This window comes from Alternaria postmessia, assembly GCF_024291825.1.
Source record: "Alternaria postmessia strain BMP 2775 chromosome Unknown scaffold_36, whole genome shotgun sequence".
Lineage (NCBI taxonomy): Eukaryota > Fungi > Ascomycota > Dothideomycetes > Pleosporales > Pleosporaceae > Alternaria > Alternaria postmessia.
The window spans coordinates 1-269,093 of record NW_026260109.1 but is presented as its reverse complement, the minus strand read 5'-3'; the positions used below and the strand labels follow the sequence as shown (position 1 = coordinate 269,093).

Sequence of the window (269,093 nt, the reverse complement as noted above, 5' to 3'; positions counted from 1 at the left end):
TGCTGGATTGCCTCTATGCTAACACCCTCCAGTCAAGGCTTACAAATATTCTTACCCTTCCAAAACCTCCCATCGCGCAGCTTGAAAGACTACTACCAGCTGATCAAAGACCCAATGTCGCTGGCCGCCATACAAAAGAAGGTTCGCGGTGTCATCGGACGCGAAGCCCCGACAGGACATACACTGTTTAAGAGCTGGGACGCTTTCGAAGATGCATTCAGTCTTATCTGGAAGAATGCTCGTATCTACAACGAAGATGGCAGCGACATCTATAACCTCTCGCTCGAGCTTGAGGTACGTAGTTTATTTCTACTTCCTCGTTGCGTAATACTGACTAGTACAGGAAATCTTCAACAAGAAACTCGAAGAAGCCAAATCCAAAGTCAGCGAGCCAACGCAGCCAAAACTGAAGCTCAACATGTCTAGTGCTGCAGCCCCCAAGCAACAGCTCAAGCTCAAGCTCAAGCCGAGCCCAGGGTCAGAACGTAACACTCCAAGTGCCCGTGATTCTGCGACGCCTGGTGTCATCGTTGACAATGACGCTCTTCTGCGACAACAACGACATGTTCTTGACAGCATGGGCAACCGGTCGGCCACTCCATCGAAAGCTGCGACGCCAACAGCGCCTGCCAATCCGTTTACTGGACCGAAAGGCGTCGCTTCAACAATTGCACCACTCTCCGCCGCGCAGGGCAAGACTGCAGGGTCTCCACCGGCAGTCAACGGTGTTAAACAAGATGTACAGTCGCCTGCCTTGAGTGCCATCAGGCCAGCCAGTACTGCGCCCGATAGCCAGGCTGCGCGACTCAGCGTCCCTGCACAAACGCCACATCCGAACATGGCTCCTCCACAACATATGTCTCGTCCGGCAAGTGGCAGTCCACATCCAAACGGTGTTGGGCTCCAAAATGGCAACCACGTTTCCGCATACCAAGCGCCGACTTACTACGCGCCTCCACCAGTGGCTCGCGTAGATAGTTTCAGGAAGGTTCCACTCAAAAGTAAGTCGACATTTCCGACTCTGTAAACCAGCAATTAACACATCTAGACATCGACGAAGCACTGATACCCAAGATCACACTAAATACCCATCCCGCGCTCAATCCGTCCAAGCCATGGTCTGTCAATATCCCAGCGAACAAACAAAAGACCATGTACAGTGCCACAATGGTAGTCGCACCAGCCAACTCGTACATCCAAGTCATTCCTAAAGTACCTATTGCATTGACAAGCCGCATGTACCGCCTCTTTGTTACTGTCAATGGCAACAAGACACTCGAAGCAAACCGAGTTCCTGTCACAGCAGGCATCAACGGTACCAGCCCTAGTCCCGGCTACGAGGGTGGTAAGAAGAAAGGAGAGCCACTTTTCGAAGCGAAACTTGCTGCTGGCGTTAACCGTATTGAAGTTGAGATCGTTGCGGAGAAAGACCGTAAGGGTCTACCTGAAAGTGGTGGTGCGAAGAAAGAGGATGTTGAGATTGAGAAGTGTACAATCTTCCTACACCTGCCTCGGAATTAGAGATCCGAGGATATGTAAAGCACATATTGGCAAGAGAAGCGGTTCAATTCACCGGTACTATAGGGATACATTTGTGTTATTTCTGGAGAGTTTGGGGTACTGGAGTTTACCACGGCGGTACCTGCATCAGACAAAGGGAGTCGCGGTGCTTGCTTTTGTTGTACGATGGTATACCTCAGATTGGATGGGTTGGGGAAAGGGAGACTGAGGACCAGGTATTAGTGGAGGAAAGGAGAGCGCGATGTAAATTCCGCGCCACAAGATTAGAGGCTTGTCTGTCAAGGCGGTACATCTACTTTGTCTTTGAAATGAATCAACTTTTCAAACAGTGTAGCCCCAGCGTATGTCGGTAGACGGTCTGCGTCGTCTAGTACTACCAACGTCAGCTTACGCCCGGCACATTTCCAAGCCCCATATTCTGACCGGTATGCACGCTTCGGGGGCCAAGCTTGAACCTAGGCTAATCGTTGTGCTTTTCTATATGCAGACAGGGTTGCTCCTGCAGCTGCAACTCCGGGACTCCACGCGATTGCCGTCCGAGGATGCACAGCGTACGGGCGGGACAAAAAGGAAGCTCAACACACATATACCCGCCGCAATAACCAAGTACGTCTGAGACTGTGGCAGCGGCTTCTCGATCAAAATCATATACAACACTTGAAAAATGCCTTCCGCTATCTCGCCTCCCTCGCCATCCCAGCAGACCAAACAAGGCCTGCTCCTCGTCCAACCTCGCCTCCGCGACGTCACTCCATCTAACGCCAGTACGTTCTTCCGCTGGACCAAACTCCATTTCAGAGACTTGCTCAACGTACCCGATACCGGTTCCGGTCAAGTCACACATGCTCTGCGTTTCTGCGCTCCAGAGAGTGATGACCAGTACACGCATAATGAGAAAGAGGGATCTTTACCAAAGTACATGTACACTTGTGTCGTGTCTGACATCGGACACTTGAAGGCAGATGGCTACAACGGCGTTAGTCGGAAACTGAATTTGGAAAAGACGAGAGATCTGGAGAAGGGGGAGGAGGGTGTGGGGTTCCGGGAGGATGGTGAGGGTGGAGCAATGGTGTTCGATATTGTGGATGCCAAATTCGCAGTGTATGAAGAGATGGGATCGCCGGCAATGGAGCCATCGTTTCAAATGTTACCGACACATCTCACTACGAAAAGTGGTAAAGGGCCGAAATCTGTCATGGTCGCTGTGCATGTAGATCTCCCACAAGCCACTACGACGATCGATGTCGATACAGTCCCCAAGGCCCTTCAATCCTCCCTATTCACCCTCGTCAAAGCCGCCGTGCCTCCGGCTCTCGAGCCATACTCTTCATTGTACCGATGGTCTGGCGAAGACGCGCAACCCGAGCATCATCCGTTGATCAGTAAAGACGGGCGTGGAGAGTGGATGGTATTACTTTTGTTGGTTGACGAGGAAGGGAAGACGTTAATTAGAGAACATGCCGTTATGTTGGTACAGGGGTGGGTTAATGAGGAGAGGGGAAAACTGGATGGGGGGAAGATTGAGTTTGGGGTTTGGGAGGGTGAAGTTCTTATGAAATAGATCTGTATCTGGTCTTCTTTTGCCTGGATTTTGTTCAGACGTCCACAATGATGATTGATCGTGATGCAAACCAGTGGGTAGATTGTGTGAGCTATGAGCAGTGACATCATCTTGCATCAACTAGATTACACACCGCCATCAGATATGTTCTCTACCTTCACATGCTTCCATATTCACGTCGGGACCAAGACCGTACAATATGTCTTCATCACCGAAAGAGCAAACGCCTTTACCCAAACTAGACAGCAGCATCTTTGACGTGGCGCCCAAGACCGATTGGCAGAAATCCATGTCAGTCGCACATTGCTACATAGTCTGCTCACTTACTGACACAATGCCAGCACCAAAAGGAATGCACTTGAATCGCCTCTTCTTCGTATGCCCCGCGAATTACGCGATCTCATCTGGACTTTTACCTTCACACAGACTATCAGACCAGAAGCTCCCCAAAACTCTGCGTACAGCCCCCTTGTAGTATGCCGACAACTTTACAGGGAAGCTGCTAGCCTTTCACATACGTTCCTCATCTGGTCCTTTAGCTGTCAGCCGTCCTGGGAAGACTTCTTCTGGTCGTTGTGCGAGAATGAGAAACCCAAGTACAAGAAGAGCTTGATACGTTCTATCCAGATCGGCGTCGATTCGACGGACTTGTACATGTTGGCGGAGAGAGAAGATCCCGGATACGACGTTGAAGAGGAGAAGGTTGAGATTGCTAGGGAAGATCAAGGCGAGTATCGCCGTGTTACCTTCCGTGCTTTCGAGAACCTGTCGCACCTTGAGCTTTTGCTGTCCGCTACAGAAGTTTTCGGAGATTCAGATGATGATGACGAAACGGAACATGACACTATACCGCCACCAAATAGCACAGAAATCAATGAAGCCAAAGAAAACTTCACCAGGACTATGAGGCAGAAGCTTCCTCGTGTACGTGTTACGTACAGAGAGTTTGGAAATACCTCAGCCATGAAAAAGTACTTGGAAGAGCAGGATCTTTGAGCTAAAGGTTCTAGATGCCGAAGGGAAGGCATACTAGTTCAAGCGGTTCTGAAATGCCGATAAACTATATAATAAGCCACTGGCTTTGGTTGTGCTGCCTGATCTAACAGAAAGGTATTAGTTTAGCGAAGAGTTGAAAAAGCAATGCTAAGTTTTGGGTCTATCCCGCATATCGCGACTAGCCCTTCGCCGTTGCGAAAGGTGCCGGTAGTGCGCGCTTTCTTGATCGCGATGTGGAGTGAATGTTGTATTTGACAGTAAATGAAGGTATGCAGTCGGCATAAGTGACAACGATGAGTGCAGAATGGGATTTTCGCTGGACAAATCATGGCAAGTCATTGCTAGTGCGTTTGGTGCATTATGCGTGTCTTCTATTTAGCATATCTTATCTGTATGTTTCGAACAAGCTTCACGAATCAGATAAGGCAAAGAGACCACCGGGTAATAGAGATGTTGTTACAGTTGACACTGTAGCCATTGCTACGAGACTGTTTGTCAGCATGTGTGCGAGACATACGAAAAGTGACCCCCATTCGTTGATTGCCACATGGCCGAGCAAAGCGGCAGCACCGAAGACTAACCAGGTCACCGGACACGACACTACAGAAGCGACGGGAGCCACAGCTGAGGCTCTTCGTATTTCCATACCTTTAGTGGAAGCCAAGCTTTCGCGTCTGGCTCAGCGGACTTGGCGTCCTGCAAGCCAATATTGGATGAGGCGGTATCCTCGAACAACAGCGGAAAGATTATGATGGAGAAGTTTTGCAGACGTCGAACATGGGCTGATCTAGCCTCTCGCCATTGCATATTGACAGCCTCAGCTTGTGGGACTCAGAGTTGTGGTGGCGTGAAGATACAGCGAAGCAATAGGGAAATGGTAAAGACGACGTGGAATGTGCCTACACAGAATGTACTTCAATGTGCCAACGATCCACTGAACAACATGAAGAGTTGTCTCGGAATAGACGTGTAGAGATACCCGAGGATACATTGCTAAGACCGGTGTATGTTGTTGGAATAGTGACCTTGATTTAGTGTAATCTTTCTCGCGTGTCCAAGTGCCGTCGCGGGGTTGCGCAAGGGTAAGCGGGTAGATCGAGGATTAGCGGAAAGCCTCCTATGCTAGATATGTTCCGATACTGTGCCAAAGCAAGGCTCGGTGCGGAATCGATTGCGAGGTAGGTGTGTCGAACACGCTTCCTTGAGCATAGCGACAGGATAACCCTGCTACCTGCATTCAACAATGCTGTATGCAACACGTTCAGAGATCTGGGGGTGATACGATGTCTGCTGAGAACAAGTGACCATAACGTCGAGCCAATGTCATAGACGTGGCACCAGTATTAAGCCTGGACAGCGTGGCGATGGCTACAATCGTTTTTGAACACTCACCAACCGGAAACACTGTTCCCCGATCAGACCCTGATCCATTAAAGCTACCCTTTTAGCGGTTTCATGAAAGAAAAGAACCAAAGACCACTCGCACACGTGACACTCTGACTCGGCGATGCTGACGCTGTGGGTACAAGACACGAGAAAATGAGCCGTGTTTAGGCACGCATGATCTACGCGCAGATGGTGCGTTACGGGGTAGCTGAGGTCGAGCTGTTGGAAAGGCGTCGTGGCGTCGAGAGCTTCAAATGACAGGCTGAGGGAACTCCACGCCAAGGCCGGCGGGCGCTAATATAGCGTCGATCAAAGCATGATCACAGTCCAGACCTCTCTTCCCGCAGCTTCCCCTTCACACTTCTCCGTTTACGACGAACAGAAACAGCATCGGCGCAATGACAGGCATCCGCTGCCAGTCCTCCGGGCTCACCTTTGCTATTCTTGGACCCACTGGACTCCCAAAGAAGCCTGCCAAGCTGACCGGTCTCCAGCATGATGTTATGACCTAGTGTTAGTGCCTCATAGCTCACGCATGCTCGAGTGCTGGCAACACTGTTCAACCCCAGCAAGGCGAGACTGCCATGGTCGTTTCTGTGGGGGCCCTTAATCGTCTTGACCACTCGTGTCTAGGCGTTCGCCTAGGTATGTAGAACGCCAGGCATCGACGAGGACTTTTTTGGCTATACATCAGCCATTCCAAGTTGAGACCGCTTCGCCCGAAAACCTCGGTCTACCCGGCACAGAATCCACAGTTGGTCGGCCTCCGATCAGGCGTCCATGATCTGTCTCGAGTGTTGAACAAGAGCAAATAATAGTCAGGTGCCTGTTGTCGAGAAGATTTACCAAAGTCGGAATTTAATCCAACGATACGTATGCACAATTCGGTACTTGAGATTAATTTACTTCTGCACTCGGCAGAGTAAAACATGAACCCATAATCTTCCGCCATCACGGCATTGCCGTACTACTGTATGCCAAGACTCGCCAGCTTTCGTTCATCGCCTAGCCCTTGCTTATACCAAGCCTCTGGAACACTGCCTAGGCATGGATACCACATTTCCGGCTCTCCTAAGAAGTAGTTTGAAGAGTACGGGAACGAGGCGAATGTCGACACACCCAGACGGTATTAGCGAAAACGCCAAATGGCGTCTCATGCCGCTCCTGGGCTTCACACGGTGACCTGGTACCCTTGTAGAGATGAACTTGACACGATTAGGTATGGTGAGATTTTTGAAATGGCTGAGCAGCTTCAAGGTAGGGGCGTTCGAGACCATTTAGCTGTTGTAAATGGTGAGCTGTGGGAGTATAAAGAGCTTCAAGACGTTCGTGTACAACAGAGCATCAGCCCAGTTCACTCATACTTGCTTATCACTCTACTTCATCCGTCTTCCGTACGCCATGAAGAACTACTTTTCGATTGGAGTTGCAGCCCTCTTGGCATCGCAAGCATTGGCCGGCGATGATGCTTGGATAAGTCCCGTATACAAGGAGATTTTTCAAAACGAGCTTCCTATACCCAAGGATAAGGTCAAATCGTACACCTACACGAACAAGACTACAGGGAACCAGATTGACTTCTATGAGGTTGACGTGACGCCCTTCACACAACAAGTCTATCGTGGGCTGAAGCCTGCCAGACTCGTTGGATATGATGGAGTATCACCTGGACCTACTTTCAGGATGAAGAAGGGTCGAGAAGCCATCGTTCGTTTTAAGAACCATGGTGACAAAGATCTCTCGGTGCACCTCCACGGTTCGTATAGCCGCGCGCCTTTTGACGGTTGGGCCGAAGACACTACCAAGCCTGGTCAATACAAAGACTACTGTAAGCACCACCGAACAGCATCATCGTATCATATAATGCTGACGAACCTTAGACTACCCAAACAAACAAAGTGCACGAACATTGTGGTACCACGACCATGCCATTCATCATACAGCCGAGAACGCCTACTTTGGACAGGCAGGCTTCTACATACTTCATGACCCTGCTGAGGACGCATTGGGACTTCCTTCAGGCGCATACGATGTTCCCCTGGCTTTGGCATCGAAACAGTACAACAGCGATGGTACACTATTCGACCCCAAAGACGAGACCGATTCGCTCTGGGGCGATGTCATCCACGTCAACGGTCAACCATGGCCGTACATGAAGGTTGAGCCTCGCAAATACCGCTTCAGGATGCTCAACACAGCTATCAGCCGTGCCTTCAAGCTCACACTCGAGGACCCGACAGCCAAAAAGGTTCCCTTCCACGTCATCGGCGCGGATACTGGTCTCATGACCAAGCCTGTACAAAGCGACAACCTTGAAATCTCGATGGCCGAACGCTGGGAGATCGTGGTCGACTTCAGCACGTATTCCGGAAAGAACGTAACAATGAAGAACGCTCGTGACGTGCAGGCAGACGAGGACTACAACAGCACTGATAAAGTTATGCGATTTGTTGTTGGGACGTCCGTCTCAGACACAGCCGGTAATGGCGCTCTTCCAGGCTCGCTGCGCACAGTGCCATTCCCACCTAAGAAGAGTGGCATCGACAGGAGCTTCAAGTTCGGACGCACCAATGGGCAATGGACAGTCAATGGTGTTACGTTCGCCGATGTCAATAACCGCATCCTTGCTAAGCCACAGCGCGGCGCGGTTGAAGTCTGGGAGCTTGAAAATTCATCTGGGGGTTGGAGCCATCCGGTTCACATCCACCTTGTCGATTTCCAGATTCTGGCACGTACCGGCGGCAAGCGAAGCGTCCTGAACTACGAAAAAGAGGCCCTGAAGGATGTTGTTCTACTTGGTGTGAACGAAAAGGTTACAGTCATCGCCCGTTACGCTCCTTATGATGGTGTATACATGTTCCATTGCCACAACCTTATCCACGAAGATCACGACATGATGGCTGCTTTTAACGTCACCAGTCTCGCCGATTTCGGCTACCCCGAAACAACCAAGTTTATCGACCCGATGGAGGAGAAGTACCGATCCAAGGATATCAACGACCATGACAACGAGGAGGAGCACATTTACGAGAAATGTGCTGAACTCGAAGCTCTCGAGGCATACACAGGACCTGAAAAGCTCGAAGACGCTCTTGTTGACTACTGGGCCAATGGAGGAAAGGGACCTAGCACGCTAGTGACTAGCACTCGACCGGCTTCTTCGTCTTCTTCCCAGGCAACTGCTTCTTCTACGGCACTGCCAACAACCACTTCACCCCCGTCCGTAGCTAGGGTTACTTCTTCCTCAGCTGCGATAACCTCAGCACCTAAGGCGACGAGTTCAAGTACAAAGAAGGACGACAAGAAAACATCAACTTCGTCGACCAGGAGGAGATGAGGTGTGATAGGAAGGGCTCATGGCGTTATAATTCCACCTGTACATAATTTTCTACGGCGTTCTAGAGGCTGATGTAGTAAATATCATGACGGCACGACAATACTTCAATAATACGGTCTTTCAGATAACTAGCCCCACTCGACTATGCTTGATTTCATGCTAAATGCTCACCATGGGCCCCTCGCAGAATTGGCCCGTCTTGTTTTCTTCTGAAAGGCAAGAGTAGTAACCCTGAAACATTCAACAAGCATAGATACTCACCAAGTCAAGTTTTACTATGTAAAATTCACCTGTTCATGCAGTCCTTCCTCTGGTGGTCTTTACTGACAGAGTTGGTACCTTAGCATGACTTGGTAAACCTCCTATAGCTGATTCATTTGTCTTGGTGGGTGACCTGACCGCTTTCTGCGCATTTTGGACTCTTTGACAACAAGATTCAGAAGTCGGAGAATGACCGATACCTCAAACCTATCCATTATCTCGTACAAACACACGTACGAAGTAGAAATCACCACGAAACATTTTGAGGATATCCAGAAGAACATGGCTACGGAGGAGCAGCAGCTTCGGCGGGATAGTATGGAGGTTGACTCAATCCGCCTCGAGCCAGAACATTGTCAACTGTAAGGCCGTGTCAATATCTTGAGGGCATTCGAATCAGAGTCTCAGCGATAGTTCCAAGGATACGTCTGTAGACCAGTTATAGGCTAGAATACCTAGGTAGACACGGAAGTAATACCAACAAGTATAAGAATCGATTCGGACACATCTCCTGTCCATGAACTTAACGGGCTTGCTGTAGCATTTGTACGCCGTAAGTACTGGAGGGTTGAATGATAGTGGAATGGATGTCCACGAATGGAGTGGGGCCGGAGACGCATCGAAGTGCCAAGGCGCCAGGGCACACCGTAACGCGGAGAGTTCGACCCTGGGGAGACCCCAATTTGAATCCCCATCGTTCACAAATCCCGTGTTTCTTGAACAACTACACAAAATGACGAACTTGGACATGTTGCTCCTGAAAGGGGCCTCTGCGAGTAGTCCAGAGGAGGGCCTTCAGGAATTGCGATACACAATCTTGACAAAAGGTATACCCGCCAACAGCGAGGGCATGGTACGTTCTCCACAATACCCCATGCGATTACATTGCGCATGGGCGCACTCTAGAGCTGCTCAATGGTTCTAAATGCTGACTTCGCATTGACTCAGTCGGAGCTACGCATATACATATGGCTCATACTGCTCAACGCGCCTCCTCTCAAGACCGACGTATATCTTGACCTTGTCCGTCAAGGCGCTTCTCCAGCGCACGCCAAAATCCAAAATGATACCTTCCGTACCTTCCAAGGCGATCCTCTCTTCCGAAGACGCGTCACCCAGAACAGCATCACGCGTGTGCTCAACGCAGTCGCGTGGAGACTGAACGATGCACACGAGGCACGCGTCAATGGCTGGCAGTCCCCACCCACGTTATCCGAGTTCGGCGGTAGTCCAGATACCTCGATGATGTCGCGCCCTTCCCTGACTGCGGGCACCCGTACAGAAGCGTCTACTACAAACGACGCCGAGCAAATTGGATACGTGCAGGGAATGAATGTGCTTTGTGGTCCATTCCTATACGCGGCAAGGAGTGAAGTCGAGGCTTTCACGGGCTTTGAGCGACTCATCACGTACGAGTGCCCAGGTTATGTGAGGGGGTCCATGGAAGGTGTGCACAAAGGTCTCGCGCTTGTAGACAGAGTGCTAGAGGTCGTCGATCCTAAGCTGTACGGTCATCTCATGGCACACCACATGGAAGCCAAGATTTATGCTTTCGCATCCGTGCTTACCATGTGCGCATGCACACCGCCACTACCTGAGGTCCTGCAGCTTTGGGACTTCCTCTTCGCGTACGGACCGCATCTGAACATCCTGTGCATTGTGGCTCAGTTGGTTCTCATTCGCGGTGACATCTTGAACAGTCCAAGGTGAGCTTACTCTTCGCGCTCTTTTGTAACGTCACTGACACATCAATAGTCCCAACACTATTCTACGTAACCTGCCCGGCCTAAACGCTCAGAAGATTGTAGGTGTAGCTATGAGCTTCGCCGGCAAGATACCTGAAGACATGTACGCCGAGATTATCAACCACGCAAAATGAGCTGGTGTAAAATGGGGAGGATGAGATACGACATTGTGCTTATGATTACGACCTTATGATTAAATGATACCCACGGGAAAGCATAGCTTACAAAATCAGCATTGTATGAAAAACACTTTGCCAATGTGTCACCTGCGTTTGCGTAATGGTATCATGCCTTGTATATGTATTATGTCAAGCAATAACTTGTCCGAACGGTACCAGACTCACGGGATATCAGCATCGTCGTCATCCCCTCCAAATCCAAAGCTAAAACCTCCTACAGGTTCCTCCTCATCTCCCTTGGTCAATTGCTCCCACTTGCCTCTACTTTTTTTGCCTTTCTTTTCCAGCTCCGCGAGGCCTTCCTCCAGCAAGTCAGGATGCTGCTCCTGCAGTCTCTCTACGAAAAGCTCATAAGCACGATCGCAAACATCCTCTTTGAACCCACTAACTTCGCCCCTCTGATCGCGCAGGAAGCCCAGGACGTCGGGTAATTTCTTTCGTGGCACAAAGTTCTGCGTGAGCGCGAGGCTATCTTCGAGGTTGAGGACGAGGTGGAACCAGCCGGACGGTACGTGTAGGACTTCACCGGCGTAGCAGATTCCTTCTTTGCAGCCAGGCGTTTGGCGTGCGAGTTCATGGAAGGTGAGCATGTATTCCGCGATGCTGAGCGGAGAAGTGATCTCAGACTGATCGTCACTGACGATGACACCTGGTGGAGGTTCGATACCTGGGCCAGCGGGGAACATCAGCCAGTACTTGCTACCAGTTAGGACGGCATTCCAAGCTGAAGTAGCGTTGGGGTCTTTGTGGAATGTGGAACCGCTGCGCTTGGGACCCATAATCATCCATCGGCAGTCGGGACGATGCTCGCCGAGGACACTAAAAAGGTCATCGCCGAAGCACGTCGGGCTCCAGTATGCCGCCTCTTTGGAATGTGGTGCTGCTGTGATGTCTATACCGGTCTTCTCGGCAAATGCACGGTCGAAAAGATACAAAGGTGACTCGTCGGCGTTGTCGTGCATATAAGACATGTACTTGTTCATGGGCCAGTCTACTGCTTCCGCGCGGAACTTCGTATTTGGAAATCTCTCGAGAAGGTATTCAGGTGTCCAGGAACCATATACAGGCCATTGTTTGACGGGTGTAGTGAGCACGAAGGGTCTGTCAACCCATGTCTCGGCGTACTCTTCGTAAGTTAGGTCTGAGAGTCGAGCTATTTCATTGTGTTTTGGGATGTTGAGCGCATATGTATTCAGTGTTGTGTGTGCGCATTGAAATGGCCGGTAAAGTGTGTCTGAAAACAGATTGGTGCATGAAATAGAAGTGACGTTCTCTCTAGGTATTTTGAGGTAGGTTGCTCGCCATGTTCCACGCCATTCAAAGTCTTCAGGTGGGGAGCTGTTCGAAGATTAGCATTCGCTTGTAGAAATGTTGCACTCTGTCCGATTTTGTTTGATAAAAAGTAAACGGAGGGGACAGGTCAGGCAGAAAATTGCTGAGAAAATAGTACCGTCTTGCCAGCAAATGCCAATCCTAGCGTACGTCTCATTATCGCATATGTACCACGATACGATATAGAACCGAATTGAGAAATACGCCCGGATCTGATTTCAATAGAGCGAGATTCAGCGGCTCAGCTGATCTCGCAAGCGCATGTTGTCTTGCGAATACACAGCCGTTGATGCATAATCAGGCGTGCCGGCAGAGTCATACCTCGTCTAGCAAGCTTACAAGGAACAACGTCCTTCGCATATACCGTATGATTTGACATATGACTGGGAGATGACAAGAGATATGGGTCATGACTGTGAGCCACAGAGGAACGGGAAAGATGGACAATGTGAGATGTTGCGTGTATCAACCATTGAACTCACCTTACGAATAAGGCCCGCCATAATTCGTCCAGTCGAGTGAAGGCATACAGAGCCCGGCACGTACTCCCCAGACGTATCAAAACGTCAGCCTCGAATGACTCGAGGACATGGCTCAGAAGTTCATCTGGGAGACTAGCGAACAACCCGCATCTTGATTTGATATTTTCGGACGCTGTCAAAGCATTTCCGGCCGGCTTAATGCCCAGGGGATGCGAGGGCACTGCGATTGCCGCCGCCACATCCTCATCGTCGACTTGGGTCTCGGTCGCCACCGAAGTCTTTATTCTTTTCGACGGTCGTGATTCGACAGTGGTAATGCCAGGGTGCTCCAGGATGCCGGGCGCCATTTCACAAACAGACGGGGACCAAGGTTAGTGTTTGCTCAGCGCGGGCGTTTTCAAGGCTGCGAGTGAATCAAGAGGCAAACCCTGGAAATGGAAGAGAGGAGTCATAGGCTGACACTGCAACGAACCAGTGGAAGTGAAGGCGAAGCTGAAGGTGGGAGCCCGTGGGCGGTTTTGAACTAGCGTGCTTTTAGCACTAGCCGACTGCTGAGATTTTTTGTGGCCGACCTCTTAAGCCAAAAAGCGCCCACCTTCTCACTCCCTCCACCACCAAATCAACCACACAACAAATACTACACACTACCCTAGATACCCGTTCGATTCTCTTGTAGAGGATCTGGTATCTAGTTTTTACAACACAAGTTTCCACACACGCGGCGGTATCCAGAGGATCCTCCGCTTTAACCCCGCCACGAGCAACACTTCGACTACGGTCCAGTACCAGTAGTCACTCCACCAAGTCGCAATCATGGCTGACAAAGGTCTTGAGGATGTGCCCGAGGGTGAGTTCTTGTCCGAGTGCTGCTCCGCCGCTGTTGCAACATGCGCGCCCCCGCAGTGCGAAAGCGACGGCCATGATAGCCTCAGTTGCGAAATATGCTGCGAGCCCAGGCTAACCCACGCGCAGGCCAGATCGAGTCCAACTACGATGAGATCACCGACTCCTTCGACAACATGAACTTGAAGGCCGAGCTCCTCCGTGGTGTCTACGCCTACGGTTTTGAGCGCCCCTCTGCTATTCAGCAGCGTGCCATCATGCCCGTCATCAAGGGTGAGTTTGCCCACACACACACAACCCCCACTACACCACCAACACAGCGGAAGAAACAAAACTGACAGACCACAGGCAACGATGTCATTGCGCAGGCCCAGTCCGGTACCGGTAAGACGGCTACCTTCTCCATCTCGACCCTCCAGAAGATCGACTCCAACGTCAAGGCCTGCCAGGCGCTTATCCTCGCCCCCACCCGTGAGCTCGCTCAGCAGATCCAGAAGGTCGTCGTCGCCATCGGTGACTTCATGGACGTCCAGTGCCACGCCTGCATTGGTGGCACCAGCGTCCGAGACGACATGAAGGCCCTCCAGGACGGTCCCCAGGTCGTTGTCGGCACTCCTGGCCGTGTCCACGACATGATCCAGCGTCGCGTCCTCAAGACCGACCACATGAAGATGTTCGTCCTCGACGAGGCCGACGAGATGTTGTCTCGTGGTTTCACCGAGCAGATCTACGACATCTTCCAGCTTCTGCCCCAGAGCACCCAGGTCGTCCTTCTGTCCGCTACCATGCCCCAGGACGTCCTCGAGGTCACCACCAAGTTCATGCGCGACCCCGTCCGTATCCTTGTCAAGAAGGACGAGCTTACCCTCGAAGGTATTAAGCAGTTCTACATTGCTGTTGAGAAGGAGGACTGGAAGCTCGACACTCTCTCCGACTTGTACGAGACTGTCACCATCACCCAAGCCGTCATCTTCTGCAACACCCGCAGGAAGGTCGACTGGCTCACCGACAAGCTCACTGCCCGTGACTTCACTGTCTCGGCCATGCACGGTGACATGGACCAGGCACAACGTGATGTCATCATGAAGGAGTTCCGTTCCGGATCTTCCCGTGTCCTCATCGCCACTGACCTTCTCGCCCGTGGTATCGATGTCCAGCAGGTTTCCCTTGTCATCAACTACGACTTGCCCGCCAACCGCGAGAACTACATCCACCGCATCGGTCGTGGTGGACGTTTCGGACGTAAGGGTGTTGCCATCAACTTCGTCACCGCTGACGATGTCCGCATGATGCGCGAAATCGAACAGTTCTACAGCACACAGATCGAGGAGATGCCCATGAACGTGGCTGGTAAGTGCCAATCGATTCCTACAAGTTCAAACTTGATTGCTAACCTTGCCGACAGACCTCATCTAAGAAGTTGTGTACTGCTATCTTCTTGTCGCCGCCTCGCTCTGCCCACTAACGCTTCGGTGGTGCATTGGATAGAGGCGGTGATCTTCTAATACGAGTACACCTGCACGGCCAGGTGTTCTCTCTGTTTGGTCCGGTTCAAAAGTGGTTCGAGGTAGGACGAGTGATCGTCTATACATCGCGGCATCTTGGCGTTGGTCTCTCATGTGCGAAATGATTTCCCTAAAAGAATGTCTGCATATGATAGACACACGATGCTTAGCTGACGGATGGGTCTTTTTCTGCAATTTCATGCTATTTTCCTATGTCCTCGAGGATCTGCTGCACGTCGTCAACGCATGCTCACGCGGTGGGATTTGTAGCACTGTTCCGATGCCACGCATGTCGATGATAACGATCGGGAGTTTCCTGTCATATAGAGATGCGATTCAATTGCATGCAAGTTACTTAACATGCTCTTCTGCTGCGATGCCTGGGTGATTGAACTACGACCATTGTCTGTCGAGCATTGACGTCGAGTATACTGTGTCTCCGCACGGCATCTATTTAGGGTGCGGGAGGCTCTGGGGGCTGCCACGAGGTTCCTGCATGCCATCGCCTATCGATAACCTCGGCCCATAAACCCCACCGAGTCTCATGCTCCCGCCCCGGCTCCGACGCACGCGCAACCTCATGAGACCGACAGCATGGCTCGCCCAAAGCAAAGCCATTGCGAGCATGGCGCTTTCCCAGAGATCTGTTGTACGTCTGTGCCTTCGGCGTTGGAGGCTTCCGCTCCTTTCATCACGTCATAGCCCTTTCGTCTGCCATCTGCTAATTACTCGGACAGCGCGCACTGGACCGCCTCCGCACATATACGCCTCCGCCAACGCAATGGTATAATTGCCCCCTTACCAGACGCGCCGCCGTCCTCATATTGCTCTTTCCGGACCGTCATGGCGAGCTCAAGGTGGTCCTTACGATGCGAAGCGCGCAGTTGCGCAACTACGCAGGACAAGCTGCGCTGCCTGGAGGTACTTGCTCAGAAGTCATGCGGGGGATGACATCAGACTTGCCTACTGACACAGTTCAGGCAAAGCTGACACACTCGACGAATCTCCATGGGACGTCGCGCGTCGCGAGGCTGACGAAGAAATCGGTCTTCCTATGAACGACGACAAACTTCGGGGTTTTACCGTTGAACACCTTTGCGAACTTCCCGCAAATCTGGCCAAGACTGAACTTGGGGTGCGGCCCTGCGTTGCCTTCTTGCGCCCTACCCACGTATCTGCTTCCTCCGAGGCGAGTGGCCTTTCTGTTGAAGAGAAGCTTATGCCGCGACTCGATCCCAGAGAAGTTGCTGCTGTTTTCACGGCGCCGTTCCATAATTTCTTGCGCAAGGAGTGGGACGGTGAAGGTCCACCCCCAGTCCAGAAAGACGGCAGGCCTGAAAAGTGGTATCGAGGTTCATGGACAGACTGGCACGAATCACGCTGGCGAATGCACAACTTCTACATGCCACGGCCTCCTCCATCTCCATCCTTGCTACGCAATCCCTCGCGATCCTCTCCACAATCCTCACCAGAGCCCTCGTTGCAACAAAAGTTACCCGATGGAGATGACCCGAGGCCGGAACCTAGCGCCATCGATGCCCTCACGACGTTTAGAGTGTTTGGTATGACAGCTAGGATACTAGTCGATGCAGCCAGAGTAGCATATGGCGAAGAGCCGGAGTTTGAGCACAACAGCCATCACGGAGACGAGGAGATGATAGGAAGGCTGTTGAAGATGGGCAGACTTAGCGAGGTGAGAAAGAAAGGCGAAGTACTGACCCGAGAGGTGCTCAGGGAAGCTAGCAAGATGTAGAAGCTTAGGGACAACGACACAGTCTAGACGCATTCTTGACGTACTGCCATCAATCGCTACTTTAGAGCTGACCAGGAAGGCATGGTACGAATAATAACCATATATTGATCTCTACATGAGCCATTCTCACTTTCATTTATGGTTGTTTCGTGTGTGAGCTGAGGCCGCAATGTGGATCTTGCTGGACTCTCAGGAGGGTGAGGCAACAAGGTTCGCCGAACGTAAGAAAGGATAGCGATGCGCGATCGATCTGAGCCAAGATGAAGATCTATCACTGTGGGCAATGCTGAAGGAAGGAAGGATTTTCTAACAGTAAGCCGGGTGTTCTCGGGCGTTTTCTGGGCAGGTATTACGTTGGATCACATTGATACGAGACTTCAGCGGCATTACTTAGATGAGAACACATGCCAAAGTCATTCACATACACAGGCGCTTGACTGTACGGTACTACGCATCTGTAGCACACCTGTGTATTTGAAAAGTAACCAGCAATTGATGTCGTCCAACAATGCAACATAAGAGCATTGCGAGGACATGATGAGCGCAATTTATGTACGACCAAGGACGCTACACACATACACACATATCAGCTTGGCGAACTCTTGTCTCTTCCGCAGTGCTCCGCGACGCGCCGTCCTGTTCGCCCGCGAGCAACGGGGTGCATGATGTGGTCAGAGCAATGTTGACATGTGAAAAAGTGCCCAAAGGCTTTTCTTGGCAAGTGCACGGCGCAGCCCGCTTTTTAGCGTTCAGCCTCATGCCCAGGTGCAGATCATCATCATCCGGCAGCTCTTGCCCCGTTGACCATCTTCACATCCCTTGCCTCTGATCATTCACAATTTGCATCAACGTTGGGCTCTGCGCGTCATCGACGCATCGACAGCACTGCCTCGAACACTGGATCACGGTCCGATTGGTGGCACGAATTTGAGAAGGCGTTGAGAATGCACCGCCCACGCCCAGAAAGCACCTCTTCATCACAGACCCACCGTACGCGAAGCAGTGCATGTTATCCACCTGCGACGGAGCCATGGCGATGATTAACTTTGAAGGTTTACATCGAATTGAACAATGAGTAGCCCCTCTCTCCAAGCAACCTCCAAGCTTGTACGCGCTCACCTTGCGTGGCAGCATCAACTCTATAGGCAGGCTTCTCGAACGCACGTGGGGGCCCGGCGCTTTTTCGAGAAGTCGATGGGTTAAGATAGGCTTTTTGCCTAAGGCTTAGCCTTGGCCGAAGCAGAGTCAAACACCAGAGTGGATCTTGGGCGAGGTTTCTGGCATTGTTGAGACGACTTCGAGATTTTGTCGCGACGATCTTGGCCCGACAAGGTTCGAGCGCCCACAAGCATCAAGTGCCGCCGGTGTCAAACTTCCTCAACCTTATCTCTGTTCTAGTATGCGGTTGTGGCTTCTTCGGGCTGCGAAACGGTGGCCCCTTGTTTTGGTGCGTCTTGCGCGGGATGCTTGGCATCAAAGCCGACGCAACGGGCTCCGCTTTAAGCGTTTCGTCATCCGTTTCGACGCCCCTTTTTGGACCACGAATCACCGCCGCTCAACAGCTTGAGCCGCATCTTATTTTCTCGTTGCCCACGTTCCGCGCTTAGGAAATACCCTGGCCAATTCGGAGGATCCCGGACCGCACCATCTCATGGTGATCCAAATTGGAGACCGCCAGCCAGCCGACCAGGGGTTCTCTGAAGTCCAAGGGACTCACCCTGCTCCGCGGCGCGAAGCCGATGCTGTGTCAGAGCGATTCGGTCCTGTTGCTCTTGAAGCGATGCGTCAGGTTTGCTCTAGACCCTAGAGATATGAGTTGTAAAATGTTTCCATATGACAGACATGGTGTAAGAAAGGGCACCCCCGTATACTCATACGACGTGGAAATCGCCGTATCGACACTGAGTGGATTCAACAGACGAGAATCGTCCGGCATACATTAAGTTATCCACGAGGTACGCAAGCAACATAGCCACGGTGCAGATCAAAGAATGCGATAAGCATTCGTCTTGAATGTGCTAAGCGACGGAAGCTAGGTCAAACGTCTTGGCGCATCGTGCACTGCCAAGGTGGAGTTTCCATTCCTGGGACTAGATGAAGCGAAGACGACCTCAGGTCGTTATCTAGCAGCACGTGCGTTGGCTGCAGCCCGGAGCTTATTCGACGCTTTGATGTGGATACCAGGAGGACATACGCAACACTTCGTCCTCGCCAAGCACTCTGAGATCCCACCATTACTCCTAGGAGCCTCTCTGACTAGCTGCCAGAGGCCTTTGGCGCTAGGCTGGCACGCCGTTCGAAACAGGACCGATAGTAAAGAGACAGCCCCATGTTGATCCCGCTCGGCGCGTGTTAATACACTGGTGTAATCCCGAGCATCGCCTCTTGGGTTTCTATCAAATTGCCCCGTGCAGGTCAATACTTGTCCCTATTGCGCGTTTTGTGGTCATAGTTTCTTTCGGTTTATTTCCTTTATCTGCCGTCACGTCCATCTTTTAGTCTTCTTACGGTGCAGGCCACCTATTCTCTCACTTCACAATGGATACTCGCTACCAACCAGAAGGTTTGTCCTTTGGCACAAAGGACAATTTCAGCCCTAATTTCGAGAATGGACGATTCCCTCTCGCTTCCGACCAGCAACAACAATCCCAATATACACCTCAACCACAGCAACTGAGCCAGTATGGCCTACCTTCGGGTCCTCGTATGCAGACTCCCCAGCAGCAAGGCCAATATGGACTGCCTTCTGGACCTCGTCAATCCCAGCACTCGCCTCAGTCAAGCCGGGATGTAAACAACTACTCCCGCTTGTCCAACCCTCAGCAGCAGCAACAGCCACTAGAGCAGCAACAGCAACAGCTACAATCGAACCAGTACCAGCCTCAACCTGTCGCACCTCAACAGAGCCAGTTCCCATTCCAGTCTGGAGAGACCACTCGCACCAACACATGGGCGAACAACACGCCAGCAACGCAAACTCCAGCGCCAATGTACGCTTCTGACGCAGGCTACTTCCCCGGCCCAGTCGACGCCAATGGGTACCGTATCGATACGAAGGAAAGGCCACAACAGCCAGAGAACCCCTTCAGAGACCCAGCTCTCCAGTCTCCGCCACCAATGGACGACGTCGATCTGGAGAAACACAAGCACGACGATGGCCACTCAGGATGGGACAAGCACACTAAGATTCCTGGCAGGAAGGACCCTAATCAGCCATATCTTACCTTTGGAGAGCGAATCAGGCACTACACATGGGCGAACTACACCCTGACCATGGCCACGGGTGGTCTTGGTACGCTCATCGCTATCCAGCCCCATTCCTTCCCTGGTCTTATCACTATCGGTGCCGTTTTCTACATCCTCAACCTCATGCTGTTTACTGCTGTAACAATGACCATGGTTCTTCGTTTTACCAAGTATGCTGGATCCTTCAAAGCCTCTATCACCCACGAACGTGAAGGCCTCTTCCTCGGACCATTCTTTCTTTCCATCGCTACGATCATTACCGGTACTCAGAAATACGTCATAGAAGCTTACGAAGCGGATCATCCAAACCGAGCTTGGGCAGTCACCACAATGGCGGTTGCATTCTGGGCCTACACTTTCTTCGCTTTCTGTCTGGCTAGCTTCCAATACTCGTTCCTCTTTTGCCACCATACATACAAGCTCACCAGCTTCATGCCTTCGTGGCTTCTACCTATCTTCCCTATCATGCTTTCGGGTACGATTGCGTCGACCATTGCCGCTTCACAGCCTGTGTCTGCCAGAATGCCGATTCTGGTTGCAGGACTTGGATGCCAGGGTCTTGGATTCACGGTAGCTATTCTCATGTACGCGCATTACATTGGCCGTCTTATGCAGGTCGGGTACCCCGATCGTGAGCATCGAGGAGCCATGTTCATCGCTGTCGGCCCGCCTTCTTTCACCTGCTTGGCTTTGATTGGTATGGCCAACGCCCTCCCTGACGACTTCGATTTGCAGGGAGACGGCCTCGTCGATGCCAAGCTACTCAGGACTCTGGCTCTAATTGTCGCGCTTTTCCTTTGGGTATTGGCTATGTGGTTCTTCATGGTCACTCTTATCGCTGTAAGTTTGCTACAACACCACATTCCTATCAATTACTAACATCGTTTTCAGGTCATCAACTCCTGGGCTGTTTACTTCCATCTCGGATGGTGGGCTATGGTCTTCCCCAACACCGGTTTCGTCATCGCTACCATCTCCATTGGCAACTCCCTAAAAGATGAGACGGTGCTCTATGTTGGGAACGGTCTTACGATCGCTGTTATCACCATGTGGTTCTTCGTCCTGTTCAAACACGTTCAGGCGGTCTACGTGGCAGATATCATCTATCCCGGCATGGACGAAGACATTGCCGATCACTAAGCACCAAAATACAGTGATCTCGGCACTTTCGCCTCACGCCGTGCGATCTCTGCTGTCAACTTATTTTCACGGCGTTTTCTCTTCCGGTCTGATTCTATCACTCGTTGTACAACCACGTATACGCCTCACGTGAGCCAAAAGCATCACGCTCCTTTATACCCCATGTTTTATCCTCTCTGTTCTCGCCACCGCTTCTTGCCTTCTCCCCTCAGAAGCCGCCAGCAGGTCTCAACGCTTCTGCCCTTATAGATCACACTCCACCATCGATTCCAAGCATTAGACCTAGGGCGCGACAACAGAACAACTTGTAATGCACCATCTCAATCTCAGTCTTTGTATTTCAAGTTTATCCTTTTCCTATCAGCTTTTGCATAGCGTCGGCGTAAAAAAATTGGGAAGGGGCAACAGATACCATGGGCAATGATTTGAAGTTGCGCACTGCACTTTGATGGGCATATAGAACGTCCAATTCATATAGATCCACAAACAATGTTCGAATGCATGCGCGCGTTTGTTGCTCTTTCCCACCAATTTTGGTGCTTTCTCTTTTTTTCGTCATGCTCATTCCGCAGCTCTTCTCCATGAACCATGATCTGGCCCTCACTACCTCGAAGACCCCTTCCCCAGAAAATCATCATCACAACCCCATCTCATCACATCTCCGCTCTCACTCCGCGTAAAACAAGGCTGACAAGCACATAGACAATTAAAACGGCAGATAACACACTGCATGAAACACCTCAACAGTCTCACATACTAGTGGCCGCGCCAGCATTACAACCTCCGACCTCCGAGGATTATTGTGAAAAGCTTGGCCACCTTGGCGGAACTTCATCATCTCTGACACGTACCTCCCCCCTTTTGAGCCAATGGCGGACCAGACCAGGAGGCGGAGAAACTTCCGCTAATGGTCTGTGCGTTGCGCTGTGCGGACTTCTTTTGTTTGATGCACAGAAGCCAAGACGGTCTTGGTTGGTACTTGGTTCGTGAAAAAGATATCTTGGTGATTCAAGTGAAGGCTTGGTTTGTCCTGATCTGGACCACGCTTGAGATGCGATTGGGGACGGCGATGCGTACCGGAGCGGAACGGAAAGGACTGTGTTGCTACAATGCGTGTGTGTATATCGCGACCGGATAAGATTCGATGCGGGCTTGGCGAGCAAGAAAAGACGTCCATGGAGTGGACTGAGTGGGGAACGTCTCTAACAGCACAGTGGGGTTGAAGTGTATGGAAGATGGAGAGTCGATGGGGAATTGGGGAAAGTGGAGATGTAGATCAGTGTATGCGTGTTGTATGGTACCTATGGACTCGTCAAGTCGACCAACGCTCCGAGACGCTTGACGCGTAATATCTGTGACGCGGATGACGTTCGATATTTCATGACGTCTATCGTTCTACAGCGAGCTCTTTGGTGTCTCTCGATCTTTTATCTGTCTCACTAGTCGCAGCGCTTCGTCCAGTCCTCGTTTGGTGTTCTCAAAGTATACGTGGGAGAAAGAGCTGCTGGCTTGACCACTGATGGTCCTTGCTTGGATACCGTGGCTTATCACACTTCCCTGGAGCAGCATTAGCATGATGTATTTTCTGCTTTCGAGCCATACATCGTAACGTTGAAGTACATCCACCTCATCATACAAGAACAAAACAAGACAAGTCCAGACACTTACCCTCATCAAGTGAAAAACCCTCGCGATGTCCCATTTATCCCTTCTGGGATCCCAACCCGCCTTCTGCTCATACACATCCAGCAGCCCCCCCATCCTTGGCAAACCGTTCTCTGCTAGATTCTCCTCGTCATAGACGTCACCTCCTTGATCATCTCTCACCACCTGCTGTACCGTAGGCCCTCCAGGAATTCCACTCTTACTAGCCCGATTCCAATACGGACCAGTCACATACACAACATCCATAAGCGGATGCCCCAACGTACTCAGTTCCCAATCTAGCACAGCAATGACCCTGGGCTCCGTAGGATGCAGGATGATATTGTCAAACTTGTAGTCCCCATGGATAATGCAAGTGCGCTCGCTGGGTAGATGACTTCGTATATAGGCCACGATCTCGTCGAAGTGGGGATGTGCACGGCCAAGTTGTTGGTTAGTAGCGACATCGCGGACTTGAGCTTGTTGAGCTTCGATACGGGAGAAAGTGTTGCAATGGCGGGCGTAGAAATCGGTTTTCTTGCCAAAGGTTGATAGACCGATGGTGTCTGGGTTGATGGAGTGGAGCCAGGCTAGGGTAGATATGACGGACTTCCACGCGGCGCAGCGGTCTGAGAGAGGGAGGGTGGAGAGATTGGGGTCCGTTATTATGCGGCCTTTCACAAACTCCATGATCTGTTTACCAGTACATGTTAGATGGAAGAGATGAAAGATGAAAAGAGAATGGGACGTACGTAAAAAGCAGTTCCGATGATTGAAGGATCCATACATAGACAGTATACTTTTGGTACAGGGAAACCCTCCACTGTTCCGAGTGCTTTCAATACCTTGTATTCTCGATCGACTTGGTGCGCGACAGGTGAGATGATAGTCCCGCTGGGTTTCTTCCGGAGGATATAGCGTGTACCAGAGGCATCGTCGACAAAGTATGTCGGGTTGCTCTGTCCATATCCAATCTTTGTCGATATCACAGGTGTCTGCAGATTGGGTATCTCTTGCTGTAGATATGATCCAAGCTTTACGTCGTCCAGATCATGCTGCGTCTTCTCTTTCTGTGTATTAGCCATGGTGAGCCAACTTCTGCTTTCTTTATCTCTCAGATCCAATTATACAGGTGAATCCAGGTGGAAACACGAGATGCATTGTGGTTCTAAAATTGTGCATTGGAGATCGTAGTGTTGTTCGAGTAAGTTGTGTCGATCTAGAGGTTAGCCTCGGGAAGTCGCGTATGAGGGGTTCTGGGAACGAGCTAGTCGGTGCTTGCGGGGCGGGATCTACGACAAGGCGCAGTTATTGCGAACAGCAAGTCGAGCAGACTGGGTAATGAGGATCGTCAGCGCTGATCAGAGTAGGATTGCCGTGCAGCAATGAAGCTGAATTGATATAATCTCTACGCTAAATAATCGCGCAAGACGAGCATCAACTATGCTCTGGGTATCCCAAGAAAAGCTATAAAAAAGCCCAACTGCAACGCCAAAGAAGGAATAAGACAGGAACAATATCCCAATCGACCATCTTCTACTGTTTTACAACTTAGACACAAGAATTAGAAACCTCTCACATGGCGCTTCGTGTCTAAATATTATTTTTCCGGCCAGATACTCTTGTGCCCTTACGACGACGCCTCACTACCCTCGCTGCTGAAGTAACTTTGATCCAATCGTAATATCCACTCAATCTTTTCCCTCTCACTTCTCGCTCGGAAGATATAAGTATTGCTTCTGGCAAAGACGGCAAAGACAACGTCCTTGTGCACGCCAGCATTTCCTTGTCCGTTACTTTGCTGTCCGCCTCCAAGTAGTTTCGCAATCTGCGGCGAATGATCAATGCGCGCGGTGCTGACATTAATGGCATTGATTTCGTCGCCATCTGATGAATAGATGTGGAGATAAGGCTTTCGCAGCTCAACGTATCGCCGGATCCAGCGCGTGTTCGTTGGATCCGGAGTGAGGAGATAGGACGCTTTCATGAGATTCGGATTTTTGCTAATGAACCGGACGGTAGCTGTTAAGCTAGGTGTTGGGTTTGGCGACGGAGAAGAAGAGCGTGACGCGAAGGCGGCGCCATTGACGGGTGGCTCAAGGTTTGTGGGGTTGAGTATGATCTCTGCCGGAGCTTTCTTGGTTTTCCAGAGTGAAATCATGCGTTGCAGAAGTGCTATCTGAGCGTCTTCTAAGGGCTTGTCCTTGTTGGAAGCAAGTGCGGAAGTGGGTATGCTCAGTGCCTTCGACGACAAGACGGAACGCGCCGTTTCTATATCTGCGATGCGAGCGCGGCGCTTCTCAACATCGATGAAGTCGCGTACCAAAGAGACACCACGAGGTGTCCAGCCCGAGAGCTGTTCTTCGCCCTTTACATAGTCGTCTTTTGTGTTCATGCGCCAGAGGTCTGTCGCACGCTTGACAGATGTGGGACGGATTGCGACATTGAAGATTCCTACTGTCGAGTGAACAACTTTCACGGTATTCCAGATACTGGCCAAAGAGAAGAGTGACGTTTGGCGCATATACGAGCGGCCTCGAATCTGTACGAAAAGGTCGAAAGAGAAGGACATCGGTTCGATAAGTTTGGAGGATGTGACGTCGAAGAGGAGCGTGACCTTGACGCGGAAGTTGTCCTTTGTCGCGCGATCTAGTATTTGTGACGCGTGAGCCGTGCTGTCCCATCGTCCTACAAATTTGACATTCGTGGTGCCATCGGCGTTCTTCCGAATGACGGGTGGGGAGATGAGATCGACAGGTACTTCCTTCACAGGTGAGCCGTAGTTGGGACTGTTGCCAGCTGCGTCGACCATTCGAATGTGACCCATGCGTACCGACTTTACATCCTCCCACTGAATTGTATCTCCAGAAGTGTGTGTAAGGTTGACAACAATGCGACGCGCAAGACCTTGGTGAAGTTGGTATACCCCGGCGTCCGTAACGTTGCTTTGTGTTACCTCAACAGGCTGGTAGGTCCCATCGTCCGTGATTTCTTGTATCTGGATGCGTGAGAAGATGTCATGTGTATCCTCTGTGTAAAACTCCGACTCTGGCAATCGCGCATGACGGCGCTTTTGCTTGGGTTTTTCTGCAGAGTCGCGCATATCATCCCAGCTCAGAAGCTTATCGAGGTGGATGTCGGTGACCTTCGCGAAGATAGAGATTCGAAGGAAGGTCTCACGCGGGCTTGGGTAGGGAAGGCTCATACTGTGTACACTCTCAAAGCGGATAGGCCCTTCGTTAAAATCGGTGATCCAGGTTGTGGTCGTCGCTCCACTCTCGTCAGAGATACCGGGGACGAAGAGTACAGCATGGACTTGAGTGCCTTCTCGTTCTGGAAACCCAACAAGTTCATGCATACCAACATTGAACTTCAGCGTAGTAGAGGGAGCCTCCGCAGAGGAAGGCTCTAGCGATAGCCGGATGATACCAATAGGGTTCGCTGTGTAAGGAGAGATGACATCTAGACTAAAGTCTCGTACTCTAGACTCGAACACAGCAGCAAGCGGAACGTCCACATCGCCAATGCGCGAGAACTCGGGCATACAGGGTTCGGAGAATGGCGACTCAGGGTTAAAGTGCTGAAAGTATTCTGGTCGGTTCATATACTGATGCATTTGATGCATCCGTCGTACGCGATCGCGGAGCTTCTGCAATGACCACAAATGCACCACTTCCTTCTTGAAGTCGATGACACGAACACCAACACATGGCTTAGACTGGCTGTCGAGGTGTTCGTCGTCTTCGCCGGGGATGCCCATGTTGACTAAGTCGTAAGATGACGGAACAGTATGGCCGACGTCGACAATACAGAATTGGAAAACCACGTGCTTGTCCATCTGTTGGCTCATGACTTGAGCTTCCTTTAGGATAGCTGCGTTCTGCAGAAGCGTCTCCGCCATAGTGACATACTTTCTTCGCCGCCACTGTCTGAACACTGTCCGGATCAACTCTAGTTGCTGTTCATTCTGCTCGGTGTTTCCGGGTATTGTTCCGACCTCAGAGGCTCCATTACTCTCGGGTACGCTCTCGGGTACCCATTCGTGCCCAAGCTCTTTCATTTGGCGCGCAAAAGCCTCTTGTTGCTGTTGTAATTGCTTCTGCATCTCTTCTTTCGCAGCCCGCAGCTGTTCCAACTCAACTTTGGCTTCTGCATCAGCCTTCATTTTCGCACTGTACTCCCCCTTCTTTTCGTCTATCAGGTCTTCCATGTCTTCTCTTATCTCTTCCATCTTTTCACTGCCGTCTTGCCTCGGCGTGGACGGCATCGTCAACATGGTGTCGAGCGAGAAGTTATCCAGTGTCCCTCCAGAGGCATACTTCTCTCGTACAGGATACGACGACATTGACTCTGTATCTTCGTCACTGAATATCCTACTCTCAGGACGGGCTTTGCGGGTTTCGCGCAACCTGCTGAGATCCTCGAATAGTGCTTCAAAGTCCTCGTCTGGAAGGTTCTCGATCCGTTTATCAGGCCCGAGCCAGGCGGTAAGAGCCTCTCTGCGTGCGTAAGAGAATTCGGACTCACGACCGCGTTGCCAGAATGCAGGCGATCCTGCTCTGGGACTATCGGGGTCGAAATCGGAGTTTGCTATGCTGATGGCGCTGTACGATCTGTCGTGACCGGGTCTTGGTGCAGGCGAAGGAGAGTTGAGCTGGCTGGCAGTAACCGTCTGGCGGAGTAGGCTTGTGCCTACTTCAGCACGCTCAGCTCTTGCCTCTTGTGGGTTGTTGAAGCGGAAGATGTGGAAGTCGCCGAGGATGATGCGGTGACCGCTCTTGAGTAACCTTGGCTTATCGATGCGTACGCCATTGACCATGACACTGGCGGTTTCCTGGGGTATCACAGTCACCTTGCCGTCCACGTTTTCGAAGTGACAGTGTTCTGCAAGAATTTGTGAACCATTCAGACGTATTTGAGCAGTCTGGTTTTCGACGTCAGAATTGCCTACGGTCGTTGTCCCTGGTTTCAAATTGTAGACAAGACATTCAGTCAAGAGTGGATCATCGCTCAAGTTGACCAAATGAGGCATGTTCTTGGGTGTTGATAGGCCAACAAAACCCTTTTCAATACTGATGCCAAGCTCCTCCAGCGCAGCCTCCCGCTCTTTGTGGATCTCTTCTGTCTTTTGCAGTTTCTCTTCCCAGGTTTGGTTCAACTCGGTGTAGAGTTTTTCGGATTGATCAAGCTGCTCAGCAATTTCAGCTTTGGAGACTTTCTTGATCGAACCGTCTGCTTGTGTAATAGAAACGATTTGCTTTTCCAGCGGTGTGTCGGGTGCATATTGCTCTTCCACGACGCCGTTTCCTCCGGCACCCCCGCCCCCTCCTCCGCCTAGCTGGGACCGCAGTTTTGAAAGCTCTTCCTTGAGTTCTCTGATCATGCGCGCGTTGGGGTCCTCGTTCACGACAGCGTGGTTCTTGATGCGTTTGGCGGAATCGGCGTAGCGGAGGGTCGAAAGTGTCTCCTCAAAATTAATGTCGGCGGGAGAGATGGCGGCAATCATAGCAGTCATACTGTTTCCTCCTAATGAGTCTTTCAGGAGCCATGTTAGGATAGAGTCTCGATACGGCACTTGTGTCTTCTTCTTCCCTCCCGATGACTGATCTGCAAGCGCTGCAATGACACGACCCAGCGTGGATAGTGACCTGTTGATCTCTGCGCCCTCCTTCAATCTTGCACCAGTTGCACCAGTGGATTGCGCTCGTTCTGATCCAGCCAAATCGACCAGACTAATCTTGGCCACCCTCTCCCCGCTCATGCTTGTCTCGACATCGTGGCGCTTCTGGGTGAGGGTAAGGGTAAAGACGGCGTGCGATCGGGAGGACGTCTCGTTCATGTTGGTTGCAGCCACAGTACGAGCCTTGTTTCCTTCGTCCATGAGGTTCTCGATTTCGGGGAAGGACTGAACGACGAGTTTGGCCAGATCTTCGACATAGGGACCGGTGGATGGATGCTCTCGAACTCGTAGATTTCCCTTGTTGGATGGATTCAGCAGATCGCGCACGCGCTCGTTGTAGATTTCCAAATACGAGACTTCGACGGTGCACGAGGAGTTCTTGTCTGCTTGCAATCCCTTGATTCTCTCAAACATGTCCTGGCAAATCTTGGGGATGATTCCGTACTCGGCGCCATAGCCCATCATGGAGTACGACTTTCCTGAACCCGTCTGACCATAGGCGAAAATACAGTTGTTGTATCCCTGGAAGGCATTGTCGAGCAGCGGCTTGCCCAGGTCTTCGTGTAGGTTGTCCTGGCCCGCATAGTTGGGAGCGTCGCGGTCAAAGGACCAGTACGACCTGTCGAATGCGAACGTCTTGGTGCCTTCAGCGGCGGCTTTGGCGGCTTTTCCTTTGACGTCGGCGTGTGATGGGGGAGAGAGGATGGTCTGGTCGCCCTTCATCTGCACGATACACTGTGCATTGCGCGCCTTTTCTGCGCCCTGTTAGTCGCAGCCTTGCCTGGATCCAAGTGAAGCCTACCTCGGCCGTTGAAGGGCCTGCATCGCACCACGACCTTGATGTTCCCTCCGCCAGACGCCATGATGGGTGCGGTAACTTAATTCCTGGGAAATCCGGGGTACTCGGAGAAAGGAGATGGCAACGGGGCGCTCGGTCTATGCAGCGGTCAGACGCGGAATCTGGGAGACTTCATGGGCGGCGACGACGGCGAACGGGCTTGGTCGGGCGTGTTCGCGGCTCAGGGGGTGGTGTTGTGGTGCAAGAGTATTTGTTGTTTTGCTCATTAACCACCAACTGCTCAAGATTAGGTACGCGATCCTGGCACGAGTCCTCGATCCCTGCAGCCCACTAATGCGCTTGGACTTGAATGCTGGCTGTCGTGCAGTGGGACCCTGACACGGTTCAGAGACACTGACACTTGTGCCAACAGTTAAACATATATTACAAAGATGAAGCTGCCGATGGCACGTCTTCTGCCAGGCACGCTTTCCACTTGTCGAGGGGCAGCTCCAGAACGGGTCGGTACCTGGCATGTGGAATGCTGGGGACCCTAACTCTGCCTGCGCAGTGCGTCATTCCTCACCAAAAATAATAATAATTCACGACCGCGACAAAACCACGCCAAGGCACGCGACACCCGTTCAACGCGCACAATCCAATGTCGGCGACAGAAGCGACCAACGACATGTTCGCGCCGCCCGTGAACCGCGCCATGAAGGTGCTGGATCGCAGCTTCTTCCAAAAGACCATCCCCACCTCGGCTGCCCGCATCTTCAACCCCAAAGACATATCGCGATGCCGCAAGGAACTCACCGCCAGCAAGGACACGCTCCCAAACAATCGGGTGGACCCTATAAGAGCTGACCCCGATCCGGAAAGAGCGACCAAAGGAACAAAATGCCTGCTTCTGCGACCAGAAATTGTCCATGGTGGTGAGTCACAGCGTGGTGGTAGTACATGGAAGTACTGAGTCTGAAACCAGGCAGATCGGACGACATGGTCCCCTAAGCTACAGAGCCTTGAGCAAGACGGTACACTGGGCGTGATACCCTACCAGCTGCAGCTCGATTACGACTACTTCACTTACTCGGAGATAACGAGTGCCATCATTCCCCCGCCCGAATCCGTACACGACGACGAGATACCCCAGGGCTTTGCCCTCGCTGGTCATGTCGCCCACCTGAACCTCCGCGAACGATACTGGCCCTACAAACACCTCATCGGGACTGTCCTTGTGGACAAGAACCCCATGGTCAAGACTGTCATCAACAAGCTTGATAACGTAGGCACCGAGAATGCCTTCCGCACCTTCCAGTACGAAGTGCTCCACGGACCAGATGACATGAACGTCGAACTGCGCGAGCAAGGCTGTACTTTCAAATTCGACTTTGCAAAAGTGTACTGGAACACACGTCTACACACCGAGCACGAGCGCCTCTGCAACATGTTCCGTGAAGGCGAGGCAGTGTGCGACGTCATGGCCGGCGTGGGACCCTTTGCCATACCAGCTGGAAAGAAGAAGTGTTTCGTCTGGGCCAATGACCTGAACCCCGAATCCTACAACTCGCTCGTCGGAAACATCAAGATCAACAAAGTAGGTGACTTTGTCCGTTCCTTCAACACCGATGGTGGAGCTTTCATTCGTCAAGCATCGGCCGATCTGTTGACCAGCGACGAGCATTCCGTCGCCATCTATCCCAAGACAAAATTCTCTCGCAGCAAACCAGAAGAGAATAAACAACCAGAGCCCCTCAAGACGCTTGTTCAGCCACGCTTCTTCTCACACTACGTCATGAACCTGCCCGCCTCTGCCATCACTTTCCTCCCCTCCTTCATCGGTCTCTACGCCAACGTCCCTGGCCACTCCGCTGCTGATATCAAGAAACTCCTCGCACCGCACACTTCCCAGAAGCTGCCCATGATCCACGTACACTGCTTCTCTACAAAGAGCGACGACAACGTAGAGGAGATCAAGGGTATCTGCGACGAGGTTAGCAGGCAGTTGAGTACAACCATCACACCGGATATGGAGGATGTGTATATACATGATGTAAGGGACGTAGCGCCTAAGAAGAGGATGTTTTGTGCAAGTTTTAGATTGCCCGAGGAAGTTGCTTTTAGGCAAATATAGAGCTCGGTGCTGTGGACACGAAAGGGAGGTTGACAAACGATGTTGGACAACATGAGCCATGATGATGTTGTGTCATCAAAGTGTGGCGCGCGCAGTGGCAGCCTTCGCAGTTTGCAACATCTGACCTTTTATAAACGTGCCTTTTGATACCACTATCTACTGAGTAGGATATGTTACTCCGTTGCGGTGCTAGAGTCAGGGCCGGGTCTGACTCGCCCTTTCCATCGCTTCCTCCACTTTTCTCATAGATCCATCAACATCTCATCCTCGACATCTTCGTCGTATTCACTCTTTGCCACCTCTATGCTCCCCTCGCTAGCTGTCCCTGTGATCTGCCTCTCGTTATCCGCTGTCAGATCAATATATTGTTCCATGTCGAAATCGAACTCATCATCTGCCTTCCTCTCAGGTTCCACAGCCTGCTGCCGAACGATGGAACTAGTAACCTTGCCATCGCCTGGGAAGACATGCTCATCTGATACCCTAACCGCATCATCCACTGTATCCTGACCCACACTCACAACCCTAGGTATGGCATCACCTAACTCTTTCCTCGTATCAAGCACCCGCTGAATACCTTCCTGTATCTCACGCCTCGTATCTGCGCCACCAATCCTCTCATACCGCTTACACAACAGTGCATCAAGCTTGGTTACCCACTCCAAGATTTTCTGCTTCAACACTGGCTCAGCAAAGTTGTCGTATACACCTTCGGCTGGGTACCCCCACTCTAGGCTGTTGCGTCGCATGTCCAGTTTATGACAGTGTTGTAGGACAGTGCGGATATTCATGGGAAGGGGCAAGATTAGATCTTGGATGTTGAAACCTTTAGGTATGCGCTCAAGCGGTAGTCTAGAGGACTTTGTTCGCTCGAGGGCGTCGATTGTGCGACGTCTGGGACGAAGTGTCTTGCTCGGGGCTTCGTAGGGTGGGACTGTGTGAGGTTCCTGTCTTTGAGAAGGATTTTTGGCGTGTAATAGAGAGTTGACGTGCTGCTTTTCTTGTGACCTAAAGTATGCCTCCATGTCCTTGGCATTATTGTCGTGACGATGTGCGTCCTCAGTGGCTGCTACCCGGCTGAACTCCAGAGGAATGAGGGGATGGTCACTTCGGGTATCAAAAGACCTAGGAGTAGGCGAGTAAGGGAAGGCGTAATCGTGAATCTGGAACTGGCGGGTTGCGCTGCACGGCTCCAGCTTACTCCCTTTTTCGTTAAACACACCTTGAGCATCTCTATCACCGACCGATCGCTGGTCAAATACCATAGGCATCTGACTTCCTACAGATAATGGTCGGTACTTGTCAATCGACCTGCTTAGATTGATATCCGTTCCACGGTCATCATCAAACATTAGACCATCTCTAACGTGTTTTGAACAGGGCTGTGGTTCCGCTGAGGAAGCTCGGGAAAGCACAGCTTCTGGAACGTGTCCTGGGCTCATTGGCGGTTTTCGCTGTGCATTACAGCCGAAGAAGTCACGGATATCGCTATTGTTGATCGAATTAAGTTGATTTTGGATCGTACTCTCAACTGAATTTGGGATAGATTTGCGTGATGCCGACGAAGTGGTGGCAGAAGGTCGTAGCCCTTGGTTAAATGTCCCATGCTGATTACGAGCTTGTTGGAAAGCTTGTGTGCCAGGTAAAGACTTTCTCAGCACGGTATCATGCGATCCCCGAATTAGTGGTGCAAATGGCTTGTTTGCATAGGTCTGTTGAGCACGACGCCTGCGAGGAGCTGAAGATCCCGGAGGAGTCATATTTTGCGGACTAGTAACTGACTGACTGAAGCTTCGTACCTCTAAGTCTTTTGGATGAATCTCACGTTGCGTGAAGTGATTCGACATGCCAGTGTGGAAAGGAGAGATATTGAACTCGTAACGACGCTCTTTACCTGTCACTCTCTCTTGTGTGATGTTGTCCAAGGTATTGATTTCTGAACTCGCCTGCGATACGTGCTGGATACTAGGCTCTAGTTCTGCGTCCAGTGGAGATCTCACTACATTCGTCTTTGACAATGTTTGAGGGGTCAAAGGCAACGTCGAGCGAGGCCGATTGGGAGTGACAATAGGACTGGAAGAACCAGAATATGAGTTGGCATATTCTTGGCTTTTAGCTGGACTTAACAGTTGTTCATGGCTGGAGGACTGCTTGGGCTTAACTCTGGCATTCATTCGAGCGATAGTCCACGGATTAGAAATCTCAGCCGCACGAATTCCTTCCTCTTCTTCAATTACCGGTGTATGGTCTTCTTGCAGAAACTGTAGATCATCTTCGTCGATCCCATACATGCTTGACCTCCAACGTGGCTGCGCTTGCGTCGTAGTGGCCGGAGGTTCCTCGATCGCGCTAGTAGACGTGTGTTCATGAGCTATGATCGGGCTTTCGGTGGAACTTGTTGTTCGTTGCCTGGGCTGATTTTCATACTGTTGTTGTGCAGATGTTGGAGGTTCAGCATCCCGAGCCTCTTGAGATGCCTCGGGATAATAGGCTTTGAGCAATTTGTCCACAACGCCAATAACCACATTGCTATTATCGAACATGACATCGTCTTTAGCGGGCTCGATGTTGGGATCATAGCTGTCAGGCGGACAAATGATATTCAAGCAGAAGAATGGATCTTTGATACCGGCGAGTGAAGGGTTTGACTTGCGGAGTCGGTCTTTGTAAGCTGCAACGATCTGCTTCATGGTACCGCGACTGCTCGATACAGGTCTTGCGTCGATCGAGATGAAGGTTCCTTGATGAGCTATCTTTGGTCCAGTCGCACCTGGCTTGGGTAAGAAAGCGTGAACTTCGAAGCCATCTGCTTCCAGAACAGTCCAGTCGCACTGTAGAGCGCAATTCTTGCCAATCACTTTCAGAGTTGCGTCTTCAACATTCCCATCGGCCTTCGGGGCATAAACGAAGTCACCGTTGTTGTTCTTCGCTTTCAACACGCGGAGTCTGAATCGTGTGGTTGGTCTGGCAAGCGCATAGGCCTGCATGAGTCGCCGAATCTTCGCTAGCAAGTTCGCTGAATTCTTGCTCGCTGTTTGCTTTCGAACAGGTATGAAGTCAAGGAACTTGGTAACTTTGACTGTCGTGCCAATAGGGTGAGAGTCATGTTCCACACTGTATGGTTTAGTACTGATAGTTTCTTGCGCAAGCACCAATGGGCATCTTACGAAGTAAGCTCACCGTCACGACCGTATTTGAGCTTCACAGCGACCGGCTCACCCTCTACCCGAGTGGTGATGCACAGCGAGCTGCTCATCTCAGCCATGCTTGAGAGTGCCTCGCCACGAAAGCCAAGCCATTTACCTCCGACGCCTTTCAGATCGCGAAAGTCTCTAATCTTGCTGGTACAGGAGCGCCGGCATGCAAGAGGGCGGTCTTGAGCTGGTATGCCATGGCCGTCATCCTTGACTTGGATAGAGTCGATTGTGTTGGCAGTAATGTCCACAAAGATGCTCTTTGCCCGCGCATCCAGAGCATTATCAATGAGCTCTTTGACGACAGAACTGGGGTCAACAAGGACCTGCCCGGCACCAATCTGTCTCGCTGCTATTGATGAAAGCGCCGCGATGCCGGGTACAGCAACGATTTCAGGGCCCTCCGACATACCGTTAGTTGTGAGGATGATGGTGCGAAGGTCTCATTTGTGCAATGTAATTAAAACTGAGTGAGACCTGTGGTTTGGAGAGCCCCCGGTGAGTGTCTTCATCGTGCCTACCTCTTCCACAAGCTGGGCTCGAGGCGGAAAGAGCGACGTGCCTCGTACCTTGCGCGCGCCATGATGCTACTCATGAATGTTACATTTTCCGTGGGCGTTATCTCGTGGGTCGCATGTCGATATACGGTACTAACGCGTTCGTGATTCGTAAGGTCAGCCTGCGTCATAGCTCTCAAGATGGCTTTCAAATTGACCAATCACAGCGTGCATCACGTTGGGGCCTAGGAACACTTCGACTCTTAAGATGGCCCGTTGCCGCGGTCAAGTTCACTATACATGTCTAATCGATCATTTTGTCAACCTCAGAATTGCATTCATTATTACAGCCAGGAAGTACCCGCAGTCGGTAGTGTTGCAGTTAGATCAGCACCATTTCACGATTCTTCGCTCAGAAACATCCCAAGATTGTTTACTCGGCAGAAGTATGCTCTGAACACAACTGCGCAAACACTTGGACTCATGCTAACTTCGTAGTTAACCTATACTGAGTCTGTACCATGGCCTACGCAACTGACGCTGCACGATGGCGAGCCCTCACAGTAAGAGATGCTGACGCAAACGGCCATTTCATCTACTCTGTCAAATCCACACGGATCTACTGCCGGCCAACATGTCCAGGACGATTAGCGCGTCGGGCAAATGTTGGATTCTATGCGACTCCGTTTGAAGCTGAGGCAGCTGGGTTCAGAGCCTGCAAGAGATGCAAGCCAAATACCGTACTTGAAGATCCACAGGAGCGAGCGGTAGAGAAAGCATGTGTATTGATCGACGAAGCCTTGAAGAAGGAGGACCCCAGCTCACTGAGACTGCAAGACTTAGCTAAGAAGGTCAACCTCACGCCTCGGTACTTCCACAAGATCTTCAAAGACAAGACAGGCTTGACGCCAAAGGAATACGCAAAGAATATTGCGGCCCAGCGCAACAGCCCCGGCACAATATCTGCTTCAACGACGAGTGCAGATGAAGGGAACCAATTGCGAGATTGGGATACATTCGACTTCAATGATCTAGTTGATATGGGAGCAGACTCAAGTCCACTCAACATGAACGACTTCAGCGTGCCCGAGGAGCACTCGTCTGCGATTCATCACGATTTCAACTTCAACATGAGCAATCTCCTAGCGTCTTGGAGCGACAACTATGCGTTCGACCAGTCTATTTCCTGGCCGGCCGATGCCTTCGTGGGTAGGCCAGCAATGTCGGAACTCTATGAGAGGGCGGAGTTACCAGTGTCAACACTTGAGCTGGATGCTGCTGCGTTGCTCGACAGCAGTAGCATGTCGAGTAGCCTGCGAATATAGTATCCATAGTATCCACATATATGCGAGCGCATTCATTCTATGATATATGCGTCATGCAACTGCTGCTAAGCATGCTCATGCTACTGCAATGTGATCCTGTCAAGCCTTTGCTTGCCAACCGGCTCCATCATGGATCAACGAGTAAAGATCGCGTTGGTTTGTGCGTCATACAGCGACGCCTGTTTCGTTTCAGCCGTCGCGAGGTGATTTTGTAGCCTGTTCATTACATCGTCAGCAGCGGTTCTACAACTGAATTCTATGATGTAGGAATGATGATGCTCTTCAGAGACCGAGTTATAAGCAGCGACGGCGTAGCATATGTCGATGCTAGCCATACCTTTTCCGGCTCTTCCTAAAGTATTTAATGGTCGATGTATATCATCTTTGAGCTTTGTGTCCACGTCGCAATTATGCGAGTGCTGTGATAAGAAGAAACCGTTAAACGTACCTTCTGAAACATAATACTGTAGATAGGAGCTACATGTTAGTCGTCTAAGATAGGGGAGATGTTGGCGAAGAGGGTGGTTGCCCTGTTGAGCTTTACAGAGCTTGCGCCATGGTGTTGGAGAGTTGGTGTCAAGGTGCAAAAGCGCGAGGAAGAAAAGTTGAAGGGTTTCGGAAGAAGGTGCAGAAACCACCGACAGGACCCACATCCAGGACGCGCTAACGTCTTCCATTCACTAAAATCACTAGCACGTATGTGCAACATGTCGTCTGTGAATCTCACATATCAGTCTCTTCGCGCTGATTGATGTGTTCGCAACGCTAAGCGTGGAAAAACCCTGCACGGAATTCAGTATAATCTGATATCTCCGTCAGGAAATGGAGTTTACTCTCCAACAGCGTTCCAGGCACTCAATGGATCTGCCCAGACCTCCCAATGCCCTATCTTGCCCTGCTCATCAAACCCACTAAACCTATAGATGAATTGTTCGTTCCATCCCTTGCCCGTTTTCCTACTTGTAAATCGTCCTTTACCAACGACACTTACCATTCCCGCCTCTGCATCCACAATGAACCCCTCCTTTCCCGGGAATGCATCCTCGGGCAAAGACATGTCCAGTACATCAGTCATCACCTTGAAATACTCCTCGCATCCATCTCTACCAGAAAAGGTCTTAGCTAAGAAAGGTAGCCGCGAACGTGACCACTCAGGGCCGTGCTCCGTGATCTTGGGCGCATTGCTGAAGTACTGCAATAGGAGGTCTGAGGGAGGAGGCGGCGATATCAACGCGCGGCAGAAGGAGTGGGTTGTCTCCCGCAGTGCAGTGTTGCGCGTTGAAGACATGACTGGTGGGTCTTTCTCTGGGAGGAACCTTGAGAGACGGTGAAGCGGATATGGAAGCGTTGGGAGTTGTCGCAGTAAGCGATGCACGTGGTACTGTTGCGTGCTGGTCGGTAGGTCTACCTGCACTTTCACACGCTCAAGTGTGTGATTCGATGCGCGGAGACGACGTTTTGGGTACCGGGCGGCTGTTCCGTGTGGAGAAGATGAGCTAACAGGTTGTCGGTTCTGTTGCAGAACAATGGGCGTCAGCCAAAGACGCGCGTAAGACTCTAGCTTGGGGGCGTTTGATTGCCAAGTAGACGATGTTTGATACGGGACAGATAAACTGGGATCAGATGTCTCGGGTATGTGCAATACTGCCCACCGTGGAAGATGCGTGCGAAAAAGCGTGCGCGATCGGTGATAGTCTGGATGGTAGGAGGACCTGCGATGAAGTCATCGTGATGGTGGCCTGCAGCACTTGCACCTCCATGTTGCTCACAAGCAATGATCATGACAGAGAGCCTTTTGTTTTTTGCCCAAGCCTGGTACCGCCGTCTTTCTTGGCTTTTCTTCTTCACAGGGTGTGGAGCTGCCTTGTATGCTGAGAGTATTAAGCTACCTGGGTAGTCGTCTGCATCATGCTCCCCACTTCAACTCATGTCGCAAAGACAACACACCATTCACCAACAATGCAATCCAAGACCCATGCCCCTGGATATTCTCAAATGCTCCAAAGCTACCAATGCGATCCTTGCCTGGTCAGAATCCGCCAATAACTTCGACCGGCCCAGCGTGCCGTAACGGCGTACGTCAGCAAGGCCGTGGCCCAATCTACAGCGTAGCATACATATGCGGCTTACATGCAACCATGCGACGCCGCTGCGGAAGTTCCCTCTGTTGGCTCCAACGGAGTTATTAGGATGAGTCAGATGTAAGGCATGCAACAACTGTTACCTATCACTCACAATCGCATCTTGACCCGGCAGTTGCAGCGCGAGGAGCAGAGGACGCATTGCAGTATCGTAGTAGTATCAGAGTTTTGAATTGATCAACGTCGCCCTTGGGCTCCCAATATGTCCTAGGTAGTAGAGAAGCCTGCTATCCACTTCCAAGATACTGTAAATAGTAGTAACAAAATGCTTCAATGTGAGCCAAGTGCCAAAACGCTGCTCTATGGTATCCATACCGTGTCATACGGCCCCATTTAACGCCCCTCGCTGTGTGGTTATACAAGTACAATTTCACCTCCTTCCAACGTGCCACGGCGCCTTAGTCCATTGCAGTAAAGAGGCATACCTGCCGCGCCATCTGGCTTGCAAGCAGAATCTCCCTGAATACTTGGTCCATGCCACCTCTGAAATGGATCGTATAACTGTCCACTTTGCCCTTCCTTCTCTTCTCGCCCCATACTAGTTTGATTGGCTTCGCGTCGTCGCATCGCTTGCCCGTCCTGCTTCCAGGTTTCATCCAATCTTGCTGGTATTCGTACAATGTCTCCGGCATTGCATCATCGTTTGGATCACCCTGTTTCCACACGAACCGTCGTCCGCCGTATTTAAAGCGTCGTGGCGACCACGGAATCTTGTGCTGTCTATCTGGATATTCAGAAATCGGTTGGGAGAAGGGGCCCTTCAGGTGTATGCTTCGCGATTTGTAGGCAGCATCTTTAGTCGCCATACGCTTCTTGTCGATGCCAGAGAGAAGGATAGATATGCACGGTTGTGGGAACTCAGCGACGCGGAAGAAGTCGGCAGCGTTGACTTGACTGTCGTCGCGATGGGTGGCTTCAAGCATATACAAAGCGTATTTGTTCGAGTAGTCGCGTGCGCTGTAGATATACTTCCGGAAGCCTGAAGACCCGGTCCATTCTCGTGTGCGGTGAAGATTGTACGTCGTTGTAGGCTGTGTAGGATCGAGTAACGAGTGGTACGGGATGTCAGGAGAAGGGAGTTCGTCATGTGGAGCATGTGACACAGGCGAGTAGGAAGTTTGCCAGGTGAGGAGGTTATGGATCTAAACCATGTCAGCTTGGCTCAACAGTGCCGTGGGAGCGAGCTTGCTACTCACTGCGGATAGGCTCTCACTCTCCTCGTCCAAGTCTCCGTTGGCTCCCCATTGATTCGGTGCTGGTACAAAGACACACTCATTGCCCTCTTCGTCAACCTGATCGCTCCCACTTTCAAGGTGTGGCCTCAGCGCCCTCTGTCTCTCTCTGTGGATGTTGATCTGCGTCTTGAGTATGCGGACTTGCTCGTCGGAGTTGTCGTCGGGCGATATGCTGGCATGTGACTGCTCAATCTCTTGTTCCAGCGCCAACGCCGCTGCCTCGTGTTGCAAATAGGAGTTGTCGTAGAGCCAGGCGTGCTCGGATTCGAAAGCAGAGCTCCTCAAAAGCTCCAGGTGCTCCCGTGACGTGAGTGCTGGATGACCCATGGTTGGGCTATGTGTGTTGACTGAGACGATGTTTGCGAAGATGTGAAGGCGATGTGTTCCAGAACGAGGAGTAAAAAGCAAGTCGAAATGAAACGGAGTTGTGATTCAGCCTGGTGTCGCGCAGGAACAAAAGGAATATACAGGCACAGGTGGAATGAGGGACGACGGGCTGAAGAGCATAGTCATCGTGGCCAGGCTGGCAGCAGCTGATGAAGCACCATGGGAGTAGGTGGACGAGTAGGGTCGCGCTGGATCCCCGTCGCGCCCGCCGCACCCTGTCATACCGACCTTCTGCTGTTGTGGCACATGGCGTGCTGGGGGCCAAGTTGCGGTGGCATGGGATAGAGGTGCAGCTGCAGCTGCGCTAGTCTAAGCCGCATGGGGTAATGCGAGATTGGAACTCCATGTGCAGGGCCCCGGCACAGCATCGGAACAGTGGTTCTACATGTTGGCCATTCCACTGCGAGCAGTCTTGCAGCACGCCTAGTTGCATGCCCTCGGCCGTCCCGAGAACCTGTTATGCCGCCCGCGTGATAGCGTCAAGATGCCGACACGCTGCCGTTTCGCTTCATCCTTCGTGGCCTGAGTGGAAATTACCATTTCGTCTTTCGCCTATTCCGCCTCGTGCATGTCTGCCTCAGCGTAAGACCAGACCATGCCGCTTGCGGCTTCGCAATGACGACTCTCACCGTCCTTACAGCAGCAGACTGCGGGCGCTTAGCAGGCATCGGACTCCGAACATGCGGTCTGTTCTCTGTCTAACCAGCCCACACACCACTTACGAACCCCCACTAACAGTTGTGGCTTGCGCTGCCTCCACGACCCCTGGATCTCCAGCACCTTCGCGAAGCATTTGAAACGTTCGATACGAACCTCACCTACTTCTCACGCAGGGTCAGATGGTTTCGCGGTGAAGGAATGCTGTAAAGCGCGCTGGACAGGGAGCGTCGCCATGGAACGTGGCTGCTGACAGGCTTCTACCCCACAACCGTTATCTGGTGCTGCAGCCCCCTTCGGCTCGCCGTACGGGAGGAACAAAACCATCTTCTCATCCTTTTGTCCTTTCACGCACGGCTACATGTCGCACACCTAGCGTTATTGCGAGAGATTATGTTCTATCGCGTAGCTTGGCAAGTACGCGGGCATATATCGAAAGAATAAACAAAAATACCCCCAAGTGCCAGAGTCGCCATTCGGTCCCAGCTCAGACGGCCCCCCGAAGAGTCTTCGCCTTGTTTGCGACATGCGCGGGGGAGATACGTCGAATGCTCAATTGTGGCCCTATGGAAGAGATCGTCGGCTCTCGCAGAAACCTGTTAGGAAACCACGATCATCATAAGCATCGAGTCCGCCACGAGAACAAAGAACCACTGCGCTGGTAAAAGCAAGCACATGTTCCACTAAAGAATGAGATTGGCTTGCTATCGCTGCTCCGGACGCACCTTATGACTTCACTGGGACCCAGATGGTTCACTGGCCTATTGAAGCCAAGTAATGCTGAGACATTCCCTCTTGATTCCTGCGCCTCTCGTTGCCATAGTGCAACGTGTGTTCTGTATCAGACTAGCAGTGCTCAAGGAAGGACTTACGAAGAAGTCCTTGCGATTTACCACCATACATCATCAAGAGCTGCTAACCCACACGAAATACCAACTTCGAAGGAAACGCAACTCGTGAGTAAATGGAAGGTTGAATCGCGTTGCAACGGAACCTTGGGGGAGGATGCAACAACGCACCAGAACGCCGAACAGGTTGCGAACCTCACCGCCTCGGTTGCGTTGTGATACTGACTGGTGCTCCACAGCATCGTATCGATGGTCGCACTGTCAAGCTGCAATGTAAGGTACGTCGCTTTGACTTAACTACCGGTACTATGGTCGCGAAAAACTGAGATCCCCACGAATACGTCATACTTCGATTGTAAACGTGGAACAGCATCAGAACAGAGCTATTCTATATTCCCTTCAAGAAAGGAGACGAAGCACCACGCAGGACAAACGGTACCGCCATATTTACTGACGTGACATCATGGAAGATATACTACTCAAAACAGGGGATCACTCTCTTTGATCGGGACCAGTTCACCCTTTCCCTTGAACGTCTCCACGACTTGCGCCTGTTCGCTCAGCATAAACCTCGAAGTCTGGTTTCCCACACCGGCCAGACCCCTCCATCTATCCAGGTCCTCTTTCTTCCTCTTGTCGCCCAGTGCCTCCTTTGCTCTCTTCCAGTGACCTTCCGAAAATGCAATCATCGTCGTCATCTTTTTCTCCTTAATGTCGTAAACCGCAGAGACGATAGTACCTGTCTCTTCGAGCCAGTTTATCTGCCATAGTTCGCCAGGGCGTATGCATTGGTATGTTGCGCGTTGGTAGTTCACGCGACCGGCCATCGGACCACCATGAATGGCATAGACGACACGGTCAGAAGAGAAACACCATAGTTCGTATCGCCATTTTTCGGGGTTGCCATTGCTATCTTGCGCGTCATAGTCGTAGATCAGATGCGTGTCGAGGATGTCTTTGTCGAAGCTGGGATCGAGTTCCGTGTTTGTGAGAAAATCGGGAAGGTTTTCGCCTGGTGCCATCGTGTCTGTACCTTGCGATGTTTGTTGATAGTGGTAGATATGGTAACAGCAAGGGTTTTGTAAAGAGGGCCTCAGGTTTGGATATGGTTGATGCTCGGCACTACCGGATCGATGACGTATGTATAGCTTCCAGAGCTAAATTCAACGCCATGCGGCGCTACCAGAAAGTCGACATCTAGATTGGCCTTTGCAATCGGTCCGGAACAAAAGGAAATACAGCTGAGTGTACCTACACCATCGACGTTAATGTGTATCCCTACTTACCATTATACCCACAAAGGTAGTATCATGCGTATAACTCATACCTCTGCCCTGGCGTATCCTCCAACTCTCTGAGAAGCGAATTAACCCATAGAATCAGAGGCATTACATCGCCTACTTGCACTAACGCTGATGCACTAATGACTTTCCAGTGGTCGTGTCGTGGTACGGGCCAGACCTGCTTCGCACTTACCCAAATGACAAGCACAGGTATTGCATATCGACATCTTACCATTGAGGCCACAATACATAGACGAAGTCGATCCGACCATGCACAAAAGCAAAAAAGAAAGAAAAAGACAGGTGTTCTGATACGGGCTGTAATATCTTTTCCAATGGGGATTGAGCTCTGCGGAATGCGCCTAGCAAGCTGAATCTGACTCTCTACGCTTGAAAAGACATCCGAGAGGACTTCATGGAATCTGGGTCATGAGAGTTGACTTGATGCGATCTGTTGTGGATGAGGAAGAAGGATAAGGAGAAGAAGATAATGCATGGCTGATGGAACTCCGACTACCCTACTAGGGGCTTAGTGCGAATGACTAGAAGCTCCCGTGCCCATGGATTCGTCCAGCAGAAGTAGGCGATACATTCCCTTTGTCAGCAATGCCAGATACAGAAAAGTTCCGTACAAGTCTCTCGTATCGGAAATCTTCCAGAGTTTTTGCGTGGGGTACTCTAGGCAGAATCTGTTACGAACTGTCCGCCTCACTGAGAGGCTCTGTTCGATGATCTGGGCGGTAGCAGACCTCGGGATGGACTAACCACATTGGGTAGCATTATTTCTCGACTAGCTTACCTACCAGCACGGTCCGATTGATCAGTTCAGGAAACATACTCGCTGGATTACCACATCAGATCAAGATCTCGGTCTTGGTAGGCGACGGACGAATGTTAGAGAAGATTGCAAGGGCTACCATTCTCATGGTATAAAGGTCTGGGTGTCTGCAAGGAACAGATATCCAGCACACTCACAAACACGCACTCAACTCTTAACACTTAATCTAACTACTTGAACATTGATCGTCTTTATACATACCAATTATTTCTCAACTTTTCAATTTTTCCAAACGAGCCATCCAAGATGCCAACCCCTTCGCTTCGCCAAGTCATTGGAATCCCCAATTCGACAGCATCGGTCAAAGACTCTGTCCTTGTCATCATCGACGCTCAGGACGAGTACATCTACGGTAGTCTCCCAGCTCAAGATTACAAACAGGTCAACATCGCAATCTCCAGCCTTCTGGAGAAATACCGGGAGCAAAACGGCCACGTCGTACATGTCCTGCACGACACTGGCTCCGATGAAGCACCCATTTTCAAGTCCAATGGCAAACTTACCAAAGAGATGGATGGTGTTGAAGCCATCAAAGGCGAGGCCATCGTATGGAAGAAACATGCTGGATCATTTTCGGAGACGAATCTAGCAGAGATTGTCAAGAAGACTGGACTCCGGAAACTTGTTCTCACGGGATACATGGCACATGGTTGTGTATCAAGTACCGCTCGTGAAGCGACTACATTAGGTTACGAGACCCTCGTTGTTGAAGATGGTGTTGGACAGCGCGATATGAAGGACATCCCCGCCGGGCAGGTGAAGAAGGTTGCTTTGACAGAGATTGATGACATGTTTGGAACGGTTGTGAAGGCCTCAGACATCAATTAAGCAGATGCGACTTGCTCCGTTGAAGATGATTCCAGTTGTGAAATGAGTGTAGTAGTACGGAATAAGGACAAAATTTTCTCTCTGAGACTCTGAAAGTACACCTCAAATGTTTCAGTATTGTGATTTATGTGCTTGTTGCGTGACAATAATCAGGTTTTAGTGTCTAGCGATGGTATAGATACTATGGAGCTCGCTAAGCAGTCGGTGCAAAGTTTCCCATGCATCACTATTGCATAATATTCTAATTTGACCTTTTCAGCCCTATGGCTCTATAGCCGAGTTTGCTTTCTATGTCGGCGCGTAACTCTCCTTACGTAGTAATTTACCAGCATGCTACTCGAACTTACACACCCTTCTCTCCATAAATCACAACATGTTCGGTCGATCGCCGTCCATGTGTTGCCACCTGCATTGGCGCATCGTCTAGTGGAGATACACCAGCTCGCCTGGCCTCCCTCTCCGTGAAGGTACCGTATAGATCGGTGGGATCGATCTGGTCCATATCAGGGACGGGAAAGATCAGGTTGAGTATGTAGAAGACAACGGCGCTGATAAAGAAGCCTGATTGGATGTAAGCGATAGTGTAACCTCTACAGCCTGTAATACCTTACTTACCTATCAAGAAGGCCATATTGTAGAGTTGCACTAAGGACCGCGGGGGATCAACATCTCCTCTGACGGTCACGACGAGGCCTCCAATAGTTGGTGCCCAACCACAAAGCCAAGACGGTATCGCCCGCCAATTAAAGCCTTTGGTGAAGTAGTACGACGAGTCCTCTGTTCGGTATAGATGACTCAGGCGAACCCTTCTCTTTCGCAAGAGAAAGTAATCGCATGACATGATACCAATTATAGGCGCCAAAAATACAGAGAAGGACGACAAGACAGCGATGAAAGTGGTGGCACGATTGATGAGTTGCCATGGCTGGACGATCCATGCAGCCACAAACGTGATAATGGCACCGCGACGTATGTTGATGTAACGCGGAAAGAGACCAGCAAGGTCAATTCCACCAGAGACAGCGTTACCGCATATGTTTTCGAACATTGCAGTGAAGGCAAAACCTGCAGCCAGAAAGAATACACCCGCACGGGACCGCGATGAGCCGTTCCCGTTGTCCATCATGCGCATAAGTAGATCTGGTGGGTTCCAATAGATCTCGCCATAAATCTTTTGTCCCGAAGCAGTGGTGACCAGTCCAACCAATGAGACGACGACGTTTGTGATCACACAGCTAGCTATGGTACCATGGATATAGTGCCTCCTTGAACGTGCATAGCGTGAGAAGTCGCTGCCATTGGTGATACCTGCAGCAAGTCCGCCAATGGTTTGGTTTATGCCAGCCATGATGAGCCATGAAGTACCCCAAGGGGAGCCTGAAGGGATGGTTTGGCCAGCGTTCCAGAGAGGGCCTACGCCTTTCGCAGTTACCACTGCCCAGATCATCCATGCCAACATGCCGACGCCGCACCATATGCAGACTACGAGGAATGGAATCTTGAACTTCTCTGGCCGCAGCCACAGGAATGGGGTGGATAAGAACCAGAACACGACAAAGCCTACGAATTGGTCCGTCGTGGCAGGGAAGCTAGGGCTGAAAGTGTTCGGCATGCGTGCGTACGATGGCCAGATCGCAGTAAGGCATACAGCAACTAAACGGCCGCCATTCCAACCTAACCTGGATCAGTTTCGTAGTGCTATATCACCCATAAAGAGCCTTGCTTACATTGGACCGCATTCCAAATGAAGTTGAGTAGGATTCTTTGTAGCAAAGGTATGAAGCTTCCTCGCATACCCCAACTATACCTGTTCTGTACTGTGAAGCCAATGTGCCACTTCAATCCAACCCAAGCGATGGTTGTAGAGAATAGGGCGATCAATATGCTGCTGACAACGATGATAAGGATAGCCTGTGGGACGGATAAACCCGTAGCTTCCGTGACTATCAGCTATCAAATATCAACATTCGCCCTTCGTTGTAGCTTACCCAAGAATGTGCTTGGGGTCTGCCAATTTGCGAGGTTCAGCGACGCAATTGCCCAAAACCCGAAGAAGTTGAACCAACCCCATGTCCTCCGCTCTGGCGGGAGTGGGATCAGATCGCGATTACTCCATGCATCCGTCTGTTCGTGCTTTTCGTCGTCTCCATGCAGGCGCACTTTCTGATCAACCACACCCAATCGATGCTTTAAAGTCATGATGCAAGTAGGCGAACAACTTTGTCAATGTTCGATGAGGCTGGAATCAACGATTGTTGAGGAGGGTGATGGTGATAACCCTCTTCTTATCATTGGCGCTCGCGGATCTTCCCCCATCTATCCCACCTTCCTAAGACAATCACAACCCATGCATACCCACTCTTGTACATCGGCATATGCTTTGTGAGGAGCCATCGATTTCATATAAGTTTGTGTTGCGTCGCTCTGTCGTTGTGGTCGACAAGAGCCGTTTTGGAAAATAGCCGGCTGCTCTCAGCAGGGCGGCCTGAGGCGATGTTTCAGGCGTCCAGCCTCCCGCGGCTACACAGGCACCAAGATCCTGTTGATCCCTCACTCGTCTGCCCTTACGCAGACCCCACAAACCTCGCATAGGCCTTGCTTTCTACTAACACCTAACCCATTTGTTGCTTTTGTCCGTCAGTGTCTTTGAGTCTGTCGCTTGTGTTCATCGTTCATCTTGGGCGCCTTGCGCCTTGAGAATCGCGAGGGGGTTGACATGTTTTGGATGGGGGCGAAATCTTGCTGATCTACCAATACTTGAAGACGAGTCCCTACGCTCCAAGAATCTCGACTGTCATCGCGTTCTTTAAGACGTCGTACCAGTGGTAAACACCATGTCGTCGCTGACTCCCACTCCTCAATGGCAGGGCTGGCAGACTCATCGCCGCCAGCAGTCGCCTCCACAACAGCCAGGGTACCCACAAAACCGTTATTCGCCGGCCTCATCGCCTAACCACTCGTACTACGGGGAGTATGCACCTGCCCCAGGATCCTATATACAACCACACTATAGCGAAGATGCACCGGTGCCAACTATCGCAGAGCTACCAGCACCCTTGCCGCCAGCTCCACCAACTACAACAACTGAGGAGCAATTGAGACAGGATGAGCTGCTTGCGCACAGGATGCAACATTTGGAAGTGGAAGGAATTCGGAAAAAATCGCAAAGTGCAGTAAGCCAGCATGGTCGCCCTGCAAGCATGATGCCGCCTAGCACCCAAGGGTTGTCACCATTGCTACATCAGCAGCGATCCGCGCAATCTTTGCGACTTCATTCGAGAAGCGTCTCTTCTTTCGCCGATCAGCGGCCAGTGAGCATGGCTCCAGTGATTACCCAGCAAGTCGCGCCTCTGCCTCTCATTCATCAGCGCTCCGCACAATCCCTACGGCCTCATTCGAGAAGCGTTGGAGCACCCGCCGAACCATGGAGTCCTGGATCATTCGATTCACCGCAAGATCTAAGTAGGTTCAGTACCTTGCCCGAAGTAGTCGTGGAGCAATACCCGGTATACAAAGATCCCCAGTCGCCACTTGAGAATCTACCGATTCCGGTATTACTGGATCAACAGCCCACAAAGCGACCGTCAATCGCACTGGAACCATCATCGTTGCCCGGATATCTTGAGCAATACCGCCAAGCACCATACCCGCCTCAATGGAACCCACCACCCGTTGTTTCAACCCTGTATGCTCACCAGGAAAGCAAACGACCATCCGGATCCAGCTGGTTGGAAACACCAGACTCGTGCGCCTGGCGAACAATACGTCCCTCAGAGCATGCGCAAACTCCTGTTCCACCATCATACTCGTTCAAGTTCAAGAGCACGAGTAGCAGCTTCCGCAGTCCCAAGTTTTCATGGACAATGACATGTCCCGACGAGAACACTGAATCGAGCAAAAAGGTTTCCAAAGCGCATCAAGCTATTTGGACCTATGATCTGAAGCTGGACCCCAGGACTAATCTCCGCAAGTCTGAAGTCTTGAGCTATGGAGGTCCAAATGCCAGATCCATCTTGACAACCTACGTGCATGCGCTTAATTATGATTCCCTACGCTTCATCGGCCCAGACGGATGCGCCTACATGTGGGTTACGAGCACCAAGGTATCGTCCATTCACGGCTCCAGGTATGACACACTAAGACATGCTCTCTTTGTTGCCATGGGCAACATCGCGGATCCGCTTTATGGCAGTATCGTTGCAGATCACTGCTTCTGGGACGGATATGGTGATGGAAGTGGAGGGTCTTTGCCTGATGAATCGGTTCATATTCGTTCGGCAACTATAGATTCAGCGATGGTTGTGGCAACATTACAGGTGATGAAAGATTGGGAGAAGCATACGCTCAGACAAGAGAAAAGGAAGAACCCCAAGGCCTTCGCAGCAGCGGAAGAGGAAGCCAGGGGTTGTGAGCTTGGAACCTTCAGCTATTGGAAAGCTTGAGAGATTTACGACTCCACAGGTATCAGCAAGAAGATGGATCTTCACTGTGGAGTCTGAGCGATTACTCATCGTAAAGGATTTCCCCGAGCGAGTGCTTGGCCCCGGCTTCATATCGCAATTTCTTTGCGCTGACGCGTAACTACCTAGCCCTTCGATCTGGGGCTGCATGCGACTGTGGCTGCCTCATGCCTTGTCGTCCAATCCCTTCAAAGTCGGCGGAACGACCACAACTTCCACCAATCACGGAGGCAACTTACTGAGGGGGTTACGCATAGAATCACATATCGTTCTAGGCTTGCGCTGCGATCGGATGCGGCGGACCTACCCGTTGATGGTTCGTTTCGATTACACACATAGCGCGTTTCACCGCCTTAGTTCCCGCGCTCGGGAAATAACACATCATTTGAGTCTTTTGATAAGTATCAGACCACGACCATCAGGATAGCCACATCAAGCCACTCGTCGTCACATTTCTCATCCAGTCACTCGTTTACCTATATCACGCTCTTTCAAGAATGCTCACCCTTGCACTTCTCAGCGCTGCGCTGGCCGCCGCTCCAGCTCTGGCAGCGCCATCTCCCCAAGGCGTCACCATCTCCAACTCGGCGACACAGGCACCAATCAAGATGTGTGGCACGGCTCAGAACGTCGTTCTGACTGATACCCCATGGATCGTGTACAACATGTTCTACAACTCGGCACAAACCAAGGGAAGCATGTGCACAGCATACGACTCCGTATCGACTGGTTCAGATGGGAACAAGAAGATCAAGTGGAGTGCGGTTACTGACATCGATTATGTAAAAGCCACGTATGTACACTCGAATTTCATGATTACCAAGGTTTGTATGATCTTGTCACTGACCTGAGTCTAGCGACAATGTGCCCAAGGGTTACACTTTCGTCGGCCTGACCCAAAACCTCGAGACAAAGCTCTCCGCTATCAAATCAATTCCTGCAACATACGAATGGACGCGCACCAATACCACCGCCTACAAAGGCAATATTGCTTTCGACTTTATGACCTCCGATACTAAAGGCGACTCCACATCTTCTTCCGCCCAAGAGCTCATGCTATGGCTTGAATATACTGGTGGCCAACTACCCATCGGATGGCCTGCTGGTGCGAAAGCCACAATCCCCAACTTGTTCGGTACGAGCTGGAAGTTGTACCAGGGTAAGAACGAGGATACCGGTATTACAGTCTCAAGCTTGCTGCCTGATAAGATGTTTCAGAGTCCTTTCCAGGGAGACCTAAAAGAGTGGCTAGAAGCGCTTGTCAAGGTCGGTGTTTTCAAGGACAGCACTTATGTCAACGTGGGTAATGCAGGTACGGAGCCTTTCTACGGGAAAGCCACTGTAGATGCTACATTGGGTCTGCAAATCAACCTGTAGGCTTCGTGATGCATTCACGATACAGTGGTCATCATCGTCGAGGATGGTCTTCGCACATGGTATATGATCATGTGTCCACTCTCCTCTCTTTCACTTCTTTGTACCTATTTATAACTAGAGCATACTATAAGACAGCTCACAAGCTGAACCTTGCTAAAACACGAAGAACCATCAACGCAGTTTAACTGTTCATCCTACCACAGGCATGGTGAATGTTGTAGGCTTACTCATGTTTACAGAAATATTACCCCACAACGCTGTGGTATTTTCTTGGCCTCAAAGCTAACATACCACACAGTGCACTTCCATAGACTGTACAGCGTACGAGATTTACTGACTATAAGGAATTCTCTGACGGGGTTCGATCTGTCCTACATCTCACAGAGTGAGATACTGGCGCTGGTTCAGCTTCGTCAACAACAAGCAACTTTGCATACGCATACCGTAATTCAACTGATCCCGGTGATCAATGTAAGCAGGAACTCTGAGCTTGATACGCACCGATAATTCCACTTTCTTTGAATCATAACTCTCAATATGGGTCTCCCCGCTGCATCTGGATATGCAGTCTCTGGTAGGCGTCTAGCTCGAACCCCATTTGGGAAACCTAGTTTACCGTCGACATGTTTGTACCTTATGCCTATATACGGATCTCCTTATCCATCCGTCACTGGAGAGGCGAGAGATGAACATGGCCACTCAGAGGTGCTGACTGGAATCACAGATGCAGAAGAAGTTTACACAGAGCAGTGTGAGGCTACAGTTGCTGCTAAACATCTACTGCGCTCATTGGGGTGCTTTGACTCATTTGATCATGTACCAAATGAGATGATTAGTTCTTCCACGACAAAGACGCGGACAAGGTCTGCTGCCATTTCAGATCCGACCCAGGAGAGCGAGCAGCTGGACTGCCCTTCTTTCTCGGGAGCATCGGAATATGCAGAGCTACTTTTCGATGCAGTGTCTCCATTCACACACGATGAGAACCTAGCACTAAGTAGTATCTTCGCAGGGGGGACTGCGACCGAAAGACCCTGGCGACTTGAATGCGACCCCATCCTTCGATACACCACCGGTTCTCCAATGCTCCCAGGATTAGATCATCTTCGCAATATCACTGCTCGCTCCGCAACTATCCAGTATGACCACAGCATCGAAGATCTGTATTATGCCACTACATTCTTCCTCGATGATTGTCAAGATGGCGAGTGTTCATGTTTAGATGGTGAGATGTGTAGTCTTCGCGTGCCTGGCGAGAACTTCATGCTTGCTAATAACGACGACGATGACGACGACTGCAGTCTCTCAGACATGTACCCCACGACAGAAGACATATCTCAGCTTATAGATGAGTTCGTCAATGCGGACATGTTTGACGTATACGAAGTTCATACAGGCATTTCGGAAGTGCTACCTCTTGACAGTGGATACTTTGATACCACTCCACAAGATGTGAAAGCCTCCAAGGTAATTGACCAGCTGTTGTACCCGTCTAGCTCTAACGCTGCATCGTTTATGTGCGACAACGAGAGTGATTCTGATGTCTCTGATCCAGACGCAGAAAGTTTGTCACTGAATCACCACCCAAAACTAAAATATGTCGACACTGACACAGATCAGTCTGTCGCTTATACAGCCTTGAACCAACTATTGGCAATGGAGGAAGAAGAACCACGGCCAGTCATTCACCGCGATACCGCCGATGAGGATGAAGAGCCGGCGGAGATCGGCCTTGCTGAATTGGTCTATCTTCACCCAACAGCAGAAGATTATGCAACCTTGCTGCCACTACGAAATAGCTTGAACCCAAACAGATCTAGCCCCGACTTGTATTCAGGCATTTCTCGGACGCCAGCACCCGTTCAGCCTGAACTCAGTCTCCAGCCCACCGCGCGCCAACGATGTAAACCATATGGACTTTACTCTAGCAATAGGTCTCGACACCAGCGTCAGATGCCGCAATTAAGAGTTGCCACTCAACTCTTACCTAATCGTCAGCTATTGCCCATAATCTCGGAGGAAGAATCACCATGCTCCGGCTCGTCTTCTTCGGGAGACTCTCTGGACTTTGCCAATCATCGAGGATTCGTGAAGCCGCTAGAAAGTCGTCGTTTAGGTTTCCTAGACGACGATGACTCTGAATCACCAGCGATGCCGATCTCGAACTCAAATTGCATCCCTGAACCTCTGAAAACTACAGACATAGAAGACTACGAATATATGTTTACCAATGCCATCTGGAACACTACGCCAGAGCTTACATTCGTTCAACCCAGCCAGGAAGCATACCTTGAAATTGCGCCTGCATCGGCCGTACCTCCTTCGCTTCTCGAAGCACTTGAGATCGAGATCCACAGTCGCCTCACCTTCATGTTCAACTGCATGAACAGTGGGATCCTTGACGAACTACCAGCCCTCAGCAGTGACCTCCATTGGACACTTTGCGCTCTTTCGGATGATTATCCCGTCTTAACCTTATTAGACAGCCTAGGCGTAGCTGTAGAAATTCTTGTTGAGCGGATGGTAGCCTCTACTACTGCTTCTTAGCTTAGCATATGCGGCTGCCAGTTCGTTTTTGAAAGGCAGAGTGACGCCGATGGAGGCACTACCAGCAAATCAAGCCGAGCGTCCAAAATTTTATTAGCATTCAGCAGGTCAACGCTTATTGTTCCATTTGCGAAGATTACTGGAAGATCGAACAACGATTACGCCCCACACTGGTATCCAAGTTAACGAAAGTGATGTGACTGAGTTTCTCCGGAATTTGTGGGTATGTTGCAACCTTAGGCGGCGTTTTTCGTGTCTCGCGGGGCTACCGGGCCTGTCGTCATCGCTACAAGTTATGTGTTGAGGGTGATCAGGTTTAGGTATCTACTGCAAAGAGTTGTTCAGCTTCGCTACATCTGGTAATGACAGACGAGATGACCATGATGCATCTATCGCTGTTCCTCCCTTGATGTGGTCAGGACTCATCCAATCGTCGCGCTCAACCGCAGTGTGCCGGCAGTCTTGTCTCTGTATACTGGTCAGTAACGGGGCCCAGATCTGGAGCGAGAGCCTAGCGCGGCTGGACCACCATCCGGTGCTATTAATGGCATCAATTGGTGGGAATACCTCCGCTGTTGCTCGTATCAGCAAAACTCTCACCTGATAGTGCACTGAGTTGCTGATGTTGCGGCATTTTGATGACGAGCGTTGCGCCCAGAGCGCATACATGTTGTGCATCCAGCGGATGCACGCTGCACATAGGTTCTATGCGGTCAAAGCGATCTAGGTACATTCTCTGCTGTTCAACAGGACGTTATCATCGCATTGCATCACAATCGCGCACGTTTCTTTGTACAAAGTACATATCTTGTGGGCAAAAAAAAAGAGTTGAGTGGTGCAAGAAGAATGACCGTGGTAAGCTGCGATCGCTCAGCCATGTTCAGCTGTTCAGGTCGTAAGTGTCTAGTCCAAACATGTATAGAAGCTGCTCTGCTTGTCAACTTTCGATAGACAGTAGTTTTTACCGCGAACGTGACTGTAGAAACAGCAGAGACGGAAATCCGAGAAAAGGTCTGTTGGTGTATTAGAACGTTCTAGTAATAAGTGTCGAAATCGTGGTCGTGCTCCGCTTGCTCCGATCGGTAAGAAGCTTAGGGGAAATAAGCTTCCGCCGGGTTCTACAAACAGGGGAGAAATGTCGAGGTACAGGCACAACCTGCACTAGCGCCATGTCTGATGTATGTGGCTGAGATGACACCTGGCTCAGGCTTGGTAATAGTCTGGTGTATTTTTGAGAAAGGGAATTCTACTGGCTGACTGTCGAAAAATACGAGGAGCACAGTGGAGAGAGGGCACTTGCCCAACCCAACGCTTGCACTTCGTATTAGCGTGCACGGCTTTGATCGCGCAGACCACTGCAGGTCCAGCCACACTGTTTCCATAGTATACAGTCTTGGGTAAGTTTGCCACATTTGTTTGTAAGAGCGACGTACGATGCTAAGACTCATGGCCGCTTGGTAGCAGCGGTGCAACGTTCATGTCAGGTCGGAGAGAGACGAACGCCACGGACCATCAGCGCATTGCTTGTTTCCCGCGTACAGTACCTGAAAGAGTAAGACCGGGATCTCGTAACTGCAAGTCAGCATATGTGGCGTTGCTAGCGAAGGAGTGAAGGAGTATTGACTAGACAATGAGGGAAGGCGACAGTACAGAGCTCGTCGGCTCATTGAAGGTCTGTTATCATAGACCCGATCGAGTATAGCTTCCATAATGCGCGCAGGTGGAACTCGGAGGAAGCAAGGCTCGGACTGGTGGGGCGCCCGAGGCTACGGCCCTGGTGGATCTTCAGGAACGTGGCCGGCTATCTTTGGGAGCGGTACTTGGGTAGCATAGCAACAACGGAAGTGTCGCCGAATGCGCGATCTCGCGAACATGAGTTGTTGAGGCCTGGCGGACGATGAGCTGGGCGGAGATGACGGTGGTGTGGTGAAGGCTGAGTTCCGAGCGCTCCGGCTTTCGTGACTGGTAGCTGGTAATATGCTAATCCCATTATGGTTAAAGCGTGATGCAAATATAGTTCACAACGGTCGCTCATCCCGGCAACGCTGGCATTAACGTGCGGTAGGGCTGTGCCGTTACTCGCTCAACCCCTGCGAATTTTTCGCTGATGTTACTTTTCGGGATGTTCACGCTATCGACAGCTCGTACGTAGAGCGGAGCTCTTCACATGGCGAGATGTTACTTCGTGTTGACAAAGTGGGGACGGCATCGACGTCAGCCATCATGGAAGCATACGGACAAGTCTGGAGACTATGGTATATAACTTTCATTCCATCTCATCTATCATGTCTATCTTCATCCAACCATTCACCTTCGCTTTCCAACCAACACTCGCTACAGTGCAATCACAAAAGCCTCATAATAATTAATCCCAACTCAACAACCTTCGGAACTATCGTAAAAAGATCGAATCAAGAACACTATCAAGATGCGTTACTCTTACGTTGCTGCTACTCTCGTCGGCTCGGCCCTGGCCATGCCTCAATACGGCTACTCAGCTGTTGTTCCTACTGGATACCAGCCTGCCCCAACTTCATCAAAGCCATACGAAGCATCAACTCCCAGTGCCTACCACGCCTCGACTCCGGCCTCCTCCAAGGTGTACGAAGCATCCACCCCCAGCTCTCAGGTCCACTACCCAGCTAGCACGCCAGTCTACGAGGCGTCGACCCCTCCTGCCTACAGCGCATCCACTCCCGCAGCAAGCTCTTCCGTCTACCATGCGTCTACCCCTGCAGCGAGCTCATCCGCTTACCACGCTTCCACTCCCGTCTACAGCGCGTCCACTCCTATCTACAGTGCTTCCAAGCCTGCTGAGAGCTCCTCAGCTTACCATGCCTCCACTCCTGTCTACAGCGCATCTACTCCTGCAGTGAGCTCATCGGCATACCACGCCTCGACTCCCGTCTACAGCGCGTCTACCCCCATCTACAGTGCTTCCAAGCCCGCCGAGAGCTCCTCGGTTTACCACGCTTCAACCCCAGCCTACAGTGCTTCCACTCCCGTCTACCACGTCTCTTCTTACGGAACTGGTTACGTCAAGCCTACCCCCTCTTCTTACGGAACTGGCTATGTCAAGCCTACCCCCAAGCCTTCATCGGCTTCCGAGTACCCCCACTCCGACTACACCACTACGCTTACATCCACCCACACATCTTGGGTGCCATGCAGCACTTCAGTTGGTCAGGGAGAGCACTCCAGTGTCATCTACTCAACATACTTGACCCCAACCTACTCCACTGTCACCGTGACCTCGACTGTTCACGGCTCGAAGCCTACATCTGACGTGCCCGTCTACCCAGCGGAGACTCCTGAGGGACACAAGCCAACTTACCCAGCGGGAACTCCTGAGGCTCCCAAGCCGACCTACCCTGCTGGCACCCCCGAGGCTCCTAAGCCAACCTACCCTGCCGGTACTCCTGAGGCTCCTAAGCCGACTTACTCCGCTGGCACTCCTGAGGCCCCTGCACCAACATACCCCGCTGGTACTCCTGGCGGTCCTCAGTGCCCTGCCCCAGTGACTGTCACCAAGACTGTACATGAGGTTGAGACCAAGACCGTCACCGTTGGTGCTGGTGGTGCTTACACTCCTGGCCCAGCCCCCTCTGTTGTCTACCCCGAGGGTACTAAGCCATCCTCCTCCGTGGAGCACTACTCGGAGGGCCCCAAGCCATCCTCCGTCAAGCCCTACCCTGTTGGTCCCAAGCCTTCTTCCGAGGTCAAGCCCCCTTACCCATCCTCCGGTAGCTCGATCCACTACACTGCTTCGTCGGCGCCCTACCCGATTCACACCCCTTCCTCATCTAAGGCCTACCCCACTGAGTACCCTACCCCTTCGTCTTCTACCAAGGAATACCCAGCATCCACACCTTCTTCCTCTACTAAGGGATACCCGGCCGCCACTCCCTCTTCTTCGACTAAGGAGTACCCTGCTGCCACCCCTTCTAGCTCCGCTGTACCCTACCCGGTGAACACTCCTTCATCCTCGAAGGTTACCCCTCAACCCACTGGCTACGTCGCCTACCCCCACTACTAAGCTACTCAGGTAGCTTGAGCACTTTCACTTCTTATCTCAAGCAACAATTACGAGCGGCAGAGGTGTCGAAACAGTAACGTAGGAACTGTGGCCTTGCTTTCCTCACCTTGCATTGCTCAAGCGTTTCTGTCCAAATTTGGTTGTTTTCATGCGTTTGGAATTTCTTCTCATACTTCAACTGTTTATATTCAACGAACAACTGGTATAGAATGGTTACGATAGGTACGAGTTTAGTAGTAGACACATCTTATGACCCAACTTTTTGTCACTCCTTCAAAAGTACTTGCTTATCTTTCGTCGTGATGTGGTGGCTTTGAAGCACTTTACCAATTGCAGCTCATTTCACTCAAGTCCAAACATACACTCACACTAAGACACTTGATCAATATTATTCTGTACACACACTTGTGCGAAAGCGCTGAAAAACACGAGCTCACGCCGCGCTTATGCATGCATGCATGCATAATCAATATACACATACAACCCGTAATCGTGTAGTTAGCGACGTTCCCGAATCCGGCAGTCTTCCCGCGCAATCGATAGTCTGGTTCGTATCAGTGCGCGTGCGCTTTTCATTCACATCATCACATCATGAATGTGTATCACGAAACGTGCGTGCATTGTGGCTTCCTTTAGCTTCCGCAACGCGAAGTTGCGTTGATTTGGCTCAAGCGACACATCATGGGATCTCAATACCGTAGTTGTAAACGCGCAGGGTCAAGAATCATGCCTGGGCATATTGGAGGATCATACAAACTTTTCTTCCACAAAGAGGGCTCAGCTACAAGTCATGCGTCGATTGAAAAACTTGTCTACTGGAACCAGCTGAGTTATTCTTACACAAAAGCGGACTGAGGTGTGCGTGAAGCCATTCACTAATCAGTGAGGAACAACTTGTAGAGAAACTAAGACGAGTCATTCGATAGGTCGATTAGCGTCAGAAATTCAGCTGCAGATTACGCGCTCCTTACCGAGGCAAGCACTCTTTGGACTGATAGCTAGGCCAGTTAGATGGTATCTAAGAAGGTGTGTGATCTCAAGTGAATGGACAAGCAAAAGAAGAGAGAAAATACCGCAGATGAATCAGTTCAAAACAGCCTTCGCCGAGGACACTCTGGCAGTGGTTTGAGCAAGAAATAACCAGACATCTCCTCCGTTCCTCTACCGTCTCTCTTCTAAGGCGTGACCATAATCCTAACCTGTACAACATGGTGGTGTCAACCCGCAGGAAGTTCTATATTTTCCTGACATGGGCTACCGATTGCACGACCGCTCATTCACGCACCTAATGTGGTTAATGTCATGCACTTTACTATATGATACGGAAATAGCTGGAAAGGCTCTGTGATGACGTCTTGCGTGGTATTAAGTTTATAGAGCACTCTGTCCCATTCTAACATATAGGTTCTCCTTTTGTCGATGTGGAGGGCACCGAGAACTTCTGCGAGAGGCTTAAAAAGCATTCCAGGGGTTGTAAATAGATTGAAAGTAATGAGTAAGGACTCGGAGTGTTTTTTTGTAGTCGCTGTTTCTGAACGAATGATATTGGTGCAGATGATTGTTGAGAGCTTCTTTGCGGAAGAGGAAGAATGCAAAGCAACACCGGATGACTGAGTGGGTAATCACATGGCGCTGTATCACCTTGAGTGTGTTTGATATGACATATCTTTAGACAAAGTAGGAAGACCTCAGTACATTTGAAGCATCGACATATGGCAGAGGGCAATCCATACACAAGCCTGTGTACGTCATACGCCGCCGCACGCAATGTAAACCTACAACATCTCCATCTCGTCTCGATGTCCCTATCGCAACATCTTTTGACCTCTGGACATCGCTCGGCAACCTATGTAGTTTACTAAGGCACCGTCTTTTAGGTTATCGCAGCACAAATGATCACCAAGACAGTTCTTCGCGAAGATGAAGCGTCCAGGAGATCGCAAATGCCGGCATGCAGTAGACCGTGATGATATCTGCAGGATCGTGTGTTGGCTGCCAGCTCTCCAAACGAATCGACGGGCAAAAATATATACGATACACAACCTATGTTACTCGAAGTGCGGACAGAGTATCTCAACCAGCACACGGAGTTGGGCCAAGAGACTGAAGATCTTCGACACAGTGTTGATGGTAGGTGTACGTTGAAAGAGTAAGTACACTGGAGATATTCTCGTCACCCCTGTCGTTGTCTAACACTGCTAAAGGCAATAGTTCAACCCACCTCCTGGTACCTTGCCTCCTCCAAATATCCAGAATGAGCGGACAGCAGAAAAGAAAAGATCCCAAGAAGAACAAAGAATTCTGCAAGAAAAGATGGAACTAGGAGAGCTGGAGGAGCTGTAGTGCTCATGTTTGTTTTGTGACATTGTGTGAAGTAAATATGATTTGTGCCTATGACAGTATTTCCCCGATCGGTTGTAGGACATTGTACTGGCAGTTCGTCTTGCAACGTCGATGATGGGAGAAATGTTTTAGATTGCTGTCCTTTCAGGCCCAGCTTCGCGAATTGGGTATATACTCAGGACTAAGATCACAAATTACTTACAATTATATCCCTCGTGTCCATCCTCAAAATATTCACATTCATTCCAGGACTCTACTCTCTCCGTTCCTCATGTCCTGGAACCTCACATCCGTAAACTCGCCCTCATCATCTGCCCTTGCTTCCTTCAACGCGTCTTCTACTGTCCAGACCTTTCTACGTAGGAACCAGCTTATGAAACCTCCGCCCTTCTTGACTTCATCGTGTGTTGCGACCCAGTATTTCGCTCGTAATATGCGCTGTGCAAGAACACCGTTCTTGGCACCGAGATTGAGTTGCTGAGCGGAAGATATGGATACGTCGTGGAGTCCATGGAGGAAAGCGAGTGTATGTAGCGGTGGATCGGCTTTGGCGATTGGGCTGAGGGCCTCGTGGGGGATGCCGTGTGGCGTGTAGATTACACACTCCGCTTCCTCGCCATTGATGTTGGATGAGAAGTCCTCTGCTCCATCACCGTTTATACTGAGACTTGAGAGACGTTTCTTAGGCGTGGCTGTCGATAAGAAGGGATGTGTAGCGAAGGTAATGAGGAGCGCAGAGTGGTAGTAGAGAGAATCTCCAGACGCCGTAAGACGCGATATGCTGAGCCACGAAGGGAGAGGGGAGAGGCTGTAGTCGTGCCAGTCGGCGTTGTCGGTGAAGGTGGGTGTTGTTATCACTGTACGGAAGTGGTTCCAGGAGGATATTAGGTTGGCTGCTTGCTGTGGGGCTTATCAGCACAGCATCTCTCGAACGTTATAGCGGGAGATACATACCTCTGTCGCGAGAACAGGTACATCACGATGTACCTCTAGAAGTGTCTCTTTATGACAATGGTCTGTGAACTCATGGCTAACAGCCACACAATCCACATAGCTTTCCTCCTCTACCTCCTCTATGTTTCTCTTCCTTCCTTTCCTACCCATTCGTAGGCCTCCAGCTAATATCTCCACCTGTCGCGCCAGCTCCTCCACTTCGGCAACACTCTTAACAGCGCTCTCCGTCGCGTGGAATTGTTGGCTAAACCATTTCGCGACATCGCTTTGCCCGCCAACGAACCACGGGTCAATCAGAACATTGTAGTATATGCGACTTCCATGTTTGACGGCGTTCGCTGGGCGTGGTATTTGGAGTAGCCAGGATGTATCGGCATTTAGATGGTGGAGGATAGGCCTGCGCGTTGCAAGAGCGCGAACGACCGAGTCGCGAACTTCGAGATGGAGTTGTGAAGATGGCGCGTCCATGTTGAAACGAGTCTGGTGGTTCCCGCGCTGACTTTGGCTGCGCTGTATACTTGCGCCAGGTATGCGCACTTCAGGGCGACATTTGGCGCGTCGAGGGCGAATATCGATGACAGATGCGACCAGAGCACGCTAGTGGAGGCTGGGGGAATGCGTCCACGACGCACGGACAGCAAGACCAGACCCACTGCTGGATAGATGCATCATCGTGACTTTCAGCCTTGCCACGCCAGAACCAACTGCGATGGTAGTACAAATCCATCCATAATGCAACCTCTCTATAGAATAGTAAACATTGTACGTTACTGCAATACTACAGAGCGATTGCCTAATCAAATAAACTGAGTCGCGGCGAAGAATTGCCTGTAAGCCAAGTACTCGTCAGCTTGGTTAACTTCGCCACAAGCTTCGCAGCATCCTACAGGATATGTCAAGTCATATTGTCGGGTCTGTGACGGTTCTAGCTGTACGAGCTGACTATTGACCGGTTCGCCTGACGTAGCATCTGACACCCGACGTAACAACTGCAATTGGTCGCTACCACGCAACGCTCAACAACCAATGTTACACTTTACATGCATCATCGTTGCAATGACTACTATTGATGTAGCCCAATATTGGACGCCTTTTATACGGGAAACAGGATAAGAACTAGACAAGGGAAGAAAGTTGGTCAGAGCTAGATTGCTTTATCCGGTACATATTGCCTGCGAAAAGGGTATCCTAGGAGCGTCCCACTATACTCTGTAGACATTCTTCTTCAACATCACTACGCCATTGAGTTTGTTCTGGTTTCTAAAATCCTCCTATAGCCTCTAGACTGCCCGATTATTACCCCTATCTATCATGAAGACTATCATCGCAGCTACACTGCTGTTCCACATTACGCCCGCCCTGTCTTCCGTCGTCTTTCTCCTCTCCAGCGAGACAAATGGTCAAGGCCTATCCAAATCTTGGGTCGTAGATCGCTGGAAGTGCCAGAACCTTGGCGCTGACATTGACAAGCAAGCAAGCTGGGCTTTTGTCGCTTCTGGTCTTGCAAATGGTTGTTTCTTATACGAGTAAGTAGAACGTCTTCATCAATGCACTTTCTAGGAGCTAGATCGGCGTTCCATTGACGGTGATGTAGGGATGTGAATTGTATCGGACGAAATCTGTACGTCGAGAAGAATAATTCGAACATTCTCGGTCCAGGACCTGTAAATCTCACGGATTACGACTTTGATGATGTGGCGAGCTCCTTTTCATGCGTTTAAGGATAGAAGTAAGGCGTCAATTTTATGAATTCAGAGTGTAGGAAGGAGAGAATACATGGCAAATCGCACACACTCATCATGGGCATAGTTGGACGTTGAAATGTTGTGAAGATAGCGCGACTAATGCGCTCAATGCATATTAAAGAAACAAAGCTCATAGTATACTACATGAAGGTTCAAGATCCCATTTTCCATCCGTCGTCGCTTTGCAAGAAACAAATCAATATGGGGTCCATGCCACCAACGCCGTTGTTATGCAGTGCTCATCTATCTGGATGATGTTCCAACATCCCCAAGAAAAGGGCGAAGAAGAAAGTAGTCGCTGGGGAAAGATACAAAAAACATTTTCGCCAATCTTGGTTGAAAAACATACACATGTGTGTTTGGAGGTAAAAACAGGGGCAGGGTAGGCAAACAAACTAATGCAAGGAGGTGAGGAAACCGGTGAGTGAAAACGAATAAATACACACTCAACCCGCGATCCATACAGTGTGTATAGAGGTCAAAGTAGAAAATGTCGTCTACTGTGATTTAGGAACCGATTCCGTGTACTTCGCTGCCAATTCTTGTGCAATTTCAGGCGTCTTGACAGCATAAAGAACGGACTGCAAGCCGCCTTCCTTGGCGGGCTTGGTCGCCATGACCATCTTCTTGCTACCACCGGTGACAGTGGCGGGCAGCGCGGGTAGAATCTGGTAATTGAGCGGTGTGGCGCCGCTCGGGATACGGACTCGAACAGAGCACTTGCCCGTTTGCTTGTCCTTGAGAATCCAAAAAGGGCCCTTGGCAATGTTCGTCCAACCCTTCTCTCCCTCTTGGTGCTTGGCGAGTACGACTTCGGTATGGAAGATAATGTCGTAAGTTTCAAGCTCGTCTTCAGTCAACTTGGTCAAGTCAATCTGTTCTTGCTTGCCACCTTCTTCGTCGTCCTCTGCTGCAGATGCTGCAGTAGTCTCACCAGCGTCAGATAGAGGCGTGACAGCGCGCGAAGAAAACACAGACGAGGTCACAGAGTTGCCACCTGACGGTGCAAAAAGGGACGATCCACCTGTTGACGGAGCGAAGTTGAAAATCGAGGCAAGTGGTGGCTTCGCTGGCGTGGTTGAGAACTCGCCCGCTGCAGGTGTAGCAGGCTGGAAGTTGAATTTTGGACCGTCCTTCTTCTCAGTAGCGGGAGCTCCGCCAAACTTGATCGGAGTACCGACCTTGAAGGTCTGATCGCCAGCAAACGTATCGGACTTTGGTGGCGCTGTCTTGGATGCAGCACCAAAGTCAAAGAACTGGAAGGGCTTGTTGGCCGGAGTGGTAGTACCGTTGGTTTGGCCGAACATGGAACAGGCGCCACTATTCTCCTTCTCTGATTCGGAGTCATTATCTCTGGTTATCCTTGAGAGTAAACTGCCCTTGGGAGCTGTATCCTGCTTCTGGGTGTCTTCAGACTCTGTCTCCGACTCGCCAAATGCGCGTTGTGTAGGCGTAGCTGGATCTGCTGAGCCAACAGTGTCTTGCTGTTCGGCATCATCTTCGTCAGACTCTTCTTGGTTGTTGGATGATGCTCCTGACAGATGGCCGAAAATGTTAGGCGATGACGTTTGCGAGGCGGAAGCATCGAAAACTGATTGACTACCTGTAGATGGCGCGGGACTGGCAGCTTTTGGAGCAGGTGCATCGCTCTTAGGCTTCAAAAGACCAGAAAACGGATTGTCTTTCGGCGACGTGCTACCAGCTGGTTCAGAACCAGGCAGGACAAATTTAGTTGAGGCGGCAATCTCCTTCTCCTTAGCGAGGCGCTCAGCCTCAGCCTTGTCGTACCTAGCAGACCATTCCTCCTTGGTTTCATCATCGGAATCGTAGTCCTCATCCATAGCCTTCTTCTTGCGTTCTGCGGCCAGCTCCTCGTAAGTCTTTGCGGTCTTGGTGAACTGGGCCATGAAGCCACCCGTTGGAGCACTACCAAAGTTTGGCTTGAACCCAGCAGAAGCCGATGTACTGGTCGAACTACCACCGAAGTTTGGCTTGAATCCAGTAGAGGCTGAGGTACCTGTGGAGCTGCCACCAAAGCTTGGCTTGAAGCCGGAGGTCTCTGCACCGTTAGCAGTCGGCGCTGACGGTGTGAAGACGAATCCTGTAGTTGGTGCAGCTGGTTTTGAGGGTTCCGTAGCGGGCTTCTCGGCCGTCTTTGGCGCAAAGAGACTTGTCGATGATGTTGCCGCAGGTGTAGAAGGCTTGTTACCGATTGCCTTGGCAAACATGTTCGATGTTGCTGTTGCTGGCGCACTGAGCTTTGGCGTAGAACCCGACAACTGAGGAGTTGGACTGGAAGGCGCTTCGGTTGCGCGAGCTCGCTTGGAGGGAGATGGGTCACGACGGACTTCGGGGCTCTCATCGCTGACCTTGCGCTTCGTAGACAGGCTCGATTCGTTGCCAGTGATGCCTCGTGCAGCTGCGCGTTGCTTCTTCGCGTTATCAATCTTCTTCTTTATATCCGCGGCATGTTGGTAGTGCCAGAGAGACACACTCGACCAATCCGCTGTGAGGGGAAGGCTGCTTAGCTGCTGTCGGTACTTGTCGTTCAACACCTGAAGTTGGGCGGTCAAATCAGATATTTGCTTCAGTAGGCCATCGCTGCTTTGCGCACGAATGGCACCTGGAACAGCCCACTCCTTCGGAACGTGCACCTTGGGGACCTTGGGCATCTCGAGTGCTTGTGAATCTCCGTTGAGATTTGACAGGGCGGGCGCGGGAGAGGGTTGCGGAAGTTCCTTTGAAGCGCTGAACAAGTTGGGGCGATCGGTGGAAGGCTTGGACAAAGAGGCGAAAGGGTTGGAAGCCTCGGTGGATTGGGTGGGCGTGGCCTTGGGCGCTTCTGAAGTTGGTTGTGGCTTCTTGAACAAGTTGCTCGAGTTGTTGTTCTCGGGTTGAAATGTCTGAGAGAAGAGACCAGAGCTAGTCTTGGGTTGAGCTGCAGTGAACATTCCGCCCTGTGATTTCTCCACGTCGGTCGTCTTTGCCGGCTGCGGTGTGCTGAATGGCTGGAACAAGCTGGACTTTGGTGCTTCGGGAGCTTTCACTGTTGCTGCACCACTATCCTTGTTCGCACCAAATAGGCTAAATCCGGAATTGCTACCTGTTGCAGCAGGCGTGTCGTCCGGCTTTGGAAGTGCAGCGAATGGGTTTGGTTTGGGCGCATCCGTCGATGCTGTACTGCGAGACTCCTCAGGTTTCTTAAGGCTTCCGAACAAGTTCGATGGTGTACCTGCTGTTTCAGCGGAGGATTTGTTTTCTGTTGTTGGGAGATTCGCAAACGGATTGCTAGGGGCAGAGCTTGTGGTTCCGAAAAGGTTGGTCGAGGGTGCAGTCGATGTTGCGCTGTCAGACTTCTGTGCAGTTGCGCTGAAGTTGAACAGATTCGATGCCGGAGCGGTCGCGGTAGCATTTGGCGTGCCTTGCGCGCTTGTACCCAGACCCCCGAAAGGATTGCTTTGCTTCGGAGTCTCTGAGTTGCTCTCGCTCTTCTGTGCGTTGGAACCGAAGCCACCAAAGATGTTGTTTGCGGGCGCAGGCGACTGTTTGGGCGCCTCTTCCTTCTGCGCATTAGCACCGAACGTGAACGTGCTTGTTTGTGACGCCGCTGGTTGTGCTGAGTTGCCAAACCCGCTGAACAGGCCGCTCGTGGCTGGCGTGCTTGCCGTGTTCGAGGCTGACGTAGTGGAGGCGCCAAATGTGAAGGGCGTAGATGCAGGAGCGGGAGTGCTCGTAGCGTTCGGGGCGCCGCTCGTAGTGCCAAACATGCCACTGGGGGCAGCACTCGAGGTTCCAAACATACCACCAGAGGGCGCAGCACTTGACGTCCCAAACATACCGCCTGAAGGTGCGGCGCTTGATGCCCCGAACATGCCTCCTGTTGGTGCAGCACTCGATGTACCGAACATACTTCCTGACGGCGCAGCGCTGGATGTTCCAAACATTCCTCCGGAGGGAGTTGAGCTGGTAGTACCGAACATGCCGCCCGAGGGCGCCGAGCTCGTGGTGCTGTTCTGGCCTAGGCCACCAAAGGGATTCCCCTGTGTTGAAGCATCGTTACCAAATATAGACGATCCTCCGAAGGCTGGCGCAGGCGTGTTTCCGTTGGTCGCAGGTGCCGAGTTTGCGTTCGCAAACGGGTTTGCACCTCCAGCTGTGAAGTTGAAGCCCGCAGACGATGGTGGTGTGGGATTGAAGCCTGTGCCCTGGTTGCTACCTCCAAAAGCCGGGAAGGATGAGCTTGAAAAAGTGTTGCTAGGGGCAGCGGGCTGCGCGGGTGGGAAGCTATTAGTCGCGCCGCCGCCGAAAGCATTGTTGCTGCCGAAGCCGTTCGCGCCGTTGTTCGCGGGGGCGGGCGCGGAGGCACCGAAGCTGAAGGCGTTCTGTTGTGGTGCGCCAAAGTTTGCGCTCTGTGAGAGACCCTGAGCGCGTACGTTAGCCAAAGCCTCCTCCTTACGACGCATCTCGTATCGCCCTTTGCGGGTGTAGCGGTCTGCCGGCATGTTGGCACAGCGGTTGATGGGGCGGTGGAGAGCGTGTTGTGTTGTTTTGGGTACTTACGGAGGAAGCGCCTGCTGGTCGACGGGCTTTCGCGGTCTTGATTCTGGAAACAAAGAGTTAGCACGCGACCGTCAAAGAAGACCATCGCGAAACGGAAGTGGCGTGAAGCCAAAGTGAGGACTCGTCAAGGACAACTTACTTGCGGGATGCTAACTGTGCTGCTGTTGCCTTCTGGGGCACATCCGCGACATCTTCGCGCTCTTCGTAGGGGCGCTCAGGCTTTCCCTGGCCAAAGATGTTTCCCCGTTTGTTGGACGACATGGTCGCGATCACTTATGGGGTCGAGAAGTGATGGATGCGGTCGGATGATGGCGTGTCGGGCTATAACTCCATGGGACGCGCGTGGGAGATGGAGATGGTTCTGAGGTAGGATGTTTTTGATGTTCGGGAAGTTGCGACCCGTGCTCGACGTCAGGGTGGGCCTTAGTCATGCCCCAGCAACGCGACTTTCTCACTGAGCATGGAGCAAACTACTATGCGCGTAGACGAAGCAGTAAAGTGCGCGCATGTAATGCAATACACCGATTTACTTTTGGCCTCGCCTCCAATTTCACAACTACAGATACTGCCAGATAGTTACATACTTGCACATGCCTGCTGCACTAATTGGTAAAGCCAGATTACGACATGCAGCAATTTGAGATACAAAATTTTCGATGAGCCTAAACTGGTTCCGATGTTACTGTCTCCTGTTGAATAGACAATGTATTGGTCCTTGGCAGAAGCTGGGACCAGGTCCGTCATGCTGCCCATCATTAGGAAAGCTGTAGTAGTAGTAGTAACAGGATAGCCCGTAGATGTCAGTGCGACGCGTCGTAGGATACCATGACAAAGTAGCCAACAAAGGTGATCATGGAACTCTTTGTAGAGAGGCAAAACACAAAGGTGGGACACAGGATTCTTCTATGGTCAATACGCCCTTCAGAGGCGTCTTCTCAACGCCATGTACAGCGAGAGGTCAGTCAGAAGACAGAAACCGGCTTCTGGCGTGATTGGCGTCATAACTCAAGTGTGGATGCTGCAGGGCTGACTGTGCAGCACTAAGCAGATGGCTCAGTCCCCAATACTCAAATGAACATGTCATACTACTTTGTCGGGATCGCAGACACGTGCTCGAGGAAGATCAACAGGAACATGGTTGGACCAGAGTGTGGGGTAGACGTGTTTCATCCATGGATGTTTCATCCGGGCCGTGGTGAAATAGCGCGCACGTGAGGTACCACGACAAGGCATTCCCAGGCCAGGCCCCCTCCAGGCCTCGTCGTCATGCGGTGTTTGCACTAAGGTGAGAGATAACAGCCTTGAATATTGGGTGGCTTAGACTAGGACCAGGTCTGGGTGATGGCGGGGTAAGCGGAGTATCTCTCGTGAGAAGACAGCCAACTTGTCCATGGACAGAGCACCTAGTATGGCTGAGGCGTACACGGTTTGAGACATACGAATCGCGAGTCGGCTGTAGGAATCTAGGTCAGCTTGCTGCATTGGCGCGTACGGCCCACGTTTGCAGTGATGAGCCGCAGCTCTGCTCGTGACCTCTCATGATCGAGCCCGCCGCCCAGCTGCTGCGCGTTCCGACGCTGCTGTGCCACTAGATTGCGTGGAGTTGCTGCGCGACCAAGCATCCAGGCGGGGCGAAAGAGGAGAGAGATCGAGCATTTTGCGGTGCGAGCAGCCATGAGGCATATCTCGTCGGACGGCACGGTAGCACTCTGTTCCGTGGCTCACGAGCGGTGAGGCTCTCCCAGCCAGTCGTCTTGTTATCTCGATCCAAGCAGACGGCGACTCCGCTCCAGCCGGGCTCCTCTCCTACCCAAGTACCTCCACACACCCACGCGACAAGACGGGCCCGGCAGCGCATATAAGCACTCGCCTCCCCAATCGCCGCGGGCGTCCGTCTCGAGTGGTGATGCTCTGCCCATCACTCCAGACAACGTAATCCATCACTCATCGCCGGCTAACCGTTTAGGCGCTTAGAGCCGAGGCCGCCGCCAGTTGGACTGAGCGTTCGCGTTCGCAGCATTCCCAGCAACCAAGGAAGCGTCTTCCGGCTAAGTAACCGCCGTTTTCTCTGGTGAATACGCCATCGGCCGTCGTCAATCCTGGAACTGCCCCGGATCATCAACAGCGGCCCGCTCTCCCCAAGACTTGACACAGTGGTTTCGTCACCATCTGTTGGGAACGCTTGACGTCCGCGGAACCATCGGAAGAGTCCTGACGTTCACGTTGGCTTGGTGATGCTCCAGCGTGTAACTTGAACCATCCTCCGAGCGCTGATCACTCCTGGCCTACCTACTCTGACATGCGCCGATAACACGCGCGAGCAACCTTCCAACATGTCGACCCGGCATGCGCGTCTTCACAAACGAGGATACTCCGCCTCAGCTGCTACGAGCCCGCGCCCTCTGAGCCCCGTTGCTGACTACGACGCCTTTACCTTTAATCGTTCGGAAACACCCAAGGTCTTCGAAGAGTCTTGGATAGAGACACAACGCCCCATGCCGTCCACGACTTCCTCCCACCAGCTCAAGATCAAGCCCTACCTGCGCAAGCTCTCGTCCAAGGAGAGCAGTGGGCTCGATCTATCACGACCTGCGGCCGAGAACGACCTCTCCGGTCTGGGCATTTCAGAATATGGCGCCTACTCACGGTCCATATCCGACGTTACTTTTTCCCCAGTCAACGGCCGCCACAGACACAACCGCTCAACGTCCAACACGTCGCAGTTTTCCTCTTCCTCTGGGCTGCAGCGGCCGACACCCCTGCCGGCCATTCGCCAGACTCCGCAGCCCTACACACCGCCAATAGCCCACTCGTCACCGCCCTCAGTCCTGGGAAGCGACCACGAGGGTGATGATATCATGTCCGACGATGAGTTCCGCCTGAGACAGAACGCGTACGAACCAGGACGCAGATCCGGTTCCATCTCCTCGGCACAGGGAACATCCCTACGCATCCACACCAACAATTCATCCACCCGCCTTGCTGGCAGCTACTCCCAGTCATCCGTCTCGCTCACTTCCCCAGTCGGAGTACCTCGCGCGCGGGGTGATACGCTCAAATCCATTGACACGACTTCACCCAGCTCGCGCACCTCGTTTGACCAGACATACCGCTTCATCCGCGGCGGACGCGACTCCCCCGTTGACCCTGCCTCGAGAGCTGCGTCCATCCGTGCTGCGCGACAGAAGTTCGAAGAGGAACAGCGAGCCAAAGAGCGGAAGTACGAGAAAGAGGCGCACAAGCAACAGGAGCGCGACTTCAAGAAACAACAGAAGAAAGAAGATCACCACCGTCGCAAGTCAGAAACGCTCGATCGGACTGAGATAAACCGTACGCGCACTGTATCTACTGATTATGAGAAGACGCCACGGCCCTCGGTGGGAGGCCGCCCTTCAGTGGGTGGGCGCCAGTACTCAGACCATCGCGAGGCTCACTCCAACTCGCTGCCGAAGCTTGTGACTACGGTCGACCCCGAGAAAGCAGCCGCCTTCTCCGCCACACCCAAGGTTACAAAGAGCCGAGCCGCAAAGGGCACATGGCAACGATTCGTCATCTGGCTCAAGACTCGACTGCTGCGCATGTCGGGGAAGTAGGTTACATGCACCGCCACATGAGTAGTAGTTGCATACAACCTCGACGCGTAAGCGGTCGGCTGAGGTGCCACGCCACCGTCTTTCTACCCCTCGATGCTCTACATACCCCTCTCACTTGACCCGGCACTTGAGCAGATTGGTTTCGCATCTTATCCTTATACCCGATTCATTCTTGCATATTCTTTACTTGTTTTTAGCATGGCGTTCGGTTTGGGATAACGGCCTTTTTCATGATACATGCTTCTCCCATGCTTATGCTGTATATCCTGCGAGCATCTCTAGGGACACGGCTCTTACCTTTGGGCGCATTGATAGAGATCTGCTTTGGTTATCGCTCTTTTTTTGGTCCATCTTTATCACTCAGTTGACAGGCGTTGGATAGTTTCCCCAAGACCGACACCGCGTGGCGGTATTTTGGGTTCCTTTGGTTGGGAGCTGGGGTTGTCTTTGGTATAACGCTCTGGCTTCGGCCATTGAGCCTCGCAATTGCAGTATATTTGAACAAATCATGATTGACCATAATTGATTTCACTTGCCGTTGTCGTGCGATACATTGTGCTCTGATAAGCTGACGGACCGTAACGCGATGTTTCACATCTGTTCCGCAATGTCGTGATATTCGCGAGTATCACGTTTCCATGCGTAATTTCTGATTCCGGAAAAGTAAGCATGAACGATTCTCCACAACACATGGATTTCCCATTACTGGTTGTGACGTGCATATACAATTCTTGGCAGCGTCTTAAGTCCGGGATTTACCCGCGCATCATCATCGTTCAGCTCACATGCAAAGCTTTCCCCGCAGTTGTCGCCTCGCCGACTACGACATGAGCGAACGCCAGTCATAGTCGCAATGCCTTTACGAAGCCTACCGCGAGGCTCATTCGCCCTACGGACCGCCAGAGGAGGGGCACTATGGCGGGAATGCGGAGTTGGTGCGGGAGTGGGAAGAATAACGCAGAGGCGATGGACGAGTGAAAAGAACAGGATGGGCAAGGACGACGAGAAGCCATTCTACCTCCAACTGAATGAGAGTATCTACGAGCGTGTACAGAAAGAGAAGGCAGAGCAGATCCAGATTCAGTCGCTGCAGCAAAGAACGGCAAGAGGACAATTCTTTGCGACCGTATTCGGTACTGGAATCCAAACATCTCAAACATGGCGCATACTAATGATTGATTAGCATGTTTTCTCACAGGCTGCATAGGCTACTACTACGGCCAGATGATCCCCCCAAAGCCAGACACGAGCTCGACCGCGCCGCTCGAGACCTTCAATCCTCCCAAGCACAACATCTCCGAAGCGAACATGGAAGCAGCCTGGACAGATTTGCGTGACATTGTCGGCAGAGAGAACATCACACTAGACAAGAATGATCTAGAGTCGCACAGCGGATCCTCGTGGTCTTCGCATCCTTCTCAACCTGGCGACGTGCCGTTCTGTATCGTGAAGCCTGGCAGTACCGAAGAAGTCAGCGCCATCATGAAGGTCTGCCACGAGCGCAAGATTCCAGTCACTCCATATAGCGGAGGCACAAGTTTGGAGGGCCACTTTGCCGCAACAAGGGGTGGTATATGCATCGACTTCAGCCGCATGGACAAGATCGTGAAACTACACAAGGACGATTTGGACGTTGTCGTCCAACCTGCAGTGGGCTGGGAACTTCTAAACGAGGAGCTTGCGAAGGAAGGCTTGTTCTTCCCTCCCGACCCAGGTCCAGGCGCAATGATCGGCGGCATGGTCGGAACAGGATGCTCTGGCACAAATGCGTATCGCTATGGCACAATGAAGGATTGGGTGATATCGCTCACCGTAGTCCTGGCTGATGGAACTGTCATCAAGACTCGACAACGGCCACGAAAGTCTTCTGCTGGATACGACCTCACGCGTATGTTTATAGGCAGCGAGGGCACATTGGGCCTCGTCACAGAAGCTACACTCAAGGTCACTGTAAAACCACAACACACCAGTGTAGCCGTATGCGCCTTCCCATCTGTCCGTGCAGCAGCGGATTGCGTCTTCAAGGTCGTTGGTGCGGGGGTACCTATCGCCGCTATCGAGATCCTCGACGATGTTCAGATGCAGTGCATCAACGACGCAGGGCAAACCTCCAAGACATGGAAGAATGCACCAACGCTCTTCTTCAAGTTTGCCGGTACTCAAAGTTCGGTTAAAGAACAGGTCAGCCAAGTGCAAGGTATGGCCAAGAAGTCCGGCTCTGTCAGCTTCGAATTTGCCAAATCTGAACAAGAGAAAGAAGACCTGTGGCAAGCGCGCAAGGAGGCACTATGGAGTGTCATGGCCAAGAGCGAAGGTGATCCCGAGATGGGAGTTTGGACCACAGATGTTGCCGTGCCAATATCTAAGCTCCCTCAAATCATCGAAGAGACTAAAGAACAGATCCGGCAGAGTGGCCTACTAGCTAGTATTGTAGGACACGTTGGAGACGGAAACTTCCACTGTAAGCTCATTCTATCTTTACCTTCTTCCTGCAGACTTTGCTCACATGCATTACAGCCATCATCCTGTACAATCGCAACCGCGACCACGAAAAGGCGTCTCACCTTGTCCACGAAATGGTCAAGCGTGCCATCGAACTCGAAGGCACTGCCACAGGGGAGCACGGCGTTGGTCTTGTCAAGAGAGACTACCTGCCACATGAAGTAGGCCAAAGTACCGTTGACGCGATGAGGCAGCTCAAGAAGGCTTTCGACCCTCTTTGCTTGCTCAACTGTGACAAGGTTGTTCGTGCGACGTTGCCTAAGCAAGGCGAGGTCGCTGAGTGGTGAGGTAGCTGTAGAATATAACTAAGTTCTTTTTTCGCAAAGATGGAATACATGAAGTATCGTATATTCTTCGTCTGCATACTTTTCTCCCTATGCCTATATGTCTTCCTTTTTCCCAGGTGTAAAGTCCTTTATACTCAAACAAACAGGCCATACACCCAGTACCCAGGTCCCCTCCATGCTCCATTCAGAAACACCTTCTCCTCCTCATGCTTCCAGCCCAGCTTCTTAAATCCGAGTTTCTCCAATACTTTGATGCTACCGGGATTGTCCTCGTCTACTGCTGCTTCAACATATGCTTTCTCTATCCAATGTCCTCCTTGGCTGTTGTTTTGTGTTGCCGACGACGAAGACACAAAAGCAGCATAAGCGTTCAACAGCGCGTGACCCGCTTCCGTCGCATATCCCTTGCCTCGTGCTGAGGGAAAGAAGGCGTATCCTAATGCCCTCATGCTCTCTGTTGATAAGTGTGGGTGTTCCGAGGATGGAGGCGGAAGAGGGATGGAGGGACCGCTGGGCTGAAGACGAAGGCTTACACTGCCGACGTGCTCCCCTAAGCCAGTTTCGTCGCCAACCTCACCATCGTTGCTTTCCAAAGTCGAAGCCGAAGGGTTGGATGTTGCAAACACAGAGTAGAACATGCTATCGTTTCCTGGTGATGGTGCTAGTTGTTCTTTCATCCATTCATAGCTTTCTTCCAAGGAGTGCGTGGGTCCATGGAGACTCCATCCTGTGGCATCGTGGTTGGACCAGTTTTCATGGAAGAGACGAACGTGTGGTGAGGAGATTGATGAGATGTCTGTTAGGCGGAGGAGGGTTAATCGCTGGCTGTGAATGAGGGTCTCCATGACTGTGTTGAATAAAGACAATTTGTTTTGTAAGTTCCTGAAACAATCTCTTGTGCAAAGTATTTATAAGGTTGAGTAATATTGGCTTTAACGGGCAAGGCGATGTTGAGTAGGATGTGAGTCAATGATGCTTAGTGTTTGGTCGAGAAGCATTCCAAGTTTTTTACAGTGGTGGAGATGTGTAATTTTAACTCATGCAGTTGTATTCTTGATCTCGTATCTGGACGTCAAAGATTTGGGTATCGTCATTGTCCATCTGTGCAGCGGATGATTTCGAGTGAGATTTCGCCCGAGACGGATACACGTGAAGACGCGTAGACGTGTCCGCCTAGCGCGTCTTCTTCGCGTTGACATCTCAAGATTCCTCGCGTCGATTACACCTCATATCCACCCATCTACTTAAAATGCTACACAATTCATTGGTTTTGTTTCCACAGACAGATGGCTGTGCGATTGGTCATACTACGCTATTCATAGACCAAAGCTGATGACTCATTATGACACGACCTCGGTCATCAGATCCTTCGGCCACACCGGCTGGTCTACACCGTTTCCTCGCGTTCCTACGTTGTATCCGAGCTTTACATTCCCCTGTGGATATTGAATGATGGGCTTAACAGCTTTCACGTCCTTTCCGATTGCACCTGCGTGTCGAACCTCGAAGAAGTCTGGTTTGAAGAGCACGGATCCCGAGTTCTCGGCCAACATCTTCATGTAGTGCGGCAACGTATACTGCATATTGTGGTAGTGGCGGAATACCTGATGTCCGTTACGTGTCCAGACTTCTTCCCAGACGTCTTTAGGATAGGTGCCGACGCTATTTACTAGCCATTGAGAGTAGTAATTCAATGCGACCTATAAACGTTGGTATCAACAATGCTACAAGAACAGTGAAAAAACTTACATCGACTTTGTAGGAACCTCCCTCAGCGCCTCTTCGAAGTAGTGCATTCAGCACTCCGATGACTCCAGACGTACCCGTGCAAAAATCGCTATTAGGGAAGACAGGTGTGACAGGCTCGTCTCTGCCCATAGCTCGTCCAAACTCCATTGACACGCCGCAGCAAGCATCAGAAATTTGCTGCCAACCGCTGCGATATGACCAAGGTCCATACCAGCCATAGCAATTCTCCCGCACAACGATTAGACCACGCTCTCGATCTTTCGTCAGATCCAGTAAGCCTTCCGGGGAAAACCCATATTTGTCGAGTACACCAGGCCGATAGCCCTGCACCACTACATCAGCATCTCGAACCAAGGCGCGTAGTTTTTCTCGGTCCTCTTCCTTTCGGAAATCAAGATGCGAGTTCCATTTTCCCCAGTTGAGATCGACGTGTAGCATGGACATGTCGGTAATATGCTCTGCTGTTACTCTCATTACCGAAGCACCGAGTTCCGCAAGACCTCTCGTCAGAGCTGGCGCAGCGATGACGCGGGTCAGATCGACTACTTTGAGCCCTGCAAGTGGCCTCTTTGCACTCGTCTCTGGGCTATCTGACCACCAGCACGCTGGCTGCTTCTTGTTCTTGATGTCGTGGACTTCATAGAGGCCGACATGAGCATTTGCTTTACCATGCTCGCTCTTCTTGAACTCCTCAGTCGTCCAACAGATTGTACCAGCTTGTTTGTACACATCCGACGCCAACTTCTGCATCTCGCCGGAATCTATTTGTGCCAACTTTTCCACGTATGGGGTCCACGGCTCTTCCTTCTCTGACAACTCCTTGTCATACGGCAACCCGACACTTTCCTGGGTTGGATCAGGATTCATGGAACCGTGCAAATGGAAGTATCTTCCATCTTTGCACCGATAGATGTTCGTAGCCGCTACACGGTATGTACTCCTACTTCCATCATGTTTATCACAGTTCTTGAAGTACTTGTTGTATGCGCTCGACCCCTTTGCAAATGGTTTGGTTAAAAATTCGATCTTCTCGCCTTCCGGGTCGACAACGTTGAGTAAGATGGACATGAAGAAAAGCTGTGCATGGTCGCTTGTTTGACCGACACGCGTTAGCTATTTGGAAAAGTGCTCGTCCGGAACGAAGATTATATCTTGGCAACTCACGTATCTATGATCGCTTCTTGTGGTTCCAAGCCATATTTCCTCTTCAGAAGAACATTGATCATGGCCGCTTCTAGCCCCTTGAGTGCTGAGATACTTTCGGCGAAGCGCCAGTTTATCGGTATACTGGGCTTAGATGTGCCTTTGAACTGGACTTTCTTCGCGCATTCTGCGATTTCTGCGGGGAGTGTGGGAGCGATCAGAGGGTTTTTCAATATTCCATCGTCGAATACATGTTGCGTTTCGTTAGGAACGGAGTAACTTTTGGAACTGCCGTTGGTAGCATTGTTCACGCTATTGGTATGACCGTTCGTATCGTTGATGGTCATGATGGTATCAGCGGTCTGGAATTGGGTTTGTAAGTTCAAAGGCAGAGCTACGACATGCGGGTATCGAGAGCTTTATTGTTCTCACATATCCGAGTTGTGACCCACTTGGACCGATCATTCATTGGGTCTCGTACGAAAGCGCCCACTACGCCAATCGGCTCACCAGCAACATCGCGCTACAAAACCTTAGTCGTCAGCTGTGACATTCAAGCATTGCCGATCATGATAGATGAACGCATATTGCATCGCACCAACGTTGGGTATACCCGATTCGGTCCTCGGTAGATCGAACTAGTCGAGTCGCCCAAGGTGGGGTATCACCCCGCATCTAGGGTTGTATTAGGAAGAGGATGTGGTATTGAATCCAGGATATTTGATGGGATGGCTTAAATGGAACTTGTATTGCTATAGTGTTGGATTCCAGCCCTGCGTAGGCTTGTACGCCGTTGTCACGACATTGAATAGCGTATATAACCATTTTGTGCGAATCACTCAACAAACTAATCGGAAAACAAGTCAACGAACTTGTCGGGCCAGGTTGGAACATCAAAAGGGTGGGCGAATACGTGGAGCTTGTAGAGGAAGTATCAATTTCAAACTCCATTCTGACTACGAAGACGGCCAGTCATGTCATCAAATTACAGCAGTAGATGGACTACACAGCGGGGGACCCGGCCAGTGAGGGTAGCGAACTGCTCAGGATACAAAGGTAACACTGACCTTGCGCCTAGCCTCAATCTCAGACTGACCTGTCCTAGGCGATCCAGGGTACCATATGCGCTACCAAGCAGAACTGGGAGATACAGATTTTATCACGGGCGACTATCTTGCCGAGGTCAACATTGCGGAAAACGCTCAGGCACATGCAGAGGGCAAGCATCCTGGGTGGGAAAAGACAGCTTGGGATGGGCTTGAGCAGACCATCGATTTATTGAATGAGAAGAGAATCAAGGTCGTTGTTAATGGCGGTGCGCATAACCCCAAGGGTCTAGCGGAGAAGGTACAAAAACTCGTGAGTTTGCACTCTTCACCCTAGACATCTAGTGCATGAATTTACTTATATATGGTTAGGTCGCGAGTAAAGGCTATGACTTGACGGTGGCGTATGTGTCAGGTGATAACTTGATCAATGAGATGAAGGACGTCAAAGAGAAAGGTTTACCACCACACCTGGATTCTGACAATAGCGAGGTGACGGTCGCTGACCATGTACTTGATATTCTGAAGAGTGACAAGCCGATCGTCAGCGCGAACGTCTACCTCGGAGCTCGCGAAATCGTGAAAGGCCTTGAAGAAGGCGCAGACATCATCATCGCCGGTCGTGTCGCAGACGCCAGTCCAGTCATCGGCGCTGCATGGTATTGGTACTCGTGGAACGACACCGACTTCGATGCGCTTGCTGGAGCGCTTATTGCGGGTCATCTTATCGAATGCAGTGGTTATGTGACGGGCTCGAACTTTGCGGGTTTTTATGAGTATCCTTTGGACGAGCTCTACGATCTCACTTTCGGTATTGCGGAGATCGAAAAGGATGGTACTTGTGTGATTACGAAACATGAAGCTAGGAAAGGTTTTGTTACTGAGGATACTGTCAAATGTCAGTTTCTATACGAGTTGCAGGGGAACGTATACCTGAATAGCGACGTCAAGGCGATCCTGGACAAGGTGCAGGTCAAAGCTGAGGACAGAAACAGGTACGTCCGAATGTTTCTAATCGTCATTGTTCTTCACCGACAGCAGTATCGCTAAGCTCTAGACAGAGTCCGCGTGTGGGGCATCAAAGGTGGACCGCCTCCACCTACTACCAAACTCGCCATCTTCTATCAAGCAGGGTACCAGTCTGAGATTGTCGTCAATGCAACCGGATATGCAACCACTGAGAAGTTCAACCTCTGGGAACGTATAATCAAATTCGGTCTCAAACAGAAGGGCATACTGAACAGTTTCGACATCTTGGAATTCCAGCGCATAGGCGTACCAGAGACCGACCCGAAGAGTCAGCTCCGGAGTACATCATACTGTCGAATCTTTGCCGAGACGAGCGATCCGAATGTGAACCTGGGCCTAGCGAGCTTGCTGGCTGACTTTGCAATGCAACATTACTCGGGATTTCATAGTACGATGGACCATCGCACAGCGATACCGAAACCGTACCTGTCTTTCTATCCGGCGGTTTGGCCGCAAAACAAGCTCAAAACCGCAATCAACATGCTCGAATCTGGCAGGACGAGGGTAGTGACGACCACGCCGCCGCCAAAGTTTGAGGAAATCGGGAAACGGCAGAGTTACGAGACTCTGAATCCAGTGGGCTTTCAGTCTTTTGGTCCAACAACGCGTGCACGATTGGGAGACGTAGTGCTCGCCCGATCGGGCGACAAAGGCGGTAACGCAAACATTGGCTTCTTCGTACCCACCAACCTGCCATCATCCTACTCACACGGATCACCTCTCTATGCCGAAACCTGGGACTGGCTCCGCAGCTTTCTTACCATCCCCAAACTCAAAGAAATGTTTAGAGAAAGTTGGAGCGACAGCTTCTTCGTAGAAAGAGTGGAGTTCGAGGCTATCATGGCGGTACATTTTGTGGTCTATGGAGTCTTGGGTAGGGGCGTCAGCGGGAGCAGTAGGTTGGATGCTTTCGCGAAGGGCATGGGCGACTGGCTGAGAGATGTCGAAGTCGAGGTTCCGGTGAAATTCTTGGAGGGACGGGTTAAGCGAAAGGCTGTGGCTGGAAGGTATTCGGCCGAGGCATGACTTAAGAAAACGGTATCTGTTGGTCTTTACACAGGTTCCATCAGTATCAGCACTTCTACTGCGGTCACACTAGGTGGATTCTGAAGCGTAAACGAGGTTCGGGTCTAGGAGGCCGTCGCCAAGCCGCGATGACGTAGAAGGCTAGGTGACAGCTAACATGTTTGTTCACGCATGCACAGCCACAAACGGCCAACATCCATACATCATCATTGAACTGCGCCCGTTCTACTTGTAGTGTCACAGCAGTACCACCACAAACAAAGATCCATCAAATCTCTACTGCCCGCTTCGAAGTTAAGACTAGATACTTGCTTCCAGTACTCAGTCTCCAGAGTCATCATGTTCAAAAAGTTGAAAGACAAGATCAAGGGTGATGACAGTTCCACAAGACCTTCATACGGGACGGATGACCACAACCAGAACTCGAATAATCCTTATTACAACTCGCCCCAAGAACAACAACACAACATAGCGCCAACGGAAAAGTACCAAGCCCCTCCTGGCCCGCCACCAAACCAGGCTTCATCATCGTCCAAGTCTGAGTACTCTGCACCTCCAGGACCCCCACCACACCACGGATCTTCGTCGTATACTGCTCCTCCCGGACCTCCGCCTAAACGCGAGTCCTCAGGCTACGCACCTCCAGCGGGACCGCCTCCTTCGTACCCGCAGCAACCGCCTCCTAGTTGGGATCCTCCGCCATACCACGATTGGACCGTCATCCCTGACACTTCACTTTTGCCTCCGCCACCGTCGATGGGCTACGATAGTTCCCCTACTGCCAACGCGTCTACCGAGGAAGGTGATCGTGCCTTGGCTTGGACGAACATGAACCCATTATGGCCACCACAAAATCTCCAGCCCAGCACTCATGCTGCGATTCAGAACGGTCAGCTCGCTTTGTTGAAGGCGCCATCTTATCTGGGTGATCTACTTCCTCAACCTCAAGCTGGGCATTGGCGGTGTCGCACCCATGCCAAGTGCAGAGACTCAAGCGTCCTCACGAATCTACCCATGTATAGCGTGTTCTGGGACTCACCACTCAACACGCAGCGCTCCAAGACTATCTATTTCGAGCTAAAAGTTATTGGCATAGGTCGTGGTGGTATCTCCTTCTCAGAAGCAGACGCTGGCATTGCCATAGGCTTTGTCGCACCACCGTATCCCACCTTTCGTCTTCCAGGTTGGGAGCGTGCCAGTCTTGGTGTGCATGGTGATGACGGAAGGAAGTATGTCAACGATGCATGGGGCGGCATCGACTTCACCTCAGCTTTCAAGCCTGGTGATACTGTGGGTATCGGGATAACCTTCTCAGTTCCCCGGAACCCACCCTCATATGAAGAGTCGCAGCAGGGAAGGATGTTGGATATTGATGTTTTCTTCACGCGCAATGGAGTGAAGGAAGGCGGCTGGGATGGCAACGAGGAGCTCGACGTGAGGAGCGAGGGAGGTAACACTGGGCTGAGAGGAGAGTCTGATCTCTTCCCGGCAATCGGTGTGTTTGGTGGTGTAGATTTCGACGTCTTCTTTCATCCATCGCAGTGGCTCTATCGCCCGTATTGAGACTGCCTGGGCGTTTACTATCCACTCGAGGTAAAGTCGTATATTCCTAGAGTGAGGTAAAGTCCCTTGACCTTGTCCTACACGCTTTACAACTCATGCTAGTTCTATTTATTTTCTCCTATCCTACTTATTGACTCTGCGATGACCTTCATCATATCTTGATTCGAGCTACTTTTTTTATTTCAAAACCTGCAGTATTCCTGAGTCCTGGTGTCGCCTTGTTATGTGAGATTTCCACAGGCTGATACCATGTCTTCAATTGCGTCACATATATCTCAAGACTTCGGCTATCCCCTCATGCTGGAAGATTATATTCCGATCTCCCCTCCGCCCACCAACATCCCAGATCTCTGCGCTACCTGTCATGCGTTCGGCGCGAAGAACAAGTGCAGTAAGTGCAAGAGCATCCGCTATTGCTCACCAGCCTGTCAAAAGCATGATTGGGATGCCAACCACAAGCTCATCTGCAAGTCATATGTCAACGCTACCCAGAAACCCATACGCGAACCCCTGCGGCGTGTCCTATACTTCCCCGAAAAGTTTCACAAACCTCTCTTCTCCGTCCTCGCGTTCGACGAGAAAGGTACGGTAGGCGGCCTCGAACATCACTTCCCCGCTGTACCCGCTCAAGAGATCAAAAAGCTCTCTTTCCATAACCGATACTTACCGTACTTTGTCCAAATCAACTATGACGCCAACACTCATGGAGAGCGTGCCCTGACTGAGAACAAGACCTTCGGATTGCCGTTTCGAGGCCCGATCGTTGTGCTGGCTTATGACTTGGATGTCGCGCTGAGCGGTCCAGCGCTGAATGTAGATACTACGATTATGGGCCCGTTGGTGGAGTATGTCAAGTTGTGTCGCGAGTATGATGGGCCAAAGTTCATTGAGGTGAGTCGATTGAGTATACAAGGGCAAGGGATGTGGCTGACGCTACACTGCAGCAACCACAGCAAAGATATACCAAGGCAGAACTAGAGGATATTTTGAGCAACTCTGCCGTATCTGGTTGAGGACCGATATCAGCTAGATACTCGTCAGTATGGGTACAGATGAACAAGTGGGTTTGGCTATGAGATGATTGGAAGGATATTTCGATTCTTGAATATGGGGATGCTTTGTCCATACTAGAAATAAGAGTCGAAGATTCCTTCTGGCTCTTTCTCCTATCTCTTAGTAATTTTGCCAGTGGTCGTTCCTATATGGTTTAAGATAAGCTCGACCTCGGCATCTGCCACTTCGACGATATGCTCCGGCGCATGATCCGGCCTCCAGCCCAAACTATAGGCCCTTTTTGCTTCGAATGTGCATCTGCGTCCTAGGTCAGCATTTGAGCCATCGTTTGTGGAGATGCATAAGGACTTACTTTCCACCCAGCTGCACTGCGACCATATCTTTAGGACAGCCCAAGGCCTGCGCCATCTTGTCAAGCGCGGCATCGTCTGCTCTCTCAACATCAGGGCTACTGATCACCCCACGCTTCGCAAGTGCTTTTGCCATGGCGGCGTATATGTCGTACCACGCCATACTGCCAGACGAAGCGAGATAGTACCCGTCCTTGCCATACCCTGGATTCTCGCCACTCAGAATACTCTTTAGCAGCTTTACATAAAGCTTTGTGTTATCGTCAATATGGCATACTGGCCAAGTCTGGGTAGGCTGTTAGTATGCCGGTCGTCGCCTGGATATTTTTCTAATTGCACACACCCGGTCTTCCGGGTTGACATCATAGACGGTGCCAGAACCCTTCGCAGCTGTGACCACCGCAACAGTCTGGATCGAGATTTTGTTCCCAAAGCCTTTACCTTCGCCATACACGATACATGGAACAAAAATGTAGCTGCGAACACCGTATTTCTCGGCCGTTTCGATGACGGTGATGTTCGTATTCGCTGCCTAGATTTGCATGAATGATCATGATTGGGATGCGAAGATTGTGGAACAGAGAGAAGTATTACACTCGCTGCTTGTGTGCGACTTACTTTGGTGAAGAATTCGTGTGGAGACTCGGAGCTTTTCTGGAGGTCGTACAATGCCGGATCAGTGTCAACAAGTCTCCTATCGGTGGGCATTCCTGCATGCTCGCTAAACATCTTTGCGCCGCTGGTGTGTAGAAAGTGCACTTCCCGTCCGGTCTGCCTCTTGACCTCTCCGAGAGCTTTAATTAGAGGTATCTGCATATCGCAATTCACAGCGTCTACAAGGAAATAGACGACGAAGATCTGTGCATCTACAATGTTCTTCGTAACACTCTTCTCGTCCTGCAAATCGAGAGTGAAAGGAAGTACGTCATATTCCTTTACTGCCTCTGCCTGTTCTTGAGACCTGACTAGAGCATATATAGTCTCATTTCCTGGGAGGGCGGTGTTGCGTAGCTGTGCAAGCAGCGAGCCTCCGAGGTATCTATCAGACCAATGAGTTATAAAGTAGACTTGGCCAATAGAAGCGCACTCACCCGGATGCACCAGTTATGAGAATGGGCATGATGGTAAGCAGAAAATCAGTGTGATAGGGTAATGAGCGGTGTCTTCTTCCAAGATACAAGTCTCCGATTTATTAATTGTATGTGAACAAACGCTATTTACCAATGCTGTGTAATGCAGAAGCTTTACAAAGACTATAAAACCGACATTATGAGTACCTTGTAAGTAGCCGAAGCTTGTCGTTTCTCTCTACCAGTTGTCTGCCGACATAGTGTATCAATGATTTGTAATAGACCGGTTGCCATGTTAGGTGATTGCCGAACCCCACAAATGACGTAATACTTGTATGCCCCGCTTCTGTTAAAGGCAAGTTACACTGACTACAAATCTCGCCAGGCATCACTTCTATAATATCCTTCCGATGATCTTCCTAATCTCTTTCGTTTAGCGATTGGTATAATGTCAGTAGACTGCGCTGTGTCATTCCGGTGTGGTTCTTCAAAATTACGACATGAACCGGTCGACCAAAGTACCTAGGTATACTTTATGGCCGAGCTTCTGGTAGCTACAACTAGTTTTATCGACAAGATTGCAGAGATGTATTGCAGGTTCATGCTTCGCAGATATCCGAAGTGGAAATCGTTAAAGTTTCTCGTTCGGTAAAAGCGTTCTTTTCTGCAAATGCAATCTGGAAGACTGCTAGTATCAGTAAATTCAATAAATCCTCCGTCTATGATCTCAAGGAACAAGGGTATGTAAGTTGTTCAGTCGTCATCCTTGCCTGGATAATCAGAGGTGGGCATGTCAGACTCGGTGACGATTAGGGGATTGCCGCCTTAGTTTGCAATGACTGAGATCTTGAGAAGAGATTGAGCTTTGCGTGGGACAAGAAGGGAGAAAGTACAGAGCGCGTACCTTACAAGAAGCAGCTGAGCGCGGGAAGGTCCAGCTTCCAATTCCAGAAATACACGAGAAGGCAATGAACACTGCCAGGAGTAAAGGAGGCAGTAAGGTCTGGAATGAGTTTAAGGACGGAACTACTCGAGATAAACTTGATAAGAAGGGTGGTTTCGAGGGGGCAGTTTGGGATTGGGATCTTTTTGAGAGGCGAAAGAGAAAACAAGAGGCAGCTCCAAGAAGTCCAGTCTCTACTTCTCCTCGAGGCTGGGCGAAAGACTGTTTCCATCGACCTCTGACAGACTTCGTGCCACAACTGAGAGCACGATCCATCGGCTTCATGTTTGGTCAGTCCACTTGGCCGATCTAACATACACCTGATAAGGATAACACAACCTTGGAAAGATGGAGGAGGAGGTTGATCAGAGCGACCCACGTCACGATAGGTGCAGTCCAACGCAGCTACATGCGCTTCGTCTAGATTGTGCAGAATGCGAGCATCGCGTGCATTAGCATATGAGGTAAGTGATACGTGGTCGAGACCGCTGTAAGGCGTGCGAGAATCCATTAACAAGCATCTTGCAAGGAAGGTATCCAGAGTGTAAAAGAGAAGAGACATATCTGGGTAAGCTTGGGGGCTGATGTGTGCCACTGTTGCTAGCCGCTTGCAGCTAGCTATTGCGGGGCTATCAGCCGCGGAGGCTGGAGCTGGGAGCGCTGGATGACCACAAATAGATTGCTTCAACACGTTCCTGGTTGTTGACGACTCGTTTGCAAAAGGGGGAAATAACTCCTATGAGCTTTCAACGTCCGAATTGAACAAGAACAAGGGCTTTCTTCGCAACAATGTAACACAATAATAAGAAATATGGATCTCGGTATCTCTTCAGATTCGTCGCATCGTGATTTCAGCATACGCGAGCGTAGCAGGCGGGCGCGAATTGATGCGTGCTTACAGCTGTGCCTCAGCGGACGCCTTGTTTTGGATGCAGCCCCGGCAGGAGCTGAAGGTGCAACGCAGCAGATCATCACGTATATAACGTGCAGGTCTGTCGCAACTCTGCATCACAGAGGACGCGACAGATACCATGGCTCCCATCGACGATACAACCGACGCAGACGCAAAAGCGACCGAAGTACTAAAGATTGTCGAACAGTATGGTCTGAACTACGAGCGGACTGGAGCTTGGGATGGGTTTGAGACGTTCCTACCTATTGTGGCGGGACAGGTAGAGCGCAAGGAACCAATTCGCATGTTACTACCTGGTTTCCCTTTCAAATCGCCAAATCAGAAAGACAAGGTGCTGGGTGTCTTGCCGGATTTGGGCGAAGAGCTTGCGCTGAAACATCTGGATGGGCTGTGCGAGAAAATCAAAGCGATCTATGGGCATGGCGCTGAATGCCACATCACATCTGATGGTCTCGTATACAACGGTGAGCTGGAGGAAAACAACACCATGCCTCGATATATTGCTGACGATGGTAGATCTGCTTGGTGTGACCGATGAAACCGTATGGAACTTTGGACAGGGCGTGCGAGAAATAGCTGCAGCCAACAAGCTTCAGAACCTTAGCTTTTTGCGCCTCTGGGACCTGCTCGATTATCCCGGAGACTTCCAGTCAAAAGAGTACTATTTGAAGCATGCAGCAAACATTCGAAAAGAGCTCAAGCAACGTTTTGGTGACCCCAAATTCGAAGCGGACATGGCCAACACATCCACTAGCGACATGCAGATGACGCATACCAAGTATCTCGAGTTTCTAAAGCAGGACCTGGCTTTCAACGATCGGCACAACGCGCTGTCACCAGAAGACCAGGCTGCGAATATTGCCAACACAGCAAAGGAGATGATGGGTCGATGGAAAGCGTTTTCCGCTGCGCTGGCAGCCGTACCTACACAATACATCCGTCTATCAATCCACGATTCGGGTGGTAAAGATAAGCTGTCCATGGCTATCATTCCGCAGCAAGAAAAAGGAGCTTTGGGCGCAACGCCATGGCACTCGACGCTCGTGATCGAGGCAGATGGAACGTTGCGTACGGTGCAGCGATGCAAAGTCGACAAAGGAAGCTATCAGCTCATTTGTCGCGATGACCGACCGTACTGTTTCCGCGCCAAGCTAGAAGGCGAAGACGATTCGAATAAAACATTCGAACAACTGTATCCCTCTGGTCTCACGATTCGAGATCGCAAGGCGGTGGCTGCTTAACATGGTGGTTGAGAGAGGAGAAAATTGTAGAGAGGGTTTTCATCGAATGTCAAGTGGAACAGGCGTGGGTGCAAATTGCATTAAATCCGGTGAAGGTTGCAGTGCTTTGAGTCAGATGTACTCGGTTCGGACAGACATCATACGAGCAGGTGGATTATAGTGCTGGATTAGTATTTAGCCTTAATGCTGTGGGACGATGATTAGCGACTAGGTGTGTTCGGTGAGGCTGCGAAACTCCGGGAGCAGCCCAATTGTATGGTAGAAGCATGGCGCCCCTGTTATCCCCATGGCCCAAATCTTGGTGATCGGTCGATGAACAAAAAGGATCATCCGCTTGTGGCGGCGTGATGTCCGCAGGAGGAGAAGATTCGCTTTGGCAAAACACGACATGTCTTGTCGCTGTGTGAGAGTTGAGATATCGTTTGCCCAGATGCAGGGTGCGCTGGCCTATGTAGACAATAGAGTTAAGAGTGAAGTATGGGGTATGCTCTGAAGACATGTGATTTCGGCGCGAAGCGATCGGATTCCGGTAGATCGGCAGTGAGAGCACTTGCATCTTCGATGGTGCCCGTGCCCACCCTCCATCAACGCCAACCCTGGCCGAGAGACGCACCGTCGCTGTCAACCAAAACCAAAGGATCGCATGGACATAAGATAGCCGGGCTCTGGCCGTGTCTTGTCTGCGCGACCGCCGATTTCTTTTGAGAATGCTGCAGCCAGTTTGTGTCTCTCTCTCGCGACTGTCACATCTGCATCGGCAGCCACATGCAGATGCTCACCCCTCCTCCGGACGAAGAAGGCCTCGGGGCTCCTCCCATGAGCCCGCCCGACCAGGACAAGGGATGCGCATATGACTGGACAGCCGCGCTGCCTCAGACAGATCATATCCGCTTCTTCTGCAACACCGACTGGTCGCGTACCAGCCTGGGACCAACAAGCACATGGAGCCAGACGCTGCGACTTTTTGCCAGCTACGTCCTTTCTGATTCACGCGGGGCTTGCCTCTGGTGGGGGGACATCTCCAATCTCACGGCTATATACAATGAGGCATATGCGCCTCTTGCTGCCGGCGTGCATCCCAAGCTTATGGGATCCCTCTTCCAGGAAGGCTATCCGGATCTCTGGCCGTCTATTCGCCAATACTTCGTAGAGGCCAAGCGAACAGGCGCTGGCGTAAACTACAGCTCGGCTACGCCCACGGTGGTTGAGCGGAAGGGGTATACAGAGGAGACGTTTTTCTCGGGCGGGTTTGTGCCAGTAGGCATGCCAGGCGCCATCGAGGGCTTCATCAACACGACGTGAGTTACGTTCAATGGACAACTTGCAGAACATGGCCCTCTCAGTCGCACACAGCTTAGGCTTCGTTCCCCAACTGACGCAACTAGCTACGAGGTCACAAGCCAAAAACTCGCCGACCGCCGCACCAACTGTCTGAACACACTTGCCTCTGTCCCCTCTCAATGTGTCGACGACGTCTGCTCCCACATCCTCACCACGCTCGAATCCAACGCCAACGACGTGCCCATGGCCATGCTCTACCGAATCGATGAGACTCCAGGCTCCAACAGATTGCGACTCCATGGTTGTAATGGACTTCCAGAAGGACATGGCCTCATCGTGGAAGAAGCCACTATTGATAGCGAAGAAGGCTTGATCCCAGACCTGCGACGAGCCGGTGCAGAACAGACGGTTATCGAGCACGACGACCGATTCCTAGCTACCTCTTGGGGAGGTTGGGGTGCGCCGTCCAAGAAGATTATCATAAGCCCTATCATGTGCGGAACACGCCTCTTTGGCTATCTCGTATTTGGTACAAATCCCTACCGCCCACACGACGATATCTGCAAACAGTTCATTCGAGATCTCAGTCGCATGGTTTCGAGCATTGTATCGTCTGCCGTCGATTGTGAAGCCAATCGAAAGCGTCAAGAGCAGCTGGAAGCTGACCTTGCTTTTAGCGATCTCAAGCTACGTCATCTGATTGATCATGCATCTGTAGGCATGTGCCACGTCTCTCTGGATGGCTTAATGCTTTGGGCGAATGATCACTATTACCAGCTAGCTGGGAAATCTGCTTCTGACCATGCAGTTGGCCTTGCATTTCTCGAAGCTTATCACGACGATGATCGAGCAAAGGCTGATGATGTTTGGGAACGTCTGATTAAAGGCGCCGACCACGTTACAGCCGACTTGCGTTTGAAGCGCATGTACACGCCTCCCACGGGCGATCCCGAGCCTGCCCAGCTACAGGTTCTAGCCTTCCCATATCGCGACGAGCATGGAAGTGTGATCAGTGTAATGGCTTGTACGACTGACATTAGTAGATTGTGTTGGGCACAGAATTTCCAGGCCCGATTGGCCGCCGAAGCAAGAGAAGCAAAAAGACAGCAAGAGGCCTTCATTGACGTAGTCTCGCACGAGATGCGAAACCCGTTGAGCGCCATCGTGCATTGCGCAGACGCGATTGCCAATGCGATTGAAGAGTGCCAAACCCAGCTCGCCGATATACCCGTACCGTGCCTCGATACTCTGAATGACAACATACAAAGCGCAAACGTCATCATGCAATGTGCAAATCACCAGAAACGTATCATCGACGATGTACTCACATTGAGTAAACTCGACTCCATGCTCTTGTCTATAACGCCTGTCGCAGTCAAGCCCACGAAGCTTGTAGACTCCATCGTCAACATCTTCCAGGCTGAGCTGAAGACGAATAAGATCTCGTACAACATCACACCGGACAAATCTTTTCTGGCCCTAGGCATTGACCACGTTTATTTGGATCCATCTCGGGTGACTCAGGTATTCATCAATCTACTAACGAATGCGATCAAGTTCGTCAAGCCGTCGAAAGAGCCGAACATCTCCATCCGCTTCGGTGCTAGTACGTCAGATCCCCGTGATCTATTCCCAAGAAATATGTTCTGGGCAACGGATGGCAAGCAAGACGGCGACGTTACCAGCAATCCAGACTGGGGTACTGGTGAAGAGATTTACCTTGCGTTCACAGTCAAGGACTCCGGAATTGGCTTACAAGAGAAGGAAATTTACAAGATATTCGAGCGTTTTCGACAAGCAAACGTAAAGACGCATGTCAAGTATGGAGGTAGCGGACTGGGCTTGTTCATCTCTAAAGCGCTTACTGAGAAGCAAGGTGGTGAGATAGGTGTCTCGTCGGTTCTGGGCCAAGGATCGACATTCGGATTCTATGTCAAAACGCGAAGGGTGGAATGGCAGCCCAGGACCCTCAAAGAAATGTTCCAACAGGCTGGACAAGAAGCAGCGGCTCGACAACTGCACGTGTTGTTAGTGGAGGACAACATCATCAACCAACAAGTTCTCGGCAAGCAGCTCAAAAAAGCAGGATGTCATGTTTCAGTCGCAAACCACGGTCTAGAGGCTCTTGAGATACTGGAAAGAGAAACGTTCGACATCGTACTGATGGATCTGGAGATGCCGGTGCTTGATGGCCTTGGCGCGATGCGCGAGATTCGTAGAAGGGAGAAAGAACAGGTGTACGCTTCTGAACGTTTGCCCGTCATCGCTGTTACAGCGAATGTCCGAAAAGAACAGATCGATACGGCTATCGCTGCCGGAGCAGTAAGTACCCAAAGATTGTTAGTATCAACCGTATGTTAACGGAGTGTGCAGGATCGCGTCATGCAGAAACCGTTCAAAGCGGCCGACTTGGTCTCCATGATGAAGTCGCTGATGCCGCAATTAGCGCCCTCGTCCATTGAACCGCCAACACCGGGACTGGGCCTTCAATCAAGTGCACTGGTACCCTGAATGAAGTTTCGTCAAGAAAACTAGTGAATCTATACGGCAACTAGGTTGTTGGCTCCAGGGAGTTGCCATTGATCATCCAGTGATCCATCGCGAAAAATTACGAAAGACCCGAGGATTGCTTTTGTGCTAGGAAGCGCGAATGTTTACCGTCTATCTCACGACCTCGCATCAAGATCCCTTCATGTGTTGTGGTTGTTAGAATAAGAAGTCGTGGTGTTTCCTGTCGTACCTGCTCAAGCTCAGATTCGAACATGGCTACAAGACGTGTCCAGATGCAGATGCGGCCACAACTGGTAACTCAGGTTCCTTGCCACCATGGAAGGTATCTTTTGATGCTGTGGACAGCTTCATTAACTCCAAGCGGTTTAGTACACAAGAGTTCGCGAAGAAAGTATGTCTTTGCATAGGAGAGGGGAGGACAGATGTTACATGGGTGCCAGTGCAAGGTACACGGAAGCTCAGTGTTATGAAGCTGTCAGACAGCGATGGACATGATGGAGATGTATCAACGAAGCCATGTACTATTGTCGCCACAATCACCAATACATATTGTGTGAGATCTGGATTGTGGCTCAACCTTACCAACCATTTGCGAACGTTGTCCCGAGTAAAGAACCATTGTTAGGTAGACCTCCACACAGTCGCATTGGAGACCCACCACTACTGCCGTGGTTAAAGACGGAGATATCACCATCTCAGACGCAGCCGCCGGTAAAATAGGGTCACCACATAGCCAACCAATCCAAAGTTCAACTCAAAACAATTGCAATCGGATCATGACAAAACGAACGCAAAAACAAAAAAGCTGGCCTGAAACGAAGACTCGTATTGTCATTGGGATGATTGATGACAGCATAACCTGGCCATGTGCAAGTATTTGGAATAAGGTCAAGAGCGTCGCGTAGCAGCTAAAAGGGGACAATGATTGACGCGTGAGGGCTCTTTGTTATTTTCTGCTTTCTACCCCAAGGCGCATGATGAATCTTACTCGCATAGCGTCGCTCAGATCGGATGCACGATGTCATACGAGACTGACCGACGGTCTAAAGTTGAGATGTGGGGAACTTAGAGAACTGAAATAAACAGTGGGAAAGTACATCTAGGCCGGCATCGACGCTATGATACGCTCGTGTGGCGCCGGTCCGGCCCTTCGTTTGTGGCGATGCCTGTTGCTTTCAATAATTAAATTGTCACGCAAGTTCGTTAGGCTGGGAGAGGCTGTTGCCCATCAGATGAGTAATTGCAGCCATGAGGAATATATGCAGTCATAACGGACGGTGTGCTTGCAGAATTTTTGTCCGGATGAATGTATTGTGAGATACAGTATGGTTCCTGCAGACTTGACCGCTATAGCTTTCTAGAAATATTTTCTACCATCATATCTCAGTCGATGCCAAGTAAGCTCTCGAAAAGAGTAGAAGAAGATGATAACGCCAACCTCGGAGGTTGAGACGAATTTTGCGGCGACAAACGCGCTGGATAGCGACTTTCCGGATACATGTCGGCGCTGGCCCTGTACATTGCAAGGTGTTGTTGTTTGAAGATGGTGTTGTGGCTGGCCTTAGTATCCATCCCTAAGAGGCCGGTGTCCCGTATGCGTCAGGCTACGGCTTCTCTCCCAGCATCAAGCCAGCAGCAACTGCCACACGTGCCGGTTATTTGTTAGAAGCACGGGTATGCGACTGAACACCTTCACCGCTCGCGCCGCTCCGGCAACTACGTATGGGTCGGTAGATACCGCATGTCCGAGTGCTTCATGCGCTCGTCTGTGCGATGAGGGGAAACTGCTAAAGCTGCTTGGCATGAGTACGCGTCGGGCTCTCCTTTCTAAGAAGCCCTTCTCTTTGCATACGGAAACGCGATGCGCAAGTTGATGCGTGTCGGGCTTTTCCAAAGAGACATTGCTGTGGTCCAAGCGCTAGCGATCGTCCGGAACGGAGTGTGGGGACTCATCCCATGCTGAAAGACTTTCTGCGACCCGCGGGCGTGCCCACACAATGCATGATAGTCAACTCGGAGGATGCCAATTGCGCGCTCGATATCCGCGCTTCAATCGGCTGGAGAAGCTTGTCGCCGTAGCTGCATTACATCTGCGGACCTGAAACACCGTCTTTTGCTGTGGTAGCCTTAGCCCCGGAGTCACTCAGCCTTCAAAACCACACTTGCGCACGCCCAAGCAGCAAACAAGCTCGCGCTGACGTCCGTCATCTTCTTGTCGTTCATCGCTCAAAGACTATGCAGTGCGCCTGTGCCGGGGAAGAAAGGTTGTTATCGGCAGAGAGGTCATAAATGGCGAACAGCAAGTAAGTATTCGATAGCTTCTCGACTGGGTGGGGAAGCAGCCGCCATCGTTGAGAGCTGACCGCCTGCACGAGCTCGCCGGACCTCAACTAACGGACTCCAGATACGAATATGTGCGCCAGTTTGAGCAGCCCGATGCTTTACTGGCCAATACCTGGATTGTAGTACGGATAGATGGACGTGGCTTTTCCAAGTACGTTCACCAATTTTCTCTCCTTCACTTGAGTTGGCAAACTTTCTCGGTCCGGCATATGCAGGTACCCGTAACCATGTTGCATGAACGGATATTGCTGCCCTAGGCCAACATTTTCGGCTATTATACACCATCAAGCGGTTTTCGCTAACAATACGCGAATAGGTTTACGTCAAAGTATGAGTTCGTCAAGCCGAACGATAAGAATGGGCTCGACGTCATGAACGCTGCAGCCCAGGCTGTCATGAAAGAGTTGCCTGACCTTGTCCTTGCATTCGGTAACAGCGACGAATATAGGTACGTTGCATTTTTTCCATTCGAGCATGTTATGTTTGAGGTAAATTGATGTTCCATCGAGGCCGCCCGAGGTTCCCGGCACGGTATATACATGGGTGGGGTAGCATGTTTCGGGACTGCTTAGCTGACGTGGGTCGCAGTTTCGTCTTTCACAAGGACTGTGCCTTATTCGAACGACGAGCAAGGTACGGAGATACTCCCATTGGTGCAACTAGTTGATCCCCGCTGGCGATTTGACCAGAACTGACCCGGATTTAGCAAGCTCACTACGACAATTGTGTCGACATTTACCTCGTACTATGTGTGGTCCTGGTCTACATACTTTCCGGATAAGCCGCTTACACCTCCTTTGCCCTCGTTCGATGGACGTGCAGTGTGCTACCCAAGCGACTCTAATCTTCGGGATTACATGAGCTGGCGTCAAGTTGACTGTAAGTAATATGATACGTCGGCCCCTTCCTACCCTCTGTTGTCAGCATTCTGGCTAAAGGCATCTCCTATGACCCTCTTTTTTATCTTTCTATTAATCGTGAATTGAATTTGACCATCGCCCAGGCCACATCAACAATCTTTATAACACTACTTTCTGGACTCTGCTTCAGCAGGGTGGCATGGGAGCTAGAGAAGCAGAACAAAGACTCAAGGGAACAGTTTCGTCCGATAAGAACGAGATTCTGTTCAAGGAGTTTGGAATCAACTACAACAACGAACCGGAGTGCTTCAAGAAGGGCACGGTACTATACCGAGACTTCTTCCCTACTCCACCGCCGGTCGAGCAGATAGCGTCACCTGTGCTGGCAGACTTTCCCACGCCACCTATAGCTCAGCCAACACCAAAGCGAGCATCCGGTCACCGGGCATCCCAGTCTATCGAGAGGGCCATCCCATATCTTCCAGATCAAAAGGAATTGATGGAGTCTCCAGAGCTTTGTTCGCGTCCGACCTTCTTGTCAACAACATCGACTCCGTCGCCACCACCTTCACCACCTAACATCTCGAGATCAGCATTTCCTAACCCGCTTAGGTCCAACCCGATCAGATCTGAGAACAATAGCCCTATGCCAGGTTCTTCCATGCCGCTTTCTCCGCCATCAACTGCAACATGGAATAACAACCCCTCATCGAATGGCAAACAGCACCTACCCTCATTGACGCCTTTGCCTCTATCTCCACCAATATTAAAGCCAAGCAGCAAGCCACCTCTGTCATTGAATCAACCAAATCCAACAACACGCACCAATTTCTCACCGGTGACACCACAGGGCGACTTCCCCGCAGATTTTCCCATAGCTGGCTACCGTCATCATACGAATGCAGCGGTCAGCCATGGATTCTCGCACTCTGCATCAGCTTCTTTGACGACGTCATACCCACCCCAGGTGAAACCCTCTCGGCTCAAACAACGATCACCAAGCCAGCCTTCGCTGCCGACATATTTTGCGTCATCCAGTACACCTGCACCACCGAAACCGCCATCTATACCATTGCGTATATCGAGCATTCCTGCCAACAGTAAGCCGCGCAAGCTATCCTTACCGGTCCATCGATCCACTACGACACTCAAAGCTACACGAGATAGTTTCGATGAGAAAGAGAGTGTAGTCAGCCCTCGAGACACAACATCCACGCCACCCCGTAAAGTCAGCCCACCAATACAAAAGAACAAGGCTCTACCAAGTCCCCCAATGAGCGCAGAGGAAGAGATGCGTACGCGAGAAAAGGTCAAGGGAAATAGTCCACAGCAAGAATGGAACAGGTATGCCATTGCATCCACCAATGGAACTGAGTCGCCCCAACGAAGAACTAGCGATTCAGACAACAGAGGCGGGCACGTCTGGGGTCAGGGAAATGTCTCCCACCCGGGCATCGCGGAACTCCACGCTGTTTCTACTCCAACGCATTCTGCGCCTACATCAGCATCATTGCAATACCCCTATTCGAGCCCAGACATCCACACCCTTCTATCCTCGACAACATCAACAGGTTCAAGTTCCCAAAATTACGCCACTTCCCATCCCTTGCCCAGTAGCCGGCCGTCTACCGGCCGCAACAAAGATGTCAACCGACCCAACCCCTCAAAGTCAAACTCCTCCAAGACTAAACCGGACAAAGGCAAACAGCCACAGCCGGAAACTGGAAGTCGGGCCGTAGTTGCTAATCCCCAACAAACCAATGAAGGTCGTCCGGTACACATGAGTCGTACGCAAAAAGATAAAGACAGAAAAAAGAGGAGCAAGGCGACTGTGCTCATGGAACATGTTGATATCATCAAGGATGAGTTCTGGGAGAAGAGGCCCTGGATTCTGAGTGGGAAGACAGGGTGAGATTGATCAGGGAAGGTAGTGTTTCTTTGGCGTTGCCCCTCGTTGACGACGCTTGAATTTTTCTCTTTCTTTCTTTTTGGATAGATGATGATTTTGATGATTTTGATGATGGGAATGTATGATACTGTAGGTGGGAGGGAGTGTGATTGTAAGATTTGCGTATTGTTGATCAAGGTGGTTTGAGTAATCGGATAGTACTCGCTCTCTACAACATCGTGCGATCCGTGTTATACAGGGTCTCGCTTATATAACGGGTATCTAAACTTCTCAAATCTATCCCATCTCGCGTCTCAACCGTGTTCTCCGCGCTGGAGTCATCCTTACGGTCTCTACCTTAAGCCCTTGTAGAGCTGCCCGAAGCCGTCATCGACGTTTTCTCCCCTTTCCTGCAACCCCTAAGATGTTGTCTCGATGTTCAAGGGGATATTCACAGTATCCAGCTTCTCGAGCTGTTGTTCTTGTTATAGCAATGGCCCCTGAGATGTTCTGCATGCACTTCCGAGCAGTACCCAAATTGAGAGATATACACGCAACGCATGGCGGGTTGATTATTGACCCGGCCGGTTACTACTGTACTCTCCAGCTGTCATGTCTTGATCACTGCTATTGCGCCTTGTCTGCTTTTTTGCTCTTCTTCTCCCTTTCATCGGACTTTTGTTTCTTCTCTTTGACTCCTTCCACATGCTTGGATGTGCGCGTCTCGGTCTTCTTCTGGATGCGACGAAGGACGTATTGCTCGAGCGTCTGACCCTTTGCCTTGGCGCGTGTCTCGTAATCGGTCTTTTCGGCGGGTTTCAGCTTCGCGAGCTTCTTTGCCACGGCTTTCCGATCATCCTTTAGTTCTGCAGTACGACCCTTGGCCTTCTTGCTCTTCTTGCCGGATGGCGCCTCTGCTTCATCTCGCTTGCGCTTATTCTTCTTGTCAGATTTCTCCTTCGTAGGCACAGGTGTTTCGGTATCGGATGCGGATGTAGGGGGAGTGCTTGTGCCAGAAGCAGGGTTCGATGCGTCTGTAGTAGTCGCTGAGGTATCTCCGATGGTACCCCCAATCATCTCGCCCTTTACGAAGAAGCCATATAGACCGCCACGATAGATGCCCTGCGTTCGAATCTGGTCGAGTGTGCTCTATGTGGAAGGTCAGTCGCTTGGTGGCGCAAGTGCGAAAAGACATGATCGCATACATCTTTTCCCGTGCCGATACTTTGCAGGCTCTGGTCGAATGCGCGCAACCACCACTGGTCGTCTGTCGTGTGCGCGGCCTTCTTCTTGCCGAGTCCTAGCTGATCATTCTTGTGCGCGATGAGAAGCGGCTTTTTGATGCCGCGGCCAGATTGATCGAGAGAGTGACCTGAGCCCTGCCAGCCCTGCTTGCGCAGATATGCCTCGGCGTTCATTGCAGGTGAGGTGAAGGAGTGATAGCCGGCTTCGCGCGTCTGGAAATTTTGGTGGGGAAGTCTTGGCTAGCGCGATCGACTTGCGGACCCCCGAGCACTACACAACCCGGGCTACCGTTAGCTTAACCAACTCTACCCATGCACTCCATGTCCTGCTCATAGGCATCGCTGGGGTGTTGGCTGTTCAACGCAAAAGAACAGAATCATGTGGAGGACTGTCCTCATTTTGACCATTTGCTGCAGTAGGCTCAGTGTCTGAGTGTTCTGGTCTTTGTTTAATTGGTTCTGAATCTTGAGTGACAACAAGACTCGAAGAGACTGCGGTGACGCGCATAATTCCTGGCTGACAATGGAGCGAGTCGCAACTTCTCAGTGCTAATCGTACCTTCTTATAGCCCAGGTCGTTCTGTCATTCGATCCAATGATGCCTTGGCACAGCATTCACAATCATATGGGGTCAATACGTACAAACAGTAAAGCAACAGATGTTATGTACTGGCACTTTCCTATAATGCGACTCGGCTCGGTCTTCACTTTCCACCCGATCAGGTCGCGAGTCCCTTCCCGATTCTCACCTCTCACCGTTTTCAAGGGCATAGTCTTTCCCCCAATTCACTTCCTTTTGTACACTATCCACTCTCGTTGAAACTGATTTTGCTAAGTGATCAACTCTTCTGCCTGCTAACATTGGCTCTATCAACTTACAACGACCTGCTTGATCCATCATGTCGGCTACGAGATATATATGGCTACTGTCGCTGCTGACTATCACTGTCAGCGCTTCCGTTATCCAAAGCAGAAATAACCCTCAATACGCAGGCATTCAATTCGCCCCAGACAGAAAGCTCTCGGTTACCGTCTTCAGTGATCTTCACTTTGGTGAGCGTAAGCTATCACGTCGATTATCCGTCTGTTACCAGATCTCACTAACATTTGTAGCTGATTCCCTGCGCGGTCGTCCCTATGCAGACCTCAAGACGGTTGGTGTCATGAACTCTGTTCTTGACAATGAGCAGCCTGATTTTGTCGTTCTCAATGGCGACCTGGTGTCTTGCGAATGGGTTGGTCCTGGCAACGCAAACACGCTGATCGACCAGATCATGGCTCCACTTGTCAGCCGCAACCTGCCTTTCGGTGCGACATTCGGTAACCATGATGCATCCAAGACCTGCAGTACTAGAGACATGTCCGAACACATGTGGTGGGACGTCAAGGGTCGGAACGGCAAGAAGCTGTCTTTCACAGCGCAGTCGGTGGCTGGCGAAGTCGATCAAGTCGGCTGGAGCAACTACTTCGTTCCTGTTTACAGCTCCGATAATGCTTCTGAGCTGAAGATGCTCATGTGGTTTTTCGATAGCAAGGGCGGTCGCAAGTATCAACCAACTGGTGACGATATCGGCGTTCCCAACTGGGTTGACAAAAAGGTATGTGACGCTTTCTACCATGTTATGTGCTGTACTGACTCTTGCAGGTCGTCGAATGGTTTCGCAATACCAACAACGCGTTTACCCAGCAATACGGCCGTGCGATCCCCAGTATGGCTTTTGTGCATATTCCGATTCGTGCAACGAGATCTTTTCAACAGAACGGGCGTGACCGGAAGACGAGTCCAGGCCTTAACGAAGAGAACATAGGACACCAGGGCGACGTTTGCGACAGCACTGGAAACAACTGTAAGTACGGCGGCGCCGACATCCCGTTTATGACGGCGCTCGTCGAGACTGAGGGACTCATGGCCGTCTTCTCTGGTCACGACCACGGTGTAGACTGGTGCATGAAATGGGCCAAAGATCTCCCTGATACCTCTCCTAAGAATGGTAATGGGCTAAATATCTGCTTCAATCGCCACTCGGGTTACGGCGGCTACACCGATTGGACACGCGGTGCGCGCCAGATCGTTGTCAAAGAGGACATGTTGGACGCGAGGGTCGTGGATACTTGGATCCGCATGGAGAACGGAAAAATCTCAGGACAGGTGTCACTCAACGCTACTTTCGGTACAGACCAGTACCCGGTGGTGGACAAGTCAAAGACCTCGTAGCCTGAGCCAAAGCGACTAAGTCCGACCTCTTGAAATGTTGGGCCGGACATATGCTTCTTACCGGGTTTACTGTATCTTGCATTGGCGTGGAAGTTTGGAGGCGTACGATAGTTATCATACTAATGAGTAGCTCAATTTGACATGGTTTCCTACTGCACATGGTAAAATTTAATTGAGTGCTATATCAGAATCGCGCAGGTTTCAGAGTCCCGCTTTTCTTCAATCATTGCCATTGGGATTTGAGCGGACGTTGAACCGGACTTGGGTCAAGGGGCAGTGCATTGCTCGGCTGCGGGCAAAATCTATTGGCCCCACCTGCGCGCTCGAAAGGGCAACCGAGCCATATGACGTCAAGTTCTTCGATTCCAAAACACCAACACTAGGTTCCCGAGCGCATCCGCACAGTCTCGCCAACGGAGCAAGCGTCTCATGCGCGTCTTATAGCCGCTGCTAAGCATGGCGAAGCATCTTCGACCGTGGGTCTTCGCGATCGCTCCATCGCCAGTCGCGCCCTGAGCGTGGCTCTTTTGCACTGACGTGTTTTGTTGTGCACGTTTCCTTTTTCCTTTCAAGATACCCTACATAGCCGTTCCTACCGTCGCTCATCCTTCATTATGTCGTATCTCGAGCGTCAAACGACGCGGATTACCGGCATAGAACATGGCGCTCGTCGACGCAGCGTCCTCAATCCCTCATCTTCAAACAAGGTGCCCAACGCGAAGAAACCACGCACACGACCCCCGGCATCGCTACGCGACCATCTCCCATACCCTAACTCCACCCTCTCTCCTACTTCAGGACCGTACTCCATAGGAAGCATGGAGATAGAAGTCCCTGTTGAGAATCCCCGACCGATCTCGAACATAAAGTGCAAGGGCCGGCACCTCCTGCAGTTGGAGACTGTTCTATTCACACTATACTACCCCTCCTCGTTTGGAAGTGGAAACGGGAACGCTCCAGGAGGAGAGAAGAAATGGAGTCGAGAGACATGGCTTCCAAGACCACGCATGGAAACAGCGAAGGGTTATGCGCGTTTTGCTGGCATACCAAGCTCTATAAGCATTGGTATTTTTGGCGCAACCACCATGCTCACGAAGCTACGTGGCTACAGAAATGCTCCTCCTGCAACTCATTGGCCTCCAGAAGGCAACATGAAGAAGAACGGTTATAAGATCAAGAACCAGCAGGGCAGTCCGCCCGAGGACATGGGCAAGGAGCCCAAATTCCCTCTGCTGATATTCAGTCATGGTCTTGGGGGCTCAAGAACTGCATACAGTAGCTTGTGCTCAGAGTTTGCAAGCTATGGCTTCGTCGTTTGCGCGGTGGAGCATAGAGATGGGAGTGGGCCACGTACTTTCGTCAACCACAAGAGGCGAGGGAAGCGGAGAAAGGACCCGCAGGGAGGAGGCAAAGCAACACATAGTGCTTGCGACGGGGACGAAGAGGATGATGAAAGTTTCGACAAGTTTCGGCACCTGGACCACACTGAGGAGGAGATCGCGCGAGGCTATCACCATGTCGTACGTCTCCATTGGGTTCTTTTTGGCGGTGGGTAATACGGGGCGTGATAGGCTGACGATCGCAGGACTACATCTTTCCCAAAGATAACCCAATGGATACTGCACCGAACAATGAGCACGGCGTAGACGGCGAACTTCGGAGCGCGCAGATCGAAATGCGTCTCTGTGAACTCGAGGAAGCATACCGTGTACTCAAGATCATATGTGCTGGTGATGGAGAGAAGATCGCACAGCAGAATCTACGTGGGGAGGGTTACGTTGGCGGCTCTTCAAGAGGCCTGAGTGGAATTGATTGGGCACAATGGAAAGATCGGTTTCACGTAGATAAGATGACCGTCGCTGGCCATAGTTTCGGAGCAGCGACTGTAGTAGAGGTGCTCAGGCATACAGAGCGATTTACTAACGTCCAGGCTGGAATCATCTATGATATTTGGGGGTAAGTACGTCTCTGCCCTTATTACATCAAAACTAACATACTTGCAGTGCGCCTGTAAAGCCACCAGTGGACGACCCAAAACATCGGATACACCTCCCCTTACTGGGTATCGCCAGCGAGGCGTTCATGTATTGGCAGAAAAACTGGGATGCAGCCATGTCTCTGATGAGAGAGGCCAGCGAGCATGGCGCCCCTGCGTATCTCTTCACTGTCCGAGGCTCCGTGCACATCAACCAAAGCGACTTCTCGATCTTGTACAAGCATATTTCATCGTTGTTCCTGAAGGCCACTGTCCATCCGCAAAGGGCTATTGACCTCAATGTCAGTACAAGCCTCGAGTTCCTTAGGCTAGTAGCACCAGATTCTGGAGGTGGGAAGTCTATCATCAGTAGGTGCATGACAGATGAGAAGATCTTGGAAACGCCTCTCATGGAAGACATCCCCGACGAGCACCGACCGACCGACCAATGGATAGCCGCTCGTCTACGGGTAGACAATGAGTTCAGGAAACGATTGGCCGCTGGCCTCCAGAGGAAGTTTCGGCGCAACTTCCAAGGTGGCATGGGCACTGGATACAGTACTTCTGATGAAATGTGGTGTTTCCGCAAGCCTTCTGATGAAGATCTGCAAACATGGATCAACGCAGAAGATAGGGGAGAGAAGCGCATAGATGAAGACCGAGCCACCGCACCAACTGAGATTCAGAATAGTGATCATGCAGCTGCCGATGCTCATAGATCTGCATCGTCTGCCCGGAGCGATGCCGAGACGAACGAGAGTACACTGCGAAGTAAAGACGTTGGAGATGCAAAGGATGGATCCAGCTACCGAACGGGGCATGAGGTGCGAGATAGATATGATAATGCTGAGAAAAACACTTGTGGGAAACCTGGAGAGACAGAGACATCAGCCGCTACAGGACAGGGTGAAGATGCACCGTCAAACAACTGGTTGGGTGTTCTTCCTAAGCTTAGAGATGGACCGGGTCAGGCGTCAGCGTAGTTACAGTGCTAGATTATGTGATCATACACAAGCTTTAAACGTTCTTGACCAGACGCTTAAATAGCTAACTTTAGACAGATGCAAGTGGCAGGCACAGTGTGCTCGCCTTGTAGGTTGGGGTGCATAGTACCAACGCAATTGATGTCGGCCACCTAGATAACCCGGGGTCCGTATTGCTTGTATTGTCTGGACAGCAGAACGAAAGAGACCAGCACCTTTCAGACTGTGAATCGGGATAGTGTCAAGCATCTATAAGATTTTTGCACGTCTGATTGAAGTAATTTAAGATTGTTTGTCTTTCGCAAAACTAGCCTCGTCATCATGAAGCTGATAATGAAGCGCATGATGGACTGACCGCTGCAAGCACTGTGGATTGACTGATGGGATTCTTGGCTCCACGTGATTGGTCAGGCTAGTCGGTAGTTGCCGAAACGGAAATTTAGCGTTCAGTAATCATGTTGCAAGTCGTCCCGACCTGCACCAGAGCGACAAGACACACCGCGAAACAATTGGCCACAACTATCTACCAAGATCTGACAACCTCGGTCTCAAACGTCTTGTCGATTATGATTTCCAAGAACAGTCTAGGAATGGTAGATCTGTACGCAGGAATAGCAATGTAGATGGTACCAGTATGAGCGGAGAACCCACTCGGCCATGAACCCACGGTCATGCAATCGTCCGCACCTCTCGTCCTACATGAACTAGCCGCAGCTTGTGCGGAGACGCGCATTAGCCCTGTGTAACAGCGGACCCTTGATCGATCTCGAACCTTATGAGCTGAAGCGGCCGTACGCTGAGTCGGGCACCGGACAGTCTTTTGCTTTTCCATGCTGGCTGGCTTGCGTCACGTTGGATTAGTTCTGGACGCCATACGACCCGGCGATCGCTTATTTACATATGCACAACGTCTTCCCGCTACTTTTACGCGAAAGCGATTACTTCATCGAGAATCTGGACAGAGGATTTCTGCTATTTGTACAAGTGAACGATAGCGGTGTTTCAAGAGTCGGATCGGAGTGACAGCAACCCGCAGATTCCGACTCCGGTTCGCTCTGCATTCCTTCACAAGTTTCGCTACAGGTTCCACCGAACCCCTTCGGAGACATACCTCCGGCGTTCTTACTTTGTTCGTTCTGCAGTATCAGAAGCGAAGACCAAAATCATGACGAGCTCAGAGTCGGAAGAACAACCGCAGACATCGCGAAAGCGCTCGCGCAGGAGTAATAGTGGCGATGACGGTGGTGCTGGAGGAAAGAAGGCTAGGGGACGGCCCCGGGTAGATACGCAGGATGCCACAGCCGCAGATGTGAGTGGAGACGTCGTGTCTTTTCTTTTCTTTTTGCCCTGATTCGTTATTGCTCAATCCTACAGCGGGATGGAAGATGAGAAATGTACACCTGCTCTCATCGAAAAGGCTGTGAGGCAGTGCCATTCTTCAAGCTCGACCCGCTTCGAGATCGACCTTCGTCGCCCCCTATGGACGACCCCGCTCCACCCGCAGTGCCCATTTCATCACCATTCAGCCTGAACCATTTCACACCTCAATGTCTCAGACCACGCGTCGACTATGCTGACAGATATGGCAGAGACGAAGAACTCAAATCCGTCTTGCTCAGCGAGCTTATCGCCAACGGAAAGAGACAACGATCTCATCTCTGAAAAACCAAAGCGCACAGCTTCATTCCATCATCGAGCAGATGAACAAGACTTTTCTAAAGCTGAATGAGTCAACCGTGAAGTCAGGTTTGTTGCAACTGAATCCGACATTGGCTCAGGAGTTCAAGCTGGTGACGGAGACATTTGCGAACTTGGTTAAGACAGCCAGCGAGGGTCAGTATGAGGGAGACGAAGATGGCGAACAAGGGGATCAGGGAGCTGCTGAACGCAGTGGTGCACAAAGACCAGTCGAGCCGGAAGTCGAAACTCAACACGTTGGATGGGGCTATTCCACAAACTCGAAGCCAGATGTTCAGAAGCGCCCGCAACAACAGCAACAACAACAACAACAACTATCAACCCCGGATAGCTACCTCGCACATATCAGTGCTGCCTATGGTACTGTAGACACCAGCAGGAACGATCTAGTGCCATGCCGTGCGTTTCCAATTGGCGCTGTTTTTGATCAATCGAGCCGATCTTCACAGCCCCCAGGAGATCCACCGTCTTCGCATACCTCGTCGCAATCAGCACAGCTTCCCTTTGGTCTTGTAGACTTACTCAGCCAACAGCAAGCACCCTTCGCATCATCAAACCCGCACATCTACTCCGTTCGTATACCGACGCCTGACGTTACTCCACCAATAAACAGGCTTCCAACACCTCCTACAACGAAAGTCCCGACGAAGACACTTCAACCGGTGACAACATATAGTTTCGAAGAGACTACATTTGCTAGGAGACTATCCAGGGCGGCGCTTGAGACGGGGTTCCATTTGCTGAGTCGTGCCAACGATCGTCCTACGGTACGTACCCAATTAGCCGATGTACGAATTGCCTTTTAACCTCACTGCCCTACTTCAATGATCGACAAGAGACTAACCATTGCAGTTAGGCGATAGATCGCGTCTTCAAACTCTCTCTACCCCACCAAACTCTCGATCAAATACGGAGCCGCTTCCGGACTATTATGTCCCGTTCTATTGATGAAGACCTGGACTGGTGGGAATCGCCTTTCATCCATCTCGGCGGCGCAGGAACTCACTATCCGCGACGTGATGCTGCGGGCAATATAACACATGTTAGGAATGGGTGGAACATGCGGCAAATTGGACCACCAGAGAAGAGAGTACATATAATAGAGAACACAGAAGACGGCAGGAGTGAGGAGTTGGGTGATTTGGATCTCAGTGGATTTGAGGGAGAGTGGTTCGACTGCCATGATGTGCAAGGGTATTTGGAGGATAAATACGCGTGCAAGCTCGATCCGAGAAGTTCATTCGCGGAATGTGTTATCGACGAAGAGGACGAAGGAGCGCCCGAAGTTCATAGCAGTGCTCTACGACCACGTCCAAGCATACCAACGGAGCTGCCTCGTCTCAACAATAGTTCTACCAACCCAGCGACAACTTCGTCAAACACTTCGACAAATCGACCTGGTCAGCCTTACAACATGGCAGACAATGGAGCCTTCGGTCTAGACATGTCATTCGGTCACACTAGCGACTTTCCCAGGCTCATCAATTACGATATATCTTACGATCAAACACTAGGATTAGATCTCGCCCCTGGATACAATTATGATTTCTCGCATTCCGATGGCTTTCACATAGGCGGCATGGATTTGGGCATGGATATCATGAACGACGTGACTGCGGCTTTGCCAGTGGTGAGGCAGAAGCGGAGAAAAACTGGCTGGGTCGACGTCTCAAGACTTATCGATGGTGAGTGCAAATGGTGACGAGAGACGAATAGTCCCAAGGTTGGCTAACAAAGTGACAGAGATCATTGTACGTGGCGTTTGCCTGGGGCGGTCGCCGGGATACAGGCGTAAAGATGTAGATTTAGCGGTGCGAAAGTCTCTGGTGCATGAGCATTGAGCCAGTCGTTGCAAGTACGGTGTTGAATGTACCGAGATATCCAGGCACTACTAGAAGAAGCAGCACGAGTTTTGCTTTTGATGCAATTTCTGCGGCCTAACCCAGGACCATCTGATGATTTGACGACATGTGTATCAATAGAATTATCAAGTCGCATGCATATTGCGCACAATCATTTGCTATGACATGAGTGTACGAGAACGTTCCATCATGTTGCTGCGAAGGCATTGTTCAGCTGGTTATGGTCAGTGTCACGTGTCGCGCTAGTATAGCGTTAGGCGCTAAGGAATCGGCGCCCTCAATGATTGCCGGGACGCCGCTCACTATCACTCATACATCCACGACCACGAACGCTGAGGGCACCCGAACACGTCGTACAAAGCCTTCCGTCTGGGCTAGCGATATCCGTAGAAGTTCCTTGACAGCGCAGAAGCTTCCTCAAGCGCGCGCACCTATTTGCAGCCTCAAGCGCTGACGTCGCCTGCCTGGCTTGCCTGCCTATTCCTCAAGCCTCTGCACGCGAGCGACCATCGCAAGCCTTTGTGCAGCCTTCACAGAGCCCATATCGTATACTAGATAGCTGAGACCATAGCAAGCAGTCACCACCATGTCGAACTCGGTCGTGGTTAGTATCCCCTGGGCGCGCATGCGAGCGGTGGAAGGGTGAAGGCAGGCTTGCTAACAGCGACAACCAGGGCGGTGTCTACCAGCAGATCATCGAGAAGGTGATCCAGACGTCGCAGAATGATTTCGAGGAGTCTGGCGTCGACCACACGACGCTCGACGAGATGAAGCAGGTATGTTGCAACCTGGCCTCTCCATCTCAGGCGTCGCGCCTTTCTTTCCTTTGTCGCATCACCACTGCGGCCCCTGCACCACACCGCTTGTTGTGTTTCTCGCATTCCTTGTCAAACAATCTCTCGCATCGTTTTCGCTGGCTGTGGCGATCGCGCCATGGTCGCCTGGCCTGGGATGTTGGGCGGCTGAAAGCGGGGCGGAGTTACCGGTCGGTCTGGCAGCTCGGGGGCGCCTCAGTATTTGGGTCACCTTCTTATAGCCCCTGCACAGCTCCCCCACCCGCCAAGACCAACGCATCACTTCCCAACGCGGTATAGCTTGTCATGTGACGGCTGCTTTTATATCATGTTTCACTGCACAGCCATGCAGAACATATACTGACCATCACTAGGGCTGGCAAGAGAGGCTATCTGCTCTCAAGATTGCTCACTTCCCTTGGGATCCCGCCCCTGAGCCTGTTCGTCAGCCGCCTACGGTGCCATCCAACGTCAAGGTTGACAATGATATGCCTCCCGTTTCCGGTCCTCAGGATGGCCTAAACTTCCCGAATGTGCCCGTCAAGACAGAAGGAGGATATCAGCCACCTGTTGCTAACTACCCTCCAGCCCAGACTGCGAACAATGGTTATGGTGGCAGCTATGATCAAAACACACAGCTGGCAAACCAGCGCGCGGCTGCGCTCGTCCAGCAACGCATTCAGCAACAGGGACATGTGCAGCAGCAAAACTTTCCCAACCTTGCTCAACAAGGACATTTGCCGCAGATGCCAATGCAAAATCAGCAGCAGCGGATGATGGCGCCACAACAACAGCATCAGCGCCCGCCGCAACAGCAACAGCAACAGCAACAGATGCCGCAGCAGCGTCCACCGCCGCAAAATCACATGTACACCTCTCAGACTGATGGTTCAGGTGATGCCATGGCCGACTGGGAGGCCCTGAAGGCTGCGCGAGCTGCTGATGCAGTTGAGCGTATGGCAGCAGACGACTTCATGCGTGCCCGTGTTGATGCCATGGCTATGCGTCAAGACAGTGGCCTCATGGTGCCGCTCGATTCGATGCCAAAGGGCAGGAAGCGAAAGGCTGCTGTGCGTGTGTTACAGACCGAAGATGCAGAAGCATCGTCAAGTGCACCAGGCCCTGCTCGCTTTGACGGCGACGACGATGTCAAGCCCGAAGAGGATCCGGATGATGCGATCAACTCTGACCTTGATGATTCAGAGGACGAGCTTGGCGATGGCGACAACAGTGATGACGAGATGGTCGACTACATGCTCTGTACCTATGACAAGGTCCAGCGCGTCAAGAACAAGTGGAAGTGCACCCTCAAGGACGGTATCCTGACGACGAACAAGAAGGAGTGAGTTTCACGCTGAGATGATGAAAGAAAGATTACTAACGACATGGAAGATACTTGTTCCACAAGGCAAATGGTGAATTCGAATGGTAGAGCATTCGCAAACCATTGCTAATGCCCGTGGTAGCTGAACTCGAGTTCTAAGTCGCTCCGTGCAGCGCACGAACAACACTCGATCGAGACGCGAGTCTAGTACGACGGTAACAGAAGAACCGCCCACCTCGTTCCCTCGTTTGCGACGATCACTACGGCTCGGTACGAACATCGATAACGGGCATCAGATTGGATACCAAAGCCTACTCATATGAAGTTTAAAAAGAAGAAAGAAAGCAAGAAATCCCAATAACGCACGCATTACTTGATACCCTGGATCTGGACGACTGGGCGTCCGCAATATGTCCAGGTTTACATTAGTCAAATTGAATTTTTAGTTGGGGCAAGATTAGAGGTCTGGTTGGTTTCCATACCATAAAGCACAGGCGTATCGGCTCTATGACGCTTCACATTTCCTTAGGTGGAGTTTTCCTAGTGCATTCAGGGAAGATAGTTGACGTCTGGAATCATGTTGGCGGCTGGAGCTCAGCACCTCTTTGGCTGGGTGGCTGTTCTCTGCGTCTATCAAAAAGAAGGATTCCAGCAAAACCATTACAGAAGGCATTGTACGATTGTGGGCTTCTTCTTTCGCTCTGTTCTAGTCTAGGGCAGAGTTGCAGAAATAATGAACAAACAGAATTGGCACATGCTGAAGACAAAGTCCATATTTACTGCCCGTGATTGCTAGGAGTATACTATCATAGCACGTCTTGATCTCCACTTTCCTCACCGCTTCCGGTGCCGTTGTGGATAATGGTCTGATCAGCATCTCCAGCATCACCTTCTTCGTCATCCTCTTCCACGAGCGGGACGAATCGGAAGTCGACAAAGCTTACTTTGCCACCTGTCGCATTTCCAGTCGCGGTCTGGGAACTTGATAGACCACTCTCAACCTCGATCATGAATTGTAAACTCAGTACGCCTTGAGTGTCTGCCCGTATGCTGACTTTGGTCGCAACGTTCATGGCACGCGCAGCCTTCTGTATCAAGCTGAACTTGTAGGACGAGCGAAGTACAGTGTGGGGATCGCTCAGCTGGAAGGTTTCGAGCAAATTGGCTGCCTGATCTCCTGTCTCGCTATTGACGTTGAAATTTGTGGACACAGGAGTGCGGAAGGTGGAAGGCTGGGGCTGATTGTTAAACTCGACGCGCGCAGAGCCCAGAGTGCCTGACGATGCTAGGGCGAAGAAGGGTTTACCGCGCACTGTTTTGGCGTACATGGTCAGCTTCTCCGGGCTTGTGGATGATAGTTCTTGTATTGCGTCGTATAGCCAGCTGCCTCGCATGATGACTTTTAGTGCAAGGGCCTGGCGATCAAATGGTATCTCGTCTGCATATTCGGGCTCGTATGTCGTGAGGTCGCATTGCGTGCGTATGCTTGCCTCGGTGAGAGTCACGGCTAGTGGAGCACCAGGGCCATGGTAGCTTATTCGACAAAGGTTGTTCATGCCACCTAGTATGTTGTTTCCTGTAAAGGCTGTGCTGGTCGGGTAAGGAGCGTCGCGCGCCCATGGTGGCTTGGATGTGGAGGGGTCGGTGAGACCGAAGATCTGGAGGGTCTCGAGGAGAGCGGGAAGGGATATCTGAAATGCTGGGGTGGTAGTAGATGGTGGCTCGGATTCGTCATCGCTGTCGGAGTGTTGGGAGTTGTGTAGTGGGGCAGGCGCATTGAAGGTGTAAGTTGTGAAGAGAGACTTGTCGAGGAAGGCGGAAGCTGTGGTCGCGTCAGTCTAGAGATGGGACGAAGGGACGGTTGCAGGTAGAAGTACCTTCCATGACGCTTGCCTCATCGACAGCGAGCTTGATGCCAATGTCGCTGATCTGGACGTGGGCCTTGTTGGAGAAGGCGATGCAACGAAGGAGTAGGTAGAGCTGTCGCGCAGAGCCTGACACTGCCGTCAGGATCGGAGGCTCGTCTTGGTCCATGGTGCTGTGTTGTAAGTGTGTGGGATGTAGGGTATTGCGCAGGTAGTGTCTTGAACTTTTTATTGGTATTCCATAGATTGTACACAGAGTATGCCCCTAACGCCGGACCGAGAAGTAGGAAACTAGACGTAGACGCCGACTGCGCAAATCATGTAGACTGCACCGAAGCTGTTTGCCGTCAGTCAGTCAGTCAGTCAGTTGTCGGTCGCATCTTGTGTCTTTTCGAGGCCACGTACCCGAATGCTAATGAGGCCGGAACACCGAGAACGGGGAGGTTGACGAGGGATCGGTCTGTTTGCGGATAAGCAGAGGTTCGCTGGAGGAGGGTGAAGGTGTCGCGTACTCATGCCGAAGAGCGTGGTCAGGACGAGGGCTGCGCGTCGTTAGTATAGCAGCTCCACCAAGCACGAGAGCAGAGCTTCCAGCATACATATGGCTAGCAGCACGAAGCCGACTGTGAACTGCGTGTTCTTTCCAATGGCAGGACTGAAGGGCGAGGACGCAGCAGCCTCCCAGACGTCTACAAGTGGGCTCGACATGTTTCTGGGCGTGCAATTGGGCGGGATCAAGTGTCTCTTGCGTGAAGCTGCTTTGGTGGCCTTTGGTCCTCACTGAACGGCCATCGGCCATTGATTGGTGTGGGGCCGTTAGCGTGGGAGGCGCACCTTCCCCAACATTCAGTCAACACCACGCGCAGGGCCGAGAGAAGGCGCGACTACATAGCTGAAAGCGCCCTACACCACAACATGGCGGGCGCAACCGATGAAGGTAAGTGTCCATGTCCCCGTCAGCCTCCTATCTGTCCACAGCCCTTCACTGGTGTCGCGCATCTCGCATGTATCCCCGCAACAACATCCCGCAGTTGCGCGACGTGTTGGGCTATCCCACCTCTCCGCCAACTTCACCGCTACCCATAGCTCCCCCCATAGCTCCTTCACAAACACGTCCATGTTCTCCGGACACACAGCTCCACCGACTGCAAGCTAATCCGTCTTGTCCCAAAGCCAAGCGCAAAGCGACTGCCGACCCTCCCAATGGCTCTCCCAAGCGCATAAAGCAGGACCCCTCGACCCCCTCTGCCACCGACGATGCGCCCGCACCCCCCGTGAAACGCATAGTCCCATTCCCCGAGAAACCTGCGGTAATAGAAGAGCGCAACGGAGAAATCGAATTCAGAGTCGTCAACAACGATGGGGAGAGGGAGAGCACTATTATCTTGACGGGCCTCAAGTGCATTTTCCAGAAGCAGTTGCCCAAGATGCCAAAGGACTATATTGCCCGTCTTGTCTACGACAGAACACACTTGAGTATAGCCATTGTGAAGCATCCCCTCGAGGTGGTAGGGTATGTACGCCCATTCTCCTCGTTGACAGTCAATTACTGACAGTATCATGGCACAGTGGCATCACATACCGCCCCTTCGACAAGGGTCAATTTGCTGAAATCGTCTTCTGCGCTATCTCATCGGACCAACAGGTCAAGGGCTACGGTGCCCATCTCATGTCGCATCTTAAAGACTACGTCAAGGCTACCTCGCAGGTCATGCACTTCCTCACCTATGCGGACAACTATGCTATTGGTTATTTCAAGAAGCAAGGCTTCACCAAGGAAATCACCCTGGAAAAGTCAAGATGGATGGGTTATATCAAGGATTACGAGGGCGGCACCATCATGCAGTGTAGCATGGTACCCAAGATACGGTACCTGGAGAGTGGTAGGATGTTGTTGAAACAGAAGGAGTGCGCAAACGCCAAGATAAGGGCTGTCAGCAAGAGCTACGAAGTCCACGCGCCGCCAGCACAGTGGGCAAAGGGAGAGTTGAAAGCCATCGACCCCCTAACCATACCTGCAATCAAGAACTCGGGTTGGTCGCCTGTCATGGACGAACTCGCCCGCGCACCCCGCCACGGACCAAACTACAACGCCCTTCTCCATCTCCTCAACGACATGCAGAACAACAGCAACGCCTGGCCCTTCCAACAGCCCGTCAATAAGGATGAGGTGTTGGACTACTACGACGTCATCAAAGAGCCCATGGACCTTGCGACTATGGAGGAAAAGCACGAGAAGGATCTTTACCCTACTCCCGAGGACTTCATCAGAGATGCTAAGCTCATCTTTGACAATTGCCGCAAATACAATAATGAGAGTACGCCGTACGCCAAGGCTGCTAACAGACTGGAGCGGTATATGTGGCAGCGGATACGTGATATTCCAGAGTGGTCGGTAAGTCTTCTATCCATGACGATCTACAATGCAGAATGGGATCATGGCTAACAAATCATCAGCATCTGGAAGGTGAACTAACAGGAAAGTAAGAGGTCGGTCTTCCGATTGCTTTGATTTTCCGCTGTTGAGCAGCCATTGTGGTAGCTTGCATCGTTCTATCAATTGTCTTGTTGTTGTTGTCTTTAGCGGCATTGGGAAGGTGTCTGGTGTACGGTATGTCGTATTGACGAACGGGGGCTTGGCAGGCTCGTTATACCCTTTTTTCGTACACATTTGATTTGAAATGTTCATATATTTTCCAAAGAGTGACTGCCGTAGAAAAATCTCAGAGCTTGATTGTTTGCTAGTCACCGATCACAGATCGCGATAGACTGATGTTTCCAGAGCATCAAGCCACGCCAGTAACTGTTGCCTCTTCTGCTTTTCGAGGATTGTAGGACAAGTGTGTATAAACCTCGGTATTATAGTTACCATGGAGGAATTCATATTTTGTTGTATCTGACATGATTACCGTACCACATAGAAGTGAAGGAGCAAGTTGGCCTCGTCTACTCGAAACATCGCACCTGTCTTGTGACAGGGCTTTGACGTGAGGCGGTACTGCTTGCAACTGTACACAACAATCACTGATGTGATGTATCATTTCTGCGTGATTGCCTGTTCGCGTGTTTGCCTGCTTGCATTGATTTCATATGACAAGCCAAAGTGTGGTAGCACTGAGCATACGTTCCTGATCAAACACGTAGGACCAGGCACATGGGACTAGGCACATCTGACTAGGCAGGTAGGACCAGATTCTGTGTTCGACCAAGACGAAGCGGTTGGTAACCTTGAACCAAGCCTGTGCGTCATAGTGCAGCCATGTCAACATGTTGTGTTCCTCAACCTTATTGTGGCGTTTGTAGCATGATTTATGTACTCTTTTGACGCGTTCTGAAGCGAGGCTTTGCGGTTTGGCGATGTGTTGTATGTACGGCTACTGGATGGGAGTGAGCCAACACGATGTGTGCATAGTGGCTGAGGAAATGCAGTTTGCGTATACTGGATTCGGTACGTGTTCGGGACAATGTGCGGCGTGCGATAGTGTAGATTCTGGGCTTTTGAGCATTGATGGTACGAGAGCAAGTGCGGCGGGTGAAGTCGTGGGAAAGATGTCCTGGCTGGGGTTAGAGAGAAGCGTAGCCTAACAAAATGGTAGTACCACAGCTCTACAGCGCAGGTTGATCACCTAAACAGAACCCAGTAATCTTTGCGACCACTCAGCAATTCGGATCTGGTGTTTTGCACAGAACTAATTTGTGCACCTCGCCATTTCGAGGGGGGCTACCTCAGACCTGGTGAATGTAAACATCAATCTTGTCACAACTCATCCTTCGCAAACAGCCGATCACCGGACTGTAATCTCGTTGTGATCTGTACCCAAAACTGTTCGATAAATCCTACAGAACAGCGCATCAGGTAGCCTCGTATGTGCTCGATGTGGTGTGCGTACAAAAACGTCCCTGACCCCTTGCCGCACCTGCAAGAAGTGGGGACCCTCTTACAAACACTGATAGGAGCTGTCCGAGATGACGGACATTCCGGATGCCAAAAAGTAAGTTACTCCGGTATGTGAAAACGAATCGCATCGATCATGATCCTACAAGTCGGAGGCTGATGGTAGGACTGAGGCTCCGCGGATGGCTGTGCCACTTAGTTGTTGGTATTCCGTGATTGTGATTGTAGCGGACGCCACGTAAAGTATGATTATGTACTGTAAATTGTAACTGGTCGCTTCGCGTAGGGCGGGATAGTAAGCCTGACAGTAAGTTGTGCCGAGGGCGCGCCCTAGCATGTTGTTCCCTAACACGCCAAGTCAAAGGCACAAGGAGCAAAGTTTTCCAGTTCCCGGGCATCTGTTAGATAGTAATCCTGTAACGCTGGTTTCACAGCTCATTTGGAGGTGATGCCAGCCCACACGATGGGCTACCGCATGGGGTTGGGCCCGCTGCGGGGAAGGGTCGAGGCTAGGAGGGTAAGCCCACCTGCGCGTCTTGAATGACATTCATTACAGTACACTACGTCTGAAACCATGTCAAGATCGCTCTGCAAGCCAAGAGAGCGGCTATCCAAAGTGTATACACAGGCGAGGTCCGCAACATGATTCGGCGCAAATATCTCGATGCGTGTCCTCGTGATAAGAACCCTAGCTCCCATCACCTGCAGGATATCACACAAGCGCGTTCGATGGTCGAGCGTGTTTAGCGCAGACCTGGTTATCGGAATGATGATGATAGCGTTGGCCGAGACCCGTTGGAAAGATAACCTTGAGGAACACCAGTCCAGCACTCGCTGATTGAGGCGCACGCCGTGTCTTACCATGGCGTTGGCGTGTGCCCCAGTGATTGGAGTGGGTAGGAGGGTCTCCTTGCGTCAGACGCTGTCCTTTGGTCTGATCTGCATTCCAGAGGGTCCACAGTGCATCCACAACACAACGTACAGGCGAAAATTGACAATGGTTCGCGGATGGAGTCAAGTCTGGTTTTGCCCCTGTTGTGATTGCTGCTAGATCCCGGTAATTGCTTCTGCACATGTCCCAAGAGAGCGGAAACATCGACCTCGGGGAAGACGATGGAGGTCGGGTTGTAAGGACAGAGGTGCTGCTTCGAGAACGCCACGCGAAGCCGAAAAGAGAGCCTCAACCGAGGAGGGGCGCATATTCGCCGCCGCTTATCACAGACTAGGTGGGCGGTCCAGCACGTTCATCTCCGTGATTGGCCCCAGCGCAGACTATCAATGCTGGGGAAAGATAAGAACCTGGTCGGGGTTGCAGAAGCGCGGTAGGTCGGCCGGTACTGGGAGAGGTTGACACGAGAGACAGGACCGTGAGCAGCGAGTAAGCGAGCACCAACATGAGACGGTAGATATTCCAGAAAGCGGAGACGACCGGGAGCCAATGGAGCCCTGTACTACTGTGCTCTGGCCATTGCGAAAGAGGAAGTTGCCAAGTGACCGTCCGGAGCCCGTTCAACTGTTTGTCTGGGCCTGCGACGGTGCGATCCCTCCACTTTGGTGGTAGCGCGAGCCACGGTGCGAAAATATAATTCCCGTGAGGGCCGACTCATAGGTGAGAGCCAACAGTTCCTCATCGTTCAACTCTGTTCAGGAATTGCCCTCGTGCCTATTCGTCGCCATGGCCGATGTTCGAGAAATACACACAACGCCCGGTGCTGGTGTCGCCCACAACAACGACCCGGCGCTAGACATTGCTCACGAGCACGAGCATCCTCACGTGCACCACAGCGCGCGTGCAGCCCACCCTGACAACATTGTCTACACCACTGGAACCACGGACGAGAAGACCAGCAAGTTGTTCCAGCCCAGCGCTCTTGACAGCCACCTCCACCAGCGCCATTCTGCAGGTGACGTCGAGAAGGCGGGTGGTTACGACTATGAAGTAGAGAAGGCCACGCGCAGCTCTTCCGACCCTGAGATGGAGGCAGAGAAGAAGCCCTGGTGGACTTCCTTCTCTGCTTTCTACAGGAAATTCAGACTTCCTGTGCACATCTTCCTTGGAGCGCTCTTCACCGGGTAAGGCGCATTTTCGTGTCCATTGTCTCGAGTATTTCGGGCTGACAGTATTAGATGGTGGATTGCCAGTGTGGTCGTGCACCGTCACGACAAGAACTGGATCATTCCATTCTTGTTTTGGCTGGCCATTATGATCCGCCTGATCACTCTCCACATCCCCATTACCGTCGTCACCAAGCCTATGCACTGGGTCTGGGCCAACACTGGAACGAGATTTGCAAACCTCATTCCGGAGAAGCTGCGAATTCCTGCCGCTGCCGCTCTCACTATCGCCGTCATCATTGTTGGATCTTTCGCCAGTGAGGAGAGTGAGGACAACACGCGTGCCAACCGCGCTGTCTCGCTGTTCGGTCTCCTAGTCTTCATCTTCGGCTTCTGGGCGACTTCTCGCAACCGCAGCATGATTGTTTGGCACACCGTCATCGTCGGTATGCTGATGCAGTTTGTCATTGCACTGTTCGTCCTCCGTACCAAGGCTGGATACGACATCTTCAACTTCATCTCCGAGCTCGCACGTCTGCTTTTGGGTTTCGCCAAGGATGGTGTTGCCTTCTTGACAACCCCCGATATTGCGGCCAACACCTACTTCATGTTCAGTGTTATCCCCGCCATTATCTTCTTCGTCTCGTTCGTCCAGCTCTTGTACTACTGGGGTATCCTTCAGTGGTTCATCGGTAAATTCGCTGTCTTCTTCTTCTGGGCCATGCGAGTGTCAGGTGCCGAGGCCGTTGTCGCTTCCGCGTCTCCTTTTATCGGTCAGGGTGAATCCGCCATGTTGATCAAGCCCTTCGTTCCCCACCTTACCATGGCCGAAATGCACCAAGTCATGTGCTCTGGATTTGCTACTATCGCCGGTAGTGTTTTGGTTGCCTACATTGGTATGGGCCTCAACCCGCAAGCCCTGATCTCATCTTGCGTCATGAGTATTCCTGCTTCGCTGGCTTTCAGTAAGCTTCGATACCCTGAGACTGAGGAGACTCTTACCGCCGGTCGCGTTGTTGTACCTGATGACGATGAGCACAAGGCTGCCAACGCCCTCCACGCCTTTGCAAACGGTGCCTGGCTCGGTCTCAAGATCGCTGGTATGATCGTCTCCACACTTTTGTGTATCATTGCCCTTCTCAACTTGGTCGATGGTCTACTCACCTGGTGGGGACGCTACATCAACCTCGACGGCGACTACGACCTGACTCTTGAGTTGATCCTTGGTTACCTCTTGTACCCAGTTGCCTTCCTCCTCGGTGTATCGCGCCAGGGTAACGACTTGCTTCTTGTGGCTCGTCTCATTGGTGTCAAGGTCATTACCAACGAGTTTGTTGCATTCCAATCGCTTGTCGACGAGGACCCGAAGTCCCCTTACCACACCCTTAGCCCACGCTCGCGCCTTATCGCTACCTACGCTCTCTGCGGTTTCGGTAACATCGGTTCACTGGGTACTCAAATCGGTGTGCTCAGTCAGATTAGTCCCGGTCGCAGCGGTGATGTCTCGCGTCTTGCTCTATCGGCTCTTATCACTGGTGTCTTCTCCACCTTGTCAAGTGCATCGGTTGCTGGACTTGTGGTCCTTGACGGATCCAACTTCAGTTCAGGCTCATAGGTTTCGAGCTGAAGTCGTATGAATTAGTGCATTGCTGAGGATCCACTGTTTGGTGGTCCTAAAATATTATGTTAGTAAGCTGTTCGGTGTAGAAGATACCCATCTAGTAGTACATGGATCCTGATAAGGAATGAATACCCTCACTTCAAAATTCTTCCGCAAAAACTATGATTGCTTTGAAAAACAGAAGTGCTACGAATGTTCTGTATCCAAAATAACGGGGTATTGACACAATATGACCTGAATTCTTCGCCCTTTGACAAGAATGCTACCTTGGCATCGCCCTTTTACACACGACATGTTGCCTCAATTTGGTTAGCGTGTCCAAAAGTGGTAGTCCTTTCAAGCCGCACAACATTGTAATCTCGCTTCTTAACTCGTGTTCGCTTGTACAACATGATGCCATAGTATTTAAGATGTGGTCATGGATCGGAGAAACACATTTCCGTGTTTTGTGCAAAATATTATTTCACCCCTCTGTTGTCGATGCGATATGGCAGCCATGTGTGAGTGTATGCCAATGAGTGTGACGGCTATTACGATGTTGATGTTTTCAGTGTCGTTTGCGCCTATGAGAGCCCGCGTTGAAATATATTGTGATTCTAGTAAAATAAGACTGTGTCATGAAGGAAGGTGCGGTTAGCTTTGCTGGTATTCGCTCCTGCTTCTCCAAGCTTGAGAGAGCGCCTTCGTACCACGGACGCCCTGTCAGTGCGCTCAAGCAACCTGCATGTCATCGTCTCAATCGTTCAACTTAACCTGGAAATATCTCATGTGTTTTGCACTCAGCGTAGATGGCGCACTAGGGTTCAACACTCATTACGCGCTACTAAAGATTTCGATGCACGATGCATTAGCGACCTGTCAACGACGAGGTTGCTCTGACTGTCCCCGGTCAAAATCCCCAACGCTATCAGATGCAATACCAACGCGATTTGGCATCTGGGGCTGGCAATCCCGCCAAAAAGATAAGAAGTGGTTGACATCCAATAACCGGTCACAGATGGCAGTTAAGCGAAGACGCTAACATCGCCGTTGGAAGCTTGACAGAGAGCAACAATCGCTTTTTCCGCCCTCCAACGTCTTTCCGGCATCTTGTCATCGAGATGCTAAGGCTTGGCCTATGGCTTGTCGCAGGTCGTGACTGGTATACTGCAAGTATGCGAACACTTGCCTCCCTTGATATCATAATCTGCTCGCAGCTCCTGACGGTTGCGCTCTATCTATCGCGAACAGCTAGCTGCCCAACCCGGAGAATCACAAAGCCGTACGAATCTACGATTGGTCCCAGCTCGCGCTGAGTAAAAGGTGTCACACAAAAAATCGCATCTTATCTACGTTGTTCCGCCGCGTTATCGGGCCATGCCGGGGTGCGAAGATCGTTTCCACTCAAGACATGCGCCCTGCTGTTGCTCAACCCCACGAAAGCCGCCTGAACCATGCAGAAAGTCTAATACAACGGCCGCGATCGCTGCCAACGTCAATTATCATCCGCCGTTATGCACGCTAGTCTTATGGCTGGCTATGCTTGCCTTGTGCGACCGGCAGATGAACGGTAGTGTTCTGGCTTTATCTTCGTCGACGTCCTCATCTAAACGTTTTGTGCCGTCGGCCTCTGACTGAAGCTTTTTGCATTGACTTTGAAGTGGTGCTTGGTCGTGAGCTTAAATATATCCAAGCTTCTCGTACCTCCTCTGGTGTAGCACTCCCTACTTGCTGACTGCTACAACCTTCCACCTTCGGGTCTTTTGTGCTCACCCAACATGAGTACACCTCCGCCGCTGAGCCAAGGTTTTGGCTATGGCATTGTGATAGGTTTAGGTTTTGCCTTCTCGTAAGTGTCATGTCTTCTTTCAAAAGACCTTCGCTAAATTGTCATAGATTTGGCATGATCTTGACGACATTCGTGCTGAAGAGATACAACTATGAGCTCCAAACTTCCGAAATGTTCTCAACCGCTGGTCGTACAGTGAAATCAGGACTTGTTGCCTCAGCTGTAGTATCATCCTGGACATGGGCAGCTACACTTCTCCAGTCCAGCGCTGTTGCCTATCGATATGGTGTATCCGGCCCTTTCTGGTACGCCTCGGGTGCCACTGTTCAGATTATTCTGTTTGCTACAATCGCTATCGAACTAAAGCGAAGAGCTCCTAACGCGCATACGTTCCTCGAGGTTATCAGGGCTCGGTATGGTGCTGTAACACATATTGTTTTCATGGTCTTTGGCCTCTTCACCAACATTCTTGTTACTTCTATGTTGTTGACAGGTGGTTCTGCTGTTGTGACTTCTGTAAGTGTATTCCTAATGTGAGTCCATTCTCGAACTAACATGTGAAGCTCACTGGCATGCACACTGCAGCTGCCTGTTTCCTTCTACCAGTTGGTGTAGTGTTATACACCATGTTCGGAGGCATCAAGGCTACCTTCTTGACTGACTATGGTATGTCTCCTCTACCCCGAGTTGTAGGAGAGGATCGCTAAATTCTAATTCCAGCACACACCGTGGTCATTCTGATCATCCTCTTGATGTTTGCTTTCACAGCATATGCGACCAACGAGAATCTTGGGAGCCCTGGTAAAGTTTTCGACCTGTTGGTACAAGCCGCATCGGATCATCCTGTTGAAGGAAATGCCGGTGGCTCTTATCTGACCATGCGCTCGAAGGAAGGTGCCATCTTCTTCGTGATCAACATCGTGGGTAACTTCGGTACTGTTTTTTGCGACAACGGTTACTACAACAAGGCCATTGCTGCCAGTCCTGTTGATGCGCTGCCCGGATACATCATGGGTGGTTTGTCCTGGTTCGCGATTCCGTGGCTAGCTGCTACCACAATGGGTCTCAGTGCCATCGCCCTCGAAAACAACCCAGTTTTCCCAGGCTACCCCAACCGTATGGCTGATGCTGATGTGACAGCTGGACTTGTGTTGCCTACAGCGGCTGTTGCATTGATGGGATCAGGAGGCGCTGCAGCGGTGTTACTTCTCGTCTTCATGGCCGTGACATCGGCCATGTCTGCGGAACTCATCGCTGTGTCCTCGATCTTCACATATGATTTCTACCAGGTAACCATACTTCTGCACTAGACAGAAATGATTCGCTGACACACTCTAGACTTATATTAATCCCAAAGCTACCGGAAAGCAACTCATCTACATGTCACACACTATGGTTGTCGGCTTTGCTGTCGCGATGGCAGCATGGAGCACAGGACTTTACTACATCGGCATCAGTATGGGATATCTATACCTACTTATGGGCGTAATCATCTCGTCCGCCGTTCTTCCCGCCACCCTCACACTAATGTGGTCAAAAATGAATTGGGTAGCAGCAACCTTCACTCCACCCCTCGGTTTCGCCTGTTCTCTCGTCGCCTGGCTCGTAACCGCCCAGAAGGAAAGTGGAGAGTTGACGGTCCTCACAACCGGTGCCAACAACCCCATGCTAGCAGGCAACGTCGTCGCTCTGCTTTCGCCCATCATCTTCATTCCCGTATTCACATATGCCTTCGGCCCCCAAAACTACGATTGGCAGAGCATGAAAGCCATTCGCAGAGGCGACGACCACGATCTCGCACTCGCCGCAAACGTCGACATGGAACGAATCCCTGGTGAGCAACGACGCGCCATCCAAGCCGAGGAGGAAGAACAGGCCAAGTTACTCAAAGCCTCGCGTATCGCGCGCTGGTTAACCCTCTTCATGGCGATCTCTTTCCTCGTACTGTGGCCTATGCCTATGTACGGGTCTTCGTACATCTTCAGCAAGAAGTTCTTCACAGGCTGGGTTGTAGTCGGAATCCTGTGGATGTTTTGTTCGTGTTTCGCAGTCGGGTTGTATCCGCTTTGGGAGGGAAGAAAGACTAGTGTCCGGACTTTCAAGTCAATTTGGGCCGATGTCACGGGCAGGAAGAAGCCTGGGAAGGGGCCCCAAATTGTGGAGGGCGAAGGGTCGGATACGCCGCCTGAGGCCATGGAAGAGAAGATGGTGAAGGAGTAAGCAAAGGTAGAAAGACGTTGACGCAGTATTGCAAGTCTCTCGGGAATGGTGAATACCGTAATACAGCTCCGCAGTGTCGGTTGTTGCAGTAATAAAACCATAATTGCAAAAGATTCGAAGAAGTTCAAATATGTTAATGTTTTCATTTTATCCAAGATCAAACGCCTGCCCATGTTCCCAGCTGTAACACCTTTCCAAGCGCATCAAAGCGCAGTGATTAAACCATGACAAGAAACTCCCTCGAAAGACTATAGACCGAGTCCGTCTTTTCCCAATATTCGTAAATGTCATGAACTTCGTTGTCCATGGGACGCTCGAAAAGCCAGTTATAAAATTCTCAACGCCTTGCAATGCTTCCGAGACGCCTCGCTTGCTGAATGTGGACAAAAAAGCCATGATAAGACCCAGTTGTACGCTTGACAGATGTTCCGAGGGTAGATGTGGAGAAGCCTTCCCCGTGTGAAATGGGGGAGAGGATCGCGTCACATACCCAAACGAGATGTGATACTTACCAACTTACCGTTGCGCGTAGAGTCGGATGAATAACACCAGCTCCATTGCGCAAGCCGGTAGTTGTAATGTCCGTGCTAGACACTTATGATTTGAGCCTACTACTCCTTCTAAATTCACAAGTCCGATGTGAACTCTGTGGCCGAATGTAGTGACCTAACGGATGGTCATCTGCTTGGTAGCGCTGGGCTTCATGGAAGCAGAGCCAGCAGCGGCAACGGAAGGCTGGCCGGGCTTCTTCTCAAAGATCTTCCAGAACTTGAGGGACTCGTCGGCAGCGGCGGTGGCAAGCATCTGACCATCAGGGCTGAGGCAGCTGTGGAGGACACGAGACTCATGGGCAGGGATCTCAGTGTTCTTGACACCGGAGGGGTAGCTCCAGACACTCAAGCTGTTGTCGGGGAAGCCACCAGTGCTGACAATCTCCTTGTAGTGGGTGCTCCAGCGCAAGCTGGTGACCTGGGAGTCGGTAGGAATGTGGTTGATGCGAGCACCAGTAGTGGTGTTCCAGAAGTAGATTTGACGGTCGTTGGAACCACCGCCGGTGGCAAGCAGGTTGGATTGCCATGGGCACCATGAGACAGCCTTGACAGCAGCACGGTGGTTGGTCTTGGTGAACTTGGGAGCGGCAAGCGCGCGAGCATCCCAGATGTTGACCATGTTGTCGTTGGCGCCAGTAGCGAGCTGGGCACCATCGGCGCGCCACTCGAGACCGCAGACCTCTCCGGTGTGGGAGACGAGCTCAGCAATCTTGTGTTGTGCGACGCGAACGTCGTGGTTGTACACAAGACCAGAGCGGGCACCGGTGGAGAGGATGTGCTTGTTCCATCCCATAACACCGACGCGGGTCTCGTGGCCGAACATGCTACGAAGCTTGGTCTGCTCCTCAACATCCCAGATCTGAACCTCGCCCGTACCGAGACCAACACCAACATAGGCACCATCCCCAGACCACTTGACGGATGAGATGTAGGTGTCAGCAGGGCACTCAAGGAGAGAGGCCACTGAGCCGGAGTCAGCAGACCAGACGTAGACTGAGCGCTCAAGACCGATGGCGACCTGGTTGCCGGAAGACCAGTCAAGAAGGTTGAGGTAGTAGTCATCGACAAGACCAGGAGCATCGAGGACGCGCTCAGGTGCTGATGGGATGCGACGACGGCTCTGTGCATTGGCGGCGCTAGTAGGCTTGAGGGGACGGTTGTATTGCGAGCGAAGGTCGATGGGCTTGGACGACTCAGGCGGGGCAGGCTTGAAAGCAAGAATGCGAGTGTTTGTGTTGATGCCACATGCCGAGGCGAGTGTGGACTGGTATGCGGCCTGGCCAGGAGCAGGCTTTGATTTTGATCGGCTCTCCTCGTCGTCGTCCTCGAGGCTCAGACCCTCCAAGGAGAGTGTGACGTCCTCCTCTGACCCACGGCCACCGAGATCGAAAGCACTGGCGGCGTTGGCAAGCACGGTTGAGCCCTCCTGCTTGGAGCTAGACTTGGGACGCTGTTCAACATCGAGCTTGGCGGCACCGACACTGCGGATGCCCTCGCTTGCCGTCCGGTTGGGGATGAAACGGTCGGCAGCGTTGTAGGCAATGCGGGTCTTGGTAGGGCGAGCGCGAATAGCAGCCGCCGCCTCCTTCTTCTCCTTCTTTGCCTTGGCCGCGGCAGCAGTACCGGATCCAGTGAGGGCCCACTCTGATACACCGAGTTCTAACCGGCGGGGAGTGTGTGTGTGGGAGCGAGCAATGTTGGACTTGGGGGAGTCGCGGGTGGTCTTGGTGACGGAGCGCTGGATGCGGGACTTGAAGTCGTTGCCATGGATCGACTCGTGTGCCTGCACATCGGAAGTCTGAGTGCGTGGGGTGCGAGGGGAGGGTGTCAGTGGTATCCGACCGCCGGCGGTACGGGTGTTGAAGACTGCAGAGCGCTTCTTGACCGGAGTCACGCAGACTGCTGTGCTTGCCATGACTGCTAGTCTCTTGCTGAACTGGGTTAGTTGGGTTCTTAGTACGTGGACATTGGTTGATGGCATACAGTATATGGGTTGGTTTCTGCTATATGTTGTAAGGATTAGTATAAGACAATGCTGTAATCGATGCTGTCAAGTATGGATTCGAAAGTAATTCAGTGGTTTGCACTCTGGAGATGGAGATGCAGGGTTGTGCGGCTGGTAGAGTGTGTGTGGCAGTGGACATGTACGAGGGCAGGTATGAGGACGTTTAAGTATCCTTTGTTTACGCTTGCGTTGACCAGGTAACCGAGACAGGACCCAGACAGGACCCTGCGCGAGGCTGGCTGGACGACGGAACACTGGCCTCATGACATCACATGATGGTGTCCGGTTTATGAATCAGCCTGCATAGTCGCCGTGCCTCCGCATGGCCTTGCTTTTGCGTGCAGCCCCGATGATGGCTATGGCTTCATGGTGTCTCGTCGTGCCAGGCTGCGACGCATCAGCATAGTTGCACCTGGTCGCATACTCACTGCCACTAATGGCCCGACGAGGTATTACCAATTGTGTATTGAATCTAGGAAAACTTAGTGCTCAGTGGCCAACTCTCGGGTGGCTCGCTACTACTCCTGTGGCCGTGGCAGGGCTGAGTCGTCGTGGGTCGGCGCTTCCCGTTCGAGCTATGGCGGTGACGGGCGGCAATATGCACGGCCAGCCAACTCAACTTCCTCCCGTCAAACATTCTCGCAGCCTAGACAAAGGCCATCCCTGCCCACTGGGGCTTCTACCACCAAACTAACCTCACCAACTTCACCGCGCACGATCCATGGCACAACCACCCGCTCGATCCGCTTTCCCGTCCAACATCCTCAACCCCGCCCTTACCTCGACACTCTCGCCCAGCCTCTCGCATACGAACACGCCCGGATCCGCCAGCTCCACCAACAACACGTTCCTCATGTCTGCGAGCCCCGTCCAAAGCCGTCGATCAGCCGTAGAAGGCTACAAGCCCAAGATGATTTCGACAATTGGCGCCAAGCCCGCCTGCCTCGTCAATGCCTCCGTGACATATGTTGGCGATGACCAGATATACGCCTTTGGAGGCTTCGACCAGTACACCGACGAAGTATACAACCACGTGCTTCGTTTGAACCTCGTTACACGGCAATGGAACCTGGTCGACAACTACGGCGACATTCCAGGCGTACGCATGGGTACGTGCTCACCGCTCCAGTTCCACACAGTACTTGTATCTTGACTGACACCCCCTCCTAGGACACACTGCATGCCTTTGGCAAGGCAACAAGCTCCTCGTATTTGGCGGAGAAAATGAGCACCGCCAGCATCTTGCCGACGTTATTGTATTCGATCTCAAAACCGCCCATTGGACGCAGCCCGAACTCCACGGGCCCATACCTCGCGGCCGTGCGCGCCACTCAGCTGTTATATACGACGACAAATTGTACATCAGCGGTGGCCAGACTGGGCATGATAGCGTGCTAGACGACATCTGCTACCTTGACCTGAAGACATGGACCTGGTCTCGGACATGGAAATTCGTCCCTCGCTACGACCACGCCAGCTGGATCTGGAATGGTCGCATCTGGATATTCGGCGGCATCAACGATGACATGGAAAAGAACAATGAGATCTGGTGGCTCGATCTCCGCGGTAGCCCAGAGTTTGACCATGCAATGAAATATGGGACGGGCGACCGGCAACTCATCTCATCCCGACATCGTTACCCTGTCCCGGCTTCTGGCCAGCTCGCGACCGGCAGTACAGGCTACACTGCAAATTCCAGCGTTCAGTCGTACCACGGAATGGGTTCAAGTCGGTCACCCTATGTTGCGCCTGGATCCATTTCGTCTCTCAGATTCCATTCCAGTCCAAATCTACCATCACAGGCCGCGGGTACGCATTTCCACATCTTCTCATCTGGCTGCATGCTGGACTTTGTCACTCCGGCAGAGCTGAGTTGCGAGACGAGCTTGTCTAGTCTGGAGCTAGACACTTTGCGATGGCAGAAGCTCGCCGACGGAAAGGATCTTTACAGCCCCAACTACCGCTGGCACTATTGCACCACCAATCCTGAAGGAACGCATGCATGGCTTCTGGGCAGCCCAATTGAGTCGGCCAACGATGGGAACCATAATGGTGAGTATCTTAGCGACGTTCTCGCCATCGACCTCCGCAAGTACGGCATCCTGGGTAACGAGCTGGCCTCGGACACGCGCTCCAAGATGATGCCCTCCTCTGACGCCAATGTTTCTTCGCATCTCACCGGCATTGGTGCGGATCTGTCCCTGACGTTCGACCAACCACTGGAGAGTGGCAGCGGCGCAGACTTCATTATAACGGCGGATCCTGATGATGATGATTATGTGGATGTTGCAACACCAGATCCCAATGGCTCGTCAACGGCTGTGAGTCCAGTCTCGCGGCCGATACACGTCCACAAGCTCATTCTACATGCTCGTTGGCCTCATTTCGCCCGTCTATGGAGCGCCCAGATGGCTGAGTTCCATTCGAAGAAAATGCATATCCCTGAGCCATACTCGGCAGTTCGGGCGTTCCTGTTCTACCTGTACACCGACAGTATTGCGCCGAATCCGCAGAATGGACCCAGCCTGAACGATGTGGCCGGCATGCTTGTCATGTCAAACATCTACGACATGCCTCGTCTTCGCCTGCTCTGTGTAAACCGTTTAGGCCGGGAGCTCGACATCGAGCACGCTGCCACAATCTGGGAGCGTGCTGCTACTGCTGGAGAGGACTGGCTCAAGCAGCGAGCAGCGACGTTCTGTATGCAAAACTTTGGTAGAATCGTCCGCACAGCAGGCTACCGTAGTCTCAGTCCCGCAAGCTTGATTGAGCTTAGTTGTGAGGCTACCCCAGAAGCGCGTGTCGTCGGTGGGGAAGATCTGGATCTGCTCAGCCAGCTTACCGGCCGCTCCTTTGGTGGTAGTAACCGCAAGCGGAGCTTGGGTAGCGCGGGCGTTCTCACTGCTGGGGAAGATGATGGCGAGGACGAGGTGGAAGATGATGGTATGGATGTGAACTAATATTCTCTGGCAACTTGATTTTCCTGCTTTGTATCGTACTTCACAAGCATATTGGCGCGGCGTTGGTCACTTGGAGGGTAATTCGGAGGCGTCTCCCGGTCGGATTTGATATATGCATTGCGTGGGCGCGCAGAGATTCTGGGGACGGTGTTTGAGTTCATGGTCCTCTTTTTTTGATGGCACGCACTCACGATAACATGATTGCATAAGTATTATACCGCTATATAGATACATCGAGTTCTACTTCCGCTACTTTGGCTCGGTCCACTAGCCATATCGAATTCTTCGTCCGCCTTTCTGCTCTAGCATCTGGCAACTTACTGATATCCCCTTTCGTTCTGCGTAATGAATAGCATCCCGCCCATTGATCTTGGTACAATTATTCGCTTTGATGCTCTGCAGCGTTGGAAGCCTATCCGCCAGCATCTTGATGGACGCTCCTGTGATATTAGTATGAGACAAGTCGATCGTCTTGAGTCCCGTCTTATAGGTGAGAAGTGCCTCGATTTCATCGTCGTCGCATTGCATAGTGGATATATCCAAGGACTCAAGCGCTGGTGTGAGAATCCGCGGTGATTGACCTAATATCGAGTTTTGACTCAGCGGAGTAAACAATCGGCTGTTGTCATCGAGTAAGCCGTGTAGTAACAATGAATGAAGGGCTTTCTCCGACAAGCATTTATGCGTTTCGCCGTTTTGCATACAGCATTCTAGTAGAATTTCTATTCCGTTCGCATTTGCATTGAGGCCGTCGAAGCCAGATATGGTCAAGTCTGTAAGCTCTGGGACACAGCACCGCTTCAAGCTCCCAAAGTCTGTTAAATTCAAGCTCCCGTGGCTGCCATTGTTGTCAAGAACAAGTCGCTGTAGTGTTGGTGGCAGCAATGGGAAGCCTTGAAGGTCCACCCGTTTCAACACTAGACTCTTTAGCGGCGGCAGCTGTGTCACTTCTCTGGGCCACCCTTGTCCGAATTGAAAGCCTTCCATGTTGGAGAGTGACAAGTTTTCAAGGCATGGTGTACGGCTCAGCAATTCGGTGAGTCCGAAATGAGTCGCCATGATCTGATGACTCCAGTGTATGCTAAGTGTTCGGAGGTTTCCAAATGAGATTGCCCAGTTAGTGGCGGATCTCAAGCCACTTGACGAGCTTGCCACTCCCCTCGTTGAGTTGAGGACTAGGTGCTCCAGCGCAGGTCGAGCATGCATTATCTCCACAGCAGATACCCCGCGAATCTCCGGATGTATGATGAGCGTCTTTAGATTTGGAGCACCCTTGACAATATCGAGTAACATAGCCGGCATGGTATGTGGTAGAGAGATGAGCTCCATTTCTGAAAGGTCCTTGGCGGCCTTCGCAAGGTTCTTGATGACGTCCAAATGTTCGAAGCGATGCACAGTGACGCGTGTCATGCGGAACTCTGAGCGTTTGAAAGCGATATTGATAAAGGAGCGGGGAACGGGTCTGCGAGCACCGGAAAGATCGAGGTGCATCCAAAGCTTGGGCAGCTTAGAGAGATAGTCCCGCCAGCCTTTGCTGACGCGCATGCAATTGACCATGTGGCGGAAAGAACAATATTCCAGTACCATCTCCGCTAACTCAGCAGGCAAGACTGTCAATGGGTCGATGGCTGATGCAGGTGATAGTTTGCGTGTTTGCTTGTCGTGGAGTTGTTGCAATAGCTAGTAGCAGTCAGTCACGTCACTGAAGTGAAAAGCGAACAGCATCCATTCTTTGATGAGAAAAGTAACAGGGCAATTGAGCTCTCCTTCAGGTTGACAACGGAAGTACTGCCTCCAAACGAACCGGAAGACAGGACAGGATCACATCACATACCTTGAAGTTCTTGTCGCTAACTGGCACATTCTTCATACCATACTTATAGATCCCAAGGGCTGTCTCGGGCTTTTCCATCTTCTCTAGCACACTTGCCGTGCGCAAATATCCTTTGACGTCCTTCTTGTTCAACCTGATCATCTCTCGGCCGTCTTTGACAGCAGCATTAAAATTGCCTAGTTTATCGTACGTAGCAGCCCGATGATCATACAATTCTGCGGTTGGGCAGGACTCGATGCCTTTTGAGAATGTTTCCAAGGCCTTTTCATACTGCTTGAGCTTATAGTAGCTGCGACCAATTTCCTGGTACTCTTCTGGTAGCATTGTGCGAGCCATGATGGTCAGAGAAATGTATCCCAAGTAGGCCGATGTTGGACCGTAAATGGCTATTCTGATCGCGCAAAGCGAAGTGGGCTTATAGCACAGCAATAGTCAAACCCAGGGTAAATTGTCTAGTTGCGCAGAGATCGTCCGGCAAGGCCGCGCATTCACGAAATTAATCGTTCTGAAAAAAGGAAATGGATGTTCTTCGGAAATTTGTAGGTCGTTTCTATCCGTAGGTCTTTCGTGTGGAAAACGTGATGTACCAGTTGCGGTGTCGAAACGCGTAAGTGATGTGCTGAAGTACTGGCGACGCGTCGTAGACCCATCGCGCTAAAATGGCCAGGGCGGCTTGTGCGCACTGGCCTCATCTTCCGTTGAGCTTGCTAATTCAGGCACCAATATTGTCCGCATCAACAAACACCAAGGCCAACGATCTGCATCACCCGCGATAGTGTTGATGTCTTGTTCTCTTCGCAGAGTGATACGTAATCGGCGGCGCTTGACGCTCGCTACCCAGATGCTAGTCTCACATCGGCACCAGCAACTAAGCTTACTATGTGACCACACTTTATGTGTGACACTAGCAGCATGATGCTGAATTCACTAACACGATACGGATTGATTATCTACAGGACCGACTGTCTTTCGTTACAAGGTCGCCACTAATCCGCTGGCGATTTACGAAGGTGTTTGAACTGTAACAACTTGCAATATTGAAAAGGAGAAGTAAAGTCGATACTAGGAGGGAGCTCGTGTCTAATTGAGCTACGACTAAACATACCGAAGCCTGAAAATACTCGCGGTACGTTATGCCAACATACGTTCGTGCTGAACCTACTGAATACCTTTAAGCCATATGATCACTTTGGTGCAACTCGTGAAAACGAGCTTCTTGTTACAGAAGTGCCGACTACCAAACGAAAAAGAAAAGCATCTAGGCTTGCTCTTCGCCTGGGCCTGGAAAAGCATACCAAGCGTCTTAGATTTACAGACAAGAACCTGGAAGATTGTTTCTGCTGATATTGTGAAAGACATGTGAAAGTCAGCTACGAGGAAAAGGAAAAGGGCCGTTCCGTGGATGGAAGAGGGACATGGCAGATGCACCGAGATATTGCCTCGGTCAATCGCCGGTGCAGACGTGGGAACGAACGAGGTGGGAATGAGAGAGTTCAAGGCGTCCAAGCCCGGACTCTCGTCCGCCCCTGGATCCGCTGTTCTGCGACTAGCATTGGCAACCACTGGGCGATGCATGTTTGACCTAGTGATTTTAGCGATGGTGGGACACATGACTGTTGAGGAGGAGTAAATCCTGGAGATGGTGGGATCTCCGCATTGTCTTGGGACATCGGATGGAATTATCGGACATTGGCAGCATCCTTCGCACATTGGCTATGTCTTGGAATCGGGTTGAATAAGTCCCTCCGACGCAGGGTCGGAGGTCGAATCAGTCGGGGCAGTAGTACGCCTTTATGCGGAACAGTGTTTGCACCGCCGTCATAATACAGTGGACCTGTCATCTATATGCAGCGCTCGCATCGAGCGGAGACCCCAGAGCTAGGACATCACACCAAACCATCCTTCAGTTTGATCTTCGCCGTTTTCCCCAGTCCCAGAGTCCTGGCAATGGGGTTCACGATGATGACCAAGTGGGATCAAAGCAAGCGATTCTGTGGAGGTCACTCATAACCATGATGCATAATCAAAAGCTATTGGCGGATTTTGGAACGACCCTGCGTTCAAGGAAGTGCTAGAAATGTGGAGTGCGATTATCAGTATGATTATCAATACGGCATTTGAATAAAGCGGAGACCCCGACATTGGACGGCGCTTCCGGTGACAAACTGGAGAGTATGTCACTTGGCAGGGACACGTGCGACAGCGCGGTATAGTGTGCGCCGAAGCGGATGTAAAGACGGTGTTTAGGCAGTAATATGTGGAGTTACCATGTCGTTGGTGTATTTGGCGTGTTTTAGCACACGATATGGGAGCCGTCTTTTCCGTGAATGTGGTATGCTTGCGGGAGCAAAGTTTGGGGCGGATTGATGGGGTGCTGGAGAGATCCGCACAATTTTGTTGGGCCGTGGGGTAAATGGGTCAATATGGAGAGTTGTCGCATGTATGCATGCTATTGTTCAGAGCATTCATTGGTACTGTTTTGTCCCGCGCGGTTGATGAAAAGGAGGGAGTTGGGACAGAGCAGTCAGCACGGATAGCCCGAAACAGGAAGGCCCGAGATCTGCACAATGAGAGCCTCATCCCCACGCTAGGCTTGGGAACTCCACACGAGCCTCTCCCGACTGCTAAGCATGTGCATTGGCAACTTATCCCGCCATGGCAGAAAGCGCGATTATCGCATACTGCTCGCAACGTCGGCCAAGGCGATCAACCGCACGGCGAGGTTTTGTAGGAACGATGTAAGCAAATGAGGATGCTGACCTCAGTGGAAAAATCTATTTGGGTAGCAAAGGCATACCTACGTCCAACCTCGGGAACCTACAAGGCTCACATGAAGCACACCGCCATCACGTGCAAGGAATGTCTCCTCCCGGCCGGCAGTCGTCTCCGAGCTTCAATTCCGCCCGATGTTCGTCTGCACTCCATGTCACACGTTAGGTAGCGGGCCCGACATCACAGCACGCATCGTCACCGTTGCAGAACATGGCGTGTTTAAGCTCCACCACACACGGTCCTTATTAGTTAAGATCTTCGGCCAAGTCGCAGAGGCTGCAGAGCCGCATGCGCACGGTTGGTCAGACCCTGCATGGGGACGGACGCGAGTCGCCGGTGCATGACGTCAAGCGTGGTCTTGTTGAGATCGAAACCGTGCCGTATAGGAAAACTTAGGACGCTATCCATACACGGCGGCATGTAACCCGAGACGGCGCCCTTGATGACTGGCGGCATGCCAATGAACGCTGAGTTCCTGCATCATCTTGACATGCACCTGCGTATCGTACGTTCGACGACAGGCGACTCGGCGTGGCGTAGTGCGCGAAGAAACTTCTTCCATGATTCTCGAATGTCAGGCGAGCCAGCCGTTCACCACTCGTTCAACCTTCATCTTTCCGCTGGGGCTCCCCAGCATCACCCCAAGCCTTGCACACATGACGTAATGTGGAGGAAGACCTCGGGCTAAGAGAAGAGGCATCCAGTGCCGAGCGCGCTTGTTGGTTTGCAAGCGTCCTCCGCTCTTCTCCAAGATTGGCCCAAGATGCCCTTCTCCACCAACAGACCCCTGCTAAGTTCGCCTTGTACCCACAGTTTATTTGCGCCTCTACCGCCATCAACAAGGCTCGCATTATTGCTACACCAGCCAAGGCCAAGATGTTGGAAAAAAATCGTTATCTAGTTTTCTCCACGCGTCAGTCGTACCTTGGTAGCGTATCTTTTAGTGGGCCGAGGGTAGACGACCAGCAACCACGTTTTGGCCGAAGACCCTTGTGCTGGTACTGCGATGATCATTTAAAGGTGTACTCTCTCCCCACGGATCTTTCCTCCCCAGCATCTCCTCACATCTCTCCAGCTTTGACTGATACACTGCAACCATGCCGCCACGTATCAAAGAGTCCGAAAATGGTGTTCCCACCTACTGGGGCCAATCCGGTAGGATGCTCCAGGTCCTCATCACCATCGTTGCCGTTACCGATTTCCTTCTCTTCGGTTATGATCAGGGTGTTATGAGTGGTATCATCTCCGCCCCTGCCTTCGTCTCTGCCTTCCCCGAAGTCGATGGCGATTCCACCTACGAAGGTTTCGTCGTCTCCATCTATGCCGTCGGTTGCTTGCTTGGCGCCATCTTCGTCTTCGTCTTTGGTGACAAGCTCGGACGCCGCAAGAGTATCTTCCTCGGTGCCGGAGTTATGATCATTGGTGTCATTATCCAAATTGCCTGTGTCCCTCCATCCAGTGGTGCCACCGCCCAGTTTATTGTCGGACGATGCATTACTGGTGTTGGCAACGGTATCAACACTTCCACCATTCCCACCTACCAGGCTGAGTATGTTCCGTTCCAACCCATCTCCCAGGGTCTTTTGCTAACTGCTTTCTAGATGCTGCAAGGCTAAGAACCGCGGTAAGGTCATCTGTATCGAAGGTTCCATGGTTGCCATTGGCACGCTCATCGCCTACTGGATCGACTACGGCTGTCTATACGGCCCCGATGACTTCACCTGGAGATTCCCCATTGCATTCCAGTGCGTCTTCGCCGCTATCGTCATCGTCATGATGATCTCGCTTCCTGAGTCTCCCCGATGGCTCCTCAACCACCACCACGAAGATGAAGCCGCTACTGTGCTGGCTGGTCTCAATGGAGTCGCCCGCGACGACCAAGAGGTTATCATCCAGATGCAAGTCATCCGTGATGCTGTCAACTCCTCTGGTGGTGGTGGTAAGGTCCCAACCAAGGCTCTTCTGACTGGCGGAAAGTCTCAGCACTTCCGCCGTGCTATCCTCGGTGCCTCCTCGCAGTTCATGCAGCAGTTGTCTGGATGTAACGCTGTCATCTACTACTTCCCTATTCTCTGCCAGAGTGCGTTGAACACGACCCACAACCTCGCCCTTCTTCTCGGAGGTGTTAACATGGTTGTCTACGCCCTCTTCGCCGCCACCTCATTCTACTTTGTCGAGCGTGTTGGCCGTAGAAAGTTGTACCTGATCGGTACCGTTGGCCAGATGACTGCCATGATCATCACCTTTGCTTGCCTGCTTCCCGGAGGTGTAAACAACGAGAACAACGAGGGTCCTGCCAAGGGCGCCGCTGTCGGTCTCTTCCTGTACATTGCCTTCTTCGGTGTTACCTGGCTTCCTCTTCCCTGGTTGTACCCTGCCGAGATCAACCCCCTCAAGACCCGCCAGAAGGCCAACGCATTTTCAACGATCAACAACTGGCTATGGAACTTCTTCATTGTCATGATCACCCCTGTATTGATCACCAACATCGGCTGGGGTACTTACCTCCTCTTTGCTGCCCTGAACGCTTCCTTCATTCCCGTCATCTACTTCTTCTACCCCGAGACTGCTGGTCGTTCCCTTGAGGAGATCGATCTCATCTTCGCCAAGGGCTACACTGAGAAGATGAGCTACGTGCAAGCCGCTAAGCAGCTGCCCAAGATGGACGAGGCCCAGATTGCCGAAGCCGTTCGCCAGTACGATCTCTCTGACAGCGACATTGAGAACCGCTCTGCGGCTGGATCGCTCAAGGAGAAGCGTCAGCAAGATGAGGAGCTCATGCCTCAGGCAGGCGGACAGATGTAAAATCCCAATATTTGCAATGGCGAATATTTGAGCGCTGGTCGTACACGATTGCGATAGAGCGCGCTGTGTGCGCTTCAGTATCGGCGAGCCGATGTTTGTTATGCATAATGCCTGGAGGAATTATACCCGACGCGCAGTCGTCAACCCATCTAGGTTCGAGATGCATGGAGAAGTTTGTTAGGTCGCATGCTTGAATGTATGTGGGATTTCTTTTTATTATTATTGCTGGTTTTGCAGAGCGCGCATTATACCATAGAACGGCAAATGTCGTCAAGCCATAGATATCTATGATCATGTTTTACATCTTAAACTTTTCACCATGAGTACATGATCAATGTTGTGGTGAGGTTCTGTTGCAAATGACGGACAGAACTGTGAGACTTACCATTATGACTTCGCTCTTTACTATGCAACTCTACAATTGCTAATTCGTGTTCACATAACGCTTTGAAGTGGCTGCACAAGAATGTGGTTGTTGTCGCTGCCTCAAGGTTGATTCCAAGGTTCGCCGCGCGCACGTGCCTTGGCATTTCGGAAACGTTCCGAGATATGACACTTGTCTTTCGATCTTCAACATCGCACTCTCGCGTCCCCTACCTGCAACTGAGCGACATGGCGAAAGCGAGTGTCTCGTTGGACACGCTAGGTCCATTCTTGGTCTGGCAGTTTCTTATACCAGTGGTAAGCATAGGCCTTAGACTTTTGCCCTAGCAGGGCCTGACGCGACAAAGGCAGCAGGATGGACTCAATCAGTCCTCTACAGCATCTTCATTCGCGCCGGCGACCCTAAACCGCAACCTGGCACTCCACGCTACATCAAGCATCGCCGCAATATTCTAATAGCCATATATGCGGCCTATTTTGCCTTTACCATCTACGAAGTCGACTTCAACCTCCAACGCTCCAGCAACGCGTACAACGACCTCGGCGTACCGATAGATGTCGATGAGAGCGGACTGAACTCACGCTTCAGGCGACTGACAATCCGCTATCACCCAGATAAGATTGGACCAAATGTGGATAGAGATCGGGCAAACGACTTTTATGTTCATCTGAAGCATGCTAGGGACATCATCCTTGATCCTGCGAAGCGCTTTGCATACGACCGCTTCGGACCAACCATCTTTGCGCAGTGCCAGAGCTGTTTGACTATCAAAGATTACACGGACAGCGCGCTGCTCACTGCGGTTACGACCTACGGTGCACTCCTCATCGTTCTCGTCGGTGCAAACGCCCTCGGTTTCCTTACTGATGGCTCGTATTGGCGCTACCTTGGTCTCTTGGCTGTCGCAACGTTCGAAGTCCGTACCGCGCTTCGCCCTGACCACCCTACCATTCTTTCAAAATACCTGAACCCACTCGTCGCGTCAACGCACTTCCGTCCTGCGTATCTACCCTTCCAGATCGTCACCATAATAAAGAAAGCTGCCATTTCCCTCACGCAGTTCCTTGCTCTGCTTATGCCACTTTACCGTGCCGATCCTCAACATCCTACCAAACCTACCGACGATACCGAAGACACCCGCCACAAGCAGCTCGACCGTTTGAGTGGGCTCGTTGCAGAGAGCAACAAGGACGCGAATAGACTGTTGGAGTTGGAGAGTATACCATACAGAGATAACGAGAGGGCAAAGAGTGAGCTGAGGGAAGCACTCAAGAAATACATGGTGCAGAATGTGGTACATCAGGAGAGGGAGGTGAGGAATGCAATGGGCGAGGTTATGATGAGGAGAAGGACTGGTGTACCACATGGTGCTGTAGGCACAAGATAAGCTTGTTGCAAGCTGATCGACGAATGGTAGCAATCTAAAACTATTCTGTTATGTCCTAGGGATCCGGCAGAAACCATATTTGACGATTCTGTCTATTGCGCCTCACCGTTAAGGACTCTGCCTCTGGGTACTCAGTTCATGCTCTCCTACCATGGTTGAGGAATGGAAGATTGATACGATAGGACAGAAGACGACAATAGGTAAGACGGAGCTCTGTCTGATTATGATCAATACGGAAGTGGCTTGGTAAATTTACACTATCCGATTTCCAAAACCTGGGATTGGACTTGATCAGTCTTCTCTCAATTCGGAACTCTATCCGCCATCTGTGACGATGATTAGTGTCCCGCTTTGGGCCGTTTGTTGCTAAATTCGACTTTTGCCCCCGCTGTGGAACGAATTCCGATGATCCGCCAATTCCCCGCAACCCACCCCACACATTCTAAGACGCTTCCAGCAGCATTGACAGCAGCTCAATGGAATATTTTGCGGCCGTCGGAATAATGCTGTCCGCTTTAGCCTATGAAGGAGGTGTGATGATGTCGATATAAGTTCGGTCGTATTGTATGGAGGTATATGAAGCTTGGATATCCCTCATCCAAACGCAGTTACGACATCGACATCTTCACAATGCCTGCACTTCGAGCAGCCGCAATCTCACTTGCAGCCTCTGCTGTGTACGCCTACCCAACGACAGAACCATCCGGAGCACCAACCATAAGTTTACCGAATACTGCAGAAGGTGCCTCGATCCCACATAGCAATTCTTTCGCGTCGTTCTCGTTCGAACCCGCATTCTGGGTTGAATTCTTCGGCAATGCCAGCAATCCGAACAAGCTCACCTTTAGCGTTTTGGATAGGATCCACGAACATGGCGGAAGACCGGTAATACGGCCTGGCGGTATCACCATGGACAGTATGGTTTTCGACAAAGAAGGCGGCGACGTAGTGCGTACTACCAGCCCAGAAGGCGGAGTATGGCGAACCACTGTTGGACCAAACTACTACAAAAGTTGGAGTAATTTCCCCAACGGCACCAAATTCATTTCAACCCTCAATTTCGGCAATGAGAGTTTGGACATTTCTACTGGCCTTGCAGTCGCATCACTTACGTATCAGTCTGACAAGGTTGCATATTTGGAACTAGGAAACGAGCCGACCAATTATAAAGAAAGTCGGTGGAATGACTCGACAGCGGCCTATGTGCAGGAATGGAAGCAGTACACAGCTAGCATCGATGCTGCGTTGGATGCATTGAACAGTTCAGATCTGCCTCAAGAGCGCTGGTGGGCATCTTCCGCAACTACAGATGACTCAGGCCTAGAAGTTCGACCTGCTGCGCTCATTCCAGCAGGTATTGACTCGGAAGATCAAGTTGGCATCTACTCAATACATTCGTATGCCTTCTCAACCTGCGATCCCAAACGCGCAGCTCTGGCTACCATCGAAAACATCCTCAATCACACCGAACTCACACGCTACTGCGATGAAGAAATCTACCCATCTGCTCGCGCTGCTCTAGATGCAGGGAATAGATGGAACATTGGCGAGTTCAACTCTGTGTCTTGCTCTGGAGCACCAAATGTTACCGATACATTCGCGCAAGCACTTTGGGTCGTGGATAGTGAACTTATCTACGCGACACGAAATGCCACTTCTACGCATCTACACCAAGGGGCTACACTCGCTCTTCAATCAAACGAACAACTCAATACACCTGGGGCAAATGGTAGCCCAGGCTTCAGCACTTACTCCATGCTATACCCCCGCGACAGCGACTTGAGAGGTCCGGCACGTACTTTGCCGTCTTTCGTTGCGCAGCTCTTCATGGCTGAGGCTTTCGCTGTGCCTGACACTCGTGTGCGCGCTCTCGAGCCTCCAGCTGGTGTTGATTCAGAGTCTTTCTCTGCGTATGCTTTCTATGTGGAAGATCACCTGGCCAAGCTTGCTCTTGTCAACATGAAACCTTACTATGCCAATTCAACTGAGGACTTTTCGGTTCGCGTTGATTTGTCAGAAGCCGTCAGTTCCGGTGGCGGATGTTTGGGTGTGAAACGGTTGACGGCGCCTTTTGTAAACACTGGTAACAGTTCGTTGGTGTCGTGGGCTGGACAATCTTTCCCTCAGGGTGAGGCGATAGGCAAGGCAGTAGTCGAAGCAGTCGGGGAGGATAATGTGGTGGACGTCAGAGGAAGCGAAGCAGTACTCGTGTTCTTCGATAAGAACGACGCATACGGTTTGTAGGTCTCATAACCTGCACGGTGCTTCCAGCATTGATGCAACAGTGTAATTATTGCGGCAGCAATATACCCTAGACCTGCCCCAAGAGCTATCGTAGCCTCGCCAATAAATCCTTCTTTCAGCTCTTCTTCTGTTAGAGGTCCGGTATCTGCCGCAATCGAGACCTCCGTTGATCATGGTGTTGCTGTTGGTACGGCAATATGTGTTTGCAGTAACGTCGATATCAGTGTTTGTTGGAAGCGTGGATGAAATAAATTCGGTGCCATCTTCGTTCAGATAGTATCTGAGCTTATCCTCACAGCATGCTTGATGTTTCTCTCCGCAGCAGAAACTGCCGCCATTACACTGCATGACGAGTTTATAGTCCTCTTGTTGGCCTGTACAGTCAGTTCCACCACCTCACTGCATGGGCAGACTGACATACCGCATGTTTGCCATAAAGGACTGTATTCGCTTCCATCTGTTCCCCAATCAAGACTTATGCAGCTTAGTATAAACTATTTTCCGGTATTTGATATGTCATGGCTATAGTAAGTGCCCCGAATGCGATCGTCATCTTAGACAATGTGTGTTCTGTTCAGATAACAGCACATGTTTAAATCAATACAAATTCGTACCAGAAGGTTGGTATCTTTCTCGCCATATCCACTATAGTAGTGAAGCACTAGAAAACGTAAGAATGAGCAGACCGAGAGGGCCGATTGATAGATAATGAATTCCGAAGCGTGGCGAGCTTGATAAGGATATTCATATCGATAGGAAAAGAGTAGCAGACAAGGCTACAAGTGCAAGATAGTGGCTGGTTGTTCACTGAATGAACTGGCAGGTATGCCGATATGGAGCAATGAACCACCCACGCTTGTGAATCTTACATCTGTATTGCGTAAATTGGTGCATTTACCACAGTGCGCCTTGTCGCCGAATCCTTCATTTGCTTCTATTTCCAACACCAACCGGAATTCAAAGGCTGAGGCTGAGCTGTAGAGCTGATATGCTGGCATTGGCGGGTCGGCATGAAGTTGCATCGTGGCTTAGGCCGTGTTGCGCTGTTGAAAGGCAGTAGGTAGGGATCCTTCGGCCTACTAAAATAGCTAGCGCATCACTCCTTCGGCATACGTCGCGACTTCTTCTTCCTCAAACGTAACCTTTCCATCAAGTTTCATAGATTATTTTCCAAGCTCTCGACAGTGTAAGATAAAAAATATATATATATATTTCCTTGTCCCACTCGGTGGTAGATTTCGCAAGTTTTGCGGGCCGACAAAAGCAAGTGCCTAGCCACTAAATCTGCATCGCATGAAGGACGATACACAGGCGCAAGCCTAGTTTCGTCTGGCGGCGCCACAGAACTCCATTCGAAAAGGTGGAGATTATACACGGTATACCTAAAGAAGTCTTTGGACGACAAATTTAACACCCACAAGCACGACCGCTATGGTCTGTTAAACCAACTCCCGCGCTGATGCAAAGCTTCTGTTCTTAAAAAGTCAAAGAAAAAGAGTCTCTCCTCTTCATGCTCTCTGTTATATCGTCGCCAAACGTATGCGCAATCCGCTTTCTCTCAAGATCTCGACCACACTCTCTATTTTGAGCATGAACTGCGCAGATTCTTTCGAGAAGCGCTCATAATCCCCATCACTCAAGGATCCTTGGGCTAGATCAACCTCGACCACGACTTCAGTCCTAGCTGTCTTGATGATAGCGAGGGTCTCGATGGTCTTACGACACATCTGTTCTTCAAAGAGACGCTTGTCTGGCAACAGGAAGGCAAAAGTTAGAGGCTGTATCTGTATGTGTAAACGTCTTGCATAGTGCGCCGGAATCATTCCCAGCCCAAAACCATCCGTTTCAAGGAACGGTTTGAGGAGGCAGAGCTCGTGATGTGCAAACTTGAATGTACGTGTCCAATAGTAGCATTCGAGCAACTCTCTAGCCACGTCTCCACCTAATCCTTCTGCGCTCAGGTATTTGGCGGTATGGTCTTCGACCCATTGGTAAGAGTGCTGGCCGCAAGGTTGTCGGACGAGGTGCGTGAAGCGTCGGTTGTTTCCAATTGCTGTGCGTCTGACAATGACTTCGTTGTCGTAAGATCCTTCAACGCAGTATGCATACACACGGTTACGAATCTCGCGTGGTAGACGTGTGTAGATGTCTGAAGCTATCTCTTCGACTCGAGGTACAGGAGGTCTATGTCTGTCGTTCCTGGCAGGTCAGCCATGTTCATGTTCTCTTGTATCTGCCACTTACTGCTTCCTAGGTCGGTCCACCAAAAGTTCTATATTCCATACAGCACTCTGCTGTCGCATCATCTCAAATCCGAATGATACGTCGCTATATTGACGCAAGTCGATCATCTCTCCTTGTGGTCGACTGCGCTATCGCATTGGATGTTAGAGAAGCATTAGGCGTTGTGGTCCTTACCATATATACCCTGTGGTCAAACAGCGGTGTCTTGTTCAAAAGTTGGACTCACCGCGCAAATGCACACTGGTAACCACGTGAGAGCTAACCTGCAACGATGCTTTTCGCGAATGGTTTCGCGGTACATTGTCCACTAGTTTCGCCGCCACACGAAGTAATCCGAATTAGGAAAGCATTGCGCATGGCACGGATCCTGTAGGAAGCGGGTAACAACAACAGATGCTTCAAAGTGTAACGTCTAACAGCATAAGCCCGAAAGCAACGCCGCAGTCGCCGATATTAGATAGCCCGAATTGAGGCCTAGATGATGGCCTTGAAACCGACTTCGCCGAACGCATCTGCGGCAGCCTCGAAAGAACCTCTGCTGCGTAAGACTTTCCAATGTTAGTAGTATATGGTAAGCATCTAACCTACGTCCAAGATTTATCGGTCTATATGCGCACATATCTCAATAGCTCGTTTTCGTCTATTCTGCCAGGTTGGTCATGTGAGTAGAATAGGGTCACGTGCACTAGCCTCCGTGGAAGACAAAAAGCATAACTAACCCATCCTTCGGTAATCCTAAGATCGGAAACCTGCACAAGTGCGAGCTCAGTCTAACAAAAGTAAGCCACCCTTCCGATACCTTACCTAGATTGTCCATCCACTACGGTCCGGACCGTGGGTCGATAGGACCCCACATGCAGCACAGCACGCTCAACAATAACGGTGAGGCTGCGCCGAAGCACAATGATGGCAGACAGATGTGCTCAACGTAATGCTCTGATTCCGCGGAGAGTCTGCATCGGCGAAGTTCGGTATTGTCTGACATACGTTGACCGTGCCACATAAGACATCGCCGCTTACATACGCCCCGAATCGCAAATCGCTCACACCGTAAGCAGCACTCAGACCCATCGTTAATCGATCGCAGAGGTAAACATAAGTTCGCCCCATCCACACCTTAGCATTGCAGTTCATGATTGGTTAGGAGCGGGTCCCGTCCTTTTGCACGGCACGTTGCGATCTTTCTCCACCAACATCTATCATAGCAACAAGGGTAAATGCAACGAAGACCTTCTCTATCCACCGGAGCTGTACCAAGATCTTACTGAGGTTCTCTTACGCCATCATCAAGATCGAAGCTGGGCGTCTTACCCAGTAATCCCGCTACACCCACACTTGCTCGGGAACATCCTTTTCGCTTAGAGCCAAAATCCTTCTGCCACTCGAGTATTCCCGCATCTCTACTACATCATATTACTATTTGTCACACATTACCCAGCTTTGCGCGTCTGGGCTATCCTCTCTATGTCAAAGGAGTCCTAGACAACGCCCAGAACCGCGGACTCCACACCAAAAGATGATGGGTCCTTGTGAAGATCCTACAGTCTAGTCGGCGAACTCAGTACCTTCGTTGACTGCCTAATCAGCTGTTTAAGATTTCGGTCCGAGAATACTCGAGCCTAGCATATCTCCATGTTCTACATGTCAGTCACGTAACCATCTGTTGCCAGAGGATCCGGTGGCCCCCAGGTGGTATGATCCTCTAGCGCTTGTATGTTTAGCGTCGCCATAGGACTAGTGTTGCAGCGTTTATACGAGTCCGAAGCATCTGAGCTAACAGAATGCTGACATATTTAGTAGTCCACGGTTATTGGGGTTCGCTATCTCAGCAATCTATTGGCAGACGATCAACATGGCTGCCAATACTATTGGATTGGCTTCCCAGAACCAACAGAGTGAGTGACCACGAAGGTAATGGACTCAGCGATTCCCTAGCGATTATAGTAAGCGCCGGTGCATCGTGCATATTTACCCACATCTTGATCACAAGGTGGCTCAAACGAGACACTAGGGGGTTGCCCAGGCCTTTCAAGCTCCACGGATCAAAGGCCGTTGGACTGTTCTGGATCTTGTTGGCGTCGACCTCTAGTGAGAGCAGCCACCGTTGAGAAATATCCGTTACAACGCAGATATCTATCTTTAAGCATGACATCTGCATGCTAAGCAACGTCACAATATTCCGAGACACGATCAAAAAAGGGCTCAACCGGTATCGCCCCGTCAGCGGCACGTTGCCATCGGTTGACGAATGGCTATTCTGTCTTTACAAGAACGGAAGTCTCTTGGACCGAAAGCACTAGTTGAACCTGTCGGTAGTATACCAAGTCCTTGTGGCTACAGCTCATGTACGTCTATCTAGCGATATCACGCCAATATCGTTTCCAATTCGCCAGGAGTGTTCTTTCAACCCTCGCTAAGGACAACAACGATACTCAATAGACGGACATGCCGCTTTCAGGGCGCGGATTACCCGCTGTACAAGCAATGCCGTAACATATTCAGTCTTTGGCCGGAACTGTTGACGACGAAACTATGTGTGGCGGAAGAGGGGCTGGTTCTGAAAGGATTGATTGGGGCGGAAAACTGAAGGTCTCGATTGTTATGGGGTGATGGGGCGAACATACGGAAGACAAGAGTTAATGAACCATAAAGAACTCCATATCCCCCTATTAGTGTTGGTCACAAAGAAAAGACCTCTTACTCTGATCACCTGGGCAGGTATGCAAAGCTACTAGCATTGTATAGAGAAACCGGATATCACAAGCTTACTTTACACTGGCTTGTCTCAGCTGTTGCCAATCGAGAGAAGACATGTCTTTTGAAAAGGGTGTTGCATGCAACAACAGGACGAGTGCTGTGTATATTACTGGCTTGGGTCATGAATACCCGTCCCACTCAATCAAGCAGGAGCACTTCATGCAACTGTTAGAGAAATTGCACCCCGACGAAGTAAATTCGCCAATGTTAGTACTCATTACCCTGACATATGACACTTTTCTCTCCTCTTCTAACATAGCAAAAGTATCCAAAAACTCGGGCGATTCAATGATAGATCAAGAATCCTCTCTCGCCCAACTACCATCGACTTCAATAGATGTACCAGGGAAGACGCCATGCCTCCAGAAATCGATTGGACCTCTCGCATATTTCGCACTTCAGGGGTACGGCTTGCTACCTCTGCGTGCAAGAAGGCTATGCAAGAAGCTCAACTTGGACCTCGCGATATAACGCATACTGTGGCAGTAACCTGCACTGATCAGAACAATCCAGGATACGATCACTTTGTATGTCAAGAGCTTGGACTTCGGTCAAGTGTGCAAAGGTCGTTACTCCATGGTGTTGGCTGTGCGGGTGGTTTATCGGCGCTTCGTACAGCTGCTGACATTGCCGCCGCGGCATCACTTAGAGGTCGGCCTGCACGCATTTTGGTAATGGCATGTGAGTTGTGCAGTCTCTTTCTTCAAGCAGAGCTGCAAGCCACCCTACAAGACGGAGAACTACACATAGGTCCAGCACTATTCTCAGATGGCGCTGCGGCGCTGGTGGTATGCAACTATCTTGCATTAGAGGAGAAGCAAACACCGGTGTTCGAATTGTTAGAGTGGGGTAGCATGGTAGTGCCCGATACTTCCGGACATATGTCTTACGTCATAAAGAAGAATGGTGCGTCTCCGCTTCCTTCTGTTTCGTATACTCTTTATTGCAGATTATTACTGACACTGTAGCAGGCATGATAGCCACCATCAGCAAATTCGTTCCAGAAGCAGCCATCAAGTCCATCATACCCATGTTCAGACATCTTCGCGCTGCCATCGATATTACCCACAAGGCCGCATCGTTGGTCCGCAGTCAGGCTTCAAGCTTCGATTGGGCGATACATCCAGGCGGCGCGTCCATTCTACAAGGGGCCAAGCAAGCCCTGTGTCTCACTGATGACCACATTCGAGCCTCACTCGACGTCTACCAACATCATGGCAACTCATCAAGTCCAACCGTTCTTATCGTGCTAGATAAACTCCGTATGATGGGAGAAGGCAGAGAGAACGTAGTCGCCACCAGCTTCGGACCCGGGCTTATAATCGAGATGTGCATAATGAGGCGGTGTCGTCACATTGCTGTGCCGCGTCCATTCAAGGTCGACAAGCATACCTCTTGGTATGCTTCATGGCTTTCTTTACGCGCGTGCTTGCCGAAAAGAGGGTCAAGAAGGCAGCCGAACGTAAAAGAAGTTGTGGTGAAGAAGACGAGGGGGTATGTTCCGATTTTATGGTAGGGAGTAGCAATGCGACTTTTTGTTCTAGTTTTGCTACATACAAGATATATTGAGAGGAGTTCAGTATATCAATTGCAGGGTATATGGGACTGTATGTAACTGTCGTCTGAGGCCTGCCAAAAGAGACTCTTCGTGACTGTTTTTCCACGCAAAACCATATGTCGAGGTTGCCTGTTTAGCGTATCATTTGGAGAGTGTGGTCGGTCTCAAGAAATGTCGTGACTAGCACAAAGCCGCATTACTATGGTTGCTGTTCGAGTGCACGGTAAAGAGCCGCCCACGGGCCATAAATTAGAGTGGGTCCGATCATGACGTCAACGCGTCTAATCTCCAAACGACGCGACTTGACATATCACTCGTCCTTCATGAACCTTAAGACACAACCTGCAATCCGAATATGGCACGAACACGCTCAAGCAAGTTACATGTTGAGCAAACTGAAGCACCACCGGCCGTCCAAGGCAACGACGACGTCACCGAAGCCGGTGAGAGGCTGGCAACGCCACCTTCTGCATCCTTTAAGAACAAATTAAAGAGATACCAATACACAGAGACACGGACAGTGCAAGACAATCCACCGTTATCTGCATCGCCGACAAAATCTAGAAAGCGTGGTAGGACGACCGCAACGGCAGCTGTCAAAAGCTCTCCCGAATCGTCCGCAAGACCAAAAAAGAAGCGAATGCCTAGCAGATATGCCGACCCATCCAAATACGCACATCTATCGCCACTGGTCGACATACTTCAGCCCAATCTGATATGTGTCTTCGTTGGCACGAATCCAGGCGTTCAGACCGCCACCGCCGGACACGCATATGCGCATCCTTCCAACCTATTTTGGAAGCTCCTCCACTCTTCAGGGCTTACCGACCGTCGACTGAAGCCTGAAGAAGACCGGAGTCTCCCTGATCTGTATTGTATGGGCAACACTAATATCGTCGAGAGACCATCCAAAGACGCTGCTGAGCTTTCGAAAGAGGAAACAGCAGCAGGTACCGCGAACCTCGATGCCAAGTTCCTAAAATACAAACCAGAAGCTGTATGTATAGTAGGGAAGGGTATCTGGGAAGCGATATGGAGGTATCGCTATGATAAAAACCTTGGCAAGAAAGATTTCAAGTACGGATGGCAGGATGAAGAACACAATATGGGCAAAAGCAGGGATGACAAGGAAGAGCGAGATACCAACGGGAATGTATGGAAGGGGTCCAGGGTATTTGTTACCACGAGTACAAGTGGACTAGCAGCGAGTCTAAAGCCGGCCGAGAAAGAAGCTATCTGGAAGCCCTTTGGGGAATGGGTGCAGAAGCGAAGGGCTGAACGGAACTTTGTACCTCGGCCTTTGGAGGCCCAGGAAGCTAGCGACGAGACGCTAGAAACTTGAGCGCTGTCAGTTACGGAAACTGCCGCCACATGTCGCTGGAAGACTCAACAGTTGAACAGCTCTACGATACAAACAAGCAAAAGATCACGGCCAAGCCCTCTGTCCTCCATCACCATATCAGAGCAATGAGTAAACAGACTTCTCCGCTGTCTTATTTACGAACCTTGAGAGTCACGACTTGTTTCGCTGTTCAAAGTCACAACCTACCAGATGAACCAACCCATGACTTTGGTACTGACAACTCCGGGGTTCCATTGCTTGTATCGTGACTGCGCCTCAGCCGCGCCACAAGAAGACGACAGATTGTCTCGTTGGTTATTTTCGAGATCCTTTTTGCGCCAAGCCGGCTCTCTTCCAGAGTAACAAACTTCGGTTTTCGGACCGCAGACTCTCCACTTGGTAACCGACGGCGTATTGACTTGGCGCCGGACGCATCCGCGCCGTTCAAGGTTCGCTGTACGTACGCCGCCGCGGATTTCGGATCTCTTGGCGGTAAAATCCTCGCATATCATACCTCACGAGTAGCACTCTGACAGCAGCTGCTCAAGCGGCATGACGTTGTCAGAATACTAATCTCGTTGTTGTTATCCCAGAAGCCAAATCGACTGCATCCCCATGATTTGACTGAGCCACCATGACTGGCCCGTCTAGTATTGCCTGCTGAAAAAGTGGCGCCACAACTAAACTATATCGAGAACTAGCGCGCGGAAAACACGGCAAGTTTGTATTGCAACTGCACCTCACATCGCAGCGTGCGTTTCCTAAAACGGAGTCCAGAACCCGCTCTCTTTCAAAGGAGGTGGGTGAGAGGGGCTTCAGAGAGACTGTGTACAATACTTCTGCTCCACGTCCATCACATTTATGAGCAGACTTGCCAGTAACACCACACGACACATCAACGCATTGCAAATCACACCGTCCACACCTGCACATGCATATTACCACGCAATCAAGTCATGCACCTCAGATACCAAGACTTTGCGTACGCGTATGACAAGGGTCCTGCGCCTACCGTTACAGTAGTGGCTTGCTCGACCCCACCTGTGCCATAGCAAGCCCGAGCGAATGCCACAGTTACGCGCCATTGCTGCCACACTTGTGGCGCCGAGCAAAGCTCATCCGCAGTATCTAGATGTATGAGCTCTATTCGGACATCTACGCGGTCAATTGAAATGAGCACGTTGGTTCGTGCATAGCCTTTCCGCCCTTTACGTTGCAGATCCGCTGTTGCCGTTTGCCGAAAGCAACAGCCAGCGCGTCGAGGCCTGTAATCTTAAAAACACGAGTTCATCCCCCAAGATTCTAACATTACTGTGCCACATCCCTCTGCCACACTTCCTCTGCCACAGAGCACACTTCATATTCTGCCACACCACAAGCCTCACCAAGACCCGCGATACGCTTAGACGCTTCACCAGCCACGAACCCGCATCTCTATTCCAACGTCAAGTCGACAACATCACAACAGCAAGTATGAGCTACCCGGCGCCTCAACAACCTGGTTACTATGGCCCGCCACCGCAGCAGGGCTATGGACAGTACCCTCCTCCTCAACAACAGGTAAGTCTTATGAAATATGCATGCTCCTGCCTGGGTCAAGTTTGCGCAAGTTGAGGGTGTGGCTGACGGTGTATTTGGCACAGATGTACTACCAACAAGGTCCGCCTCCACCTCAAGAGGAACCAAAGAAAGACAGAGGATGCTTGACTGCTTGCCTTGCGACTTTGTGCTGCTGCTGGCTCTGTGGTGAGACATGCGAATGCTGCCTCGATTGTCTAGACTGCTGCGACTGCTGCTAGTCCGCTTCTTCAAGTATGCGACAACGATAACGGCGGTTCATTGGGGAAGGAATCTGGAAAACGAGACGACCACACGCTCACTACATTTCCTTGATGTAAGGGCGCGTATATCCACCGGGTTTCGATGATGGGCACACCAGGGGGAGGACTTGATTTAATGGCTTTGGTTTGTCACTGCAGTGGCAATGGAGTTAAGTGGTATTGCTCTTAGTGTTTGTTGATACAAATCTGAAATTCACTTCTATCTCATTATGCTCCCCTTTCCATCTTCGAGTGAGAGAATCACAAGTTGGCTGAAGCTATGTTGGCAATAACCCATGTTTCATGACTAGTGTTAGGAAATACCTGCCGTTACGCTCGTGAACACATACTTCGATACCGACCGATCCAAACGAAACGATCAGCCAACGAAAACCGCCGCGGTTAGTCCTCGTAGTTCTCTTCAAGTTCTTCTTGATAGGCCTCCTGCGCTTCGATGAGTTCCTCGCGCTTCTCCTCCATAGACTCCCGATCGCTACTTGAGATGGAGGAGCCGTCCTCGTCATGGGTTGGGACTGGGGGAGGTTCTTCAAAGGCCGGGTGGTTCTCATAAGGATCCGATGGAGGAGGCGCACCATAAGCAGGATCCGCTCCGTAACCAGGGTCAGCGCCGTAGCCACCTGCAGCCGCAGCAGGAGCCGCAGGTGGAGGAGCATACGACTGTTGCTTGCTCTCATCGTCGCTGTCGTCAGCTGGGAAATGTTAGTGGCAGAATTTTGTATGAAAGCTGTAGGGGAAACAAACCGAGTTGATGGCCAATAAAGGCACCGGCTGCAATACCGCCGACACCAGCGGCAGCGAGCATGGCAGTAGAGTGGCCGCTCTTCTTCTTTTCGGCCTCGTTGGTGGCTGCTCCAGATGGCGTGTAGTCGTGTCCCTGGTGGCCATGGGTGTTTCCGAAAAGGCCACGTTCATCGTGACCACCGGGTGGCATGTAAGGTGCGCCTGCGGGAGGAGGAGCATATGCTAGATCCAGGTGTACAAAGTCAGTCCATGTCTCACATGCAGCTCGTTCGGGGGCACTTACGGCCAGGTGGCAGATGCGAAGGAGGATCCCACTGTGTGCGACCAGTGGCTTGTTCAATGTAGAACCAGCGCTGGCTGTTCTGGTCCCATTGCTGTGTCCAGCCTGGCGGCATTGGTGGAGGCGCTCCGTAAGGCGCAGGTGGGCCTACGGGCGTAGGAGGGCCACCATATGGTTGTTGTTGCCCATAGCCTTGAGGTGGGTAACCTTGTCCTTGGGGTGGGTACCCTTGAGGAGGACCCTGAGGCGGATAACCATGGCCCTGGGGCGGGTAACCTTGATCTTGGGGTGGGCCGCCGTGTCCACTTTGTCCGTAGTAGCCATCAGAGAGTGCGCGGTCACCAGGACCAGCACCGCCTGGAGCGCCATGAGAATCTACTGAAATTAGTGTTGTGCTTTACATTGATACAGCAGATACACATGCCGGCTGGCTTCTTATCGTCATCATCCATGAGCTCCTTCATCTTCTTCTTGAGGAAATCCATGATTTTGACTTGTTATCTAGCAAACGTAGAGCTGGTCTGTAGCAATACAAAGAGACGTCGTGCGGGGTAGTAGGAAGTACTGAGAAATGAGAAACTTTAGAGCTTTTGATATGCGCGGGGTGCAAGTGGCTTTAAAGCAAACGGATCCTGTGCACAGTCCGTTGCCAGCGGGGCATCTCAGGGCGCCCCCGGAGCGCACTGCCCCAGTTGTCTTTGAGCAAATCGCTCACGCTGTACATGCTTGGCATGATGCAGAGGGGAAGGAGCATGGCTTCGAGTGGAGGGGCATGTCAAAGCTGACCACTCCACTGGCAGGCGGGTGGTAAAAGTGGGGTGATAAAACGGCCTGATACGTCTGGCGGCTCGCCGGAGCTCCATTGTTTGTAAAGGCTCCATTAGTGAAGCTTGGCGTGGATATATGAAGCTTTCTTCGCTGCGCGTTCAGTGTTATGTCAGGGTGTATGCTGTTGGCATTCCGCGACGGCGAGTTACGCAAAACTTGCAGTCGATTTTATATTCTTAATCTTTGATGGGTCCAATGTTCGACTCAGCTCCGGCAGAGTATAAGGGGTCTGCTTCATTCCGGGATCCTCGTATCATAATCGATGAGCTGGTGAGTGGTAACATGTGGTTGGTGACTGAGGCTTAGCGGATCGCATGCGCCATTTATTGTGGCACTTCTGCCACCGTGGCTAGATTATGAGGCGCACCACGATAGCCGCGAACACCAGATTTTGCATGCCGCGTGATGTCAGTAGGGAACACGAGGGGCTTGCACATGTTGCACCGCTGTACCATTACACTACCGTACCGTTGCATCGCTGCACACATATGTAGAATTGTTGTAGTAGGCGCAGCCGGCAATGAAGTTGAAGGTCTTCCTAAGTCAGTAGGATATCCCTTCCGTGACAAATTTGGCAATTGCGAGAGAAGTGCTGATAATAATATGAAGATGTCCGGGCAGCCGGTACAAAGGCACAAGTTGAGTTTCCAATGCCGGGGTGCTGGTTCAAATGGTCTTCTCTTAACCTGGTACAGTGTGCGTGTATTCACGGGTTCCAGGGTGGACTGGCAGGTGTCGCACAGTCGTGACTCGCGACCTTGAACACCTCATCGGGCCGGAGGCGGAACGGTACGCACACGTGGGCATTACGCAATTCATCAAGTAACAAGGCGACCCTGGGCCAAAAGCCGCCGAGGATTAACCATGAACTGCGCTTGCACGACTGTTTGGTGTTTTGCGTCTGGCAGTCAGACGACTGGATGGCGAAGAAGAGGACGAGACGCTTGGCGTTGTTTTTGTGTATCGCGGATGGGAAAGAGCCACCCGAGGTTGGGGAAAGAGCCACCGGCACGCCGGTCTAAATTTGAGCCGGACGAGAAGGCGGGACAGGAGCATCGATGAGACGTTTGGCTAGTCGTGAATAGTAAGCAACTAGACGCAAAGCATCAGGAGAGTCCGAAAGTGATTGCAAGTTAGGTTGCGTTGAGACGAATGGGAGGATGGGTGGATTGATGGGGTCTGTGTTGCATGGTCTGAGCCTTGGGTTCTAGAACCAGATCCATGACGTCGGCTCCATCAGAGGGTGACTCGAGGACCGCCAACGATACCCAGCGGAAATTACGCCAGTCGCGAATGGCATGGAATGGGCATTCGAAGAATGCCATGTGTGGTGTCATAGCCCTGTCTCGAAGGCGATGCAGCCCTGAAGCAGCCTGGAGAGTATCGCGCGGTTGTTCCAGCTCCAGCCCACGTCGAGTGCGATCGCGATCGACCTGTTGCAGGGGAGGCCAAGCACGAGCACAAGCGAGATCTGCGGCCTCTTGACCCTCCTGTACGCTCCGCCAGATGCGATAGCTGAAAACAAATGTGCAGAGCGTCTTCATGATGCCCTGAGGACACGACATCCATTGAATTACCACTGCCATCGTCATCGTCGCCGCGCTACCTCACCACCGCCCTGATCACCAGACCCGAGCCTGCGAGACCCCCCGAATTGTGCCGCCGTGTCAAGATACTTAGCGCGCAACGCTGGCCATCCCACCGGTGTCATCTACTCGGTCCATACGCGGTGAGACTTGATGCTAGATCTGGAGACGACGCTCCACCACACCGACCTTTGCTCGTAGCGTGACGTTCGTGGGCGCGATCAACGGCCTTTGCCCTATCTGTTGACTCGCATCCTGGCATTTCTATGTGGGAGCCGCGTTCAATCTTCACAGGTACTAACACGACATCGACGCCTCACGACACCACGCCCGAACAGCGTAGACTGAACATCGCCAGCCATCACGAGCCTCTCGCTACCACGCCCGGCACTCTAGAGTCGCCCATAGTCCTTGATACACCAGCCAATCTCCCCGTACTACAGCCCCCATGGACGCCCAAGTCGCCACTTGACCATCGCGACTGGAATCAACCCCCGGCTTCTGCGCCGCTGCAGAGCAGTCGACGACACAGTGGGAAGCAGCAGCCTGTGCGGACACCACCGGCTGTCGTTGGCATCAAGCGCCCCCCTCCCTTCAGTGACTTCGCCTCCGCGTCTGCGTCGTCTACGCACCCACCAGCGCCCGCCAGCGAGCCCTTGCACAAGCGCCGAAAAGCGCACCCGCGTTCGCGATACTCCCTCGACCACTTCAGCTTCCCCAAGAGCGCCTACTTTCGCCCGGACGGCCAACCGCCCTCGCCCCTCTTCTTTTCTTCGCGAAACAACCGACCACAACTGCCCGCACGCTTCTCGAGTAGCGAGGCAGCAGCAAGGATGCTCAGCAAAACGCGCGAGGACAGTGGCATCAAGACCGTCACACTCGCAAGGGGAACATTTAGCGGTCTCAGCCCCCCAGGGCCACCAGGGGCTGCCAGTGGGCGCACTTCAGAGCGTTCAAGCGTGGCGCCTACAGCATCGCCTGATTCGCGCGACAAGAGTGATCCGTTGCGCATACTCGGCTCCGTTGGCATAGTCGAACTGCTCGAGCAAGATGAGCGGCCAACTTTCATCGTTGATACGGGCGATTTCGCAAATTACATGCCCGAATCTTCCCGGTTGCAGATACTCTTCTCCAACAATGCCCTTCGATCTAACCCGTCCACCTGGGAGCTGGTAGCTGGAAGGCCGACTGGTTCTCCGTCTGATGATGATACGGCGCATGCGACACAACAATTTCGAGGCTGGTTGCTTAGCACTGGGGTCCAGGCCGATTCTTCCGAAGTGAACCCTTCTCCTGTAGAACATGGTGGCATTGTGTGGACATGTTACACCCTTCGAAAACGGCTGCGCGTCGTCTCTGGTTCCATCTCCGCTCCTGCCATCGTTTTGCCTGCTTTGGATGGACCCAACGATTTTGCTATACCTTCGACCTCGTCCGCAGGTCTCGGTTCGGGGACCAACGGTGATACCACTTCATCTTCCGCTGATCAGGGCGAAGCACAAGATTATTTTGGCAGCACTATTCCTAGTGTTCCCCAGGGGGCCCAGGGTGAACCGACTCCTCCCATCTCTGCACCCCAACCTGAGCCGATTCAAAAGAAATTCGTCAACCAGGGCAATGGCATGATCCCAAAGCCATCTCAAATAGACATATCGTCAGCGGAAGAATCCTCTTCCTTTGCGAACGAGTGCGTATTGCGAGCTCACACTGCAGGCGATGTTGACCCGTTCCATAGAGAAACTAACGCCCATCGGGATGATCACCACGACATGGGCTTCTTCGACTGGACCAGACTGGCAATGTCGCCCTCCCTTCCCAGACACATTCAGTTTGCGCGCTCAATTGATTGGGCGAGCACACCTTTAGGTCCAATCGAGTACTGGTCTAATGACCTTCGCGCTATGTGCAATCTTATAATGTAAGTCGATCAGTCTTATACGCACCTTCTCAGCGTAAATACTGACAATGACCAGGGCGAGCCCCCACCCAGCTGCTATGTACTGGGGAGAAGAACTCGTTGCTATTTACAACGAAGCCTATATTGGTATGATCGCCTTCTCCAACACGTCTACATGTATTAACGTCTCGACTAGGACTCGCAGGGCAAAAACACCCCGCTCTTATGGGACAGAGTTACAAAGTGGCTTGGGCGGAGATATGGGACGATGTCAAGGGAGTATTTGCCAATGCACGTCTTACCGGGCAAGCGACAATGAAGGACGACGATTGCCTGTTTATGAAACGCAATGGGTTCCTCGAAGAAACATACTTTTCGTGGTCCATCATCCCCATGGTCGGCCAAGACGGTACGGTCATGGGTCTCTACAACCCCGCTTTCGAGAAGACACGCCGCAAAATTGCAGAAAGACGCATGCTCACGCTCCGCGAAGTTGGCGAACGGACTGCCACCGCTCGGGAGGTCAAGGGCTTCTGGGATCAGGTGTTAATAGCACTGACCGAGAACGAGTTCGATACCCCGGTAGTAATGCTCTACAGCGTAAACGATGAGAATGATAGTGACTCGTCTTCTATACAATCCAGCAGCTTGCTAGGTTCGAAACAGTGTTTCCTCGAAGGCTCTTTAGGCGTCCCAGCTGGCCATCAAGCTGCTCCTGAGCAGATTGACTTGAAGGAAGGGCAAGAGGGCTTTGGTCCCGTCTTCCGGGAAGTAATGAAGACTGACAAGCCCGTGGTTGTTAGCATCGGATCAGGCGATCTACCGCATGCCATGATGGACGGGCTGGACTGGCGAGGTTTTGGCGACCCCTGCAGAGACGTCGTCATATGCCCAATTCATCCTACGACAGGCGAAAACATACTTGGCTTCTTGGTCATGGGCATCAATCCGCGGAGACCCTACGACGACGATTACAACCTTTTTGTCCAATTATTGAGCCGCCAGTTAGCCACTTCTCTGGCTTCCGTCGTTCTTTTCGAGGAGGAAATTCGAAGAGGACAGAGAGCAGCACGCCTCGCAGCAGAAGATCGTTACAACCTTTCAACCCAACTTGCTGCACGCACACAGGAAGCCAGGGAAAGCGAGACGAGATTTACGCGAATGGCGGAGCTGTCTCCTGCAGGTCTCTTCATCGCTGATCACGTCGGAAAGATAACTTACTGCAACGATACATGGTACGAGATCTCGCGAGTACCAAGAGAGCCAGAGATGACGGACAGGTGGATCGACTACGTCAAGGACGAGGATCAAGGCCTCATCCTTGCGCATTGGAAGGAATTAGTCAACGACACTACGCCTATCAACATCGAGTTTCGCTTTAAAGCACCTTGGGAGGACCGAAACCGCAACAAAAGTGAGACCTGGGTCCTGTTCCAGGCCTATCCAGAGAAGGATGACGATGGGCAACTCAAGAGCGTTTTTGGAAGCATCACGAACATCTCACCTCAAAAGTGGGCCGAAGGCTTCCAAAAGCGGAAGATGGAGGAAGCTGTCGAACTCAAGCGACAACAGGAGAACTTCATTGACATAACATCGCACGAGATGAGAAGTAGGATTCTTCCCTACATCAACCGCTTATGAGTATATGCTAACGTCTTACAAGATCCTTTATCTGCTATTCTGCAGTGTGCCGATGAGATTAGCACCATCTTAGGCGACTTCAGAGCTTCAGGTTCCAATGTCATCGAGGAAGGCATTGTTGCCGATTCGATTGATGCGGCACAAACAATCGCCTTATGCGCACAGCATCAAAAGCGTATCGTCGACGACGTTTTGACGTTATCAAAGCTCGACAGCGCAATGCTCATGGTGACACCAGTGGACGCTCAACCCTTACAAGTGGTGCAACGTGCGCTGAAGATGTTCGAAGGAGAGGTGCAAACAGCTGGCATTCAGATGGAGTTCGTCCTGACCGACTCATTCACCAAGCTCGGTGTTGATTGGGTGAAGATTGACCCCTCACGAGTGCTTCAGGTACTCATCAATCTTACCACCAACGCGATCAAATTTACGACCACCGAGGAGACCAGAACCATCAAGGTCGTTCTATCAGCATCGCGAGTACGTCCATCGGCAAGCGAACATCCTACCGTTAGCTATTTTCCCATGCGAGCCAAGAGGACCGACCAAACTTTTGGACCTGACTGGGGTGATGGTGAAGAGATCTTCTTGGAATTTGCAGTACGGGATACTGGCCGGGGCCTTACGCCGGAGGAGAAGAAGCTCCTTTTCCAACGCTTTTCTCAGGCAAGTCCACGGACACACGTCCAGTACGGCGGATCTGGCCTCGGCCTGTTCATCTCCCGCGAGTTGACAGAGTTACAAGGTGGAGAGATTGGCGTCTCTTCCGAAGCAGGCAAAGGCAGTACATTCGCGTTTTACGTCAAGTGTCGGAGGAGCAGCGAGCCACAAGAAGCCTTGGAAGTCCTTCCAACTCCATCAATGTCCAGGAAGGTGTCGAATGCGAAGGATAAGGGCAGAAAGGAGCTACCTCTTCCGTCGAAGATCGCAACCAAAATCAAGGATTTTGCTGCTGTGCCTGGCAAGGATAGCGTTGGTCCAAAGGCCAAGCCAAAGAAGAGGGAACTCAAAGTACTAATCGTGGAGGACAATCTTGGTACATGACTAAGGCTTCCCCTGCCAGTTTACTTTTACTAACATACCGCAGTAAACCAAAAAGTCCTTCAGCGCCAGCTCCAAAACCACGGCATCCAAACGACCGTCGCAAACCATGGCGGTGAAGCACTTGAAGCGCTCAAGTCTTCTACTTACTGGGCCTCACCCAATCAGTCTCCCCTGGAGGACATATCAGTCGTGCTAATGGACAAAGAGATGCCAGTCATGGACGGTTTACAATGCACCTCGCAAATTCGTGCTCTTGAACAACAGGGCAAGTTCAAGAGGCATGTTCCTATCATCGCGGTTACGGCAAATGCGCGCAGTGAACAGATCGCGACATTGCTCGCTGCAGGCATGGATGATGTTGTCAGCAAGCCGTTCAGGATCGGTGAGCTAATACCTAAGATCGAAGAGCTAGCAAGCAAGTTCGGAAGCAAAAGATTGCCGGACGAAGCTTCACTCAACGTGCCCGCTGGGCCGAGTGAACAGCCCTACGGCGTATGAAAGACATGCGTTACGACTCAGCGTACTTGGATGACAAAAGTATTTTTTGGGTATACGTCTACGACGATGGTTACGGTGATGCTCACGCATACAAGAGCTGGGCTCGACGGTGTTACGGAGTCTTCACATGGTGCATTGTCCCTAGCATGCATATCGGCATTTGATATGGGTTGTTATTTAATACGGGTTTTGGTCCCTCGGTAATAGTTATGCATATGGAATATACCCCCAGGGAGGTTCAGGCGTTGGTTGAAAAATGGCATATACACGCAAGCACTACGTAGTCAGTGCAATCAAGAACTAAGACTATGTGCAGGCTTTGGTTACTGTGGATGTGAGAGCGCAAAGTGAAAACTCGTGGCCTCATCCTGTAAAGCGCGTCGCTCTCTTCTCATCTCCCACTCATACCCTCATCTGCCTCTTCTCTTAATCTACGCGTCTTACCCCCACAACCTTATTTAACCTACCTTCCACCCCTTCAACTACTCCTCTTAGATCTTCAATATCTCTTCCTATATCTGATATCATATTCAATATTTCACCCACCTCATGCGCTGTCCGTCTACCCTCCACTCGGCTCAAGTCAGTACTCAAGCTGATCACGTCAGCCTTGCGTCGCACCCAAAGCCAACGACGTTGAAGATCGCAATTAGCGTATTCGAAGCCTAGGCGATTGCTGCTATGTAGATGGCTAGCTGAGGGCGAATCGTCATCTGAGTACGGGTGATACTGCGCTGCATAAGGCGATTTCTCGGATGGGTGAGTTGACGATTGAATTGACCATCGCGCCGGGTCTTGAGATTGATACTCAGGCTTGAGGAATGGATGCTCAAGACCTCGGAACGTTTGAATAAGATCGCGGATGGTGACACGCATCACGCTCAACGCCTCTTCTTCGCCGCTGGATCTCATCCTCTGAATGTCGCGGTCAAAATGCATCGTTTCCCTCCTGCTACCCCCTCTTCCTCGTCTACTTTTCTTTCGACCTCCATTTACATGCTTGCCACCACCATATCCACCGTAGTACTCCTCGGAATCGCTTCGGGCACCAGGACCATGACTGCGATCTCTCCTCACGTTCTTCAGTCTTCTTCTTACTTTTCTCAAGTGTCTCCTCTCCTCCAGCAGACCTTGTTTCAGGCTCGACAGTGTGTCCTTGATCTCTTCTGGAGCCGCTTGGAAAGTCATGAGATTTGACCAGGAGACTTTTAGTAAGGTCGCAAGTGTGAAGGTAAACGAGACAAAGCCGATAATCGTCGATACCATGGATAATGGCGAGAATGCTGTGTGGGATACTGTAACACCCATTGCGTATAGTTGTGTCGTTCTAGTGACTCGAGGCCCCTACGAACAGGCTAATCCTGTATGAGTAGATTTTGTGATGTATCTGTAGGCAGTTGATAAGCTGAGCCAATTGGCACTCACGAACGTCGAGGGACGTCTGTCGCGTTCCGAGTTCATGGGAATGTCAGCAGCATGTGTTGTTTACGTCGGCAAGACGCGAACTTGCCCCGAGTCATTTTCAAACGTCATGACTTGACCACTTCCTTAACAACGGTTGCTGGCGCCGATCCAATCGCCCGTAAGCTAGCGTGTTGATCTGCCGGCGTCTTGGTCGGTTTGCCTATTCAGGTACGAAGAAATCCCTTTTTCTTCTAGTGCACTGAACACCAAAACCAACCGTGACGATTTCGCAGGCACTTATGTTGTGAGCAATGCAGTCATACGCGGTAGATGTACTGAGTGGTGCAAATACTCTTCTTACACGTGGTAGTGCCTTCGGTTGTCTGCGCGACATATCACACAAAAAGGTTTGTTGGCTCGCGTTTCGAAGTGTCTAATTTCGCTTTTGCGAGATTATTCTCGAGAGAAAACGCGATCAGGTATCATACACATCTATGTTTACACATGCTTAGAACTTGTAGACCTGGTCCTTGCTGTAACCAAGCTCCTTCAGATAACCGTCAAGCTCGCCCTGGTCGCTGGGGCTCTTCTTGCCTCCACTGATAGCCTTGTACATGCCTGGCGGTCCGCAGACAAACAGCTTGATCTTGTCACCCTCCTTGGGCTCAGGCAAAACAGTCTTCAGGAGTTCCTTGGTCACGTATCCCTTGCCGCCTTGCCACGACTCAGGCGGGTTGTCCAAAACGTAGAAAGCGCGGAAGCGCTGGGGATATGTGTTCTCCAACTCCTCCCACTCGCGCTTCAACAGGATATCCTCTTCTGAGACGTTGCCGTATACGAGCGTAACCTTGGTCTTGTCCTCAGGGTTGCGGAAGATGTGTCGTGCAGTCTGCCACATGGGGGTGATACCGGTGCCACCAGCGATCAAGGCAATGTGCTCGTGCATGTTGGGCTATACACGTGGTATTTTGCGTCAGTTTTTGTCTCACAGCTGGGGCAACTGGGCGGCTCATACCTTCCACTGGAACTTGGGGATGGGACCCTTGATGTCTAGCCGTTGGCCTGGCTCCATGCTGTGCATGTGCTCAGACATAGGACCGTTGGGGTAGGCCTTGATGATGAAGTCGACGGAGCCCTTCTGGTCTACGTCGCTGATGGGTGTGTATGGTCGGATGACTGGCTTCTGCATCTCGGGGCCCTTGTATTTGGTAATTACGGCGGCTGTAGGAAGTCAGCATGTGGTCTAGCCAGTATTCTTGGTTGTCCAACATACAGGCAACGGGCAATCCGCTCTCCATATCCTCCTCGGGCAGCTTGAATCGGAGCTTCTTGGTGTTGTGGTTGACAACCTCGGTGTTCTCCAGCACTAGTGATACGAAGCCCTGGTCGCCTCCAGTGAAAGCCTTCTTGACCGAGCCGTCGGTAGAAGCGGGGATTTTCTTGGCCTCTTCTGAGGGCGGCGCATTGCCTTTCTGCCCCGACGGCGCATCGCCGCCCCTCATGTATAGGTAGGCACCAGCAAGACCAGCAGCGCCGATACCTGTGTAGAGGACACCATTGTTGCCACCGCTCTTGGGCGGCTCGGATGCGTAACGGCGGACTTGCTATCTCTTGTTAGTACTTTACACAGAGACTGGGAAGATTTGTAATGTCGCGTTCGGTGAGAATGTGCGCGCATACCTGGTGCAACGTCCTGGCCGGGCGGAAGATCTGTCTAGCAAACATGGCGAGACGAATTGATGTGATGAGGAGGGGATGGAAGGAGAATTGAGGTGTCTAGAGAAGAATAAGCGTTATCCAGGTGCTAAGGCCGGAGCTCATTGTAAGCTAGCGCCAAGCAGTAAACGTCATCGCGGGCGCTCTTTTGCCGACCAGTCCGAACTCAACACCATCGCCAGCATCTATCATCTCGTCGGTTTCGAGCGCATACTCAGCGGCATTGCGAAAGATACATTTGTTGGGACTCCTACATCAATGTTGTTGGACATCGGGAACGAACAGCACAGATAATGTCTTTGGCACTTACAGCCATAGCGGAGCTCAATATATGGAACCGAGAGACGGCCCGCGCCCGGATCAATCAACAGTATGAGGATTTCATCGCTCTGGCACCACGAAATGATACAAACAGAACACACGCAACACCCATGCGCGTGATATGATGCAGTCATGGCTACTAAAACTTTCACCAAAATCGCTGTCAACACGATGAACATACAGGCTGGGCGATCCAACGTGCGTGACAATTATGCCAAAATGGCTTGTGTATGGTTAGACAGCTTGTATGGTATATGGAGGTGAGATACCATCGCATTTACTTTAGACCAGCATGTTTCGCCCCCTCAGGAGGTCGAAGTCATCAAGACTTTCAATTACACAGTGCCTACCAAGATCGTTGAAAATGAGCAAGCCGCTTACACCACATACATGGACCCGCATCAGCCTTCGCTGACTGTTCTGGACCACACAATCCTCGAGCCTAGGGAAACTATTAAGAAGTATCCGTCTAAGCTTGTAATATCATAGGCGATGGGCACTCATTGGCATAAGTAGGATCGAAGGTCGGAGTGAATGATGAAAAGCTCGGTCCAGCCATGTCGCATTGACCGTCGCACTCACTTTTGTGGCTCGCTCAGATCTGATGAGACTATTCTTCTTGACTCGTATTTCTACTCACTTCTAACATCGACGCTCCACCATTCTTAATCGAAGTGGCCCTCAGGCATCTCTGGGTGCCTCGTTGCAGACCGCTTGTTTTTCATATACCATCGGATCGTTCGATGATTCCTAGCAAAATGACTCTCTTCCGCTCATACAACGTGACTCGCGATTGGGACCATAAGGAGAACTGATCGCTTCTCCTGATTGACCGAGTCTACAACTGCTACCACCACGGACGATCTCGACCGCAAAAACATCCTACAGCTTGCGGTATTCGAGATCAGCTACCATGGAGCAACCATGCCATCATGGCTACACTTGTGTACCCAATATTACTCCCGACTTGTCAATCTCTGTCTGTGCGGTCTGCTTCACAGAAGCTCGTATTGCTGAAGTGAAAGCCACGCAAGCTGCATTGTCTCGCCGTGGTGGTATATTCGATTCTTCCAACGCGGGAGGAGAATGGTGTACGACTGAGAGCAACGCTAAGAAGTGGATGACGCATAGGGATTGGACTAAACAGTGGAGGAGGACAAGACTTAATTGTTGGAGGCTTGAGGCAACACTGGAAAAGTTACAGGACGAACGATGCGATATGGCAGAACAATGGGGTCTAGACGAGGCGCTGTATATCTGGGAGCTTGTAAAAGATGAGTGTAGCCAAGTACCTGGTTATGGGCATACAGGGGATTTCGTTTCAACGAAGGTACAAGACACACAAGCCATCTTGAAGCCAGCACCTGCGGAAGAACAATCATCTGAAGAGGATTGGGAGACGGTTAAGTGTAGATGGAAGAAAAGATCTCAGCCACTAAAGAGTTTACTTCAAGACGAGCCCGAAAAAGCAGTCACCAAAGAGACGAACAGCGTCATCAACAGACTGAAGCATCTGGGTTGCACTTCGGAGAACCGCTTCAAAGCTCTCATCAAGCATGACACAAACGTAGTAACAAAGCTTGCCGAGCCGATAGAAAGACCACGACATTCGCCCAATGGCGACGCAATACCCAAAACACCCGACTCTGTTCGAGAGACCGCTTGGATGGAGCCTCGTTCGGCACTGAAGTGTAACTCGCCTTCCACTTCCCGCTCAAACAAGTCAGTCGTTATCAACGCACAGGCTACAATTCTTCCGCTTGGTACCACACCGGTTACGACAACGCCACATCACGAACACACGGTTGCAGAGAAGAGCCACAGACGCCTCACGTATAATCGAAACTCACGTTCCTATATACCGTCATGCTGGGCAAGTCCAGAAGGATACGAAAAGTACAACACTAGCCATTGCAAGGACACCTGGGCGACTATAGATCGGCTCTAAAAGGGGTTCGCGACATCGAAAGAGGAAGAACAAGAATACTGGGACGAAGAAGATGAGACGCTCACGGAAGAAGGTGAGAAATCTGCCATTGAAGAAGGAGAGGCAGCAGATAAGGGAGAAGAAAACATTAGGTCACCCTTTCAAGCACGGTTACCGCCATGGCAACCTGGACAGAAGATGTTCAGTATGAAGCAGAGAGTCTGTGAGAGCATCAACGAAAGGCTAGACTGCCTTGGAAGATAATGAAGACAGGAACGGCCAACAGCAGTCCTTGATCGGCTTTACCGGCTAGATCTCTGGAAGGCTTTCAGGGACCACGATGGTGCTTTGACGCGGAAGGAGGCAAAGAAGGCATGTGTATATGCAGAGAATGGCCCATAGGCGATATAAAGGTGTATGAGGATGATCACATATCACGATAAGTGTGAGAGCATGAGTAGAGGATAGAGTGAGCTGGCGTCTAATTATAGTCGCACTACCTTAAAGAGAGAAACTGCACATCTCTTTAGAGCAAAGTACTTATACCTACTACAACAAAGCCTGTTAGAACCTTCTTAGACATAGATAGAGAATCTAGAAGTCTATAATACTATTAATCTTTCTAGAATTTCTTCTTAGAAGCTAACGTAGGCAGTAAACTAGGGCATGTTATTCTTATATCCCTTTGAGTTTTCTATTGTATACGGTGGTCGCAAATTATGGAGAGGCTTACTGTAAAGAGGTATAACTGCTGGTACTCTCAATAAGCGACTCGCTGTGTATACCAAATTGCCTGTAAAAAGTACCGAGAAACTTGGTCTTAGACAAGACATAGTAGATTACCTTAAGCTGTTGCCGAAGATGGAGGTAGGGAGAAGAAGGAAGTTCGAGGACATCTAGTTGCAGACGGCTAAAGGGACTGTGCATGCAAACAGATGTACGAAGAAAGAGCGCGTGCTAGTGAAGAGTACTACTATATTAGACATGTTCGCTTTAAACGTGTCACTTCATGCGTGTTTCCCGCACATTACGCAATCTTCCCCGCTATAGCCTCTCTACATATTCCATGTCGTTCTCTCCTGTTCATTATTCTAGATTCGCTACTCTGGTGCGACATCTATTGAGCTCACGTAAATAGCAGAGTGATTCAAGCAGAGGGTATATGGCGGAGAAGATTTATACCTATTTACATGTCAGCTAGCGTCATTGATAGCTGACATGGATAGGAAGGTATTTCTACAGGAAGACCTCAGTCTTGATTCCACTCCCGAGACGGTCCTTGAAGACCCCGTTCAAGTCTCCCTGTAATTGACAGCTTGCATTTAGTTAATAGAATGTTACATGCTAGCCGTTCAATTATCAACGCCCATAGAGTCACCCCTTTGCTACAATAATGAATTATCCAGAGGCATATAAAGCGTCGCGATCATGTTCCTCTTAGTTTTCCTATACACAACCCAAAATCTTCGCCATACAACCAAGCCATACCTAGGTAGCAAAGCACGTTGACAACCAATCTAAAGCATTCTCGTAATACATACTCACAACAAGCTTAATATCGAAAAAATGCCCATAAACCCTGATCAAAACGCTTACCAAGACCGACACTACTACCAACGCCACGACATGAGTTCTATGCCGAGACAGGGCCTTATGCTTCCTCGCATAATGACAGGGCGGCAGGCCGCGGGTGATAGAAGACACTACATTCGCAACCCGCAGTCGAGAAGATTACCTTCAATAAATAGACAAGGCCTACTATGGAGGCCATACAATTGTGGTCCTTTAGAGCCCCGTGGTTGGTACTGATGGGTTTTGACGAGATGGAGAAGCAAATGAGAAAAAACCTCTGAACGAATTTTTGAACAGGGCAGAAGAGGAGAGGACACAGTGACTTCTGTACAGTTTTAATGGGCGCGTACCTATCTTACAGACAGTTACTCGTTGGAGTGATCTCTTCGTGTTTATCAGACTTGCGATATTTTGTATGCTTGCCATCCAAATCATTTGATGCCCTGTGTAGCAAAGCCCGCCTGCTTGGTGAACGCAGGCCTAGTGTCATGCCTTCTTTGAATGCTAATTGTCTGTCTCTCACATATGCAGTTGCTTCTCTTGGAGGGACTTTCATCGGTCGGGATGCAGATAGAAGACGTGGGGGAGTACAACACGATCGAACGCAGAGTGAGTATGTCTTCCCTCGACCACACAGCCCGTAAAACCGCATGTCAGAGCTGCCTGAGCAGCTGGTACCAAGCAAAAGATCGCTCGCCAAGTACCCGAGACTCTCACTCATCGCGACGAAGCGTAGCAAGAGACACCAAGTGTTCGACAATACCAATACATCAAAGAGAGAAACTAAACACCTCTTAGGACAGAGTACTTCTTCCTACTACAATAATGCGTATTAGATCTTTATAGATGTAAATAGAAACCTTAGAAGACTACAACGTTATTTATCTTTATAAGTTTTCTTATTGGGAGATAATGTAGACTGTAAGGTATACCTTATTATTTTTGTACCTGTCTAGTCTTTTCCTTGTATGAGGTAATACAAGACCCGATCGTCAACGTCTCGGTAGAGTTTGGCTGAGGCAGAAAGAGGCAGTCCTAGCGTTGGCGGGAGCGAAATCGACGATGACGTTTCTACAGGAAAAAACCGTCGACTGCACAGGTCGTTGGGTGGCCCACCGCAGGGCTTTCTCCATCGAGACCCCAACTCCATCGATCCCGGCCCCCACACCTTCCAAATCACAGTGGATAGCAGATACACATGCGACACAAGCATTGCCCTCTTACATCTCGTATCCCGCAAAGATATTGACCGGCACACCGCCATCATGCGCAACACACATGCGTCCGCGCAGCAGCACCACACACCACACCAGCCGCCACAGCCAACGGGGATAACGGCGTGGGTATAACAACGCCAAGAGACCCTTGTGGCTAATGTCCCTCAAGCGGCAGTTAGCAGCGAGCTTGGCAATAAGCTTAAGAAGTTGTTGCATGTGGCTCGTGATGCCGTCCGGATTTCTTGGTCAAGTAGAGTGGGCTGGATTGTTGTAGGAATGGGGTCCGCTGCAGGGATGTACGTCATTGCAGGATGCGTATCGGGGACCGTTGTGGAGGAATAGCGCAATTTCTCGGTGGTTTTTTTTCTTTGTGTTGTCGCATGATGAGTGTTTGCGATGATACTTCCCATAATGAGGCGGCCAAGATTTGATGCTTCAAAGATCTGCGGGAACTTATTCCTGACCAAAAAGGTCACGAGGATCGGGCCGGATGTGATATGGGGTGCACGATGCAAGAATGAGGCATTTGAGATTTGAGTTGATGATTTGTTGAATTAGATAATCTGTTGAGCTTTCGACTCGCTTGCTTCGCTATACAGTGCCGGCCATATCTTGTCGTTGCGACACGAGAACATTTCCCTCGTCTAAGAAAGCTCTATGCTTTATGCTGATTGCTGCCCATACCAAAGAAACTCCATGAAATGCGACGAATGTTGGTATCCGCAGATGTAATAAACCCAAACAAAGGAAATCGTAAAACCGAAAATGAAACCCGACAACAAGGAAAACCGAGCAGGAGGTTCTCATCTGTAACTCCTGATGATGATGCTTGTAATTTTGCGCATTGTGTTGATTTAAGCCATGCTTGCGACACCGTGCTTCTCGTCTTCGTTCTTCTCGAACATCTTGTCCTCAAGCCACTTGGTGGCTTTCGCGCATTGTGCGTCGACGTATGTGGTCCAGAGGTGAGCGATGGTGTATTCGACGACGAAGAAGATGGGAATGGCGAGGGCCCAGACCAACCAGTTTGTAGACCTGGGAATGTAGTGTTCAATAGCTTCGCCCTGACCATCCTTTGGCTGCTCGACGTGGTATGGTGCAGTGCTGAATCCGTAAATCAGGCGAGCTAGGCCAACCTTCATGACCGTTCCGTGGGTAAGGTATACGGCGAAACTGTTGCGGCCAACCCACATGAAGAGCTTGTTCGAGAACATGCTCTGCAGAGAAGGCGATAGCCAGATTCCGGTGACCATCAGATCCCATCCGATAGCAGTCCAGCGCTTGGGGTAGCTTGCTGCACCCTGAGGAATAATCCAGTCTCCAATATTCTTAAGCTGAACAGACCAAGCCGACCACTCCCAGTGCTCTCCCGGGTAGCACGCCACATACCAGCCGAGGATGATGAGGAATGCGGTCGCAATACGTCGAGCCTTGACACGGCTGTTGATGAATTCGCGGAAGCTCTTCTCGGAGCCAAGATCGCAGAGAATGACACCGTAGAGGAACTGGCACTCGAAAGTTTCTAGTGATGTTAGTGATTGTTGCGAGCAAGTTCAACGATCAATACATACCCTTCTCAGGGCTAGTGCGCATCCAGTACCACAGGAACAGAACCATGCAGGTAAAGAGGCGCATGCGGAACTTCATGAAGACAGTGGCGAAGAGCAAAACGTAGATGAGGAAAGCACCTTGCAGCAGAGGCAAGAGAGCCCACTGGTGGTCATCGTATTCGTTGTTGGCGCCGGACCAAGACGTCTGGAAGTTCTTGATCAATCGTGGGATTTCCGTATCAAGGCCACCGATGTTGGTAGGGACAGAACGACGGAACCAGTGAGAGTCGCTCAAGTGGGCAACCTCGAAAGCACCAATTTGGGCAAAAAACCACGCAATGACCAGAGCAATGGTTGCGGGCATAATCAGTCGCGGTGGGCGACGGAAAGCAGATTTGCCCAGTGTCTCCAACGCAGCTGGAACGTTTCCAGATTTGGCCTGTCGAAGTGGTTTGATAGCGCATACGTAACCGGTGAGAAAAGCAAACATGGTAACACCGATACGGCCTTGGAATGGTAATCGGAGGAAGGGCAGTTGCAGTAGTTGCGGTGCTGCATTCTCGTTGTCACGCGGTGACCAAAGGCTGTAGTCCCAAGCCCGGCATAAATGTGTTACGACAACCCAGAACGAAGCGACTCCACGAACACCCTATGACGGTTAGCAGACACCCATATCTGGCTGGACTATGACAGCCTACCTCAACCCAAGTAACATTCTGGCGATTGTTGGAAGCCATCTTTCCGGGACCAGCGGCGGGTTCCAAAGGAGTAGCAAGGCTCGAGATGGTGGCGCGCGCGAGCGATAACGGGGCCTTTGCTAGGAAAGACATACGCATGCAGACGACTTAACGACTGATGATGGGATATACAGGCCCCAAGTGGTGATGTGTAAGAACGCTCAGCGATTGCAGGAAAACAAGAGAGGGAAGAAAAATGAGCGACAGTGACAGCTATAGAGGCTGCATTGGTGTGGGTAGAATCGAACCAAGAAGGAGGTTAAGTGCATGGCAAGGGTGCAAGCAAGTTCCCCCATGCGAAGACGGCATCTCGGATAGGCTCTCTTGGCATGATAGAGATGCGTCGAGAAGGAATAGGGATTTTTGGCCGTCTAATTGGCTTTGGGGCTGAAAGGGGGAACAAGCGCCGAGCCAGCATGGGTGGCCGCGTAATAATCGTCGGTGGATGGTGAATGTTCCCCACCGGTTTCAGGCCTTCTATTTCTTGGCAACAAGCCGCCTGCATGGGCAATTCGCTGTGGCGGTGACAGAGGATGCGCCAACCGGGATTCGGCACTGCACGCAAGAAAACGAATATAGTGATTGTGTTGGCACTGCCTGTGGCTAAAGGAACGGGTGCTTGCCTAGGGATGCGCAGAGGTTGCGTTGCATCCATGGCGAAAAACCTTGGACGTGTGGCGCAACATTGGAACCTAAAGCAGCGCGTCTTCGGGTCTCAGTACCCACCCTCCACGTTTGGCCGGCGGCTGACAGTGGGTGAGATCGTCGACGTAGATTAGATGACAGCCGCTGTTTTGTGTGTTTCAACTTTCGAGGCCGCGCAATGTGTGTAGCGCGTCTCACAGCAACGTCCTAGCGCGCTTCGACGACAAAGAAGTGCGTACAGGACGACGCGTTGTATCATGCGTAGATTAGGAGCCTCATTTCGGCATTGTGGATAATGATTCAAGCGCTGGCATCGTTACGAAGCCACAGCTGACTGTCGTGGCATGCAATTCTGGCGATTCCAAAATGCCATCTGTCAGCATGCATGCGCCATTTGGGTTTTTTCCGTTGACTCAGGTCCCGGGTACCTTGGGCAGGAACGCCCGGGAGCTTGGCGGCCCTGTAAAATGAGCGGGTGAGATGCGTGATGTCATTATACATGTCGCCTATTGACTGACTTGAGGTCTATTGCTCGCTACACCAACACCGCTTGAGCCTCAGTGGTTCTTCTCAACAATTTCCTTGGCAAAGGCCGCAAAGTCTCTCTTCTCGTCAACCTTTTCCCACAGATTCGGCTGCGTAAACACGGCTAGTGTGTTTCTCGCTACTTTTCCTCCAGCTGCAGCACCTCTTACAAAATGAGGCACAGCTTTGAACTTGCCCTTTGTGATGATCTCCAGTGCTTCGCCAGTCTGGAAAGCGAGGCAGTCGCGGGGTATGCTGACCTTTGTGACAGTACCGGTGCGGGAGTGAATGTAGAGACCCGCCTTGGGATCCGGTGAGCGGTCAAGTTCCTGAAGAGGCGCGAATGATGTACCGGTCTTTGGAGGACTGACGGCTTCATCGACAAACATGGCCGAGGTGAGACCTGTGAGACAACCATGATCAAGATGAGTGGCACACCAGTCGTCCTCATCACCACTGGATGTGTCGGGGACTGACGAGGGGCTGGGGAAGTAGTGCAGTAGTCTGGCTTTGGTCGAGACACTTGTCTTGACTACATGCTCAAGGTACCCTTTCTGGTAGCCGTCGATATTGGCTTCGGCGTACTTGTCGCAGGCACGGGCAACCAATGCGGCTATGTCGATGATGAGAGTGCATAGCTCACGGAAGGTGTCCTCGAAGCCTGGGAGGAGCTCTTGGGAAGGCCAAACGTTGGGCGCCGTGTACTCTGGGAAGGATGGGTACTTTTCAGCGAATGACTTCTGCTGCTCTTCGAAACCATTGGCACAGTTGACGTAGTATGAGCCCTTGAGGGTGTCATATCTGCCGTCCTTGAGGGTCTCTTTTCCACAGCTCCAGCCAACTAGCCATTTGGATGCCGGCGATTCAAGTTTGGCTGGTCACCTATCAGTATCCATCCCATTAGGGAGTTTGGGAACGCGGCTCACCTAACTCGTCTTCTGGTAGATTTCCCAGAGCAGAGGCGTATGACAATAATTTATGTCGCAGCTCATGGAATTTGGAAGGCAGATCCTTTACAACTATAATGCCCAAGCTAGACGATCCGAAGGCATCTTCGAGTAGAGAAAAGTCTACATCGTCTACAGAGATATCAGCCACTGTGGGTTGTGGTGATGCAAATGCCACTCACTATTCTTCAGAGCCTCTAGACCTACGGCGACGGCACTCTGGCTCACTGCAGCGTTAGCGTTGGCCATTTTAGTCGTCGAGCAAGATGCAGTGACTGATGATGCTATTCACACTCGGTAGCCAGTACTGCTTCTTTATCGTGATCTCGTAGTGCGGGTTTGGTCTCGTCTGATCAGAATCTCGACTGCACCTGCCTGATTTGCTTCAGCCTCGGCCAACTCCGATCTCTCAACTCCGACGCCTAACCACCACCACCACCACCATCGCGGCGCCATCACCATGCCCAAGGCACTCCACTTCAAGGGTGACAAGAAGGTCAAGAAGCGCAGAAAAGCTGCCGACCCTTACGACGCCGATGAGAAGCCCTCGAAGCAGCTTACGACCAGCGCACCTGCCGAAGCCGAGAGCGACGACTCTTGGGTGAGCGCAGATGCGCCGACAGACATCTCAGGACCTATAGTCATTGTGCTGCCCACCGACTCGCCGAACACGTGCCTGGCATGCGACGCTAACGGAAAGGTCTTTGCAAGCGAATTGGAGAACATAGTCGAGGGCGATGTCGCGACGGCTGAACCGCACGATGTGCGCCAGGTCTTCGTCGCGAATCGCATCGCTGGCACCGAACAGCTCAGTCTGAAGGGCCATCACGGAAGGCACGGAGCTTCAGAGGACATGCAAAAGACGCGACTGACATGATGTAGATATCTGAGCTGCGACAAGTTCGGCGTCCTAAACGCGACCGCGACCGCCATCTCTCCCGAAGAAACCTTTGTCGTCGTTGCCGTGCCCGACAACCCCTCCGCATTCTCCCTACAGACTGCCCGCGACAAGTTCCTGACCATCGAAGAATCGTCTGGGAAAGCCCCAGAACCACGGGGCGATGCCGAACACATAGACTTCAGCACCACTTTCCGCATACGCATGCAAGCCCGCTTCAAGCCGCGGCTCAAGGCGAGCAAGGAAGAGAAGGCGAATGTCAAGATTAGTCGCAAGGAGCTAGAAGACCAGATTGGCCGGCGTCTCAACGACGACGAGGTCAAGAAGCTAAGGAAGTCGAGGGTTCAGGGCAACTTCCATGAGACAGCCTTGGACATGAAGGTCAAATCTAGCCACGACAAGTATGCCAGCATGTGAAGGTCCCATCGTATCAGCCATGGTGCCTCAGTAGCAACAAGGCGTTGCGTCGCTGCATGGTGCCGCAGAGACACCACAAGCCAACCTTGGCGTCCACAAGCAACGGCTGCACCCGCGTCACACCATGCTATGCATATAGCCGATCCTATGGATGCGACACTGCAAGGCCGCGTAGCCTTCATGCGCCACGACCCGGAACTGGTTTCGAAACAGCACACGCCACAACTTTGTGGCTAGGCGTCTGGCTGGGCACAACCTAGTACCCGTGTACTCAAGACCGCTGGTGCGGTTGAGCGGCAACTCTTATCTCAACAATACAACACAGACTGCCAGCACGTCGCACACGGTCGTTTTGTTTTTGTTGTTTCGCGGACCCCGTATCAATAGCCAAGAGAAACGAATACGTCTTTTGCAAGACCTCCGTGCACTCTTTCTTTTTCCTCCTTTTCTTTTTGTCCGTCCGCGTTTTTGTCGACAGATGTAATCATGACGAGTCTGCAAGCAAGATCAGTGTCAGCTGCGAGTGACTTGTGCCTGAGTGACTGGTCAGATGAAGCATGCTGTGCCGGCTGAATAATCACTACCAAAGACGCATACGATAGCGAACAAGTCAGTCGTCTAGCAGATTGGCTCATAGCCTACTTTCTTGTGATGAACAACATGATTAGGACTCTTACACTCCAATCACAGGACCGACTGAATGACCCAAAGATCGATTTACTGGCTAGACACAGAGTCTCGACACCCAAAGCACCACAGACGAAGGCCGCATTAGTACCTCAAAGGAAGCATGTCCTTTCACCTCCCTGTTTGCCCTGATACATTCCTAGTCAAGACCAAATAATCGCTGAATTATCACACCGATGTCTCAGTTCTCCTCGATTCCTCAAAGACAGCAGTAGGAGCCTCAACAGTAGCATCGAATCTTGTCCAGCTGAACATGCAAACTCAACAGTACGACTGTGTCTAAGCATATTCGTAATGCTTCTAGGAGGAATACATACGTCTTCCTCGCCAGTGTCGTACGAATATCCAATCAGCGGTTTCGCTCCGATGCCTGGGGATGTTGGTAATTCACAGACATAGAAAAACTGGTAGATGGTCGAGCTGATTTGAGCCTCTGACAACGACCCTGTTTCCATTGTCTGACAAACCATGGTTTGAACTAGAAGGTCTACTCCAGCGCAAGCCATGCAAGCATCACAAAGCGGGCTAACATCCGTGATCACTGGACTGAGCCTGAAAGGAACATACTATTTTCTATTACCCGACCTATAGAACTGCGGTATCGTGTGATTGTTTTCACAGTACTGAATAGTTAAAGGTCTACAATAGTAGATCGGTGAATGCTGGAAATCGGTAAATCGCCGCGCTGCGAAGTAGAACCGCCTTTCACCCATCTCCACATTTGAGCCTAGGTTCGAGGATCCACGCCTCGCAATCGAGCTGAGTGGACATTCACAGGTAACAAGGCTCGGGAATCTTATTACCACAACTTCACGTAAGTCCCCACCACACCAACCGTGGTTAGACATTCGCGACCACAGTTATATAGTCCGACCTGCACACACCAAAAAGATTTCACTCTTAATTCTGAAAACCCAATCTTCTCACTCCGGTATACCGCCACTTCAGACCATTTGGGAGATTTCACGGCTGCGTAACACATCGCACATACGACCATCATGCCTGGCCAGTACCTGCAAGAGGACTGGAAACTTACCAACGGTGCCACACCTATACTGTGCTTCACCACAGCCATACTATACGCCCTCTATATTCTCTCCTTCCCACCAACCAGGCGCCTCTACCGCAAACTCTCCATCTTCATCCTCGCCTTACCAACATGGTATGCATTCCGATACTCGGACCAACTCTGTCCACACTTCTTAGTAAATGACACATTTGCGCGGACGTGTCTAATATGGTTCGCGCACATGAGCTACGAAGTCTGCGTCGTAGAATTTGCGCCGGTTCTGCCAAAGGACAAGCAAGACATGGGAGAACAGGAACAAATTAAAGAAAGAGTCAGACAAGGATACAAAGTTCTTTTCGATCGGAACCACACGCAGGTACTTGAACAGAGACAACAGCACAAATCACCGACAAACCCCAATGGAGTTTCGGCATCGAAAGAAAAGACCGGAGAAGAGCAATATACAGCAACCGATAAGAAGACTGACGAACCTATCTTACGGAGCACTCGTATCCAGCACGGTGTTGTGCTACCTGAGAAAGAAGGCCATGGCTACTCGCGCTGGAGATTTGTTGGCTACCATATCCTCAAGGGGCTCGTTTACTATGGCCTCCAAAGGGTGTTCGACCTCTACGAAACACGCTACTCCCCTCTTGTCCTACCGCCTAGCGCATACATGACACCAGAGCTCTTGAAATTCTTCCAGCAACTGCCAACATCTATGGACCACCAAGAGATAACCTGGCGGTTAGAGTTCACGTTCGACTGGTGCATCTTGTCCTTATGGATGTATGAAAGCTATCACAGTGTGTTCGCCGTTCTCTACGTCGGTTCGGGGCTAGACGGCCCGGAAGAGTGGTCTACAGCTCTCTTTGGCCCATTTAGTAACGCATGGTCGGTGAGAAGGTACTGGTCGAAGCATTGGCACAATTATGTCTATCACTCATTCTCAGGCCACATCAAATGTGTGACGAGAGGCTGGCTGGGTATGAAGCGCGGTGCAGTCACGCGAATGGTCGAGAATACGCTTGTCTTCTTCGTATCCGGCCTTATGCACTCACTCGTTCGGTGGCAACAGAACCCTTCTGGCGATTGTTGGGCTATCACATGTTACTATGTTGCGCAGATTCTACCTATGATATTCGAGTGGTGTGTGGCGACTCAGTGGAGCAAGGTGCGGAAGTTGTTAGGCTTCAGGTCAGACTCAAGGTGGCTGCGTAGCGCGGAGTATGCTATTGGGTATTTGTGGGTCATCGCCTGGTTTCTTTTCAGTGTGCCAAAGTACTACCAAGCGAGGATGGCGTGGTCAAATGTGAAGAGGCTTAAGACTTTCATAGCGGAGTTAGAGGCTGCTCGAGCTCTCAATGAGACGAGCACAGAACGGTAGAGGGCAGGGAGGGGTCGAAGCTCCAGCATGCGAAAGGAATAAGTCAAGTTTATATCATGGGACACATTGTCAAACGATGATGGAGAATGGTCAGAGTTAAATTGTCATAACACCCCGACCTTTTGTCATGCATATCGATTGGGTTTGTGCGTCGACGAAGTTTCCACCTACAATAAGCCTCGGATGATAGTGTTAATCGTCAGTTGAATCGAAATGATGATGCATACATTAATATATTTACATCTTTATGTTCATGTAATAATTATTTACTTCATTCTTGTTGGTATCATTAAACTATGCTACATGTTTTGGTATAATGAAAGCAGGCTTAGTACCTGGTCAACTCAGGGCTATCCTTGGACGCTGGGAAACTCCACTTGGTCTCAACAAAGACCTTCTGCATGCCATCCTCCTTCTTCTCGAACTTGTAGTAGACCTTGTCCAAGTCTTCAAGGCGAACACGGTGGGTGACCATCTTCATCGGGTCGATGCGTTTCTCCTGGATCATCTGGAGGAGAGACTCCCAGTACATGTGAACAGGTGCTTGACCGTTACCAATAAGACGGATACCACGCTCCATAAGAGAACCGATGTTGAAGTGGTTGGTGAAGCCGACGTATACACCAGTAATACCACAGCGACCCATATTCCGTGTGCTGGTAATCATCTCGTTGATGAGCTCGCTGGTGTCGGTCTCGAGACCGAGCATCATCTCGAAGTAATGTGCCCAGCCCTTGGCGTACTCACCGGCAGCACACTCAATGCTGACGTCTGGACCGCGGTTGTTGCACATCTCCTTGAGTTTGCTTGTGACCGACTCGCCCTTGGCCAGTGTAGAGAAGTCGAGAGTATCGACATTGGGGTATCTGGCCTTGACGAAGTCGAGACGCCAGTTAGAGTCGATCATGATGACCCTGGATGCGCCTTGCATCAAAGAGAAATCCGCAGCCATTTGTCCAATCGGGCCGGCTCCCCAAATGGCGACTACATCACCCTTATTGACACCAGTGTCGACAACAGCGTGCCATGAAGTGCACAGAACGTCAGAAAGGAAGAGACCCGCCTCGTCAGGAACATCATCGGGAAGCGGCAGTAGGTTGACGTCGCCGTATGCCACGCGAGTGTACTCTGCTTGACCACCAGCATATCCACCAGTGAAGTGAGAGTAACCGAACATGCCTGCTGTCCGGCCGCCGTACATTGCGTTCTCAATTGTGTTTGAGTTGGTCTTCTCGCACTGTGAAGACAGCTTCTGTTTGCAGTAGTAGCAGTCACCGCAGGCGATCTGGAAGGAGGCAACGACTCGTTGACTATATTTTATTAGCGATGCCTCTAAGCAAAAACTTCGAGATAGACGTACCCCTTCTTGAACTTTGTGACACCGGGGCCGCACTCGTCTACGACACCACAGAACTCATGTCCGAGAATGTCGCCCTTCTGCATCTCCACGACAGTGCCGTGAAGCAAGTGCAGGTCAGAACCGCAGACTGTGGAACCAGTGACCTTGACGATAACGTCACGATCCTCTAGAATCTTGGGCTTCGGTGTGTCAATCATTCGGACCTCGTTCTTGCCGTACCACGCCAGAGCCTTCATTGTCTCAGAGTAGTCGGCTGTACTCTCATCGTTGCCAGGGTTGGTGACGTTCTGCGCGGTGGTGGCGTTATCGCCATGGCCAATGACCTTCTCGGCCTGGCGAGCTGCTTGGGACATCATCTTGGGCGTAGGTTCGATGTGCAGCTGTTATGTGAAGGGTAGAAAGTGCTCAGAGTTGGAAAGGGTCTGATAGAGAGGGATGGAGATGGAGAAGTGACAACATGCGCAGAGTGCCTACCTTTTCAATGCTAACAGAGACAAAACCGATGACATATTGCCAACATGTGACGTTGAATTTGCAGCCTTCTTACAACTACCGCGAACCAGAAGATTATCCGCCCCCTTGTACATGCGCTTGGAGGGGCTAGCCTAACGTCATGACACGCCATGGAGGGGTACAAGTCCGCTCTACGCGAGCTGAACAGGTGCGGATTCGGAAATGCCATGTGCTGGCGCAGATCGACGTTGATGACGGGAATTCTGACGAGCGTCATGGCGATGTCATGGCGGGGCAACACGCGTTTCGCGTTTCGCCGTTGGAGCTAGACAGGGAGCTATGGCCAGACCACCAAGTATGCTCGGAGCGGCCTTCGCTCGGCATATAGGATTGATGTCGTATTAAGCTCGGGGTGTTGATATGAGAGACAAACCGGATTAATCGTGACGTGCAAGAGTAAGAGGCATGTGGAACTGATCCTTTGGAGTTGACATGGAGGCATACATGGTAGAATAGTGATGGGCTTCAAGCCAGCGGCAACGCGAGGACTTATATGCTTGCGACTGAGGACCATGATGGTGGATCGAGCATCCGGATCATTGCTAAACGCTGAGAATCCGGGGAGTTGACATGCATCAAACTCTTGGTGAACGGACTGGGTAAGTGCTGACGCAGGTACAGACACTTCGTTTGTTGCCATGTGCGCCAGATTGAGGAGCGTTAGCAGTAAGACGAATGGCTCGACCAAGTCAGCGACAACTTTTAGGCTGCTATTTGCACTTGAGAGTCATGGCATCTTGTTCATGCACCCCATACAACAGAAAAACCAAACAGGTAGAGATAATAAGCTCTACCTTACAGCTTACGTTAGCTCCTAACAACAGAGATTATAAAGATTAATAGTATTGTAGACTTCTAGATTCTCTATAAATATTTATATAGCTGTAATATAGTTTGCTGTAGTAGGAAGAAGTACTCTGCTCTTATAACATGTTTAGTCCATAAGTGGAGATCAAAGCCAAAAATCGAAGTCCAGATTCCAGCAGGACGTCAGGATATCTAGTGGGAAGACAGGTACAGACAGCTACCCCCAAAGCTAGTAAAATCAGGATGTCTTGACAATGCTCTAGCTTTCTAGCCACCCTCAGGTCTGCTCAAGATTCCGCCTATACTAACCCCTCTACATCCTTGGCAGCACCATGGTGGCTTGAGTTGGTCGGGTAGACATCCTCAAACATCATGGCCGCGCTTTGTCATTCAGTCAAACTTCTTCCTCAACCCAATGCACAAGGCTCTGGAATCAATGAAAAAAAAAAGCCGCAGTGGCAGACCAGCAAAAATTGCCCCGCTGAAGCCCCCGAAGGAGATTCATGACAACACCACACCCCGCTGTGCAATGGAGGCGACGTTGTCAGACCATCAAATACTTGAGCTTGATGAGTCGCAAGAAGGTAAGTATGCTGGCCAGATTTGGGGCTGGGGGAAAGCTAGAATATAAGCCCAAAGATTCTTGGCACGCTAGTGAATCATGTGACTGCGCACAGCCGCTTTGCCCTCGCTTGACGGCTCAACTGCGGATGGGCCGAGCTTTGGCAGTCTGAGGTGAAAGTTCTCTCACCTCGACATTCCATCCATTACTTGTCATCGGCGTGCCGTCACAGGCATGTTCCAGAGAAAGGTAAGTCTACAACATTCCATTGCATACACAGCTGCCTTGCGCTGCTTATCAGCGCTCAATGGGTCGATTGATATGTATTATCAGTCCCGCGTTGAGCTCTGTCAAGCTTCGCAAGCGCCGTAGCCCACAACCCTTCCTATGATGATCCAAAACAACCTTAGAACCGTTGCGAATGACGCCTTCGGGCGGTTGACTTCACCATACCCTTTACTGAACCCGTCTTCACTACATATTCATTATGACACGTTCTTTGCGACCAGTAGCTAACGAGATAAAGGAACCATGAGCCGGCCAACCTTGAACTTTCTCCGCCCATACCTTCATCAGGCTAGTCGCTCCATCAGACCGGAACATGCGCGAGCATATCTCTCTGTTCAGCGGCGCTTTGTTCAGAGCCTAGCCGCTGATGCATATACTGGCCCACATGATGTAGAGAAGCAGAAGCGCTTGGAGCACCTGGGCAAGGTGAAGCCCTTGGGCGATTATCACCCTAGGCTGGCTTATTCCGCGGATGCGCAGAACTTATCGATACGTGACTTTAATGCCAAGTACGATGGCATCCAAGAAACAACTCCTGATCGTGTGTCTGTGTTTGGTATGATTCACTACCCGTGAGCACCGGTCCGGTTCTGACAGTGTCAGGAAGGGTGCGCTCAGTGCGACTGCTTGGCTCCAAGCTAATGTTCCTCGATATTGAACGTGATACACAGCGATTGCAGGTCATGGCAGAGCTGAAGAAGCTCACACCTCAAGACGGCCTTGATGAGAACTTTAAGAATTTCAAGAAAGTCGCTCGGGTTGGTGACTGGGTGTGTAAGTGATGAAGCCGTCGAGCTTGATAATAGACTCTAATGCCGCAAAGCCATCAACGGTAACCCTACAAAGACATCGAGTGGACAGCTCTCAATTCTCGCCCTCGACGTACCCCAGATTCTCGCGCCATGCCTTCATCACCTCCCAGAGAGGGTTGACGATGCCGAGACACTTGCGCGACGACCACACATTCACGCGCTCACAAGCGACGAGCCTGGCGATGTCCTGCGTCTCCGGGCGCTGATCTATGACTACGTGCGCACGTACTTCATACAGAGCGGCTTTTTGGAAGTGGAGACACCCATGTTCGACGTTAACGCTGGAGGTGCTATTGCACGACCCTTTGAGACTGTCGCAAACGAGTTATCCAATACTCCTATTAGACTCAGGATAGCACCTGAGCTCAACCTGAAGCGGCTGATTGTTGGAGGACAGGATAAGATCTTCGAGATTGGACGTGCCTTCAGAAATGAAGGTGTGGACAACACGCATAACCCAGAATTCTCAACTTGCGAATTCTACGAAGTTGGCGCGAACCTGCACACAGTCGTCGCCAGGACAGAGCAATTGGTACACGGTCTTCATACTGCGATTGAGTCATTGAGGTCCACGTACTTCCCTACCCTAGCGTCGCCGGAGGATATCGATTTCGCACAGCCTTTTGCTCAATTGCCCTTCATACCCACAATCGAGCAAGCTTGTGGTCGCAAGCTACCTGATCTTTCATCATCGGATGCTTCCGACAAGCTGTTACAGCTATTCGGTGAGCTGGACCTCGCCATCCCGCCCAATCCCACTCTTCCACGTCTACTTGATACTCTCGCGGAGATCTACATCGAGCCTCTCTGTAAAAACCCTACATTCATCACCCAACACCCGGAAGCACTTTCTCCCCTCTCAAAGTCATACGTTGACGAGGTCACTGGACAACGTGTCGCATCTCGTGTGGAGCTCTTCATCCACGGCCGCGAATATGTCAACGCATACGAAGAAGAAAACTCGCCGTTCGAACAGCGTCGCAAGTTCATCCAACAGCGTGACTTCCATCCCGAGGGTGAGGGCGCCATCGACGAGAGTTATCTCGAGGCATTGGAATGGGGTATGCCGCCGACTGGTGGCTGGGGGTGTGGGTTGGACAGACTGGTCATGCTGTTCGCTAGTAAGAAAAGGATCGCCGACGTGTTGCCTTTTGGCACCTTGCGAAACGTTGTTAGTATTGCTAAGACGACGTGAGCGGCTTTCTTTTGCGGCAAAGTCGAATCATCTTCAAGAAACAATACATCATTAAACATATAGTGGTCTATCTACCTTCCGCAGTACTCAACCTATCTCTCGAAACTACACAAGGCGGCTTGTTGGATCTGTTCACTTGGTAGATTCTCTTTCGCCCCTGATCAAGGAGCAGAATACGAGGCTTGTAGCAGAGATGTAATTTATTAAGCTACTTAGCACTACATCAAAGAGAGAAACTAAACATGTCTTGTGAACCTCAGGTGCCCACCTGCATGAGCTCGGACGCAGTTCGACCGAATGCCTCCCCGGCATTTCACGCTCGTTTAGTTTATACACAATGATACAAGCCTTGCTGAGCTAAAATAGCGTGGCTGTTCATACTCTTGATTCTGGTTAAGGGCAAGCGAGAGCCGTAGCGAATGGCGTGGTGTCAACCGCTCGGCTCCGACACTTCTTGCAGAACAGATCATGCGTCTACCGCCATCCCGCAAACTACCACTGCTTTGCGAAGACTACTGTCACGGCTGAATTCCGCAATCATCGACACAAGATGTTTTCATTGTCGCTGATTGCATGAGTCCATTGGCCGCCATCGAATTTATTCATGATTCAATGGGCCGTAGCCCGTCGATCCCTCCACTTCGCATGCACAAAACACTTTGATGCGCAACGCATGTAGAAGGTCCGACATGCGTGGCGCTTCGATGACCTTGATTTGGGCGCTCATTGCGGGGCTGGCCTTCACCGGTATCGTATTCGGACGACTTTTCAGCCTCTTCAGCTAAGGGCCTCGGCAAGCTACTCACTATGTAGCCTAGAGGTATTCATACGCCAAAAGATAGGTGGTCTCTTCCGTCTTAGCAAAACATCGTCTTCACTATCGGATGTCCTGCTGGTGGCTTTTCCATCGTTCTATTCAGTTAGATATCTTTCCATACAAGACATGCCTCTGGTTAGTGATGTTCCCGTACGAACTGCATGCGAGACATGTACTGATTTCCTACATCAATCTCTAGGTTCGGCCCCCACCTCTCCCGCCTCGAAATTCATCGTCTTCACAGTCAGGAACACCGCAGACGAAACAGTACCCAACGCTTGGGTTGTGCGGGCGGTCGAGCTTTACACAAGGACACAATGACTGGCTGCAAATCAGTTCACCAAGAAGAATCCCAAATTTTGACATCTGTCCGGACTGCTATAACACATCTTTCCGCGGTACTCGCTATGCTTCCCTTATTTCTGCACAATCTGCCAAACCGGCAAACCCCCAACTTCAGACTATGTGCGATTTCTCGTTCTTATGGGTAAGACTAGCCTACATGTGGCTATTTCAACAGGGCCAGCCTGATCTGAGCTTGTTGGGCGAAATTTCAAGTATTCAGAGAGACAAGGATGGTATTTGCCCAAACTTCAACATGGAGGATACAGAGGTCAAAAAAGGGGGGAAACCGGCCGTAACGAGGACATGGTATTCTCTTCGAGACCCAAAGACCGGATCGCTGGTCGAGGAAATGACGGCCTGTTCGGACTGCGTTGCGCATATCAACATCATCTTTCCTTGCCTGAAGCGGATTTTTGCGCCAGTTGCGGATGGACAAGCGCTACTTGCAACCTGCGACCTTATGACTCAAGGAAATGGACAACAACGGTGTCTAGAGTACGTTGACAAGATCGCCAGCGTTGCAGAAATTACACTGGAAACCAAAACCCGGGACGTTACACCACTGATCGATTTTGTCAAGAAGTGGGCACCAGTCCCTGTCTGCCAAAAGGGGAATTCGGTCAAAGGAGAGAAACAATACTGCTTGTCATCCATGGCATCCGAGTTCACCGCTTGTGAAGACTGCTACCTCAAACACGTTGAGCCCCTCTACTCCAGTTCACCGCGACCAGCGATCCTCTCGCAGTTCAGGGCTCAAGAACCACACCCTGGTGGTTTCATGTGTGACCTCTACTCTCCCCGCCTTCAGACCTACTTCACAGACGCCTGCCGTACCAATGACCTGTCAACTTTTCGGCAGAAGATTCAGGCACGAAACAACAAGATGCAAGAATTGGATATTCAGCTTGCACGCATGAAGCAAGAGTTCCAGCAGCTGAAGATGCAGGAGAATATGCATATGAATCAGATGAGGATCGCTCAATCGCAGGCTAGGATGGCTAGCACGCAATGGACTGTCAGCGGATGGATCGGACCCCCAGTGAGTACTCGGTGGATTGGCGTATGGTTATGACTGAATAGAACAAGGCTGATAGTAGTATAGATTGATTGGAGTGCGACGAATGCGCAAATGGCCAAGGCTAGCGAAAAGGCTATGCAGGCGGCTATTATTCAAGACAACATGACGGCGTTGGAAAAGGAATGGAACGACCACTGGAAGTAAAGCTTCCTTGATCCTAACAATGCATACTAAGTGGTACATTAGTGTGCTATTGGTCTTGAGCAACTTAGAAGGCGCTTGTAATCATGTTCTGGATCAAATGTTGTTTTCACCTCTCACTGTACTCAGCAAGCATACGCGCAAGAGTTTTGTTAGTGAATGCACTACGCCAAAGAGAGAAACTAAATATCTCATTTAAGCAGAGTACTTCTTCCTACTACAATAAAGCGTGTTAGAGCTATATAGACATACATAGAGAACCTAGAAGCCTACAATACTATTAATCCCTATAATCTCTCTTGTTAGGAGCTAATGTAAGCTGCAAAGTAAAGTTTACTATCTCTACCTGTTCGATTTTTCTCTTGTATAGGGTGAATGCGTCGAGGAAGCTACGACTGGCAGTGGTGTATTGCAAGACCCAGTGCTATTACGCGACACATGACATCGGCTTCCATGCATTGTTTGGTGATCACCTACACAGAGGCGTACGTTCAAGACGTAGTGAAACATTGAACCCCCATGATGCCGCACAGCGCCAGTCGCACGAGGCTGTACATACACTGTGCTTGTCTAAGGCAGACTGCAACAAACAGTATCTCTGATTCTGAGGCGTCGATGTGCTTTTTTAGGGCTGACGATCACCCGAAAAGCACATTCTATGGATTGCAGAAGCGCCCGGAACGGGAGGGAGTGTTCCTAAATAGCTGAGCCCCTCGGAGATTTCATGCTATGAGCAGCGTCATGGAAAGTGCGGTGGCTTCAGATCTCTTCATCGTGATTCGCATGATCTTCTGAACGGTAAGAGTCTGCAAAGACGGTCTGGCCTGACATGAAAAAACAAGAACCGCAAGGCAGTGTAGCTGTTGGTAGGGCGAACCCCGCTTGTTGGAGGTCATTGCAACACTCGATGACAAAGCAGTTTAAGATCGAGATGTCTGTTACCATGCCATTGTTGGTGGACCTCGCTTGTATGCTCGTTTTCCTGTTTAGGGAATTGACAATGGTGAAGAACAAAAAAAAAACGTCAGCTTTTCGGGTAGTGATCGTACCGGCACGCTGGGATGTCGCGTGGCTGTCGCTAGCCGGGATCGCTTTCAGGCCGCCCTTTGTTATGATCTTGAATGCTTGGAGCTATCTGGATGCCAGTACCCGAACCAGTTTAGGAGGGTACCGTTGGTGGTGGAGATGCTTGCCAAAGAGACGGTGGGAGTAAGCGCCGATAACGTGAGAGCGGGGTTGCTTCGGTTGGATGTCTACGCAAAGTTATCAACGCGAGTGGGACACCAGGTATGTTTGACACCTTCCTCGAAGGAAGACTACCACTAGTAGACCAACGTAGCGTGCCTTATGATGTTGGTTTTGGTATCACCCACAGAATCCAGATTGGGTACAATTGGTCTCAAGGACACATTCACATCGGTCACTAAGGTGTGTGCAGGGAGTCATGCAAGCCGAAGCTGCAGCCTCCTGTCAGTCATCTGGGAGATTGTTCTGTGCCTGTCGGTCATACAAAGACCGAGAGAAAGACCTGTGCTCCACGGCGCTTATTGGCAAGCCGCCTTGGGCGCGGCTAATGTCAAACGCGGGAGCGGCGCAGGTCGCACGCAGAAGGGCAGCTCGTGTGTTTGTGAAGACGGACAAGGTGGCTGCCTGTAGGCCAGTAGGTCAGACCAGCGTAAAATATTGGAGACTTGCGCGGCGTGAACTGTGGTAGGTTGGAGTAAGGGAAAATTCTGTGCTTTCGTGTGCAAGTCAAAAAGTTGGAGATGCAATTGGCCAATCTAAGCATCCGAGCAGACGGTAACCGGAGACGCTGACACGCTTGTAGAATCCGGAGATGAGCTAGCGGATATGTGATACCGATGACGATCCTACAGATATAGCAAGAAGAGGCTCTTGAGATGCCATGTGTCGACGGACCGTTGCGAGGAGGAATTCATCACACCATTGAGGCATCCATTTGATGCAAGTCGGCCACGTCGATTGTCGATGGGGCCGGAACTGGAGACAGAGCAAACGGCTAGACGGGCATATTGGCTGTGCCGCACACACTGCTGCTGTCTCAGCGCAGCTGATAGAGCCTTTTGGGGGAGGGTGCATTAGCGTCTCATGGAGGCCTGGCCCTAGTCTTCTGCAGCAACGTTCGCCATGCGAGGAACTAATGCTGGGTGAATAGACGATGCCAAGGGAGTGCTTACCTAGGCTCTGGAGGGTGCCGCAGCCGTCTGTTCTGTCCGGGACGGCATCAGAGTAGTAGAGTATAGCGAAGGTGTTCGCACCGTTAGACGGCACATGGACCCAGGTTCCCAGCGATGGCTGTTCTAGAGGATCCAGTGTCGTGTCTCTGGCACGCACGGCGCGGGATCGCTGAGCATGCCCGCAATCTAGCGTGGCCCTGGGCGCTTAATCTGCAGTTCATCCCTGGAGCTTAGCAGCTCCCCGGGCGGCGATTCGTCTGCGGCGCCAAGGGGTGGTGGTGAACGGACAGGTGTTGTAAGCGGGCCATGGTGCACGGTCGGGCGAGCATGTTCGCTGCTGGGTACACCAGCTTGACGCCGCCTGTGCTGAGAGTCTCCACCGAGGCAGAGTCGCTGTGTTGAAACAACGACACCACTTTACACGCCGACGCCGTACCTTGAGCCTCTTCCCGGCAGCTGGTCTGCTCTGATAAGCCTCGTCCCGTCCTTCTTTCCCATAGACGCAAGCGCTCTCGTCGCCCGCCCGCCCACCCCCCCTTCTGATTCGTGACTCGCCGCTCAGCCTCGCCAACATTGTCGTCTGGAGTGATAGGCAGCCGATCTGGAGACGGGCCTCTTTTTTTGTTCCCTCGTGTCCCCCGCCCACAACAGCGCAGATCCGGCGCAGCTCTGGCGCAGCATCTGTTGTGCCCTCCTCCAGAGCAGCGTGAGGCATGGCAACCGCGACGCAGCTCATGCCGTCACCGAGTGGCCTAAAGTCCATGTCGGCATTCAGCCCCTACACGGACTCGCCCAGCTCGCCGGGCACCTTTGCCCATGTCTTCTCAAATAGGTGCGACGCCCTCGTCTGGAGAGCATTGGGGACTGCGGGCTAACATGGACTCCCCAAGATCCTCGGGTCACACGTCGGACCATCTCCAACCACCACCGAGCCCGTATCCGGCTTCCGTAGACCCCTCGCCCGTTGACAGCAACGGCACGAGCCATACCGACCATACTGAGGTGAATCATGTCGTGGCCGCATGTGGAACACGCGGGGCTGACCCCACTACAGATCGAAGAGGATGCCCAAGAGAACCACCCGAGCGAGGATGGCATGAGCGACATTAGATCGCCGGGCACTGACGACATTGTGAGCCCGGCGAGCCAGGACGGCCAGACAAAGGTATGATATCATGTCAACACATCCATCGTCACCCCTTCACCCAGTCACCTAACCTGTGACAGCCCCATACCCACAAGCTCAACACCGCCGTGCGAAGGGCAGACTCGGACGATGCTCCCCCATCTGTCATCCATGCGCCCGACAGCTTCAAACAGTTTGTGAGTCTCATTCCTATCGCGGTTGCACTGCATGGCTGACGTGCAAGCCAGAGCCGGATGAGCACGTCCGGCGCGTCGTCGAGCGCAAACACGTCGGATCATACCGCGGTTGAATCGCCATCGACGCCAGAAGCCAACATGCTTCCCGATGTTGAAGACAAGCAAACAGCGTCTGCTCACACAACCCCAATTGATACCGCCGTGTCAAACTCGGTTGCAGACCGCAGCACGCCGCGTGCGCAGACAAGACAAGATTTCGAGGAAGACCTTAGACGACGCAGCGTTCGCAAAAGCATCAATCTCGCTGGTATGTCTCGTCGAGCCTTGTACCCATCACATGCTAACGTGCATAGATATTGCCGAGTACGAAGACCATGCTGCCGTCGAATCTTCTGCGAGCTCCGTCATCGAACAGGATGACAGCCAGTCATCACAATCGCAAGACGGCGAATCCATGTCGATTGGCACACAAACAATGGGCCAGGCCATTCACGGTATCCATGAATCAGAAAAGGAAGTCGCTGCCTTGAGAAGTGCACTGGACGAATGCTGGATACTCTGCAACTCGCTGGCCAAACTTAGCCAGCATCACCGAACACGCATGTTCCACTACTCCGGTGGGAGTCCTGATATGCAAGAGCATGCTTGGAGAACATGCTGGCGACTTTGCCAGAAACTTTACGAGAGCAGAGAAGAGAACCCTTCCACGCAGATCCGGCCCACGCTGGAGCTTTGCCGAGACTTTTGTCAAGCACTGTTTGATGTTCGCCAACGCGGCGATGAAGCTTCAGACTCGGTGCTCAGAGTCAGCTTCGAGCTGAACAACCATCTCTACAACGCACACGATCGCACACTACCGGAAACATTCCGTGAACGCACACTGGATTTCTACTTGACGCTATGTCATCGCCTGATGAAGCAGCGGACTTCTCTTCCAGAAGAGACGGACTCATTGCTGCACGCATGCTGGTCTTTGGCAGAAATGCTATTCAGCCTCCGCCAAAACAGCCGAGATGGCAAGCCCGCCGACGAGGAGCTACTAGGTTCGGCCATACAGGCATGTTGGGAGTTGTGCGACTTGTTTCGTGAAGGCTGGACACAAGTACGACCGGACCGCGGCACCCCACGACCGACCCAGTATGCCTTTTCGGTCGGCCGGAGTTCTGTGACACATCGATCCCAGGCTGCGTATTCGGACCGGTCTGGACGGTCTTCCAGTGTAAACCAATCGTATCATTCTGCCATCTCCTCGCGACGGGCGACGCCAATCCAGCCAGAGACGCCGACTACAATTTTTGACGATCGCGAAGAGTTCTCACCAGCGGACGAGCCGAATGTTCCTAACATACTTGTTCTTGGTCCAGAAGCTGGTATGACACGAACTCATGACCGCTGGTCATCCGCTTCTTCCAACCTCTCCACATATTCGGACGCTTCGCACCACACTTCTTCCACGGCTACCGCGGGCCGAGAAGATGCCAACTTAGTTCGCCTGAAAGGGTTGATCATCAAGGCAGCCATCAATACTGGCTACAACCGCCAAATACCCCTCCCAGATTTCATTCGTGCCTTACCGTCCAACAGCTTCGGCGCCGAGACATGGCAGAGTCAGTTGTTTGACAGCTATCGAAAACTTGTTCTTGCAGACCCAACCCTACGAAACGTTCACACTCAGCCGCTCCGCAGGCTGACGGCGCTTGAGATTGGACGATCTGTGCAATGGTTGGGCCGCAGCGAGGCATTCAAGTGGTTGCGCGAGCTCTATCGTTTTGTCTTTGGGGCTTATCCTGAAGATACCAGTCAGCGTAACCTCATCATCAACGCCTAACGCACTTTTCTTCTCTTCATACACGGGTCTCTTCTTTCGGATCTTTGGAACATTGTCGGATCACGGGTGTTGTTTGGATGGGCCATTTATTCTATTTCCGCCATATACCCCCAACGCTCTCTCCAGTGCGCGCATCATTCGGTCCCAGCATAGTTTCATCGCATGTTGTAGATTACGGATGCTGCATATTCGCTTCTGTGTATACCTTCTCGCTATCCTTGTTATCTTTATGAAGCCTATCGGCCAGTGCACGATTCCTACATTACATACGAATAATAACCCATTTTCACCTGACCGCAATCTTTTCGTGCTTACCGCGGTATCGTGTTGTGATGCTTAAGCTGAATCTTGCCGTTCAAAGAAGACTACTCAATCTCCGCAATGATGAAGGCGCCATGTGGAGCCTGGTTCATGGCCCGCTGCACAGACCAAGACACCTCGGAAGCTCCCCCCAAAGTCCCCACAGGGCAACTCTGCGACGCAGCACTCACCATGTAGTCCCCGGCAAAACTTTGGCGGTATAGCCTACAACCTTCAATGCCTACGCGCGCGATCAAAGCCATATTCTACACTCGCTTTCATCATGAAAAAGGTACTTCCTGCAAGATGACCGCGTCCTAACAAAACTCTCTAACATATCAAAGGAAATCGCGTCCTTCACCAGGTGCCCGCGGGCGCCATAATGCCGTCCAGCCTCCCATCGGCTCTCACCACACCACTCTTTCCCTTCTCTTCGGTCACGCAATTCCTCATACCCACACAACAGTTCTGCGACCGCCTACTCACCTTCTGCATCAACCACCATCGTGTCATCGGATACCCTGTTTGCATAAGAGAGGGAAAGTACAGCAGAAATGAGTTCATATTCAATTTCGCCATCGTAATTGGCGAAAATGAGCGTGATTGGGCCTGCTATGGTGAAGTGGTGAGGAAGTTGGGGCGCCTGTTGAGAGGACTGGAAGAGCAGGGCGGCTTCTTGTCTAGAGAAGAAGAGGGCATCTGGGAAGATGAAGAAGGGAATGTTGGATGGGGAACGGATGATGGTGTTGGTGGTTTCGGAATCGGCGGCGGAAGCAAGGTGTATGCGCTGTGCGAGATGGTGCTCGAGGATCTGAACAACTACGCTGAGTGCATGATACCAATTGGTATATACTGTCCCTCATTAATACATAGTATTTGGCATGCTAACCAATCTCCAGATGACTCGAATACCATCAACCTGAAATTGTTTCCTACACGGCCGCCTCCTCCACCCATTCTCGCGCATCAAGTGCCCTTGCTCACCATATCTATTTCAAGTCTTCAACAGCCCGTGTCTTCGGACCTTACTCTCAACCGAATCCTCCCATATGTCAACGGTATCAACTCGATATCCCACATTGCACAACTGGCTGATACCGATCTTTCTTTGACTAGGCGAGCCATTCAACATCTGGTCTACTACGGATGCTTGATACTTTTGGATATCTTCAGCTTTAGCGCCATATATGCGCCAACAGCGGAGATTGGCAGTTTTATTGTGGACGCAGAAGTCAAAGAAGAATGTATGCGCTACGTCAGCGTGCCGCGAATGAGGCTGGGTTCTAATGCCAAGACGGCGCGGATGGACAGTGAGGTTTCTGAGAGAAGTCGAGACGAGCGCAGCTCGACGTCGTCTTTGTCATCGCAACAAAGCGGGACTGTGGGGTCTACACTCAAAATATCAGAGTTTGATAGTCACATTGCGGCGCAAAAGAAGGAAGAGGAAGCAGAGAACATATGGCAAACGAGTCATGAGACATTGATAACGCTATATACATCGCTACGCCAGGGTCTGACTCTGAAAAACTGGGTACTGGAGAATCTGGACTTACTCCATGGTGTTGATGTACGCCGCTTTATTACCTTCGGCATCATCAAAGGTTTCCTCTACCGTGTACACAAGTACGCGATAGCAACCTCGACAACCTTACCTCCCGCGCCACCAACAAGCCTGCAAACAAGCGCCGCAACCTCACTCGCAAACCCTCGAGACTCAGACACCACCACGATCCGTGGTCATGATCGCATGCATCACTCCTCTCAACCAAGTATCCAAACCCATGGTCACCACACTTCCCAGCCCAACATCCACACACATCACCCGTCTTTCTCGATACACAGACCGAGCATCGCTTCCATGTCTTTGAACCCTCATCAGCAACAGAATTCCCACCATCTTAGTGTCCACAAGGAAGAACATCCGGTTTTTGAGGGCTTGGTGAGCGACCGTGACAAGAGCGGTTTGCCTTTGTTGAGGTTTCTGGATGGTATGCATTGTTTCGATGAGATATGTACGGACTTGGGATTGCCTGAACGGGTTGTCGAGGGCAAGGTAAGAAGTATGGGTGAGGGTGCTGGGGTAGTCGTGCACCGATGAATAGGATTGGAATGCTTTCATCTTGTGCACTGAGATGAGTCAAGGAGAAGCACCAAGTCGAATCTATATACTATGCCATAAAACCTAATGCTTGTATCATAATAGCGCCAAATATGCATCCCCCAAGCAAAATGATGAGAAGAAATGTCCCCAGTTCGCCTATTGCAGTCCCCTATGCAGCTTATTTACTTCGTACCTCAATCTTCCTCGGTTTCTTCTTCGCCTTGTTTCCCCCATTTCCACCATCGTTCTCTCCCTGTTCAGCTTTCCGCTGTTGCGCAAACTCATCTGCCGCCCGTCTTAGTGCCTCAGGATCCGGTATACCGTCTTCTTCCCCACCCATCTGATCTTGAATCTGTCCATCGACATCCTTTTCATCCGCATTACCAGTGCCGTCGCCTTCTGCCTGTCCATCCTTGTTCTTATCTTTATCGTCTTTCTTCCCTCCACCAAGCTTGACCCACGGCCCATGTACACCACCCACGCCCGCACCAACCAACGTTCCAACAGCCGTTGTGGGTATCGTGGCCACAGTACCGACCAGCGTACCCACCACAGTACCCAGTCCAGCGCCAACAGCCATACCGATACCACCACCCCCTACACTGCCTTGAAACGCGCCTGAGCTCAGTACACGCGCCTTTTTAGAGTTTCCGTGCGCCTCAATTTCCTTGTTATACGCATCTTGCAGGTATTTCTCCCGTTTCTTTGGGTCCTTGATCGTCTCGGCGGCGGAACGTAGCGATGAAGCCGTCTTGGCCGAAGCGAGAGCAGATTCAGCACTTGCGGCAGCCTCTTTGAGTTTGTCTTCTGGAGAATCTGATTTCGCGGCTATGCTTTTGAGCTCGTCGACATCAGGGACAGCCGAGGGTTCTTGCTGGTTCAGCTTCTTAGGCGGCATGATGTAGTTTCTTTTTTTCAATCGTTCAGGTGTATTAGGTCGATCAGGAAGTTCCAAGCGAACTTTCTTCGTGTGTGAGAGGACACCATGGTGGTACGCAGGGTTTCCTTTGGGGGCCTTTGTCGTATCCTTGGAGGTGCAAGTTCCCGTTATGACGTCATTCGTGAACGACTCCGCTCGTCTTAAAACCTGGAAGACTGGCAGGACAACGCGCTCCGAGGAAACGTTAATTTGTCAAACATGAAGGTCAAGATTTAGATTTCAAACGTAGTGAATTTATGACTAGGATTTGCTCGCTAGTCGAGCGGAACGGTTGTTATCTACCATGGTCGATGATACTTAAGTCATGACCCACTGAGGGCCGTTGAAAATGGTACCCCTTATTCCCAGCTTAGGGTCCAGCTTCCCTGCCAAGCTCCCCCACTAGTCAAGTCGTTCAAGCCTGACAGCTTTAGGACGCTGCTAGTAGAGTTGTAACTCACTTTGCTTGCATCGATTGTCTCGCCGTTCAACTTGACCTGTCCAACTGCTGGAGCACCCAGAATGGTCACATTAGCAAGCGCGTTCGTGTCCTTGAACTCGCCCTCAACATTGACCTTCAGCTGTCCAGTCATAGCAGCAAACGTAACGTCCAGGCACGACTCTGGCTCTAGAGACTCGCCGTCATCAACATACAAGTTACCAGAAGCAGTGCCATCTGTTGAGAGCGCAACGATGAGACCCCATGGGTTGTTGCGGGACTCGGTCGTTGTGTAACCGGGTTCTTGGATCGGAAGGACTGAGCCACCGCGAACGTACACAGGGATATGACCCAAAGGAGCAGAGATGGTGGTGTTGACGCCAGCCTCCGCCTCGACGCGTTCACCAGAGTACCAGTCGAACCAGCTTTCGCCGTCGACGATACCAGGGAATACTCCATTGACGGTGTCGACCTGAGGCTCAAGGACAGGAGTGATCAGGATGTTAGGACCCAGCATGAACTGTGTGTCAACACCTGCGAGCTGAGGCTCATTGGGGAACTCCCACGCTAGCGCACGCATGACAGTAGAGCCAGTAGTGTGGGCGTCATTGAAGAGGGTGTACATGTAGGGCAGTAAGGAGTATCGGATGTGCATAGCTGTCCTGGATGCAGAAGCCACTGCCTCCCAGCGGTAGGGTTCCTGGGGAATGGCAGAGAGCACGTTGTGGTTGCGGTAGAAGGGGAAGAAAGCAGAAAGTTGCATCCAGCGAGCGCAAAGCTCCATGTCGGTGTTGCCGTTGAATCCGCAGGTGTCAACACCAAACATGGGGATACCGAAAAGCGAGAACGACAGAGCTTGGGGAATTGAAAAGAACATATAAGCCCACTTTGATGCATTATCACCACCCCAGTGGCCGGCCCACTTGCCGCTACCAGCAAAGGTAGAACGTCCGATGATGAAGGGCCGCTTGCCAGGGAAGACTTGAAGAAGACCCTGGTAGGTGGCGTTGATGATCTGGTGACCGAAAAGGTTGTGGACATCGTACTCTTCAACGCCATTCTGATGCGTCGCATTGGGACTGACCGCGTGGACAGCAAGATCAGCTCCGGCTTGGACATGGTTGATGACGTATGGAGGGTAGTTGACGTTGCGCACACCAGGTGTAGGCGTTGATCGGAAGTAGCTGGTGGTTGTAGCAGCCGTCTCCGTAGGTGCTGTTGGTGCGGCCTGGCTTGATGCGCCAGCTGAAGCCGAAGCGGCCTCAGTTGCATTAGTGATGTTAAAGCCTTCTGGATAATCGAAAACGACGTTGCCAACCTCGCCAGGGAGAGAAAAGGGTGGGTGGGCAGGGTTCAAGGTAACGTTCCCGGAACCGCAGGAACCGACGCAGAATGAGGAGACTTCAGTCATGTCCACCCAGAAGCCGCTAAATGGCACTTCCTTGTACCATTCAACCATCTCCTTGACCCACCACGCTACACCATTGGAAGACAGCCAGTCTGGGAAGACAGTGTATCCAGGCCATACAGCGCCGATGTATTGACTACCATCGGGGTTCCTCAGGAACACATCGGAATCATTTCCGCGAGCGTAGGTGTCGTAAGCATCACTGGCGTTCAATGGGTTTGGAATATAGATGGCAGCGTCCACAATGGGTACGAAGTGCTGGTTGTTTCCATGAAGGAAGTCAAAGAATTCTTTGACACCAGAGGGAGGGAATGACACGGGATCAAGCGTGAAATCTCGGTACTGGTCCATGTAGTCAATGTCAAGCCAAATCGTTTCTGCTCATAGTCAGTAAAGAAACACATGTATCACGTCAATTAAGGACCAACTTACCCATGGGGATATTAAAGGCCTTCATAGTCTCAACAATTTCTCTCGTCTCCGTCCAGTTACGGTATCCCCATCGACATTGATGGAAACCTAATGTCCAGTACTGTTGCATGGCAGGCAGTCCAATCGCTGACTTCTGGTACTCCTTGGTCACTTCTGGTTGGGAAGGTCCATCGAAGAAGAACAGATCAATTGCACCTCCCAATGTTCTCCATGAAAGATGGTCAGGCTTCATAACGACATCCATGCCGTGCGTGTTGCGGTAGTAAACACCATGAGAGCGCGACTCATACGCCGAACCGGTGGGTTTGCTGTCATAGCCAAGGCTGGGCTGCTGAAGCTCAGACTGCTTCAAGGGAGTCTTGCTGCCATTCCCGCCCTTCTCGAAGTAGCGGGTTTCTAGGTAGAAGGGATGACTACCGTACAAGTTGCGGTCGATTGGGTCACCCACATCAGCAGCATAGATGGTTGCGGTGAAGTTGTTGTTCAGGCGAAGGCCATGGATACGTTCTCCTAGACCGTAGAGGTTGTAGTCCTCAGGTAGGCTGTTCACGAACTCGATAAACTGGTTCTCATAAATGAGCTTTGTGCCCTGAGTAGTGAAGATGATGTCTCCAGTAGAGCGACGGCCAACATTGAACCAGAAAGATGGTTCGTTACCCCCTTGCATATGTGTTAGTCGAGCTCTCTCGTTATCCAGGCGAGAACGTGCTAAGACACTCAGGGCTTCAAATTGTTTACTTACAGTCAAACTTGAGGTCTGTGCCCTCAGAAGAGTCTTCGGCTTGCGGCCGTGGAATAAGATCCTCGGGTACAATCCATTGGGATTGATTGCTAGCGTCAAGATGCTTTGGTACAATACTGACAGCCAGCCTTCCCTTAGATTGGTACTCAACCTTCAGGTCTAGCTCTTCAATATCTGTGCCGTAGACGTTGCAAGCAGCTCCAGCCAGTGTCAAGGTGGCGCTCAGCCCGCGATCACCCTGTTCGAGACCGGATGCCTTGTATCCTGGGCAGACATCCTGCGCGTTGACAGCTTCCGGATCGTAGATGTTAGGGATCTGGTCAACGCCCTGATCAGCCGAGGCAGGGAGAGTGAAGACGGAGCGAAACGAGGTAGGGGTTCCAGCGAGTGTGGTGCTCCAACCGCCGTCAGACGAACTGATAGGTGTCTGACCAGATGTTAACGCCAGAAAAGAGGAGAGTAGCGTTGAAGCTTGAAGAAAGCTTGAGCGCGACATGATGGTTGTGCTGAACCAGTCGAGTGCTGCCTGGACATCCCCGGGCATCCATTGCGACTTGGACCTTTTATAGCTTTCTGCGGTGCTGTCAGCGGCACCTGCATTTGGCGCCATTTTCGTTGATGGTCGGTTGTGCGATTCCCCGCAGCGAAGTAGCCCTCGATGACGCTGAACAGCAGGAAGGGCAGCTAGCAAGAAGGCTGGGCGTATTCATGCACCATGCGTAAGCGAGAGTCGTGCGGGGGATGATCATGGGGAATCGTGCCGACATTGAGCGAATAGGAACATGCGGGCTCATGTAGTTCCCACCGACATGTGGGGATGGTGAAGACGAAGGCGCACTTCCAGATTCGAAGCTTCGGGGCTTGAAGCTTGTGGTAGCCCGTAGTGCATAGAAGAAGCGACTTACTTGGTTCTTGAGATCTTCCATGCGCCATGCGATAAACACGGTGACGGCGAGCTGAGGGAACAAGATTCATTGAAACATGCTCGAGATTAGAGATTAGAGTGGCAATGTAGGTAATATGGAATTCCTTGTCTTTGTCAATCGTAGGTAACACGAACATGTCTTAAGGAACCCATCGCGTTTGCTTCAACGAGTAGACACACGCATGCAGTAGGCGCCACAGGTCAGAGTTCTCTTTCACATCTTGGTCCCGGCTGCATGTCACCTGGGTCTTGCTCCGCCGACTAGAACAGTTACAATACTCAATGGACGCATCGCGGAATGTCTCTCGGACTAGCTACATCTCCGTGTCACGACATAGCGGGCTCAACGTTTTGTAGCCGCATGTCAAGACAGTGGGGTAGATTTGCGGATCTCCCCACAAGCACGGCACGGTCACGGAGAAAGCTTGAACGGCACAGCTACCAAGCAGAATGATGCGTTGCTTTCCTCGTATTTGTTTTGATTTGGTTGTTTTACATTACGTTAGGGTATTAAAGTACAAGAATGCTCAGTGTCTCTGCGACATTGCATCCGCTCTGCAGTTATAATCCGTAGTATGGTATATCCACCTCTGCTCGTAATGCCATCATGAGCTGCCGCATGCGCGATTTCACGGCCTCGCGTGTAGTCCTAGCGCGTTCCCGCGCTCTTCCCGTGCGTCGGAGTACCACCTTGGTCGTGCACGCCCTCGTTGGTCCAAAGTCGGGACCGGAAGCGGAAGGGTCGGCGTGGTACAACATCGCGCGCACTGCGATCCTTCCTCAGGGCCTCGCCCCGAGCAAAATTTAATGAAAGTAATGTCCTGCAGCACACGGCCTGCATGAATAAAAGTACAAAAGGTGAGCGACCGCCCATGGCTCTGTATTTGAAATGATGGTCGGCTCTTCGTCTTCTAAGATTAGGTGGCTTGTATAGCTCAAGTTAAAGGCGAGTAGCTTGTCGGTCTGCTGTCCTCGCTGGGCCGATGGTAAGTTTTGTATTCGGCATACTCGTCGCCCTCTTCAGCAAGATAGAGTCCATCATCTGGTAGCCAGCTTCGGGAATCGTGCGTAGCACGGGTCATGGTGCTCTGTGTAGAGGCCCGTGCTGAGCTTCGAAGCGGTGCTGTTGGTGGTATAGGTGGTGATTGTCGCGACGGCGGTGTATAAACAGTTGGTGATAAACGAAAATTGGGGCTCGTGGGACTGGGTAAGGCCGCTGAGCTTGGGTGCAAAAGCAAACCTGAAGCAGCAGGAGGTGCAGCAGGTGAAAGTGGTGCTGGAATAAGACTCGAGTCCAGATTGGCCAGGTCGGCGGGCTTGGTCTTCTTTGGAGAAAGAGATAGTGGTTTAGGGAATGTGGATTGTGTTGGTGTACGTGCAGGGTTACGCGAAGGCAGCGTTGGTGTCGCCGGCTCGCCATTTGGCTGATCGCCTATGATGTCTTGGTACCAGTCGTAGGAACGGAAGCTGAAGCTTGGACTTGGAGGCGGCAGGTCAGGCAATGGTAGTTGCGGGGCCTTGCTCTCCAGTCTAGAAAGAGTCTCGACAATGGGAGATGGGGGTTCTGAATCACACCCCTTTGAGCTGTTGTCGTCGGCTATCGAGACGGTATCCGCAGAGTTCCTTCGGTTCGGAAACTGGCTCAATTCATACTCGGAGTTTCGCTTCTCCGTGGTCGGCGTTGGCTGCGAGATGATGACTGGCGGAGGTTTCGCAGTAGGAGGGATGTATTCCTCGAACTTATATTGCGGCTTACGATCACGAGGCGTACCACTACTGCGGGGAGTATCGTTACCTCGAAGTGAACTGACAGCGTTGATCATCTCATCGTCGAAAATCATGCTCTTGTTGATGTTGACGTTGACGGCATATCGCTTCGGTTCCGTGGGCGGAGGTGGAAGAGGATTTGACATCAGCGGATGAGGTGTCGGGCGAGGTGGCAGTGCTTTCTCCGTTGAGATGCGCGACTTCTTATCCAATGAATCCGATCTCTTGCTGCCCGCTTTCTCCTTTGTGTCGTTAAACGCAAGAGCTCTGGCGAAAAGCTCCGGGGCCATGGTTTGTTGTTGACTGAAGGCTGCGTTCTGGGGGCTGTTTGGTAATGAGGCTACCAGTGTTCTTTGATCTGTTGCATTCGTCGCACACCTTCGAAGATCGTTTGAGGGCTCTTCAATGGTTTGAGGCCGTGGCCGTCTTGCTCGAATCCTCCAGAACCAGTAACCGAGCGCTACCATCAGTACGACCAATCCCACAACTCCTACGCCGATACCGATAGCTGAGCCTGGTGTCAGTTGCGAAGTTGGCTCTGGACCCGATCCGCCAAGCGGTGCAGCACCGTTCATAGCAACGCATCTTGAGCTCGAACACGTTTGGTCCTTTGTGCAGTTGCTATCTGTAGAGCATGTTTCGCTGACCCCAACACTTGTGTCGATAAGACTTGGCTGATCGATTGAGTTGGTTGCGCTGGGGACAGGATTGGTCTCAAGTTGAATAAAAGAGAAGTCTGATGCTAAGTTGGTAGGTAGTGCGGTTGGTGACGACGAAGCTACACGTAAGGAGGTGGGAGTTGCGGATGGCTTTCGCTGTGTGGTAGAAGTTGTGGACGCTCGTTGCGACGAAGTGGATGTGGCGTGCGTTCTTCGCGATGAAGTAGAAGTAGTGATTTCTCGTTGTCGACGGCTAGTAATGAGTGTGGTAGACATTATTATTAAAGATAGTGTCGGAGCTGGATATACTGTTAAGGAAGGAATGGACGACGCCGCGCCGATGTCTCAGCCACTTCGTCAAGATGCGCAAGGCTTCTTTAAGTGGTACTCGAGAATCTCCGAAAAGAAAGCATGTAGAACGAATGTAGTGTGTGTGAGTGAAGAGTAAGTGTTCACGAAGTCACGAAGATCCACGATCGACAGAGTCCTTGCGACACAGCATCGCCATGCAGGGCGGCGAGGGTTAGACCATATCTTGTAGGGTCCAGTAGAAGAGCTAAAGTTTATTGACCATGCGCGCACGGCGCGGTCGATCCACGTTCGGTTGGAGGTTTGACGATCCTTAGTGCGCAACCCAACGTCGCAGCCGTCAAACCTTGTCCCCAAAATATTGCTTTTGCCGAGACAGATGACAGTAAACAGGGAGACAATAAAGGCATCTCATGATGGCAGACTACATTTTCGCATGAATTGAGGGGATTCAGACAAGCAGTACTCACTACAGTACAACACCTATCTCTATTTCCCCTTTTGACCAGCATTGCCGAATGCGGCAGCCGTAAAAGCACCGTAGGTCCCGAGTCATGAAGTTCGCGGGTGCGCCTCCAAATGTGGTACCAACTCGTTTCAGGGGCACGGAAATGGTACCTGCATATACTATTTTCTGCCTGCGAGCCACTCCACTACGTCTTTTGCGTTACTATCGGGAGGGAAGACAGGGTACCAGATTTTGATGATGATTCCATCTTTTACAGCCAGCGCACATCTCTTAATCAGTGTCTGGTTCTTCCAGGTGAAGGTGGGTAACTTGAGGGCATTAGCAAATTGTAGGTTCTCGTCCGAAAGCAGTTCGTAGGGTAGATGCAGCCGGTCTTTGGCCTCTTTCTGGTATGCAGTGTCCTGAGTCGACAATCCAAATACATGCTTTACGCCGAGGTCGCGCAGTTGGGCCATCTCATCGCGGAAGCTGCACGCCTGAGGTGTACAGCCTCGTGCTCCTGGTATGGAGTTCCAATCTTCTGTGATTGTTTCACCAGGTGCGCCAGTACGCGGATAGCAGAAGAGGATAGTCAGGCCTGAACAGGTTGCAACATCTAGCTGGTCGTCGGCAGTCGACGCCAAGCATACCGATGGTATCTGTGACCCTTTCAAATGCGAGCACGCTCCGTCATCCTGGGGGATGGGTAAGTTCAAAGGGAAGGTTGTGTCTGTGCTGGTCAGCGCTCAGTCTCGCGAGTATCTGTGCCACTAACGAGCCATGATAACAGCCGGCCGTCGGTACCGAAGTAACGTCGAGTTACTTTGGCCTGGCTGGTGCGCTACCTCCAACGTGCGCTTCGGTCGCCGTCAAGTTGGTGCTGAAGGGACTGTCTACAAGCTGGTAGAGAATTGACCCCAATGCCTTGGATTCGACCTTCCACCAGCGGGGTCCGCAATGACTTTTCAACTCAATCGACGATCCAGTGCATAAAAACAGATCAAAGACAAGAATAGTGTCACATTCTTGATTCAGAGTTGTTTGTTTGCTTTACTGTCTGATGTGGTTATGTGGTGGTGTTCTCGGCAATGGCAGATGGTGACTGGTGGTGAAGAGAGTCGGGTGGCGGGGTGCGGCTTGAAAAGCATGAAGATAGGTTCAGGGCTAATGCAGTATATTACTTTGCTGTCGAACTACTGTTTGGTACTGCACTAGGAGCCGCGGGGTAAGAAGCTAGCACGTAAACGTTGGCAAATTCCAGTGTCTGCGTATGTTTGCTTTACGATCTGCCAGCCTCGCCTGTGCTTAGGTGATGTTTGGTAGGTGGCGGGCACGCGGAAGAGCGTGTACCACCCACGAGACCCTTCTTTCCCTTCTTTCCCTGCTTTCCACGTCATGAGCTTACACGACACTGAGAAGTTGTTGCTCCCGTCAAATTGGAGGACAAAGTTTTTATGTTGCAAAAGAAGTGTTCGGTCCCTGGACTGGAGTCATCAGCAGCGATACAGCCACGGAGAACATCGCAGCCTTGTCTCGTGGCCTCAATTGCTTCTTACATATCATTTCGCTTATTTGATGCAAGACTTTTCCATTCCTCGGCCTTTGCCTTCGAACTACTCTTATTGAGGCATATTTCCACAGGAGAATGCTGCAATGAGTTAAGCTTCCTGTCTTATGATTATCACCATGCCAACTGCTCACATAGCGATGCATTCTGAGCTCCACAGCTACTCTGCAAGCCGAGGTTGACGAGCCAAAGTCCATGACCGTCACAACACCGCTCGCCTTGCTGAGATTGAAGAACTCGCACGGACGGTAAGCTCACTCGGGTAGTTGCTCATGCTTTGCGACCTACTCTCATCGGATCGATAACAAGCTAAGCTCATGCTGCTTCTGTCGATGATTGCGAGTCCTTAATGGTGTAGCAACGCGGTGATTATATTGACTTGATTACCCAGACGTTCATACATCCCGGATGCCAGCGAAATATGCCGTGCTCGCGGTGGATAATGTAGTGATGCCGACTGAAGTGGGGTGGAGATCGGCGCTACAACAGCTGGAGCTCCTGCACGTCCAATCGTGACATCATCAAATGTCAGTAATGCACCCCTCATTATTGGCTAACTGGCAGCTGTCGCGCTCATAGACAACTCCTTCACTTCTCACCTCTCTTTGCACACATTAATGCAGTCACTACGAATTCTTCGACCTTTACGAACCTCACTCAAGCTTCAATTCAGTCCAACCAGTCGCCTACAAAGAGCCCCATTTACATCAACAACCGCAGTTATGGCTCAAGAGTTCAAGCTAAAGGATGTCACTTCCTTACAAATGAAGAATGGAGAGAAGAAAGAGGTTGAAGTCGAGGGCGTTGAGGGAGGAAAGGTCCTTCTTTTGAAGGTACAGGATCAAGTTCATGCCACAAGTTCAAACTGCACACATTACGGAGCTCCTTTGGTGAAGGGTGTATTAACACCAGAGGGTCGTTTGACATGCCCATGGCACGGAGGTAAATTTCAATTTTGTGCACGCTGTGCCACTGAAACTAACTTTTGCAGCCTGCTTCAAGGTCTCGACCGGAGATGTTGAAGACGCACCCGCGCTCGATCCCATTGCGAAATACGAAGTAATCGAAAAGGACGGGGCCGTATACGTCAAGACCACAGAGGAAGCATTGAAGAACAACAGGAAGTTTTTGAACATAAAGTGCTCGTCTGTGAGTGAGGACAAGGTGCTGGTCATTGGAGGTGGTTCGGGCACCCTTGGTGCTATTGAAGGTCTCCGAGGCGGTGGGTACAATGGCAAGATCACCGTTATCTCTAAAGAAGGCTACCAGCCTATCGACCGAACCAAGTTATCAAAGGCACTGTTGGCCGACATCTCAAAGGCGGCATGGAGATCGAAGGAATTCTACAAGGATGCGTCGATTGACATCATTGAAGACGAGGCTAAGAGCGTAGACTTCTCAAGCAAGAAGGTCTCAACCAAGTCCGGAAAGGACTACGAATACTCCAAGCTGGTGTTGGCCACTGGTGGTACACCAAGATGGTTGCCACTCGACGGTTTGAAGGGTGATCTGGGCAATGTCTTCCTCCTTCGCACCCTACCCGACGCACAGAACATCCTCAAGGCTGTTGGTGAAAACGGCAAGAAGGTCGTGGTGGTTGGTAGCTCGTTCATCGGCATGGAGGTTGGAAACTGCCTCGCCGGCATGAAGAACGATGTCACCATCATTGGTATGGAGGAGGGTAAGTCGCGCGTTCCTCCTTAATTTGTGTCCAAACTGATCAGGCTGCAGAACCAATGGAGCGCGTAATGGGCAAGAAGGTCGGCGCAATCTTCCGCGGTCTTCTCGAGAAGAACGGCGTCAAGTTCAAGATGGGCGCCAGCGTTGAGAAGGCCACACCGTCAAAGAGCGATTCTTCCAAGGTCGGTGCCGTTCATCTCAAGGATGGAACCACACTTGAGGCCGATCTCGTTATTGAAGGTGTTGGTGTTGCTCCTGCGACTGAGTACCTCAAGGACAACTCAAGTGTTACGCTTGAGAAAGATGGATCTTTGAAGACGAACGATTCTTTTGAAGTCAACGGTCTGAAGGATGTCTATGCTATTGGTGACATCGCAACATACCCCTACCATGGTCCGGGAGGCGACGGCACACCAGTCCGGATAGAACACTGGAACGTCGCACAAAACGCCGGCCGCTCAGTGGCCAATACCATCAACACTCCCGGATCCAAAGCCAAGCCCTTTATCCCTGTCTTCTGGTCTGCATTGGGTTCGCAGCTGCGATACTGCGGCAACACGGTCAACGGCTACGACGACGTGGTTCTGCAAGGCGAGCCGGAGAAGCCGTCATTTGTCGCATACTACACCAAGGGCGAGACTGTTGTTGCCGTAGCGAGTATGATGAAAGATCCATACATGACCCAAGCAGCAGAGCTTATGCGCAGGAACAAGATGCCTGGCAAGAGTGAGCTGCAAAAGGGTGTTGACATCCTAGAGGTTGGTCTCCCGAACGAGATCAAGATCTAATGAGATCTGGCTATATATGGATACTCCTAGTGGATTGCCCGCTTAATAAAGTTTTAATGAAGAGATGTCATCAGAGGTTTCAAGACTTTGGTGCTAGTGATCTGGAAGCATGTTTCTGGTCCGTCGCCTTCCCGTCCAACGTGATTCTAGTGACATTCGTTTGTTCGTTTGTCGCTTTCCAACCACATCGTATCCTGTCACTTCCGTCGCTTCCGCATCACAACCTCCCTCACTGGCAGCCTTGGAAGCGGTAGTTTCTCAACATTGTCTTGACATATAACTCAAGCGGATAATGACTTGGAAGGTTACAATCGAGAGCTTACAACGAAATGTGATCAAACTCAAAGCGATGTAAGAAGATCTGGTTATGCCCAACGCGAACAGCGGATCCATGCTACCGGGAGCCGACCGTTGCAATCTGGAGAAATGCTCCGCAAGATGGGCCGTAGGGCGGTGGAAAGGAGATGAAGCTTTTCGCGAGCATTTCCGCAATGTGACGTCAAGGTCGGGCAGTGGGGGCTCGTATTGCCAGCGCGAGGGCCAGCGAGAGCATCTGGAGATGGCGCAAGAGTCGAGTAACGGTGCTAGCGGGAAGGTGGGTCCGCTGGTCGCACGGCAAGGGCGATCGAGGCACCAACGTGTAATCTCCGAAGACTGGCCTAACGCTGGCTCGATGGGGAAAATTGTACAGAGCAGACGGCGCAAGTTGGGTTTGTGGAAAAGTCTATCTAGCCTCACCCTGAGAGGTACAGTAGGCAATGCATCCTAAGACTGGAAACGGGCGAGGTGCAGTTGTGACAGCGACTTTTGATTGGACGTGCTGCCGAGGAATGCAGAGACATGCAGGGCACGCCTTCCTTCCAGCGTGGGCGGCTGAGACTGTGACAGCGGTTCTCCGTACCGTGTGGTCGCGAACTTGTACCTTTGTTGCTACATGCGTGGATGTCCTTGCTGTGCATGTCAGATGGAGGCAGGGGCGCGTCATAACCGTCAGCACCAAAGCGGATTTGAGTTTCAAGATTGTTGTTGATGTTTACCATGTTGCTTTTGCTGGACGCGTCGCTACGGCGGCCGGCCGGCCACGCGTGAGACACAGTGATCAGACTGATGGTGCGGGTGAATGGGTGAAAGACACGGGATGATCAGAATGGATCATGCATGTGCGTGAGATGAAGCGACATTCAAGGAGCCCGACAGATCTATATCGAGGACCTGCCCAAGTTGAAGCACCTGAGCACATGGCGGGCGAGCGCATAACAGGCAATTTACGCGTGCCGGGTCGGTGCTGTATGAAACAGCGACCCATGCCTGCTACTCCTATTCGAGAAGAGGCATCCAAGATAGGCGCGTTGCGAGAGCGAGGACAGCGCCTGCGTGAGGGCGTCAGTCGGGACCGTAATGTTGGAGCTGGCGCCAGGACAGCCTGGCTCACTGTAGTTGGGTGCAATTTGACGACCATGTGGATAGCACGTCGTTAACCTAGCATCGCATCTAGCAGACCAGAGTCATTGCTTTGGCGGGCTGGTTTATGCCGAGCCCATGTCGATGATGTGCATCTGCCTCCTTTCCCAAGCCACAGCCTTTACCGAAATTACCGTCAAGACCAACCTCAGCCGCGCTTTCTCTTCTCTCCACTCACGTCAATCAACACGTCCAAGTCGAGCTGCACATCGCCGCGACCGTTAGATAGCCGAACGCGCTGTCACCGGGAGGTAGCAGAGTTGCCTTGTTCAAGACGGCCGACCTTCGTGCACTCCACCACTGCACGTTCGCTGCCCACGCGCATGTGAAGGGGTTTGCTGCTCGCCGCCATCGCGCCAGGAATCCTTCGTGTTCCCTTCTGACCGCGCCCAAGACGCCAGCGTAATCGAGTCTTGTCGCGCTCTGCCCACGTCCACGCCCACGCCCACGCCGGCCCCAATTGCAAGACGTTCAAACACACCGCACCGCGAAAAGCTCCGATTAGGCCAGTTGCGCCCACCTGCAGCTGTCTGGAGATTCGGCGGGAACTAGGAGCACCTCACCTCCCCGCCATCGCCCATTCGACAGCTCAACACCGCCAGTTGAGGTTCGCCCACAAATACTGCCAGCGCAGCTTAGGACCGATAACATAGTCTACCAGCCCGTTCGCCGTGCTGCTGCAAATACTCCTGCACGTCGCATCTCCATATAATTATGGCCGCAGTGGCATCGCAGCCGCCGCACGGTCAGCAGCAGTACTATCAACAAACACAGCAGTCCTCGCCCGCCGCAGCTTCGCCCGGTAACTCTCGCCGACCGACCTCGCGACGACCCAGTAATGGCGCGTCCCCGAACACGCCTCCTCAGATGAACAACACGACCGCCACCACCAACGGCAGCGGTCCCATGGCGCCGCCCAGGACTTCGTCGCACCGCACCCCCAACTCTGCATCCTCTTCATCACAGCCCAGCCGGGCACGCGAAGAGTCACGCCGGCGAGAAAAGGACAGCCCCAGCTCACGACCGCCAGCCAGCTCGAGCAGAGCCCAGCCAGGCCACAGTCGCTCAGCCACGGCCATTGGCCAGACGCCTGTAGGAACCAGCTTGCCTCGCGAGGAGAGCGCCGTCATAAACCGCATCGTCGTCTCCGACACCCAAGATGACATCGCCCGCGCACAAGCACGCCAAGGCGACGGCCCTCCCGTGACCTCTGGCGCAGATCTTACTCCCATCACGGGACTCAGTCTGGTCGGCAGCGAGGGTGTCGACGATGGCGGCCGTGGCGGAGCTACAGTCGGAGCCAAGAGCAGACAGGACCACTCCAAGTCTGAAAACGCGAAGCGATCCAAGTTTGGAAACTACATCCTCGGTCAGACGCTTGGTGAGGGTGAGTTTGGCAAGGTCAAGATGGGCTGGAAACGAGACAGTTCGGTCGAAGTTGCCATCAAGCTCATACGGCGAGAGACGCTTGGAAGCAACTCGAACCGTCTGCAAAAGATATACCGTGAAATTCATATCCTACGCGGCTTGGACCACCCCAACATCGTGCGCCTGCACGAGATGGTTGAGACCGAGCGTCACATCGGCATCATTCTGGAGTATGCTTCAGGCGGAGAACTCTTCGACTACATCCTAAATCATCGCTACCTGAAGGACGGTCCGGCAAGGAAGCTATTCTCACAACTCATATCTGGTGTTGGATATCTCCACCGCAAGGGTATCGTGCATCGAGATTTGAAGCTCGAGAACCTGCTGCTCGACCGTAATAAGAACATCATCATCACCGATTTCGGTTTCGCAAACACCTTCGACCCCAACGACGAGCTCAGCGAGGAGATTGAGTACAGACTGGGAGATAAGGACTACATAAGATCCCTGGGATTGGAAGGAACCGATGCAGCTCGAAGAGGTGATCTTATGCAGACCAGCTGCGGAAGTCCCTGTTACGCTGCGCCTGAATTGGTTGTTAGTGATTCACTTTACACTGGACGCAAAGTGGATGTCTGGAGTTGTGGTGTCATCTTGGTAAGTTTATTCAAGCATACATTTACACACAAACATGCACACACATTCTAATCTCATACAGTATGCCATGTTGGCTGGCTACCTACCTTTCGATGACGATCCAGCGAACCCCGAGGGTGACAACATCAACTTGCTCTACAAGTACATTGTATCCACGCCGTTGACCTTCCCCGAATACGTCACACCACACGCGAGAGACTTGCTGAAACGCATCCTTGTACCGGACCCACGTAAACGGGCGGACTTGTTTGAAGTTGCGCGTCACAGCTGGTTAGCTGACTACGCGCACGTTGTCGGCTTCATCACCTCAAGCAACACCAATGCGGCCGATGCTCAACAGGCATCTGTCTATTCAAGTAAGCTTTCGTGTTCATGTGTAAGTAGGCATACATGTGCTGACATAGCCACAGAAGACACATTCGAGCCGCAGCCTTCACTCGCCAGAAGCGCCTCTGTTCGCGAACCGACGAAGCCACATACGGCACCGACTGCGCCTGGCGGCCTCCAGACGAAGCGCGATGCGATCAACCAGGCACCCTCCGAGAAGCCAAAGACCACCCGCGATACCAAGCGACGAACCGTGCAAGTCGAGTATGTCGCGCCATCCTCGCAAACCGCTCGCGGCGAGGCATCCCCTCCAGTCGAAACAACTCCGAAGGCACGCGGTAAAGAGGCGGAAGTACCTCCTACGGACGGATACCAGTCAGCCACGAGCGCCAAACCTCCTCGTTCTTCTGGCGCAGTTTACAACTCGAACAACAGAAGACAAGAACCTCAACGATCTGTTTCCGATTACACCGCATTCGGCAATGCACCTCCATCAGCTACGCGCCCATCTACTGGTGGTGCCATAGGCACATCGAGAATACCGTCGCGAGGAAACTCTTACGGACAACCATCTGTAGCGACAGTGGCCCAGACCACAGCAGAAGGACGGTTCTCGCAACCAAAGGGTAAACAATACTCAATCTCGGCCCCTTACGCACAGCAGGAGACTTCTGATGCGGCGGAGCCACCCAACATTGGCCAGTCGAGCTCTCAGCGAGTACAGTCCATACAAGTCGGTGGGCCACATGGCGGAGTTGGTGGTCACAGGAGGTCTAACACGGTTTCTTCCACTCTTGGCCGCATGACATCCATGTTTTCCGGCCGCCAGCCTTCTTACACCCAGGATCCCAAGGAGTCTTTTACATCCACAGGATCCTATGGCGGTTATCCCGAGGAGAAGAAGCAGAAGAGCTACCCTCCCACATCCATGGCCGGACCCATGTCCAACGAGGCAGTTTCTTTATCAGCTGGACCCAGAGCGAGCATGGAATCTAGCCGACGCACTTCCTTTGGCTTCTCCAGAAAAAACACAGGTGGCTCTGGCGAGAACCCGAAAGGCAGTCGTCGCTTCTCACTTCTTCCGTCTTCACTCTCGAAGACCTTCTCTTCTGGACGGGAAAGTATGCCAGCTCAAGGCTCCCACGAGCGACGCGGCTCCAGTGCTCGTCCTCGCGCTAGCTCGCGCCCTGGCGGGATGGCTTTCGGTCGCGGTTCGGAATCCAGGTCTCCTAGTCAGAGCACCCAAGGAAGCAAATTGCCCGGTTTTTACGATGGCCAGCATGACAGCAACTCTAGGATAAGACAGCCTAACACGAGCGCCGCTGGGCCCTCATCAGCGCCACCAAACCAGACCCAGTTTGCTGGCTACAACCACTCACAACCCGAGTTTGACGAGAAGTTCCCTAACCCGCAAGGAACTCATCCATCTGCCCAAGGAAACCGCCCCTACCGCCACCCCACTGACGATTCAGAAGCCGATATGACACAGTCACAGCAGTTCAGCCAAAGGACCCCATCAAACCCTTACCCAGCAGGCATGGGTGGTGATGAGTTGAACCAGCAGCAGAGAAAGGGCGTGCTACAAAAGAGTAGGCGCTTTGCAGACGCATACGACGAACAAGGCACTGGTAACAAGGGAAGCTCGGGTAGCTCTAAGAAGGTTATGGACTTCTTCCGGCGCATGGGCAAGCAGAGAACCAGCAGCCGATAAAGTGCTAGACGTGAAGAAGGATAATCGCAGAGGTTGTCTTGGAAAGAGTGAGCCACAGCAGGACGGGTGGCCGGGCCAGATGGGTGTTTGGAACGATTTGGTTGTCTGACCTTGGTTGTGGTGTTTGGGAGCATATCGGCGCATTCTTTCCACTCTCCTTTCCTCTCTCTCTCTCTCTCTCTCTCTCTCTCTCTCTCCCTTCCATTCCCACCCTCACAACTCGTTGTCTCTTCGTTCTTGATTGTGCTTGCTGGATACCACATATTCACGCACATGTCGGCTCTGTTTGTTTTTTTCATCATCAGCGTGCGGCATGCTGAGGTAATTATTGCATTAGGAGGCGTTTTTATTTCCTTTTTTCTTCTGACATTGGATCGGCAACGAAGATTGTTTGGGTTTTACGTTGCCAGGTTAATCTTTACTCTCTCAACTCCCTCTCCTTTCTTGTAGGAAGAGATTGAGGATGATTGTTCAAGTGTAGTCGTAGTTGTAGTGTAGTATACAAGGGCTTTGGGCGATGGCGGTGGGAAGTGGAATTGATATGTTGGAATGTTCGATTTTTTTGACAATGCATCCGTAAGAGGTTCAATGTGCTTGATGTGTTGGTGTTGCACTACTTGCCGCATGTGTGTAGAGTAACATCGACTCGCGTAATTATGCAAAACATATTTTGTATTGGCATGTGGCTTTGCCTTTGTATAGCTGACGTCTGAGCACAATGGTAAACTAGGCTGTGATATATATCTTAACATGGTAGACCATATCCGACTCTTCGAGGATGTAGTTGACATCTACTCGAAGTAGTCACAGCAATCTGTTATTAATGGGTAGCAGAACAAGGTCACCAATGTCAACTAAGCATTAAAACAAGACTATTTCACCGAAACGATCAAATTCAACTCGACTTCAACAAATCCGACCCTTTCTATATAACCCGACTCAATAACCCAGGATATCAATTGTCCCGTTCTATGCCCAACTCTGAACAAGAAAAGACCCTGGCAAATGTTGCAGTTCCGCTACTGACCAAACACACAAATCGCCCAGTAGAATCGTAGAAGCGCGTCTATGAAGGAGGAAGCTGACCGCCCTCCTTGGTCTTACCCACGGGAGGGTTGGGCTTGGTGCCACCCGCCGAGTTCAACGAACTCAAGTAGCAATTCCAGCCCAATGAGATGACGTTGACAACCAATACCCTCATCTCCGCGGGTACGTATTTGAAGTTGGTGAACTGGACCCAAGGCCACACCATCAAATTCTTCTGGTAACCGGGTAGGTACGCGTCCTTGAGACGCTGCACTGGCGAGTTTCCTTCCATGTAAGCCATGGTGGACAGGAAGAGAGCCATGTTGCAGGGTGCGAAGAGGAATTGATCACAGGCTACGCGCGCGACAATTGTGCCGTTTGTAGATTTGAGGTTTACGCGCTTGACGAGGAAGTCGAACCACTTTGTTGCTGCGGGGCCGAAGATACCTGGGGGAGGGTTAGTTTGGGGAATGGCCGGAGTGGGGATGTGGGGATTTGAGTAGCGATAGGGGGATAAAAGGAGAGCCAAGACGTACATCCTCCGTAGGCGGCCATGCGTCCTGTACGTGCGAGATCGTGCTTATCGAGTCCACGACGTTCTACACCCTGCTGTGCCATTGTGTCGCCGGTTGCGAAGAGTACCTGTCGCGCGTCATGTCAGTCTCCTGTCAATCTGCATTGCAACTGCTCAATCCCTCCTATATCCTCGTTTCGGCTCGGGTTTGGTGCTTATCGACACGCTCGTTGGCCATGTATCGAGTCGCATTGCGTTGCGCAGGAAGGAGACTAGGGATCGCAATTCAAAGCGAAAGGTCTGCATACCGCCGTAGTAATACTCTGCGTCAAGTAGGGAGAAGTCCTAAGCTTCGCTTGGTACCTATCTTTGGTGTCAGTATCATCTGCTCCTAAACTCTCGTGGTCTTCCACCGCTCTCACACTTACCAGCGAAACGCCATTTTGTCGGTGATTAAACTTCTATATTCTCAGCAATTGAGATAGACGACCAATATATATGCGCCTGAGAGCGAGCGACACACCGCTTTAAAAAGGGCAGAAGAGTGGAGAAGTGTGTGTGTGAGAGAAAAAGAAAGTCGAGTAAGTCCAGCGAGATAGTTTGGTGAGCTTGCGGGACCTATGATGTCGTTAGTGCAGCAGGGTCCGCGCCGCACATGGCGGTCGGGGAGCTTAGCTTTGTACCCCTTGATCCCGACTCGTGTCTCGACCATGAACACAAGTCATTATGCAGGTAGACGCAGCTTACTATTCAGTTGCACAAACTTAATATAGATACGGTCTATTGGTAAAACGGAGTAAAAGTTCATAATGAGATTCAATTCAATTCCGAGCTCGTCTGTTCATGGTGGGGTATAATATGATCAGACACCTAGTTACAAAAAGGACCGACAGTTGTTGTACAAAGGGTCGTTAAATGAAGAAAAAGGAAACAATCAATGCGGGTTGGTATAACTCCTCGTACGTGATGCCACATTGCAATCCGTCTCGTCTTCAACCTGATGTCTCCGCATATAGCCCAAAAAGAATCCCTAGATGAAAGAACGCCAGTCCCGCTGATCTCATCCGGGTATGATCAAGCTATGCTCGCAGAAAGCAGGTATCCAAGAAGTCATGTCGTAAATTTTGTGTAGATGGGTATGAAAAAGGTCGACTAGTCGATTTCCATCCGTTGTGATGGCGCAGGTCCGCTCAGTGACGGCATTTCTGTATTGTATGTCTTGTCGCTCTGCACAATCTTGTCGTTGACATGAGGCTTCAGGCCCTTGTTGAAGTTGTGGGTGCACAAGCATGCTGTAACAATGGTGATGATGAGCAAGAGGATTGTGAGAATGGCAAAGGCAGTCAGCGACTTGCGGGCTGGCTTGTAGTCCTCCTGGCGGTTTGCATCGGCGACCCACATTCGGATGAGCTTGAACAAGAAGTAGCCCAAGGCAATGAAGTAGACGACGATAATGCCGATCATACCAGCAACAGACTCGCGGCGGACCCACCACGCGGCAAGGAACAAAAGAAAGAAAGTGATAACGAGGGCGGCAGCGGTGAGGATCAGTTCAACGGTCTTTGTGTTTTTGACGACGACCAGAAACTGGACGGTGAAGGCCAGAAAGAAGAAGAAGTCAAACTTGAGGAGGGCGATGTAAATCTATGTCGTAGTCAGTAGGGCGGACTTGGATGAGAGATGGTAGGCAGTACCTGGTAGGTCAAATAGCGCCTCTTCAGTCTAGTGTCGGCACTGATGCGCTTGTAGATGGTCCAAGCGAACTCATCGTACAGCTTCCATGCCTCAAAAGCAAAAATGACGGTAGCGACCGCCATAAGAACGGGTAGGGCGATGAGCATGGGCTTGACGTCTTCCCAGAAATCCTTGGGAATGAAGCGGCGCGTGTTTAGGTCGTCAGCAGCGTCCTTGATCTGGTCGAATTGAATGGCGGCATAGACGAGAATGCCGATGTTGTACAGGACGAGTCCAATGACCTGAATGGTGTTCTTCATGCGCAGAGCATCCCAGGTGAGGAATAATTGGTAGATGTAGCCGAACATGAAGACGGCGAGGAAGGTGGGAATGGTGCGGGTTTCGTTGGCGCCAGCACCTTCGGCAGCGAAATGGATCTCATTCTGGAACTTGCTGAAGACGTACGACTCGAGGGCGAGGGCGATGCCGACCTGGCAGATGGCCGTGAGCATGAAAGCCCAGGTCCAGCGCGTGTTGGGAATGTACATCCTCGGCGGGCGTCGTACGACGGGTGGAAGGGTGGTGGGGAAGCCTTCGCGGTGGTGATACCCCCCAGGTTGGGTATCGAAGGGCTGCGGTTGGTATGGCGGTGGATACGTCGTGGTGGGATAGGGCGCGTAGTTGTGGTCGAGGGGTTGGCCTCCTAGGAGGGATGTGCGGGCCTCGTGGTGAGTAATTTTGGCTATGTTGGCAGCCGCGATGGGCGGCTGGAGCGTGGGGATATAGAGACGGGCGGTTGTGCGGGCTTGCTTTTGCGGCGCAGACACAGACAAACTGCGACCTGTGTCGGCTTGGGGTTTGTAGGGCTGCCGGGGTGGGTGAGACAACGGATGGGCGGTGGGAGGAATGCTGAAACCAGAGGAGTCGCTGCGTTCGGGGGACTGAGACTACTGAGAGAGCGCGCGTCTCTGAAACTAGTATCTTGGCTATGCGGAGAGGCCGAAGAAGCAACAGCGAAAAGGACGGAGCGGAGTGTGGGGGAGGATGTCGTGGTGCAGGCGCGATGGCGATGGTCGACGACAGCAGTAGCGAGCGGCAAAGTGGAAAGTGGTCGTGTTGTGGGAAGAGAGCAGGCGGAGATGGGTGCCGTGGGTGGATGCTGAGGTGCCTGGCCTGGTGCGCAAAGTAGCGCTGGTGCTGGGACAGCCCCGGCCGGTGTGGAGAAAGGCTGAAGGGGGTCTCGCCGTAAGACCCGCCCGCTGCTCCGTGTTTACCTCTGCTGCGATGGGAGCACCTAGTCGGAGCGTGTTCGCATGCCACTTTTCCGTGCGTAGTGTGCAAATACGAACAAGAGAGAGAGAGAATGCGCACGTCGTGCACGCTGCCGGCTACAAGTAGAGAAAGGAATGGCATGACCCTCTCAGCTGCCTGTCCTTGGCTTCAGCACCTGTCGAACCACAAACCACATGCACCGCCCCCAGCGTTGCTGAGCAGCCTGCCTCGCCCGCGCCCATTGGCCAGCCACCGCTAATTATAGTTTGCGCATGTGTGGCGCAGGCCTTGGATTACCACGGTGCAGTGGAGCGACAATCTACCGTCATCCTGCGCGATTCCGACAGCTGCTCCGGTCAATTGTTTCGACCAATCACACGCCCATATCTGACATCATTAAGGACGCGTAGTGCACAGGGTCGCCGTTTCGACTGTCCCCATTATCGGCCCGCGAAAAGCAGCGGTATCGCGAGTCGCGCTTCTGACCGCACCACCAACACCACGCGCTGCAGCCATGACGTCGTCTGGTGACTTTGCAGCAGAGTCAATCCTGCAGAGAGCTGCCGAGGACGGCTCCCTCGACTCGTAGGTTCTCCACCGCTCGACACATGTCCATCATGCGTGGATGCTAACGCGCTCGCCGACAGAGCAGAATGGCCAAAGACACTCGAGTATATCTTGCATCGCCTTGACGAGGTACCTCTATGCCACCCAGCCTTGGCCCTCGCACTTCTGACTCTCCCAGATCATCAGCGACTTCCCCAAGCTGCCTGCAGATTCAAATCCACGACCAACCACATCAGCAACCACGGACCTCCCCTCGCGACCCAACACCTCCAACGCCATATCCAGCCAAGACTCGCATGCTACCGACAAGGAAAATGCACCGCCGACCACGCCCCCGCGACCGCCCGTGCCCGCCTTCTTCGCCTCCACCGCGTCACAAAGTGTTCCACCAGAGATCACCACCTTCTACTCATCGATACGGTCGACCCTCTCCACCAACTTTGCAAAACATCCCCCACATACCGTCCAGCGTCTAGCTGAGCTCGTCCTCGAGCCCAAGAAGCGCTACCGATACCTTCCACCCTACCTTCGCGCCCTCGACCGCGTCGTCTCCGTGTCCTCGCCCCTCACCATCTTCCCGCTTCCACAAGCCGTGTTGCCCACCTCTGGCGGACTGCTCAATGGCACAACATCTACCACCCTCCAGGCCGCGCCCTTGGGCTCAGACGAAGCTCTCGGCGGCGCCCTGCTTACACCCATCCCTTGGCTGCAGAACCGTGGCCAGAATGAGCTGATCTCAGAGAGCACAGAGATGGTAGACGGTCCCAATGGTGCTGGTCGGATAGAGACGGTGACAGTTGGAATGCTCAGCGGCGGCCAGCGAGCCGAATCTCCCAATGCAAATGTAGCCCAGATTGCTTCGTCACATCCCGATGGCGAGACGCTGCCGTCTACGGGGCCTGTCACCCAGGGCGAGCTCCTGCGTCAAGAGCAAGAGGCTGGAATTGTCCTCAATAACCCCCACAGCATGACCACCAGTCCAACGAGAACTACGTTTGGTGAGATGGAGGGCGGAGGTACCATCATGGACACGGTCGAAGGCGAAGAAGAAGCACCGCATGCGAGAGGTCCAGAAGTCATTGGCATGGAGGACACGGGCCCTCAAAAGCAGGGGAAGCTCAACATTGAAGGAGCCATCGGCAGACCGAGCCTTGATCACAAGAGCCCTGAGCCCAAAGTACCCACTGGCACAGATGCAAAGGATCACGACATGAAAGACGAAGGGTCTGAGAAATCAAATGACAGCAAGGCTGTGGACAAAGAGCCCAAGGGAGATGCAACGGCCAAGGAGGAGACAAAAGATGCAAAAGACGTGGAAATGAAGTCAGATGACTAGGCATCTCGAAACACTTCCCATGTAACAGGACAAGTCGTTCCAGACCCGGCAATAGCTGAGATTTTGCACCTGCTTAATAGGTACACGCCTTCCTAATCCAGGTTCTTGTACAGGCGGGCTCTCAATGGCAAGATCGAATATGCCACTCCGTGGGTGTTGCTCTCATGGTACGCTGGACTACGTTTCGCTACGGAGGTGGTGAGCTGGAATATGCGAGTACCTCCCTATTTTGACGTATCATAGCAACCATTAGTATAGAGCTAGTTTTTAACCAGTGTCACAGGAATAAAGAGTCACATCCCGACGCAATGATTGTTTTGCGTATCTGCCGCATGAACTCATGTTCCATCATGTGGTCGTATGCCGAAAGAGAGGATTGTTCAAGGTCGCGATCTCCATTTTTTTGGTACATATCATAACCTTGTTGTGATGATGGTCAAAAATCTACAAGCAGAGGTCGAAGATCTTTCCAATTCTCTTAATCTCCTTACAGTCATGGGCTATTGTGACTCTATCATAACGCCTTTTGATGAGTGTAGGAAAAGTGCAAGATGAAATCCTCAAGCAAGCCTCTTCCACCAAAGCACACCACGATATCCTCCACCACGTTCACTTCCAATTCTCAGATACTTGACAATCGTGCCCTCCTCTTCCACCTCAACGACCGTGTAATTCCTCCTATGATTCTGACCAACCCACGTTGGCACGTTGGCCACCGTTAGCGGACCATGGAAGATCTGACCCTCAGTCTCGGTAGCAGGCAGCTCGTCATTGACACGGAAAGGTCCAGCGTACCCGATGCTATGCTTGCCAACTTGCGCCCAATCGGCGTCTGTGTCGTTGGCTTGGTAAGGGAAGGTAAGGTTGGGACGGAACTCTGGTTCTGTGGCGGTGATGGTTGCGCTCATGAAACCTGTGGCTGTGTAGATGAGGAGGCCGACTGGGGCTTCGCCATAGGGGAGGTCCGGGATGGAAACGCCATTGAGCGTGCTAGATGTGTTTACCAGGGAGTAGGTACCGGCTAGGGCATTCAGGATGGCTGTGTCGTTGATGACTTGGCGTGGTGGTGGTTGGGGGTTCGCGTTGGGTTCGGGTGTTGGTGTAGGTAGAGGAATGTTACGTCTAGCAGGAACAACTTCCGCTGTTTCGGTACACGACGGCGAAGCACACGCTGGCTGCTCCTGAGGACGAGCGGACGCCAGAGAGGCGAGGAAAATAATGGGAGCAATAGGGACTCGCATGATGCAGTGCAATTCACGATGGTGATTGAAAACAACTCAGAGATTTAGGAACGCGGCCTAGATAGAGAAGTCGCGCTTGCGTAAGACGACAGGACCTTTTATACGCACCATGATGATGCACCCTTCTCAATCAAGCCCGTATACCGCAATCTGTATGACATGATTGTCCTGGAGGCGTCGCAATTACGCCGAATAGGCATCTCTTGTCCGTGCTGGGCAGGAGCGTTGTGAGCAGATACTCAAGCATCATTTCCGGGAAGGCGCCGTCGGCGGTTTGCGGGGTAATCCTTGGTAAAACCCTTTGATCCGTACCCTGCATTGAAACACAAGGCTGAGCTGCTGTATTTGACGGCTGTTCAACCTCTTGAAACGAGTATCTAAAATTGCCATGTAGCTATGGGGACGGCGAAGTGGAGTTGACCGTTGGGAAAACGTCGTTTTGACGACGCTTCGCCAAGGTACCCCAGGTTACGCACCAGCGCTTGAGCAGGGCAACTAAACAACTATTAGCGCGAAACACATACCTTGATATAATCGGAACGACTTACCACTTGTAGCTCAGCCTTAGGCCTAGTAATCCGGGTGCTATTACATTGCCGAATATTCACCTGTGCCATGCTCAGGGTGTCGGAGTACCAAAGCTGCCCAAGTACCAATGGCAGCTGAACCTACGCAGAAGCCGGCCGCCGGAGCTCCATGGCGGAAGCAAAGAAAGCGACGGTTGTGGCATAGCTTCCCGCCCGGCCACGGCAGCATCCTTCATCTCTGTGTCTTCGGAACGTTTCCCGGATTTCTCAACCAGGTCCTTGTCATCCATTCTCGCGGCTTCCTTTCGAAGGCCTTCGACGATCGCCTCATGATGCCTAAACTCCCGGCGACGCCCACTAGTATCGATGAGCTCGCTTCCTTCTGGGACTGCCCATTGTCCTCGATGATAATCTGACCTCCTTCGGCCCATCCTACTCTTGGTCACGTCTCTAATAGGTCCATCTTTGCGGTTCAGTGGGATCACATGATGAGGGCAAGTAGGCTTGGGATCCCTATCGAGAGGAGTGATTATATTCGAAACTTCTGATCGCTTGAGACGAGTAGTGCGTAGGATGCCCATTCTAGGCTTTTTCGAAGCAGGCTCTCCGAGAAGATCCCCGGAAAGCCATGGCGCCGCCTTCCGAAGAACATCCACGTCAGCGTCGGTGCGAACGTAGACATTTTCGTTAAAAGAAACGCCTGCATCTTCGCGTCGGCGCTTTCGAGTCGGCAGCAGGTTTGTGCTATCGGACTTTCTCGTCTTACGAGTCTTACGAGTCTTACGAGTCTTGGGGGTTTCGTAAACTTTAGGAATCTTGGAGCTCTCGATATATTTCCGCTGGTCTTTCGTGAACGTTTCCCACTTGAAACTCTTTGTATGACGCTCGAGGGCTTTTCTTTTTTTCTCCTCCATTCCCGTATCTCGAATGTTCTCGGAATCAGAAAACCCCGGTTCAGATGCAATCTTCCAACATCGACCGAGTCTTTGGCTCATATAATTACAGTCATCTTCTATACGACCGAGGAATCCGTTGTCCACAGTATCGTAATAACAGTGTAGCGCAGCTGTAGCACTGTACTGCTTCCTCAGTCGTACGTGCTCGATGTAAACGTTGCTGTTATCCGGAAGCTGCTTCGCTTCCCAGACTGCCTCCATCTCGGAGAGAGCTTCTAGTTCAGTTATCAGGTGAACCAGCTGCCTCTTTCTGTGTCTGTAGCTAACATCTGTTCCAATTGCATCTGTATAGGCGGTTCGCTTCTTCTTCTTCTTCTCCTTGCCACTGGTCGGCATCCACTCATAGGCTTTGTAATGGTACTTGTTCTGCATCTTTTGCCATTCGACCAGACCGCCGACATCGTTGATCCGGTCTTGCATACCTTGAAGCCCGTTCATAGAAGCTTCCGCAAGGCACATTGGACATATGGTCTTGGCGTAGAAGTCTCCGTATGCGGGATGCATTGAGTGTCCACACACGGTTGAAAGTGGAGTGGTGAAAGCGGGGGTCAGCTTGGAGACGGTTTTAGGAATGGTGACGGCGACTTTCGTTTGAGGTGTCGGCGTGGTAGGGAACCCATACAGTGGTGAAGAGCTTCCCGGCGACGCTTCTACTTGACGATCATTGGACTGCTTTGATGGCGTAGACGGGTGTGTGAACGAATCTTGTGAAAGACTATCGTCCAACAGTGTTCGCGTTCTCTTGCTCGCCGGCGATTGTTGATCCGAGCTGTTACCCGCGATCTCGTCTTCAGGATGTACTTTGCGCTTGCCTAAAGACATTGTGCTTGCACATACACCAAGAGTCGGTAAAGGATTTGGGCTTCGAGACTTGAACGCAGACTCTTTATGGATGGTGGTTGTGTTATCAACGAGTGTTTCGTAACGATCCGACTCGGACGAATGCACGAGTTGCGCTGGGTCTCGAAGAGGGGTTGCGACGAACGAAACCGTTTTAGTGATTCGTTTGGAGACGAATTTGGTGGAGGGAAACTTGAGGTGGTTATTAGGGACTCTCTGATGGGTCGCGTTGTGCGGAGAGGATGGATCGTCTAGAATAACCGGCGTGTTGGAGCACTTGAGTAAAGCTTAGGTAGGGCTTTTTATTGAAGGCAACAAGTTAAATGCCCTGATAGAGCGAAGTAATGCTAGGGTTGCAGCTGTGGATGACGTCAAACTCTGTCCAGCTTACACTATTGTGCTGATCAACTAGTACTCTTATCCGGGGAGTGAAACTTATTGTACTTCCCTTTCACCTTTCAGGGTCTATAGAGACAGTGCAAGTTCTATGTAAGAAAACAGTAGAACTATAAAAAACCCGTAGGAGCTGAAATTGTATACAAATGCAAAAGGATGCAATCCATCTCTGTTCCAATTAGTTACTCCACTACCGTTACCGTATGAACAACTGTTTTCAGCTGCATCTGATAAGACTTCGTCATATCTGCAATTTGTCTTACGCCAGCCTCTTGAAATATGGGAATCTTGAGTGACTTGTCATCTGTTGCCAAAGAAGTTGGATTGCAATAATCATATCCACTGCACGTGTTAGAGACTACCTTCTATGAGATGAATACTGATGCCTGACGTAAAGCGACACCTATACCTCATATTGAGAGTTATAAATCATAGGTTCGCGACTAGAGTAGTCCATACTTCATTCTGTGTGCGTTTAACGACAGCTGGTGAGTGATAAATATGGCACGTTGAAACGATGTATGTGGATTTACGATTTCTTATTGGATGTGAAATAAGGGTCTCGATTCACTTTTGCTACATTTACCCATATCATACTTCGATCAGATCTATGGGTCAACGCACTCCCAGCTCTCAACGACATCCGGGTTGCCGCCCTGGTACTGATTGACTTTGGGGAACTTGCAGTGCGCACGCTCGAACTCAACGCCAAGAGCCTCCGTGTCGTTTACAAACTTTGTGCCGATCAGTGTCTCGGGTGCGTTTCCATTCTCTACCCAGTCGACCAGAGCCATCAGTACGTTGTGACTGGGCTCGTAGCCGTTGATCTCGCCAAGACCTTGACCGATGGCATGCGCGCCATCTCCTCCACCGCAGTGACCAGTTCCGCTGACATAGAAGAACCGGTAGAATTCGTCGAGCTCGTCGGAAGAAAGACCCATGGTAGAAGAAACGTGTTCGTAGTACCGAGGTGAGTTCTCAGATGAGATGATGAAGTCGGCACCACCGTGCCAGTGAATCACTTTAGTGCCACGGTCCTTCACTCCGCTCAGGTCACCCTTGAAGGTTTCAATTCCAAAGAGGTTCAGTCGTGCGGCATTGTCGTAGTCCTTTGAGCTGATTGTCGCTGGGTCCCAGGTAGGGTCGTTGTAGACAGCGTAGCGGAACCAATCCGTTGTGTATGGGAAGGGCTGTCCGTTCATGAGAACAGCGGCTGCGCCAAGCTCAGCACCGGGCTGCAGACGGGGATATACGAGGTCTCCGTTGTCGTTCAAGAGTGGCGAGTAGACGGCCTTCACGGTCTCGAGCTGCTCTGGTGTTAGGCAGGTAGTGGTGTTGCTGCCTTCAACACAAGCTAAGCCAGAAGGGTCGTACTTGCAATGCAAGGGAGCCTCGATGATGCCATCTTCATAGTTGTCAAGTTTGTCGCATTGCTTCAGGACGTCAGCGTGCACCACCGCCCACTTTGACATGGGGACGAAAGTGGAAGCATTTGCTGGGCCCGTGAGAGTGTAGAAATGTCCGCTCCATGAAGTGAGGTTGTTGAAAGAGAAGGCTGGTGCTCCCGCAACAATACCGTCAAAATCGTCTGGGAAGTCCTGAGCCATTTTGAATCCCTGTCTTCCTCCGGTGGAGCATCCAAGGTAGAAGGACTTGTCGTGCGGCTTGCCGTAGAAGTCTTCGGTGATCTGCTTTCCGACCACAACACCAGTGTGAAGGCTGTAGTTGTTTAGTTAAACGCGAACAGTATGGGGGAAGACTACTTACGCTCGGTATGCGAAATCTTCCACAACATCCGAGTTGTTGTAGAACGGTTTGCCGCTCGTGCCGTTGTGACCGTTGTTGGTTCCAACAGCCGCAAATCCCAGACCAGACGCGTAGGCCAAATCTTCGTATTTGATGCAGCCGTTCAGACCACCATTGCCACCAGAGAGGAATCGTCCTGTCCAGTTGGCCGGAAGCCATGCCTCCATGTTGAGGCCAGAACGCTCGGACGTCGAAACCCAAAGCGCGACGCGGCAAATGTCTGCTGTGATAGGCGGCGATGCTTCAGCGCATGTCTGGTCGTATAGAGGGAGTGTCAAGTTTGTGCCGGCGGCGACAAACTCGGCCGTGTGTACGAAAGCACCATCGACAGCGAGTTTAGAAGCAACATCGGCACATTTTGAGCTGAACTCAGCTGGTGTCGTGCCATTCGCGGGGTATGATTGAGGAGCGGCGAAGACGGAGGATGCACTAAGCAGTACACACTGCAGTGGTTGTTCGAGCTTCATCTTGACAATAAATTGATGAGCAAGCTTGGTTCCCAGCCTCCATCCAAGACTCTGGGAATGCTTCTTCTCTTTATTCTACCGAAAACTGGGTCTCCGTCATGGTACATCACTAGTGTTTCTCTCTTTGATTAGGGCAGACTAAACGAATAACAGAAGCTGGGGCATAATATGGGGTTGCTCTGTCGTGCAGCTGCAGGGACGTGCCGCCCGTGGATGCCGTAACGATGTTTGGCGACTTGAAAACCCATGGCAAGCATGCGAAAAGCTAGGGTAAGGTGACGAATTACCGAGGCAACGCAGCCAAATCCACGTGATCATACGTTTATTCGAGCGTTGTTTTGTTTTTTCGTTGCATTGCCGACGGTTAACAGTACCTTGCGTATGCGTAATTCCATAGTCTGGAAGCTGCCGAATGTGTTGCCGATCATGGTGCTGGAGCGGGGCTAACGGAGTCGCGACTGTACCTAGTCGTAGAAACATCCCGGGCTGCAGCTCCCTGAAATGCAGCGAACTTGACAATGTCGCCCTCGTTCTGCTGCAACAATAACAAGAGAACACATACAGACTGTCACAAAGATAGCGCTTCGAATTCTCTACATTTTGGTTCATCAAAACAGCAAGAAAAAGCATATGTTCAAAGAGATGCAGGGTTGCAGAAAGAGAGACAGCTCAGGGCTCCGGGGGGTTTCTCATACGGGTGGTTAGCCCTCTTGGAGATCCGGTCCGATTTGGTGTCTTGCCCTGGGAGCGCGATCGTGACACCTGCATCATTGAGAGTTGGGAGGCAAACAATACCGCTACGCTGCGCCATGCGGAACAGTGGCGCCGATGTGCGGAGTTTTGCCGCTAAATCAGTAATGATCTCCGTGTGAAGGGTGGACCTAAACAGCCTCTTGAAAACAAGTGGGCGTTGCACCCAAATTGCGATGGTCGGGAGGGATGCTGGACGCGCGGACATCAAGCGACTTGTGGTAGGTGAAACAGGAACAGTATTTATTCGCAAGGTTTTCATCCCCTGAGAGATAAGAGCTATAATGCAACCCAATTCCAAAGCAATAACAGCACCTGTAGGATTCACCCTCCGCGGATAGACGATTGCATTTCTACAATCTCGACGACACAGCGGATCCCTTGATCATGTCAGCCGTTCTCCACGCATTGGACACGACTCTGAGTGCTATTTCAACCTCATACCTTCCAAGCCTTGCTAACAAACTCCTCGACATCTTCCAAGAGTTCTTTGGGTTTCTCCAAAGCAGCAAAATGTCCACCGCGTTCGTGCTGCTTGTAAAACACCAGATTAACTTCCTTCTCAATGATACTCTTGATACCTGGAGCTAGCTCATAGGGAAAGAAAGAGAAACCGACAGGTTTGTTGTTTTGCTTGAAGTCCTTTGCTCCTGCACCGAAGAGCTCACGGTAAGGGTAGATGGAACGAGCAAAGCTTTCCGTAAACCAGTAGAGAGAGATATCCGTGAGGATTGTATCAAGAGAAGGGTCCTCGTCCGTCCATTGCAGGAACTTCTCGCCAATCCTGATTGACCTTAGTCAGTGCATCGCTGTATGAAGAGAATGGACCCTACCATGCAAGAAGTGCGAGCGGGTTTGATGCTAGCACGTTACCAATGGTACTGGGTCTTGTTGAATGCTCCTGTGCGTACGCCGTTCCAGTTGCGCGCCATTTTATCGAACGATCCAGCGATTTCTTTTCCAAAGCATTCATGGAAGTGTTTTCGTTTGGTTGTGAGAGACCGGTCATCATGTTTACTGATGCACATCAGAACTGCGGAACCCACGGGTATGGCCTTGACTTACGGTGCATCCCAACACATGAATCGTACGACCTATTCATCTGTTGCGATGTGAAACTGCCCACATCTCCTCCTTGCGCAAGGTACTTGTCGAAGCCGAGGTTCAGCATCAGCTGATTCAAGACACGACTGGTGTCTTCCAGCTTCCACTCCTTCTCGGTCGACTGTACAGTACTGAGAGTGTAACCAGGCAGGGAAGGTACAATGAGATGATATGGTAGGTCCTTGGTGGAGTACTTCTCTTTGACCAGCGTCAGCATCGGTAGAAACTCGATGAAGCTTCCTGGCCATCCATGCATGAAAATGATGGGGATTGCGTCCTTCTTCTCAGAGAAGACAGCGACAAAATGTAGATCGACATCCTCGATCTGCATTTTATAGTTTGGAAACGAGTTGATATGTTTCTCTTGTGCACGCCAATCATACTTGTTCAGCCAGTAGTCCTTTGCATCAGAGAGCCACTTGCGGGATACGCCAAAGCGGCGGTCTTCTTGCCGTCCTTCATAAGTTTCAGGGGCGAGCTTTGAGAGCTGAAGAAGCTGGCGCCAGTCTGAGATGTCTTGGTCAGAGACGTTGAGGGTAAAGGGCTTTGCGGAGTCTGGTGGTGAGTAGGACATGCTTGTAATAGAAGAACAGGTTCAGACTGATGTTTTGGTAGTTGGATGAATAGGTCAGAGCGGGAATCAGTTGATCCTTTTATGTTCGTACGAAGACATGCATGTAACCGAAACTCGCTGGGCCTATGTCAGTGGTCAGGCAAGGTGGGGTACATACATGTACTATTATGTAGTAATCCGGGTCGCACAATTCCGACCATCCGGGTGGAATATCTTTCCGGTCAGACGTAATTCGCCGGGTGTTAGTAGTCCAATGTTTATTGTAAGTTCAGGTCTTATCTGACGCGCAGGACTGTGTCAAAGAACTCAAACTTGGACTTTATGCTTTCTGAGCTAGTAATATTTCAATTCAGACCTCGGCATGTACGTTTTGCCAGCAAAAAACAAGTTTGGGCTACAATCTCTGAGATGGGTAAAGTTGAGAGATCAGTTGGCACTGTACTTGTACTTTTTATGCGTGTGAAAAGCGTAGCGACGCAGATGGTACAGAATCCGACGTCTATGGGCAATGCGACGCGAGTGAAGCGCGTCGATACTGAAGGCGTCATCATGGTGGGGCGGATCGCCCCGCGATTTGGCATCTGCTAGTTCTGGAACTTTTTACTCACGACTCACACCTTGACACATGTACTGTGATTCAAACTTCTCTCCGAAGTCCCAATCGCACCAAACTAGACAAAATGGCACCGAATCTGGTCGCTGCAATTGACCTAGCCACTTACACGAAACCGACCCAAGGCCTTGATGTTCAAGCATTGTCCTTTATCGGCAATGTATTCGTACGAGTCACCGACGAGACCATCGACCAGGCCCTCGCCCACCTGAAGCAATCTGTAGGCCGATTTGCCAACTACCTAGACGTTGCTTCCATCACATCCATTGACGACATCGTCTCCCTCCTCGACGCCGGCGCCGCCAAGGTCTTCGTTACTCGCCAGCAATTGGACGAGCTCAAGAACTTGAAGATCGACCAGGACAGGATAGTCCTGTGCTTGCCAGGAAACACAAAGGAAGAGATCATCGAAGCCATCTCAGGTACACAGGTGGACATTTACGCCCACCAGGTCGACGACGTTGGCTACTTGGAAGCATGGCTGAAAGATTACGGAGCAGACCGACCGAATGTCTTCGTCTCATTCAAGAACCCAGACATTGAGAGCGCCCTACGCCTCTCAAAACTCAACGCGATACCCATCATCTCTGCCGAAAACCTCACAGTCGACCCCTCGAAGCAGACGAGTGCACTGAGCGTCGCGAAGCTCTTCATGGCCAACGCAACGAGCGACCGATCCGACGGCCTTTTCACAACTCTCGTCACCGATGAGCGAGGAATTGCTCTCGGACTTGTATACAGCAGCGAAGAGAGCGTCGCAGAAAGCCTGAGGACCGGTCGCGGTGTGTACCAGAGCCGAAAGCGAGGGCTATGGTACAAGGGCGAAAGCAGTGGGGATATCCAAGAGTTGGTATCATTAGCGCTGGACTGCGACAGCGACTGCTTGCAGTTTGTAGTGCGACAAAAGGGCAGAGGGTTCTGCCACCTTGCAACTCCCACCTGCTTCGGCGAGTATACCGGCTTGTCAAAACTCCAGAAGACACTCCAAAGCCGAAAAGCTTCAGCGCCCGAAGGCTCATATACTGCACGCCTCTTCAATGACTCACAACTCTTGAGAGCCAAGATACTGGAAGAAGCCACTGAGCTCTGCGACGCAAACACTAAAGAAGAAGTCGCGTTCGAGGCTGCCGATCTTTTCTACTTTGCGCTGACCAAGTGCGTTGCATCTGGTGTAACATTGGAGGATGTTGAGCGCAACCTTGACGCTAAGAGCATCAAGGTCAAGAGGCGACAGGGTGATGCGAAGCCAGCTTTTGCCGCGCAAGCAGCAGCAGCGACGAACGGTGCAACGAACGGTACAACGAACGGACCGACTAAAGAAGAGGTCAAGGAAGCTGCTTCAGTACCCAAGAGCAAGGATGATCCCGCCGGTATGAAGGATGGTCGCATTGCCATGAAGCGCTACGTGACCGCAAACGAGACGTCCGAGACTGTCAACGCTGCGCTACAACGACCATCTCAACGCTCGACCCAAAAGATTTTAGATATATGTCTGCCGATCATCGAGGCAGTCAAGACTCGAGGAGATGCCGCATTGCTAGAGTACACGCACAAGTTCGAAAAAGCTACATCACTGACATCGCCTGTACTGAGAGCACCATTCCCTCCAGAACTTATGCAAATATCGCCTGAGACAGCCAAAGCTATCGACGTATCTTTTGAAAACATTAGAAAATTCCACGCTGCGCAGAAAGAGGACAAGCCGTTAAGAGTAGAGACTATGCCTGGCATCGTATGCTCACGATTTGCTCGACCAATCGAAAGGGTCGGTCTGTATGTGCCTGGAGGAACCGCTGTGCTTCCGTCTACCGCGCTCATGCTTGGTGTGCCTGCCATGGTTGCTGGCTGCAAGAAGATCGTTCTCGCAACACCACCGCGGGCCAACGGTCAAGTAACTCCGGAGGTTGTCTACTGTGCCCACAAGGTCGGTGCAGAGTCTATTGTCCTTGCTGGTGGCGCACAAGCTGTCGCAGCAATGGCCTACGGTACTGAAAGCGTTACCAAAGTCGACAAGATCCTCGGCCCCGGAAATCAGTTTGTCACGGCAGCGAAGATGCATGTTTCCAACGACACGAACGCTGGTGTAAGCATCGATATGCCTGCGGGACCGAGCGAGGTACTCGTCATCGCGGATGCAAATGCCAACCCTGCCTTTGTCGCATCTGACCTTCTCAGTCAAGCTGAGCATGGTGTTGATTCTCAGGTCATTTTGATTGCAGTCGGGATGAACGAGGCGCAGCTTGACGCAGTCGAAGACGAGCTCCATAAGCAAGCTACTGCTCTGCCACGAGTAGATATTGTTCGTGGAGCAATCGAACACTCTTTCACACTTGCGGTGAACACGATGGAGGAGGCTATGCAGCTAAGCAACCAGTATGCGCCTGAGCATCTTATCTTGCAAGTCGACGAAGCAGAAAAGGTAGCCGAAATGGTGGAGAACGCTGGAAGTGTCTTCATCGGTGAATGGACCCCTGAAAGTGTTGGCGATTACTCTGCTGGTGTTAACCACTCTCTACGTAAGTTACATTGTGAACACTTCTTCAAGGAGCCCTGCTAACATTGACCAGCAACATATGGATATGCCAAGCAATATTCGGGCGTCAATCTGGCGTCTTATGTTAAGCACATTACTAGCTCCCATCTTACTAGGCAAGGACTTGAAAATGTTGGACCTGCTGTGATGGAACTTGCGCGCGTTGAAGAATTGGAGGCTCATCGAAGGGCTGTCAGTCTACGATTGGGCGTAGCGTAAATGTCATCGAAACGCAACCTGATACCCTTTCATCATCACAAAGTTCTAGCATAGACCCATGCAGTTAGGTATGATTCAATAAAATGATCAATTGGAAGATGGAGTTTACCATCTTAGCAAAGTAGATATATATACGGTAGAATTTCATCCCATCTCCTACAAGAAACAAACACCTCTTTCAAGCACCAAATTGTCTGTCTCAAGCTGATAGATCTAATCGGATGCCCTCGTTCCCACCCTGTGCATTTAAGCAAGAGCGGAGCAGAGACCGTTGTAAGACTCCTTGGCCTGGAAGCTGCCGTCGAAAAGCAGAGGAGTGGCAGCAGCGCCGATCCAAGAGTCAGTGTCGCTAACACCCCAGACGGTAACACCAACACAGTTCTCAACATCCAAGCAAGCAGTGACAGCAGTCTTGTAGTCAGCGGCAGCACCACCCTTGATGTCAAGCTCAGTCATGGCGCACTCGGAAGCAGACTCGCAGAGAAGCTTGAGAGCAGCGGGGTAGTCGGAGATGGGCCAGCTGCCGGACAAGTGGGACTGGGAACCAATACCGTCAATGGGAACACCGGCGGCAACCCACTTCTTGACATTGCTAGCCATGGCCTTGGTCTTAGCGTAGCTGGGGCTGTCGAGGTTGTAGTCGTTGATGTAGAGCTTGGCCTCTGGGTCGGCGGCCTTGGCAGTAGCGAAAGCGGTAGCGACAAAGTTCTCACCGAGAACGTTGTAGAAGACGGAAGAGCGGAAAGAACCGTCTTCGTTGAAGATCTCGTTGACTACGTCCCAAGCATAGACCTTGCCGGCGTAGGTGCTCATGAGCTTCTTGATGTGAGCAACCATGACTTCCTCGAGCTTAGTCTTGTCGGTGATGGAAGAGACCCAGGTGGGAAGCTGAGAGTGCCAGACGGTGGTGTGACCGCGGACGAGCTTCTTGTTCTCTGTGGCAAAGCTGACGAGCGCGTTGGCACCGTCGAGAGTGAACTTGCCCTCGGTACCCTCGGTGGCATCCCACTTCATGCTGTTCTCAGGAGTAACCTGGCCGAAGTTTGCGACGATGATCTCCTTGTTCTTTCCCTTGCCGAGTGCGCCCTGGTCGGTAGCAACACCGATGTACTTCTTGCCGTGCGACTTGAATGCAGCATCGAGCGAGCACTTGGCACCGTTGGCACCGGTTCCGGCAACATCAGGAGTAGAGCCGTTGGCACCGCCGGTGGCAGCAGGCTGAGCAACCGCAACAGGGGCGGCGACGGGCTCGCTAGCGTTCATCGACGGTACAGGGGCGGCAGAAGGAACGACGGGTGCCGGCGCGACGCCAGTAGCAGCAGGAGGAGCCGGGGCGTTTCCACCACCGTTGATGCACTGGCTGTACCAGTCGTTGCTCTTGACGCAAGACCAGCCTTGAGCGCACTCGGTCTCGCCCTGGAAGCCGTTACCACCGCATTGTCCGTAGGGAGCGACGGCTCCAAGGACAGCTGAAGTCGAGGAGAGGGCAACGATGCCGAAGTAGATGGAGGATCCGCGGAAATGCATGGTTGCTACTTTTCGATTGGGACGGTTCGGTTCGGGTTCAAAAGTGTTCGGTTGATGGAGGTTTGGAAAAGAAGCAAGCTTCTATGTGGGATTTCAAGAAAAGAATGTCAGGAAGCACGCTTCCAGTAGAGTCTGAAGAGAAGAAAAGATAGAGAGAGTGTGTATGTAGGGAATGAAGATGACCGAATGGAGTGAAGAAACATGATGGCGGCGGATGCGAATTCATCTTATACTAGAACAGCCACTGCTGCAATGCGCCTGGAACGATTCTGCATGGTGGGTCAAATTTGGGCGGGTAGCCGGTTCCTTGAGAGAGCATTGTTTCATGAAACCATGAAACGCCATCCTGGAGATCATTACAAGGGCAAAGATACCTCGGAAACAGAACGACTTTAACCGTTCCGCTGGTCTGACGAACGACAAGTCGACGAACAGTGGGCTGATGCGGCGCAGAGCAAAGCAATGATGTTACCTGTGGATAAGGTGCCACAATGCGACGTGACAGTAGGTCCGACATCCAGGTTCGAAGCTTCATGCGGGATCCGTGCGACCGGGGTGCCAAGCGCTAAGCCTGTCAGAGGTAGATGTCAGCTAACCTTTTTAGGAACAAACACCATGCGAACAGACGATTGTATGAAAGCCACCGGTTATCAAATGCTTCATGTTCCTTCGCTCAACAAATGGCGCCACATCACCGACAGGTTAAAGTACTCAAGCATTTCAAGCATTTCAAAACATTCTTGTATTGACTAGGTCATGATCGTCAATTTATTTCATCTATCTGATCTCCCACCATCATCCACATGGTCATATCATGACTTGTAGACATGCATGACGTGTGGGTTGCAGTACGCAAGAAGACCGGTCCTGCCCCATTCGCCGCCGATTCCAGATTCCTTGTGTCCTCCAAATATCGCTTGTGGTGTCGGCTTCTCCCATGAGTTTACAAAGACTGAGCCGGCTTCGAGGCGACGCGCAACCTTCTGTGCCTGCTCGACGTCCTTGCCCCAGACACAAGCACCAAGACCGGTGTTTGTGTTGTTGGCGCGTGCAATGACTTCCTCAAGATCGGACCATGGCTGTGTGGGCACGATGGGACCGAATGGCTCTTCTTGGATGATGCGGGAGTCGTTTGGTGGGTTGTCGATGATGGTTGGCTTGATGAAGTAACCCTTTCCGCTGCCGACGTCGGGCTCACCAGCGGCGAACTTGTAGCCCTTGGCTTTGCTGTCGCTGAAGTATTCCTTCACGCGCTCGTACTGCATCTGATTCTGAACAGGTCCGAGCAGGTTGTCGCCGTCATCTGGACCTCCAATCTTGATGGACTTGGTGAAGTTGACCATCTCTTCAAGGAACTCCTTGTAGATGGAGTCGTGAATGTAAATTCGCTTGGTAGCGACGCATACTTGGCCGCTGTTCTGGAAGGCACCCATGACGATCTCGGGTGCTGTCTTCTTGATGTCGACATCAGGAAGAATGATGGAGGCATCGTTGCCACCCAGTTCGAGTGTGACGCGCTTGAGGGTCTTTGCAGATGTCTCCATAACCTTCTTTCCGGTAGCGATAGAGCCGGTAAAGCTGATCTTGGCAATGTCGGGGTGCTGGCACATCTGAACACCGAGCTCGTTGTTGCCGCCAACTACTTGGAGAACGCCTGGTGGCAGAATCTCCTGAGCTAGCTCGACAAACTTCAAAGCCGTGTAAGGTGTAAAGGGTGAGGGCTTGACAATGATGCAGTTTCCGGTCATGAGAGCTGGCGCGACCTTTCCGGTGCTCAAGACGAGAGGGAAATTCCACGGGCAGATGGCACCGCAAACACCGAGAGGCGTGTACTCTGTGTAGATTGTCTTCTCATCATCCTCAAACTTCTCAGATGGCACATCAAGTGTCAAGTGGTGACCGATGAATCCAGCAACGGCACCAACCTCGATGGCAGCGAATTTTCTCTGCTCGCATGTTAGCACAACGCTCGGAATATTCTAGTGATTGTTGCAACGTACCGGCTTGCCAGACTCTTTGCACAGTAGGTTGACGAAGTCATCGTTGTGTTGCTGGTATGATTCCACAATCTTGTTGAGCAGCTCCTTCCTCTTCTCAATCGGGGTATCTCTCCATGCGGGGAACGCCTTCTTCGCAGCCGCAACTGCGTCATTCAGGTCTTGCTCGCTCGCAATTGGTACGTCCCAGAGCTCCTGACCAGTCGCGGGATTGATACCATGGTGAATCTTGTCTGAGCTGCGCTGCTTGCCATCGACGATGTTATAGAACGTCTCGAAATCGAGGGTTGAGACTTTTCCCGGAGACATATTGGTGTTTAATGTAGTAGGCTATGGAGATATGATGATGTAGGTATTGGTTTGTCCGGTATGGGCACGACGGGTGAGGGTGCCTTTAAACAAGTCGAGTCGCCACATTCGTGCGACTACCTCGCTGCTTGCCTCATCCTCGGTAGTCAATACGCTTGCTGTATGGTGGCACATTCTTGGTGGGTTTGTAGCATCTGGCTTTTCTTGGCTGCGACCCTCGACCCCACTTGCAGCAGCAGAATCGCGGGGCTCGAGTAGCAGATTAGGCTTGCATCGTCCATTCCCCAGTAAAATCAATTGGCTGAGCTTTTGCGGATTTTAGGGTCGGGGCTTAGCGGGTGGAGGTGTTGCCCAGATGAGCCGGCGATTAGTCCATCACGAGGTCGTCATCATCCGAGGTAGGGTCTTCACGGTACGGGTGATATGCTAAACACCACTGCCGTCTGCCCAGCATCATGTGCATCGGGTGTGTGTACATGCCGCAACACCCCGCCGGAGCCATTTCGGGGTCTTCCGTCGAAAAGTGGATTACTCTCACTAACAGCGGGACCAGCATTTGACATGGCTGGAGCTGGGTTCCAACAGCGCGACTGCAAAAGTCTTGACTAGCGTTCGATGTATCGACTTTCAGACTAGTTTGCCCAGTTTGTGCCCAGTTTACGCCTTTCGCAACGGACGAACCTCTTCCCGAGTACCCTGTGGAATTTCCTTGTGGATCACTAAAAGGTTTCAGCATTATAGTCGAAGCCGGGGCTCCTCGTATCGACCTACCTGGGTATGATGATCACGTTAGTGAAGCGGGTCATGCAGTCTGGCCGCTATCGCCAACGTCTGCATACGTCTTGCTGAGACAACAAGAGATGGGGTCGTGGATAAGCAATGGCAGGGCGATTAGAGCGTCGCGGAAACGGTTTGGGCGATGAGTTGATGTTGAAGGTCTACAAGAATAAGATGTTCTTGTGTCAGCATACGCGCCACATTTTCTGCAGATCTAGGTACGCCGTGGAACGCCTTATTGGTCACAGCGTCATGCGTCGAGTAACATGCAAGTTACACAAATATATGCAGAATTACCGATAAGACGCATATGCACAGTCAACAAAATTGTGAGCTCTCGCAATCAGGAGAAAATTTGATATCTTGACTTGGCACCAAGGACGATCTACAACTACAGGCTCCACCACGATGCTTTCTTACACGTACACTACTAGCATTTTCTCCACTGAACGTACAAATTCGACGTAAAGCGACCCGCCTCGCGCGTTGCAGCGAGCACACCATTAGCCGGTGTAGCAAATGGTGTTAGCGCTACTTCGCTGTTGATGTTGAAAAGGGCATCACCACCGCAGGGTGACCAGACTGCAGCCGGCACGTTATCCTGCTTGTAGTATTTGCCATGGAACGGACCGTCGATGCTGAGTTCTGACGACGACTGGCTTTGCTGACCAGAGACGTAGTACGTTGACTTTACGACACCAGTGACACCACTATCAAGGTCGCCCCAACCGGTGTAGTCCGCGCTGAAGATGGCGAAGGAGAAGCCAGGGGAGAATTCGAGACCGAGGTTGATTTGGCAGTTCTTTCGCGAGTCTTCTGCCGTCTTCCCGGTGCCGACGCGGGCTGTGAATTGTTGGTTGAAGTCTGCATGTGATAATCAATACGAGAACGAGGATGAGTAAACCAGTGTAATGGAGGCTTACAGATGGGCAAGATGCCATTGTCAGTCCAGTTGATATCGATACTGCCTTGGGGGCAACCCGAGCCGCCAGAGACGACTTTAGTGATCTTGAATGAGTCGGGTGCTTGATTAGTCGGAGCAGCGATCGTTGTCGCCGCAAGGGCTATGGCGGTAAGTGTGTACTTCATCGCGGTGGTGTCTCAGCCTTGTTTCTGACAAACTGGGAAAAAATTAAACAATGTGGTAAGCGAATGCTAGATGATGATTTTCTGGTCAAAGTGTAGTGCTGCTATTCACCAGAGCAACTGTGGGCCACGACCATCTTATATGCCCACGTATTGTCCGAGTACGAGACCTAGAACGCAAGCAGTACATTCTTCACCACACATACTCTAGGAAGCCCTTTGTAAAGACCATAGAGTCTTGTGGCCGGTAGGAGAAGTTTGCTCATTGGCCACATACTCGTGGAGGACGGCGATAGATGGCCACTCGCTACCAACCGGAAACCTTGCATTCATTTGCTGTATTGCTAGTTCGGACATGGCAACGAAGCTGGTAAGGTTGCCATGTTCCTGATATGAGATCTGCCCGTCGATATTGCTCGTAGACTTCTTTACGAGACAGCCGAGAAGCAAGCGAGAACGATAGCCGTCGAATGCAGGGCAATCATGCTCTAGAACATGTCGAGTCTGGGGTAGGGTGAAGACGATTGAGAAAACTCCAATCCAAAAATAGTCATTGTGGAAATTATTGTAGCGTGACAAGTACTAGGCGGGTGCGGCAGAGGCAAATGTTGTATATATTAGATTGACAGACCCGGTCGAGGTCACGAACCAGAAGCGCGACGGCTGATTATGGGCTGGGCTTTCTGGGGAAGCTTTAAGGTTTTAGCGAGCGAGTGAGATTCTTAGACTTGTTTTGACTAACGGAACGGACATGTGTATGTGGGCAAAAGTCGTTGTTCTAGAGTTCGTATGGCTCATCAATGGCAATATAGGTAGTGCTCGTTGTTTGTCCAGTGTCATGTTGTGCGTGGTACTCTTGGGCCGAAAGGTGAGCAATGCTGGTACTAGTGCACTGTAGTCCAGGATACGCGTCGGGTAGGAGGCGACGAGATAAAGGGTCAAATGGTTATTGTAGGTGCATGATCTGGATAAATAGATTGGGAAGTCGCGACAGGGCATGAGCGTCCAAATCGGTACATCCGGGAGCCGATAAGACAAGAAGCATCAGGTAGTAGGTTCAAGAATAATACAATATGATAATTGTATGCAGCAGTAATGTCGCTATGTAGCCCTGGTATCTCCCTTTCCAAATGATCCCAAAGCCGCTTCCGTGATCTCCTGAACACCGTTGTAATACATTACGTTAATGAAAGTGTTGCGCCGAATCTATGCTGAGGTATCGTGATAAAACAAATCGCTTATTGATCAAATGGGAAAGACCTTGCGGAACACACGCCGCCACTTTGGCACATTTTCTTCTTCTTCTTCCACGTCACTAGCAGGCGCATGACGGGGACCAAGCATAGCCAATGCTCGTTGCCGTGCCCATTCTCGTCTGTTATGAGTAGGACTACAGTCTTGTGGATTTTGTGAAGTTGGTGCACTGGCCGGCTGAGGTTGTGGTGGGGCATCAGGTGGCGGCGTAGTGGCCATCTCGATATCATGTGGTCGTGACTGCGTCCGCTCAGGTGCGCTGAAGATACGTCGACCAGAGATAGCTCCGCCTATCCTGTTGCCAAGCGACCCAAAAGCGGCCGCTGGGCGCGCTAGTGAAACTGGCACTGTTGAGGGAGGTGTGGATACGGAACTTGGTTGGGTGTTTGCTGTATGAGCACTGCGCGCTCGCATGCGATTTATATGGCGCTCTCGCCGTACCATGACGTTGGTAATATTGACCGGACAAGCACCTGTAGGCAATACAGTTTGTTTGCACATGGGACATAACGATGAGTGATTGAGGAGGAAGGTATCGATGCACTCAGGATGGAAAATGTGGTGGCACGGAAGCTCGCGCACTTGTGTTTCGTCGACTTCAAAGTCATCCATGCAGATTGGACATGTGGGCTGGGACCATGATGCAGACGTACCAGACGTGGGTACTGTAGGTATCGTGGGTGCAGACGAGTGGCGGAGCAGCTGAGGTCCCTTGTAGCCAGTTTCAGCATCTACGGCGGCGTGTGGGAGATCGTGTGCGTGGTTCGGCGCTTGTGTAGCGGTGGTCTTCTCAGGCTCGTTCGAAGCAGCAGCAGCAGCAACGGCGGGAGCAGTGTGTGTGTGTATGGGTAGTTTGTCGAGAACTTGTTGCGAGACTGTGAGACGCTTGACGCCCAATGCTTCGAGATCGACCTGGCCGTTGAGAACGCGCTCGCGCAGGTCGTTGCGCCGTCTTCGTTGGATGATATGCATGACGAGAGAAGTGATGCTGACAGCCACGAGTAGGACTGCTAAGACGATGACGAGGAAAACCCATAGGCTTGGGAGTTGGCCACCAGAATCAGTACTGACGGTTGCCCACAAGCGCACATAGTCGGTGGAATCGTATATCTGCGAGAGTTGATCGGCATGCGGTACCTGGCTCAAGTTTCCAGAATACTGGTCCAGCTGCTCCATGATGTTCCTCCCCGTCATTGAAGACAGCGCATAGGTGGGAAAGTCATTGGCCGTCTGCCAACTACCGCCATCTTGAAGGTTCCACGCCGCATCGTTGAGCACCGGTGGTTTGGCGTTGCTGTCTCCGGGAAGGTAGGTGAGAAAGGCTTTGGTGGGATGGTTGCGCGCTGCGGTGAAGTATTCGATGGTACACTGCGCCGAGTACCAGGGTGCGACGGCGATGAGTGCGTAATCCTTGTCGGACGGGAGATTGGCTATCCGTGTCGCATTCTCGAGGACGTAGTCTGCCTCCTGTTGCTTGCAGCCAGATGTGTAGACATCAGGTACGTAGAGTATGCCGTAGGGGTCTTGGTTGCCGTCGACGCCTTTGGTGGACAAGGTCTGGATGTTGTTGAGGATGCGGTACTGGAACGAGACGGAATCGTTGAGTGTAATGAACTGGTTGTTGTCGTAGTCGATGCGAAGAGGGTCCGGGAAGTCGATGGTAAAGATACCAATCCTTTGGGCAGCTGTGCGACAGTCAGCGTGCGGTCAGCGAGTTGGTGCCAACGGGCGGCAAAGTGGTGTGACGTACACATGGTGGGCGACACTGGACGATTACACAGGGGCCGCTAATGTGAGCCAACTACAATTCATTGCCGGCAGTCGTGTGGGAAGGCAGTGTGGGCGCAAGCAGGAGGGTATGCAGAGGAAAGAAGAGAATGGCGTGGCTGTGGGTGGTTGCAGCGGTGGTTGTAGAGCGGGAGCGGGTGGCTAGGAATGAAGGCTGGTCGGCTTCGTCAACACTGCCGCCCCTCCCGGATGAGAATGGAGAAGCGCCGAGCTTAGCAAAAAGCTTGTTTCCCTGGCGCGAACAGGAGATTGCGTCAAGAAGGGCAGCATAGGATGGATGCAGGCCCCACTGGACTGGACAGTTGGAGAGGATGCCGTTGTGCATGAATAGTGCCCTGCTCGTCGGTAATGACGTTGACATGGTCGTATCGCAGACGGCACGCCTTTCGCGACCTTGGCGTCTGTCTTCAGGGCTAGCACGAGCCAGTTCCCCAGACGGCGAACAACACCAACAAACGAATGCGCCGGCGATGCGACAATCCAAGACGCCTGCTACCATCCTGCTGCATACCTGCCCTTGGCTAGTCTAGCGCCTGCGACATCTCTCTGCCAGCTCTCAGACGTCGGCCGCCCATCTCGCGTCGTGGACGCGACTGACTTTCTCCCCCGCATTCCATAGCGACGACGACGCTCGTGGACGCGCAATATGGCGCCTCCAGGCGTGAGCAGCAAGGGCAAGGCGACCAAGCCCGGCAAGCCCTCGCAAGCACCGCGCAGCCGAAACACAACGCCGCTGCCCAACGTACGCACTTCGGTCGAGCCTTCTTCCTCTTCGTCCTACTTTGGAAACCGCCTGAGCTCCTACCTCAGAAAGAGCCCCAAGACAGTCGAAGACATACTCGATGGGGGCGCCAACGGCTCTTCCATTCCGACCGGAAAGCTGTTGTTGTCCATGCGCGACGACATCGAGAAGACTGTGCTGAAGAACGTCGAGTCACGCTGCGTGCAGTCCGAAGGTGCGCTGCGGGAACTCATGAACAACAAGAAGAACCGGGCGCCGCGTGAAAGGGAAAAGGACAAGGATGGCGAGGAGCGCGAGCGCAAACATAAGCTCAAGAAGGTGAGCAAGAAACACGACGAGGACGGGAAGCATCCGCCTGCGACCGGTGCCCACGGCCTGGCCAGGCAGGACGGCGGTGACGGCAAAGGTGAGTTTGATACCAGGCAATCACATTTCCCTTGGGACTTTACATATACGATCCCTCCTCGTATACACTACTTCGAATACCCTCCAACATGGCTCCTTCCCAACAGCAGTTGATCGTCAAGCTCAACATGAGAGGACTTCACAGACATCTAACCACGTCTACAGACAACTCCTCGGCCATCTCATCGCCAATATCGCAAGCCCCGCCCTCCGCTGCTGGCAATGGGCCGGCGGATGCTCCCTCGCCCAGTGGCTCTGATGTCTCTCACCAGCCCGCCCCTGCCCCAGCCGTACCGCAATTCCAGACTTTCGGTCCTGACCCCGCCAAATTCGATGACCCTACCGTATACCATATACGCGAGGTTACACCAGGCATGTCGATTGAGGAGAGAAAGGAGATATACTGTGTCGCCGAATTCCCCAAGCACGATCTCCGTGACAGGATAGCCGGTTCACCACCAGCAAAGGACTTCTCCAATGCCAAACCGCCGTCACAGGTCAATGCCACCGTCTTCGCCAACTACGTTGAACCATACATAAGGCCGCTCACCGAAGAGGACGTGGCATTCTTGAAGGAGCGCGGAGACCGTATAGCGCCATTCGTGCTGCCTCGACGCGGCCAGCGACACTACAAGGAGATATGGGCCGAGGAAGATGGCTCTATGCACATAGACTCGAATGACCAACGACCACCACCCAACGTCCCACGTGGAGCAGCAGAGGACATCTCAGACGACGTGCTTGAGACAGATCAAGTGTCTACAGGGCCCCTCCTGTCGCGTCTCCTAGCTACATTACGACCAGAGGGACGCGGTAATCAGAGCGGCCAGAGCGAAACTAATGGAGTCAATGGAGACGCCATGGATATTGATGAAGGCGCAGGTGCGCCTGCAGACACGGCCAACACGAATTCGATACCCGCCGCCGCCCAACTTCCCGACCTCGTTCAGCCGGGCTGGAAACCTCCACCACAGACTGGCCGCACCGACTATGTCGGCATGGAGGACCGCGTACTAATGGAGCTGAAGCACTTTGGCCTGATCTCCGAAGCAGACGCAGAGTCGCAATCATACGATTCTCATTTCGATGACGAAGTAGCCCAACGCCTCCGCTTTCTACAAGAAGAACTCCGCAAGCAGTCCATCATCAATGGCGCACGAAAACAACGCCTTCTCGAGCTCACAGAAGAGCGCATAGCTCAGCAAGAGTACAACACTATAGCCGACGATCTCGACAACCAACTCAACGCCGCCTACCTCAAGCGTAACCGCAATATTGGCAAAGGCAAGAAACAAAACAAGCGGCCGGGTGGTGCAGGAGGTGGAAGCCATCCAGTGGCTAACGCTGGCATTTCGAGGCCGGGCGTGGGCGAGCCAATTCGCACTCTTATGGAAAGAAGACAACAATGGATCAACACGATAGGACCTGTTGTCAACTACGGAAAGACTGGTTTGCCAACCGAGACCATCTTCGGGGAAGAGAAGATGAAAGAGCTGGAGAACAGGGAGGTGGAGATCTGGAATACAGAGGCCGATGAGTAGGTTTCCCGGCACGTGCAAACTCAATTGGAGCAGGATGATGCTAGGCGTAGGGCTGAAGCGTCGGCCTTGTTGAATGCACATCCAACTGTTGAAAATGACGATACTTGATGGCGCAAAACAGACACACCCAGGTGGGAATTGCCTGTGGTCAGTCTTTCGGGCATAGCACGGCGTAAAGGTATCAGGATCACACATGTGATCTGAGGTTATTGATTGGACTTGCATAAGACTGTATTCAAAAGTCAGGCGTTAACAGGTTGGCTAGCCTCTGGACATTTCAGAGCCGCTATCTTACCTTTTTCGATTGAACACTACCCATGGCTATTTGCTCACCAGCTTCCCACGTGTATAGATGACGCATGCATGCAGTTCACGAGATTGGTGAATATCGAAATCGCTTCCAACCATCAAGATAGAAACCTGGCTGACCACGTTTTTAACCGGCGTCAAAAGATGGTTGCGGCGTGCGTATTGGGGCTGTGTCAAGACTCTTCGAGCGAGCGAATGACAGTAGGGTGCTCGCTTATGCTTTTGGAAGCTACCCACTTGCGTTGACTCAATGGGGTTTGTGAACTCGACATGGCAACTCAGATCTATCTGACCTGATGATCGATTCAGGTCAGGACGCACTATTGCTATAGAAGTCAAGCTTTGGGCCATTGATAGTTTCTACGATAAATCCTATGGACGAATCGGTAACGCTGTTAGGTTCCTAACTACTACAAAGTCAACTGAGTTGTTGATTATTCGTTGTATGGAGGTTGGAAAGCCCCGTTATGCGACGTGTGATTGGATAGCCTGTCTCCACGGTCAGACACCACGGACTCATGAATCGTATCTCTTCAAGCCTGATCCGCAGAGCCGCATCTAATCTCTCCCAAGACCCTCGATTGGGAAGTAAGGTCGTCCTCTTTAGGTTATCTGATCCATGGACCAGTATCACGACCTGCATATAGCAACGGATTGCTTCGCCCTGCGCAGTAACGTTCGCAAGTGGACAGAAAATACACATAGACTTACCACCTTGGTGTAAGTGTGCCAGGGCTTTCTAGCGATATGCAGGATAATGTCTGTAGGAGCATGATAGAGACGCGCAGGCGGTAGGAGGGTGTGCTGCCCAGTGACATGGGAAGTTATTTTGAGCTGCAGGCGGTGCTTGCCCAATTCGGCTAGCAGAACGCTAGCCGTGGGGAAATCAGGGAGGGCAGTCCTACACTGCACGATCGATCAATCGAACGAACAACGCACAGGTACCTGGATACCTTCCGTTCCTTCTTATTCTTCAAAGTATGCCATGCACTTGAGTTACCTGTACGGTACTTATTGAACACTGTACTCGCTACTTGGGGAGCGGGTGCGGCAGCTTATCGCAATGGTGAGCGCACTCAGAATACTCAAAACGACACACAACCACCATAACTGCCTTCACTTCGGTTGCCGTCCGCTTTGGATCTCTTACCTTGGTAACAGACTATCCAGAAAACGCTGAAAAGTAGGTTATGCAGGTCTGTAAGCACAGTGAGGCTGACACATCGGCCGCTCATTGGACGTTGTGTCTGCACAGATACCAAAACATATTTTCTCTCGCACAGCCCGCCTTACACCTGCATGAGGCATGAACTATTCTGCGCAATCCTCCCCACCCACCAATACACCTCAAGAACGTGGAGTCAAGGATCAGGATAGCTGCAGCCGCTGTTGCGGCCAACAAGCATGCGTTATGCAGTGAACAGACCTTATTGAGGCATGTGTAGGTGGCTTGACGGGTAGCAGGGTATGAGGGCTGAGACATGCGGGTGCGCTAATCATGGCAGATGGTAATACTGCGATGTAGGTCTATGCAGCAGATCCAAGATCTAAATCTTACCTACACCACAGTGATGGATCCGGGTAAGGCAAGTATCGTAGGATGCTGGTTAATATATAAAGGCGGTGGAGTGCTCGAGAGCTGGACTTGGCTACACATGGCTGGTAGTACAACGCTCAGCTTACTCTCTACTCGACACCGACTCTTCGAAAGAGGCTGCATAGTCGACTATAATGTCTATTGCATCACGGCCGTTTCTTTGGCGTTCACCAGTCATAATCGATAACAAAAAAACGTCACTCAACATGTCTTCACCTACATCAGCACCGAAGACATCCACACCTAGGAAAATCAACAACCTGAAGCTCAGAGCTTCATGCGACTCTTGCGCTGCGTCAAAAGTCAAGTGCAGCAAAGAGCATCCGATCTGTGCACGATGCTCCGTCATCAACTCGACATGTATATATGGTGTTTCGAGAAAACACGGAAAACCAGGCCGGACGAGGAAGAGAAACGCAGACGGAACTCCGTTCGTCAAAGCCGCGAAGCAGTGTCTATCTCCAGGGAGCAGCGAGTTCAGTTTGTTCAGCCTCCAACCGGAACCTACCCTTCAACAGACGGATCTAGAAATCGCATCGAATTGGGCCTCTGACTGGTCGCCTACACCAAGCTTGTCAGCCACTCCAGGCTTCGAGTTCGAAACTGTACCAGAATTATCATACGCAAGCGACGTTCATTCAGACACGACCCATATTGATAATACTGTTCTACCAACACAACCAGCTCGACCAGGACCAGGATCGACCATCGAATTAAACCGTCTCTTCCGAGACCCGTTCACAGAGGAGCAAACAGCGCAATCTGACCACTCTAGTTGGCAAGCTCTTAGAGAATACATAGGCGGCAATGACATAAACCCCATGGACTATTACTCGACCGGCCCAAAGAACGCAGAGCATCTACGTTCCGTCTCTTCCGTCTCCATACCATATAGCCCGATCAGTCAAGCTACAGGGACGAATGATGCAATGGCACCATATTTCAACTCCTCGATGGACAACTTTCATTGCTGCTATACATCGGCCTACTCAATCCTTGATACTCTGAGGCACGTCAGGCATACACATCCGGCATTTACCAAGGGTCCGTTCGAGGCTGTTCTCCTGACTTCTCAATCAGCCATAAGGAACGTTTTGGAGCTTCTTAATTGTCCTTGCTCGTCAGATCCACACCTCGCTATGCTATACTCAAGTATAACATCCAAGATTCTGACCTGGTACCAGACTGCCGCTGGTGTACACCCTCCTGTCCAATCCAGTACCTTGGTATCAGCATCGTTTTGTTGGAGCAACAGCCAGTCATTACGCTCTTCGCAGCCTGCTTTTCCAACTCCATCTGTGCCGAGCATCATTAAGGGTGAGAGCTTCGATCCGTACGTGCAGCAATCTCAGCATCAACACTACGACTTTGAAGACCTTGAGCAGCAGAACTGCAGAAGACAGGTGATATTGCTTGAGCTACAAGGTTGTGAACAACTCGTCAGGGCACTAGCTAATTGGGGAGGGAATAGCGCGGCCTGCGAGCAAGCAGAGCACCTGTATAACATACTAGGCAGATGGTTGAAGACCGAGCTACACAAAACAGTCAAAGGCATCGAGAGCAGGAACTCTCAGTCGGGTTGAGGTGCTCCAACGGAATGAAGTTATGAATTGAACGAGGGGATGCATTGTAATCATCATGCTTTCAGGTGGCTGGTAATTGTCAGACTCGATAAATAGTAATCATAATCAAACAATTCTGAATTTGCGAAGCTATAGCATCGGTGAAGCTTATTCTGGTCTGTTCTCGGCGTATAGTTCAAGAACACAATGAAGATAACATTAGTGGCGGTGTTCATGAGCTACTGTGGAGCCACACCCCGGATTACCCCAGTGCACGTGGCACGTTCACATGCCTCGGCTCAAACCGCAGCCAGCCTCATAGCACTTACTCACATGCCAGCCAAGTACACCATTACTAGACCTCCGCCATCGACTTTACGATTGGGAAATGAAAATCTTCCTAGGGAGGATGTACACGGTCAACCATGGCCGCCCAGTCCACCTTACGCCAGCCTCATGACCCTCTCTTAGCACTCTACGACCATTATGCGACGCGCCTCAAGTCCCGCGTCCGCAGCGCTTCGAAGGTCACGAAGCTTCTGACTACCATCACCCTTCTACTCACCATAATAGGCGCAGGATATGGAGGTACCCGATGGTACAAGAGCCGACATGCAGAGAAAGAGACTGGCCGACGCTTGCTGAGGAGGAACTCCGGACTCAAGAACAAAGACGGCTCCAGGACAATATACGTTCCCTACCGCGACTCGACGTCCAAAGTAGTCATCCATCCCACCAAACAAACCACATTCGATGCTCATCGTAGACTTTTCCTCCAGCCCCCACGCGCAGCCCGCATGGCTGATACCACGTCGAGCGATCCGCAAGCGCCGCCGCCACAAACGAAGCCGGGTCTCAATCTGGCTTTCCTACACCAGTTTCTAAGCCTGTTGAACATCATGATACCACGTTGGAACAGCAAGGAGACGGGTCTCTTGGTCAGCCATAGCGTCTTCCTCATGCTGCGGACATATCTCTCCCTCGTCGTAGCGCGCCTCGATGGAGAGATCGTGCGCGATCTCGTCGCGGGCAATGGAAAGGCTTTCTTGTGGGGTATAGTCCAATGGCTGGGTGTAGGCACATTTTCCTCGTACACGAATGCCATGATCAAGTTCTTGCAGAGCAAGGTTTCCATCGCATTCCGGACACGGCTCACGAGATACATTCACGACTTGTACCTGAACGATCACTTGAATTACTACAAGCTCCAAAATCTGGATGGAGGCGTAGGAGCTGGAGCAGACCAGTATATCACGCAAGATCTGACATTGTTCTGCGCGAGTGCCGCGTCGTTGTATTCGAGCCTGGGAAAACCGTTTGTGGATCTATGCGTCTTCAATTACCAGCTCTACCGTTCTCTGGGACCTCTGGCTTTGACTGGTTTGTTAAGCAACTACTTCCTCACAGCGACAGTGCTACGGAAACTCTCTCCACCATTTGGCAAACTAAAAGCCGTCGAAGGTCGAAGAGAAGGCGAGTTCCGCGCACTGCACTCTCGTCTCATCGCGAACGCCGAAGAAGTCGCTTTCTACGGTGGTGACGAAATGGAAAAGCACTTCCTCGAACGTGGTTTCAAGGATCTTAAACACTGGATGGAAGGCATCTACAGCCTCAAGATCCGGTACAATATGCTCGAAGATTTTGTCCTCAAATACTCATGGTCAGCTTTCGGATACCTCGTTACGTCGCTTCCCGTCTTCTTGCCTGAATGGGGCGGTGCAGGAGGCACACCTGAGCTACCTGGAGGCGAGAAGTCACACCGCGAGCGAAGTCGCATGAAGGACTTCATCACGAACAAGCGACTTATGTTGTCTCTTGCAGACGCTGGCGGTCGTATGATGTATAGTATCAAAGACCTCTCTGAACTGGCTGGCTATACATCCCGCGTCTATACATTGATCAGCACACTCCATCGCGTTCATGCAGATGCATACTATCCTCCGCCCGGTACGCGACCTGAACTTTATTCCGTCTCCGACATTCAAGGCACAGTTCACAAGGGTTTTGACGGAATTCGTCTCGAACACGTTCCAGTTGTTGCCCCAGCCTTGCATCCAATGGGCGGCGAAGAACTCCTAGAGTCTCTGTCCTTTATTGTTCATTCCGGTGAGCATCTTCTCATCACTGGTCCCAATGGCTGCGGCAAGAGCGCCGTCTCACGCATAGTCGCCGGTCTCTGGCCCGCATACCGTGGTCTTGTTAGTCGTCCACGTAGCATTGGCGTAGATGGCATCATGTTCCTCCCTCAACGACCCTACCTCTCCACTGGCACCCTCCGTGACCAAGTCATCTACCCTCACACCGATGCCGACATGAAGGATGCCGGCCGCCGCGACTTTGAACTTTCCCAGGTCCTCGAAGAGGCGAAACTTGGCTATCTACCTGACAGGGAAGGCGGCTGGGACACGAAGAAAGTATGGAAAGACGTTTTCAGTGGTGGTGAGAAGCAGAGAATGGGCATTGCAAGATTACTTTACCATGAACCACGGTATGCGTTTGTGGACGAAGGAACAAGTGCGGTCAGTAGTGATGTGGAGGGCTTGCTCTACGAACGCGCAAAGGCGAAGGGAATAAGTACGTTCTCTAGTTATCTCTTTTTCTCCTTCGATATAACATCGACTGACTTATCGATTCTAGCGTTAATCACAATATCCACCCGCGCATCCCTAAAGCGTTACCACGATTACACACTGACTCTTGGCATGGGTGATCACGGCGATGAGTGGGACTTCCAACGCATAGGTACGCAGTCTGAGAAATCGAGTGTGGATAAGGAGCTCGCAGAGCTGAGGGAGAGGCTGGCTAAAGTGGAGGAGTGGAAAAAGAGGAGAGAGGAGATCGAGGCAGAGTTGAACAGAGTGTGGGTAGAAGCCAAAGATGGAGAAGGCGACGAAGAGAGTCAAGAACTGGCCCCACCGCCATATCTAGAAAGAGAAGAGGAAGACTATGCGATCAATCAAGATGATGGTGGTCAGGAAGAGGCGGTCCAGAGTGGCAGTGAAGACACATCTGCATCTATCTAACAACGTAGAAAAAAGAGATAAATATATTTCTGTTACTGCAACGAGAGCTAGGCAGGCCCTGCATTAAGAGTGCCTCAGCCGTTGATCTTTGTTTGGTGCAAGACACAAAAAAAGAATAGAGAGCGGGCAAAAACATACAACAGCGGGGATTCGCCAGTGGTCACCCACCTGACTACTAATCCGCCGGTATCTTGCTTAACTAGGGCTGAGCGAACGGGAAGCCGTGATCTCAAGATCCTATGGTCGTATGTGACAGTACTGGTCATTTGACCGGTCTATAAACCTCGGGTGTTGGTGTGGTCAGCGTATACCAGAAACAAAATCTGCGGGCAGCATCCGACTTCAACGCGAATGTACAGTTATCTTATTGCTCTTCCTCTCTGTTGAGGAAACGCCAGACCATGCAAATGCTACTACGATTGTACAACTATTAATACATTTTTACGCTTCAATACGCTCGCTAAAAATCAAAGGCCGTCTACTAGTATTTCTTCTTTCGATGCCGTACATGAGGATCCTGCCCCTTCCGATTCCTCTTCTGCCTGTCCGTTGGCGGTCTGTATGGTTCTTTGCCATATTCCTCTCGGTACAAGCTCAGCATGTATTCATCGACGTGTCTGTGTTCCTTTTCGTTGCCGTCAACATCCAGATCTTCGTCCGCTTTAGTGGTAGCTGCGGCTTCAGAGACAGCCCTCGTAGCGTTGAGGCTCTCGTTGAAGTCGACTTGATCTTCCTGAATTTCATCCACAATCTCCTTTTGCGCAATGGAAGCTGCAGTACGATCTTCCGTATCTTCTACGTTGCCCATAACACGTGCGTCGCCAAGGAGTCCAATCTTCTCGCCGAGCACACGTTCCATGGCTGCGCCAGCTTCGTCGGTAGTGTCGATGCCCATATTCTCGTCAAGCGCGTCGCGCCAGGTAACCTTGTTGAACGTGTCTGTGGTGAAGTCACCCTTTTGAATAATGACGTCGTCGAGAAGACGTTTTTGATTGGACTTTCGGAGGATGTTGGCTTCGATGGTGTATTCGCTGACAAACTTGTAGATGTGTACGTCGCGTGTTTGACCGATACGATGGGCTCGATCTTGACATTGCTTGTCCATTGCAGGGTTCCAGTCAAGATCATAGAAGATGACGCTATCAGCACCTGTGAGATTGATACCGAGACCACCAGATCGGGATGACAGGATAAAGCATAGAATGCGAGGGTCGGTATTGAAGCGGTCTGTAAGAATTTGGCGCTGTTCGATCTTGGTAGATCCGTCAAGACGTAGATAGCGATACCCATGGATATTGAGGAACTGCTCGAGGATATCGAGAACCTTTGTCATCTGCGTGAAGATGAGCGCACGGTGACCACCAGCTTGCAGATCTCGTAGTAGCGTTGCAAGACGCTGAAGCTTGCCACAGTCGTATTGAAGAAGACGTTTGTCTGGGAAGGCGATGGATTGTCTAATGCGTGAAGCATGGAAGGGATCTTTTTCATGTGCTGCCTCCGACGATTGGATTAGCTGAACACCGCGTCTGGACAAGGTCAGAGGAGCAAGCTCCTCCGCTGCAACAGCAGGTGTAACACATGTGAAGCGAGTGATGAGAGGCTCCATGGCCTCAGCACGCTGTTCCAATGTAGGGATCATGTCGTGGAAGTGTGTAATTTGTTGATCGTGCCAGTGTGACAACACACGATGGGAGCGTGGTGATCTGAAGCCGAGAAGGCCATGGTGTTGGCGAACAATGTCGTAATGGATTGCCTCCTCTTGCTTCGGTTGCATTTGCGCCTGGCCAAAGCCATGATAATTCGGATGCGTAGTGTGGTGCGTTCGGTACAGGAGCGGCTTAGGTACCTTCTTTCCTTCTGTGATAGCCCCGAACGTGAAATCATACCAATCAACGGTGACCGCCTCGACAATGTCCTTTCCGTATATAGGCATAAACTGAGTACGAGCGCGAGTGAGATTAAGACAAGTTTGCAGGTGATCTCGAACAGCCACTTGCTCTCGCTTGGCCATGGCTGCCATGGTCGATTGTAGTGGGGAGGTACCCTTGTCGGTCGGTTTGTTGATGCGCCGTGTTTGGCGCTCAATCAAGTCTTCTAGAGGCCGTGTGGCACGAATAGGATAGGTACGTCGAGCATGGCCTAATTGAGTCTGTTCCCGTCGCGCAAATACCAGATTCAGAGCGTCTAAGTTTACTTGCTTGTCTTCCATGCCCTCTTGCAAGCGCTTCCGAATGAGGAAGTCCTTGATCTCGTACTGAGCGGCAACCGACTTGGGCATAGCCATGGACGTTACAATAGCTCGCGTTTCGAACAGGTCGGGGTGATTGCAGACTTTTCGTAATGACATTAAGCAATTGATAATCGACATGTAGTTTCCGGAGGACAAGATCTCCTTGGTCGAAGCACGGCCCATGAATCCGTCATAAAGCTGTCGTTGCCGCTTAGAAAGCTTACAGTAGACAACATGCTCATATTTTCCAGGCATTTGCTTCTCAACCTCCGACTTCAGTCGTCGAAGCAGATATGGCCGAAGTACTTCATGGAGCCGTTTGACCACCTTCTGCGCTTCTGCGTCGAGTTGTTGTCTTCCCTGGTCGAGAATCTGCGACGTAGGATTCTTCAACGCTAGCGTGAATTCTTCTAGACCCGCGATGCGACCCTCTCCAGCAAATCCAGCTGGCATCAAGAAATACAGCAACGACCAAAGCTCGTCGATATTGTTCTGCAAAGGCGTACCGGTCAACAGGAGCCGCCGCTCTGTCCGAAGGTTAAGCATGGTCTGCCATCGTTGTGATTTGAAATTCTTGATGTTATGGGCTTCGTCGAGCACCAGGTAGCGCCAGGGCCGCATCTTGAATGCTGCTGCATCCTGGAGGATGAGCTGGTATGAAGTAATGACAACATTGTACATGTCCTTTCCAGTGTTGCGCCAGCCTGAGCGCTTTCGTTTTCGCTCGTTGATGTCGCCATAGTACGTCAAGATCTTGAAGCCTGGCAAGAACTTCTTAAACTCCATCTCCCAATTGAGCATGACGCTAGTGGGCACTACGACTAGATGCGGACCCCATATTTCGCGACGAACAGCAAGGTATGCAAGGAGCGAGATCGTCTGTATAGTTTTTCCTAGACCCATCTCGTCTGCAAGGATACCGTTAGTATCAGACTCGTATAGATTCGCTAGCCAATCTAGTCCGTCGTGTTGGTACTCTCGGAGGGTACCGCGTAGCAAGAACGGCACCTCGGTTCTTGGTGGAGAAGACGTGTGCCGAGATCTAGAAGCACTCTTGGATCGTACTACATCTTCCATTGGAGTTGACTCAGCAATCTCGATGGAAGGAGCCGGCTGTGCCGCAGTGTCCCCATTGACATGTGGCTCATCTACCTCAGCGACGGAATCATGGCCGTTCACACGAGGCTTCTCTTCAGTGGTTTCCGCAGGCGACGGAGCATGACCGTTTGGCTGTTCTATTTGGGGGGACGATTCTTCTGATTTCATGTCGTCAATCGTGGTCTTGGCAGCCTCTTTCAGTTTCTTGATGTCTTTAGGTGCCAAAAAGCCCATCATGCCCAGTTCTTCTTCCTCGCTCTCTTGATCATCGTCATCTTCCGATTCGCCTGCTTCTTCACCATCGTCGTCACTTCCCGAGCCTTCGTTGCTTGACCAAGCCTCGCTACCGGATTCTGAGCCCTTGTCGTCTTCAGAATCTAGCAAAGCATCATCAACCTGATCAAGTTCGATCGTAGCAGGGTCGATGTAACCTGGCTTTTTCTTCTCCTCATCTTCTTCGTTGTCATTGAAGCCGTTGGTATGTTGGAAAGTATTTTCGGGGGGTTCGCTGGTATCTTCGTCTTCAAGATCAGGGTCTGGCGTTGGCGCAGGAGTACCCTCTTCCGCATCAGCCTGCTCATCGTCGTCATCTTCTGAGTTCGCTTCAGCTTCGGAGCTACTCTCTGGAATATCGGGAAGTTGTCCATATTTCTCGCGTAGCTGTTCGGCTGTGAGGTTCGCATCTTCATCCTGTTCGTTTTCTTGTTCGCTATCGGAGCTGGAAGACATAATGTCGTCGTCGTGTTGTTGTTCTGAGGCGTGCGACACCCCGCTTTCAGATTCCATCTCATCGAAATCGCGGTCTTCGCTGACCAGGGAAGATGCGCCATCGCCCGCATTACGGCCACCCAGAATCTCTTGTGCCTGGTTGAACATGTCATCCATAGCCTTGTGTCCGAGCTGCAACTGCTCCTCTTCGTATTTGGCCACACGCTCTTTATCGATCTCAACCTTGACCAAGCCCCACGCGTCCTTGACATCTTTCACAAGCTGCTTGTACCTTGTCACCTGTCGCTCAGTTTCTTCTTGTTCAATCTCATCTTGACTCTTGCGCTTGAACTTGTTCTTCCAGAAGTCATATGCCTCCCTAGCCAGGATCTTAGCCGTCCGCCGATGTGCCACCTTTTCCTCTTTCAGCAGCTTGCCGAAGTGTAGAGCATGCGCCACCACGTGATCCCAATGACCATACTGTGGAGGCGGTTCTGGGGCTGCTTCAGGTGCATACACACTACATCGTGTCTGGCTCAAAACTCCATGCTCAGCAGCTTCGACGATCTGTAAGCGACGCTCGGCCTCCTCCTCAGCCTTCTCTTGTGTTGTCCTGAGCGCCTCTTCGCCGTCTAGTGGGTCGTCCTGCCCTAACCACTCTTCGAGGGATGCGTACTCTGACTTGGGCGGGGCATGTGCGGGATGTCGATTCGGAGGGTCGGGCTTTCGCAGTCGCAGGCGAAGACGAGGGGCGGGCATTGCCGGATTCGAGTCGTCGGGCGATCCATAAAGGCCGGCATAGGGGTCATGTCCATTGGTTTCGGCATCGTCCACGGGTTCGTCACCTAGATCGTCAGTGGGCGCCTGAGCGCCCCTCCGAGAGCGTCCGACCCGCTTGCGCGTGCCTTCGGGCGACCCATTTTGAAGTGCTGGCGATGCGACTGGGGATGTTGTCGCAAGTCCAGATGGCTTCCTCTGGCGCTCAGATTTGCGCGCCGGGGTTACCAAGGACTGTGCAGAAGCCTTCTTCGTGATAGTGGACGGCGTCTTTCCTTTCGGGACAGACATGGGCCCTGAGCCATTGCGCGACTCCCGCTTGACACCATTCTTAGGGGTGCCATTCGTTTGCGTCGTCTTACTAGCCGGTCGTGAATTCCGCTTTACAGGCTCTGGCGTCGGCGGTGCAGTGTCCTTGTTTACACGCGACGACTTTCTGACGCCATTCTCGAACACAGTCGTGGGCCCATCAGCCACGAAAGACTTCCAGGGCGGCGATACGGCGCGTGATGCTGAGCGACGCGGTGTGGCATCTTCGAGTTTCCGCCGCTTTGTCGGGCGCTCAATGACGCCACCATCATCGCCATTTACTGGCGCCAGCTGATCCTCGTCCTTGATCACAGTTGCGCTATCAATCTCGATGCTGTCTCCATTTTGTGTGCTGTCGGATGCGTCGTGGGCGTCGATCGAGTCGCGTGGTGGAATGGAGTCGATGTCGCGATCCGCGGCGGTAACTTCTTCCATTCAGGAAGGGCGAAAGAGGCGGCCTGGGGAGCCTGGAGACCACCCGGCGCGCGGCCAAATCGACATATATCAGCTCAAATTCGGAGTCGCAAGATAGCCTGACGCGTGCTGATAGCGGTGAAGGGGTCAGATTTTAAATATCTGTTCGAGTTGGGATGATGCTGTAATGTGTCGATGTCGTGAGATGTTAAAAACAGAGCCGGCGATAATGTTTGGTAGGGATCACACGCTAAGTACCGGCACGGGCGCGCATGCTATCCCCTCGACGTGAAATACAACAAGATGGTAGTATCTACACTTCTGGATGCTGTGATTGTGGCTGTCTAAAGTCTCCGCAAATTCTCCCAGGCAGGCGTCAGGCTCTTCGGTCGCGTAGACGCCTTTCGTGCTACATATTCATGACCGATTGTGGTAGTACGCAGAGCAGTTGGACCCACTTCTCCGCCAAGCATTACCGGGGTGCCGCAACTGAGCTCATCGCGAACGACACACCAATACTCATATCCACCAACCCCCGGAACAGCGCCACAACGTAAGCAGACACCGAGCACCTGTATCGCAGAGGTACTCACTGCACCCCAGCATGCTTCCCAGGCGCATTGTAGCGGCCCGCCCGCTGGCTCGAGCCATTGTCCCCGCCGTAGCACGCCCACGACCCCAATTCATCCAGATCCGAACCGCCCTTACCGATGCCGAGAAGAGCGCCGTCGAGCTTGCTGACCCGAACCAAGTACGCCTCCGAATTATATGCAAGCAATGAAGGGCGTAGTGCTGATAGTGATAGAATGGCGGCTACATCAACCCTCCTGCTGAGAAGCGAGGAAACCGCGACCCATACGGTGATTACTGGGACAAGCAGGAGCGCCGCAACTATGGCGAGCCTTGCCACGAGGACAACGATATCCTCGGCGTACTAGCCCTGCACGACTACAACCACTTCAGTCCCCAATGGGGTTTCGTCCTGATGGGCACATTCATCGCTACCGTCTTTGGACTTTGCGCAGCTGTTGGCACCGTATACCCCGACAAGCTCAGTGCTCCCAAGACATACCCAGACGGTCTGGAGGCTGAGCTGGGTGGAAAGGGCGCATTGCTGGTGAGTTTATGTTGAGAAGTCGAGGACTATCGCTAACTGTGTACAGGCAAGGAAGCCCGGTGAGGGCTGGTAAATTGTATGCAGATTCAGCTGATATATACAAATGGAATTCTCTATGTCAATTCAATACCCAGTTACCATCCTAGGCTTGCTGATGATGCTTTACGCCACTGCCTGGATTCAAGTGATAGTCTATTACTATTTTTTCTGGTTCGGTGTACTGCCTACTTAAGGACTGTGAAACAGCTTATCAAAACGGACTCCTGAAATTTGACCGCGAGTCCTCTGCAATGGGCCCCATATAGTGGGTCGTGGAACATGCGAAGCCAGGAATATTCCGCCCCATCCCAGGACCTCATAGCGTTACAGCAAACCACTAGTATAAGCACATGGGCCCCATGTATCCCACACTTGACCCCAAGGATTCGAGGGAGCTCAGCACTCTATTCGTTGCGTGTCTTTTCATCCTTGCTTGGTATTCGCTCTGTCGGGTGTCCGCCAGGATGTTTGCCAGGATCTGATTGGTCAATTCTCATATTGTATACAAGCAATCAACATACTCATGTACGGCAGTTGGATTTGGAACCTTCTACAGGCTACAATCCTTCGACGAAACTACTCGACATGGCGAACCGTGAAGATGATGTGGGGTGAGTTCCATGTGGAGACCTTGCTATGGACGTTACCCCTTATATATTGGTAGGCGTATGCGGTACAAGAGTACGCATCTGAACTTCCACATCTGTATTTTACGTTTTTGTCATCCGTAATTGTTAAAGTCATTCACGGTATTTGATCGTCGCCATGTACTGGTCCTCACTTGGGCTTGCACTTACCACTTTCTTCAACAATGTCGCAGCTTCGCCAGCTCACAACCTCAAAGCGCGCCAATTTGCGACAGCTGCAATGCTGCGCTTCCAGTGCTCTCAATTAGTTTACGATCGCATCGACCCACTTGTTCAGCCTGGCGTTGCACCCTCAGCACACATGCGTAAGCAGCATCCACCTGCGGGCTCTACACGAATCCTAAACTAACCCGGCACACCGTTATCCAGACCAGATCGTGGGTGGAAATGCCTTCAACGTGTCTATGCCACCGCTCGACCTCGATCCCAGCACGGAAGCCACATGCACAACCTGTGATTTCGCTGAAGACCTCTCAAACTATTGGACCGCAAACCTATACTTCAAAGCGCGCAACGGTACTTTCCAACGCGTCCCTCAGATGGTTAATTTGGGCCTTCAGGGTAGAGAAGGCGTTACAGTGTACTACATTCCGCCATACGATGGGAAGAGCACCGTCACAGCTTTCCCCAAAGGCTTCAGGATGTTGGTTGGTGATCCAGGATTGAGAGTCCAGGAGGGACAACAAAAGCAGCTTTGCCATCGGTGCTTTACGAACAAAGAACAGGATCCCTTCGGTGGCGCGCCATGTATTGGAGAATTCGATACTGCGGGACTGCCACCAAAGATGTGTGGCGGTGGAATTCGGACGACTATTACGTTTCCGACGTTCGTTCATCCTTCCTACGTATCCTTGTTTTCGATGCTGATGTTGAACATAGATGCTGGGATGGCAAGAACCTCGATTCCCCCAACCACAAAGACCACGTCGCTTACCCAACAACTGGCTCCTTCGAGTCCAACGGTCCCTGCCCAGCGACACACCCCATACATATGCCACAACTCATGTACGAAGTCATGTGGGACACCACCCCTTTCAATGATGCGGCTCTCTGGCCTGATGACGGCTCGCAGCCTTTCGTGTACAGCATGGGTGACGCGTGAGTGATCTGCGAAGATAGTAGGGAAAACGATGCTAAAAACACTATAGAACTGGCTATGGCCAACATGGCGACTATGTCTTTGGCTGGAAAGACGGCGCGCTGCAAAAGGCTATGGATCAACGCTGCTTTGGAAACACCTGTACTGGACTGACGACTCAGGGTGCTGATGTGTCGACAAAGTGCGGGGTGCCGCAAGCTGTGAAAGAGCCGGTCGATGGATGGCTTGATGAATTGCCTGGTGGGCCGGCCGTCACTTACGAGTAACCTGAGCGCAAGTTGTAAGCCATGGAAGAATAATAGTGATTAAAGGAGACCGAACAGACGTGACGCCGCTTCATTTGTGAGCAAGCAGACGTTCGCTTTGTTTAATTTCTATAGAAGAAGTACATACTCCCCAGACCGTCGTAGATCTGGGAAAAGCTTCATACGTTCAAAATCAGTTGCTGTAGTCAAGCTTCAACAACCATTGGTACCACTCTGTTCAACGAAGTGCGTGTCAAAGTCTCTTGCGCCACTAGCCGTGGCAACTTTAGCATGCTCACAGTGGTCCTTTATATATTGTAGATCGGTCGAAATATCTCGACAAGAAGCACAGAATTGGCTATTTGTCTGGAAGAGTCATGAGAAGGAGCCCGAACAAGTAAGGGATTCAACATACCTTGTTACACAAGAAATTCCCGCACGTATTTGAGCAGGCTACTCGTGCACATGCTCCCAACCCGCCATTCACACAGCAGTTTGCACGGTTGAGTGCCCTCAGGTAACCGAGGTTATTATGACAGGACTTAGGGCCTAAGATATCCGTTCCATAATTGCAGTTTAGCTATTCCATGACATTAGTGTATGTCGCAAATAGCAGAAGGGCGAAACATTAAAGACCTACAGTAGACCACTTTGCCAGTGAGCGTGCTTCAGAAGGTTCGAAAAGATCAGGAAAATCGCCGGGTTTCAAATGCCCCATCTGTTGGTTCACAGATTTTGCATCACCTGTGAATGTGACGCCAGGAAATCGTGGATCATACACCGTCATGTTGACGAGGACCAGATCGTCCAGGGACCATCGGGCGGCGAGACTCGTGTAAGAGCCGTTCTCCTCGGGGATTGCAACTGCGTTGATCATGACCTGTTCGTACAGATTGGTATGAATGCTATGAGATAGCTAGAGAGAACAGGAAGCTACTTACAGTGGATATACTAAGGCATAGAGTCGCGAGCACAATCTTCATGTTGGCAAGGGGCTTTTGATAGTCTAGTTGATGTTGGTGGGCAGTAGTGTGCTCGTAGGCTGGGCTGATGGTGTCTGAATTTGAGTGGTGCAGGCTGAAGATATCCGCAAGGAGAACATGCAGCAGGACGAGACCTAATACCTTGCCCTGGCAGGCAAAGGTTCCATCAGATACCTCATTCTCTCGGCAGCGTCATCATCAGCCAACTTTTGTCTCTCTGGGTCCATCTCTCCCTCTTCATCTGAATCTTCACGAGCTGTCTCCTCCTCCTGCCTCCTTCTCGCCCTTTTCCCCAACCTTGATTTCCTGTTCTTTACGAAAGGTCTCATCTGTCGCGATTCCGGCTCCGGCCCGAGATCGTGAACATGGAACAAGTTACACAGCTTCCCTTTCATCTCGTTCAGCCATTCCATGACTTCGACTTCGGACCGGTCTCCCGAGAACGGCACAATCTCATCCTCGTTTGCGGCAGTCAAGCAGTTCATCATGAATTCTTTTGGGAGGTCGTCCTTCCATTCTTTCATTTCCTGCTTCGTTCCAATGTACACGATGACATCGACGATGAGACTTCGAAGAGATGAGTCCGAGCTGGTGGCCTCGTATATGTCTGAGATATACTTATACGGCATTCGATCTGGATTGTCGACAATGCGGAGGAAGAACTCGTTCAGGGCTGCGTTGCGCAGTGCATCGATCTCAAAGTCTTTTGCGAATTCAAAAATGTCGATCAGTGTGCCGAAAGAGAAACGTCGGTCCATCGTCTCATCTGAGTCCAGACGATAGAGGTTACCGGTTTTGAGGAATTTCAGAAAGATGCGGAAGAGAAAGGGCGAGCTATTGGGAACGATGAAGAACTCTGATGTTCCATGTAGACTGGGGTATGTCAGTGTACTTTTGTAAGGTTAAACATGTATAATAGTGCAGTGGATGCCCCCACGATGAAGTGCTGAATGACGCGATGATAAAAACTTACTGATCATTGAAGTAGTATGATATAAGGCGCAGGTACCTTAGAGGCGCTTCGAGCACTTCGGTATCGCTACCACTCCCTACTTCCAGCGACACGATCTCGGGGGCACACCGTGATTCAGGGTACATATAGGGGTCGCTGCAGGGTAAGTGCGAGCTCGACATCGCACTTCAAATATAGATGCAGTGTTGATGGAGGCGTGCATGAGGGTACTGAGGTAGCGAGGGAGAAGACGAAGTCGCAACGGAAAACATAAGTCCAAAAAGCGTTAAAGTGGGGTTGCCTTGACAAGTGCAAACGGCCAAGTGAAGGTGAAGAAACCCATTGCCAGACAGGTATATGTAGAATTGTACTAGAGAAGTCGAAAGGGAAAGTATAGAGAGGCGAGACAGCGTGTTCTTATTCACACGGAAGGAAGACACGAAAGCAACATCCGGTATCTAACATAGGATGATAATGCATTTACACGCACATATCCCACAGTTAATGCCTAAGAGCAGTCTGAGCGTACTCAGACGAGCTGGCGAGACTCCAGCACGAAAAACCGATGAAGGCCATCTTTCCTTATGCTATGTCCATGGAATTTCAGAAGATATAGATCATTTATGGATCAGAGTATCGAAGATCGATGGCCCACTGATGCTTGGCTCAGTCAAAACTGACTCGGAAGGGTCACTGGAGTTAGCATACGTAGGGCATTCACGATGACGAGCGGCGCACCTGCCTACGTAAACATCATAGACATCATCTATCTAACTATCCTACTTCATGTCATCCCATATCTGCGAAAGCTCACATAGACGCCTCGCTGTACATCCCATGAAGTCCGGATGCCACCGATAACACATTAGCTAAGTATGCCCCCAACGCCCGAACAACGCACAATGATGCAGAGGTATCGAAAGGAGAAACAAACACCAAAACAGTGACATGTGACAAGAAGGGTAGGTTTCTTTCATCGGCGTGGGCCCATACCGCCCGTCATGCGACCACCACCAGCGTTGAGACTCTGTCGGACGATCATTTCTGCGGCCTGCGCAGCAGCGAGGCGTTCCTGTTGTGCGTTAGCGAATTCGAGTCCCGACAACGACGGAGTGACACATACCTTTTGCCTGCTTCTGTCCTTGAGGTATCGCTCCGCCTCAGGCCTCATTCTCAATATCCTCAGAATCATGTCGTCATTAGGTTCAGCCTGTGCTTCCTTTCTTTTCTCCTCCTTGGCCTTCTTCATTGTACCCAGGTTCCTCGATAACATAATGGTCTTGTGTTTCCTAGTTGGCATTCCGACAAGTCCTGCCGCGCCACCGAACTGGTGACCCATAGCAGGCGGTGCTGACATGCGATTAAGACGTTGTGACTGTTCTTGCTGTCGCCTTGCGCTGGCAGCGGCCATTGATTCGGACGTGCGAATAAGATCCTCGGTAGGTTCGAAGTAGAAGAAGTTGAGGTTCTGAAGCTCATGGTACTTGGGCGATTTAAGAACGTCCATCGGCACACCTTCGACGTTACCATCCTCGTCCACAGCATGGAAGAAGTCGAACAGCATCTTCAGCCACTTGAAGACGATATCGAGCTCTTGCTGTGTCAATGGGCGCTGCTGTGACAGCTTGTCAGATAGAGGAGGTACGAGTAGCGACTCTATCGTTGCAAGCGCTTCTTTCCAGAGTCTTGTCATGACCATGATCATTGCAGCATCTGTCAATGTCTGCTTCATGATGGCAAAGTTCTCGTCGAAGTAGACAAAGAGAGGACCAAGGGCTTCGGTAACATCTTGCTGCGTGGGACCCTGAGCTTGGATGACCGACATAGGTCGGGCTGTTCTGAAGTTGCCAAGATAGTTCGTTACCTTCGATGCTACTCCTTTGTTTAGCAGAGCATCAAGTGATCGGCGAGAAAGCTTATAACCGATGAAAGAGGAAAGCTGTCTTTGTTAGCTCAACCCATCTGAAACGATAGCAATATGCCTACCTTGTCCGTGATCTTCCGTGTCATGTCACGCTCAGTCCTCTTAAGTGTTCTGAACGATTTGCCGAAGTAGAATTGGATATCATCTCGCTCTCCTTCCATGCTCACACGTAGTAACAGACGACCCTGGGTATCCAAATCAAGCCAGTATTCACGGGGCATGTAGTCGCGGAAATGTGATGGATCGAGCTTGAGAGATGTCCGACCAACGCAGTCATGATCGCCCATAGCGTCCCAGTCCCAAATTGTCGCAACAACATTAAGCGGGCCGTTAGTCGTGATGTCAATCGTCTCGTCCCAACGTGGGTTCAAGTTGCGGTAGATCACACGAGTCTTTGCCAAGCGCTTTTGGTACTCATCACCAAGTACAACATATGGATCGCTAAGTCCATTCATATCGCATGCTTTCAGATCTTCAGCCTCGATGATCTTAATAGTGAAGACAAAGTTATTGTTTCGAGCGCGTTGCGTTGGTGGTGGTGAGTGCTTCTGAATGACCTCAGCGCAGGCATCGACGCCGATCTCGCGCTCAAGCTTGTCTAACTGCTGCATCGCATACTCAATATTGTTGAGTTTGACAAGTGACTAAACATGTAAGCATAGACCACGCCATGTAGTGGATGACTTGCCTCAGGGTAGAACTGGAAGGGCTCGACTTTCTCCTTTTGACTGTAGAAGTCCTTGACTGTCGACAGCCACTTTTCAGATTTGGTTTGACGGGCGGCAGCCTCTTGTTCGGGTGTAAGTCGATCCATCTCTTTAGCAAACTTCTGCTCCACAACCTCGCAGTATCTTGCGAGTGCGACGCCGATTGACTTGGAGACAGCAGTCATGAATTTGGCGTACTGAACATCATTATCCCAGTTCAAGGAAACAATCTGCTCGATGCTCTGGTTGAAGGATCGGAAGACGTCCACAACCGATACGCTATGGCGCTCGTCGTCGGAAGGAATGGGGTTCTGGGACTCGATCTGGAACTGGTCCGCCTTGAACGCGTTATCAACCCACCCAATCAGGTTCTGGTCCGTCATTTGAATCCATCGCCATACAAAATCCTGTAGCTGTTCCTCGATGCTGAAAGCGAAATTTTTGTTTGGCAGAGCATCGCTGTGTATGCGGCGGATTTCAACGAGCTCTTTGTACAAGTCGAACCCATCCTGCACAGGTACGTCTTCTTCTTTGCTTTGCGCAACGTCCATGATTCGAGCGACTAGGTCTCGCGCATCTGCGGCGTACGAAGGAAACATTTTCTCGACCAGACACATCATGGGACTAGCCCCCATGACTTCTGGGTTCTTGCGATAACGCTTCTGTATCCGCTCGCAGAGCTTGACCACGGCGCGACCAAGTTCAATGACGTGATAGAACTCCCATTCTTCTTTTGTGTCTGGAATGTGCTTGGCAAGAAGCTCCCGATACACATCACCAGCCTTCTCCCTCAGACCTTGGCGCAATTGCTCGGTAAACTGATCCATATCTTCTTCAGTGCCAGGGAACGTGGGGTCGTCGTAAATGTGTGACTCTAGGATATACATGACCGGCCCGAGTGGAGGCGGTTTGGTATCGTACACATGCATCATCAGCTCGTACAACTCTCGCAGCAAGCAATCGTGCAACGTTGACAGAATTTGCTGGTTGAGAGTATAGTCCTGGATCGTCCATTTCGTTCGATCGAACAAGGATTCTTGCACCGGAATGTGACTCATTCGATGTGACTTCTTATCTGTTGGCGGCGGCTCTTTAACATAATTGAAGGCAGCGTCGAGCGTGTCGAGACTGATATCTTGGTTGATGTACTTGTCTCTGATGACATCTAGGAACAAAACGAGGCGGGAGAATTGGGGTATCCTCCATCGGAGAGCTATTTCATTCAAGAGTTCTGCCGACTGCTTCGATAGCAGTTTGACGGACGGGTTCTCGCTCGTAGCTTCAGTTGGCTCGAGTTCAGTGTCCGCAAGGTCATACGTCAGTGCTTCATTCAGTATCGCACGGTAAGTGGCACGTGGATCTGAAGGTATGAAGGTGTAGGATGAGCTATCATTAGGGTCGTCGTTGATGTTGAGCCCACTCATATCCACAGGTTGGTCAATGACATACGAGGACCCGTTCTCGGAAGACAAAGACCCTTGCCGCGAAGCATCTGAGTAGCCCGGATCCAAAGACGCCTTCGGCTTGAATTGTGGCACAGATCCGGGGGAGCTCTTTGCGAGCTCGGGATTTGACTGAATGATAGCCAATATCATCTGTGAAAGATCTGGTACCTCTTGATTCTTCCAGGCCTCGTACGCCTCCTCAGTATCGAAGTCGTCACTGTTCAGCGTCTTCTTCGTCATGAGACTGAGGTGGGCTTGGTATGTCTTGAGATCCTGCAAAGCAGCCTTTTCTGTCCACACGGCCTTGTAGCGATTGATGTCGGCCTGCACGTCGGAGTATCCGACGGCGAAGATACGCGACACCACCAAGACGAGTGGCATGTCCTTGACTTCGTAGCTGCGTGGAACTTCGACTTCGACTGTTGTGCCACCTTGTCCGCCGTTGCGCTGGTTCTCTGCCGCCAAATCTTGGTCGTGTACGAGAAGCTTCTTCTCCATGGTGGCCAGCCGATGCGCAAGTTCTGGTCGGTCCTTTTGCCAGTCATGGTCCTTGAGGGTGGAACTGACAAGACGCAGGAATAGAGCGACGTGTCGATCTACCATGAGCTTCCAGCCCTCATCTCCTGGCGCCTTGCCCTTTTGTAGTTCTTTTGTAGCGTTGGAGTAGAAGATCAGGAGCAGGTCCTCTACTCTCCTATCCTTATCCATGTTCTTCCTGAAAGACGGGTCCTTGAACGCGTTCAAGAAGACAGCAAACGTCCGCTTGACCGTGGCATCCTGAAACTCGGGCATGCGTTCCTGGCCCATGAGCACCTTTGTTATCCGCTTGTCGAGCGCGGCCATGAAGTCGCGGGGGAAGCGCGTGCTCTTGGAGTCTCGTATGAGGGAGAAGTCCTTCATCAGGTCGTTGATCGAGGTCGACGAGCGCTGGATATGCTTGGGCGCTGCAGGGACATGCTGCACTCGCTTCTGCCGGGGCTGGAGGAGGTATGCGAGGTATGCTGCACGCAGAGCATAGAGATAGGCATCTTGGGCGGTGACGGGGCGCTTCCCACGGGCGTTGGCCGAGCTGTGTCGTCGCAGGCGGTCCTGTGCTTGGAGGCTGTTGATGCGGCGATTGCTCCCCCGGGTGCCGTCCATGGTGGAGCAGGTGGGAGGGTTCAATGGCGTGGGTGGACGAGTTTGGCTGTGGTTGGGCGCATATCAAGGCGGTGGTGGTGTAGTGCACGCTCCCGGGCTGCAGCTGCCCAGTGGGATGTCCTAGCGGGGTCGTGCCTTCTCTTGTGGTCTCTCCTGGCACGCGGCGACTCTGTAATTCACCCCAGGGCTTCTTTTGCACGCTTCACGGAGGGTTGCTACGATCGGCGGTAATCTTTGGGCGTCGCGTCGTGGCCGACGGGGTTCCTGGTGGCGCGGAAGATCCACCGGAGTGCGTCACACGTTGTTGCTGTGCAGGGAGCCAGGAGCCTCATATCCGCTGACTGGGGCCCGGCCACCTTGAAACAACGCTTTAATTAGCCGCGAGTTTCTTGTTTCGTAGCGCCATGTCAACCTCTCTGCCATAGAGATAGTGGTTTTACTAGCAGCGACGCCGTTGTCCGCACACTCTCGCCAGGCACATGTCAAGTATGGATAGCCTCCGCTTCACTCTATGCGCCCATCGGTAGCGCATCACACGCTGCGCTGCACAGCACACACGACATTCCTATCGCGCCTGCTACCACAGCCTTCTCTTGCTGCCCGATGTCACTTGCATATGGTGGTGCTGCTGACAGTATGCCTTCAAGCTCGGCACTCGTCGGCCCATTCACATGAAGGGCAGGAACCCTGAGCGCCTGATATCTTTTACTACACCACAGCAATCGTGAATCGCAGCCTGTGAACCGGAACCTAACTTCAAACTTCAGCAAGATAAACACAGCTCAACCAATTATCACGCGCATCTATATCCGCCAAATCGACTCGTACCACTCGAGCCAATCCACGATCCCAGTAGACTCGTCGTTCGCATCAGACAATACACTTGGACCACTACCTACACACTGTCATGCCGGAGTCACAGAGTCCCACAAACGCTGCCGACCGGCCCCGCCTCACCGAAGCTCAAAAGAAGGAGAACCACATCCGCTCTGAGCAGAAGCGACGCGAAGCCATAAGAGAAGGCTTCGACCGACTTGCCTCAATAGTACCCGGCCTAGAGGGGCAAGGGCGAAGCGAGGCAGTCGTGCTGGGAGGCGCGATCAAGCTTATGCGCGAGAAGATTGTGGAGCGACAACAAATCATCGCCGACGCCAAGGCAAAGGGGATTGATACAACAGGATGGGAGTTGGACAAGGAGACTATGGAGGCGTGCGCTAGACAAATGGAGAGAACGCTGGCCGAGGACAGGCAGGCTGCTAACGAGGAGGAGAACGGTAATGGGGTTGAGGTGAAGAAGGAATAGGCATACAGATGCAGAACGAAGTAGACATGGACTGAAATTGCGAGGCGAGGGCACAGTGTTGGAACATCCCTACTTTGCTGTTCACCAGCAAAGACATGGATTCGCCGACCAGCCTGCGTCTTCCTATGGCCTACGAAGGATTATGAGAAAGGTTAACGGAGATTACTGCACTTTTCTTGACCATCGCGCCCAATCGTTGCATTCAAAACAAACGTAATAATCAAGTCAGCCTCCATTGTGACAACTCAAGATGGGAGTACATTTAGACGGCTTACATTCACCCGTGCACCTCACATGTCTTATCGATAAGCCCAAAATTATCTTTCATATGAAAGCAGCCCCACCATCCAACATACTAACGCCTCGCATACCGGTCTAACCTGATTCAACCTCTGTCCAGTATCCCATAATGGCCTTCAGTTTCGGCTTCTCAGGTGACGATATAGAAGAAGATCCAAACGATGTGCAAGACCAAGGACAGCAGCCAGCAACCACGGACAGTGATGTGCCACCACCGATCCCGGCAAAGACACATGATCTAGATGAATTGGTAAGTATGCGCTTTTGGTGCTTGTGCAATGCAAGTGCATGCGCATAATGATTTCTCATTCTGAAATTTTCAATATCCCTTCCCTTCTTGGAATGTCGTTGACATTGCTGAGTACCGAACTGACATACCACAGCTATCAACCCTGCCAGACAAGCTTTCCTACTCAACTGTCAGCATAACAAGTCCCAAAGGCTTCACAGCCCGTCTTCCACGCCGCGAGCTCTTCGATGTCCGCCTTCAGCTCATGGCCGAAGACGATGGATCTTCTCAGACGCCCCTAACAGGTCTCGATGTACGTTTCACTTTCCCACCAAAATTCCCATCACAGACTCATCCAAGCTAACACTCAAACCAAGGACTCGGACCTCCGCCAAAACGTCTATGAAGGCGGCTACAAGACTTGGGAATGCAGTCTCGATCTTGTCCGATACCTCTTGGATCGTGGTCCGCGGAAGGACCTCGATGACCTGATGCGCGTTGGACACGTTATCGAGATGGGCTGTGGCTCCGCACTTCCTTCTCTTCTCCTATTCCAATACGCAGTGAAAAATCAACTTGGAATTTACTTCACGCTGACAGATTATAACGCCGATGTCATGCGACTCGTTACTCTCCCCAATCTACTCTTGACATGGGTGGGTACACTGAGTGCTGGAGATAGTCAAACGCTGTTCTCGGAAACTGGAAACCCGCTGTTGGAACAAGAGGAGAATGGCGAGTTGTACATCACTCCCGAGATTCTCTCTGCTTTCAAGAGGGTAATGAATGAGACTGGAATTACCATGACATTTATTTCGGGATCTTGGACACCGATTGATGCGCTTCTGGAGATGGTTCCTTCGTCACCAGACTTGAATACTTTCATCCTTGGTTCCGAGACGATCTACTCGCCGGCTTCGCTTACGGCGTTCACGGATGCGATCGTTGCGCTGATGGGGCGGGTCAAGACAGGCAAGACTATGGTGGCGGCGAAGAGAGTTTACTTTGGTGTTGGAGGTAGTGTGGATGGATTCAGGGAGGCTTGTGCACAGAGAGGATGTGTGGCTTATGAAATGGAGTTTGAAGGATTAGGGGATGGTAGCGATGGGGGCGTAAGGAGATGTTTGGTCGAGGTGCAGATGTACTGAATTTGCAAACAATGGAGTTTCAATAAAGTCATAAGCTATGAATGGCGTGGGTATCTAGGCACATACTAGGGGGAAAAGGAAGCCAAGAGACTAAAGACAATCTCATGAACGCCATCATGCCATACCCAAGTACAAACGCAGAGTTATCCAACCTTCTCAATGCCGAGACAGTTCTACTACTTCGCCCTGACCGTGACCGTCGGTCCAGGCAGCTCTCTCCTGCCGTCAGATTCCTCTCCACCACGCATAAGCCTCTTGTATGTCTCCCTCTCTTCCCTCATCTGCTCTCCACGACTGACCTGCAGCCTCTCGACACCCTTCCCAATAGTATCAATGTGGAATTCTAACGAGTAACCACTCGCATATCCCAAGATCTCCGGCGCCGCGACGCCTTCCCGCAGGTTTTCCAACTCAGCCTGGATTTCCTGTAGCTTGAGGAGCGTGTCCGTTACATGATTGACGGCTCTTTTGCGGTACGCGTTGATGTTGGAGAGTAGGTTGAGGGATTTGATATTGGCCTTCACATCCCCGCGGTTTCCACCGAGCTTTGTCCAAAGGCTAGAGAGAAGCTCGTCTTGTCTGCTCGTTATCGTCTGGTCGTCGTTTGTCGCAATCTCATAGATGGTACCTAGTCGCTCGTCGAGATTTTGTAGGACAAGAAGGAGCGCTTGAGCAGTTTGGATGAGACCGGTGATTTCGTCCTTGTTCTTGCTGACTTGTAGGACATATTGGTCGAAGATCTGCTGTTGAAGTGTTGGTGGTGGGGCCACAAATGCGCCTGTGAGCTGGTTGAGGACTCGGCCAACAGCGCCAACTGATGCTTCTTTCTCCGAAATTCCAGACAGTACATTCATGGTCCAGGTATTTGTTGCGATGACGCGGTCCATGGCTGCTCCTATACGGCTGTTGTAGCGGGAGAGATCGAGGGAAGCCTCATTAGCTGTTTGCATAAAGTACTCAAATTCGTTCTCCAGTGCTTTGCGGCTTGGAAGACGAGAGTGTTTGACAAGAATTCGCAAATCGCGAATAGCAAGTTCAGAGTTCTTGATCGTGGCAGGTAACGCAGAAGTATCTTTCGATGCATCCAAGATATCCTCAAATCTACCTTGGACGTTGATAAGTTCCTCAAAATCAGCTTGAGGGCTTTCTGTGCCTGTCGTAACACAGGCAGCGATGAGATAAGAAGAGCCGGGTATAGCACAAACAGGACCCATCACGGCATTTGATACCGTGGAGCGTAGCATGCCGGATGCTATCTGGATACTGAAAACTAGTATACCAACACCAAGTATGACGCCCAGGACCGGTTTGATGAAGTGGCGCAGGGCGTAGGAGAAGATATCCAAGAAATGAGCAAGAAGTGGTGCGGCGACGTTGTCCCAGAAGAGACTCACGTAATGCCATGGGCTCACCTCCCCCTGCTCTTGTGGTGACGACTGTTGATGTTCGCTGGCAGAGCCTCTCATAGAAGAAATGCCAGATGCATGGGGTGGATTTGATGAAGGATTTTGGGCCGGTTTCCTTGCTCGGTTTCGCGGCTGGAGCTTTGCCCCTGGTGACCCATTGTATCCACTCTGCGAGTTGGCCATAGAGGGCATGATGAAGCTTGGCTCGAACGCGTCTTGCCTTTGCGTCCTTTGGTCTGATCCTATTCTCTGCGACTGACTGTTTTTAGTACGACTCGCTGGCTGTCGTACTGGCCGAACTTGTGTTCGAGCTGTAGGTGTTGATTGACTGAGGTGGTCACGCTTAGGTCTCGGTGTCACAGGTGTCTGGGGTTCTTGTATCGTTTCTTTGTCGGATCCTTCCAGTTCCACTTCACTGGCTTCGTCGCTAGCGGAGTGAATCGATCCTTCGTCGCCGGATGCGTAGTCAGCGTCACCCCAACTACTGCCCAAGCTGTGTTCGAGTCGATGGGAACGTGCGCTCATGTTCTAAGTTGGTAGTATCTGTGAGTGGGGGCGATGATCGCGTGGGGCAAGGTAAGGATGCGGATTAAGTGGTAGTTATAGGATTAGGGAGTAGCAGTATTTCTAGAGACAGTCCAAACTGTCTCACCAACTGCCCTTTGTGTAGTTGTAGGAGGTTGGGTAGGCGGCTTGCCACTTCCTACGTGTGACGTGGGGCATACCAATCAGGCTTCGAGCGCATACCACGATCAGCTCGCAGCCGAGACACTTAGTGCTTTTGCCATCAGTAAAGTTTCCGTGCGGATGAATGACTCTAGCACGTTACCTCTAGTGCCTGGCTGCACTACTGACTCTGGTGTTGACTTGTGGACGCGTCGACGTCATGTTGGAGCTCGCGGCCGCCAAGACGACTAGCCCAGAAAGTGCATCCTGAACACCACGCGAAGGCGTTGCAGGTATCAGGACTTTCCGATGTCATTACGCCAGCTTTCGTTCGCGCTACGGACTGCACGACAGGCGCAACTAGCATCAGCAACGTGGCGCCAAAATGGCCGTCTCTTTGTGCGGAGCTGCTCTTGCTCTGCGCCTCACCAGTTACAGCACACAGTGACTGTCTCATCTGAGGCACCCGCCAGTGCGCAATTGAACCCTACAACCGGCACCCCGCCTACGCCCTCCCTCGACCACCGAACTCTCGCGCAGACACATAACCTCTTCATTACATCTCCGTACAGCCCTGGCTCACCGCTCATTCTTCCCAACGGCGCCTATGTCTTTCAGAAGTTGCAGTCGTTCCTCCGAGCGCAGTATCCACAATTCGGCTTCCAGGAGGTCATTACACCCATAATATATAAGAAGTCGCTATGGGAGAAGTCAGGACACTGGGAGAACTATGCCGAGGATATGTTCAGTGTGCAGGGGCGAGGTACAACGGCGCAAATTCCAGAAGCAGAAGGTGGAGAGGACGGAGAGTTCGGCCTGAAGCCAATGAACTGTCCAGGCCACTGCTTGCTGTTCAGGGATGAGATCAAGAGTTATAGGGATCTGCCAGTCAGACTTGCCGACTTCAGTGCTCTACACAGGAACGAGATCTCAGGCGCCTTGACAGGTCTGACCAGGGTCCGGCGGTTTCACCAGGACGACGCGCACATCTTCTGTCGACCAGATCAAATCTTGGCCGAGATTGAGCAGACACTTAAGTTTGTGGGCATGGTATACAACACGTTTGGATTAGGTCCCTACAAGCTGCTTCTCTCTACCCGGCCAAAGGATAGCTTCATCGGCACTATTGAGGAATGGGATCGTGCAGAGGAGCAGTTGACTACTGCGTTGAACAACATCGGAAGCGAATGGGCGATCAACGAAGGAGACGGAGCATTCTATGGGCCGAAGATTGACATCATCCTAAAAGATTCGAATGGCAAAGAGCATCAGACGGCAACCATACAGCTGGACTTCCAACTTCCGCAGCGCTTCGACCTACAATACCAGGCATCGCCGGAAGAACTAGAGGCGGGGCCACAATCGTCCATGGACGCAGGTCTAGATCCAGCCCTTCGCCGCCCGGTCATCGTCCACCGCGCTATCTACGGATCCATCGAGCGCTTCATGGCTCTGCTGATCGAACACTATGCCGGCAAATATCCGTTCTGGCTGTCTCCCCGGCCTGCCATCGTCTTGTCGCTGAATTCCGACCCAAAGGTCCTTGAACATGTCTCGCGCATTCAGTCTGTCCTCTCGGGGCTCACACCATCTGACGCACCAGAAATTTCCGCATCGTCACCTAAGCCACTCCCGTTGTCGACCATACACCTTCCCATAGACGTTGACACCAGCGACCGTTCGCTCGGCAAGAAGATCGCTGAAGCAAGGACAAAGAAGTACAACCATATCATCGTCGTCGGTGGTAAGGAGGTTGAGAGCGGCAGCATGAACCTCCAGATCATGAATCAGCCGAACGAGGAATCCACTATAGAGGCGTTGCAAGTCTCCTTAGGAAAGACACTCACTGACAAAGAGCGATCGAAGGCCACTGTGAACGTCGATCTGGATTCTGCTAGAAAATATTTCGAGAATCTAGCCAACTCATTCTTGTAATGCAGAGTCAATCCGCATTCAAAAGCTCGCCCGTCACCAATAATGCACCGTTATGATTACTCCGCATCTAGTCCTACTCTTCACTGTTGTCCTGTGTTGACGTCATCATCAAGTTCATTCTGAACTGTCATGTAGCACGCGTAGCTATTATTCGTTATCGTGTAATTGAGAGATCAAGTGCGGTCGAATGCCCTATTTCGGTTCTGAGATCACTCAAGCACGCTTTCACCCCACGATTTCGGGATGATCATCAAGACAGAATATCATGCAATCAGGTTATGTATATCCAGAAGAATATCACAATAGCATTCATTTTGATTTCACTTCTGCCGGAAAAGTCGCCTGTAGGATCCTTGATGTGCAGCTCGACAATATGGAGGCACAGTGAGCGAACCATCTAGAGCATTCCTGCAACAGGACCATGGTCAGACATCTCAGGTTTTGTCTCCTCAACAATAGCTAAGTTTGTAGGTTTCAATGGGACGTAAACCAACTTTTCCCTCTTGATATGTCGGTCTATCTAATTCTGCTTACTCTCACATCCACTTGCTGGACACCGAGAACAACATTCGGACTTACAAACTACATTTCCGAGCGCTCAGAATGTGTTCAGAATACTTGCATAAAGTCCTCCCTGCCTCCCCACACGAGCAGCGTTTGGCCGTCCATCTCGCGCTATCGGCGCCAAAGCCATTCGAACCCTTCGCAAATTGGCTATTTAGAGGCAGCTTGGACACTGTTACCGAATACAAGTGCTTCGCCTAGAAGCACAGCAAGGGTGCATCAAGCCTGGCGATTGGCACCCAGAGAACCATTTCTCGTTCAGCGCATGTAACACAACTGATGCGTACATTTTGACATTTCTGTGTCAAGCTCCTATTTTCCTAAAAGAACGGCAACTTGCGGGTGGCGTGCGCTACCTTCATAACAGAAGGCTGTGGGGTATAAGTTGTAGGAAGTAGTTTGTTCGTGGCAACAGAACGTTCAACGAGGGTTGAAGCGTGCCTGATCCACCACACGGCTGATGTGTACAGGTTTCTCATTCACGAGTAACATGGAGTCTGTACGCTCGCCTGAAACCGAAACTTGAGAAGGACGAATCACCTCGGGTTCAGCCGAACGCATCGTTAACCATTGGGTCACAAGCATACCGAGACAAACTGAGTTACATGTTAGCCTTGTCCATCGTGCTGAAATGTGCAAACTTACTGTCTGTCAGGCACATCAACAGACATGCATGGCTCATCTTCGCAAAAGCCCAGCTGAGGAACAAGCTGTTGTTGCATACAGTGACCATCAACATGAAGCCAGAGCCAACAACGTTTCGAACCAGCATGACTCGCAGGTCGCTCCGAGAAGACGTTCGCATCGAGTGGCGTGTCTTGCCCATCCATTGTCTGAGTCCATGGCTTGGAGAGTCGGATTCCACACAAGTGGTATTGCTAGCGAGACTCCGCATCTTAGGTGCGGCCGAGCCTAAAGCTGGCCGAAGCTGCCACACGAAGATTCCTGTTAGAATGGTGTTGATGAGAATATCCAGCACAATGACCGCCATTGCAGCCTGTGGTTCGATGCCGATCCTGCATATACCAGTCTGATGGTTCAACTCAGAAAACGGATTGACAAACTGCCAGGCCATGATGGCGAAGAACCCGCCGGTAGTCAGGATCGCTCCAACGACGTATAATCTATCTCTCGTACGATCGACGAACGGAGCTCGAACGATATGGACTCGCTCTAGTAAAAAGAGATATCTGGATGGGTCAGCGTGTGTGCTGCAAGATGACGTCGCGCGCAAAAGGACACTGACAGAGCTATCTTGTCCGCGCCGTACATGACGATGCAGACTCTTATGGCAGCATGGCACTGGCCATCAGTTTGCAAGCCCAGTCCCGATACTTGTATGGCCGTGGCAAACAAGAAGGCTGTGCAGACGAAGCCTTGCGCGAAGACGAGCACGTCAGAAACTCGAGTCTTTGACTTCTGGCCGGCCAGACGGCCAGCTCGGTACCCTGATTGACAGTTAGTAATTGTTTGAACGGTACTTATATACAAAACAGTAGAGAGTTACGACGAGATGCACTTACCCTGGGCCAGTGCAAGAACGACTGCAAACAAGATGCATACTACAACAACTAACACACGATGGGGTGGGCGTTCATCTAGTCTATTGACATAAACGTCGTCCCGATTAACAAGGGTGAGTGGAGACATCGGATGCGCAGCCCCATGAGCGATGGCGATTTGCGTGAATGCGAACAGGGTCGAAAGGATGGGAAATCGCATAATCGTTGCCAAGCTGTCTGTGGAGACACAGGGACTATGTCAGGACATATACTGTCAGTCCACAAAGGGAGCTCAGATCAAGTGTTCATCACCAAAACAATCTACTAGATCTATGTGGTACATAGACCGATTTGTCGCAAGATTAGCGCATTTCCGAGAGTGTCACCGCTGAAGCTTACTTGCAATAGCGCCAGGACTTGTGAGATGGAGATATCTCCGTAGCGCCATACGTGGACCCCGTAGCGATCCTTCCGCCGCGCCATGTGCGGAGACGTTGCACTACACCTATAGTAATCGACACCGTTGGGCTCTGAAAGCCCGGATCGACACGAGAGTTTTGACCGCTGCTTCACGTACACCGGAAGTCTCTTCAGCCATGTTCCTGTCGCAAAAATACCATGGTATAGACCCTGATTCTCAAGTATTACAGTAGCTTTCAGACAGAAAGCTACATCTGGATATTAACGGCGAAGTGTCCGGTGAGATTAAGAGGTGTCTTAATCTAGGGCTGCGAATACATTGGATGTCCGTACGCTCCCGACCCGCATTGCTGACATCGAAGGAAACTCTCGCGGCGCGTTCTACCTTTTAGCCTTTGCACATGCCCGCGCACCATGACGCACCGGTCTTGGTCGTCATTGATATATGTCTCTTCGCCTTTCACATGCTGTGGCTCTCCTTCCGACTCCGCTTCCGCCATGACAGAAGATACGCTATACGATGCATCATGCGCATCCTTTCCAGTTACTCTTATCGCTTTATCCTCCACTATCTTGACCTAAGTTGACTAACTACGGGACAAGCAGATTGCGGTCTGGTTTTGGTGTTCTTCTAGAGCTTGCTGAAACTTACATTTTGCACGACAGTCAACCAGTGAATCTATCTGCGCGTTGTACAAGGTTTCGGAGTTGAGAAACTGTATTTGGCTTACTTAGAAAGAGCTCAATTTAAACTCGGATTCGGATCCGGTATCAGCATATGCAAGAGGACGATAATGTCGAAAGCCGCAAGGACGGGTGAAGATTGTAAACCAGAAGTTTCTGTTTAGAAAACCTTCCGCAATCTAGATTCTATTCGCTCTCTAAACATAGGGTCTCCGATTTCTCTCGGCCAGACTTCTCATGTCCCTGCTTCCTCAATATTTGTGTGTTTAGTTATATACATTAGGACGTTTCGAGACGCTTGTGAGTGACGGACACGTTACACGTAAGTTTATCCGTATCCCTGTGAGGTTCACCAGTCCGCGTGCAGGTTCTACACAACCAATTTTATTCTTCTTCGCATCAGAAATTTACTGACTGACTGTCTATCCTCACTGTGGCTTGATATACTCTTGACTAGGACAAACATTGCAACCAATCTGATGTGGGGTCCATTATCTACTGACTTCGGTTTACCGGCTCCCAGTGCTGAATACAAACGAAGCTACCCGTACTCCAACTGTCATGGATGAGAACAGGTGTTGAAGTCTGGCTCATTGCAATGCTCATGCCGAAGATCGAGGAGTTTGAGGAAAGCAGTGATCCCAGTAGCGAGCGAGAAACAGCACTAGTCTGTGAGAACGCGGGGGG

The 269,093-nt window shown here is 51.4% G+C and overlaps 97 protein-coding genes across 97 annotated transcripts in view; 57 read left to right on the top strand and 40 right to left on the bottom strand.

Moving 5' to 3' along the window:
- Positions 1–1,521, top strand: part of J4E82_006334 (uncharacterized protein) — a gene marked incomplete at both ends in the record, with an annotated part of 2,770 nt that extends 1,249 nt beyond the window's left edge. Inside the window, 3 exons of the mRNA XM_051732591.1 lie at positions 33–294; positions 344–1,001; positions 1,049–1,521. Coding sequence (XP_051587737.1) covers positions 33–294; positions 344–1,001; positions 1,049–1,521 — 1,393 coding nt within the window. The remainder of the gene's footprint in view (positions 1–32; positions 295–343; positions 1,002–1,048) is intronic.
- Positions 1,522–2,185: 664 nt separating this feature from the next.
- On the top strand, positions 2,186–3,082 carry J4E82_006333 (uncharacterized protein; the record flags this gene model as incomplete). The annotated part of the gene is made up of 1 exon (XM_051732590.1): positions 2,186–3,082. One exon carries the CDS (start codon positions 2,186–2,188, stop codon positions 3,080–3,082), a length of 897 nt encoding a protein of 298 aa, XP_051587736.1.
- A 199-nt stretch (positions 3,083–3,281) lies between these two features.
- On the top strand, positions 3,282–4,078 carry J4E82_006332 (uncharacterized protein; the record flags this gene model as incomplete). Its single annotated transcript, XM_051732589.1, has 2 exons — positions 3,282–3,373; positions 3,424–4,078. The coding sequence occupies 2 exons, from the start codon at positions 3,282–3,284 to the stop codon at positions 4,076–4,078; spliced, it is 747 nt and encodes a 248-aa protein (XP_051587735.1).
- A 2,787-nt stretch (positions 4,079–6,865) lies between these two features.
- On the top strand, positions 6,866–8,801 carry J4E82_006331 (uncharacterized protein; the record flags this gene model as incomplete). The annotated part of the gene is made up of 2 exons (XM_051732588.1): positions 6,866–7,292; positions 7,345–8,801. The coding sequence occupies 2 exons, from the start codon at positions 6,866–6,868 to the stop codon at positions 8,799–8,801; spliced, it is 1,884 nt and encodes a 627-aa protein (XP_051587734.1).
- A 994-nt stretch (positions 8,802–9,795) lies between these two features.
- Positions 9,796–10,941, top strand: J4E82_006330 (uncharacterized protein; the record flags this gene model as incomplete). The annotated part of the gene is made up of 3 exons (XM_051732587.1): positions 9,796–9,915; positions 10,011–10,768; positions 10,818–10,941. 3 exons carry the CDS (start codon positions 9,796–9,798, stop codon positions 10,939–10,941), a joined length of 1,002 nt encoding a protein of 333 aa, XP_051587733.1.
- A 206-nt stretch (positions 10,942–11,147) lies between these two features.
- J4E82_006329 (uncharacterized protein) lies at positions 11,148–13,147 on the bottom strand (the record flags this gene model as incomplete). The annotated part of the gene is made up of 2 exons (XM_051732586.1): positions 11,148–12,324; positions 12,801–13,147. 2 exons carry the CDS (start codon positions 13,145–13,147, stop codon positions 11,148–11,150), a joined length of 1,524 nt encoding a protein of 507 aa, XP_051587732.1.
- A 466-nt stretch (positions 13,148–13,613) lies between these two features.
- Positions 13,614–15,059, top strand: TIF1 (translation initiation factor eIF4A; the record flags this gene model as incomplete). The annotated part of the gene is made up of 4 exons (XM_051732585.1): positions 13,614–13,647; positions 13,773–13,916; positions 13,992–14,993; positions 15,049–15,059. The coding sequence occupies 4 exons, from the start codon at positions 13,614–13,616 to the stop codon at positions 15,057–15,059; spliced, it is 1,191 nt and encodes a 396-aa protein (XP_051587731.1).
- A 633-nt stretch (positions 15,060–15,692) lies between these two features.
- Positions 15,693–16,901, top strand: J4E82_006327 (uncharacterized protein; the record flags this gene model as incomplete). Its single annotated transcript, XM_051732584.1, has 3 exons — positions 15,693–15,797; positions 15,886–16,069; positions 16,129–16,901. 3 exons carry the CDS (start codon positions 15,693–15,695, stop codon positions 16,899–16,901), a joined length of 1,062 nt encoding a protein of 353 aa, XP_051587730.1.
- Positions 16,902–19,439: 2,538 nt separating this feature from the next.
- Positions 19,440–21,287, top strand: J4E82_006326 (uncharacterized protein; the record flags this gene model as incomplete). Its single annotated transcript, XM_051732583.1, has 2 exons — positions 19,440–20,987; positions 21,039–21,287. The coding sequence occupies 2 exons, from the start codon at positions 19,440–19,442 to the stop codon at positions 21,285–21,287; spliced, it is 1,797 nt and encodes a 598-aa protein (XP_051587729.1).
- A 1,395-nt stretch (positions 21,288–22,682) lies between these two features.
- On the bottom strand, positions 22,683–24,016 carry J4E82_006325 (uncharacterized protein; the record flags this gene model as incomplete). Its single annotated transcript, XM_051732582.1, has 3 exons — positions 22,683–22,844; positions 22,956–23,624; positions 23,684–24,016. The coding sequence occupies 3 exons, from the start codon at positions 24,014–24,016 to the stop codon at positions 22,683–22,685; spliced, it is 1,164 nt and encodes a 387-aa protein (XP_051587728.1).
- A 545-nt stretch (positions 24,017–24,561) lies between these two features.
- J4E82_006324 (uncharacterized protein) lies at positions 24,562–29,474 on the bottom strand (the record flags this gene model as incomplete). Its single annotated transcript, XM_051732581.1, has 2 exons — positions 24,562–29,366; positions 29,414–29,474. The coding sequence occupies 2 exons, from the start codon at positions 29,472–29,474 to the stop codon at positions 24,562–24,564; spliced, it is 4,866 nt and encodes a 1,621-aa protein (XP_051587727.1).
- A 576-nt stretch (positions 29,475–30,050) lies between these two features.
- Positions 30,051–31,523, top strand: TRM5 (tRNA(m(1)G37)methyltransferase; the record flags this gene model as incomplete). The annotated part of the gene is made up of 2 exons (XM_051732580.1): positions 30,051–30,324; positions 30,379–31,523. The coding sequence occupies 2 exons, from the start codon at positions 30,051–30,053 to the stop codon at positions 31,521–31,523; spliced, it is 1,419 nt and encodes a 472-aa protein (XP_051587726.1).
- Positions 31,524–31,765: 242 nt separating this feature from the next.
- On the bottom strand, positions 31,766–35,127 carry J4E82_006322 (uncharacterized protein; the record flags this gene model as incomplete). Its single annotated transcript, XM_051732579.1, has 2 exons — positions 31,766–34,602; positions 34,704–35,127. 2 exons carry the CDS (start codon positions 35,125–35,127, stop codon positions 31,766–31,768), a joined length of 3,261 nt encoding a protein of 1,086 aa, XP_051587725.1.
- A 608-nt stretch (positions 35,128–35,735) lies between these two features.
- J4E82_006321 (uncharacterized protein) lies at positions 35,736–36,539 on the top strand (the record flags this gene model as incomplete). Its single annotated transcript, XM_051732578.1, has 1 exon — positions 35,736–36,539. The coding sequence occupies one exon, from the start codon at positions 35,736–35,738 to the stop codon at positions 36,537–36,539; it is 804 nt and encodes a 267-aa protein (XP_051587724.1).
- An 829-nt stretch (positions 36,540–37,368) lies between these two features.
- On the bottom strand, positions 37,369–37,827 carry J4E82_006320 (uncharacterized protein; the record flags this gene model as incomplete). Its single annotated transcript, XM_051732577.1, has 1 exon — positions 37,369–37,827. One exon carries the CDS (start codon positions 37,825–37,827, stop codon positions 37,369–37,371), a length of 459 nt encoding a protein of 152 aa, XP_051587723.1.
- Positions 37,828–39,078: 1,251 nt separating this feature from the next.
- J4E82_006319 (uncharacterized protein) lies at positions 39,079–40,242 on the bottom strand (the record flags this gene model as incomplete). The annotated part of the gene is made up of 2 exons (XM_051732576.1): positions 39,079–39,822; positions 39,877–40,242. The coding sequence occupies 2 exons, from the start codon at positions 40,240–40,242 to the stop codon at positions 39,079–39,081; spliced, it is 1,110 nt and encodes a 369-aa protein (XP_051587722.1).
- A 2,044-nt stretch (positions 40,243–42,286) lies between these two features.
- Positions 42,287–42,829, bottom strand: J4E82_006318 (uncharacterized protein; the record flags this gene model as incomplete). Its single annotated transcript, XM_051732575.1, has 1 exon — positions 42,287–42,829. The coding sequence occupies one exon, from the start codon at positions 42,827–42,829 to the stop codon at positions 42,287–42,289; it is 543 nt and encodes a 180-aa protein (XP_051587721.1).
- A 1,345-nt stretch (positions 42,830–44,174) lies between these two features.
- J4E82_006317 (uncharacterized protein) lies at positions 44,175–44,756 on the top strand (the record flags this gene model as incomplete). Its single annotated transcript, XM_051732574.1, has 1 exon — positions 44,175–44,756. The coding sequence occupies one exon, from the start codon at positions 44,175–44,177 to the stop codon at positions 44,754–44,756; it is 582 nt and encodes a 193-aa protein (XP_051587720.1).
- A 343-nt stretch (positions 44,757–45,099) lies between these two features.
- On the bottom strand, positions 45,100–46,955 carry J4E82_006316 (uncharacterized protein; the record flags this gene model as incomplete). The annotated part of the gene is made up of 4 exons (XM_051732573.1): positions 45,100–45,317; positions 45,372–46,430; positions 46,484–46,699; positions 46,745–46,955. 4 exons carry the CDS (start codon positions 46,953–46,955, stop codon positions 45,100–45,102), a joined length of 1,704 nt encoding a protein of 567 aa, XP_051587719.1.
- A 1,118-nt stretch (positions 46,956–48,073) lies between these two features.
- J4E82_006315 (uncharacterized protein) lies at positions 48,074–49,198 on the top strand (the record flags this gene model as incomplete). Its single annotated transcript, XM_051732572.1, has 1 exon — positions 48,074–49,198. One exon carries the CDS (start codon positions 48,074–48,076, stop codon positions 49,196–49,198), a length of 1,125 nt encoding a protein of 374 aa, XP_051587718.1.
- Positions 49,199–49,713: 515 nt separating this feature from the next.
- Positions 49,714–50,593, top strand: J4E82_006314 (uncharacterized protein; the record flags this gene model as incomplete). The annotated part of the gene is made up of 2 exons (XM_051732571.1): positions 49,714–50,009; positions 50,074–50,593. 2 exons carry the CDS (start codon positions 49,714–49,716, stop codon positions 50,591–50,593), a joined length of 816 nt encoding a protein of 271 aa, XP_051587717.1.
- A 1,083-nt stretch (positions 50,594–51,676) lies between these two features.
- On the top strand, positions 51,677–53,140 carry J4E82_006313 (uncharacterized protein; the record flags this gene model as incomplete). Its single annotated transcript, XM_051732570.1, has 1 exon — positions 51,677–53,140. One exon carries the CDS (start codon positions 51,677–51,679, stop codon positions 53,138–53,140), a length of 1,464 nt encoding a protein of 487 aa, XP_051587716.1.
- A 2,428-nt stretch (positions 53,141–55,568) lies between these two features.
- Positions 55,569–57,176, top strand: J4E82_006312 (uncharacterized protein; the record flags this gene model as incomplete). Its single annotated transcript, XM_051732569.1, has 1 exon — positions 55,569–57,176. The coding sequence occupies one exon, from the start codon at positions 55,569–55,571 to the stop codon at positions 57,174–57,176; it is 1,608 nt and encodes a 535-aa protein (XP_051587715.1).
- Positions 57,177–59,759: 2,583 nt separating this feature from the next.
- J4E82_006311 (uncharacterized protein) lies at positions 59,760–60,941 on the bottom strand (the record flags this gene model as incomplete). Its single annotated transcript, XM_051732568.1, has 2 exons — positions 59,760–60,419; positions 60,474–60,941. 2 exons carry the CDS (start codon positions 60,939–60,941, stop codon positions 59,760–59,762), a joined length of 1,128 nt encoding a protein of 375 aa, XP_051587714.1.
- Positions 60,942–61,784: 843 nt separating this feature from the next.
- Positions 61,785–62,194, top strand: J4E82_006310 (uncharacterized protein; the record flags this gene model as incomplete). The annotated part of the gene is made up of 2 exons (XM_051732567.1): positions 61,785–61,999; positions 62,068–62,194. 2 exons carry the CDS (start codon positions 61,785–61,787, stop codon positions 62,192–62,194), a joined length of 342 nt encoding a protein of 113 aa, XP_051587713.1.
- A 521-nt stretch (positions 62,195–62,715) lies between these two features.
- On the bottom strand, positions 62,716–67,039 carry J4E82_006309 (uncharacterized protein; the record flags this gene model as incomplete). The annotated part of the gene is made up of 3 exons (XM_051732566.1): positions 62,716–66,627; positions 66,779–66,821; positions 66,918–67,039. 3 exons carry the CDS (start codon positions 67,037–67,039, stop codon positions 62,716–62,718), a joined length of 4,077 nt encoding a protein of 1,358 aa, XP_051587712.1.
- Positions 67,040–69,111: 2,072 nt separating this feature from the next.
- J4E82_006308 (uncharacterized protein) lies at positions 69,112–70,371 on the top strand (the record flags this gene model as incomplete). Its single annotated transcript, XM_051732565.1, has 1 exon — positions 69,112–70,371. One exon carries the CDS (start codon positions 69,112–69,114, stop codon positions 70,369–70,371), a length of 1,260 nt encoding a protein of 419 aa, XP_051587711.1.
- An 853-nt stretch (positions 70,372–71,224) lies between these two features.
- On the top strand, positions 71,225–73,160 carry J4E82_006307 (uncharacterized protein; the record flags this gene model as incomplete). Its single annotated transcript, XM_051732564.1, has 3 exons — positions 71,225–71,504; positions 71,555–72,832; positions 72,889–73,160. 3 exons carry the CDS (start codon positions 71,225–71,227, stop codon positions 73,158–73,160), a joined length of 1,830 nt encoding a protein of 609 aa, XP_051587710.1.
- Positions 73,161–74,500: 1,340 nt separating this feature from the next.
- J4E82_006306 (uncharacterized protein) lies at positions 74,501–76,399 on the bottom strand (the record flags this gene model as incomplete). Its single annotated transcript, XM_051732563.1, has 3 exons — positions 74,501–74,860; positions 74,910–75,999; positions 76,074–76,399. The coding sequence occupies 3 exons, from the start codon at positions 76,397–76,399 to the stop codon at positions 74,501–74,503; spliced, it is 1,776 nt and encodes a 591-aa protein (XP_051587709.1).
- Positions 76,400–77,174: 775 nt separating this feature from the next.
- Positions 77,175–79,153, top strand: J4E82_006305 (uncharacterized protein; the record flags this gene model as incomplete). The annotated part of the gene is made up of 4 exons (XM_051732562.1): positions 77,175–77,411; positions 77,471–78,093; positions 78,160–78,515; positions 78,705–79,153. The coding sequence occupies 4 exons, from the start codon at positions 77,175–77,177 to the stop codon at positions 79,151–79,153; spliced, it is 1,665 nt and encodes a 554-aa protein (XP_051587708.1).
- Positions 79,154–79,492: 339 nt separating this feature from the next.
- Positions 79,493–80,716, top strand: J4E82_006304 (uncharacterized protein; the record flags this gene model as incomplete). Its single annotated transcript, XM_051732561.1, has 1 exon — positions 79,493–80,716. The coding sequence occupies one exon, from the start codon at positions 79,493–79,495 to the stop codon at positions 80,714–80,716; it is 1,224 nt and encodes a 407-aa protein (XP_051587707.1).
- Positions 80,717–80,965: 249 nt separating this feature from the next.
- J4E82_006303 (uncharacterized protein) lies at positions 80,966–81,729 on the top strand (the record flags this gene model as incomplete). The annotated part of the gene is made up of 2 exons (XM_051732560.1): positions 80,966–81,607; positions 81,661–81,729. The coding sequence occupies 2 exons, from the start codon at positions 80,966–80,968 to the stop codon at positions 81,727–81,729; spliced, it is 711 nt and encodes a 236-aa protein (XP_051587706.1).
- Positions 81,730–81,882: 153 nt separating this feature from the next.
- J4E82_006302 (uncharacterized protein) lies at positions 81,883–83,200 on the bottom strand (the record flags this gene model as incomplete). Its single annotated transcript, XM_051732559.1, has 5 exons — positions 81,883–82,027; positions 82,083–82,366; positions 82,424–82,612; positions 82,699–83,119; positions 83,172–83,200. The coding sequence occupies 5 exons, from the start codon at positions 83,198–83,200 to the stop codon at positions 81,883–81,885; spliced, it is 1,068 nt and encodes a 355-aa protein (XP_051587705.1).
- Positions 83,201–84,980: 1,780 nt separating this feature from the next.
- J4E82_006301 (uncharacterized protein) lies at positions 84,981–86,247 on the top strand (the record flags this gene model as incomplete). The annotated part of the gene is made up of 3 exons (XM_051732558.1): positions 84,981–84,984; positions 85,084–85,470; positions 85,523–86,247. 3 exons carry the CDS (start codon positions 84,981–84,983, stop codon positions 86,245–86,247), a joined length of 1,116 nt encoding a protein of 371 aa, XP_051587704.1.
- A 765-nt stretch (positions 86,248–87,012) lies between these two features.
- Positions 87,013–90,039, top strand: J4E82_006300 (uncharacterized protein; the record flags this gene model as incomplete). Its single annotated transcript, XM_051732557.1, has 3 exons — positions 87,013–87,545; positions 87,633–89,850; positions 89,902–90,039. The coding sequence occupies 3 exons, from the start codon at positions 87,013–87,015 to the stop codon at positions 90,037–90,039; spliced, it is 2,889 nt and encodes a 962-aa protein (XP_051587703.1).
- Positions 90,040–92,328: 2,289 nt separating this feature from the next.
- J4E82_006299 (uncharacterized protein) lies at positions 92,329–95,154 on the top strand (the record flags this gene model as incomplete). Its single annotated transcript, XM_051732556.1, has 8 exons — positions 92,329–92,342; positions 92,444–92,533; positions 92,699–92,830; positions 92,971–93,015; positions 93,089–93,261; positions 93,386–93,760; positions 93,967–94,318; positions 94,344–95,154. The coding sequence occupies 8 exons, from the start codon at positions 92,329–92,331 to the stop codon at positions 95,152–95,154; spliced, it is 1,992 nt and encodes a 663-aa protein (XP_051587702.1).
- A 603-nt stretch (positions 95,155–95,757) lies between these two features.
- Positions 95,758–96,548, bottom strand: J4E82_006298 (uncharacterized protein; the record flags this gene model as incomplete). Its single annotated transcript, XM_051732555.1, has 2 exons — positions 95,758–96,279; positions 96,336–96,548. The coding sequence occupies 2 exons, from the start codon at positions 96,546–96,548 to the stop codon at positions 95,758–95,760; spliced, it is 735 nt and encodes a 244-aa protein (XP_051587701.1).
- Positions 96,549–97,273: 725 nt separating this feature from the next.
- Positions 97,274–98,589, top strand: J4E82_006297 (uncharacterized protein; the record flags this gene model as incomplete). Its single annotated transcript, XM_051732554.1, has 3 exons — positions 97,274–97,433; positions 97,488–97,972; positions 98,020–98,589. The coding sequence occupies 3 exons, from the start codon at positions 97,274–97,276 to the stop codon at positions 98,587–98,589; spliced, it is 1,215 nt and encodes a 404-aa protein (XP_051587700.1).
- Positions 98,590–99,203: 614 nt separating this feature from the next.
- On the top strand, positions 99,204–101,547 carry J4E82_006296 (uncharacterized protein; the record flags this gene model as incomplete). Its single annotated transcript, XM_051732553.1, has 3 exons — positions 99,204–100,109; positions 100,175–100,545; positions 100,593–101,547. 3 exons carry the CDS (start codon positions 99,204–99,206, stop codon positions 101,545–101,547), a joined length of 2,232 nt encoding a protein of 743 aa, XP_051587699.1.
- Positions 101,548–102,712: 1,165 nt separating this feature from the next.
- On the top strand, positions 102,713–105,086 carry J4E82_006295 (uncharacterized protein; the record flags this gene model as incomplete). The annotated part of the gene is made up of 4 exons (XM_051732552.1): positions 102,713–102,856; positions 103,137–104,012; positions 104,102–104,930; positions 104,989–105,086. The coding sequence occupies 4 exons, from the start codon at positions 102,713–102,715 to the stop codon at positions 105,084–105,086; spliced, it is 1,947 nt and encodes a 648-aa protein (XP_051587698.1).
- Positions 105,087–105,693: 607 nt separating this feature from the next.
- Positions 105,694–107,384, top strand: J4E82_006294 (uncharacterized protein; the record flags this gene model as incomplete). Its single annotated transcript, XM_051732551.1, has 5 exons — positions 105,694–105,711; positions 105,782–105,883; positions 106,276–107,243; positions 107,294–107,316; positions 107,368–107,384. The coding sequence occupies 5 exons, from the start codon at positions 105,694–105,696 to the stop codon at positions 107,382–107,384; spliced, it is 1,128 nt and encodes a 375-aa protein (XP_051587697.1).
- Positions 107,385–108,031: 647 nt separating this feature from the next.
- J4E82_006293 (uncharacterized protein) lies at positions 108,032–109,259 on the bottom strand (the record flags this gene model as incomplete). The annotated part of the gene is made up of 2 exons (XM_051732550.1): positions 108,032–109,047; positions 109,103–109,259. The coding sequence occupies 2 exons, from the start codon at positions 109,257–109,259 to the stop codon at positions 108,032–108,034; spliced, it is 1,173 nt and encodes a 390-aa protein (XP_051587696.1).
- A 122-nt stretch (positions 109,260–109,381) lies between these two features.
- Positions 109,382–109,798, bottom strand: J4E82_006292 (uncharacterized protein; the record flags this gene model as incomplete). Its single annotated transcript, XM_051732549.1, has 4 exons — positions 109,382–109,427; positions 109,496–109,550; positions 109,603–109,632; positions 109,690–109,798. The coding sequence occupies 4 exons, from the start codon at positions 109,796–109,798 to the stop codon at positions 109,382–109,384; spliced, it is 240 nt and encodes a 79-aa protein (XP_051587695.1).
- A 296-nt stretch (positions 109,799–110,094) lies between these two features.
- Positions 110,095–111,577, top strand: GCN5 (histone acetyltransferase; the record flags this gene model as incomplete). Its single annotated transcript, XM_051732548.1, has 3 exons — positions 110,095–110,603; positions 110,660–111,485; positions 111,548–111,577. 3 exons carry the CDS (start codon positions 110,095–110,097, stop codon positions 111,575–111,577), a joined length of 1,365 nt encoding a protein of 454 aa, XP_051587694.1.
- A 3,083-nt stretch (positions 111,578–114,660) lies between these two features.
- Positions 114,661–116,655, top strand: J4E82_006290 (uncharacterized protein; the record flags this gene model as incomplete). Its single annotated transcript, XM_051732547.1, has 2 exons — positions 114,661–115,058; positions 115,113–116,655. 2 exons carry the CDS (start codon positions 114,661–114,663, stop codon positions 116,653–116,655), a joined length of 1,941 nt encoding a protein of 646 aa, XP_051587693.1.
- A 1,763-nt stretch (positions 116,656–118,418) lies between these two features.
- J4E82_006289 (uncharacterized protein) lies at positions 118,419–120,649 on the top strand (the record flags this gene model as incomplete). The annotated part of the gene is made up of 5 exons (XM_051732546.1): positions 118,419–118,489; positions 118,537–118,945; positions 118,993–119,095; positions 119,150–119,718; positions 119,768–120,649. 5 exons carry the CDS (start codon positions 118,419–118,421, stop codon positions 120,647–120,649), a joined length of 2,034 nt encoding a protein of 677 aa, XP_051587692.1.
- Positions 120,650–121,315: 666 nt separating this feature from the next.
- On the bottom strand, positions 121,316–123,115 carry J4E82_006288 (uncharacterized protein; the record flags this gene model as incomplete). The annotated part of the gene is made up of 1 exon (XM_051732545.1): positions 121,316–123,115. The coding sequence occupies one exon, from the start codon at positions 123,113–123,115 to the stop codon at positions 121,316–121,318; it is 1,800 nt and encodes a 599-aa protein (XP_051587691.1).
- An 811-nt stretch (positions 123,116–123,926) lies between these two features.
- On the top strand, positions 123,927–126,165 carry J4E82_006287 (uncharacterized protein; the record flags this gene model as incomplete). Its single annotated transcript, XM_051732544.1, has 2 exons — positions 123,927–124,314; positions 124,376–126,165. The coding sequence occupies 2 exons, from the start codon at positions 123,927–123,929 to the stop codon at positions 126,163–126,165; spliced, it is 2,178 nt and encodes a 725-aa protein (XP_051587690.1).
- A 267-nt stretch (positions 126,166–126,432) lies between these two features.
- On the bottom strand, positions 126,433–128,335 carry J4E82_006286 (uncharacterized protein; the record flags this gene model as incomplete). Its single annotated transcript, XM_051732543.1, has 2 exons — positions 126,433–127,845; positions 128,000–128,335. 2 exons carry the CDS (start codon positions 128,333–128,335, stop codon positions 126,433–126,435), a joined length of 1,749 nt encoding a protein of 582 aa, XP_051587689.1.
- A 3,533-nt stretch (positions 128,336–131,868) lies between these two features.
- On the top strand, positions 131,869–133,576 carry J4E82_006285 (uncharacterized protein; the record flags this gene model as incomplete). The annotated part of the gene is made up of 2 exons (XM_051732542.1): positions 131,869–132,320; positions 132,373–133,576. 2 exons carry the CDS (start codon positions 131,869–131,871, stop codon positions 133,574–133,576), a joined length of 1,656 nt encoding a protein of 551 aa, XP_051587688.1.
- A 612-nt stretch (positions 133,577–134,188) lies between these two features.
- On the top strand, positions 134,189–135,348 carry J4E82_006284 (uncharacterized protein; the record flags this gene model as incomplete). Its single annotated transcript, XM_051732541.1, has 2 exons — positions 134,189–134,257; positions 134,308–135,348. The coding sequence occupies 2 exons, from the start codon at positions 134,189–134,191 to the stop codon at positions 135,346–135,348; spliced, it is 1,110 nt and encodes a 369-aa protein (XP_051587687.1).
- A 630-nt stretch (positions 135,349–135,978) lies between these two features.
- On the top strand, positions 135,979–137,592 carry J4E82_006283 (uncharacterized protein; the record flags this gene model as incomplete). Its single annotated transcript, XM_051732540.1, has 1 exon — positions 135,979–137,592. One exon carries the CDS (start codon positions 135,979–135,981, stop codon positions 137,590–137,592), a length of 1,614 nt encoding a protein of 537 aa, XP_051587686.1.
- A 5,357-nt stretch (positions 137,593–142,949) lies between these two features.
- J4E82_006282 (uncharacterized protein) lies at positions 142,950–145,493 on the top strand (the record flags this gene model as incomplete). The annotated part of the gene is made up of 4 exons (XM_051732539.1): positions 142,950–143,274; positions 143,350–143,499; positions 143,565–143,991; positions 144,527–145,493. The coding sequence occupies 4 exons, from the start codon at positions 142,950–142,952 to the stop codon at positions 145,491–145,493; spliced, it is 1,869 nt and encodes a 622-aa protein (XP_051587685.1).
- A 2,222-nt stretch (positions 145,494–147,715) lies between these two features.
- On the bottom strand, positions 147,716–148,840 carry J4E82_006281 (uncharacterized protein; the record flags this gene model as incomplete). The annotated part of the gene is made up of 4 exons (XM_051732538.1): positions 147,716–148,023; positions 148,076–148,297; positions 148,359–148,730; positions 148,780–148,840. 4 exons carry the CDS (start codon positions 148,838–148,840, stop codon positions 147,716–147,718), a joined length of 963 nt encoding a protein of 320 aa, XP_051587684.1.
- Positions 148,841–151,035: 2,195 nt separating this feature from the next.
- J4E82_006280 (uncharacterized protein) lies at positions 151,036–155,849 on the top strand (the record flags this gene model as incomplete). The annotated part of the gene is made up of 5 exons (XM_051732537.1): positions 151,036–152,687; positions 152,743–152,813; positions 152,863–154,275; positions 154,330–155,343; positions 155,395–155,849. 5 exons carry the CDS (start codon positions 151,036–151,038, stop codon positions 155,847–155,849), a joined length of 4,605 nt encoding a protein of 1,534 aa, XP_051587683.1.
- Positions 155,850–157,761: 1,912 nt separating this feature from the next.
- On the bottom strand, positions 157,762–158,978 carry MCR1 (NADH-cytochrome b5 reductase; the record flags this gene model as incomplete). Its single annotated transcript, XM_051732536.1, has 4 exons — positions 157,762–158,205; positions 158,269–158,474; positions 158,527–158,857; positions 158,934–158,978. 4 exons carry the CDS (start codon positions 158,976–158,978, stop codon positions 157,762–157,764), a joined length of 1,026 nt encoding a protein of 341 aa, XP_051587682.1.
- A 531-nt stretch (positions 158,979–159,509) lies between these two features.
- On the top strand, positions 159,510–159,779 carry J4E82_006278 (uncharacterized protein; the record flags this gene model as incomplete). The annotated part of the gene is made up of 2 exons (XM_051732535.1): positions 159,510–159,518; positions 159,582–159,779. 2 exons carry the CDS (start codon positions 159,510–159,512, stop codon positions 159,777–159,779), a joined length of 207 nt encoding a protein of 68 aa, XP_051587681.1.
- A 730-nt stretch (positions 159,780–160,509) lies between these two features.
- On the top strand, positions 160,510–161,238 carry J4E82_006277 (uncharacterized protein; the record flags this gene model as incomplete). The annotated part of the gene is made up of 1 exon (XM_051732534.1): positions 160,510–161,238. The coding sequence occupies one exon, from the start codon at positions 160,510–160,512 to the stop codon at positions 161,236–161,238; it is 729 nt and encodes a 242-aa protein (XP_051587680.1).
- Positions 161,239–164,860: 3,622 nt separating this feature from the next.
- On the bottom strand, positions 164,861–166,392 carry J4E82_006276 (uncharacterized protein; the record flags this gene model as incomplete). Its single annotated transcript, XM_051732533.1, has 3 exons — positions 164,861–165,528; positions 165,578–166,205; positions 166,255–166,392. The coding sequence occupies 3 exons, from the start codon at positions 166,390–166,392 to the stop codon at positions 164,861–164,863; spliced, it is 1,434 nt and encodes a 477-aa protein (XP_051587679.1).
- A 1,103-nt stretch (positions 166,393–167,495) lies between these two features.
- On the bottom strand, positions 167,496–168,659 carry J4E82_006275 (uncharacterized protein; the record flags this gene model as incomplete). The annotated part of the gene is made up of 3 exons (XM_051732532.1): positions 167,496–168,337; positions 168,390–168,542; positions 168,593–168,659. 3 exons carry the CDS (start codon positions 168,657–168,659, stop codon positions 167,496–167,498), a joined length of 1,062 nt encoding a protein of 353 aa, XP_051587678.1.
- A 211-nt stretch (positions 168,660–168,870) lies between these two features.
- J4E82_006274 (uncharacterized protein) lies at positions 168,871–169,725 on the top strand (the record flags this gene model as incomplete). Its single annotated transcript, XM_051732531.1, has 2 exons — positions 168,871–169,244; positions 169,293–169,725. 2 exons carry the CDS (start codon positions 168,871–168,873, stop codon positions 169,723–169,725), a joined length of 807 nt encoding a protein of 268 aa, XP_051587677.1.
- Positions 169,726–171,410: 1,685 nt separating this feature from the next.
- J4E82_006273 (uncharacterized protein) lies at positions 171,411–172,808 on the top strand (the record flags this gene model as incomplete). The annotated part of the gene is made up of 1 exon (XM_051732530.1): positions 171,411–172,808. One exon carries the CDS (start codon positions 171,411–171,413, stop codon positions 172,806–172,808), a length of 1,398 nt encoding a protein of 465 aa, XP_051587676.1.
- A 328-nt stretch (positions 172,809–173,136) lies between these two features.
- Positions 173,137–174,524, bottom strand: J4E82_006272 (uncharacterized protein; the record flags this gene model as incomplete). Its single annotated transcript, XM_051732529.1, has 2 exons — positions 173,137–174,118; positions 174,169–174,524. The coding sequence occupies 2 exons, from the start codon at positions 174,522–174,524 to the stop codon at positions 173,137–173,139; spliced, it is 1,338 nt and encodes a 445-aa protein (XP_051587675.1).
- A 2,013-nt stretch (positions 174,525–176,537) lies between these two features.
- On the top strand, positions 176,538–178,345 carry J4E82_006271 (uncharacterized protein; the record flags this gene model as incomplete). The annotated part of the gene is made up of 4 exons (XM_051732528.1): positions 176,538–176,544; positions 176,577–176,894; positions 176,942–177,112; positions 177,162–178,345. 4 exons carry the CDS (start codon positions 176,538–176,540, stop codon positions 178,343–178,345), a joined length of 1,680 nt encoding a protein of 559 aa, XP_051587674.1.
- A 1,280-nt stretch (positions 178,346–179,625) lies between these two features.
- Positions 179,626–180,729, top strand: J4E82_006270 (uncharacterized protein; the record flags this gene model as incomplete). Its single annotated transcript, XM_051732527.1, has 2 exons — positions 179,626–180,546; positions 180,610–180,729. The coding sequence occupies 2 exons, from the start codon at positions 179,626–179,628 to the stop codon at positions 180,727–180,729; spliced, it is 1,041 nt and encodes a 346-aa protein (XP_051587673.1).
- Positions 180,730–183,637: 2,908 nt separating this feature from the next.
- Positions 183,638–186,075, top strand: J4E82_006269 (uncharacterized protein; the record flags this gene model as incomplete). Its single annotated transcript, XM_051732526.1, has 6 exons — positions 183,638–183,756; positions 183,815–183,926; positions 183,979–184,089; positions 184,152–184,247; positions 184,299–184,554; positions 184,601–186,075. The coding sequence occupies 6 exons, from the start codon at positions 183,638–183,640 to the stop codon at positions 186,073–186,075; spliced, it is 2,169 nt and encodes a 722-aa protein (XP_051587672.1).
- A 583-nt stretch (positions 186,076–186,658) lies between these two features.
- Positions 186,659–188,473, top strand: J4E82_006268 (uncharacterized protein; the record flags this gene model as incomplete). The annotated part of the gene is made up of 3 exons (XM_051732525.1): positions 186,659–186,667; positions 186,740–187,220; positions 187,275–188,473. The coding sequence occupies 3 exons, from the start codon at positions 186,659–186,661 to the stop codon at positions 188,471–188,473; spliced, it is 1,689 nt and encodes a 562-aa protein (XP_051587671.1).
- A 181-nt stretch (positions 188,474–188,654) lies between these two features.
- Positions 188,655–193,026, bottom strand: J4E82_006267 (uncharacterized protein; the record flags this gene model as incomplete). Its single annotated transcript, XM_051732524.1, has 5 exons — positions 188,655–189,481; positions 189,752–189,797; positions 189,857–191,619; positions 191,675–192,334; positions 192,417–193,026. 5 exons carry the CDS (start codon positions 193,024–193,026, stop codon positions 188,655–188,657), a joined length of 3,906 nt encoding a protein of 1,301 aa, XP_051587670.1.
- Positions 193,027–194,276: 1,250 nt separating this feature from the next.
- Positions 194,277–195,398, bottom strand: J4E82_006266 (uncharacterized protein; the record flags this gene model as incomplete). The annotated part of the gene is made up of 1 exon (XM_051732523.1): positions 194,277–195,398. The coding sequence occupies one exon, from the start codon at positions 195,396–195,398 to the stop codon at positions 194,277–194,279; it is 1,122 nt and encodes a 373-aa protein (XP_051587669.1).
- Positions 195,399–196,703: 1,305 nt separating this feature from the next.
- J4E82_006265 (uncharacterized protein) lies at positions 196,704–197,306 on the bottom strand (the record flags this gene model as incomplete). The annotated part of the gene is made up of 2 exons (XM_051732522.1): positions 196,704–197,254; positions 197,300–197,306. 2 exons carry the CDS (start codon positions 197,304–197,306, stop codon positions 196,704–196,706), a joined length of 558 nt encoding a protein of 185 aa, XP_051587668.1.
- A 1,507-nt stretch (positions 197,307–198,813) lies between these two features.
- J4E82_006264 (uncharacterized protein) lies at positions 198,814–200,559 on the top strand (the record flags this gene model as incomplete). Its single annotated transcript, XM_051732521.1, has 3 exons — positions 198,814–199,033; positions 199,083–199,772; positions 199,823–200,559. The coding sequence occupies 3 exons, from the start codon at positions 198,814–198,816 to the stop codon at positions 200,557–200,559; spliced, it is 1,647 nt and encodes a 548-aa protein (XP_051587667.1).
- Positions 200,560–202,734: 2,175 nt separating this feature from the next.
- On the top strand, positions 202,735–206,083 carry J4E82_006263 (uncharacterized protein; the record flags this gene model as incomplete). Its single annotated transcript, XM_051732520.1, has 3 exons — positions 202,735–204,045; positions 204,107–204,401; positions 204,456–206,083. The coding sequence occupies 3 exons, from the start codon at positions 202,735–202,737 to the stop codon at positions 206,081–206,083; spliced, it is 3,234 nt and encodes a 1,077-aa protein (XP_051587666.1).
- Positions 206,084–207,149: 1,066 nt separating this feature from the next.
- On the bottom strand, positions 207,150–208,065 carry SYM1 (Protein required for ethanol metabolism; the record flags this gene model as incomplete). Its single annotated transcript, XM_051732519.1, has 4 exons — positions 207,150–207,556; positions 207,646–207,751; positions 207,932–207,986; positions 208,052–208,065. 4 exons carry the CDS (start codon positions 208,063–208,065, stop codon positions 207,150–207,152), a joined length of 582 nt encoding a protein of 193 aa, XP_051587665.1.
- Positions 208,066–208,775: 710 nt separating this feature from the next.
- Positions 208,776–209,845, bottom strand: J4E82_006261 (uncharacterized protein; the record flags this gene model as incomplete). The annotated part of the gene is made up of 2 exons (XM_051732518.1): positions 208,776–209,267; positions 209,318–209,845. 2 exons carry the CDS (start codon positions 209,843–209,845, stop codon positions 208,776–208,778), a joined length of 1,020 nt encoding a protein of 339 aa, XP_051587664.1.
- Positions 209,846–211,083: 1,238 nt separating this feature from the next.
- J4E82_006260 (uncharacterized protein) lies at positions 211,084–212,472 on the top strand (the record flags this gene model as incomplete). Its single annotated transcript, XM_051732517.1, has 3 exons — positions 211,084–211,154; positions 211,217–211,265; positions 211,315–212,472. 3 exons carry the CDS (start codon positions 211,084–211,086, stop codon positions 212,470–212,472), a joined length of 1,278 nt encoding a protein of 425 aa, XP_051587663.1.
- Positions 212,473–213,032: 560 nt separating this feature from the next.
- On the bottom strand, positions 213,033–213,713 carry J4E82_006259 (uncharacterized protein; the record flags this gene model as incomplete). Its single annotated transcript, XM_051732516.1, has 1 exon — positions 213,033–213,713. One exon carries the CDS (start codon positions 213,711–213,713, stop codon positions 213,033–213,035), a length of 681 nt encoding a protein of 226 aa, XP_051587662.1.
- Positions 213,714–214,332: 619 nt separating this feature from the next.
- On the bottom strand, positions 214,333–216,018 carry J4E82_006258 (uncharacterized protein; the record flags this gene model as incomplete). The annotated part of the gene is made up of 1 exon (XM_051732515.1): positions 214,333–216,018. One exon carries the CDS (start codon positions 216,016–216,018, stop codon positions 214,333–214,335), a length of 1,686 nt encoding a protein of 561 aa, XP_051587661.1.
- Positions 216,019–217,040: 1,022 nt separating this feature from the next.
- J4E82_006257 (uncharacterized protein) lies at positions 217,041–218,705 on the bottom strand (the record flags this gene model as incomplete). The annotated part of the gene is made up of 2 exons (XM_051732514.1): positions 217,041–218,151; positions 218,200–218,705. The coding sequence occupies 2 exons, from the start codon at positions 218,703–218,705 to the stop codon at positions 217,041–217,043; spliced, it is 1,617 nt and encodes a 538-aa protein (XP_051587660.1).
- A 1,188-nt stretch (positions 218,706–219,893) lies between these two features.
- On the bottom strand, positions 219,894–221,133 carry J4E82_006256 (uncharacterized protein; the record flags this gene model as incomplete). Its single annotated transcript, XM_051732513.1, has 3 exons — positions 219,894–220,239; positions 220,289–220,472; positions 220,521–221,133. The coding sequence occupies 3 exons, from the start codon at positions 221,131–221,133 to the stop codon at positions 219,894–219,896; spliced, it is 1,143 nt and encodes a 380-aa protein (XP_051587659.1).
- Positions 221,134–221,813: 680 nt separating this feature from the next.
- HIS3 (imidazoleglycerol-phosphate dehydratase) lies at positions 221,814–224,498 on the top strand (the record flags this gene model as incomplete). The annotated part of the gene is made up of 2 exons (XM_051732512.1): positions 221,814–224,262; positions 224,314–224,498. 2 exons carry the CDS (start codon positions 221,814–221,816, stop codon positions 224,496–224,498), a joined length of 2,634 nt encoding a protein of 877 aa, XP_051587658.1.
- A 246-nt stretch (positions 224,499–224,744) lies between these two features.
- Positions 224,745–226,025, bottom strand: XYNF3 (Endo-1,4-beta-xylanase F3; the record flags this gene model as incomplete). The annotated part of the gene is made up of 1 exon (XM_051732511.1): positions 224,745–226,025. The coding sequence occupies one exon, from the start codon at positions 226,023–226,025 to the stop codon at positions 224,745–224,747; it is 1,281 nt and encodes a 426-aa protein (XP_051587657.1).
- Positions 226,026–226,837: 812 nt separating this feature from the next.
- On the bottom strand, positions 226,838–228,331 carry J4E82_006253 (uncharacterized protein; the record flags this gene model as incomplete). The annotated part of the gene is made up of 2 exons (XM_051732510.1): positions 226,838–227,971; positions 228,026–228,331. 2 exons carry the CDS (start codon positions 228,329–228,331, stop codon positions 226,838–226,840), a joined length of 1,440 nt encoding a protein of 479 aa, XP_051587656.1.
- A 1,207-nt stretch (positions 228,332–229,538) lies between these two features.
- On the bottom strand, positions 229,539–230,197 carry J4E82_006252 (uncharacterized protein; the record flags this gene model as incomplete). Its single annotated transcript, XM_051732509.1, has 2 exons — positions 229,539–229,972; positions 230,032–230,197. 2 exons carry the CDS (start codon positions 230,195–230,197, stop codon positions 229,539–229,541), a joined length of 600 nt encoding a protein of 199 aa, XP_051587655.1.
- Positions 230,198–231,439: 1,242 nt separating this feature from the next.
- Positions 231,440–233,202, bottom strand: J4E82_006251 (uncharacterized protein; the record flags this gene model as incomplete). The annotated part of the gene is made up of 2 exons (XM_051732508.1): positions 231,440–233,133; positions 233,199–233,202. 2 exons carry the CDS (start codon positions 233,200–233,202, stop codon positions 231,440–231,442), a joined length of 1,698 nt encoding a protein of 565 aa, XP_051587654.1.
- Positions 233,203–233,882: 680 nt separating this feature from the next.
- J4E82_006250 (uncharacterized protein) lies at positions 233,883–235,924 on the top strand (the record flags this gene model as incomplete). The annotated part of the gene is made up of 2 exons (XM_051732507.1): positions 233,883–234,384; positions 234,549–235,924. 2 exons carry the CDS (start codon positions 233,883–233,885, stop codon positions 235,922–235,924), a joined length of 1,878 nt encoding a protein of 625 aa, XP_051587653.1.
- A 2,112-nt stretch (positions 235,925–238,036) lies between these two features.
- J4E82_006249 (uncharacterized protein) lies at positions 238,037–239,413 on the top strand (the record flags this gene model as incomplete). The annotated part of the gene is made up of 1 exon (XM_051732506.1): positions 238,037–239,413. The coding sequence occupies one exon, from the start codon at positions 238,037–238,039 to the stop codon at positions 239,411–239,413; it is 1,377 nt and encodes a 458-aa protein (XP_051587652.1).
- Positions 239,414–239,817: 404 nt separating this feature from the next.
- J4E82_006248 (uncharacterized protein) lies at positions 239,818–242,415 on the top strand (the record flags this gene model as incomplete). The annotated part of the gene is made up of 2 exons (XM_051732505.1): positions 239,818–241,966; positions 242,030–242,415. The coding sequence occupies 2 exons, from the start codon at positions 239,818–239,820 to the stop codon at positions 242,413–242,415; spliced, it is 2,535 nt and encodes an 844-aa protein (XP_051587651.1).
- A 481-nt stretch (positions 242,416–242,896) lies between these two features.
- J4E82_006247 (uncharacterized protein) lies at positions 242,897–247,972 on the bottom strand (the record flags this gene model as incomplete). The annotated part of the gene is made up of 1 exon (XM_051732504.1): positions 242,897–247,972. The coding sequence occupies one exon, from the start codon at positions 247,970–247,972 to the stop codon at positions 242,897–242,899; it is 5,076 nt and encodes a 1,691-aa protein (XP_051587650.1).
- Positions 247,973–248,555: 583 nt separating this feature from the next.
- Positions 248,556–249,141, top strand: J4E82_006246 (uncharacterized protein; the record flags this gene model as incomplete). The annotated part of the gene is made up of 3 exons (XM_051732503.1): positions 248,556–248,702; positions 248,757–249,068; positions 249,115–249,141. The coding sequence occupies 3 exons, from the start codon at positions 248,556–248,558 to the stop codon at positions 249,139–249,141; spliced, it is 486 nt and encodes a 161-aa protein (XP_051587649.1).
- A 731-nt stretch (positions 249,142–249,872) lies between these two features.
- J4E82_006245 (uncharacterized protein) lies at positions 249,873–251,119 on the top strand (the record flags this gene model as incomplete). Its single annotated transcript, XM_051732502.1, has 4 exons — positions 249,873–250,059; positions 250,124–250,580; positions 250,634–250,852; positions 250,903–251,119. 4 exons carry the CDS (start codon positions 249,873–249,875, stop codon positions 251,117–251,119), a joined length of 1,080 nt encoding a protein of 359 aa, XP_051587648.1.
- Positions 251,120–251,726: 607 nt separating this feature from the next.
- J4E82_006244 (uncharacterized protein) lies at positions 251,727–253,179 on the bottom strand (the record flags this gene model as incomplete). Its single annotated transcript, XM_051732501.1, has 4 exons — positions 251,727–251,978; positions 252,040–252,175; positions 252,223–252,954; positions 253,055–253,179. 4 exons carry the CDS (start codon positions 253,177–253,179, stop codon positions 251,727–251,729), a joined length of 1,245 nt encoding a protein of 414 aa, XP_051587647.1.
- Positions 253,180–254,006: 827 nt separating this feature from the next.
- J4E82_006243 (uncharacterized protein) lies at positions 254,007–258,249 on the bottom strand (the record flags this gene model as incomplete). Its single annotated transcript, XM_051732500.1, has 4 exons — positions 254,007–254,105; positions 254,157–254,972; positions 255,020–255,601; positions 255,646–258,249. The coding sequence occupies 4 exons, from the start codon at positions 258,247–258,249 to the stop codon at positions 254,007–254,009; spliced, it is 4,101 nt and encodes a 1,366-aa protein (XP_051587646.1).
- Positions 258,250–259,156: 907 nt separating this feature from the next.
- On the top strand, positions 259,157–259,552 carry J4E82_006242 (uncharacterized protein; the record flags this gene model as incomplete). The annotated part of the gene is made up of 1 exon (XM_051732499.1): positions 259,157–259,552. The coding sequence occupies one exon, from the start codon at positions 259,157–259,159 to the stop codon at positions 259,550–259,552; it is 396 nt and encodes a 131-aa protein (XP_051587645.1).
- A 250-nt stretch (positions 259,553–259,802) lies between these two features.
- Positions 259,803–261,229, top strand: J4E82_006241 (uncharacterized protein; the record flags this gene model as incomplete). The annotated part of the gene is made up of 4 exons (XM_051732498.1): positions 259,803–259,808; positions 259,953–260,102; positions 260,236–260,394; positions 260,459–261,229. 4 exons carry the CDS (start codon positions 259,803–259,805, stop codon positions 261,227–261,229), a joined length of 1,086 nt encoding a protein of 361 aa, XP_051587644.1.
- A 176-nt stretch (positions 261,230–261,405) lies between these two features.
- J4E82_006240 (uncharacterized protein) lies at positions 261,406–263,160 on the bottom strand (the record flags this gene model as incomplete). The annotated part of the gene is made up of 1 exon (XM_051732497.1): positions 261,406–263,160. The coding sequence occupies one exon, from the start codon at positions 263,158–263,160 to the stop codon at positions 261,406–261,408; it is 1,755 nt and encodes a 584-aa protein (XP_051587643.1).
- Positions 263,161–263,610: 450 nt separating this feature from the next.
- Positions 263,611–265,236, top strand: J4E82_006239 (uncharacterized protein; the record flags this gene model as incomplete). Its single annotated transcript, XM_051732496.1, has 1 exon — positions 263,611–265,236. One exon carries the CDS (start codon positions 263,611–263,613, stop codon positions 265,234–265,236), a length of 1,626 nt encoding a protein of 541 aa, XP_051587642.1.
- Positions 265,237–266,220: 984 nt separating this feature from the next.
- J4E82_006238 (uncharacterized protein) lies at positions 266,221–267,450 on the bottom strand (the record flags this gene model as incomplete). The annotated part of the gene is made up of 4 exons (XM_051732495.1): positions 266,221–266,396; positions 266,446–266,990; positions 267,047–267,248; positions 267,324–267,450. The coding sequence occupies 4 exons, from the start codon at positions 267,448–267,450 to the stop codon at positions 266,221–266,223; spliced, it is 1,050 nt and encodes a 349-aa protein (XP_051587641.1).
- Positions 267,451–269,093: the final 1,643 nt, after the last annotated feature.